A 224,109-nucleotide genomic window follows, 5' to 3' on the forward strand; every position below is an offset into this window, starting at 1 on the left:
TCCGAAAGCTTGTGTGGCTTTTGCTACCAAATAAACCTGTTGGACTTTAACCTGGTGTTGTTAAACTTCTTACTGTGTTTACCCCAGTCCAACGCCGGCATCTCCACAAAAGGATAAAGAGCCAGAGGAGATTCTATTTAAGGTGATTGGCAAAACAAATGCAACAGCAGCAGGAGGAAAAGCATTTACGCAGCATGTGGTTAGGATCTGGAATTCACCGCCCGAGTGGTGGATGGAGATTCAACTGTGGCTTTCAAAAGAGAACAGAAGAGGAATATTTTGCAGAGCTATGTGGAAGAAGGCGAGAGAGTGGGACCAGGAGAATTGGTCTTACAGACAGCCGAGACGATGCGTCCTGTTCCTCCACGGTTTTTACAGAAGTTTTTTTCTTATTTAAATGTTTTAATTTTCTTACCCTCGACTTGTGCTCCTTTTCAGCAGTTGTCCACGCCGAGCTATCTTGGTTCAACCACACACGGTTCCGGTTAGTTGCCCACAGGGCGCTATATTTGAACAATTGTAACCGAAGTGGGAACTTGCCCCTCAATGGGCAGTATCAAAGCGCACATGCGTGCTCGGGGGAGCGCTGCAATGCGGCTGCGCAGTCAGTCCAACGCCAACCTGACCGTTACACGCGGAGTGAAGTCGACACGTTATGGAGGTTACGAGCGCCATTTGCGTCCTGAAGGGTCCCGGCTCAGTCAGCGGAACAATTCGTTTGAAATCAGGCGTGAGTGATATTTATTTTAAACCTGATCCAATTATTTGGTTTTCGAGACCAGGTGACGGTTGGGTGGAGCAGGCACGTGCTCCACTTTTGAATGAAGCGCCAGTTGATGGCGCTACAGACGTCCATTTCTCATTAATCAATCCACGTGTACGGCTTTTCATACAAATACTGACCTTCCCCTTTCTTCTGGGTCCCGCTCCCTGTTTGCGTAAATGGTGACCACCACCAAACAGCGCGAGCTGCTACCCCGAGCTGCGCACTTACTGAGCGTGGTGGCATCAAACCTACCGGCGGCCTGGGCCGGAATGGGGCGCTTTCGATTTGATTTATTATTGTCACAAGTATTAGTGGCATTCCAACCATTATCTTGCAATTGTGTCTCTACCTATATATGCTGTGATGTGGAGATGCTGGATTGGACTGGGGTGGGCACAGTAAGAAGTCTCACAACACCGCGTTAAAGTCCAACAGGTTTATTTGGAATCATATTTGGTATATATGCTGTGTTTGTGAAACCCACCTCTCCACTCACCTGATGAAGGAGCAACGCTCCGAGAGCTTGTGATTCCAAACAAGCCTGTTGGACCTTAACCTGGCATTGTGAGACTTCTTACCGTGCCCACCCCAGTCCACCGCTGGCATCTCCACAACATGTATTAGTATACATTAAAAGTATTGTTTCTTGTACGCTATACAGACAAAACATAGAGAAGGAAAGAAGAGAGTGCAGAATGTAGTGTTACAGCTAGGGTGTAGAGAAAGATCAACTTAATGTGAGGTAGGTCCATTGAAAAGTCTGCTGGCAGCAGGGAAGAAGCTGTTCTTGAGTCGGTTGGTACGTGTCTTTGTATCTTTTTCTTGAAGGAAGAAGGTGGAAGAGAGAATGTCCAGGGTGCATGGAGTCCTTAATTATGCTGGCTGCATTTCCAAGGCAGCGGGAAGTGTAGACAGAGTCAATGGATGGGAGGCTGGTTTGCGTGATGGATTGGACTACATTCATGACCCTTTGAAGTTTCTTGCAATCTTGGACAGAGCAGGAGCTATACCAAGTTGTGATACAACCAGAAAGAATGCTTTCTATGGTGCATCTGTTGAAGTTGGTGAGAATCATAGCTGACATGCCAAATTTCCTTAATCTTTGAGAAAGTAGATGTGTTTGTGGGCTTTCTTAACTATAGTGTCAGCATTGGGGTCCAGGACAGTTTGCTGGTGATTTGGACACCTGAAAACTTGAAGCTCTCGACCATTTCTACTTTGTCCCCATTGATGTAGATGGGCATGTCCTCCACTACGTTTCCTGAAGCCGATGACAATCTACTTTGTTTTGTTGACACTGAGGGAGAGATTATTGTCATCGCACCAGTTCACCAGATTCTCTGTCTCTTTCCTGTACTGTGTCTCGTCATTGTTTGAGATCCAACCCACAATGGTGGTGTCACCAGCAAACTTGAAAATTGAGTTGGAGGGGAATTTGGCCACACCGTCATAGGTGTATAAAAGTAAGGGCTGAGGATACAGCCTTGTGGACCACGGGGTTGAGGATGATTGTGGACGCGGTGTTGCCTATCCTTACTGATTGCTGTCTGTGGGTTAGGAAGTTCAGGATCCAGTCGCAGAGGGAGGAGCAGAGCACCAGGCCTCGGAGTTTGGAGATGGGTTTCAAATGAATAATGGTGCTGAAGACTGACATAAATATCTTTGTTATTTAGGTGTTCCAGGGTTGAGTGCAGGGCCAGAGAGATGGTGTCTGCTGTTGACCTGTTGTGCCGGTAGGCAAACTGTAGTGGATCCAGTCAATCTGGGAGGCTGGAATTGATTTGTGCCATGACTAAACTTTCAAAATATTTCATAATGATGGATGTCAGAGCCACTGGACGATAGTCATTAAGCTGCTTGGCTTTTCTTTGGTACCTGGATGATGGTTGTCTTCTTGAAGCAGATAGGGACCTCAGATTGTTGTAAAGAGTGGTTGAAGATGTCTGCGAATACCCCCGCCAGCTGGTCCACGCAGGATCTGAGTGCTCATCCAGGTACCCCATCTGGGCCAGTCATTTTCCGTGGGTTGACCTTCAAAAAGGCTGCTCTGATGTCTGCAATGGTGACCTCGGATACAGGTTATTCCGAGGCTTCCGGGGTAGGGGGGTGTGTGCTCTTGCTGACCTCTTGCTCAAAATGAACATAGAATGCATTAAGCTCATCAGGGATTGGTGCGTTGGTACTGGCGATTTTACATGCCTTCTTCTTGCAGACCCTGCCATAGTTGGAGGAGGTCTGTGCGGCTTGCCTGGGACTCTAGCTTGGTCCGGTACTGTCTTTTTCCACAGGGAGAGAAAAGTGGGGTGGTGGGGTGAGTGCCAAGGAAAAATTGTAAAGAAGTGCCTGGTATCGGGGAGTTTGGCAGCTGTGTGTATATTTTTATTCTGTCGTGGACTGTGGGCGTTGCTGGCTAGACCAGCATTTATTGCCTCATAAGATAAAAGCAAAATACTGCAGATGACGGAATCTGAAACAAAAACAGAAAATGCTGGAAAATCTCAACAGGTCTGCTAGCATCTGTGGAGAGAGAATAGAGCCAATGATTCAAGTCCGGATGACCCTTCGTCAGCTTTTTGTTTCGGATTCCACCTTTCTCTAATTGTCTTTCAACTGAGTGACTTGATAGACTATTTCAGAGGGCATTTAAGAGTCAGCCATAATGATTTTGTGTCTGGCATGTGTGGATGTAGGTGTGCTTCGATAGGGTCTGGTGCATGTGTGTGCATGTCTCCCTGTTTGGAGTGTGTATGCATAAGTTTGGCATGTGCATGCACATGGTTCCATTTGGAGTGTTTGAATTGGTTTTTTCACATGTATTGGGATACAGTGAAAAGTATTGTTTCTTGCGAATTATACAGACAAAACATACTGTCAATAGAATACATAGGCGAGAAGTAAAGGAGAGGGTGCAGAATTTAATGTTATAGTTACTGATAGGGTGAAGAGAAAGATCAGATTAATATGTGTTAGGACCATTCAAAAGTCAGCAGGGAAGAAGCTGCTCTTTAGTCGTTTGCTACGTGTCCTCAGACTTTTGTATCTTTTTCCCAGTGAAAGAAAGTATTTCTGGGGTGCATGGGGTCCTTGCTTTTCGTTGGCTGCTTTCATGAGGCAGCAGGAAGTGTAGATGGAGTCAGTGGATGGGAGGCTGGTTTGCGTGATGGACTGGACTGCATTCACAACTCTTTGCTGTCTCTTCTGGTCTTAGAAATCATAGAAATCATAGAACCCCTACAGTGCAGAAGGAGGCCATTCGGCCCATCGAGTCTGCACCGACCACAATCCCACCCAGGCCCTACCCCCACATATTTACCCGCTAATCCCTCGAACCTATGCATCTCAGGGGCAATTTAAACCTGGCCAATCAACCTAACCCGCACATCTTTGGACTGTGGGAGGAAACCGGAGCACCCGGAGGAAACCCACGCAAACACGAGGAGAATGTGCAAACTCCACACAGACAGTGACCCAAGCCGGGAATCGAACTCGGGACCCTGGAGCTGTGAAGCAGCAGTGCTAACCACTGTGCTACCGTGCCGCCTTGGTCAAAGAGGGAGCCATACCAAGCTGTTGTGCATCTGGAAAGGATGCTTTCTGTGGTGCATCTGTAAAAATTGGTGAGAGTTATAGTGGACATGCCGAAATTTGATTTGATTTATTATTGTCACATGTATTAACATACTGTGAAAAATATTATTTCTGGCGCGCTATATAGACAAAACATACTGTTCATAGAGAAGGAAACGAGAGAGTGCAGAATGTAGTGTTACAGTCATAGCTAGGGTATAGAGAAAGATCAACTTAATGCAAGGTAAATCCATTCAAAAGTCTGACAACAGCAGGGAAGAAGCTGTTCTTGAGTCGTTTGGTACGTGACCTCAGACTTTTGTATCTTTTTCCTGACGAAAGAAGGTGGAAGAGAGAATGTCCGGGGTGCATGGGGTCCTTAATCATGCTGGCTGCTTTGCCGAGGCAGCGGGAAGTGTAGACAGAGTCAATGGATGGGAGGCTGGATTGCGTGATGGATTGGGCTACATTCACGACCGTTTGTAGTTCCTTGCGGCCTTGGGCAGAGCAGGACTATACCAAGCTGTGATACAACCATAAAGAATGCTTTCTATGGTGCATCTGTAAAAGTTGGTGAGAGTCGTAGCTGACATGCCAAATTTCCTTAGTCTTCTGAAAAAGTAGAGGCGTTTGTGGGCTTTCTTAACTACAGTGTCAGCATGGGGGGGGGCCAGGACAGGTGGTTGGTGATCTGGACACCTAAAAACATGAAGCTCTCGACCCTTTCTACTTCGTCCCCGAATTTTCTTAGCCTTCTGAGAAAGTAGAGGCATTGGTGGGCTTTCTTAACTATAGAGTGTGGAGGGACCAGGACTGATTGCTGGTGATCTGAACACCTAGAAACTTAAAGCTCTTGACCATCTCCACTTCATCACCTTTGATGTAGACAGTGGCATGGCCTTCTCTACATCCCCTGAAGTCAATGACTACCTCCTTCATTTTGCTGACATTGAGGGAGAGATTGTTGTCATCGCACCATTTCGCCAGATTCTCTATCTCCCTCCTGTATTCCATCTTGACATTGTTTGAGATCCGACCCATGACAGTGGTGTCATCAGCAAACTTGAAAATGGAATTGGAGTGGAATTTGGCCACGCAGTCATAAGTGTATGAGGAGTACAGTAAAGTGTTGAGAACATAGACTTGTGGGGCACCAGTGCTGAGGATAATTGTGAAGAATATGTTGTTGCCTATCCTTACTGATTGCGGTCTTAGGGTTAGGTAGTCTAAGATCCAGTCGCAGAGGGAAGAGCCCAGACCTGGGCCACTGAGTTTGGAAATGAGTTCTGTTGGGATAATAGTGTATACGGCTGAGCTGTAGTCAATAAAAAAAAGTGTGTCCTTGTTGTTCAGGTGTTCCGGTTTGGAGTGTGCCATGTGTGTGTGGCTCCTGTTTGGAGCGTGTCCTGTGTATGTGTGGCTCCTGTTTGGAGCGGGTTGTGTGTCCTGTTTGGAGCGGGTTGTGTGTGTGGCTCCTGTTTGCAGTGTGTGTGTGCGTGGCTCCTGTTTGGAGCGTGTCGTGTGTGTGCGTGGCTCCTGTTTGGAGCGTGTCGTGTGTGCGTGGCTCCTGTTTGGAGCGTGTCGTGTGTGTGCGTGGCTCCTGTTTGGAGCGTGTCGTGTGTGTGCGTGGCTCCTGTTTGGAGCGTGTCGTGTGTGTGCGTGGCTCCTGTTTGGAGCGTGTCGTGTGTGTGCGTGGCTCCTGTTTGGAGCGTGTCATGTGTGTGCGTGGCTCCTGTTTGGAGCATGTCGTGTGTGTGCGTGGCTCCTGTTTGGAGCGTGTCGTGTGTGTGCGTGGCTCCTGTTTGGAGCGTGTCGTGTGTGTGCGTGGCTCCTGTTTGGAGCGTGTTGTGTGCGTGTCTGTGTGACTACTGTAGCATTGATGATGAGGATGAAACCACTGAGTAATTTGTTTTGGGTGTGCATCCTTCGTTGGAACTAGTGTTCAGATGAGAAAAGTACATCTCAAATATCACAATCTGCCTCACTTTCCTGTAAACACTGCTGTGCAAACACTGACTCACTTGCTGTGTGTTTTCAATTTTTATTTCAGTGTTCAGGCATTTGTCTTTTTTAATATTTGTTAATCCTGGAGCTGGAAGAAGTAAGCCTAACAATTATGTATTTATCTTGTAGGAAGGTGGACATTCGACTTCCTTAACAGGAGAAATTTTCGGATTGACTCCTGGAAAACATGGGTTTCATGTGCACACATTTGGCGACATTTCTAAGGGTATGGATAGTTACTTGTCATGTTGATATTTGAAGGAACATGGAAAAAAATATTGGGCCAGAAATTGCAGGGAAAGTATTTGCAATATATTCAACTCTGGAGGGTAAAAATGTCATTCGATCCTCTGCAGATTACTGGCTGAATTGTACCATTCCTCATTCGCCTCACCAAGTTGTTAAAAAGTTTGTTTTCCTGTGAGGCTCCTCAGTGACATTAATGGTGATCGTGAAATTGCTGCATTTACATGATATATTTTTCCTACGGCAGCCTTTTATGATTGATAATATTCTAAGTTTATTGAACGGACATGATACTCAATATTTGGCACAAGCGATGGCTAAAGCTATGGAGTCTCATTTTCTTTATCTGTCTCGGCAGTCTTTTTGTGCCAGCCTTACCATCTACTTTCCTGTTTTGTATTGTAAGGATCAGGAAGGAAAGCTTTATAATTCTCAGAAGATGGTTTTACAATCAAATGTAAATGAAATAGATTTATGTCAGAAAGTAACATTCAGACACAATGGGTGGGATTTTCTGATCATGCTCGTCCTGAAACTGGAAAATCCCACCCGAGATCATGGTCTGGTGAAATCTGGTATTCGCAACAAGACTCAAAGAGCATCAACCCACTGGAAGTAAAATTTACCCCGATGTGCATGGCTTTCTTGAATCACTGCAGTCCATGTGATGTAGATACACACACACTGCTGTTTGGAAGGGAGTTCCAGGATTTTAACCCAGCAGCAGTGAAGGAATGGCAATATAGTTTTAAATCAGGATAGTGTGCCACTTGGAGGGAAACTTGCAAGTAGTGGTATTCCCAGATATTTAATGCCCTCGTCCTTATAGGTGACAGAGGTAACTTTAAAAGTTGCTGACAAAAGGGGCTTGGTGAATTATTGGGCTTGGAAAACACTGCTGACATTGTGTACTGTTGATGGCGAGAGTGAATGTTTAATATGTTGGCTGGGGTGACAATCAAGTAAGATGCTTGGTCCTGGAGGGTGTTGAGATTCTTGAATTTTGTTGGACCGCACTCATCTGGGAAAGAGAGGAATATTTAATCACACTCCTAACTTGTATTACTTGCATAGAATTACCAGTCTCTGCCCTACTCTTATGACTAGCACAGTTTAGTTTCTAATCAATAGTAACCACCCCTCTTCCTTGGATGTTAATGGTGGGTGAGTCAGCAATTGAAGAGCTGTTGAAAATCTAAGGGAGATGGTTAGATTCTGTCATGTTGGAGATGGCCATTACTTGGCACCTGTGTGATGTGAATGTTACTTCCTAATTATCAGCCCAAGCTTCAATGATGTCCAGGGTTTGCTGGATACGGACTACTTAAAATCTGGAGTTGCGAATGTTACTAATATTGTGCCATCATCAGTGAACATCCCCATTTCTGATCTCAAGTTGGATAAAGTTTAAGTTTATTTATTAGTCATAAGTAGGCTTGCATTAACACTGCAATGCAGTTACTGTGAAAATCCCCTAGCGCCTGTTCGGGTATACTGAGGGTGAATTTAGCAAAGCCAGTGCACCTAACCAGCACATCTTTTGGACTGTGGGAGGAAACTGGAGTACCCGGAGGAAATCCACGCAGACACGGGGAGAATGTGCAGACTCCGCATAGACAGTGACCCAAGCTAGGAATCAAACCCGGGTCCCTGGCACTGTGAGGCAGCAGTGCTAACCACATCATTGATAAAGCAATTGTAGATGTTTGGTCCTAGTGTGCTACCACGAGAACTCCTGCAAATGTCCTTGCGCAGAGATGATTAACCAACAACCATAATCATCTTCCTTTATCTGAGGAATAACTCAAACTATTGAAGTTTTTTTCACCCAAATTCCCACTGACTTCAGCTTTATTAAGGCTTCTTGGTGCCACACTCAGTCAGATGCTACCTTAATGTCAAAGACAGTCACTTGCACTTCTTGAATTCAACTTTTTGATCCATGTTTGGCCTGGAACCGAGTGTTCTTGGCAGTACCCAAACTGAGCATTAATGAGCAGGTTATTACTAGGTAAATGTCACTTGATAGTGAGGATGTTGATGACACCTTCCATCACTTTGCTGAGGAGGGAGGACTGATGAGTTGGCAATTTGCTGCATTTACTTTGTCCTGCCTTTTGTGAACAGGATATATCTATGCAATTTTCCATAATGTTGGGTAGATGCCAGAGTTGAAACTACTGGAACAGCTTGGCTAAGGGCATGGCTAGTTCTGGAGCACTAGTCTTCCGTACTATAGCCAGGATATTATTATGATCCCATATCCTTTGCTGTGTCCATTACCTTCATCTGTGTGTTCTTATCAAGCAATGTGATATGAATAGGCTGAGTAAATTACACTCTGAATGAAGTGATCTAATTGAGATTTCCAAGATTCTGAAAGGACATTGCATGGTAGACCCTGAGAGATTGTTTCCTTTGGTTGGGCAATCTGGAAAATGGGGCACAATTTCTGGATAAGATGGCAATCATTTAGAACTGAGATGAGGAAAGATTTCTGCACTCAAAGGATTGTGAATCTTTGGAATTCTGGATAGCAGAGGTTTGTGGATGCTCTGTTGTTGAATATATTCATAGACAGATTTTTGGTTTGTCAGGGAATCAAAAGCTATCGGGAGCAGGCAGGAAAGTGCAATTGAGACAAAAGATTAGCCAAGATCATATTGAAAAATGGAAGAGGCTTGAAGGTATATGGTCTATTGCTCCTCTTATTTATGTTTTGAGCTCCGCCATCATCGAGGATGTGGATAATTGTGGAGCCTCCTCCACTACCATTCATCACTGGACATGGCAGGATGAGAAATAAAAAATATTAAATACTAGAAATAAAAACAGGAATATGTTGCTTTATTCCCTGTGGCTATCCTGCAGAAACATAAATATAATTTTAACAATATATAATACAACTTTGATCTGATCTATTGGTTATGGGGTCATAGAGCTCTGTAGAGAGCATTACACTTCCACTATTTAGCAAGCATGTCGTGCTATGTTGTAACTTCTTCAGTTCAGCACCTCATTTCTAGGTTTGCTTGGTCCTCCTATAGTCTAACCTTGGTTCACCTAGGTACCCAAATTATTAGTAATTGTTGAGTGAGGGATGTCATGACCATGTTTGTGGTTTAATACAGTGCTGCTGCTGATAGCCCACAGCGCCTTATTGTTGAGTTCTGAGTGTGTGTTGAATCTAGTCCATTTTAATACATTGGTAGTACCACACAACATTACCGCGTGTGGAAGAAAATGCTACTTCGTCTCCACAAGCAATGCAGTGGTCACTCCTACAAATACGGAGGCATCTGTGACGTGCTGATTGATAAGAGGATGTGATCATAGGAATTCTCCTCTTGGTTCTCTCATTATCTGCACAGTTCCAGTTTTATTCCTTATATGGTTTTGTGTCAAATTTTGTCCTATAACTCTTCTCTGAAGCCCCTTGAATCATTTTATGTTAAAGGCTCTATATAAATACAAGCTGACATTGTCTCCAATCTCCTCAAACCCTCTGAGATCAATGGGTTCCTCCCATTTTAGCCTCTTGCATGTTCTCAATTTTAATCGTTCTACCATTATTGGCTGCACCTTCAGGTTTTTGAGTCATAGACTCTGGAGTTCCCTTCCCAAGTATCCTTAAACCTACTTCCGCCAAGCTCTTGGTCACTTATTCAAATATCTTGTTATATGGCCCAGTGTCAAATTTTGTTGATCCTGTGAGGCATCTTGGGATGTTTTACCATGTTAAAATGCTATATATGGTAGGTATATACCAAAGGGCAAGCGTTATAGCTGGGAGAAAAGAAATTATGATGCAATTAGGCGAGATTTAGCTGGCATAGGTTGGGGAAGGAAACTGCAGGGGATGGGCACAATTGTAATGTGGAACTTGTTCAAGGAACAGCTACTACGCGTCCTTGATAAATATGTACCTGTCAGGCAGGGAGGAAGCAGACGTGTGAGGGAACCGTGGTTTACTAAGGAGGTTGAATCTCTTGTGAAGAGGAAGAAGGAGACTTATGTTAAGATGAGACGTGAAGGCTCAGCTAGGGCGCTTGAGAGTTACAAGTTAGCCAGGAAGGACCTAAAGAAAGAGTTAAGAAGAGCCAGGAGGGGACATGAGAAGTCTTTGGCGGGTAGGATCAAGGAAAACCTTAAAGCTTTCTATAGGTATGTCAGGAGTAAAAGAATGACTAGGGTAAGATTAGGGCCAGTCAAGGACAGGAGTGGGAAGTTGTGCGTGGAGTCTGAAGAGATAGGAGAGGCACTAAATGAATATTTTTCGTCGGTATTCACACTGGAGAGGGACAGTGTTGTTGAGGGGAGGACTGAGATGCAGGCTGTTGGGCTGGATGGTATTGATGTTCATAAGGAGGAGGTGTTAGCAATTCTGGAAAGGGTAAAAATAGATAAGTCCCCTGGGCCGGATGGGATTTATCCTAGGATTCTCTGGGAGGCTAGAGAGGAGATTGCAGAGCTTTTGGCTTTGATCTTTGTGTCGTCATTGTCTACAGGAACAGTGCCAGAAGACTAGAGGATAGCAAATGTTGTCCCCTTTTTCAAGAAGGGGAGTAGGAACAACCCTGGTAATTATAGACTGGTGAGCCTTACTTCTGTTGTGGACAAAGTATTGGAAAGGATTACAAGAGATAGGATTTACAATCACCTAGAAAGGAATAATTTGATTAGGGATAGTCAGCACGGTTTTGTGAAGGGTAGGTCGTGCCTCACAAGCCTTATTTGAGTTCTTTGAGAAGGTGACCAAAGAGGTGGATGAGGGTAAAGCGGTTGATGTGGTGTATATGGATTTCAGCAAAGCGTTTGATAATGTTCCCCATGGTAAGCTTTTGCAGAAAATACGGACACATGGGATTGAGGGTGATTTAGTGGCTTGGATCAGGAATTGGCTAGCTGTAAGAAAACAAAGGGTGGTGGTTGATGGGAAATATTCATCCTGGAGTTCAGTTACTAGTGGTGTACCGCAAGGATCTGTTTTGGGGTCACTGCTGTTTGTCATTTTTATTAATGACCTGGATGAGGGCGTGGAAGGATGGAATAGTAAATTTGCGGATGACACAGTTCGGTGGAGTTGTAGACAGTGCAGAGGGAAGTGGCAGGTTACAGAGGGAGATAGATAAGCTGCAGAGCTGGGCTGAGAGGTGGCAAATGGAGTTTAATGCGGAAAAGTGTGAGGTGATTGACTTTGGAAGGAGTAACAGGAATACAGAGTACTGGGCTAATGGTAAGATACTTGGTAGTGTGGATGAACAGAGGGACCTGGGTGTCCATGTGCATAGATCCCTGAAAGTTGGCACCCAGGTTGATAGGGTTGTTAAGAAGGCGTACGGTGTGTTAGCTTTTATTGGTAGAGGGATTGAGTTTCGGAGCCAGGAGATCATGCTGCAACTGTACAAAACTCTGGTGCGGCCGCATTTGGAGTATTGCGTACAGTTCTGGTCGCCGTATTATAGGAAAGATATGGAAGTGTTGGAAAGGGTGCAGAGGAGATTTACCAGGATGTTGCCTGGTATGGTGGGAAAATCGTATGAGGAAAGGCTGAGGGGCTTGAGGTTGTTTTCGTTAGAGAGAAGGTTAAGAGGTGACTTAATAGAGGAATACAAGATGATCAGAGGATTAGATAGGGTGGATAGTGAGAGCCTTTTTCCTCGGATGGTGTTGGCTAGCACGAGGGAGCATAGCTTTAAATTGAGAGGTGAGAGATATAGGACAGATGTTAGAGGTAGGTTCTTTACTCGGAGAGTAGTAAGGGCATGGAATGCCCTGCCTGCAGCAGGAGTGGACTCGTCAACATTAAGAGCATTCAAATGGTTATTGGATAAACATATGGATGATATTGGAATAGTGTAGATTAGAGGGGCTTTAGATTGGTACCACTGGTCGGCGCAACATCGAGGGCCGAAAGGCCTGTACTGCGCTGTAATGTTCTATGTTCTATATAAATGCAAGTTGTTCTACAAAATATATGAGAAACAAAATGTGCTGTGTAAGTAACACTAGTTTCTTCCACCGTACTGCAGCATGAATGATGTAGAGGAGTTGAATGAAAATAATTCCCCCATCACATCACATTTGTTCATAGCAGCTAAAATATCTCGAGGATACAAATCCAGATTTAGGTTTTAACTCTGCCCTTTTTCCTCATTTTGAGCAACCCAATTTTTGGGGGGCAAATGTTTAGTTTTTGGATTGTCGATTTTTTTGTTATAACTTAGTTGTGCTTTGGGATTACCAATCTCACTCTGCTTCAGTTTATTGTGCTTTTTCATCAATATATACACAGCTGGAATCTTGCCCTTCAAATCTTCCAGCTCAGCTCTGATATAAACATTTTCCTGTAGAACTGAGTCATTTACCTTCAGCTTGTGCATTTCATTGCACTGATGTGGTTTGCAACTATCTTGTGGCTTACTTGAATATTGTCTCCCTCACTCTGCGGTCTTCTGTCTCGCTCATTCTTTTGTTTCCCTCTCTGGATTAATTTTCTGCCTTTTCCCTGGGATCTTTTATTGTCCTTTCTCTTTTGGCATGTTCAGGGTTATTAGTCCAAGCTTTAGACTTGCTTCAACTGAACTGAGTGGCTATTGCGTCCCATCTATGATCTAGAACTTGAGATCTACCTTTCTTGCCATTGCATTGAGCTGTCAGACTAATTTCTCCTCTGGTTGTGAGTATCGTACCATGATATAGTTTTAATCTTACTTTCGAGGACTTAATTTTCAGACCTCATGTTGAGCCACTTACCACAGATCTGTGAAAGCCATTATGTTGCACGACGCATCTGTGTCTATCTGACACCTTATTTGCTTGATAGTCTCCTTCTGCAGTCATCACCAGAACAATCATAAACCATTTGTCTCCTATAGACTTAAGTGAACCAACTTGTTATATCATGTATAATTCTTCTTCAAACTCACCTGCTGATATTTCTCCCATGGCCATCTGTATAGGTTTGTTTTGCTTTTTTCTAGCCAAACACTAGTGTGCAAAATGATTCTGCTCCTTGCTGTTACAATACTGCTGCCCTCAGCAGTATTTGCATCCTGACCTTTGTGATTTGCTCCACTCTTTTGGCTTGGACTGTCACTCAACATAATGTATCTCCTGGTATGCGCTCGTTGGAGTTTCACAACGTGTGCATTTCAACACATGTCTATCACTTTCTTTAGCATCAGTTTCTCATCTTTCAGTAGACTTGCTCTCACCATGCCCAAGACCAATCTATCTTTAATCTGATCATCTTTCAGCTGCCTGAATTCACATGATTCTGTCAGCTGCATTATTGCAGTCATGTATTGTTCACTGGTCTTATTTTCACCCTGAACTCTAGTGTTGAATGCATATTGTTCATATGTAACATTCACTCAGGGTTCAAAATTTGTGATCAAGGCATTCTCAATCCCGACTGTCTGTTTTCTCTGCTCATCAGTTAGATTTAGTGTGGTATACACTTGGCAGCAGTCCCACCCCAGCAGTGTTAAACATGTAGCTACTCTTTACCTTTTAAAGCTTGATAATTCAGTCTGTTGCAATCTCATAGTTTTGCCATTATAAATGTAAAGTTGCCAGTCTTGCCACATATCACCATTCATTTGACGTTTTTACTCGCTCACTAAATTACTTGCAACATTTTTTTGAATTCCTTTTGTCCTTTCTGCTCTTACTTCGGTCCTTTTATAGTAGCTGTCTGTGCATTGTAACTTTTTGGTGTGCCTTTCTTAGCTGTGTTTTCTCTCTGCAACATTTCATTAGTCTTTTTGATTTTTTTTTACCTGTTCATGGCATTTTAATGATCTACCACTACCACACTCCTACTCTCGGATCCACTACCACACTCCTACCCAAGACCCACTATTGCACTCCGATTCTCAGACCACTACCACCATCCTACCCTCTAATCTATACCACACTCTTATTCTCAGATCTAGTGAGTGGACTTCATGAATGGCCCTCCTTCATCTCAGTGGGCTGCAAGATTGAAATCAGGCTTGTTCACGAACCATGATCCAATGGATAAGATTAAAAGCATTTAACATGTCAAATGTTTCATAACGAGTTATAGAAAATACTTAATCATTTGTATATGAATAGAACTATCATCAACTTCAAATGGTAAAAACAAAATAAATTTTTACATTTTGGACACAAAGGGAGTACATGGCTCTCACAGTCAATGATATGTATCATTTCAGTCACGTTGATAGGAAAAGACTATGCAGACGGAAGTCAACAGAATGTTGCAACCCTGCGTGTGGGCAGCGGACAACAAAATGTCTTGTGGGCCACACTCTTTATGTGATTCTTACTTTCCTGCACGCTCAGTCTCTCACCCTGGGACTCTCCAGTTGTCAATGAACCAGTTTGGTTTTTACAAAAGTCCAGTAGTTTCATGATTGTCATTACAGATACTTATAATTTATTCCTAATTTGATTGTATTTTTTTAATTGCAATTCACAAAGTATCTCAGTAGGAATTGAAATTCTATCTGCATATTATTGGCTCAGGTCTTTTAATTTCAAGTCCATTAACATTATCATAATCGTTAATTGTAATTACAAAAAAAAATTCTGTAAAATGAAATGGGATTTTTGAAGTGGAAGAAAAACACTGGAGAATGGCAATCTTGCATATTACAAAAGATTTAAAAAATATTTTTCACCTGGCGTAACAGCATAGGAGTATTTGCCATGTAATAAAACATTATAAGTTATTGGCTTAACAAACCACTTTTTGTTAACCTATAGCAGCACCATGGGAGATCTGCCTGCCTGTGTGTGTTATACAGTTAAACATCTGTTTATCCAACTTTAAAGATTAGTGATATATGGACAGCACAGTGGTTGGCACTGCTGCCTCACAGTGCCAGGGACCAGAATTCAATTCCAGCCTTGGATGCCTGTGTGACGTTTATTCTCCCTGTGTCTGCTTGGGTTTCCTCCAGGTGCTCTGGTTTCCTCCCACAGATGTGGAGATGCCGGCGTTGGACTGGGGTAAACACAGTAAGAAGTTTAACAACACCAGGTTAAAGTCCAACAGGTTTATTTGGTAGCAAAAGCCACACAAGCTTTCGGAGCTCCAAGCCCCTTCTTCAGGTGAGTGGGAATTCTGTTCACAAACAGGGCATATAAAGACACAGACTCAATTTACATGAATAATGGTTGGAATGCGAATACTTACAGCTAATCAAGTCTTTAAGATACAAACAACGTGAGTGGAGAGAGCATCAAGACAAGCTAAAAAGATGTGTATTGTCTCCAGACAAGACAGCCAGTGAAACTCTGCAGGTCCAGGCAGGCTGTGGGGGTTACAAATAGTGTGACATGAACCCAAGATCCCGGTTGAGGCCGTCCTCGTGTGCGGAACTTGGCTATCAGTTTCTGCTCAGCGACTCTGCGCCGTCGTGTGTCGTGAAGGGTGCCTTGGAGAACGCTTACCCGAATATCAGAGGCTGAATGCCCGTGACCGCTGAAGTGCTCCCCAACAGGAAGAGAACAGTCTTGCCTGGTGATTGTCGAGCGGTGTTCATTCATCCATTGTCGCAGCGTCTGCATAGTTTCCTCCCACAGTCCAGGGATGTGCAGGTTAGGTGAGTGACCATGCTAGATTACCTCTTAGTGGCCAAAGATGTACAGGTTGGGTAGATTAACTGTGGTAAATGCATGAGGTTATGGGATGGGGCGGGAAGTAAAATGCTCCTTCGGAGAGTTGGTGCAGATTCGATGAGCCAAATGGCCGCCTCCTGCGCTGTAGGGATTCTATCTTAAAATGAATAATCTTGGAATTCGGACTTAGGTTCTGAGAATGTTGAATACACCATTTCTGAATGTCATAAATGCAAAATCAATTGGAACATTCAAAAGCAAGATAACAGTTTAATTTCCTGTTAGTGTTTAAGGTATATGATGAAAAAGCATGGAATTAGGATTCAAAAGGTAGAGCTTATTGAGTCAGATGACCTTCTATTCCTATGTACTTCTGAATTGAAGCTGGAAAGAACATTCTAATTTGCCAAGTTGCTTGAGTAAACAACAATTAAACTGTGAATCACCAGAGGGTCCATTCACTTCCCATTTAGACTTCATTGGCACAAAGGAACACTGTTTCTCAATTGCCAGCAGACTTGTGCATTGCATGGTACAGCTATTCATATTATAACCTGCTTGTGATTAGATTTACTAAATGCAATACTGTAGAAAATCTGTTTATGTATCAGAGTTCATGCATTAAAAAAACAATTATAATCCAACATAAATTTGTGCCCTTTGGCCTAATAAAATTCAAAATGTATCCATCAGGATCTGAAAGTCTAATTCTTGTACCTTTATGAGACCACACCAAAAAAAGCAAAGACTGCTGATGTTCACAGAATTCTAATTTGTTGCAAATATTTATTATCCAATAAGTAAAGTGAACTAGTTTTCCAAAGATATAAAACCAGTTAAATATTTATTTTAGGTTGTGGCAGTGCTGGACCTCATTACAACCCCTGTAATGAAACTCATGGAGCACCACAAGACAAAAAGAGGTGAGTTTCACCTAAAGAATAATGTTTCAAATGCTGAAAAAAATAGACAAATTTACTTTGTATTAGTCTAATTAATTAATTTGACTAAGTTCGCCTGTTTTTTTAATCTTAAAATGTAATTCAGGAAATTATCTACAAATAACGTAAGAAATAGAAGCAGGGTAGATCATATGGCCCTTTGAGCCTCTTCTGCCGTTCAGTGTGATCCTGGATGTGAATTAGTCATAACTTGATTATTTGTAAGACTTAATTGAGAGAATTTTCAGGCTTCAGATAAACAACCTTGCATTGATTGTTTCTGTTAAATCTGGATTTGTTTCATTCAATGGTCTTAATTTATTGGTAGCTTAAAATGTTAATTCAGGTGTTCAGAGTACTTTAAATCGTATTGCATTCCACTACCAGTTTAAAAGAGCAAATGATTACACTTCGTAAAATAAATGTGGCTGTTGAATAATTTGTTGGAAGTTTATAAGTGCAGCCCCAAAAATAAACCTCGTTGTTCGCCTATATTTTAATACCTGCAGACCAAAGGCAGTATTTCAAAAAGTACAGAATATTACTAGGTGCTATAATTGTGTTGTCTGAGCAGGGGTAATTAAAATGAGATGCTGGCATACAGAAAGAGGGCCAGCAAAAATATTGTTCTCAGGTGAATGGCGTAAATGAAGTTTTCCCTCAGCAACAATGAATTATTATGGTCATTTAAGTTCAACAAGCAGGTAATTGCTGCTGCCTCATTTTGAGAGTTCCTCAATGATTTCTTTTGATTTGATTTAAGTTATTGTCACATGTATTAGCGTACAATGAAAAGTATTGTTTCTTGCGCGCTATACAGACGAAGCATACTGTTCATAGAGAAGGAAACGAGAGAGTGCAGAATGTAGTGTTACAGTCATAGCTAGGGTGTAGAGAAAGATCAACTTAATACAAGGTAGGTCCGTTCAAAAGTCTGACGGCAGCAGGGAAGAAACTGTTCTTGAGTAGGTTGGTATGTGACCTCAGACTTTTGTATCTTTTTCCTGACTGAAGAAGGTGGAAGAGAGAATGTTCGGGGTCCTTAATTATACTGGCTGCTTTGCCGAGGCAGCGGGAAGTGTAGACAGAGTTAGTGGATGGGAGGCTGGTTTGCGTGATGGATTGGGCTACATTCACAACCGTTTGTAGTTCCTTGCGGTCTTGGGCAGAGCAGGAGCTATACCAATCTGTGATACTGCCATAAAGAATGCTTTCTATGGTGCATCTGTAAAAGTTGGTGAGAGTCGTAGCTGACATGCCAAATTTCCTTAGTCTTCTGAGAAAGTAGAGGCATTGGTGGGCTTTCTTAACTACACTGTCAGCATGGGGGGACCAGGCCAGGTTGTTGGCAATCTGGACACCTAAAAACATGAAGCGCTCGACTCTTTCTACTTCGTCCGCATTGATGTAGACAGGGGCATGATCACCTCTATGCTTCCTGAAGTCGATGACAATCTCCTTCACTTTATTGACATTGAGGGAGAGATTATTGTTGCCACACCAGTTCACCAGATTCTCTATCTCATTCCTGTACTCTGTCTCGTCATTGTTTGAGATCTGACCCACTTCAGTGGTGTCGTCATCAAACTTGAAAGTCAAGTTGGAGGGGAATTTGGCCACACAGTCATAGGTGTATAAGGAGTATAGTAGGGGGCTGAGAACACAGCCTTTGGGGCACCAGTGTTGAGAATCATCATGGAGGAAGTGTTGTTGCCTATCCTTACTGATTGTGGTCTGTGAGTTAAGAAGTTCAGGATCCAGTCACAGAGGGAGGAGCCGAGGCCCAGGTCACACAGTTTGGAGATGAGTTTCGTGGGAATAATGGTGTTGAAGGCTGAGCTGTAGTCAATAAATAGGAGTCTGACATAGGTGTCTTTGTTATCTAAGTGTTCCAGGGTTGAGTGCAGGGCCAGGGAGATGATATCTGCTGTGGACCTGTTGCGGCGGTAGGCAAACTGTAGTGGATCCAGGTAGTCCGTGAGGCTGGAATTGATTCGTGCCATGACTAGCCTTTCGAAGCACTTCATAATGATGGATGTCAGAGCCACTGAACGACAGTCATTAAGGCACGCTGCTTGGCTTTTCTTAGGTACCGGGATGATGGTCGTCTTCTTAAAGCAGATAAGGACTTCAGATTGTTGTAAAGAGAGGTTGAAGATGATTGTGAATACCCCTGCCAGCTAATCTGCTCAGCATCTGAGTGCTTGTCCGGCTACCCCATCCGGGCCAGTCATTTTCCATGGGTTGACCTTCGAGGAAGCTGCTCTGACATCTGCAGTGATGACCCCATGGCTTCCCTGGTGAAGAGCATGCTCTCGTTGACCTTTTGTTCAAAACAGGCATAGAATGCATTGAGCTCATTAGGGAGGGGTGCGTTGGAGTGGCGATTTTACATGCCTTCATCTTGTAGCATGTTATGTCTTGCAGACCTTGCCATAGTTGGCGGGGTCTGTGTGGCTAGCTTGGTCTGGTACTGTCTTTTGGCATCTTTGATGGATCTCCTTAGTTTGTATCTGGCTTTCTTGCATCGGTCAGGGTCGCCTGACTTGAACGCCTCAGACCTGGACTTCAGCAAGCAGTGGATATCCCTGTTCATGCATGGTTTCCGGTTGGGGAACACGTGGATTTGCTTCTTTGGCACACAGTCTTCTACTCACTAATGAAGGCAGTTAGTGTAGTGGCATACTCGTTCAGGCTGGTCGCAGAGTTTTTAAATATTGACCTGTCCACTGACTCCAAGCAGTCCCATAGGAGATCATCCGATTCGTCAGACCAATATTGCACGACTTCCTTTAATGGATTCTCCCGCTTCAGTTTTTGCTTGTAAGATGGGAGCAGGAGCACAGCTTTGTGGGTCTGATTTGTCAAAATGTGGGTTAGCGATAGAGCGGTAGGCATGTTTGATATTTGTGTAGCAGGATGTTTGAGCCTCTGGTGGAACAAGAGAATTACTCCCAATTGTGCTGGCTCCAGGCTTTAAACTAACAGTATTTTTGATACAGGGCTTTTCCAGGCTTCAGGAGGAAATTAGTGGTCAAGATTGGATTCACTCTTGCCTAAAAGTTGAAAATATTCTTTGCTTTTCAGAAATATGTAAACTTTTGTTAGTTGAAGAATGTAAATTGCGTCATAGTAATATTCCATTCAGGTTAATGAATCCAAGGTGGGATTTATCCTCCTTGTAAGCAGTGGTTGTTATCCCATATGCCTGTGCTTTTGTTACAGGTAATCTCTGAATGTTAGGTATGTTTGACAGGATGTGGAATATAGGCCTTGTCCATCTATTCACTGGCATCTGTCAACTGTAAGGAATTAATTCCCATCATTGTGGCAGTGGGCTGCAATGCCCAGACAATAACACACCGTCACTGTCAGATTTCCAGGTAAATATATGGGGGCGGAGGGGAGATTCTCCCAAATTAAACATGGGGTTGCAGGGATGGTGTAGGAGGGAGGGTTTCAGATACGTGGATAATAGGAACACATTCTGGGGAAGGTGGGACCTGTACAAACAGGACGGGGTGCACCTGAACCAGAGGGGCACCAATATCCTAGGAGGGAAATTTGTTACAGCTCTTCAGGGGGGTTTAAACTAATTTGTCAGGGGAGTGGGAAAAGGAGTTGTAGTCCAGAAGTCAGTGAGGGTGGTGAGGTATTGGGGAAGGTATCAGAGTCAAGGGTGGGTACCGGTAGACAGGAAGGTGGGTTGAAGTGTGTCTACTTCAATGCAAGGAGCATCCGGAACAAGGTAGATGAACTTGGGGCGTGGATTGGTACTTGAGACTACGATGTTGTGGCCATTACGGAGACGTGGGTAGAACAAGGACAGGAATGGTTGTTGGATGTTCCGGGGTATAGATGTTTCACTAAGTGTAGGGAAGCTGGTAAAAGAGGTGGAGGAGTGGCATTGTTAATCAAGGATAGTTTAACGGCTGCGGAAAGGCACTTCGAGGGGGATCTGCACACTGAGGTAATATGGGCTGAGGTTAGAAATAGGAAAGGAGTGGTCACGTTGTTAGGTGTTTACTATAGGCCCCCAAATAGTAATAGAGCTGTGGATGAAGAAATTGCTAAGCAGATTACGGATATGTGTAGGGGTCACAGGGTAGTTGTCATGGGGGACTTTAACTTTCCAAATATTGATTGGAACCTTTGTAGGTCAAATAGTTCGGATGGGGCAGTTTTTGTGCAGTGTGTACAGGATGGTTTCCTGACACAATATGTGGATAAGCCGACAAGAGGTGAGGCCACATTGGATTTGGTACTGGGAAATGAACCGGGCCAAGTGTTAGATTTGGTTATGGGAGAGCACTTTGGAGATAGTGACCACAATTCGGTGTCTTTTGTTATTGCAATGGAGAGGGATAGGGCCATACGGCAGGGCAAGGTTTACAATTGGGGGAGAGGTAATTATGATGCGATTAGGCAGGAATTAGGGGGCATAAGTTGGGAACAGAAACTGTCAGGGAAAGGGACTAATGAAAAGTGGAACTTTTTCAAGGAACAAATATTGGATGTCCTTGATAGGTATGTCCCTGTCAGGCAGGGAGGAAATGGCCGAGTGAGGGAACCATGGTTCACGAAAGAGGTGGAATGTCTTGTGAAAAGGAAGAGGGAAGCTTATGTAGGGATGAGGAAACAAGGTTCAGATGGCTCGATTAAGGGTTACAAGTTAGCAAGGAATGAGCTGAAAAAGGGGCTTAGGAGAGAAGTCCTTGGCGGGTCGGATCAAGGAAAACCCCAAGGCTTTTTACTCTTATGTGAGGAATAAAAGAATGACCAGGGTGAGGTTAGGGCCGGTCAAGGACAGTAGTGGGAACTTGTGTATGGAATCAGTAGAGATAGGCGAGGTGATGAATGAATACTTTTCTTCAATGTTCACCAAGGAGAGGGGCCATGTTTTTGAGGAAGAGAAGGTGTTACAGGCTAATAGGCTGGAGGAAATAGATGTTCGGAGGGAGGACATCCTGGCAGTTTTGAATAAACTGAAGGTCGATAAGTCCCCTGGGCCTGATGGAATGTATCCTAGGATTCTTTGGGAGGCAAGGGATGAGATTGCAGAGCCTTTGGCTTTGATCTTTGGGTCCTCGCTGTCCACGGGGATGGTGCCAGAGGACTGGAGAATGGCGAATGTTGTTCCTCTGTTTAAGAAAGGGAATAGAAATGACCCTGGTAATTATAGACCGGTTAGTCTTACTTCGGTGGTTGGTAAATTGATGGAAAAGGTCCTTAGAGATGGGATTTACGACCATTTAGAAAGATGCGGATTAATCCGGGATAGTCAGCATGGATTCGTGAAGGGCAAGTCGTGCCTCACAAATTTGACTGAATTTTTTGAGGAGGTAACTAAGTGTGTTGATGAAGGTAGGGCAGTTGATGTCATATACATGGATTTTAGTAAGGCGTTTGATAAGGTCCCCCATGGTCGGCTTATGATGAAACTGAGGAGGTGTGGGATAGAGGGAAAGTTGGCCGATTGGATAGGTAACTGGCTGTCTGATCGAAGACAGAGGGTGGTGGTCGATGGAAAATTTTCGGATTGGAGGCAGATTGCTAGCGGAGTGCCGCAGGGATCAGTGCTTGGTCCTCTGCTCTTTGTGATTTTTATTAATGACTTAGAGGAGGGGGCTGAAGGGTGGATCAGTAAATTTGCTGATGACACCAAGATTGGTGGAGTAGTGGATGAGGTGAAGGGCTGTTGTAGGCTGCAAAGAGACATAGATAGGATGCAAGGCTGGGCTGAAAAATGGCAAATGGAGTTTAACCCTGATAAATGTGAGGTGATTCATTTTGGTAGGACTAATTTAAATGTGGATTACAGGGTCAAAGGTAGGGTTCTGAAGACTGTGGAGGAACAGAGAGATCTTGGGGTTCATATCCACAGATCTCTAAAGGTTGCCACTCAAGTGGATAGAGCTGTGAAGAAGGCCTATAGTGTGTTAGCTTTTATTAACAGGGGGTTGGAGTTTAAGAGCCGTGGGGTTATGCTGCAACTGTACAGGACCTTGGTGAGACCACATTTGGAGTATTGTGTGCAGTTCTGGTCACCTCACTATAGGAAGGATGTGGAAGCGCTGGAAAGAGTGCAGAGGAGATTTACCAGGATGCTGCCTGGTTTGGAGGGTAGGTCTTATGAGGAAAGGTTGCGGGAGCTAGGGCTGTTCTCTCTGGAGCGGAGGAGGCTGAGGGGAGACTTAATAGAGGTTTATAAAATGATGAAGGGGATAGATAGAGTGAACGTTCAAAGACTATTTCCTCGGGTGGATGGAGCTATTACAAGGGGGCATAACTATAGGGTTCGTGGTGGGAGATACAGGAAGGATATCAGAGGTAGGTTCTTTACGCAGAGAGTGGTTGGGGTGTGGAATGGACTGCCTGCAGTGATAGTGGAGTCAGACACTTTAGGAACATTTAAGCGGTTATTGGATAGGCACATGGAGCACACCAGGATGATAGGGAGTGGGATGGCTTGATCTTGGTTTCAGATAAAGCTTGGCACAAAATCGTGGGCCGAAGGGCCTGTTCTGTGCTGTACTGTTCTATGTTCTATGTTCTAAATAAATTCCAAGTGTCGAATTCGCGTAAAAACTGGAGTAAATCCCGCTGCTTTTTTCAGCAGGAGTTTCAAAATGAATCTCCCACACTCTGCACTGCAGAGTGCGCGAGCATAAACCATGCTAAAAATTAGGGGGCGGGGTCTATCCCTGCTGGAAAGGCCGGCAGCATAGCGCTGAGCGGGCCACTGCGTCGAGATCAACGCATGCGCAGTAGACCCGCACTGCCGGCCTCCCAATAGGTGATCCCCACACCACTGGTCTCCCGAACATGTCCAAGCCAGCCTCGATCTCACCTCCCACCACAGCCCCAATCGTTGGCCTCCCTCCCTCTGCTTGTGATCCTTCGGCAGAGTGGCAGCGGGACCCCTTATCCCCACCGATCACCCCCAGAGGCCCTGCCCCATTGGTACTGCGCAATGCCCAGTGGGCAGTGCCAAGGTGCCCCTGGGCAATGCCACTTTGCCCCTTGGGCAATGCCAGGGGCCTGGGCTGGCACTGCCAAGGTGGCAATACCCAGGGGGCAATGCCCAGGGGGCACCCCTCACCCCCATCACCCGACCCTCTGGGTGGGCCTTGATTGCCCCCCTTAACTCCAGCGGGGTTGGGCCGACACCTCCCCCAAGTGGGGAGCTATAGCTGGAGTGCACCGTTCCTGGTGGGGAGTGCGATGCTAGTGGGCTCAGAGACTTTAGTCCCAAGCCCGCTGATGATATTTAAATAGTAATTTAAATAAACTTTAAATGAGGATTTACATAATTTATACAGCTCCGCACTAGAAATCGGCACGGAGCTGACAGCGCCATAAATCTGGCTGCCGGAGACACGTGGAGGCCGTGGCACCCAGCAGGGAGCACGCTAAACGGCCTCCACTTGAGTCTCCTGGCCTGCTTCTCTACAAAAACAGCGCAGCGGGCTGGGAGAATTGCCCCCACGATTTGGCCCATCATTTGTCTTGTATATCTTAGGCTGAATGGAACAAATAACTAGAAAACTGATGATTATGGGATCATGCTTTTGGCCTACACTATGGGTGATGGGCTTACTCTATTAATGCAACTGCTTCCACCAGAAATCTTGGTCCAATGCTGCCCAAGTACAACCAGGTGCACTAAGTCCCATAAGTCCTGCAATTGGAGGGTTACGGTCCATCTCCCACACCACGACCATCACTCCCTCCTCTCCCTCTCAGAACAAGGATAGAATCTCCTTGTTCTCACATTTCACCCCACCAGCCTCCTCATGCAAAACGTAATCGTCCGCCATTTTCGCTAACTCCAGTGTGATGCCACCACTAAACACATCTTCCCTTCACTCCCTCTGTCAGCATTCCGCAGAGACCATTCCCTCTGGGATAACCTAGTCCATTCCTCCACTATACCCAACACATCTCCCATCACAAAAGGCATCTTCCAAGCGAATAGCAAAAGATGTAAGACCTGCCCCTTTACCTCTTCCATGCTCACCATCCAAGGTCCAAAACACTCATTCCAGGTTCAGCAACGTTTCACTTGCACCTCTTTCAATTTGGTCTATTGCATTCGCTGCTCCCAATGTGGTTTTTTCTATATCAGAGAGACCAAACATAGACTGGGTGACCGCTTTGCTGAGCACCTTCGGTCTGTACACAATCAGGACCCTGACCTTCCTGTTGCTTGCCATTTTAACACACGACTCTGCTCCCATGCCCACATATCTGTCCTTGGGTTGCTGCAATGTTCCAGTGAAGCTCAACACACACTGGAGGAACAGCATCTCATCTTCTGACTAGGCACATAACTTCCAGTCTCAACATCGAATTCAACAACTTCAGATGATTAGCTCTACCCCACCTCGACCTCTTTGTTTTCATTTTATTTAATTTTTAACTGTTCTGTTATTTCTTTCTTGTCTTTTATTTTTCTTTCCCCACCACTCTTTACTCCTATTTTATCCCCCTTTTTGTACCTTTTCTCCCCATTTGCTACCCTGTTCCCCCTTTTTTCAATTTTGCCTCTCTCCCACCTATCCCCCCCCCCCCCCGGCCCACATCTTCACCTGTCACAGCTTACCCTCTGATTTCAGCTTCTCTGCTCTTTGGCCTTTCACATCTTCTATTCTGTCTACGGACTGCCATTAGCAGCCTTTCCCTTTGTTTTTGTGGCTATGACTCATCTTTCGTTCCCTCACGTTACAAGTATAGATATTTCCCACTTTTTATGCTTTTTAGCTTTGACAAAGGGTCATTTGGACTCAAAACATCAGCTCTTTCTCTCCTTACAGATGCTGCTAGACCTGCTGAGATTTTCCAGCACTTTCTCTTTTGGTTGCCATTTTCTATGCTGGTATAGTAATTATTATGGAAAGACGTGGCTAGATGTGTCACTGTGGCATGTTTGCCTCTCAAAAGCACTGTACACTAAAGACATCACTATTTATTTCCCCAAGTTACCTAACATCCATGCTTTTCTCAACAGTAAATACTGATGAGAAATAATCATTTAGGATCTCGCCCATCTCTTGTGGATCCGCACATAGATGACTCTGTTGATCCTTAAGAGGCACCACTCTCTCCTTAGTTACTCTTTTGTTCTTTATGTATTTGTAGAAGCTGGTCTTGAAGTTTCCAGAATTTTTTGAACAGGCTCAAGACAGTGTCATTGTGTCTGATTGGGAGTTAGCCAGTTTGTGAATGGAAAATGGCATGTCGCTTCAGGATTCAAACGCATCTTAAAGAGTCAGGAATTGTCAATGTCTGTTTTGATAAAAAGGAGTAAGATTTATTTGTGCAACATCACACAGGTCTGCAACAAGATACATGTTGCCAGCTGCTGGCTCAAATAAGGCCATATTTCGAAAAGCACTGGAGTACCAGTGATACCACTGGGACAGTCGTAGTATTAGAAACTTGGATGGAGAGAAATTTGTTAAGTGTATTCAGGAGGAATTTCTCATTCAGTATGTGGATGGCCCGACTAGAGAGGAGGCAAAACCTGACCTGCTGTTGGGAAATAAGGAAGGGCAGATGACAGAAGTGTTGTTGAGGGATCACTTTGGGACCAGTAACCATAATTCCATTAGTTTTAAGATAGCTATGGAGAATCATAGGTCTGGTCCAAAAGTTAAATTCTAAATTGGGGCAAGGCCAATTTTGATGGTATCGGGCAGGAACTTTCAAAAGTTCATTGGGGGAGTCTGTTGGCAGGCAAAGGTACGTCTGGTAAGTGGGAGACTTTCAAAAGTATGTTAACCAACGTTCAGGGTAAGCACATTCCTCTTGGAGTGAAGGGCAAGGCTGGTAGAACTAGGGAACCCTGGATGACTCAGGATATTGATGCCCTAGTCAAGAAGAAAAAGGGAGGCACATGATATGCACAGGCAGCTGGGGTCAAGTGGATCCCTTAAAGAATATAGAGGGTGCAGGAGTAGAGTTAAAAGAGAAATCAGGGGGGCAAAAAGGGGACATGAGATTGCTTTGGCAGATGAGGCAAAGGAAAATCCAAAGAGCTTCTACAAATAGATAAAGGGCAAACGAGTAACTAGGGAGAGAGTAGGGCCTCATAAAGATCAACAAGGTCATCTATGTGCGGATCCACAAGAGATGGGCGAGATCCTAAATGAATATTTCTCATCAGTATTTACTGTTGAGAAAAGCGTTGATGTTAGGGAACTTGGGGAAATAAATAGTGATGTCTTGAGGAGTGTACATATAACAGAGAAGGAGGTGCTGGAAGTCTTAAAGTGCATCAAGGTAGATAAATCCCCGGGACCTGCAAAAGTATATCCCAGGACATTGTGGGAGGCTAGGGAGGAAATTGCGGGCCCCCTAGCAGAGATACATGAATCATCGACAGCCACAGGTGAGGTGCCTGAAGATTGGAGGGTGGCAAATGTTGTGCCTTTGTTTAAAAAGGGCTGCAGGGAAAAGCCTGGAAACTACAAGCCGGTGAGCCTCACATCTGTGGTGGGTGAGTTATTAGAAGGTATTCTGAGAGACAGGATCTACAGGCATTTAGAGATACGAGGACTGATTAGGGACAGTCAGCATGGCTTTATGAGTGGAAAATCATGTCTCACAAATTTGATTGAGTTTTTTGAAAGGGTGACCAAAAAGGTAGATGAGGGCAGTGGAGTTGATGTTGTTTACATGGACTTTAGCAAGGCCTTTGACAAGGTACTGCATGTTAGGTTGTTGCATAAGGCTAAATCGCATGGGATCCAGGGTGAGGTAGTGAAATGGATACAAAATTGGCTTGATGACAGAAGACAGAGAGGGTGGTTGTAGAGGGTTGTTTTTCAAACTGGAGGCCTGTGACCAGCGGTGTGCCTTAGGGATCGGTGCTGGGTCCACTGTTATTTGTCATTCTTTTAATGATTTGGATCGAAAATTTAATAGGCATGGTTAGTAAGTTTGCTGATGACACCAAGATTGGTGGCATTGTGGACAGTGAAGAAGGTTATCTAGGATTGCAACGGGATCTTGATCAATTGGACCAGTGGACTGACAGATGGCAGATGGAGTTTAATTTAGATAAATGAGTGGTGATGCATTTTGGTAGATTGAACCAGGGCAGGACTTACTCAGTTAATGGTAAGGCATTGGGGAGAGTTGTAGAACAAAGAGATCTAGGGGTACAAGTTCATAGCTCCTTGAATGTGGAGTCACAGGTGGTTAGAGTGGTGAAGAAGGCATTCGGCATGCTTGGTTTCATTGGTCAGAATGTTGAATACAGGAGTTGGGATGTCTTGTTGAAGTTGTACAAGACATTGCTAAGGCCACACTTGGAATACTGTGTAGTTCTGGTCACCCTATTATAGAAAGGATATTATTAAACTAGAAAGAGTGCTGAAAAGATTTAGTAGGATGCTACCGGGACTTATGGTTTGAGTTATAAGGAGAGGCTGGATAGACTGAGACATTTTTCTCTGGAGCGTAGGAGGCTTAGGGGTGATCTTATAGAGGTCTATAAAATAATGAGGGGCTGAGATCAGTTAGATAGTCAATATCTTTTCCCAAAGGTATGGGGAGTCTAAAACTAGAGGGCATAGGTTTAAGGTGCGAGGAGAGATACAAAAGGGTCCAATGGGGCAATTTTTTCACACACAGGGTGGTGAGTGTCTGGAACAAGCTGCCAGAGGTAGTAGTAGAGGCGGGTACAATTTTGTCTTTTAAAAAGCATTTACACAGTTACATGGGTGAGGTGGGTATAGAGGGATATGGGCCGAACACAGGCAATTGGGACTAGTTTAGTGGTTAAAAAAGGGGTGGCATGGACAAGTTAGGCTGAGGGGCCTGTTTCCATGCTGTAAACCCCTATGACTACCACAGTGGAAATACTTCAGCCCGGTAAAAGGTGATGATTAAAGCAGGCAATACCAGCTCAAGGTCCAACAGCTTGAAAAGGTTTGGTGATCTTATCAGGTCAGGCAAAGCAAGACAAGTAAGCCAGATCTTCCAAGAATGTACTATGCTAAGCCTGTCTATCATGCACCACCCTCTCCTTCTCATTGTGTTATACCTAGTATTAGCATATATGTAACCCAGCCATAACCTGCATCTATTCTTTCACTTGGATGAGCCCCACTGAAAATTTCATGATATGTAAAGTTTTGTTCACGCGCCTAACATTGGGATCTGTCTTGGATTACATCTTATGACAGACAGAACATTTTCATGTCTTGAATTCCAAAACAAAACCCCATAACATGAAAAATTAGTCACCATGTGGATTTTTCTTCTCGAATTTCTGTCCTGTTGCCTCATACAAGGATGACAATATAGAGCATCTGTGTGATTAGCTACTAGGAGACATTGGAAAACAGATGCCTCCTGCTTCTTTCTCTCATCCTGGTATGATCTGCAATACCTGTCAGTAAAATAGATCATAAAATTCATGTGCAAACTCTTCCTCTGCATATGATTCATTCTACATTTTTCCTCCTCCTCCTTCAGAAAGAAAGCAAAAAAGATCATCTTCCAGGCCCCTCTGTCTCTACCCCTGGTGACATCATTGGGTACAACCTTAATGGATCGCTCCTTGTTTTATACCAGTTTAGATATGGATATTTGAAGGACATTAGTGAGTGAGATGGTAGTGCGCAGAGTGACTCACGACTGCCTGAGAAGCTTTTGAGTCTAGATGCCCATGCAGCACCTCAAGATGTGTACGATGGAGCTTGCTATTTTTTGACACCTGTTATGATGTGGTTAGGAACCAATGACATTTTTGTTAAAGTAGATGAAATTTGAAATTCCAGGTGTTAACTAAGAAATCAAGCCACAAGATTCCGCCATTTCAAAGAAACAAAGAAATTTTGCAGTACAAAAGTCAACAAAGCAGTCAATATTATCTATCGTATACTCTAACATCCAGAATTAATGTGAGGTAAACATGAATGAACAGGAAAACTGTGGTCAAACACTTCACAAATCACACATTAAATGACACTTATTTTAGTCTGGTTTATTGCATTTGCTGCTCCAAATGTGGTCTACTCTACTTTGCAGAGATCAAGTGCAGACTGGTTGACCCCTTTGCAGAACACCTTCGGTCCATCCCCAAGCAAGACTCAGACCTCCTGTCGCTTGCCATTTTAACACACCATCCTGCTCTCTTGTCCACATGTCTGTCCTTGGCCTATTGCAATGGTCCAGTGAAGCGCAATGCAAACTGGAGGAACAGCATCTCGTCTTCCAATTAGGCACTTGACAGCCTCCCAGACTGAACATTGAGCTCAACAATTTCAGAGCATGAATTCTCTCCTCCACCTCCATTCCATTTCCATTTATTTTATTTCTTTTTATCCTATTCGATTTTTATTACTTTTATATTCTTATTACATATTTTAATTCTAATTTATTCCATTGTTTCATTTGTCCACATCCTCCGGTTTCCTCCCGCGGTCCAGAGATGTGCAGGTTAGGTTGATTGGCCGTGCTAAATTGCCCCTTAGTGTCAGGGGGATTAGCAGGGTAAATATGTGGGGTTACGGGAATAGGGCCTGGGTGGGATTGTGGTCGGTGCCGACCCGATGGGCTGAATGGCCTCCTTCTGCACTGTCGAGATTCTATTCTAATCTATTCTATTCTATTCTAAATCTCGCTTTCCATCTTGTCCCCCTTTCTCTCCCATCCCCCCCCCCCCCCCACACTAAGGCCATCTGCCACATGCCTCAAGTTGTCCTATGACACTCTGAACTTTTATTCTGCCATTTACACATTTTGATCTCTTAATGGATGCTATTAGCACCATTCTCAGCCTTTATCACCACTATTTACATTCCCTTTGTCTTTTTGTCTATGACATCTTGGTGAATTACGCAACTCTTGCTCCTACCCTTACATTATAAATCTTGTCCTGTTTTCTTTGTCTTTTTCTTCCTTTCTGCACAAGTCTGTAACTTATGCCACATTGCACTCAAATTAACTTACAACCAAATAAATCAGGTGATGTTGTTTACTAAGATTAGCTGATCTTGGCAGATCTAAAGGTAATTAGATGCCTGGACAACTTGAGCTCAAGAAAACATCTTAAGTTTGCTTTATTTTTAAAAAATGCTTGGGGATCTTGTGAACTACACTGTAAACTGCCAGATTCAGGGAATCAGCTGATCCACAAATTTACAAGCAATAATCACAGCAAAGAATCATGTTAGCAGCATCGATGTCCTGATGGGGTTCTCCTGAATGCAATGTTGATAAAAGAAGAGAAAGAGAGAAACAGGGAGACATTATCTAAGAAGGAGTGTCGGAGAATGAGGGGGACCTGATAACGGTTTACAAGATTAAGACAGGCTTGGATAGAGTGGATAGTCAGAGTCTTTTTCCCAGGTTGAAGGTCAGTTACTCAGGGGCATAGTTGAAAGTGAGAGGGGCAAAGTTTAAAAGAGTTGTAAGGGGCAAGTTTTTCACACACAGGGTGGTGAATGCCTGGAAGATGGTGCTGGAGGAGGTGGTGGAAGCAGATTCTATAACAACGTTCAAGACGCATCTGGATAGATACATGAATAGGCAGGGAATAGAGGGATATGGACCATGTAGAGGCAAGAAAATATTATGTTAGAGAGGCAACTGTGTCGGCACAGACTTGGTGGGCCGAAGGGCCTGTTCTGTGCTGTACTGTTCTTTGATAATGCCAATCTGTCTCTCCCCAAATTTGCCCAGAAGATCTTGAGTGAGCAACTGTTCCTTTGCAGATTTTGATTCAGCTGTCCTAGTTTCTACATACACATCTCCAGGCTAGATCAGTTAGATCATAGAAAAAATACAGCACAAACAGGCCCTTCGGCCCACAAGTTGCGCCGGTCATGTCCCTACCTACCTAGGCTTATATATAGGCTTACCTATAACCCTCAATCCTATTAAGTCCCATGTACTCATCCAGAAGTCTCTTAAAAGACCCTATCGAGTTTGCCTCCACCACCACTGACGGCAGCCGATTCCACTCACCCACCACCCTCTGAGTTGTTGAAATACATAGACAACCACTAGCAGAACTGAGCACAGGTCTCTTTTTTTATGACAGTGGCTCACTCTTCATTGCAACATGAACATGTAACAGCACCCAAGCGTGTTGATCTGCCCAGCACTCCCTTTGCCATCATTTTTATTTTTAGGAGAGCTAGGAAATCCATTCATCTGGGTAAGGCTTAATGTAGGAGTATGAAAAAGGACTATTCAGTTCCATCATGTTGTTGACTTTGCGGAGTTATAAGAGGCCAATGGACGCTTTTCACTGTCAACCTATCCTGTGTGTCCATTGGGATAGCACATTCAGATTGTTTGAGACCAGTAGCAGTAAATTATCCATGTCAATACCAAATACATCGGGAATGGTAGCAATTATTTTTTGACATTATGCAAGGACAACAGGAAGGATTATAGCTGACAAGCCAAGTGGTTGCTTTTTCTATCCTTTGCTGTTGGACAGGCAAAAAAACTACCTGGCTTGGAGAATATTATGATTACTCAAGATAAGTCTGTGTCTGACTGAAGAGGAAGAATACAATTATACCTCCTCTTTAAACCCAAACACAAACCTCCATTAGATTTATTGATTCCTTCAGTACCAGGGTGACTTGCTAAGCCGTGTTGGGAATTGTTAGAAGTCAACCACATATAGTGGAACGGTGGAACTGACATTAAAAGTTAACCAGATTTATCAAATTCCATTTCAAAGCTTGGCGTGAAGGAATTTGAACTTAACCTCTAGGTTGTAAACCAGTACTCTCAGCAATTATAAACAAGAATCAGTTTTAAATGAACCACGGCTGGATCAGACTGTGTAAAATCATATCCATAATGGCACAATGAAGATATGAAAGCTGAACTATTTTATACATTTTAGACACAATTTTATTTATTTCTTGATATGAAGATAGTGCAACCTCAATGGGTTGTGAGAGTTTGGTAAGCTGAGGGAAACTTAAATATTTTTCTAAAAATCTAACATTCTTTATATTTAACATTTAACTGCAAAATACTGTGTAATATCTCATTCCGAGGCCTAAGTAGGGAGATGAAAGCCATCCACTGACAACAGCTGAAATAGTTAATTAAGAAAACTAGTTGGAACTGGTCTTTGCTGCACCTAGGCTCAGATAGCCCTTTTGTTTAGATTTAGAACATATAAATTCCGACATTCTCAGTGTTACCTGTTTTGGAGTGCGATCTCAATGGAGTGTGAGCTGAGGGAGTTGAGCCAAGATGAGTCACGTGTCGCAGGATTCCTAGCCTCTGACCTGTTCTTGTAGTTGCGATGTTAATATGGGAAGTCCGGTTCAGTTTCCGGTTAATGGTAAGCCACAAGATGTTGATAGTGGGGATTCAGCGATGTTAATGCTACTGAATGTCAAGGGATAATTGTTTGATCATCTCTTGTTGGAGGTAGTCATTGCTGGCAGTTCTGTGGAACGATTGTTACTTGCCATTTGACAGCCCAAGGCTGGATATTATTCAGGTGTTGCTGCATTTGGACAGGGATTGCTTTAGTATTTGAGGAGTTGCAAATGGTGTTGAACATTGTGCAGTCATGACATCTACCAGTGAAGGGTTTTGACCCTAATTCCCTTTCCATACTCCTTGATGCCATACTCAGTCAAACACTGCCTTGATGTTAAGGACTGTCACTCTCGCCTCACCTCTGGAGTTCAACTCTTTTGTCCATGTTTGATCCAAGGTTGTAATGAGGTCAGGAGCTGACTGACCCTGGCGGAACCCAAACTAAGCGCCAGTAAGCAGGTTATTGCTGAGTGAGTCCCGCTTAATAGCACTGTTGATAACCCCTTCTGTCACCTTAATAATTTACAGTAGACTGATGGACTGATGTCAGCCAGGTTTGATTTGTCCTGCTTCTTGTGCACACGACATAGCTGGGGAATTTTCCACATGTTTGGGTAGCTGCCAGTGTTGTATCTGTACTGGACCCGCTAGACTAGGGGCTCAGCACATTCTAGAGCACACGTCTTCAGTACTATTGCTGGAATTTTGTCAGGGCCCATTGCTTTTGCAGTATCCAGTGCCTCCAACCATTTCTTGATATCACATGGAGTGAATTGAATTGGCTGAAGACTGACATTGGTAATGCTGGGGAACTCTGGAGAAGGCTGGAATGGATCATCCACTTGGCACTTCTGGCTGAAAATTGTTGCAACTGCTTTTGCCTTATCTTTTACACTGATGTCCTGGACTTCTCCACAATTGAGGATGAGGATATTTGTGGAGTTTCCTCCTCCAGTTAGTTGTTTTAATTGTCCACCACCATTTGCAGCTGAAAGTGGTATGACTGCAGAGCTCAGACCTGATCTGTTGATTGTTGAATTGTCTGGTTCTGTCTATTTCTTGCTGCTTATGCTATTTGGCATGCAGGTAGCTCTGTGTTATAGCTTTACAAGGCTGACAGCTCAGCTTTAGGTATGCCTGGTATTGCTCCTGGCATGCCCTCCTGCACTCCTCATTGAACCAGTTAATCCCCTCGCTTGTTGGTAATGATAGAGTGGGGGATATGCTGGACCATAGTTCACAGATTGTGTTTGAGTACAATTCTGCTGCTGCTGATGGCCCACAGCGTCTTATGGATGTTGAGTCTTGGGTTGTTAGGTCTTTCAAAATCTATCCCTTCAGCACAGTGGTAGTGCCATGCAACACAATGGAGGGTATCCTCAGTGTGAAGACAGGACTTGGTTTCCACAAGGACAGTACGGTGGTCACTTCTACCGATATTCTCATGGACAGATGCATCTGCAACAGGTAGGTTGGTGAGGATGAGGTCAAGTATGGTTTTCTCTCTTGTTGAATCCCTTACCAACTGCCGTAGTCGCAGTGGCAGTGTAGGTAGAAATTGTGGGATCAGATCAGCCATGATATTATTGAATGGCAGAGCAGGTTCAAGGGGCTGAGTGGCCTAATTTGCTCCTAATTTATATATTTGTAGTAATCATGGATGGTGCTTGGATTAAATTAAATAACAGCCATGGCAGCTATAGGGCTTTAATAAAATGCATAAATAGTATATGAAAATATTTATTTGAGAATAAATCTCTATGGTTCAATTCATTTAGACATGTAGGTGACCTGGGTAACATAGAAGCTGATGAAAATGGTACAGCCCATGTTGACATGGTGGATCAACTTCTTCGCCTGGCAGGGAAGTATGCAATTATTGGACGTACTCTGGTGGTAAGTGTCAAAATTGTAGTGTCAAGCAGTGTAACAATACACAGGCTACAGAGTGGTGGGAAAGATATTCCCCTTTCCAGTGTTTCAGATATCAAAAGAGGGAAGGAAAGTTGATTGAGGCATTTCGGACAGGAATTAGGAGACTGCATTCTTCGCTGATACTACTGAAAGATCGAATAATGAAATATGTGGAGACAAAAATATTTTTAAAATAGTATGGATTTCTAACAAGTTCATATTAACCTACCCACTTATTTAATTCTTTGAAAAATAATAATGTAGATTAGTACAATGTATTAAACCTGATGGGCAAGCTGAAATATGTAACAAGTAGCAGAATGATGTGAAAGTTGGCTATTGAGCAGGAAACCGAGATTTGATTTGATTTATTATTGTCACATGTATTAACATACAATGAAAAGTATTGTTTTTTGCACGCTATGCAGACAAAGCATACCGTTCGTAGAGAAGGAAACGAGAGAGTGCAGAATGTAGTGTTACAGTCAGAGCTAGAATGTAGAGAAAGATCAACTTAATGCAAGGTAAGTCCATTTGAAAGTCTGACAGCAGCAGGGAAGAAGCTGTCCTTGAGTCGGTTGGTACGGGGTGTCAGACTTTTGTATCTTTTTCCCGACGGAAGAAGGTGGAAGAGAGAATGGGGTGCATGGGGTCCTTAATCATGTTGGCTGTTTTGCCGAGACAGTGGGAAGTGTAGACGGAGTCAATGGATGGGAGGCTGGTTTGCGTGATGGATTGGACTACATTCACGACCTTTTGTAGTTCCTTGCGGTCTTGGGCAGAGCAGGAACCATACCAAGCTGTGATACAGCCAGAAAGAATGCTTTCTATGGTGCATCTGTAAAAGTTGGTGAGAGTCATAGCTGACATGTCAAATTTCCTTAGTCTTCTGAGAAAGTAGAGGCGTTGGTGGTCTTTCTTAACTATAGTGTCGACATGGGGGGACCAGGACAGGTTGTTGGTGATCTGGACACCTAAAAACCTGAAGCTCTCGACCCTTTCTACTTCGCCCCCATTGATGTAGACAGGGTCATGTTCTCCTTTACGCTTCCCGAAGTCGATGACAATCTCCTTCGTTTTGTTGACATTGAGGGAGAGATTATTGTTGCCGCACCAATTCACCAGATTCTCTATCTCATTCCTGTATTCTGTCTCAGAAGAGGAAAAGTTCTAGGAAATTTCTCTGATTTGCAAAAAACGAAAGTAGTGGCCTGAAGGGATCTATTCTGGAACAACTGTTGTGTCAAAATACCCTATTAAAGTAGAGTACTGCCTATACTAAAATAGGGGGTATAGCTAGTAACATGGAGGACTGCACCAAAATACTGGAAGACATAAATGTGCTTGCAAAGTGTAATTAATTTCAACATGGCAAACTGAGGTTATTTAGTTCGTTTTTTATATTGAAGTTTGGTTAAGCCATATTGGAACTTCTGGGTTGTTTTGGGAGCCTTTTAAAAATGATTCTGCAATTCTCGCCCCTATTCCTGACCTGTGCGATTTTTAGGAGTGCCTTTAAAGGGTGGGGCTGGTTCCTGTTAGAATCTCACATATGACACTCTTGACCTGGCCAGCTTCATTGCAGAGATAGGTATCTCCTACCCTGTAATTTTCATGGAGTCGGACTAGGTTTCTCAGAGTCAAAGTTCATGGCCCCTTAGAGTTGTTGAGAACCCTAATTTGCGTGAGTGGATCTTTTAAAAGGTAAGTTCAAAAGGTCCCCCTCATGCCTTCAATGCCAAATTTACCCTCCCCCCACCATTCACACCCATGTCCCCTCAGGCCCCTGTGACAAGCTCTGCCCTTCCAACAAGCCCCTCAGGTTGCCATACCAAGCTCTGCCCCTCCAGCCACCCACAATGGCCCCTCCTACTTATGCCAAGTTCTGGCTCTTCCATGCCCATTGACCTTTGTACACTTCCAAGAACAAATGAACCTTAAAGTGTAAAGTGGAATGCATGTAAAAAGAAACTTGGAAATAACTCATTCATTGAGTACTTTGAAAAAATGAAGTACAAGCCAATAAAAGTGTCAATCATCCAGGCCCTTTGAAGTTTGAAAAATCACAGACCTCTGAAACCACTTAACTTGTGTAAATACACATTGTGAAAGTGACTACAGAGTTTGCAGAGCCTGAGCTCTCACTCAAACAGTGTTTCCTCTGGAGAGTAGATGTTCTAGTATTCTGATAGTTCTAAGCTCCAATAATTTACTAGCATTGCTGAGTCACCACCTCAAGGGAATGACATTTACTCCGTGAAGCATGAACCTGCCAGCTCTTTCAGAATGAAGCACTTTACCAGTGCCCCATATAATGCTTCTCAGCCAACCAACTTAGATTGTTGCTACAAGATAGGTCCTCAAGGCCCAGAGCTGCTCAAGGTTGTCTTGGAAATCTATCTGCAGCCCCACTGAAAGTCAGCAATCTTCAACCAGTCATGGTGTTGAATATATTTAAGTTGAGAATCAAGGAATATGGGGATAGTATGGGAAGTTGTAGCTGAGGTGGATCAGCCATGATCTTTATGTGTGGCAGATCAGGCTTGAGGGGCCAAATGGTCTAACTCCTGCTCCTATTTCTTTTGTTCTTGATGTTCTCACACTGTCATATTTTACCTTGTCACCTAACTATCAATGTTGCTTTAAATGTTATGCTTCCACCTACATTCCTGTGTCATCGGCAAACCTGCCTATTTAGTTCTCTATTTTGTCATCTAGGTCATTAATAAATAATGGATTTTTGAGGGCACGGCACAGGTTCTTGTGATACACCACTAGTTACTTTATTCCAATACGAGTATTAACCCATTATCCCCACTCTCTCTGGCTCCTAGTGCCTAACCAATTTCCTAACTGAGTCAATAATTTTCTTTCACTTTTGTTGGCTTACTCCAACTCGGAAAAGAAACACTGTAGCTGGAATTCTCCCAGCCCACTGCGCTGCTCGAGTAGCAAGAAAAGAAACCCCAAATTGAGTAGCAATGAAAAGAAACCCCACATTATATATCGCCAGAACTTTCTGGCCATTCATGTCGGTGTGATCATCTGGTCTTGCCGATGGCGCACCCCCGCTGCGGGTTTCAGGCGGTGAGTGGTGCATTCAACAGGAAACCCTATTCACAACGGCAGGACCAGCAGATCCTGTCGCAGGCCAATGGCGGGCCGCTTGCTCCCTCCATAAAACAAGCAGTCAGTTGGGTGGTAAATCCGACCCTATATTTAAAAGCTTTATCCTTATTGCTATTTATTGTTTTTTTTTGTTGTCCAGAACAAAAGAATTCTCATAGTTTCTGGAATGTTAAACCTCATTATGTCTAGGGAACTATTAACAATCTGGGACTGTTCAGATCAATTTCAAAGGGAGCTAGAGGGATACCATTTGCATTTGATAATTCAGTATTGCTAGCAGAGTCATTGAACCTACTGAGACAATTGCTTCCCAAGCACCGGAGCCTCAGTATAAATGTTCAATCCATAATGTCCCAGGACATCACTGCAGGAGTTCCTCAGGGTAGGCTCAACCATTTTCAGCTGTTTCGTCAATGACCTGCCCTCCATTATAAAGTCATAAGTGGGATTGTTTGCAGATGACTACATAATATTCATCATATTTAACTCCTCAAATCACGCCATAAAAGTGTCAGATAATGACCATCGCCAACAAGAGAGAATCTAGCCACCTCCCGTCGTTATTCAATAGTATTACCATGACTGAATCCCCCCCCCCACTGTCAACATACTGGGGGTTACCATAGATCAGAAACTGAACCAGACCAGCTATGTCACAAGATCTAGTCAGAAGTTGTGAATTCTGCAGAGAGTACTTTACCTCCTGACTTATGAAAGCCTGCGCACCATCTGCAAGGCACATGTCAGGGGTGTGATGGAATACTTCCACTTGCCTAGAAATGTGCAGCTCCAGCAACACTCGAAGCTCAACACTATATAGGACAAAGCAGTCCGGGTGATTGGCACTCCATGCACCACCTTCAACATTCATTTCCTCCACCACTGACGCACACCAGCAGCAGTGTGTATCATCTACAAGATGCACTGCAGCAACTCACCAATGTTCCTTCAATAGCATCTTCCAAACCCACAAACCCTACCACCTAGAAGGACAAGGGCATCAGATGCATGGGAATATCACCACATACAAGTTCCCCTCCAAGCCACACATCACCCTGACTTGGAACTATATCGCCATTCCTTTATTGTCACAGGGTCAAAGACTTGGATCTTCATTCTTAACAGCACTGTGGGTATTCCTACAACATGTGTACTGCAATGATTCAAGAAGGCAGCTCACCATTAACTTCTCAAGGGAAATTGGGGATGGTTAATAAATGCTGCCCAGCCTGCCATGTCCACATACCAAGAATGAATAAACAAATCCAAAAGAACAGTTCCTGAATTGAGAGAGTTTTAGAAGCTAATGACTAAATCTTATGCAATTTCCTCACCTTTAAATCCTTGAGGTGGAATTGTCATGTCCTGGGGATTTGTTAGTCTTTTAAAAAAAATATTTACTCCATCCTTAAAGTTACAAAGCCAATGCTCAGAATGTACTGGCCAGATCAACATCCATTCCTTGCTTGCTCCAAAAACCAAAATCAAAATCCAATTCAAGATCCCCACAAGAGAGACAAACAAGATCCAAACTGACAAGTTAAGGCATTGCACGCCAAATTGGGCTTGATCCAATGCTCGATCTTAGCCAAAGTCTTTAGTGCCATGATTTTTTTCTGGCGTTGATTAATTTCTCAGCAGCTGTAGATGCTTAGATAGCCACCTCCAGTAGTTTATATAGCTAGCATACATTCTCATTGCATGTTCACATTTAAGTTGATGGTAGGTTTGTTTCATTAGGCAAACTCCTGCATGTCATTCCATACAGTTAAATTTTCACATAATAATCTTCCTTCCATTGTTTTGTCTGCCGTTATAATCTGTCAAATCTTGATGGTGCAACTTTCCAGGATTTTTGGAATGTGAAGTTTAATACTTTTTGAAAAAAAACTTCATCGTTGAATAACTTGCATTTGATGTCCCTCATATTGCTTCATGCATAATTGTTGATTTTTGAATTGTTACGAGTTACAGTGTGCATTGAAATTGGACTGGAATATTTTTGATGGTGCTACCAGATTTAAGCAGTCTACAGTTGATTCTATAGACCAAAGACTAAAATAAGATGCAGTCAGCAGAGCAAAGAAAAGATCATCTAACTTCCAAATTTTGACCAAATGCTGCCTTTTATGATTTACTCTTAACAATTTTTTTTTCAATCCAAAATTAAATTTATTTCAAAGATAGTTATCCTTAATATCTGCATGTAATGCAATCCCTCTCTTAAATGTCCGTGCATAATTCTGAATATTGAGAAATGTACCCATATATCTGACATTCACACTGATAAACATTACTTCAAATTAATTTATGTTGTAATTAAAATTGTATTTTTGCATGTGAATATGTTTTAACTAGAACTAGAATATTATAAAATTCTGCCAATATCTGGGACCAGGAGAGCAATTTAAATCTTCCAATGCTAATCTCCTTGAATTCTATGTCTTCTGCATTTACTAATGTAATAAGCTGAAAATGATGTGTCTTTCCCTTAATAAAGGTGAATGAAAAAGAAGATGACCTGGGCAAAGCTGGTACTAAGGAGAGTACTGAATCAGGAACCCATGGAGCAGGTGTGGCTTGGGGTATAATTGGAATAGACGAAGACCCCAAGTAAATATAAAGCAAAAATTCTGAGAAGAGACACACTACTGGTTTCATAGACCTAAATCTACAGTCCTTGTTATTGAATTCAGAACTACTTCGTGAATTTTGTATTGTTTATAGCACTATACATGCACTTGTACAATGTATGTCAGGGCCTGTTTTAAAAGTCAGTAAGTTTTTAAAAATTGTGGCATACTTAAACATCCTTTTAATTTTCTCGAGCAAGTTTTATTTTCTTTCTTTAAATATTGCGTATTGACATCAAAGAATGACTTGGATGAGTTACTGAGCCTAGCAGTGCGAGAGATCTGAATTGATATAACAAAGGCTAAAACTGAAGCGACCTCGATTAATAATGGTATCAATTAGTAATTTAATTTCTTTATACTGTCAGAATAAGTGACTTCCAAGCCAGTAACTCAATATCCTGGACATAAAAGCAAAAATCCAACACTGTTCAAATTAATCATAACTATTTTATGGTTAAATTAATCACCCTCATGGTGACACTCCCTATTAAATCTATTTGGAAAAGCCATGCAGTTCACTTTAATTTCTTGAACTAATATTACAAGTATTTAATTGTAGTGTATTTAAAAATGTAGACAGTTTTCATGTGTGTAAGTTTAACACCAACAGAGCCTGTTCTTTCCCTATGCCAGTCAAAATAAACGTTAATATCGGTACACTTTGAGCTGTATGATTGTGGTTTAGATTGGTGAATTGTGACATTGCTATTAATTTGAGGAATTAAGAAATCTTCATATGCTTCTGGAGTGTTCCCCAACAAATTCATTGAATTGTGGGGTGAACACAGGAAACAAGTTACTTTTTGGTTTTGGTGGGCATTGTCAACTTGACCACTTTCCTTCTGCCTTCGACATAAGTAAAGTGAATCAACAAAGCAGCATGCAATTGTTTCTACATTCTTGCTCCTAAGATCCACAAACCGTTGGGGAACATCCACCAAGGTGAAGACTTGAACTGGTAGAATTGGAATCGGATTGGGCTGAGTCTCCACCTATTGGAAATTATGCTGGAATTTCCTGTGAGGTGGTGGCTTTTACATCTGGACCTCGTCATTAATGAAGGTAGGACTGGTGAAATGTTGTCACCTATTAGAATTCCTGGTATAACTGGTAATTTATTTAACTGCTGTTTGTAGGACTTTGTTCAAATTAGTTGCTGCGCTTGTCTACAGAAAAAAATGACCACTGCAAAAAATAATTAATTGACTGTTAAGTCCTTTTAGAAATCCCAAGTGCGTGAAAGGATAAATAGAAGTTCTTCTTTTCCTAGGCTAATTTTCAATACCTTTAACATACTGTATTCCAATCAAGAGGCAGCAGATGCACTATCACTGTAAGTGGAGCATGTGAAGCATGTCTTAGGCCAGTTTCATGACCCAGACACTTCCAAATTAAGACAGAATTGGTCACAGTGAAATCAGCTTTCCAGAAAGGGGCCATTTACAAGTTTATACTTAAGTCTGCAGTTGACCTGCCAGCTTTATCCATAACTGGCTGACCAGTTTGCTTCCTACCGTGCCTGATCTCATCCCTCACTTAATTGGTTCCCTAACTGCGACTATATTTGTGTGAACATCTGCCAAGAATATGCAAATTCCTTGAATTTGGGAAATCTCTTGGGGTACAGAGAAGGCAAGATAGAATTGAATCTCTGATCTATGTAAACTAAGGACTGACAAATCCACTGGACCTGATGGCCTGGGGTCTTAAAATAAGTGGCTTTAGATATAGTGAATGGTGTAATTTTCCAAAATTCCGTGGATTCTGGAAAGGTGCCACGGGATTGGAAGACTCTATGAAACACCTCTATTCAAGAAGAGAGGGAGACAGAACACAGGAAACTATAGCCCAACAGCCTATCACCGGTCATTGGGAAAATCCATTATTAAGGAAGTCGTAGCAGGACATTTAAAAAATCATAATATGATTAAGCAGAGTCAACATGGTTTGATGAAAGGGAAACGGCTTGACAAATGTATTGGGGCTCTTGGAGAAAATAACAAGTGTGTTGAAATAAGGAGAACTATTAAATTTAGGCATTCAAAGGTGCCACAAAAAGGTAAGAGCTCAAGGTGTTGGGGGTTATATGCCAGCATGGATAGAGGACTGATTAGCTAATAGAGTTGAGATAAAAGGGCCGTTTTCAGGTTGGCAGACCGTAACTGGTGGGGTGCCTCAAGAATCAGTGCTGGGGCCTCAATCATTTACAATCTGTATTAATGAACCAAGCGTATTATGACCACATTTTCTGATGATACAAAGATAGGTAGGAAAGCTAGTTTTGAGAAGGACAGGAAGAAGGGTAGGGGGTTTTAGTTAAGTCGGGCAGCATGGTCGGTGCAGGCTTGGAGGGCTGAAGGGCCTGTTCCTGTGCTGTAATTTTCTTTGATACATCGAGGATCAGTGATGGGAAAAATTTTGGCAGATGGAGTATAATGTGGGAAAATCTGCGGTCAGCTTTGGTAGGTGGGAAGAAGAGTGAAGCAAAATGTTATTTGAATGGCGAATGTAGAAAGCTGCAATACAGAGGGAATCAAGGTGTCCTCACACATTAATCATAAAAAGTTAGTATGCAGGTTTAGCAAGTAATTAAGAAGGCAAACGGATATGATAAATCTAAGAGAAGTACATAAATTCATATATTACTAGAGTATTGGAGTACTGCAAATGGTGGGTCTTTAGAAATTGGATAGATGCATTAACTTTGTAGTATATTTGTTCGAGATCAGATTCAGATAGGGAATGTTCTTTTGCGGATTTATAGCCAGGGTAGCAAAGCCATCCATCCGTTCTGCTTGTTCTCTCAAGTAGTGGAACATAGAGGGCTGTATCAAGAGGAAACCATTGTAACTGGAGGTGGGCAGCAGGTGGCATAGATCATTACTTAAGAGGTCAGGTCCTTCAATACTCCGTGCAGATCTCCAGTTGTTGGGTGTCCTTACAAATCCCTTGAGGATTCGTATATGGTTTGATCCCTAGCTGACACTAAAGTGTACTAAACATGACATTTAAGGTACATTCAAGTCAATTTCCTTATCTATATGGAGTGCCTCCTATAAATTGAAGCTATGCAGTGTTGGAGACTAAAATCGCATCAGGGTTTGCGTGTGGTTGGGAAGGTAGGTTGTAGTTGCCAAAGAACATATTGAAGTGGGTACTTGCTGACTTTTTCTGAAGATTCCCAGAGAACTGTCATGCCTGGCCTTTGCCATTTTATGGGCTGAACTCTGAAGATTCTTAAAATACTGCATGATGGATGAGCTTCTGTAGCCTGTACTTGGTTTCAATCTCTGGGTTCTGCAGCAGCTGCCTGTCTGACCCAAATCCTTTCTCTTTTTGTTACTAATAATCTGCAACTACATTAATTTTCACTTCTTCAGTGGTGTTTGTTTCCTCACTTGATGTTCCTTCTGAATCCCCTTTTGTTATTCCCTCTAAAGTGGGTGCATCATTGGTGCTTTTGGTATCTGGACTGGTTGACAGGTGAGAGATGATGGCGCTGCTTCTTTCTGATGTTAGTGTGCTACTTGCCTTAGTGCCCTAGCTAAGAAACGGGAATAAATAGGATATCCAACCATCCAACCAGTTGTTGTGCAAACTGTAATATGCCTAGATTACTCCTTCCAGCAGAGGGACAATGCAACAGCCACAGTCACTGAATGAGTACAAAATGTTAGCAAGAAAGTGTTGAATGGTGGAGGGAGCAGAGGCTTTAATTTTGCTGATACAAAGCCATTAAATATTGGCCAGGATTCTCCAATCTCATATGTGCCTCTGCCAGTGTGAACAGAGAATTTGGCGCTCAGCCAGATCTCCATCCACTGCAGGAGAACTAGAAAATCCCAGCCACGGGTGAGGTCGGAGAATCTGACGTATTCTATATTCCACCATGGACTGTGAACAACTTATTTTGAAGGGCCCAATCCTATCCTCATTTGAGGTGACACAGATTAGGTGTGAGCCCCCAATGCAAATCTCCCCATGATGTTTCTATCACCCACATGATCTGAGCAATTAGGAATTTTGCAGTAGCATTAAAGATTAGACCCAACTCTTTATACTGAATCTACATTGCACCTGATGTGAAAGGAAAAGTGAGAAGCATAGAAATAATTCAAGGAGCCATGAGTTGGTGAACAAAACACTGCACTTCTTGGACTGAAAGAAAACCTTGGCCTTCCCCTACTACAGGGTACACCTACATCTTCACCAAGATGGTAGAGAAGATTTTAGATGTGGGGATTTGTGTCACTGAGTTGCCGGCTATATTACTGGTGTTTAATGGGCTGATGCTTGGTACAATGCATTGTATAGGCATTATTTTCCTTTCTGTTAAAATTTCCAATGTTCCTTCGGGTTTGAAAACTTTTTGCACCTGACTGAGACTGTGTTCTTGACATGAGATGACAGCAATACAGTTTCTGTATGAGGAATGTTCCCTTCTGTTCTTACTAAAAAGAATGCTCACAAAAAAATGCTCACTTGCCTAGTGAATCAACAAAGCAGCATGCAATTGTTTCTACATTCTTGCTCCTAAGATCCACAAACTGTTGGGGAACATCCACCAAGGTGAAGACTTGAACTGGTAGAACAGGAATTGGAATCGGATTGGGCTGAGTCTCCACCTATTGGAAATTATGCTGGAATTTCCTGTGAGGTGGTGGTTTTTACATCTGGACCTCGTCATTAATGAAGGTAGGACTGGTGAAATGTTGTCACCTATTAGAATTCCTGGTATAACTGGTAATTTAGTGGAAATGCAGTTCCCAGTCTTCCTTAGTTTCAGAACTCGGAGTCAGCCTGCAGTAAAACAAAGACTTACTTTGTTTCACTGCAGCAGCCCTTATTATTGCCCAAACTTATTATTGCCGCCATATGGGCGGCACAGTAGCACAGTGGTTAGCACTGCTGCTTCACAGCTCCAGGGACCTGGGTTCGATTCCCGGTTTGGGTCACTGTCTGTGTGGGTTTCCTCCGGGTGCTCCAGTTTCCTCCCACAGTCCAAAGATGTGCGGGTTAGGTTGATTGGCCGTGCTAAAATTGCCCCTTAGTGTCCTGAGATGCGTAGGTTAGAGGGATTAGCGGTTAAATATGTAGGGATATGGGGGTAGGGCCTGGGTGGGATTGTGGTCGGTGCAGGCTTGATGGGCCAAATGACCTCTTTCTGCACTGTAGTGTTTCTATGATTCTATGAAACTCAGTAAGAGTTTTAACAACACCAGGTTAAAGTCCAACAGGTTTATTTGGTAGCAGACGCTACGACAACGGATGAATGAACACCGCTCGACAATCACCAGGCAAGACTGTTCTCTTCCTGTGGGGGAGCACTTCAGCAGTCACGGGCATTCAGCCTCTGATCTTCAGGTAAGCGTTCTCCAAGGCGGCCTTCACGACACACGACAGCGCAGAGTCGGAGAACAGAAACTGATAGCCAAGTTCCGCACACATGAGGACGGCCTAAACCGGGATGTTGGATTTATGTCACATTATCAGTAACCCCCACAGCTTGCCTCCTGGACTTGCGGGCTGTCCTGTCTGGAGACAATGCACATCTCTTTAACCTGTGCTTAATGCTCCCTCCACCCACATTGTCTGTATCTTTAAGATCTGGTTGGCTGTAGGGATTCGCATTCTAATCAGTATTCTGTAACTTGATTTTGTGTCTCTGTGCCTGTTTGAGAGCACATTTCCACTCCATCTGACGAAGGAGCAGCGCTCCGAAAGCTAATGGTATTTGCTACCAAATAAACCTGTTGGACTTTAACCTGGTGTTGTTAAAACTCTTACTGTGTTCACCCCAGTCCAACGCCGGCATCTCCACATCATGTCTATGAAACTCCACAGGATTCAGCAAGGTTAGCCAGCCAGGCAGACACTCTTTCTTTCAAATGTATTCTTTTGTGGGATGTGGCCAGGATTTGTTGTGCATCCCTATTTACAGTAGATTTGAGTGACTTGCTAGGCCATTTGAGGGCATTTCAGAGTCAACCACGTTGCTGTGGCTCGGGAGTCGCATGTAGGTCAGACCAGGTAAGAACACCAGAATTCCTTCCCAAAAGGACATTAGTGAACATCGGTTGCATGGTCATCTATTACCGAGACTAATTTTCAACCCCAGATTTTATTAACTTAATTTAAATTTCATCAGCTGTCATGATGGGATTTGAACCCATATCCACAGAGTATTAATAATAAAAACAAAGTGGTGGAAAACTTAGGTCTGACAGCATCTGTCAAGAGACAGAATTGATGTTTGATGTCCATTATGACTCGAACTGTTGCAGAGAAAGACTGGGTGACAATAGTTAAAAACTATAGTGATTTTTGTTGCTGGTGCAGTGCAGAGTGGATTGTACAAACAAGTTTCATTTTAGTGTACAGACATGGATCACTGATAGTGTCGTCCCTGATCTAGAATGTCCTTAGGCCCAATTATCTAACTCTGGTGTGACGCATAATTTAAGTAGAACTATTACACAAAGAAAGATACATCTACTATTTGTCACTGTTTGGCTGCTGCAAACATTTTTATTAGGCACAATTACCCACAGCATATGAGAGGTTTACAGGTACAAAGTTCTGTAAAGGCCCTCATTGTTAACCTCTAAGAAAAGTTGTTTCCCTAGAATATCAATGACTGCTTCACAGTTCATTACATAGGTTTACATAAACAAAGGATTTTAGGAGAAGCGGTGTAAATGAATAATTCCATGTTACGGCTTAGCTTGTGCATGTTTGGCACATTGTTTCCCCGGAGTACACCAAACTACTTTACTCATCCTCTTGTTGCCACACATGATAGTTATCTACCAAACATGTAGAGCTGAAATCCCAGTTATTTACTAAAAGAATAAAGCCATAATATTCCATGGTTCAAAACAGAAGAACATTTACTATACAAGAGTCAAATAATGTAAACACTAAGTACTATCTTGGGTAATAGCCTATTCTTTAAAACTAAGAATCAATATCAGTGAAACATAAATTAAGAGGCAAATTGCAGTCACACTAAATAGCAGATCTTACAATTTGGCTTAGCAGTCCACTGATCACGTAGGTCATCAAAATCAATGACAAAACCCTTCAAAACTGTCTTCCTCATAGAGGAGCTAGCCTGATCCCCAGCTAACAGCAAAACACAAGCAACTCAAGCTCACGTCCACAGAATCATAACGTGTTCTGGATATCTTAGTTCCACCAGTGTTATCTTTTAAGTGACGGACACAGCGGCAGCAACTATCCATTTGCTTATTCTCAACTTCTGGATCTAACCTCTATCTTCAGCTCGTCCACCACTGGACTTGATCAACTTTGGAGCTTGGAGGTCTCGGTGTTGTTTTATATGTTTCAGTCTTGCTAGAAGTTTTAGTTTCCTTAGAAACTGGGAGGGTCAGTTTCATTTCTTGATCTTCCATTTCAGCTAGAATCCATCTTAAAACATACAAGCTTTGAAGTCATGAATTCCATCACGTCTGCTCAATGCATTGTTACTTATGCACTGTATTTGTATTTATGTTAAAAAGAGCTCCATATTCCCTTAGCTTTCCTTATTTAGAAGATATGCATGATTAGGTCTATTTATTATTTCACTGTGTTAATGGCATTCACTATTTTAGAACAGGCTCTTGTGAGACAAAGTTAAATCTTTATCACTTACGTGCACTTTATTTGCATAGTTAGCAAGAGGGAGCAGAAATAACGTATTCTCATAGTGCTATTCATGACTTTGGAATGTCCCAAAGCTGTTTACAACTGTTGAAATGCTTCTGAATTGCAATCTGTTGGCTCCACAAATAACAATGTGATGACGAGATAATCTGTTTCTGTAATATTGGCTTAAGGATAAATTGGCTGTGATCACAGAGGAGAACTGTCCTGCTTGTCTTCAAAATAGTGCTTTGGAATCTATTACATTTACTTGAGGGGAGAGGGCTTCAACTTAACCTCTCTTTTTTTTAAAAAAAGCAACGTCCATAGTACATCACTTTCTTATTTTGGAGGATCAGTCAATTTTCTGCTCCTCTCTTTAATGGGCAGTTAACCCACAACCTTGCACTTCAAGTAAGATTTATGTGTATCACATGGGTATTCAAGTTTTTTAGAACTAAAATTAATGTACATGGCTGAAACAGTGTCATTTTAGCCACAGTGATTTCTATTGGACACCACTAAACTAGGTCCATCACATTGCCATCCCTTTTTAAATTCAATTTACAGGATGTGGACCATCACTAGCTCGACTAACGTTTATTGCCAATGCCCAATTACTCAAGAAGCTGGTGATGGGCTGTCGCGTTTAATTGCTGAAGTCCACAATTGTTATAGTCCACATGGTGTAGATACACCCCCATTGCTATAAGGGAGTTCCTGGATTTTGACTGTGTCTGAAAGAATGGTGATATAGTTCCAAGTCAGAATGGTGTACAACATGGAGGGGAACTTGCAGGTAGTGGTGTTCCCATGAATTTGCTGCCTTGACTTTCCAGGTGGTAGGGATCATGGGCTTGGAATGTGCTGCCGAAGGAGCCTTAGTGAGTGCTGCAATGCATCGAGTCGAGGGTACACAGTAATGTTGCTGTGCATCAATGGTAAATAGCATATCAAATAACCAGGCTGCTTCATCTGAGATGTTTAACTTCTGTGTGGTTGGAGTTGCACTTACCTGGGTAAGTGGAGAGTATTCCATGCCTTGTTGAGGTGGACCAGCTTTAGGGAGTCAGGAGATGAATTATTCTCTGCAGAATGCCCAGCCCCTGATCTGCACTTGTTGCCATAGTATTTATAAGGCTAATCCAGGCCAGTGTCTGGACAATTGCAACTCCCAGGAAGTTGATAATGGGGGATTCAGCAATGGTAATGTCATTGAATATCAGAGAGTGATGGTAGGACTCTTCCTTGTTGAAGATGGGCGGCATGGTAGCACAGTGGTTAGCATTGCTGCTTCACAGCTCCAGGGTCCTGGGTTCGATTCCCGGCTCGGGTCACTGTCTGTGTGGAGTTTGCACATTCTCCTCGTGTCTGCGTGGGTTTCCTCCGGGTGCTCCGGTTTCCTCCCACAGTCCAAAGATGTGCAGGTTAGGTTGATTGGCCAGGTTAAAAAATTGCCCCTTAGAGTCCTGAGATGTGTAGGTTAGAGGGATTAGCAGGTAAATATGTGGGGGTAGGGCCTGGGTGGGATTGTGGTCGGTGCAGACTCGATGGGCCGAATGGCCTCCTTCTGCACTGTAGGGTTTCTATGATTCTATGATGATCATTGCCTGGTCCTTTAGTGCAAATGTTACTTGTCACAGTCTCCACCATCTTGCATTGAGATGTGCTAATGGAAAATCAATGTCGTCCTTAGTGAGCTTACAGTTACTCAATTCAAAATTTGTCATAGCCACTTGAAGTTTCTTGGTTGGAGTAATCAGTGTTAATTTTGAAACACTAAACTGCAAGGTTTAGTAATAAATCAGCTTGTGATCTTGCATGAGTATAAAACGTTTCTGGAGTCATCCAGGGCTTTTTATTTGAATCAGAATTACTATATCCACATCAGAACTGTAGAATCCCTATAGTGCAAAAGGCTATTTGGCTCATCAAGTCTGTGCTGACTCTCGAAGAGCATTTTACCCAGGCCCACCCACCCTATCATTGTAACCCAATGCATCTATCAAGGCTAATCTACCTGACCTACGCAGCTTTTGGACACGAAAGGGACATTTAAATCAAACCACCTAATCTGCACATCTTTGGACTGTGGGAAGAAATCCACAGGCACGGGGAGAACGTGCAAACTCCAGTCACCCAAGGCTGTGTGTGAGGTAGCGGTGCTAACCGCTATACTGTCCATAATTACATTAAGGTGAAGTTCATAGGTTTCATTGTTAATGCCGTGTTCAGTTTGCATTGTTTGGAAAATATGTAAATTAATGGCAAAGCAATGTAGAGTTATAGTGACTAACGTAATGTATTTTACCATTTAGGATAATGACCTCCAGTCATCTCCTGGCTTTTTCTTCAGCAGGTTGCCAGTGACATAATTTTGGCCAACAGCCAGGGAAATATTTGGCAGATCTGATGGCAATAGTGGCATTGTTAGGACCACACTCCTCTGCTGGTTTAATCTCGTTTGTGTGTGAAATGCTTAAATAGAGAAAATAAAAATTAGCTACCATGTAGTGTTCTTCATGGCCATCCACGTCTGTATTTTTGTTCTAGTAAATTTTTAAATGCAATAGGTGGCATAGGTTTAAAAACCTATTAAGATTGAGCTTTATACAGGAGGCGGCAGGGGATCATACTGGGCAACTCGATTGGACCTGGACAGAAAATAAAAGCTGTTTCCACAAGCAAGAATTGGAGAAGTTCCCACAATATGCAAAATAAGTGGTGTAAATTTTGCACTTTTTTTAGCAAAATGAATAAGCCCCTCAACTCCGTGGGGGCGATTTTCCAAAAAGAAACTAAGTGCCTAACGGGTGGGAAAAGGGGGGTGATTTTCCCACCCCTTTTTTGGACAAACTTAGTTGAATTTTCGGCACTGTGCTTCAGAGTCTGCGGGGGGATTCACGCTGCTGCGGGGGGGGCGGAGGGATGTGACTTAACCCCACCTGAGAGGCTGGCATCAGCATGCTGAGTGGGCCTCTGCACATGCACTGATCTGTCATCAGGTAGATTTGTGCATACGCACTGGCACCCCTCCTCAGCACTGGCCTCCGTGGCTTCCCCCCCCCCCCCTTCCCCAGATGGCCAGCCCCAATCTCAACCCCCCGCCCCCCCCCCATCACTCTGCAGAGTGCACACCAGTTTTCACCCCCAGGATCGGCCCAGGGTACCAGGCTGGCATTGCTGAAGGGGCACCAGCCCAATCCCTCACTGGCCCCTGCTGCCAGGTCCGTGTTTATGTGGACCAACTTTAATCCCTGCTGGTGGGAGCCTCTCCCAGCGGGGGCAGAAACATCAGCGAGCCCTAACAATTCAGTGTTTAGGAAGGACAGATAGAAAGGAAAAGGTGATGGAGTTGCACGGTTCATTAAAGATGATATTGATACAATATTGAGGAAGGATATCAGCACAGATGATGCAGCATCTGTGAGGGTCAAGTTTAGAAACATCAAGAGGCAGTAAACATTCATGTGGGAGGTATACAGACCACCAAACTAGTGGTAATGTTGTGAATAGCATTAGACAGGAAATCAGATGCATATGATAAAGGAACATCTGTGATTATGGGTGACTTTAGGAAGAATTTCTGGAGTGTATACAGGATGGTTTTCTGGACCAATACGTTGTGGAACCAACTAGCTACCAGTGCGCAAGTCTGCTTACCAAACTGCAACTCTAAAACAATAGTCCTGTCTGCTCTGCTGTAAACATGCAAGATTTGGATTGCGTATCAGCATCATGCCAATAAGTTTTCACTTGAGCTGCCTTCGAAAGGCCCTCTATCAGGTTAGCCGTTCATCTCTGAGCATCACTGCAGCAGATGGGCAGGACTATTATTCTACAGACTTGCAGTTTGGGTGGGCAGACTTGTGCACTGGGAGCTAGTGCAGAGTCAATGGCAAACAAACTCGCCAAGTAGGTGGTTCAGATAATCAAAGATTTTGCTAGTGATGCCAAAAGATTGGTTTGCTCCTTTCCATTTTACAGGTGGATAGAGGAGGTATTTTGTATTCTTCCAGAATGTTTTCTTGCTCCCACATAGACTGCATTGACTTCCAGTATTGTAGAGCTCAGCTGGGATAGCTACAGCTCTTGGGGCTTTGGTGCTCTCCAAGCTAGTATGCCATATTGAAATAAGCACGCAGAATGCCTGAGACACACTTACACAAGCAAATCATCTATGGATAGTTTGAGTCTGCAGTGCAGTCTCATGAGAGTCAAATGTACTTTTACAAGTATACTCTAAAGGCTCCTCTTTGGAGTTCAGATGTCGACGTTAAATTCTGGGAGAAGCTGACCCAGGATCACTGCATCTGGTGCAACCAAATAAAGTTTGGTCTCCTTCAAAAGCAAGTGCATATCAGAGGCTGAGAGGAAACACAAGGAGAGGAAAGCCTGAGCCAGAAACTTGCTTACAATTGTATACAATATCCTGCTCTATTTGCAGCGGAATCTTCTGGGCACAGGACCAGCCTTATCAGTCACCTATTTATCCACTGACACCCTATCAAACATCACAGATGATGAACATGATCATCTTCACCTCAAAAGGATGAAGACAAATCCAAAACTAGAGATTATAGATTTAAGTACTAAAATTGAATATGGAATTCATGAGAAACATTTATCCAGAGAGTAGTAAGAATTTGGCAAAAAAAGGAATAGGATATATTGTTAGGATTAGGTGAAGAGATATGATAGAAGACTCGTGTGGAATCTTAAGTACAGGCTTGGATCATTCAAATGTCTAATGCTGTGCTGTAGATGCAGTGTAGCACTTTCCATAACCTTAGTGACACAATGATCTAAGATATACTTTTAAAATGTATTCAATATTATAATGCAGTATCACGGGTTTTATCAATCCATCTGTGTGCGCACATAGGTTTTGGCTGAGCATCTCATTCAAAAAGCAGCAGACCAAATTCTCCAACTTTGCCATAGCTGGGCTTCTACAGTCTCACTGCAGTGAATGGGAAATTTGGCTGAGCACCCAATTCTCCATTGTAGTTGGCAGCAGGGCGTGAACAGCCAGAGAATTCCGGCCAGCAACTCCCAACAGTGCAGCATTGCAAGAATTACACTGAAGTGCCAGTTTTAATTATGTGCTCAAGTATTTGGAGCATGGTTTGAACCAAGGATTTTCTGACTTGGAGGCAAGAGCGTTCTAACTGTGCCAAGAAATATTGACGTGATTAGGTAAAGAAACTGGTACATTGCTGGGACAGAGGTAAGAGGCAAATTTTCGAGAGGCTTGCAATCGTCCATGTTTGACCTGTTGAAGTCATTTGTGAAGTGTTCACATCACAAAAGGAATTAGCTTTGCCTTGCTTTACAGGCATATATCTTGCAATGTGGCCATGTTCTGATTTAAAATTCTGCAACACTGACTTTCTTATTCCTTAATAATTATTGTAAAGTGGAATAATTAATAACTAACAAAGTCCTATTCCAAAACCACACTGTCACAGATTGTTGCAAACCTTGTGCCTGTTATAAGTTTGCATTGGCAAAAAATAAAAGCAAAATACTGCAACTGCTGGAATCTGAAACAAAAACAAGAAATACTCACTGGACTAGAAGGAAGCAAACGCCAATATGTGCCACTTGGGCTTTAAAGCGCAGCCTTTATGTCCTGCTCTATATTTCACATTCTTCTGAAGTAATATAACGAGCTACTGCTACTTAAATCATTGACTTACTACATTCACGTTGACATGGAATCTGCAAATGGAGGAAAAAGACTAAAAAAAACTGCCTTTATAGTGCTTTTCGTAGAATCATAGAAACCCTACAGTACAGAAAGAGACTATTTGGCCCATCGAGTCTGCACCGACCACAATCCCACCTAGGCCCTACCCCCATATCCCTACATATTTACCCACTAATCCCTCTAACCTACATATCTCAGGACACTAAGGGCAATTTTAGCATGGTCAATCAACCTAACCCGCACATCTTTGGACTGTGGGAGGAAACCCACGCAGACACGAGGAGAATGTGCAAACTCCACAGACTGTGACCCAAGCCGGGAATCGAACCCAGGTCCCTGGAGCTGTAAAGCAGCAGTGCTAACCACTGCTACCGTGCCGCCCGTGTTTTCATGACCACAGGTCATCCTAAAACCAATGTAAGTAGTTTTGAAGTGTCACTGCTGTAATCTCAGAAGTGTGCTGCCAATTGTGCACAACTCCCCCAAAAAGCAATGGGCCAAATTTTTCAGGTACAACTGAGTTGAGAATTGCCCAGATAATTTCAATTTCCAATGGGCAATTCTCCTGCCCCTGGGATCTTGTGATTGCCTCACTCTCAATGGGAGTTGGAGATTTTGGGTAGTTCCATGGTACTTACCTGGCTGGTTATCCAGGAAATGTTAGACTACAACCGAACCCCCACATCCCCACTTCCTGATCCCCCAACTTGACTTCCCTCCCGACCAGACCTGACTACCCACTGACCTGTCTACCAACATACCCCCCTAATACCTCAGCCAGTTATCCATTCATTAGCATTCAATTTGGACATTGAAACATAGCATATAGCCATAAAAAATGAGCATGTCCTGTCTTCACTCAACTTTACTCTGCTCCAACGGAGTTCCCTGAATAATGGTGCACATTTCTTTGACTGCTGGGCCTGGAAGGTCCCAGAAATGTGCAGCATTGTCAAGTCAGGAGAATTTTTGAGCACAGCAGCATTCCAACCACTATTGCCGCTGCTTGAAGATCCGGGCCAACGTAATTATGATCAGATAATATACTAAAGATTTATTGGTGATGTTGATTGAGGAACAAATAATTGACCAGACACCAGGATAAGTATTATTTGAAATATGACTCAAAAACTTGTATGCTACCCGAGAGGACAGATGGAGCCTTTGTTTAACATCTCATGCAAAGGATGTTCAATGTTGTATCCTCTAACTGTGCAGTACTCCACTCAGTGGAAGTGCCAGCCTTGATCTCTGGGCTAAAGGTTTGGAATGGCACAGAAGTGAGGATACTAAAAATTGAGCCAAGACTGGAAATGCATAATTTGATACATGTGACCAAATCCATCCAGGTTAAGTTGACTTAATGTATATTTAACTGCGGGAGGATCAACTGGAAAAATCTCACTTTCACAAGTTCAATAAAAACCCAAAACAACAAATTAGTCTAAAACATTGAAATTCTAATGGCACTGACCATCTCAAGTTGGCTCCCTTTTCCTTATCACTGCATTACATTCTGAAGCACGGGATTACCAAAAATATTTTTTTTATCATACATCATCTCAAACTGCACAAATTCTCAACAGTAAACGGTAGAGAGAAAAGACACCAACAATTTATATTCATATAGTACCCTGAACAAAAAGTGAAGTCCCAAGGTGTTTCACAGGAGCATTACAAAACCAAGTATGACAACGAGCCACATAAGGAGATATTAGATGACCAAAACTTGGTCAATGAGGTAGTTGTAAGGAATGTCTTAAAGGAGGAAAGCAAAGTAGAGTAACAGAGAGGTAAAGGGAGGGGATTCCAGAGCTTAGGGTCTAGGCAACTAAAGGTACAAACACCAGTGCTGAAGCAATTACAACTGTAAGTACATGTGACTGGAATTCGAGAATTGCAGGTACCTTAGAGGGATGTTGGACCCGAGGAGATTACAGATATTGGGGTGGGGGTGGAGAGAGTCAAAGAGGGATTTGAAAACAAGGCCAAGGATTTCAAAGTCAAGACATTGCTTGACTGGGAGCCAATAAAAGCCAACACTGGTCATAAAGAGATGGGTCTTGCTGTACATTAAGATAGACAGCTGAATTTTGTATGATCTCAAGTTTATGAGGATAGTATGTGGGAGACCAGCACGACTGCATTGAAATAGTTGAGTCTAGAGGTAACAAAGGTATAAATAAATGTATGTTTCAGCAGTGGGTGTGCTGAGATGGGACAAAGTGAGGTAATGTTATATCGGTGGAAATAGGTAGTCTTAGTGACAGCAGGATATACCCGACATTCATCCATGATTAGCCAATCTGAACAACAAATGCAATTCATTTGAAACTGAGCTGGCAATTTTCCAACTTGAGGGCACTGTGCAGATTAACAAAGCATTCACTTTTAGCTGTAAAATGATACAAGCCTAGACAAAATAAATGGCTTAAAAATATTTGAAATGTCATTAGAAGTGATGACTCACACATTTCAAATTAAAGAATATTAGGCTTTTGAAGTCTCGTGCAAGACGATCATTGAATCCCAATCCCAGCACCCCACCCATTCCTTTCCCACAGGATAAGCAACACAAAACTATATAAATCCAGGTAAGGGCCACAATTAACAGGAAACTGTTAATGCCCAGTGGTACAGTGGCAAGCACTGCTACCTCGTAGCGCCAGGAACCTGGATTCAATTCTGGTCCTGGCATGTTCTTCATGTGTCTGCGTGGATTTTCTCTGGGTGCTCCGGTTTCCACCCAGAGTCCAAAGATATGCAGGTTAGATTGATTGGTCATGTTAAATTGCCCCTTTGTAATTGTGGGTTGGGGATAGGGGGACTAGTGGAGAAATGGGGATGGGATGCTCTGTTAGAGAATCAATGAAGATTTGATGGGCCCGATGGCCTCCTTCTGCACTGCAGGAATTCTATGGATTTGAGCAGGACTCCATGCATGTACTGTGCACAAATGGAGACCAAGAACCATGACATTTTACATTAACTAACATCAAGTGTTCATTCAGGCAATGCAGCATTCATACCAAACATCCTACCATGCATGCTAACATGATCAAATCATTCAAAATATACAAGTTTCCTAAAATAACTGTGGTGAGAACAGGATGGAGAATTTCTATGAAGTCTCTATCCATCCCCCCTCCCCCGAATCACCTAGTATTCTGCAACAGTGGAAATGCAACGGTTAGTCTCAATAGCGAATATTAAGGAATCAGGCCATTTGTGTTAAGATAGGGATGGTTTGAGGGAAGAGAGAAATACTGGAATTTAGAGGATAAATCTTCAATTATAATAGAGAAAACAAAGCCCATGAACATAGTTTTGGTGAAAATAGGATAATAGTCATTTGCTTAGATATACACCGTGATTTGGACGGTCCAGGGCAATGACTAAAATCATAAATATGTTCAAACAGTTCCTGAGTTTCACATAACCATTTGACATGGTGTGAAAACTATAATGGCACTCGCCAGTGCTTTCAGAAAGATGCACTGGTTATAGCGATTGAAGAGCATGCCAAAGATGTTCATATTCAGTAGATACAGGATGGATACTGCCATCAGGACCAAAAGCCATGTTGTGATGCCAGACAGATGAGGCCAGGTATACTAACACTGAGATTTACTGACCACAAAATTGATAATTAGGGTATGGCAGCCTTCAGTTACATTACTGGGCTAGTAATTCAAAACACAGAGCTAATCTCATCATAACAGTCCAAGAATTATAATTCTTTTTTGTTTAAAGCTGGCACTAGTCAAAGTTACCACAACGCTGTTGGATGCTACTGTTAAAATCAACTGATTCACTAATATCCTTTAAAGAAACACTTCTAACCTGGTCTAATCAACATGACTTCCATACAACATGGCTCACTTTGAACTAACCTCAGAAGTAGCCTTGTAACCACGTTTGTATCAAATCATTCAAAAGGACCCAAAACCACCTCCTCAGAACAATATATACGTCTCATAATTGATGCCCCCCAAAAAAATACACTGATGGAAGGAGTTTTGTTAGGAATCTTCAAAGTTAGTGTTAAAGAATAAAGACAAGATCAGAATTCTCAAGCAGGACAGCTATCAACTGGATCATCAAACTGGAAAAGGGACGAAAGGAGAAGAATTCATGCAAGTCTTAAAATACCATTTTAACAAAGGATTAAAAATAAACTGGCGGGGGATGAAAATAGCAGTTGATGATTAACAAGGTTACACTTAAGGTTTCTCAGTGAACTTACAGGAGTCACATGTAGAGATAAACTTTGCTGAGGATGCTCCAGACTGACCAAAACACCAGATAGAATAGACATTTTTTTCAAGGGATGCAAGACATGACTGAACCTTTAGAAAGCCCTGTAGCTTAACTGCATGCATGCCTCCCTGAGCAATTTTGAACAAACCATGGCTGAAGATCTGACTAGGCACACCAGAGTTAAATCTCCAAACAGTGTCAATGCAACTGCAGGAAACTGGTATCTCTGGTCTTTTCTGACCACAAGTCGGAGCTCTGTTTTTGCAACACTTGTGACTGCAAACTTCCTTTGCATGAAACATCCTACCCTGTAAAACAATAAACTATGTAAAGTCCTACTGTTAAACCCAAACCAGGCAGAACGCTTGTGAAAACTGTGCAAAGTCACTGGAAAGATTTTTTGAAGGTGATTTTGTAAGAGCAAAACTCACTATAGAAGCTATATGGTGTTGCTTAAAACCTGCAAAATATAAAGCTAGGATTACAAAACATAAATCAAAAATGTAAATTTTTTCAAGTAACTAAAGAACTATCTGCTGTTGGCAGCAAGTCGTCCAGTAGATTAAGATACCAGCTTTTCATCGCTGGCAAATGAAAACTACTTAACTAGCTGCATGGATACAAACCTGAAATTCCCTTGAATATCACCCTACATATGGAACCACATCTGGCAATCTCAGTCAGAGGCCACACTATGCTGTATAGTTGCATTTAGAAATTGCCTTTCATGTCTTAGGGCACCCCAATTTACAATAAATTATGAAGGTTGTTTGGAAACAAGACAGCCAATTTACACACATGACCCCATGAGTAATAGTGAAATGCATCACCACAATTCATTTTTGGTGGGGTGAGCTGCCAAAACAATGGTGGCCAGTACACCAGGAATAATCCCAAGACAGCATTCTCTCAATACTGCATGTAAGGTGTCAGCCTAAATTAGGGTTTCAGGATCTGGAGTGGAGCTTCAAACTGCAACCTTAACTCAAAAACATGAATTTTACCATAACCAAGGCTGTGTGAAATGGAAATATTATAAACTTTGGAGACTGGAACCCAGGTAGGTTGAAGAGGATTTCTACTGTTTATTATTTTTTTGTAAATGCATTCTTTATACATGCTTTTACAATTTCATTATAAATAGCAAACAGCAGAAATATTCCCTATTGATGAACCAAAGTAGAGGGAGCTCTACTTTGTACCATAAATGTGCCATCCTTCACTTGGGGGTGCTGTTAGTGGTGAGTCCCTCGTAAGGAACGTTTCCCATTCCTCAACAATAACATTGTTCACACCATGAGAATATAAAATCACAAAAAAAACTTGCTGACATAACAGGAGAAAATGAACTACTGTATCTTCCAAGATCTATTCTGCATATAATGTGAGTCAAGCAGTGTGATACGAACCTCGTAAAGGTACAAAGTCGCCATGGTTTTCCACCGGAAGACAGATAAACTTATGTTTATGTTGTTGAATAACAAAGACACCAATGTCTTAAACCTTGCATCCAAAACAAACATGAAACCCATTCCAAAGCAATTGTCAGAGTGTTTCACTGAATGAGCACATGCTTAATTCTTTGTGGTGTGGAAACTCTCCTACTAAATGCATAGTTGCTTCGAATAAAAGACATTTAGGAGAAAAAAGACCACCTACTTCTCAATATGAACAAAGCATTAACAATTCAAACAGAATCCAGTGCAGAATCTCTTACTTTTGATAAATGTCTCAAAATTAGATGAAAATAACTTAAAACTTAGTGAGCCAAAATGTTGTCTTTTGTGTAAACAAGTGGGTGAATAATTTCCATGATTTTTTTTATGGTTAAAACAGTTACACAGCCATATATTAAATCTAAACAACATTCATTAACCCAGCTGTAATATTGATGTCTATTTTTAGAACAGTAAACATGTGATACTCTTTTTACAACTACATTAGCATCCAAAACAGAAGAAAACAGGAAAACTGTTACTTTTAAGAAACAGTCTGTATTTGAGGGAAAAGAACAAATAAACTTTCAAGAAACGTTCTAAAACAAAGTATTGTTCAGACCATTTGTTTCCTGATCTTGAGTGGGCAACTTTATAAGTTTTCTATACATCACCAGTGAAATACACTAATATTTTTATAATACACTTTGCAAAGCATTCTGTTTTGGGCTCTGGTTGGTTGTTCAAAAACAATTTCCATTTTTTTTAAAAGAACGCATACTAATGAGAGTCTAATTTAGACTTGCTTCCCATATAGAAAATATCAAACTTTAGGGTGTTTCACAACCTTATTCTTCCATCCCATGACATTCTTTTTTCCACAAGTCCGAGGAAGAATATCACACGCTCTAAAGTTTGTTAAGAAAATAGAGTTTATTAAAAACAAATCCCTAAGCTCAACTTTAGGAGGAGCTTTCACCGTTTGTTATCTTCTTAAATTAAAAAAGAATAGAAAGCACTTCTACCTTATGTCAAAGTTTTAAAAACGTACAGCAAAAATTTGATTTTTTTTTCCTGGTCATTGGGTGTTCAGGCTTCGAAGTAAATTGTGTGGTCATTTTGAATACTGGGGAAAGCAAACAATTTGCTTAAAACTTTTAAAACTAGACAGGACTGTGGGATAGCAGAAGCAAATATTTTATACATCATTTTTTATACAACTCTAAAGCTTCATAGCACAATAATGTGATGCATATATCAATTGCCACCACATCATGTATTTTATTACAATTAGTTTCGATCACTGAGCCTCATCAGCTGCACCTGAATCTTTTGTATCAGGTTGATTAGATGAGGTAGGCTCCAATTCCACCATCCCTGCCGCTTTCAAATTCATGTTCAGTGAATCAGGTTCTCCTGTAGCAGATTCGGGCACTGGGATCGCGTCCGACTCTTTCATTATTTCTTCCTGTGTGCTGCCATTAGATTTGTGGTTCTTTTCATTGCTCTCATCAGTGTCTTCAGGCTTTTCCTTTCCTCGCTGATCCATATCTCTATCCCTGCGAGATTCCCTATCTCGTGAATCACGATCCTTATGTCCACTTGATCGCCTATTTCTTTCTTCCGAGTCTCTGCTGTGTCTGTCCCGCTCAGAGCTTCTTCTCCCCCACTCCCTTCTTTCACGCCCAGCACTGTGACGATCATGATCTCTGTCTTCAATACGATTTCCATACCGATCACGGTTATCGTTTTCATTTCGGTTTCCACCAAAAGGACGATTTCGGAAATCAGATCGGCCAAAACGTTGCTCTTGGTCTCGATCTCTTCCTGGAGGAAATCCATGCCTGTCATTCCTAAATTGTCTTCCATCTCTATCCTCAGCCACTCCAGGGCGACCAAATACATTCTGGGGCGGAAAGGGACCTCGCATGGCATGAGGCGGAGGTACTCCAAACCCTCCTGGCCCTGGAGGCGGTGGACCTCTGTGTAGTAAGTGTGGTAGCAGAGGGCGTGGTGGAGCAACAGGAAACCTTTGCAGATGAGGTGGTGGAACTCCAGGAGGTCGCTGTAGTGGTATTAAACCAGGTCGCGCACCCAATAGACCAGGACTTGGTGGTTGTACACTCATTAAGGGAGTATGCACAGCAGTTCCACTTTGATTCCCTGAAGATTAAACACAAATAAATACATTAAATAGAATCATTCACTAACTTGTCTGCAGTGAAAATTAAGACCAAAATTACCCAATGGGAAAATGTTCCAACTCTGAACCTGTTCATATGAAATTCCTCATGCCAATCAGAGGTAGTCCCCCATTTAAGTGAGTTACCACCTCCAGTATAATGCAAACATTTCAAACAATATTAACTGCTCATACATTACTCTTACTGTGCCAAAACCTCCAAGTTTCCCACTCCGCCCCCTCTAAGCTCCTAAAAAATGATAATACCAAACATTTGAACATAAAAATATTTTACAAAATCTGTTTTGCCAATGCCGTTAGTTTAATACATTAACATTACAACTGGAACTACGGAACAAAATATATTGAGCATTTCCCTCTTCATCCTTTAAGTATAACTACCTCCACACCCTAGTCAAGATATCTCAGCTGTCTTGAAAGCATCTAACAGGAAGACTCTGCTGATTAAAGCAGGAAGACTTTAAATGCATAACAAGGATGCAAAGACAAGAAACCAAATAAGCTTTGCACATGGAGGCAGAGTAAGAGAAAACCAAACTCAAGGTGGGTAAACAAACATTCTTCTATATTTGAACAGGAATTGCACTAAAATTAGTTACAAGTAATACTCCTATGACAGGGTATTCTGGAGCACAGCAGCGCTAAACTCTAAATGCTAAATGTTGAGGCATTTTTAAAAGATGGTATGTTTATCATTTTATTCAGCTGCTGTTAATAAATGGTTACAACAAAGGAGAGACCATTTGGCCCACCATTTCCACGTTGGTTCTCTGCGAGAGTAATTCTGTTAGTCTCTCTCCTTTGCCCTTTCCCTGAAAATCTGATCCCTTCAGCTAATTACTCACTTCCCCCCATGAGTGAATCTGCCTGCACCACACACACACACACACACACACACACAGCGCATTCCAGATCCTATACACTCGCTGCTCAAAAATGTTTTTCCTCATGCCATCTCTGGTCTATTTTCCAATCACATTATATTGGTATCCTCTGGTTCGCAACCCTTCCAGCAATGGAAATTTTCTCCCTATCTTCACTGTCCAGACTCCTCATGATTTTGTTCAGAATGTACTGAGAGACTTTTTCTGCTATTTCCTGAACATCTAAGGAACACGAAATGATATTCTGCAATTCATTTAGCTAGACACCACTCTCAAAAATACTTATTGCAATTTTTGAAGAAAAATAGATGAAACATGGATTGGAATCCAATGCAAGAACAAAAGTAACTTTGGCCACCATTGTTATTTGTTGGTAAACTAAACAAATATTGCTCAAGTTGAAACATAAGCTTGGTTCCACCTTCACAGAATATTACACACTAGACAGCAAGAAAGTGATATTGTTTTTCATGGAAAAAATATATGGCAGCAAATAGAGCTTTCTTGCCATAATTATTGACAATGAACTTGCTGGTAGAAAGATTATATCCTCAATTTTTAAAATGAACATAATTTTGTCGTCTTTGATTGGTGAGGGATGTTGTGTGAAGGGTTAATTTTTCCTTTTACACTGCCATCTGCACATTCTGATCTCTTACAGATGCTATTAGTGCCATTCTCAGCCTTTACCACCACCATTTGCATTCCCTTTGACTTTTTGCCTATGCCTTCGTCAATTACACAAATCCCTCCCCCTGCATCCTTACAGTATAAATCTCATCCTATTTTCTGTCTTCAGATCTGACAAAGGATCATCAAAATGGTGGCTCTATTCTCTCCACAGATGCTATCAGACCTGCAGAGATTTTCCAGCATTTTCTGTTTCTGTTTCAGATTCCAGCATCCGCAGTATTTTGCTTTTATTTTTTACTTCTTCTTTAGCTGGGGAGCAGCTGAAATATTGAAATGATTGGCTTTCCCTGACCAGCCAGGAATGTTCTCACCAAACAAATTTTAGCTAAATGCTTTGATTTTCCAAGGCCAAAGATAGTTCAAGAAAACTTGATGTCCCAAGTCACATTATCATATTGTCTTCAATTGGGTGGGAGATCTTTCATGTCTCAAACTCAAATATGTTCATTTCTTCTTTGAACAAAAGTAACTTTCTACGGATAATACAGGTAATGTATCTGGGACACTAGATGGTGGCTGTGGAAATCAGGAACATGCACTTCAACACTGTGATCCACGACTCCTATGGACAAGACAGTACTTAAATCTGACACAGAATAGGTAAACCATTACAAAGACTACTGGAGAGCCAATTCACTCAAGATTTTAGTCTAAAACCAATAACTTTCTCTTTTCTTTTCACACCATTCAAAGATGGCCATTCATCCTCAGCTATTTTTGGACCATTCAACATATGGTTCAATAATATACAATGAAAATTAGAAGTACAATATAGGCTATAATAAAAATAGATTTGTCAACTGGACCTTGGGCAGCGTGACACGGTAATTCTTTTTTCACCAGGAAAAACAAAAAATGCTTAGCATCCCATAAGATATAAGAGCAGAATTAGGCCATTTAGCCCATTGAGTCTGCTCTGCCATTCAATCATGGTTGATAAGTTTCTCAATCCCGTTCTCCCACCTTTTCCCCTGTAACATCAGCATCACATCAGAAACTGATGGCACCTCATAAACTTGGTTTTGCCAGTAGTAAAGAAAACAGAAGCATAATCTACGCTGACAGTCACTATTAGCCAGAACCAACCAATCCAGAGGATGATGACTCAGCCTCCTCCAGAGACAGCAACTGGGAGAACCATCTGGGTCTTACCAGGCATTGAAGAGCTTATCTGCAGTTCTCTTATACCTAGTGATACTGAACTCCTCGGAGCCAACATCAATGGATGCCCAGCCTTTTAACGATTAAATAAATCAACCTTTAGGGCTGGCCTTCTCAACAGCTAAATGCCAAAGAGTGCTGAGGCATATCAAACACACGAACTGTAGTGAAAAAGGTACAATCTGCAAGGGATTCAAAATGGTTTGTCAATATTCTGACAAACTAGACAAATACATGAATAGGATGGGAAAAGGAAGATACGGACTCCGTAAATGCATACAGTTTTAGTTTAGGCAGACATCATGATCTGCACAGGCTTGGAGGGCCAAAGTGCCTGTTCCTGTGCTGTACTTTTCTTTGCTCTTTGTCCTTTAAACATCTCATTAGCCTGTTGTGGAGATAACTTACATCATGACAGATTTTTGTGGACTGTACTGGTGCTCATTCAAGCATACCTGAGCATCTGATTCTTCAAATTCTATCTTTGGGCTGATGTAAAAATACGTGTCCTTGAAGTGTGGAAAAATGACCTATGTTTTCTGCAGCAGCTTTATCATTTTTCAGTTTTTGATAACAAAGCTCAAGATGCGCTGGTCACAAATGTGTCACAGCGTAACTTCCTTAAACAAATACAAAGCAACGTAAGAGGAATAGCAAATTCTCCCAGCCTAAGAAAATTTGGGCGGCACGGTGGCGCAGTAGTTAGCACTGCTGCCTCACCGTGCCAGCAACCTGGATTCAATTCCGGCCTCGGGTGACTGAAAGTATGGAGTTTTCACGTTCCCCCCATGTCGACATGTGCTTCCTCCAGGTATTCCGGTTTTCTCCCACATTCCAAAGATGTGCAGGTCAGGATGATGAATACCCATGCTAAATACCCCTTAATGTCAGGGAGATTAGCAGGGTAAATAGGTGAGGTTACGGGGATACGTGGGATTGTTGTTGGTACAGGTTCGATGGGCTGAATGGCTACCTTCTGTACTGTAGGAATTCTATGATTTGTCTGATGCTTTGGAAATTACTGGTTTCATCATCACTGGGATCAAAAATTCCTAGGTATAACCACCATGAAATAGACAGCAAATATTTCTCCAACTGTTTCCCTTTTCTACTGCCATGAGACAAGATGTAGCATTTGACAGAAAATTGTCATTTGCAACTGCTGCTGGCAGATATGCTGGAACTGGAGCAACCAATGGGACTCGGAGCCATTTTATTCCAAATCCTTACTTTTGTCACTGTCTGAATCTTTTAAATCCAAACATGTTTTACCACAAGAGTTCTTTCTGGCTCAAAAGGGAGGGTATCAATGCACATGGAGTAAGACTTTTGCTGCCATGTCTACAATTACACTTTTAAAGTTAAAGTTTACTTATTAGTCACAAGTAATGCTTACATTAACACTGCAATGAAGTTACTGTGAAATTCCCCGAGTCGCCACATTCCAGCGCCTGTTCGGGTCAATGCACCTAACCAGCACGTCTTTCAGACTGTGGGAGAAAACCGGAGCACCCAGAGGAAACCCACGCGGACACGGGGAGAATGTGCAAACTCGACACAGTGACCCAAGCCGGGAATCGAACCCAGGTCCCTAGCGCTGTGAGGCAGCAGTGCTTGCCACCGTGCCGCCCCAATGCCCCAAACTTATGCTTGTTTGAAAGTTTTACATCAACTTCACTTAATTGACGAAGAAGTCTTGCCATTACCATTTTTCTGTACATTGGTTAAAAAAAATAACTAGAGGAAGACAGCACATGAGTCAGTGCATTTTAAAGTGGTTTCCTACAATTCTTGTATTCTTCAGCTCAAACTTCTCTCTAAACCACCGAGGCTACTGGATATGCCACAATTCATAATGCAGCTCAAAATGTACACTGCAGTTATACTTTGATAGAGGTGATCTGTATTACATTATTGTTTGTTTTAATTATTAAAATGGACGTGGTGCAACAATTGTATATGCTATTTAATGTGGGTATTAACACCAGTACTTGAGTCAAGTTCTTCTCATAAACAATGGACCATAGGTCAACAGGAAAACTAGATAGTCCGAGCTAGACAGTCTGCAAATAGTACACCTTTGGTTGTGGACCAGTCCTAACATTCAGGACCACAAAAGTAGTGTTGGAATGGCTTGAAGAATTGAATATTAGCCATGCTAACTTCAAGACAGTTTCTCAGAACAGCAGAAAATTAAGTCTCCAAAACACAAACTTGGGCAGATCTGGAAAAGTTACCATCCTCATCTGCAAGGTGTATTCAAAATAAAAATTGTATTCAGATATTCTCTTGTTTAGATTCTTCTCCTGGATTACAAAGTTTTGGATGTCTTACAAAGTTTTGGATATCTTACAAATTGAAAACTGGCTAAAATGTGGGATACCACAAGGGGGAGTCACAATAAGCTGAGTTAAAGGATTGTTACAGAGGTTGGCAAACTCAAGCAAAATGGTAAAGCGAGGCAAGAGATGAGATTCTGGAATGTGCGAAGCAATGAAATCCACTAACTCAGTGATTGCTCAACCACATTCAGCTGCTTCATCAATGATTTTCCCCCAACACAAGTCAGAAGTGGGGATCTTCACTGATGGTCGCAATGTTCAGCACCTTTTGCAACTCCTCAAATACAGAGGCAGTCCATTCCCTCATGCAGCGTGACTGCAAAACCTGACAACATTTCGGCTTGAGCTAACAAGTGGCAAGTGACATTTATGCCACAAATGTACCAGGCAACGACCATTTCTAACAAAAGAATCGAACCATCGCCCCATGGCACTCAATAACATTACCACTGCTGAATCTCCAGTAACCAGAAACTGAATTGGACAAGCCATATTAATTCATTAGATACAAGAAGTCAGAGGTTAGGAATCTGCAACAACTAACTCACCTCTCGACTCAAAAGCCTGTCAACCATCTACAAAGAGTAAGTCAGGAGTGTGATAGAATACTCTTACTTGCCTGGATGAGGACAGCTCCAACAACACTAAGAAGCTTGATACTATCAAGGACAAAGCAACCCATTTGCTAGGCACCCCACCCACCATCTTCAATTTCTCTCCCTCTTGCACCAACATGCAGTGCCACAGCAGTGTGTACCACCCATAAGATGCACTGCAGGAACTCACAAAGGCTCCATCAGCAGCACCTCCAAAATCTACGATCTCTACCATCTGGCAAACCAAGAGCAGTAGACAAATGGAAACACCTCCACCTGCAAGTTCCCCCCCAAATCACCCACCATCCTGACATGGAACTATATCAACATTCCATCAGTTGTCAGAATCCTCGAACTCCCTTCCTGACAGCTTGTGGATGTACCTACAAGGAACAGACTGCAGCGATCCAAAAAAAAATGGCTCCCCTCCACCTTCTTAAGGGTAATTAGGGATGGGCAATAAATGCTGGCCTTGCCAGTGACACCATTTCCCTCGAACAAAAAAAGGTTTTCTTGCCTGTTGCAGGATTTTCAAATACAATTCTCCTTGCTGCTTATGGAAAATACACCAACTGTAGGCCCTGACAAGAGTCCATTCAGACACCCAAAAACTTAGTTAATGCCGTTTGAAGTTACAGGCAAAAAGTCTTTCATTTCACCAGTGTCAACTTGATTCTTCGATTAAATCTAAATGATGCTCACATTTTCACCTTTCTCCATCCACCCTGTTAATACTCTACCCTTGTAACAACTAAAATATATTTGCAGTCTTTGGGATAAAACATAATTGGAGGTAAATTACCAAGTGATTCGGGTATGCATTGTGACATACTTTTGATGGCAAATTATGCAGATAAACAGATGCACAGAAAATTGGAGGGAAAAAGTTTGAGTGCACGGCTAAGATTTGATCTTTCGCCTGCCAAGAACAGTAATAAAGATGGCTTTCTTGCCGGCTACCTGCTTGAATACAAGAGCTTTTTTCATTCATTCAAGGGAAGTGAGTGTTGCTAGCTAGACCAGTATTCACTGACCATCTCTAACTGCCCCCGGGGAAGTTAGTGATGAGCTACCTTCTTGAACCGCTGCTGTCTGTGGTGTAGATCAGTGGTTTTCAACTAGTGTGCCGCAGCACACATGCACGGTTCTCGTGTGCTGCAGCCGGCTGAAGCTTCAGTCAAGGGGAATGGCCTGTCAATCATGCCTTTTTTCTGAGGGAGGGGGTCTTGCTGCTTGCTCAGTGGAATAGTGTGTAAGCTAAACAGGGAGGGAGAGATGGCAAGGGAGTGTGGGGGAAGGATATAGTTAATGACATATCTGTCTAGTGGAATTTTCTGTACAAAAAAGACAAAACAAAACCATTTGTCAGCCACTAACGGATTTTTAAGCACTTTCCATTTTACTTGTTATGGATTGCAAAACTCAACATTTAAAAAAATATAAACTTGATTGATGTCACTTTGGTAGTGTGGAATGCAGATCTTATGGCGTTTATTGGCTTTTTGTTTTTTTTTGCCTGGTACAGAGATGGTTTGATTAAAAAATGCATAAATGTATTAGTATGTTGGATTAGCATTGAGAAATCAATTTATAAGTGTGGACAAAATGTTTTTTTCTATCCCTTGGACAAAATGGCTCCGGCGGGGGCCCCACTTCAGGTGGACCTTTTGAAATGGAACCCAACCCTCTACTGATGTTTTTATCTGGTCTGTAAGTTTTCTCCATGATGAATTATTTAAATCATAACCTTTTAAAAAAGGGTCGAAAATTTGGGGGTGGGGGGGGCTTTTTTTTCTCTCTTATTGAGGTTGGATACAAGGGAGGGAGTTGGACGGGAGGCGGAAAAGATTCCAGAATTGTCATGGCCATTTGGGACGATGCTTCGTTCATCAGCAAGTGATCTAATTTTTGACCAACACCCAACCCAGGCTGCCAGCAACCTCTCTCTCCTCCAACTCTGCAACAACCTTGCGCTCTGCTGTCAGCCTTCCATTTACGTATGTCACTTTTCTGAAAATTCACAGGACCTAGCATGGAGTTCTTTTGCAGACACAAAATATTTTTACTTCCCTATGTATTGTTGGATCTGCATAACAGACATTGACAATCCCAATGCTAAAGAGATACATGCAGATTCCTTTTAGCACCGGGATGTGTCGATGTTCATATCCAAAGTTCACACATTTGTGCTTTGCAGAAGCAGCCCTGTATGGCTATCAGAACCAGAAACTTGCAATAGTTTTCTTTCTCCATCCAGTTCTGGCAAAAAAGAGAGGAGCTCCCACAGTGATGGTAAATGGCAGAACTCTCAAATTCCAAATGAGTCCTTCTGAATTTATCAACGGGACCTGTTGGAGGGAAAAAGCCCAGATCACCGGCTGTTCGTCAGGTAAGCTGGAGCTGCCCAAACATGAGTATAAAATGGGTTTTTTGATTCGTCGTTTATTTCCTGCCCATTGGTGTAGCATTAAACGGTGCCTTGACATGATTTTACGAGATTTTAGAGATAAAAGGCTTTTGCGCGAGGGCAGCTTAGTTGGATTGGAGAATATGGGAGGTGTGCATCAAGATTTTTATACTATAAAGGTGTGTTGTGACAGATAAAAAGTTGGGAACCACTGGTGTTGGTACATCCATAGTGCTGTTAGAGAGCGAGTTTAAAATTTTGGACCCAGCTACACCAACTTGGGTGAATTTTTAGGTATGCCTTGTGTTGCTCCTTGCATGCCCTCCTGCACTCTTCATTGAACCAAGGTTGATCCCCTAGCTTGGTGATAATGGTAGAGTGGGGATATGTTGAGTCACAAATTTACAGATTGCGGTCGAGTACAATTGTACTGCTGCTGATGGCCCACAGCGTCTCATGATGCCCAGTCTTGAGTTGCTGGATCCATTCAAAATCTATCCCATTTAGCACAATGGTAGTGCCACACAACACAATGGAGAGCATCCTCAATGGAGACTTCATCTCCACAAGGACTGTGCGATGGTCACTTTTATCAATACTGTCATGGACAGATGCATCTAAGACAGGCAGATATGGGAGAGCGAGGTTTTCTCTCCTTTTGGGTCCCTCACCATCAGCCGCAGACCCAGTCTAGTAGTTTTCCTCTTTAGGACTCAACCACTCGGTCTTTGGTAGTGCTACTAAGCCACTCGATGATGGACATTGAAGCTCCCTACCCAGAGTACAATCTGCACCCTTTCCACCCTTCTGTTAAGTGGTGTTCAGCATGGAGGAATACTGATTTGTCACCTGAGGAGGGCAGTATGTGGTAATCACAGGTTTCCTTGCCCATGTTTGATCGGATGCCATGAGACTTCATGGGGTCCAGAATCGACGTCGAGGACTCCCAGGGCAACTCCTTCCCGATTGCATACATTATGCTGCTGCCATCTCTGCTGGGTCTGTCCTGCCGGTGGGGAGGACATATCCAGGGATGGTGATGTCTGGGAAATTTACCATATGGCATGATTCCGTGAGTATGACTATATCAAGTTGCTGCTTGACTAGTCTGTGAGACAACTCTCCAAATGTTGGCAAAAGCCGCCAGATGCCACGAAGGAGGACTTTGCAAGGTCAACAGGGCTGAGTCTTCCGTTATCATTTCCAGTGCCCAGGTTAATGTCTGACAATGTGTCCAGGTTCATTCCTTTTTTGACCAGTGTGTAGAAGTTGGATACAACTGAGTGGCTTGCGAGGTCATTTCAGATGGCATTTAAGAGATTACACACAGATTATCATAAAGTAATAATTTTGGATTTGTGGTTTGAATGTGTCCCTAATTTCTCTTCATATAGAATGTCATTTTTATTTCTTTGTGTTGAGGTGGATCAGCGTGTGAAGTACAATCCATTCCAGGAAACTGATCTGCTAAGTTAGAACCATAGTAAACTGAAGACTGAGAACCTTTAGCTCCACAAAAATTAGCCCATGCAACCATGCCAGCCAAACATGATGGAAAAGGTATCTCAGAGACAGCCAACAAGATCTGTACTGAAAGCAACAGCAAATTAATTTTAAACAGCAAGTAGACTCTTCATCTCAAATAATGAAACTCCACTGTGAACAAAAAGTTCTAGTAAAATCCACAAGTTGATGAACCAGTTGTATTAATCTGAATGTATCAATTGCAGCAATATTTATATGGTCCTCTAAACAACCAAAAATTTTATTACTCCAGCATTACTACAAAAATTTTATTACTCCAGCATTACTACAAAAATTTTATTACTCCAGTATCCATGGCTGGACTTGCGGATAGCGAAGAGCATTGTCGGGCAATACAGCAGGATATAGATAGGCTGGAAAATTGGGCGGAGAGGTGGCAGATGGAGTTTAATCCGGATAAATGCGAAGTGATGCATTTTGGAAGAAATAATGTAGGGAGGAGTTATACAATAAATGGCAGAGTCATCAGGAGTATAGAAACACAGAGGGACCTAGGTGTGCAAGTCCACAAATCCTTGAAGGTGGCAACACAGGTGGAGAAGGTGGTGAAGAAGGCATATGGTATGCTTGCCTTTATAGGACGGGGTATAGAGTATAAAAGCTGGAGTCTGATGATGCAGCTGTATAGAACGCTGGTTAGGCCACATTTGGAGTACTGCATCCAGTTCTGGTCGCCGCACTACCAGAAGGACGTGGAGGCGTTAGAGAGAGTGCAGAGAAGGTTTACCAGGATGTTGCCTGGTATGGAGGGTCTTAGCTATGAGGAGAGATTGGGTAAACTGGGGTTGTTCTCCCTGGAAAGACGGAGAATGAGGGGAGATCTAATAGAGGTGTACAAGATTATGAAGGGGATAGATAGGGTGAACGGTGGGAAGCTTTTTCCCAGATCAGAAGTGACGTTCGCGAGGGGTCACGGGCTCAAGGTGAGAGGGGCGAAGTATAACTCAGATATTAGAGGGATGTTTTTTACACAGAGGGTGGTGGGGGCCTGGAATGCGCTGCCAATTAGGGTGGTGGAGGCAGGCACGCTGACATCGTTTAAGACCAGTCCAAAGATGTGCGGGTTAGGTTGATTGGCCATGCTAAAATTGCCCTTAGAGTCCTGAGATGTGTAGGTTAGAGGGATTAGCGGGTAAATATGTAGGGATATGGGAGTAGGGCCTGGGTGGGATTGTGGTCGGTGCAGACTCGATGGGCCAGATGGCCTCTTTCTGCACTGTCGGGTTTCTATGATTCTATGAAGACTTACCTGGATAGTCACATGAGCAGCCTGGGAATGGAGGGATACAAACGATTGGTCTAGTTGGACCAAGGAGCGGCGCAGGCTTGGAGGGCCGAAGGGCCTGTTTCCTGTGCTGTACTGTTCTTTGTTCTTTAATGTCAAAAGCAGGAGAAAAGGAATGGGAACTGGTACCAATGGTGAGTTATTTCTACACTCTGGGATGATGTTTTTGTTGGAATGTCTCAAAGGAATGACATTTCTCTGGCTCTTCTTCTGCATCTTACTTCAACAGTGACAGATGGATATATAATTAGGTAGGAAAAGCACCATTTTTCTGGTGTTCAGCATTACTAAATTCATTATAATCAGTTTCAATTATCCAGCATTTTTTAAACTTCAATCTCTGGAGCAGTTCAAAAAGTAGTTTACAATATTGATTTGGGGTCTGCAGTAGAACTGTAAATGTGAAATTCAAATAGTGTAATACTATGAAATCAAGGTATCTCCTCCCACAAAACAGACATTATTGTGCATATTCTACGAATAAAACTATTCGCCACCTGAAGGATGTGTGCATGTATTTATAAATAGTTATATTAATGCCACATGCATAAAAGTAGCTATTTATTGAATATTTAGAACAGTAATCACTGTGTATAATGCTTTTCAAATTAAAGACATGTGATTAGCTGCATGCATTGAATAACTAATCAAACAGCCTTACATAAAACCTGCTTAGAAATATTTTGTTTGCTCTCCCTCCTCGCTTTCTGAAATTCCAAGATGGAAGGGCTTACCAATAACAGGCATAACTCGTGTTGGAGACGGTGGCAAACTGGTACCTCCCATCCCTGGGTAATGTCCCTGCATAGGTCCAAAATATTTGGTACCTTCTAAAACGTCTTCACTGTTTCTCAGCATAGACATTAAGGTAGACATTGAGTTCCTCAATGAGGAATTCTTTGCACTACCTTCCTGGGAATCCAGTGATGTTGCTGGATAAAATTACATCTCATTAGTACATACTTTTGAGAGATAAAAAGTTTCACAACTAATAAATTGTATTAAATATTTACTGCATTGCCAGAAAGGATTGATTTTTCAGTTTTAGAAGCAGTAATCACATTGTGAAGTGAGGCTTACATAATGCCTACTGCCTTATAAGGAGTATTTTGATAATCACAACACAATTCTACCGGACTACTTTCAATAAACACATTTACAAGATCTGACATTTTTATGTTACTGCTGACATGCTTTTCCAAACAAATTCTAAAGGATGGGGAAGTACTCTTTTAAAGTGAGAAAGCCCAATAAAACTCTCAAGTTTGAATTTGACCTGTGATGGACATGTTTTAAGTCCCTAACACCACAAGTCTGCATACACTGAAGAATCACTCCTCAATATGTACGATAGGAGCTTGGATTCGCTACTAAGGTGGGACTCCCCTCCATCATGGAGTAGGTCCCTTGACTACAACTTTCTTTCTGGCCCCAGCATTATTTTGTAACTGGGCTTTCGAATCTCCACAAAGGAATTGGGCTAAGCTGTGGTCGGATGCTAACTGCAGCAAGCTTAAAGACCTGGCTTTTGTACCCAGTAGAAGGGTTTGAATAAATCCATGCAGATACTTCACATGTATCTTTTCAAGTCCACATAACACAAATTCACCATGAGGTGGCAGATGCACTAGTGTTGTTCCCAACTGCTGTGCCACAGCACATTGGTGTGCCATAAGAAGGGTGCAAGTGTGCCGCGGCTGCCGGCATTTCCGCACACGCGCCCATGCACTAAGCCAGCTGACAAGCTACAGCGCTTTCTCTCAGCGACGGTATGGCTCCCGCTGTAGTTGCCGCTCTAATGCTGTGCTCTTTTCCCAACAGCTGCCTTGATTTGAGGGAATGCACCTGACCCTCACTCTGTGATCCAAGGAGTGAAGCGGTTCAACATCTTTCTCGCTGATTGCTTGCATCTGATGTTTAGCATGGCTTCTGCTTAGAAGCCTTCCGATGTCCCACCAGGGATGCAGCTACTGACGCAGCTGGGCTTCCAGTCTATCTTTTTTAACACCATCTGTATTGCCAACGCAAGTTTGAGTCTGATTGGCATCCTCTACCAGGTCATGTCAAGGAGGAGACTTGGCTACCACAAATTCATTCAGTAGGCGACACAGCACTTTTTACATTGTTTTCTAAGTTGAATAAAGTATCACATTTGTGTTACTTACTAATGCCCACAGTGATTCTTATTTGCAAGAACATATTACTGTTTTATTCATTACGTTCAAGCTGCAAGAAAGATCCCTTTTAACAGTCGGGGTTGGGTGGTACAAACAGAGCAAAATACTGCAGTTGCTAGAAATCTGAGGCAAACCTTCCCCCCTCCCCCGCCGCCCAGAAAATTCCACCAACACTCAACAGATTAGGTGGCATCTGTGGTGATTACAGACAAGAAGGGATTGATTGCAATTTGGGTTAGGTAAGGTGGGCAGAATACTGGATGGCATGATTATACTGTCATACAGATCAACTGCTTCACTGTGCTTTCACATGAAGTTATTCAGAGGCCTCTCATCCTTTTAGCGCCGCACTTATACTATCTTACAAGGACTATACTTAGTTTCAGAGTATTTTCTTTGCTGTCTTGCTTTTTTTAAATTTCAAACATCTTTTAAAGCTAAGATGTTACCAGCCTCCATTAACTTTTTGGAATGTGTTCTAAAATGTAACCATTTATTAAATGACAATAATATGGATAATTTTTAGGTGGTGAAATGTCATTTCCAGAAGCATGGAAAAAGGAGGATTCGTATAAAGCCATTATTGGCAACTGAAAATAGCTTTTCATTTAATTCTTCTTTGTATGTCTGCACAAATTTTAACTGCTGATAATACTGGTCAAAGAAAATGTAGCTGATGCAGCATATAAAATTGTTGAAGGCTTTCTGCAGTTAATACATTACTTGAAAAGTGTCATAATATTTTAAAACATACCCACTGAAAGCAACAACCCTTACAAGTAGAGTACTTGTGGTTTAGGATTTACGGCAGACTATAAATGCAGACTATAAACAATATGATGGCTAGAGGGAAAAAGTCTGCTAACAGCTGATATGAGACATGCTTAATTAATAATTTCAAGTTCTCCCTCAAAGATCTCTTCAAAAGGCACGTAAACCATGGGATTTCTTTCTCAATAGATCACTCAAATGCAAGTAGAGTTCAACGAAAGGCAAAACTAACTTTCACATTTACACAGAAGCAAAATACTGAGGATGTTGAAAATCAAATAAAAACAGAAATTACAGGAAATATGCATTTGTGAAGAGAAGCTTCAGGTTGATGACTGTTGCGTGTTTCCAGCATTTTTTGTTCTCATTTAATTTTCACATCGAGTCCTTTGCCAAACGTACGAGGGGTGATTTTTAGCCCACATTCGCCACCAGAAAGATCGGAAAATTCTCTCCAGAGAGATCATGTTCCAAGTTGTATTTTCAAATTTTGCTGACGTGACGCCACATCGACAAGGTTTACAACAGGCTCACCCAGACGTGAATGTGTTGTGGGGATCCCCCCCAAGGGCGTGAACCCCCCTGGGGGAGAGGGACATGGCCAGAGTGCCCTGGCACAGCCAGGTTGGTACCATGGGGTGGATGGAGAGAGGAGAGGAGCCCCTGAGACCTCCATGGTGGGGGAGTTATTTCTTGATCTGATCAGGGTGCCCTTTGCTAGCTTGTTTAGGCCCCAGCTCTCAAAATGATGGTGTGAAATATGCCCTCCTGTTTTTTGACAAACACACCATTTTTCAGTCAGATCCTGACACTTGGCAATTTTTTGGTAAGATTCCACCCATGATGTTTCAGCATCTGCTGCAGATCATAACTTATAAAATGAAATAATAAAGTGACTAACCAGGAAGATGGGAAGACTCGCATGTTGGAATGTTAGTTCCTGTATTTCCAATCGGCATTGCAGCACTCAGTGGTGGAATCGCTCCTGGCGGAAGAAAACCTGAAACAACAATGTTTGTACAATAGAAATATCTTGTCAACAGAATCAGCCAGAAATGGTTCACATAATCATGATTGCAGAGTCTAAAATATGTTCATTATTCCTATCCCAATTTATTTTCCTAAAGGTGAGTGCACTTAAGATTGAGACAATCTGCCACAGGAATCTGAAAAAGTACTTTGGATGTTGAGTTTATTAAGCAAACTACATTTTCATGAGTGTTTAAAGATAAAAGCTCCCTAAATTAACTCCTGGGATGAGAAGTCTAGCCTATGAGGAGAGAACGAGAAGAATTGCCTTATAGTCTTTGGAGTATTGACGAATTGGAGATGGTCGCATTGAAACATGCAAGATTCTGAGAAGGTCTGCTGGGAGGCAGTTCTCCTGGCTGAAGTGTCCAGAATTAGGGGGAACAGTCTCTGAATAAAGTGAAAGCCATTTCAAACTGAGCTGAGGATAAGCTTTTCAATCAGAGGGCTGCAAATCTTTATAATTTTCCACCCTAGAGGGACATGGATTCTCAATCGATGAATACACTGAATCAAGACCCATCAATAGAATTCTGGACCCCAAAGGTATCCAGGAATATTGGAATAAGGTGAGAAAGTGTATTGCTGGTCCAGTATCAGCCATGATCTTATGAAATGGAAAAGTAAACTCAACGGGCCATTATAGACTACTTGTGCTCCTTTTCATATGTATTTAATCTATTAAAATACCATCCAGCGAGGATTGAACTTTCATACCGCGGCTTTTAAAAATAAAAAAAGGGTAAATACTATAATCTTTCCCTTCCTAATAAAGTCTGTCTAAATAAATATAAATATTGCTGAAATAGAAGAGACAATTTTAAGGTGAAAGGCAGGTTATTCCAAAATAAGTTGTTTAACATTATTTGAAAATATTTTTCTCTGAAGATACAATCGCAATGTAGCCACCTTGAAAGATTTTCCCAAAGTGTAAATGCCAACACATTCTGGCACAAATGAAACAGTCTTGGGAGTAACATACCAGGAGGTGGTTGGACTGGATTGAAACCAGGACGCATAAATGGAGGTGGTGGCGGCGGCGGCGGCGGTGGAGGTGGCACTCCAGGATTGAAAGTAGGCGGTGGAATTGTTGAAAAGTTTGGTGGATGGAGTCTGCTAACAGCTGGAATTGGCTGAACTCCAGGAATCTGCAAAAACAAATGTTAGAGTAATAATTTGTTCCTGAAATATTTTGATGTGCTTCATAAAAACGCACTGAAGGCAGTGATTTGCTGAGATAAAAGACAATTGTCCATTTGTCTCACTTTTTAGCAGATCCTCAAAAACTCCCAATTACATACTTGCCCACATTAAGTCTATTATTGACTCATATGGAAATGAGCATAATTCAATGTGCTGCACTTCAAATAAAACTTCAATTAAAAATTACAAGAGCTATAATTCATTAACCATTCACACCAAACTGAATTATTTAATTGTTTTTTTGTGAGATACATGTATTTGAGCCAGTATCACATTGGTACGAATAAAGAGAGCTAACGCAACAATGATCAGACATCTCAAAGAGCTGGGCGAAAAAGCAGTGCGATTTGGTTAAGTCTGAAATAGTATGGAATGAGGTGCAAAAGAAAAAATATATTTTAAATGTCGCAGTCGCGAAAGGAATCTGAAGTTTAATGTGGGCAAATTGACAAACCATCGGCCCACTGATGACACTGGGCAAGGATAAAACATACAATAAAAAAGAACTATAGTGTTCCTTTAGTACAAAGAACATCTCAAGACACTTTACATGTAGGGTGAAAGAGCATTAGAGGCAGGGGCAGAAAGCATGTTTGAAAAAGATGAATTCAGATAAGATTATTAGTATGTGGAGTTGTGGAGAGGCAGAGACACTCAGGCAGAATGTTCCACTGCTAATGGAACTGCCGACAATAAGGACAAAGAGAGGGTGAGGTGCACAAAGGCATTATTAATCCAAGCTACTGTTGGTGTCTATGGTGTTGAACATTTCCACTGAATCATTTAAATGGTTATCCAATGGGTATTTTTCCAGGGCACTGAGAAACAGTGGCCTAAAAGACCAATTTCAATACGCATTGCACTGAACTAATGACTAATGTTTTGCTTTAAAGACATTCAGCACCAACACCACCCCACCCCCTTCAAAAGGCATGGATTGAACTGATATGCAGCAACCATCTATCTATATGTGCCAGAGGCATTATGGCAAGTTGTACTATCCTTCAGGAAAACGCTGCAATATATCAGCGAGATGCAATACAATGTTATCTTAAGCAGATATACAAACAACAAGAGAGGACTTATTCCAAAACTATATTTCTTGATGCATAGCAGCTATGGTAACAAGATCAGCGTGGCACCACTCATTTTGTTCGTACAAAGATTATCGATCTATCTCAAACAAATCAATCACAATTCATTCTTACCTGTGTAGGCATTGGCAAAGAGGTCTGAGGCAATTCTTCTGGTTGTGTCACTGCAGTGTTACCATTTTCCGCTGCATCAACAACAGTTGCCGGTGGCTTTGTAATAGTCTTCCATTCTAATACAATATGAATATAATAATAAGAAATAGGAGTTGGTTAAGACTACACCACCAATCGAGGTGGTTATGGCAGATTTTCTACCTCAATTCCACTTTCTTGCACTAATCCTGGATTCCCTTGGCATCCAAAAATCTGCAACTATGCCTTGAATAGAAATGTCTCGAATATATTCAATAAATGAGCATCCACAGTGGAGTAGAGTCTTCTAAAGATTCACAATCCTTTGAACAAAGAATGTTTTCCTCATTTTAATTCAATGATTGACCCTAATTCTGTGATTGTGACCCCATGTTCTAGATTTCCCAGCCAGAAGAAACATTTTCACCATCAACCCAGTCAAGCCTACTAAGAATTTTATGTTACAATGAAATATTCTCTCATCCTTCTAAACTTGAAGGAATGTTTGTTTTTGTCACGTGAGCATTCCCAGGAAGGCCAGTCATTGCCCTTGAGAAAGTGGCAGTGAGCTGTCTCTTGAACAGCTGCAGTCAGTGCTATTAGAGAAGGAGTTCCAGGATTTTGACCCATCAATCATCGTTCCAAGTCAGGATGGTATGTGACTCAGAAGGGAATTTACAGGTAGAGCCCCCATGCATTTGCTACCCTCGATCTTTGAGGTCAGAGGGGTCATAGGTTTGGAAGATGCTGATGAAGAAACCTTGGCATGTTCCTGCATGAGTGGTAAACAATACAGCCATTGTGCATCAGTGGCAGGAGTGAATGTTTAAGGCGACGGACTGAATGCCTTCAAGTGGGCTACTTTGTCTGAGATGGTGTCAAGCTTCAAGTGTTGTTGGAGCTGCACTCATCCAGGCAAGTGGAGATTATTGCACTCCTGACTTGTGCCTTATAGGTGGTGGACAGGCTTTGGGGAGTCAGGAGCTGAATTACTCACTTCAGAATTCCAAGCCTCTGATCCACTCTCGTAGTGACAATATTTATATGGTTGGTCCAGTTCAGTTTCTGGTCAATGGTAACTGCAGGATTTTGATAGTGGGGGTTTCATCAATGGTAATGTTACTAAATGCCATGGGGAAATGAATAGATCCTGACTGGTTAGAGATGGTCATTGCCTGACATTTGCTTGTCATGAATGTTACTTGCCACTTATCAGCCCAAGCCTGAATGTTGTCCAGCTTTTATTGCATGTGGATATGGACGGCATCAGCATCTGAGGAGTGGTACTGAATACTGCCATCATCAAAAAGCATCCCCACTTCTGATCTTATGATGGAGGGAAGGTCACTGATGAAGCATTTGAAGATTGCAGGGCCATCCTGCAGCAACATCCTGTATTTGAAATCACTGGCCTCCAATCAGTATAGAGTTTGACTCCAGATACAAGTGATTGCAATTTTGCTATGGCTCCTTGATGCCAAATGCTGCCTTGATATCAAGAGCACAGTCTAGAATTCAAGCCTTTTGTTCCCATTTGGACCAAAGCTGTAATGTAGCCCTAGCAGAACCCAAACTGAGCAATTTGTGAGCAGGTCATTGCTGAGTAAGTTCCACTTGATAGTAAGGTCAACAACACCTTCCGTCACTTTGCTGTTAATTGAGAGTATGGGTGGTAATTGGACAAATTGGAGTTGCCATGCTTCTTGTGGATAGGGTACAACCAGGTAATTTCTCGCTTTGCCAAGCGGATGCCCGTGTTTCAGTTCTACTGAAATAGCGTGGCTAAGGGCACAAACAATCCTGGAGCACGAATACAGCACTGCAGTCAGGATTTTATCAGAGCCTAGAGCCTTTGCCGTATCCAGTGCCTTTAGATGTTTCATAGGCGGCATGGTGGCACAGTGGTTAGCCCTGCTGCCTCACAGCACCAGGGACCCGGGTTCAATCTGACCTTGGGTGACTGTCTATGTAGAGTTTCCACGTTCTTCCGTGTATGCGTGGGTTTCCTCCGGGTGCTCCAGTTTCCTCCCACAGTCCAAAGATACGTAGGTTAGATGGATAGGTCATGTGGCCCCTTAGTGCCCAAAGATGTGTAGTTTAGGGGGATTAGTCATGCTAAATTGCCCCTTAGGTTAGGTAAATTGGCCATGAGAAAAGTGTCGTGTTACGGGGATAGGGCCTGGGTAAGATACCCTGTTTACAGGTCCCACAAACTCAGTACAGGACAATTAGAGAAAGTTGCTGCAAGGACGATGGACAAGCGAATAGCCAACAAAGCTGGCATCATTTGTTCACCATTCAATACAAAGTCTGGCTCAGTGGAGTAATTGTCACTGTTGGGCTGGTGTAAGCTGTATACCAGATTGACAATCCTAATGCAGTCTCGAGTTTAACTGAAATTGAAAATTTCCTCCATCAATTCATTACTAACTGCACCAATGGGAATAATAAATATTATTTTCTGTCAGAGTCCTTACCTGCAGCATCATTAGTAAAATATTCAAACTGACATGTTCCTTCTCAGGACTTGAACATTCTGACAGTTACTTTAGGCCACAGGAGAAAAAAATTCATCCAAAATGTTCTTGAAGAAACTTATTCAGACAAAAACACAATAGTGGTGCGGATGCTTACCTGGACAAAGTGTTTCATTATCCAGCATTCCTCCTTCACACAAACGCTCCAGTTCTTCAGTTTTAACTTTATCCCAAGGAATATAAGATACCCCAAGCTCCACATCCCAAAATTGTTTGTATTCTGTTTTCATTCCCTTGTTTAAGGCCCAGGCGATCTGAAAAGCAAAGGATTTTATTTAGTACCCACCTTACTCAAAAAAAAAGCATTCTTTATTTATCCCATTAGGAAAAGTTATGAGGCATATTTTCCCTCTCACAGAAGTTAACTTTGTTTGACAAAATATCTCCAACTAATGTTACTACTATTTCTTCTGCAGAGAATGTTTGAGAAACCATTTCAGAAACAACCATTCATATAAACAAAACAGGGATGATGCTAAATTTCTGAGTAATTGCTCAAACAGGATATATTTCTTTGCCACAGCCCAGTATCTCATTGTACTGCTCAATAAACAAACATATTTACAAGTATAATTTCTATCCTAACTCTACTGCGCTGTAACCTAACATTAAACATTCCACATACATGATGTGCACACCATAAAAATCAGTTTAATCACTGAAAAACCAGCTATAGTTATGGTGCTTAGATTCAATTTTGCAAAATACAGCAGCCTATACAGTGCATACCTTTATAGGCTTTTGATTGACTTTGAACGTCCCTCTGCTCAGCTTCTGTAAGGCTCGGTATGCATCCTGTCTGTGAACCATCACAATGTAAGCACAACCTCTTGGAGGAATCATCTGTGATAACACAAAATAGATCAAAAGAGTTAAGAGAATCCCAAATGAAGGAATACAAAATCAAATTAAATAGACATATTCTGAAGACTGATCATCGATATGAAATATCAAACCCTGTTCTCTCGCTACAGATGCTACCTGACCTGCTGAGTATTTTCAGCATTTTTTTTGGTAACAATTCATTGGCAAGTTCCAATTTGTTCAGACAGGAAATGCTGCTTTGAATCCAATTATGAATAATTTTCATACATTTGGGTCACCACACAATAATAAGCAGTTATACGGAAAATAACGTTGTATTTCTTTTTTTTAAAAGTTTACTTATTGTCACAAGTAGGCTTACATTAACACCGTAATGAAGTTAGTGTGAAAATCCCCTAGTCGCCACACTCCGGCGCCTGTTTGGGTACACTGAGGGAGAATTTAGCACGGCCAATGCACCTAACCAGCACATCTTTCGGACTGTGGGAGGACACCGGAGCAAACCCACGCAGACACGAACCCACGCAGACACGGGGACAACGTGCAAACTTCGCACAGAGAGTCACCCAAGCCGGGAATCGAACCCGGGTCCCTGGCGCTGTGAGGCAGCAGTGCTAACCATTGTGCCACTGTGCCGCATTTTTTTTTTTGACATGGTCCCTCATGGCAGACTGGTGCAGAAGGTGAAGTCGCATGGGATCAGAGGTGAGCTGGCAAGGTGGATACAAAACTGGCTCAGTCAAAGAAGACAGAGGGGTAGCAGTGGAAGGGTGCACTTCTGAATGGAGGGCTGTGACAAGTGGCGTTCCTCAGGGATCAGCGCTGGGACCTTTGCTGTTTGTAATATATATATATAAATGATTTGGAGGAAAATGTAACTGGTTTGATTAGTAAGTTTGCGGACGACACAAAGGTTGGTGGATTTGCAGATAGCGATGAGGACCATCAGAGGATACAGCAGGATATAGATCAGTTGGAGATTTGGGCGGAGAGATGGCAGATGGAGTTTAATCCGGACAAATGTGAGGTAATGCATTTTGGAAGGTCTAATACAGATAGGAAATATACAGTAAATGGGAGAACCCTCAGGAGTATTGATAGGCAAAGGGATCTGGGTGTACAGGAACACAGGTCACTGAAAGTGGCAATGCAGGTGGAGAAGGTAGTCAAGAAGGCATACGGCATGCTTGCTTTCATAGGCTGGGGCATTGAGTTTAAAAATTGGCAAGTCATGTTGCAGCTTTATAGAACCTTAGTTAGGCCGCACTTGGAATATAGTGTTCAATTCTGGTCGCCACACTACCAGAAGGATGTGGAGGCTTTGGAGAAGGTACAGAAAAGATTTACCAGGGTGTTGCCTGGTATGGAGGGCATTAGCTATGAGGAGAGGTTGGAGAAACTTGGTTTGTTCTCACTGGAACGACTGAGGTTGAGGGACAACCTGGTAGAAGCCTACAAGATTATGAGAGGCATGGATAGAGTGGATAGTCAGAAGCTTTTTCCCAGGATGGAAGAGTCAATTACTAGGGGGCACAGGTTTAAGGCGCGAGGGGCAAGGTTTAAAGGAGATGTACGAGGCAGATTTTTTACATGGAGAGTAGTGGGTGCCTGGAATTCCTTGCCGGGAGGGGTAGTGGAAACGGATACAGTAGTGACTTTTAAGGAGCGTCTTGACAAATACATGAATAGGATGGGAATGGTCCCCGAAGGGTAGGGGGTTTTAGTTCAGTCGGGCAGCATGGTCGGTGCAGGCTTGGAGGGCCGAAGGGCCTGTTCCTGTGCTGTAATTTTCTTTGTTCTTTGTACTTTCTTTTCTGCAGTGTCTGATCATATTTTTGTATTCATTTTATTTGAATATGCATTACATTTGGAATAAAAATGTTAGCTATTATAAATGATGCAAAATATGAAAGCACATATTAGCAGCTAGTTTCAAAGGGACAGGAAAGTTCATAGAATGATTCAGCGTGGGAGGCCATGTAGTCAATAATTGTGCCGCCTCTTTGCAACAGCCCTCCAAAAGTCCTATATCTCTGTCCTTTCTCCATTGTTCTGAAAACCATTTCCCCTCATATGTTTTTGAAAGTATCATTGAAACTGCTTCCACCAGGCGGTGCACTCAAAATCAGAACTCACTGTAAAAAAATCCACATCTTCTCTGATTCTTTACCAATTACTTTCAATATGTGCCCAAAGCTACAGATTGTCTCTCGAAACATTTTCTCCTTGTTTACTTTATCAAAACTATACATGGTTTTGAACACCACTAATAAATATCCCCTAAATCTTCCCACTTTCAATCCCAGTTTCTCTAGTCTCTCCATACGACTGAAGTCCTGCAACCCTGGTACCATGCTAGTAAATCTCCTCTGCACCTCTTTTAGTTACAACATTGCCTTTGATATGAATTCAGTGCCAAATAATCGTTTTATTTATTAATTTACAGGATCCAGATGGCTGCTGAAAAAGGCAGCATTTATTGCCCACCTGAGTTGTCCTGAAGGTGGCTGTGAGCTCCCTTAGTGGTCTGCTAAGTCATTTCACAAGGCAGCTAAGAGCCAACCACCTTGTCATGGGTCTTAAGCCACATATAGATCAGACTGGGTAAGGATAGATTACATTCCTTAAATAACTTTAGTGAGCCAGGTGGGTTCACACAGCAATCCCTCGTGGTCATGACAGCTTTCGGGTCACCATTACTGATACTAGTTTGATTTGATTTATTATTGTCACATGTATTAGAATATAGTAAAAAGTATTGTTTCTTGCGCGCTATATAGACAAAGCATACCATACATAGAGAAGGAGGGAGTGCAGAATGTAGTGTTACAGTCAAAACTAGGGTGTAGAGAAAGGTCAACTTAATGCGAAGTAGGTCCATTCAAAAGTTTGTTGGCAGCAGGGAAGAAGCTGCTCGAGTCGGTTGGTACATGTCATCTGACATTTGTATCTTTTTCCCGACGGATGAAGGTGGAAAAGTCTGGGGTGTGTGGGTCCTTAATTATGCTGGCTGCTTTTCTAAGGCAGCTGGAAGTGCAGACGGTGTTAATGGGTGGGAGGCTGGTTTGAGTGGTGGGTGGGGCTGTGGTGGGACTTGAACTCATTATTAGCCCAGGCCTCTCGATTACTAGTCCACCAAAATAACCACTATACCACCATAACTGCCCCAAATTAACAATCTCACTCAGAAAAATCACAAATATACGGTAAACTGAACCATCCCATTCCTGCAGTGGGAGGTGGATGGGGGAGATTTCCCGCATGCGCTGCACAGATACCAGCAGCACTCACTTGTTCGTTTGGCTAGTGAACTAACAGTATATGAGGCAGCAACCTTTTCTGCAAAACAGATCAAGTCACATGCATTTCTGATCTCATTTAACATCCAAACGTATCTATCTTCCAACAGAAATCAGTGTATGGAAATTCAGAACAGGAGCCATAGTTGATTTTTAGCCCCTTTCCCTAATCGATAGTGACTGAAATCAATTGGGAGCGATATGTTCTGAATGCGTCAATTACAGAGCAAGAAAACATTTCCACATTGAGCTGGTCTGTGAACACACACAATTTCATCCAGAAATAAAATATACTTACATTCAAAGATTCTATCTGGCCAAATTCTTCCAGAAGATTTGCAACATCCTGCTGTGTTGCTCTCTTATCTAGTTGTCCTATCCAGAGTGTTGTGCTGCAAACTAGAGACATATTGAAAACCTTAAGCCCAGAATGCTTTATTTCAGTACAATGGCAAAACATATTTAGTAAAACATTTAGGCTAAAGGAACACTGTAGGAATTTCAAATTTAGGGGCTAATCCTTCCCCTGATTGGAGGATAATAAACCTTTTTTTGAGATAACTGAATGAGAAGTATTATATAATCAGCAATTCATCATTTCTTAATGTTGTAAAGATGCTAGTTTCTTTAATTATAAAAATGCTGTCGTTTATGGAACAATGGTTCTAACAAATTATGGTCATGGCAGGATGCTCCTTTATATGGAGCATGGTACAATGGATTTTCTTTCAGATTCAAACTACCTACCGCTGACAATTTTAGATTTAATTGGTGGAAGTCCTTTTTGACGACGTTCTCGCTCCTTCTCTCTTTCACGTCGTTCTTGAGATCGCGATCGAGGAGAGTGCCTACGTCTTTCTCTGGATCGTGACCGAGAACGCTTATGTCTTGATCTTCGTGACCTAGACCCAGACCGAGAACGTCTCCTCTTTGGTGATCTATGGAAAATATGTATTTTTTTATATCCAGTAAATGAAATAATTTTTGAAGAAACAATCGAATGCAGTGTGTTCCATCAGTCAATACGTCAAATATTATAACAGTTCCCTACTTTTTGAAGTTAGCATTTCTACTATGCTCCCACTTGTTGTTCCTTTTTATACACAAAAATACCTGTTTTTACACCGGTGGGAAGCATGGTTTTCTGAAGGCACGTTAGTTTTGCAGGATGCTAAGAACATAAGAAACAGGAGCAGGAGTAGGGCATTCAGCCTTCGCCACCATTCAATATAATCATGGCTGATCTTCTACCTCAATTTCGCCTTCCAACACTAATTGCACTTCTCTTAGTATCCAGAAGTCTAGTGATCAATGTCTTGAACATACTTAATGACAAGGCACCCATGGTTCACAGGGGTAGAAATTCCAAAAAACATAATCCTTTGAAAAGAAATTTCTCCAATTCCCTATTTTGAGACTGAGATCCCTGGTTTTAGATTTCCCAGTCAAGGGAAACATCCTTCTAGCAGCTAGCCGATCAAACCATTCAATAGGAAACTTCAGCATGAGAACTTTATTCCTTTGTTGTATGTTTTTATATTAAGTAAACCAATTTGTAGGTTTGCAATTTGAGATCTCACTAAATAATCTGAAAATTACCATTAACAGTACACACAAACCGTATTGTCATCATATCCAGGTTACAGTCTACTGAGCTCAAATGGCATGCATTGACAACGGGAATGGCAAGCTAATGTTCAAAACTTTATAGTCTCTATTCAAATGTTTTTGTAATCTTCTTTTTCTTGTTAGTAATAAGACATTTAACAATTAGGATGTTACAGCATAGGTTAGATCCTAATGCAAATTTGTTCCAACGGGTTGCACTATGGCACGATGGGTAGCACTGTTGCCTCTCAGCACCAGGGATCTGGGTTCAACTCCAGCCTTTGGTCACTATCTGTGCAGAGTCTGCACGTTCTCTCCGTGTCTGTGTGGGTTTCTTCCGGGTGCTCTGGTTTCCTCCCATAGTCCAGAGATGTGCGAAGTAGGTGGATTGACCATGCTAAATTGCCCCTTACGAGTCCCAAGATGTGTAGGTCAGGAGGATGAGCAGGGCAAATGTATGGGGTTACGGGGATAGGGCAGGGAGTGGGCCTCGGTAGAATGCCATATTGAAGAGTCGGTGCAGACTCGATGGGCTTCTACGATTCGATTTATTTATCAACAATAGTGCTGTCACCGGCACCAATGTCAATTCTTCCATTTTCAGTACACTACACAAGACCGGATGTTAGTGCTGTGAATTCTGGACAGATCTTTGTTGGGTATCCACATTCACTAGAAATCACATGAAGACTGCATCTCAGATCACCTAGAATTCTCATAGGTATTATAAACAGGACAGAACCAGTAGTCACAATCTGAGGATTCGGGGTAGACCATTTAGGACGGAGGAGACATTTCTTCACCCAAAGAATCGTGAGCCTGTGGAATTCATTACCACAGGAAGTAGCTGATGCCAAAATACTGAATGTATTCAAGAGACAGCCAGATATAGCACTTGGGGCAAATGGGATCAAAGATTATGGGGAAAAAAGCAGGATTAGGTTTTGGGTTGGATGATCAGCCATGTTCGTAATGAGTGGCAGAGCAGGCTTGAAGGGCCAAATGGCTTCCTCCTGTTCCTATTTTCTATGTTTCTATGACACATCAGTCTTGATGAATTCAAACTAAGTCCTAGAGGTGAAAGGAAGCAGTATACACTCGAACAACAAGTCTTTTTTGCTGTAGGGCATCAGCAACTTTTTTCTTAAATTATTAAATTTGGCATTTGTATTTTACGCATCCACAACATCACCTAGTAATTCCAATTAGAGCTATCAGAAGAGAGGAATGCAAAAAAGATAAGATTACATTCACTTGAATAAAGAGTAACAAGTTAATGCGGCTGCATTTCAAGTTTTGAAGAAAGCTGGGGGTATGGATCATAGAATCCCTACAGTGCAGGGGGTATGGATCATAGAATCCCTACAGTGCAGGGGCGGCACGGTAGCACAGTGGTTAGCACTGCTGCTTCACAGCTCCAGGGTCCTGGGTTCGATTCCCGGCTCGGGTCACTGTCTGTGTGGAGTTTGCACATTCTCCTCGTGTCTGCGTGGGTTTCCTCCGGGTGCTCTGGTTTCCTCCCACAGTCCAAAGATGTGCGGGTTAGGTTGATTGGCCAGGTTAAAGAAATTGCCCCTTAGAGTCCTGGGATGCGTAGGTTAGAGGGATTAGCAGGTAAAATATGTGAGGGTAGGGCCTGGGTGGGATTGTGGTCGGTGCAGACTCGATGGGCCGAATGGCCTCCTTCTACACTGTAGGGTTTCTATGATTTCTATGATTCTATGCAGAAGGAGGCCAGTCAGCCCATTAAATCTGCAACTACTCTCTGACAGAGCATCCTATCCAGGCCCTGTCTCCGTAACTCTACATATTTACTCCACTAATCCCCCACTAACACTCACACCCTGGGACACTAAGGGACAATTTAGCATGGCCAATCCACCTAACCTGCACATCTTTGGAGTGTGGGAGGAAATCGGAGCACCCAGAGGAAACCCACGCAGACACAGGGAGAACGTGCAAACTCCACACAGAAGGCTGGAATTGAACCCGGGTCCCTGACGCTGTGAAGCAGCAGTGTTGATCACTGTGCCGCCCATGACATGGGAAGAATAGAAGGCATAGGAGCAAATGGCATGGGTGGAATGGGCGGGAGAGGGTAGTTTGGGAGGGATAGGTTGATGCAATTAGTTTAGTACACTAATTTGACTGCCAATGCTTGCAGATCTAGGCTAATTTAACAATGATAAAAATAGATACAGGAAACCAACTCAGACGAGGGAACATGGATGAGAAACTATGCATCATGAACTACTTGTTTACTTTTATTGAGATCATAAATTTAAGATGTTTTAAGTAAATGGACAGATTGCAAGTATTTGACGCAAAATACTTATTAAGCTTTGTTTTACTAACCTCGATCCAGACCGAGTGCGTGATCTTCTATTTTCAACACTACGACGTTTGGTTTCCCGTGTGTCAGGCTTTTCAATCTCCATATCTACTTCCTTCGAATCACAAGATTATGACCATTAAATTATGACCCTGAAAAGTAGTTCATATTACAAAATTATTTGTTGTGTGAAGACTCACCTGCTGCTGTTGTTGTTGTTGTGGTGGTGGCTCACTTGGAGTATGGTAGTCTTGCTGAAAAACAGGCTGTATAGGTGGTGCTGGAGGCATAGCAGGCTGAGGCATAGCTGCAAATGGATGAACAGGAACCATCCCAAATGTTGGTAACTGTCCATTGGGAGGTGGGGGCATCTGAAATAAAATGAAGTAAATTAGTATCTATCTTTTTAACAAGAATAATGCAAAAAATGTACTAAAAGTACATTGTTGTGAGCTAAATGAAAGTTCGAACACTAGATTTAACAGTGTAATTTGCAATGATAGATACTTAAAGACATATTAAATGGGGAAGGCAAGATAAGCAAGAAGGAAGATTAACAGATTCCCCAGCTAGAAGCTATGCGATCTACCATCACTGTATCTGGAATACCACCTATTCAAAGGTCAGCTTCAATTTTCTTAATTGCAGGGAGAAAATAATTCCTTTGTACCGTGCAGAAAACAAAATACACCGTTTTCAATAAAAAAAACTCTTTGGAAATTCCCAGACTATTCCTCTTTAAACTATGGTACCATGCTTCAAATTAATGAGGAAGAGACTTGTTATCTGGCAAATCAGCCAAGGATCAGATACCCCCAGTCCATTCATACACTTCTGAAATATTACTAAAAATAAGTCACCATCTCTTCACAATAAATTTTCCACATGCCAATGCTTTTCAACTCTCAGATGGCTCCTGAAGAACTCAATAGAAATGTGAAAATTGGTTGCCGTGCGAGATATTTTATTTCACCAAATCATAAAATCTCTTTTCTCCATGTCAGCACTTTTACAACTAATCTACAAAAATATGAACCATTCCAGAAAATCAAAGTCTCTAGAAGGGTAGTAAAAAAAAAGTAATGCTGTTAAGAACATTGCTTTGGCGGCACAGTGGCTAGCACTGCTGCCTCACAGCTCCAGGCGACCTGGGTTCAATTCCGGCCTTGGGTCACTGTCTGTGCAGAGTTTGCACATTCTCTCCGTGTCTGCATGGGTTTCCTCCGGGTGCTCCGGTTTCCTCCCACAGTCCAAAGATGTGCGGGTTAGGTTAATTGGCCATGCTAAATAGGCACTTAGTGTCCCGGGAGCGTAGGTTAGAGGGATTAGCAGGGCAAATAAATATGTGGGGTTTCAGGGTTAGGGCCTGGGTGCGATTGTTGTCGGTGCAGATTTGATGGGCAGAATGGCCTCCTTCTGCACTGTAGGAATTCTATGAACATGACAGCAGGAAGACCATTGTAACTCAAGAGTACTGATTAATACATCTGAAAGATTGCCTGCGCTGAAAGGATCTTCCTTATTCCAAGCAATTCTCAACTTTATGGCGCTTGCGTTATAATGAACTGCAATTCTAATCTTTACAAATTGATGCCCTGCTTTGACTTTCTGATGTCAGTTTCAACTTTATGATGCTCGCTTTAACATGATGCCATGCCAGTGAACAAGTTCAAATGTTCATACCTGCGCACCAACGTTCTGCACTGCTCATCTCTGTGACTAAGTGTGCAGCACTATATTTCTGTATGCATTTTTAGCTTGTGATTTTTTATGTCTACATGGTTGTTATTTACAACCATTTTGCTGTATTACTCATCTGTAATTGATTAAGTACAAAATTTTGGGTTATTTTGGTGAAAGTAAGGTATCGGACCTTGGTTCTCTCCCCGCCCCCCATGAGAAAATCATTTCCGAGTTACAACACTTCGACTTCAGTTGCTGTTTGCATGACACAGTTGTGCTGTAAGTTAGAGGACTGTCTGTATTCAAATAGTACTATTCTATACAAATATTGTATCTCTTCATCAAGGGAAGGAAATAACCTCCTTTAAGAGGTTCCTATCATACTTTACACATTAACTAATATCCATTATTTGTTACGTAACCCACTTGTGGATTACTTCCATTGGTTCTTTTATTTACAGTGAAAGAAAAAAGGTCATTGTGTGAAGTTGCTTGTACAATTTGATTAAGTATCAATACTTGCAACTATGAAGGGTAGATGATGACCATTCTCATGGCTCATCCTGTCACATGATCTTAAATCGCAACTATTGTCATCTCAAAATGACACCAAATGTGTAATTAAATCGACCTACTGACTGAACTCAAGTGTAACAGTACTGCTGGAGATTTTACTACAGCAATATGTGCCAAGCATGCTAATGATCTCCAATGTTGACAAACCATCACTTGTACAGTGATCCTTTCCACTGCTCCCTTCTACTCAACCGTGTTTGGCAACTTCCACAGTCAACTCAGGCCAACAATCTTTAATAGTGGCATCCAAATTCCTGTCAGTGGAGTTTGAAAAAAGCAGACTTAAAGACACACCAAAAGTCAGCTGACATGATCAGGTAGTTTCCGTCAACAACCAATGACTTTAACTGATATCCCCTAGGGAAGGAACTCTGACACCCTTACCTGGTCTGACCTATACGTGACTCCAGACCCCAGCAATGTGGCTGACTCTCACCTACCCCCTGAAATGGCATTGTAAGCAACTCAGTTCAAAGACAGTACGGATGGGCAACAAATGCTGGCCTTGACATCAACACCTGCATCCCATGAAAGAATAAATTAAAAAGAGGCCTGATGATGACACTACCTTGGCCATGTAAAACAGAAATCTATTTGTCACAGATTTTAAAAATTTGGCTGTTGGCATTACTGGCAAACCCAACGTTTATTGCCCATCCCCAATTGACCTTAAGCAGGTGATGATGCTTCCTGATCAATGTCGTAGATTCCCAGTGATTTGCATTAGATGGAAACCTACTTCTACTGATGTTACCTTCAAAACCGCAAAAGACCACCACATTAACGGTCCAGCTCAACACTCATCATGCAAACTGAGCCCTTATAATTCTCCTTCTGTTGCATGGGAGCAAACCAGGCCCAAATACCCCTCCTACTTTTCAGTCATGCTTGACCACATGTAGACAACACCTTCAGAATCACAGGAAAAAAAGGTCAATCTAAGCCAGAAAGTCACCAGGCCCAAATGAAGAGCAGATGTTCAAACCCTTCATAGGGCATCAATTGCTCTGGTATGTTCTACAGCTGACTACATGTTCTCCCACAAGACAACTAGGTCCACGTGTCAAATTCCTTGGGGGATGTGCAGTTGAACTCTACTATTATTATATTATGGAATTAATATTACTATTATGGAATTAATACCAGGCACTTCTATTGACAGCAACATCCTGGCTATCTGTGCTTACGAACATCACAGTGTAAATTTGCAGTCCCAAAAGAATATAACTACTACATCAGCAAAGATATATCCATCCATGCCAACCTGATCAACCTGTTAGCTTGCTTTAAACCTGGAAAGTAATTCCGGACCATCGCTGAAGCCCCTTACCTCTTGATGACAGATGGGTGGAAGAACAACATCATACCAAATAGGTTGACTAAACAACCTAAAGGATCAAACCATCCTCACAAATAATACACAGCCTTAGAACTGGTCTTGGTAGATGTCTCCACCTTCTCCCACAGATGGAAGATTAAAGCAGCTCCATCATGCAATTGCAGGGTTTTTAATTGGAGTCTGAAGCTCATCATGGAAACATGTCCCTCAGAGTAAATTTGTAGACAAACTACAAAATGTTCACATATTATAGTGGAAGCTTTTGCCTGTTTAGCTGACTTAAAAATAGCATTTGATTTGTTTTTGCTACTATCATATGAAAGAAGAAACAACTAGAAATGTGGATTCTGGTCAGATGAGCGCTCAAGAATGTGGAGATACGCACTGTTTAAAATGGGGAAAACTATTAAACTTGTCTTTCTGCTCTCGGTTAATATAATCAAAGTTTAAGTCAGTATCACACATAATATTCATAATACTGGCATGTCTGCATATCCTAATGTGGTAACAATGTATGTAATTTATCTGACTGAAAAACATTCTTATTGCAGGCCTATGAGCTGCACAAGATTTCAAACCTTTTGAGCGGGATTTTCCAGCCAGGCTCACTTCAATACCTGAAAATCCCGCCCAAGGTCAACAGACCTTTGCATGGTCCTGTCCCAACCGCTATGATTCCCACGGCGGACAGGATGGGAAAATTCCGGCCTTTGTATTCTCTAACCTGTTGTTGCAATGTCTCCTGCTGGAGTCCCATCAAAGTCTGCTGAAACTGTTCCATATTTGGCAGTCGAATTCCAAGCTGCTGATACATGGGTGGCTGCATACCTTCCCCAGAGTAGCCACTATCATTAAACAGATACAATATTACTAAGTTAGTTCAAATTCATATGCTCAGACAAGCACTTAAAATAAGCACAAAATGGTCAGAATTCTTCCTGATAAACTATTTTAATTATTTTCATAAAATAAACACCTTACAATTTTTTCCAATAAACTTAATTAATAATGCTAATCGCATGATGCCCATCATGATGAAAACATGCAAGAATTACTTCAAGTTCAATTCAAGTTATTTAAGTAATTTTGTAAAATATTAGATTTTTGTTACAAGTAAAAACTCATCTCCATGCAGGATTATCAGCACGAGCCTAATTGCTTCAGTCCCCTCAACAGGTTTGACAATACTTACAATGAAGTCTGAGCTGGAGGCGGACTGGATTCTTCCTTCTTCACATCTTCAACTTGTTCTGGCTCATCATCGTAATCAAATCGGTCAAGCAATTTCTGCAGTAAAATTGACACAATTTGTCAAAGCTTCATTTTGGCCCCACGTATTGGGATATGCCTAATGTGGAATTATTCGACATTGAGCAACCATTTTACAAATATGACTGGCTACTGAATTATAGAATGTATGAGATGATTTTGTTATAAGGTAGATATCTATGAAATTCTGCTAACAAAATAAACATTTGATTTGCAGCATTCTTGACTGTTTCTGCGTACCTTGTCAAAGGTAGCCTTTTGTTCTGGAGGCTGTGCACTGGGTGGCTTCAACTGAGCCGTCAAGGCCTCCACTTGGGACATGATACTATTATCCACAACAGGCGACTGTGGCTTTGGAGCTTGCTGGAAATTCTGTAATATCTGCTGTATCTGATGCAAAAACAAAGTTCAGTATACTTATTAACACATCAAAGGTGAAATTCAGTGTTGACATCATAGGTTCTAAAACAAAACGAAACAGAAACATAAAGCCAAACAACAGTTAATCCTTCAATTTATTTTGTAAATGCAGCTACATATTCTTGTTTTTGATGAACGGTGTTACGAATTCTGGGCTTTTTAAGAGTTATGTTTTAAATTACCTCCTCTAATAAAATGGAGCAGCCTGGAAAAGGGTACGTGACCTCATACTAAATCTACCCAGAGACAAACCCGCACAACCTGCTTGTTATGGAGACAAAACTCAGGCCGTAAACTTACTGAAAGTAAGGTGCAAGTTTTAAGACATTGACACAAAGGAAGAACCTTTGCTTAGACTCTCAGTCAGCCAGGCAGATTTGAAGAATAACTGATACGGCTATTCCAAGAAGGGAAAAAGGACTGTTTTTGGGTGAACTACCAACCGGAGTCTTGGTGAGGACAGGGCCCTCATTCAAGAAACAAAGCTGATGGAGAGCAAAAGTACAAGGATTCTGCAGAGGATACCTTGCTTTGATTACGCTCAGAAGATTTGCTTAAAGGACACCAGGATTCACCCTGGTGGCGATGGGAGAAAATAACCTGTTAAAGCTGTAAGGAGCTTGGAATTTTAAGCACAAGTCTACATTTCTGCTGAGAGTATGGTGAAATGTATAAACGTGGCATGAGGTTTTTGGTTGTGTTAAGAAACAAATGGAGAATATATTTTCTGTAGTTCAGTTTTTGCCAACTAGGTCATGTTTAGTGATTATGATTTTAGTTTGCTTGTTACAATAAAAGTCTTCAAATGTGAACTCTTGTGATGTAATCCTTTCCTTTAGTCACTGGAAAATTTATATCTCTTTTCAAGAGAAACTGGTCTTTTTGAGTCTCCCATGACAGCAAAATCAACTGCACTTTATACTATTTTCAACCTTGCACTAAAGTACCTTGAAAAAGTTTAAAATCTCTTGCTCTGAAGGAATGTGAGGTTTTGTTATTAAGATCACAGTATGTAAAAACTTACAAATCAAATAAAGCAGCTGCTACATTTTACACGATTTATCAAATGAGAAAATTTGCTTTTCTCCCCAGTTATTGATGAGGTGGAGCCTCCATCTTTCAACTCAGTTCAGTTAAACAGCAAGCTGACTCACCATAACCCACAGAAAAGAGCATTGATAGATGATACGTTTTGCAACAGACTGCAATACCTACCTTATGTTTAATAATGCGATGATTCAGTCACAGTATTGTCATATTGCTCAGAGTGTAAACAATACACACCAATTTAATTTTTACCTGTGCTCCTTGCGTTGATTGAAAAAGCTGAGCTACGGCGACAAATGCATCCGAGTTTGGTAGTTGCTGTTGTATCGCAGACAAAGGATCAGAAGTAATCTGGGGAATTTGTGCAGGTGTAGGGGGAGCAACAGGAGGACCTAGAAAAGGCAAAAGCACACTCTTAAATATACCGGAACCACATTCTTCTACAGGATTTAGTTAATACTATGGTTGAGAAGCAAGCAGACTAAAGTGACCTTTATCCTGAAATCTTGCTCTTGCACAGAATGCAAGCAAGCTTATATTCAAATTTCAAGATGTTTCTCTCCCATTGACTCAGCCCTCTGGTTACGGCCTGAGCAGTTAAATAGACCCCAAATTCAATCCCTAATCTGTATCAGAGACAGCTGCTTTCAAGGAGAGTGGTCTCAATATCGTCAAGTTAGATCAGAAAAATATGGCAGGGTTCTCAATCCTAATCGTTATTGAGCAACTGCAGGATTTGAGCTGTGAACATCCAGTTATCTAGTTATGAACAGGACTGGTCTTGGATGGGTTATCCCACAATCCTGCAGTTTGTTAGAACTCAAGTTCAAGGTTCAGAAATGGAATAAATATAATCATGGTAAGGTACCAAAGGCAACCAGCCATGATGGAACTCTTCCACAAGAGATGGAGGATGTACAATAAACATTGCCCTCCTGAACTGCAGGAAGGGGGAGATTTAAGTCAGTTTAATTGTCCTGTTACTATTGTTCCAATGAAGTCAATTGACCTGGAAAAACATTAACTCTGCTTCTCCCTTTATCTGAGTATTTCCAGCATTTTCAGTTTTCAGTATTCAAAGTATTTTGCTTTTCCATCCCTTACCTAATTGGAACTTCTTAATGCTAACACCGGATATCAAATGTGGAATTGCAATATCAATTATAGGATTACAAAAAGTTAATTTTTAAACAACTGTTTAACCTACTCATTTACAATCTGTGAAAACATGTAAACTATTGGAAAACTTCCAAAATGTTACTTTTATATCCCTATACAAATGACTGCGCATGAAAAAATTTACTGAATTAGCTTCACTTCTAGTATACCCTTCTCCACTTTACAAAATATGCATTGGTATTATTTAATAAGTCTATTCCATATACCAATATGGGTGACCACTATCCTCACGGCAGATTTAAAAGCGTTGCCAACTTCTGAATGTCAAGTTTCAAATCCTAAAGGATTTCATATCTAATCACCCTGTTGATAATTGAAAAAACTCTTTACAATGAGGTTGGCTGATTCAAGCATTATACAGTATGCAGAGTAGTCAAAAAAAAAAATCCGTTATGGAACTAAGGTATAATAGTTCATGCTCCAGGAAGCTGCCATCTGCATTGTATTACTTTTTTTTTAAACGAACAATTCATCAGAAAACATACTTACTTGCATTATTATTATCAGTATTCTCCAGTGCAGGTGGAGCAGAAGTTGCAGTTGCCATATCTAACAATGGCTGTATAACTTCAATCTTGAAAACACAATTCTTTTGCCACAGGTTCAATACGCGAACTATCTTGCTCTATTAAACACGAACAAACAGTGATTCATCAGACAGATGCACTCAGTTACAAGCAACATAATGTAACTGCAGTGTTATATTCTTCCCACATGTTCACTATGTTAGCATTCACTGCCTCACCCCAGTGCTAACTTAGAACTTCCTCATTCTGCTAAATTTGTAATTCCTGATTCAGGTACTGAGACATGTTATATTAATACTGGGTGTAAACATTGGAACATTTTAATGTTCTGAATGCGTGGTGGTACTGTTTCCAATTTAAAAACATTTTTGAATGGTGCTAATTCTGACACATAGAACATAGAACATTACAGCGCAGTACAGGCCCTTCGGCCCTCGATGTTGCGCCGACCAGTGGTACCAATCTAAAGCCCCTCTAATCTACACTATTCCAATATCATCCATATGTTTATCCAATAACCACTTGAACGCTCTCAACGTTATAAGAATTTTGAATATAATTTGTCAGGCATATTTGAAGAAAAAAATTTATTCCAATACACCACTTATGTCAATACACCTCAATAGCATCGCCACCTGTGGTACTACTTGTAACCAATGGTACATCGTCTAGTTTTATCCAACATTAAGTAGTTTCTTCTGACTAAGTTTGGAAAAACAAAATCTCTGGCTGCACCACTGTATTTTTCATGGTTCCAATAGACATGGCATCAAAATTTTACCCAAGCACCACCACAATGTCACTGAAATCTTATTGACAACAGTGGAGAATAACTTGGGGGGGGGGGGGGGAATCTAATTTTAGGAGCCTTGATAAAATCCTTCCCCAGGAAAACCCATTCCAGTACCATCAGCCCATACAGCAGACTTAAAACTATCTGCTGCCTATCCCAACGGTCTTACCTTCTCATCAGATGGGCATTTATATAAATACTGGAAAGTCGCAGTAATATTTTTACTAAACCGTGGCCCAAAGACATCCTTTTCCGCCCCAAATTGATGACGTGATTGACGAACAATTGAGTCGACAACATACAATCCTGGAACTTTAAATTCTGGCTTGCACTGCAGGATTAATATTCAAAATGGTACAATTATTAATTATCCAAATCGACATAGGAAAAAATGTAAAAATGCATTAGTACCAATTAATTATCCGACTTTCAGGAAAACTATTGAAGAATATTTCTCACCTTTTTGATAAACTTCTCTACAATCTGCACAACATGCTTGTAAAGCTGAAAAATGACAGCAATTCATTACAATTTAAACTTTTTACTCAAATCAGTTGAAATACACTATACCACATGGAACTAAGCAATGCAAAACAATGGTTTGACAAAGGCATTAAATACATATACAAAGAACATTTGAGTTATTCTGGGTATGATCAGATTTGCTGTGTGGAATTTTCAATTTGCTTTAGCCTCATTGTTGTAAAATATTTATGCTTTTTACTTTGCATTCTTCTTTCAATGGAGAAAACAATCTGAGCCCAAATTATTCAAACAGCATAAAATTAGCAGATCCTGAAATTTTCAAAAACTTGAATTTCAACTTCAATTTATCCATTTCCCCTTTTATTCCCAATGTCTAGTGGTGTGTGGGAATATTAATTCTTCTGAACAGAAATATATTTGCACACTGGAAAAAAATAATTTGAAATAGTATTAAACCCCAATATTTATCGCAAAAGGAGAAAATCCTATATTCCTTGGACTGCTCATCACTCGCGTTTCCCTCTATAGCCCAACCCTATCTCCTCCTGTTATCAATACCTAAAAAAAGCCATCCTCCAATTCACTAACAATTGCACTTTCAAAATCCCAATTAGCTAGTCTTTGGCCCTTCATTCACCACAACATTTCTGCATCTGCTATACTAAACTCTGCCCTCACCTCCACCTTTTTGCCCCCGTTCGCAACTGGCCACTGTCCCCGAAACAGTCCTCATCCCCAGTTACTTAAGTCCAAAGGAGACAAATCAGAAAGGATATGGCGCATAACTGGTTTGACCATCGAATGCCAGATCTGGCTGGACCAGAAACAGTATTGGATCATACTCTCACCTATACAACTGCTCATTATTCCAGCGCAACCCTGGAATGTTGAGATAATCTCCAGTTTCTTTTCCTGATTGCAGTCTTCTCAAGCCCCCCTCCTGCGACCCCTTCATCCTTACACCCAATAAATGTGATGCAAAAGACTGACCCATCTCCAAGTTCCATTTTCTCAACTTGGCCTGTCTCAACTCATCTGCTGGTGAAAATCTCCATCCACAACGTTGCTACGTTTATACTTGACTATTCCAAAGCACTCCTGGTTGGTCTCCCACATTCTATTCTCCAAAAACTTGACATCATCCCAAACTCAGTAGCTCGTGTCTAACTTGCATGAAGTCCCATTCCCATACCACCCCTGTGCTCATTAATTTACATTGGTTCCCAGTCACGCAACATCTGGATTTTAAAGTTTTCATCATTCTTTTCAAACTCCCCCCATGGCTGTAACCATGTCTACAAACATGGATAGAAATAAACTTTCAAACAATATTTTGTACATTAATAGAGAACTGAAATAAATTGCACCTTAGTACAAACATACTAAAATGCAAACCAGTTGAAGCAAAGACATTGGACATTTATTTACTCATGGGATGTGGGCTTCACAATCGAGGCCAGCATTTATCGCCTATCCTTAATTGCACTCGAGAAGATGGAGGCGTGTTGCCTTCTTAAACCGCTGCAGTCCATGTAGTGTTTGAAAACCCAGAGTGCTGTTATGAAGGGAGTTCCAGGATTTTGACCCAGCAACAGTGAAGGAATGGTGATATAGTGAGACGATACTGTGCCTTTAAGAAATGTATTTTAATCATGTTCTTTTGCAGGATTTTGTAGACATCCTGTTTTCTGTGACCGGTGTCCTTTACTGCTGCTGAGGCGGTATAACTGATATCATGCTGATTTTAATCTGGACTAATGTAGTGTTCTTGGATTTTATGGTCCTTTGGGGATTGCTGAGTGGAGCTTGATTTGGTAATGATCAACATGCCTGGGGACAGTTTCTTTCCCCCCCACAGAAAAGTCCAAGTTTTAGTTTTGGTTCTCAGTTGCTGTTAGAAGCTGGTGGAAGAAGGCAGTGACTCTGTCTCCCTCTCTAGAAGCTTGTCGTAAGTTCCAGCACTGAGAAGCCTCAGAGATTTAATCCGACATTCAAAGGACCAATTCACATTCGGTGCAAAAAAAGTTGAAAATCCACCATTACGTCAGCACACTTGCTTTGGTGCCAAGCCTAGAGAAGGACAGTATTACGGTGGCAGAAAGGACATTTGATGAGGACTCGTCTACTGAGGTAGTATGGGCTGAGGTTAGAAACAGGAAAGGAGAGGTCACCCTGTTGGGAGTTTTCTATAGGCCTCCGAAAAGTTCCAGAGATGTAGAGGAAAGGATTGCAAAGATGATTCTGGATAGGAGCGAAAGTAACAGGGTAGTTGTACTGGGGGACTTTAACTTTACAAATATTGACTGGAAAAGCTATAGTTCGAGTCCAATGTGTGCAGGAGGGTTTCCTGACACAGTATGTAGATAGGCCAACAAGAGGCAAGGCCACATTGGATTTGGTACTGGGTAATGAACCAGACCAGGTGTTAGATTTGGAGGTCGGTGAGCACTTTGGCGATAGTGACCACAATTTGGTTACGTTTACTTTAGCGATGGAAAGGGATAGGTATATACCGAAGGGCAAGAGTTATAGCTGGGGGAAAGGAAATTATGATGCGATTAGGCGAGATTTAGGTGGCATAGGTTGGGGAAGGAACCTGCAGGGATGGGCACAATTTTAATGTGGAGCTTGTTCAAGGAACAGCTACTGCGTGTCGTTGATAAGTATGTACCTGTCAGGCAGGGAGGAAGAGGTCGAGTGAGGGAACCGTGGTTTACTAAAGAAGTTGAATCTCTTGTGAAGAGGAAGAAGGAGACTTAGGAAAAGATGAGACGTGAAGGCTCAGTTAGGGCGCTTGAGAGGCACAAGTTAGCCAGGAAGGACCTAAAGAGAGAGCTAAGAAGAGCCAGGAGGGGACATGAGAAGTCTTTGGCAGGTAGGATCAAGGAAAACCCTAAAGCTTTCTATAGGTATGTCAGGAATAAAAGAATGACTAGGGTAGGATTAGGGCCAGTCAAGGATAGTAGTGGGAAGTTGTGCGTGGAGTCCGAAGAGATAGGAGAGGCGCTAAGTGAATATTTTTCATCAGTATTCACACAGGAAAAAGACAATGTTGTCGAGGAGAATATTGAGATACAGGCTATTAGACTAGACGGAATTGAGGTTCATAAGGAGGAGGTGTTAGCAATTCCGGAAAGTGTGAAAATAGATAAGTCCCCTGGGCCGGATGGGATTTATCCTAGGATTCTCTGGGAGGCTCGGGAGGAGATTGCAGAGCCTTTGGCTTTGATCTTTGTCGTCATTGTCTACAGGAATAGTGCCAGAAGACTGGAGGATAGCAAATGTTGTCCCCTTGTTCAAGAAGGGGAGTAGAATCATCCCAGGTAATTATAGACCAGTGAGCCTTACTTCTGTTGTGGGCAAAGTTTTGGAAAGGATAAGAGATAGGATTTATAATCATCTAGAAAGGAATAATTTGATTAGGGATAGTTAACACGGATTTGTGAAGGGTAGGTCGTGCCTCACAAACCTTATTGAGTTCTTTGAGGTGACCAAAGAGGTGGACAAGGGTAAAGCAGCTGATGTGGTGTATATGGATTTCAGTAAAGCATTTGATAAGGTTCCCCATGGTAGGCTATTGCAGAAAATACGGAGGCATGGGATTGAGGGTGATTTAGCAGTTTGGATCAGGAATTGGCTAGCTGTAAGAAGACAGAGGGTGGTGGTTGATGGGAAATGTTCATCCTGGAGTTCAGTTACTAGTGGTGTACCGCAAGGATCTGTTTTGGGGCCACTGCTGTTTGTCATTTTTATAAATGACCTGGATGAGGGTGTAGACCAGTGGTTCCCAAACTTTTTTCACTGGGCCGCACTTTCGGAATAAAAATTTGCTCGCGCCACACCGAATTTCTTATTGATTAAGAAATACATTTAAAAAAAAAAACAACTCCTAGCAGTGCTTGATTCATAACATGGAACACAACTACTTTATACATCATGGGACATCCAGAAAGTATAAAACAATGTTTGTTTAAACCATGTTTAAATGTTTCTTTGATTGTCCTTGAATCGTCCTGCCACACTTGCCATCCTCTCTCGCCGCACCCTTTGGGAACAGTGTACACAGAATAGCAATCATTTTTTATCTCACACCATAAAATTTCCTTATGTACCCAGTAAACTAGTCATGTATCAGAAGAAATGGACATTACTTGTCTCTTCCTTCCCCCTCTCCCAGCCCTAGTTTATTATTTCTGGTGTAGAAGGATGGGTTAGTAAATTTGCGGATGACACTAAAGTCAGTGGAGTTGTGGACAGTGTGGAAGGATGTTGCAGGTTACAGAGGGACATAGATAAGCTGCAAAGCTGGGCTGAGGGGTGGCAAATGGAGTTTAATGCGGAAAAGTGTGAGGTGATTCACTTTGGAAGGAGTAACAAGAATACAGAGTACTGGGCTAATGGTAAGATACTTGGTAGTGTGGATGAGCAGAGAGATCTTGGTGTCCATGTGCATAGATCCCTGAAAGTTGGCACCCAGGTTGATAGGGTTGTTAAGAAGGCGTACGGTGTGTTAGCTTTTATTGGTAGAGGGGTTGAGTTTCGGAGCCATGAGGTCATGTTGCAGCTGTGCAAAACTCTGGTGCGGTCGCACTTGGAGTATTGCGTACAGTTCTGGTCGCCGCATTATAGGAAGGATGTGGAAGCATTGGAAAGGGTGCAGAGGAGATTTACCAGGATGTTGCCTGGTATGGTGGGAAGGTCTTATGAGGAAAGGCTGAGGGACTTGAGGCTGTTTTCGTTAGAGAGAAGAAGGTTGAGAGGTGACTTAATAGAGGCATACAAGATGATCAGAGGATTAGATAGGGTGGACAGTGAGAGCCTTTTTCCTCAGATGGTGATGGCTAGCATGAAGGGACATAGCTTTAAATTAAGAGGTGACAGATATAGGACAGATGTCAGAGGTAGGTTCTTTACTCAGAGAGTAGTAAGGGCGTGGAATGCCCTGCCTGCAATAGTAGTGGACTCACCAACATTAAGGGCATTTAAATGGTCATTGGATAAACATATGGATGATATTGGAATAGTGTAGGTTAGATGGGCTTTAGATTGGTTTCACAGGTCGGCGCAACATCGAGGGCCGAAGGGCCTGTACTGCGCTGTGATGTTCTATGTTCTAAGGGTATATGTCTGTGAAATAGTATCTGACATGGAACAACATAAATATCTAGCTGTTAAGGTTTATACTGTGTTGTGTTTCATTCCTGTAACTGGTAAGAGTTATGCTAAATCTTTTTATATTTTAACTGTCTTCTTAAATAAACTTTGTTTGGTAAACATTTCCTAGTGGGTCACCTGAATCATACATGAGGTGAAACACCTTATGCTCATTCATGCCAAAATCAAAGTGCAAAACTTAGGGTCACCTTGGAGTTTCTGACCTGGGTCTTAACAATAGTTCCAAGTTAGGAAGATGAGTGGCTTGGAGGGGCACTTGTTTGAAGAATGTTGCCAGGGCCAGAAAAGTGTAACTATGAGGAGAGATTGGATAGGTTGGGGTTATTTTCCTTGGAACAAAGAAGACTTGAGGGGTGACTTGATTGAGGTGTACAAAATTATGAGGGGAAGAAATACAGTGGAAAGATTTGAACTGTTTCCATGGCAGAGAATTCTAGAACCAGGGAACATAGATTCAACTAAATGGCAGAAGGTGTAGGAGGCACATGAGGAAGAATATTATTTATGCAGAGGGTAGTGGGTGTCTGGAATTTATTGCCCGAGTTGGTGGAGGCAACGAACTCTTAACAAGCAGCTGGATCTACATCTCAAGTACTGTAAGTTACAGGGCTATGGGCCAGGTGCAGAGAGAATGGATTTGAAAGGGCACTTATATTAGAATCGTAGAATCGCAGAAGGAGGCCATTCAGCCCATCGAGTCTGCACCGACCACAATCCCACCCAGGCCATATCCCCTTAACCAAATGTATTTGCCCTGCTAACTACCCTAATACTATGGGCAATTTAGCATGGCCAGTCAACCTAACCCACACATCTTTGGACTGAGGGGGGAAAACAGGAGCATCCGGAGGAAACCCATGCCGACACAGGGGGAATGTGCAGACTCCGCACAGACAGTGACCTGAGGCCGGAATTGAACCTGGGTCCCTGACGCTGTGAAGCAGCAGTGCTAACCACTGTGCCACCATGCCACTTGGATGTCCTCGGGCTGACATGGATAGATGGATCGAATGGCCTCCTTTTGTGCTGTAACTTTTCTATCGTCCTAACTTGCAGGTGGTGGTGCCCCCCCAGTTATCTGCTGCCCTTGTCATTCTAGATGATAGTGGTCATGGGTTTGGAAGGTGCTGCCGAAGGAGCCTTGGTGAGTTGCTATAGTGCATCTTGCAGATTGTACACACTGCTACTGCTGTGTTTCATTGGTGGAGAGAGTGATAGATTGTGAATGGGAGTCAGCCGATGAGTTGACCTGGCCTAACTGAGCATCAATCGGCAGTTTGTTGCTAAGCAAGTGTTCCTTGATAGCATTGTTGATGACCCCTTCCATCACTTGACTGATAATCAAGAGTAGACTCAAGGGTTGGGAATTAACTGGGTGAATTTGCCATAGCCGGGCAATTTCCCACATTGCTGGGTGTTGTTGCTGTACTGGAAGAGTTTGGCTCGGGGAGCAGCAAGTTCTGGAGCACAAGCCTTCAGTACTATTGCCAGAATATTGTCAGGGCCCACAGCCATTGCAGTATTCAGTGCCTTTGACTGTTTCTTAAAATCATGTGGAGTGAATCAAATTGACTGATGACTGGTATCCGTGATGCTGGGGTTATCCAGTAGAGGCCGAGATGGATCATCCACTCGGTACTTATGACTGAAGATTGTAGCAAACGCCTCAGCCTCATCTTTTGCACAGAGGTGGCGGACTTCCCCATCGTTGAAGATCGGGATGTTTGTGGAGGCTCCCGCTCCAGTGAGTTTAATTGTCCACCACCATTCATGGATGTGACACAATTGCAGAGCTTAAATCTGCTCTGTTCATTGTAGAATCACTGAGCTCTGTCTATCACTTGCTGTTTATGCTGGTTGGAATGCAAGTAGCCCTGAGTTCCAGCTTCACCAGGTTGACACTTCATTTTTCGGTATGCCTCATGCTGCCCATGGTATGCCCTCCTGTACACTTCACTGAACCAGCGTTGATCCCCTAGGTGGTAATGGCAGAGTGGGGGATAAGCTGGACGACGAGTTCACAAATTGTGGTCGAGTACAATTCTGATGCTACTAGTGGCTCACAGTGCTTCATGGTTATCCAGTCTCAAGTTACCAGATCTGTTCGACCTGTATTCCATTTAGCAGTGGTAGGGCCACACAATATGATCGAGGGCATCCTCAATATAAAGCTAAAACTTCACAAGGACTGCGTGGTGGACACTCCTACCGATACTGTCACGGACAGATGTTTCTGCAGTAACCAGGAATGGTGAGGATGAGGTCAAACATGTTTTTCCCTCGTGTTGGTTCTCTCACCACCTGTTGCAGACCTGGCCGAGCAGCTAAGTCCTTTAGGATTGGCCAGCTTGATCTGTAGTGGTGAAACTGAGCCACTCTGGGGACAGTGAAGTACCCTATCCAGAGTACATTCTGTGCCCTTGCCACTCCAAGTGGTGTTTAACAAGGGCGAGTACTGATTCATCAGCTGGGGAGTGGTAACGGTGCGTAGTAATCAGCTAGGGGTTTCCTTGCCCATGTTTGACCTGATGCCGTGAGACTTCATAGGGTCCAGAGTCAATGTTGAGGACACCCAGGGCAACTCTCTGCCAACTGTACACCACTGTGCTGCCACCATCTCTGCTGGGTCTATCCTGCTGGTGGGACAGGATATACCCAGGGATGGTGATATCTGGGACCTTGCCTGTAAGGAATAATTCCCTTGAGTATGACTATGTCATGATTTTGCTTGAGATAGCTCTCCCAATTTTGGCACAAGCCTCCATATGTTACTAAGGAGGTTTGGGCAGGGTTGACAGAGTTGAGTTTGCCACAGTCATTTCCAGTGCCGAGATCGATGTCGTGTAGCCTGTCCAGTTTCATTCCTTTGAGATCTTTTAGCAGTTGAATACATCAGAGTTGCTTGCTAGGCTATTTCAGAGGGCATTTAAGAGTCAGCCACATCGCTGTGCATCTGGAATCACATGGAGGCCAGACCAGGTGAGGACGGCAGCTTTCCTTCCCTGATGGGCATCAGTGAACAAAAGGGATTATATTATGACAATCTACAATGGTTTCATGGTCATCATTCGGCTTTTCCGGATTTTTTATTGAATTCAAATTACACCCCAAAATAAATCCACTACAAAAGTATCTGAAATAATCCTGGGGTGGCACGGTGGCCAGCATTGCCGCCTCACAGTGCCAGGAACCCGGGTTCAATCCCAGCCTTGGGTGACTGTGTTTGCACATTCTCCATGTGTCTGCCTGGGTTTCCTCTGGGTGCTCTTCCACAGTCCAAAAATGTGCAGGTTAGGTAGATTGGCCAAACTAAACTGCCCCTTGGTGTCCAAAGATGTGTAGGTAGGGGGGATTAGTGGGGTAAATAAATGGGGATAAGGCCTTGGGTAACATGCTCCATCAGTGAGTTGGTGAAGACTTGATGGGCCGAATGGCCTCCTTCTGCACTACAGGGATTTTATGATTCTATAACATGGTCAAAAATAAAAACATAATCACCAATTTGTCTGAGAGAGAGACCAGGCTTGCTATTTAATACAATTGTCACATGACTAGTAAGCTACATTTATGCTTGAACCATAAAATCCCTACAGTGCAGGAGACGGCTATTTGGCCAATTGAGTCTGCACCAATTCTCCGAGAGCATCGTACCCAGGACATACCCCATTACCCCATGCATTTACCATGGCTAATCTACCTAACCTACAGATCTTTGTACACGAAGGGGCAATTTAACATGGTCAATCCACCTAACCTGCACATATTTGCACTGTGGGAGGAAACCAGAGCACCTGGAGGAAACCCAAAGAGACACAGGGAGAATGTGCAAACTCCACGCAGTCACCCAAGGCCAGAATCAAAGCCGGATCTCTGGCGTTGAGGGGCAGCAGTGTTAACCACTGTGCCACTCCACTTCAACCCTCAAATCAGTAAAGCAGAGTTTTGGAGCTATATATTAGGCAGATACATGAGCCAAGTTCCTTACCCACCTTTGGAAGCAAACCTTGACTCCTTTTCAGCTCTATGGCATCTTAGCATGCTTTGTCAAACTTAAGCATCTTCAAAGCAAACACCCACAACCAAGAACGGCACACCATACATCACAACAAGTGAATGCATGCACAACAAGTTGAAGTATTAATACTTCATACACTTGATATACTGAGGAAAATAATTTTGGTATCTTGGTGCCAAAAGCCAAGTCACACTAAATGATATAATTTTATCAAGTTCCTTGACTCATCTAATCTCGCGGTGTTGTCAGACTGTGGTTGAGTACAATTCTGCTGCTGCTAATGGCTCACAGCACCTCATGGTTGCCCAGTTCTGAGTTGCCAGATCATTATCTGGCATCCAGTTCTGCATGAGCCACAATTTCCTCTAATTAAACAATTGAAGAGTAATGTCATTGTCTTCGACTCTCACCACAAAGTCTATTCCCTGGCCGCGGTCTCAGGCAAAGCCAGACTGTTCAGAACCTCAAGGTCTGGTCTGACAAAGGTGAGCTTCTAACCCACTGTTACCACTGCTCTGTGCTTTTCCTTTGTGATGATACTGTGCCTTTAAGAAGTGTGTTTTAATCATGTTTCTCTGCAGGGTGCATCAGCAGTCCTTGGCAAGTTGTCAACAGTGTTGTCTGTAGCCGGTGTCCTTTATTGCTGCTGAGGCACTTTAACTGATATTATGTTTATTTTTAATCTGGTCTAATGCAGTGTTCTGTGGTTTTAATGTGCCCCCTGGGATTGCTGAGTGGAGCTTGATTGGGGTTGATTGATAGTTTGTGTCAGATGGCTAGGGACAGCTATGCTTCACAGAAAAGTCCAGTTTTGTTTCTCAATTGCTGCCAGAGGCTAGTGGAAGAAAGCAGCATCTCTCTGTCTCTCTCTAGAAGTTTTCTGAAAATTCCAAGGCAGGAGAGCCTCAGAGATTTGATCCCCAATCCCCAATAAAAAGAAGACGATTCAGCATCACATGAGCACACTTGTTTTTGGTGTCAAGTCGGAAGAGGGGCGTATGTCTGTGTATGGTGCTTAACTTGGAACAACAGAGCTAGCTAGCTGCTAGGAGTTATACCATGTCACGTTTATAATTGGTAAAAATTATGCTAACTCTTGTTATATTTTAAATTTTCTTATATATTTCTTAAATAAACTTTGTTTGATAAAAACTTCCTAGTGGATCATTTGAATCATACCTGGAGTGAAACACCTTATGCTCACCCAAGCCAAAATCATATGTAAAACTTAGGGTTCAGGCTAACTTCACAAAACATCTCGGAGTTTCTGGCCTGGGTCTTAACACACGACATCTGTAAAAGCCTCATACTTCCATAAGAGATGTAATTGACAGCAAGTCCATCGGCCAGAAATTCTTCTAATGGTAGATTTATTGGTTTTACTCAGAGATCCATGTGTTGTATATAAAGTAATTGGATAGTGACCCACTGGATCACTAATGCAAGCTCTGGTTTTAAGCAAGGTTAATCACCTCTGATTAGTTTCCAGAATGCCTCTTTGCTACCATCTCATCAACCTGCTACAATTTTACCAAGGTTTATAAACCTGGTCATTTTCCTATGCATTGGCTGCCATTGTCTTTCTTGATGGTAGAGGTTGTGTATTTGGAAGGTTTTATTGAAGGTGGTGTGGTAAGTTGCTGCAGTGCATTTGTATATGGTGTATACCACTATCATTATGTGCTGGTAGTGGAAGAACCAGTGGTGGACGAAGTAAATATTTAAGGTGTTGGAGGGGGTGCCAGTCAAGCAGGCAGCTTGGTAGTCCTGGATACTGTCAAACTTCTTCAGTGTTGTTGGAGCTGCACTCATCCAGGCAAGTGGAGAATATCCCATCATTCTTCTGACTTGTGTCTTGTAATTAGGGATTGGCAATAAAGGATGGAGTTGTCTGCGATGCCCACATGCCACGATCAAATAAAAATACAGAATGGTATTTTTTCTTCCTGTGCACACTGATTCACTCACTTGTGTCTAATCCATTTTGTAAATTTTTGGCTGTCTCTTCAGATTCAATTGCCCCTTTACCATGGCCTCGTTTGATATTGTCTAATAATTAATTAATGTTAATTAAAAAGCATGTTAATGAAAGGTTTCAATATGGATCCCTGCGACATTCCAAGAAGATCCAACTGAATCACAATTGGGCTTTTCCTGGTCAGAAAGTTCCTTCAACTTATCCATGGCAGGTTCAGAGTGCAATGTAATAAAAAAGAAGTTTCATTCCTCACAAAAGTTACTATTATTCTTGTTGAATGCTTAGTTGAGAAAAGAGAACAGAACCTCAAGCATATGCTATTCATTTCTCCTAATTTATAATGTAATCAGAAAGAGATACTCAGAAGGAAAGAGCAAGTACAGAACTAGTTCAGAAAAATCAGGAATAAACTGAAGCAAAATGTAATTTTCCTACCTTTATAGCTTTGATAGCAGCTTTAGTAATAAGGATCATCTTTGCCCGAGAAATTGGTGGCTTTAGTTCCATCAGAGAAAAGAGCTGAAATGTACAAGAAAAGCACAATTAGTATTAATTGACTTGAACTCAAGTCCCTTTTAGATTACTCCTGGATCCCCAAACAGGAGCAGTCCACATACAAGCAGTGAGAATACAGTGCATTCATGCACTGGTTAACACCATACTATATGGCCACTCTTCCTGCTCTATATATTAGAGGGTGAAAAACACGAGTACCAAATAAAGTATATGTCAGAAAAAATTCTATCATGGATCAGCCTTTGTGCATTTCCTACCAAGCCTTAGAGATATAAAAATGACAATTTCTCATAGACCTATCCAATGTTTCAGTTGCTTCACAGTACCAATACTTTCCAAAGACACATCCCTGATAAATCTTTAAATCAATGGATAAGAAAACCTAGTATTTTTGCCTCCCATTCAGCATTCACTTTTTAACCATGATGGTGAGAATATAATTTACTAACAGTTAATTTTCTTCGATTTACATTTGCCATCATTAAACACACTGCGAGGGACAAACACAGGTTAAGAGTCCACTTTCACTCCAGAGTTGATAATCAGCCACATCTCCACAATGTAATTTAAAACATGTTTTCATCTGGAAATAAAGCCACTGCATAGATTTCGTATAGCAGCATGCAGTTTCCTTATCCGCTTTTCTAATGAAGCCATCTCTATTGGGTTGACACTTCCATCACTTATAAGATTGACATATCAAGCAGTTGGACAACTGACACCCAAGTTTAATAAATTATCTTCCTCATGGTATTCTTAGGCAATATCAAAATGTTATCAATGTACAATTATCACAAGAAAATCTAGGTAGTGTATCAACTGTCATATCATCCAATTGTTCCAACATGTGGTTGTAAAAACTGCACAGCAAATACCAAGTTGGAAAAAATCAATTTGGTGGAATTTAAGAATTAATCTGAGCTGGATAAAGCAGAATTTGACCATATATAATCAATATTATTTTTTATTCATTCGTGGGACATGGGTGTCGCTGGCTGGCCAGCACTTATTGTCTATCTCTAGATGCCCTTGGAAGGCAGTTCATAGTCAACCATGTTGGTGTGGGTCTGGAGTCACATGTAGGTCAGACCAGGTAGGGACAGCAGATTTCCTTCCCTAAAGATCATTAGTGAACCAGGATGGTTTTTCCGATAATTGTTTCATGGTCATCAGCAGATTCTTAATTCCAGATAATTTTTATTGAATTCAAATTCCACCATCTGCCATAGTAGGATTCAAACTCGGGTCCCCAGAACATTAGCTGGATTTCTAGATTAATAGTCTAACAATAATACCACTATAGGCCATTGCCTCTCCAACTGAAATTTACATTGTGGTTTTGAATATGAAAAGACTCATTAGAAGCCAAGCAATGATTGTGGTAAATTGTCATTAATCATAAGTTTGACATTTGGCAATAAGCTAATCAGGCACCAGATATCCTTATAACTTCTACAATGTGCACATATAACACAAAATGAATTTCAAAGTTCATATTTACAGAATAAAATTTACTTGTTTCTTAAATATTAATTTCTCAATTACTCAAAAATACACTCAGTAAATGGTTACATACTCATTGATCACCTGAACAGGTGTTTGTATCTGGTATTGTATCAATAGCAAAATCATTGAATAGAGTATTATGGCATTGAATTTCAAAAGGGAAATTCAAGAATTAGTAATAACTCAAGGGCATTTTGTAAAGAATTTGCTAGCATAGCCAAAATATGTCATAATTAACTTTAGTTGTGTGCATCTATAGCTTATCACACCCAAAGCTCCATAAATATTCAAATAGTTTTATGCATTGAAATGCATTTTTACAAGGCTTAAAAAGCACTAAATTGCAAAGTATGTGCAAATTTCTGTATTACATCCGTTAGACCATGGAGGGCATGAGAATTGACCATTATCTTGTTCTCACCCAGCATCCAAGTCCCAATACTCATATTAAGCAGATATGACCCTTGTCGATTCCTGCCTCATAGTGGAAATAAATCTGCACCACTCCAACTGGTGCCCCAAATGAGATCAGCAAACAATAGAGTTCACTAGTCCATCCCATAACCTGCCGATCTCCGATTTGGTACTACACTAGGTGGTCCTTCACTGAACCATCAGCGGAGTTCAGTAACATTCTTCATGAACATGTATATTTAAATAATATTGCCATTTTTGATACGTAATTGATTTGCTGCAGTATTTAAATACGAGATTTCTGTTGCTTGGAATTAGATACTGCTGATGTAAATTGTTGAAAAGAACAACAATATCAGCCTTACTCAATTAATCTAGGGTTTAGGGAACAGTTGCAATATTTAGCGACCGAGTATGAGCAGTGTATGTATGACCTGACCATCCCTTTAAGGTACAACCTGCAGGGAAGTGGATTAAAGAGCGATACTATGAGGTCACATGATGCTTAATGCGAAAAGTCCTGCTTCTCAAAATCAGAACAATCAAACAAACTTTCCTTTGAGGCCAATTTTCCATGATACTGCACACAAGGAGCATTTGCAGACTTCAAATGAAGCAGGGTTATGGACCAGGGACTGTAGATATAATTCAGTCCTCATTTTAAATTCCTGCCTTTGGTCATTGTTACATACTTCCATTATAAATTGCTATATTCATATTTATAGTGGAAACCTCAACTTATTATAGTTTAATTACACCCACTTGATGCTGGGTGACAGTGGCAAGGGGAGGAAGGAATGAAGGGGTGCAGTTCCATGACAAGTTTAAATGGGAAGTTTATTCATTTGAATGTGGAGAGGAATTTGTGATGAAATGAACTTAAGCACAGCAGGTACAAACACAAAATTAATATATTCACAATGTGATATAGATTAGTTCACCAAGTGGGAAGGCACTTGCTCATACAGGTGGTGTTTCTCTGAAAGGAGTCAAAATTGCCTAAAGCAGGTGAATCAAACTATGATTCTATTGGCACTAGGGGCAAGCTGAGACACTTCAGACATCAGTGACTACGACTAATATGTTTTACTTGTGACACTTGCCACAAAGAGGGAGAGAGAAAAAATATAGAGAAGTGAGAGGGAGGGAAAAGTGAGAGATAGGCTATAAAATATGGAATGAAGTCATTACAAGGTAAATAACATAAGGCTATGGGAGAAACAGCATTTGGGGGGGGGGGGGGGGGGGGGGGGGAGGAGAAATGAAAAGAATCCATATCTGCAATAGGTCATTTGTCAGTCTGATTCATGAGCAGTGGTGTGTCTTCTTGAGCTTCCTTCCAGTTCTTGCATTCTTAGCCTTTAAAATCTATCTTATTTCAAAATAAGCTACACATAGGTGAAGCAGGGCATGCTATCTTGGGTAGTCCAGTGCACTCCCTTTCAAGCTGTTAAGGTAAAACCAACCTTCCTCAACTAGGCTTTCTGGCTATCTTTGAAACATTTCCAATGGTTGCTATGATCTTGACCAGGCACAAGCTAGCAGCGTTCAGCATTCTGAAGCAGTGGTCTGTACGCTGCAGTTGCAATGCAAGAATGGTCCTCTCCATGCTTTGAACACCTGATTCTTGAAGGAGGTGTGTGTTTGCACGTTGATCAAAATGATGCACAAGATCTTCCATAGGTAGCACTGATGGCATGTCTTGAGTTTTCCTCTTGAGTTTTCTCAGGTTCGGCGATACATCACCCATGTTTCGCACCCGTAATGTGTAGAGGACGATTACTTTGTAGAATGTGACCTGTCTGCCTGCAAGTGATGGTTCATGAAAATTCATCTGAGCTGCTTCCCAAAGGAGGGGTTTGTGCACTGGAATCTGTGCAGGATCTCCAAGTCTATGGTCATTGACCAGGACATATGGCTTCCAAGACAGTAGCGACTAATGCTATTTACAATATTCATAAATTTGAAGTGGAAAATTGGAACTAAGTCCTTTCAAGTTCGCAGAAGGCATCAAAACCGATTGCAAACAACATGGAACAGGATTATCAAATGCAGAAAGGCTTGATTAGATCAGGAAGGTGAACTGATTGGTTGTATTTAATGTGCTGAATCATGAGATGGCAAAAGCAAAACATGACAATATAACATGATATTCTACACAGATAAAGCAGGTGCATTTTTGTACAGCCACAGGAAAGACAGTAAGAATAGACAGGGAGATGTGGCAGAAATCTCAAGAAGCAGTTATAATTCAGGTTACAGTATTATGATGAAGACTTCCATGTAAAGGGTTTTTAAACTGTTAGTTGTGATTTAGCATCCGAGTTGTAAGGAGAAACTAAGCAGAAGTTGGTACTATTCCACTGCTAATATTCTTTCAGTATTGCTAAAAAATGAGTCATCAAATTCTTTCAACCAACTTCTATTTCTCCCTCCTACTTTCTGCCATTACCAATCCTAATTTCCATCAAGATTTATGGGTAATGAAACCGCTGTCTCGTACTTAGAAATTATCTTCCATCGTTTCAAGTGCCAAGTGATCATACTACATTTGACTCCATTTCATAAGTCACTTGAAAAAAATCTGGATGTCTACAATGGTTGACATTTAGCATTCCCTTATTCACCTGCAACTAGATTGGATGTGGGGTGGGGCGGTGGGGGGTGTTAAAATTACATGTTAGCTTTGGAGAGAACCCCACTATAACTTGCAATACAGTTATTATATAAATAAAACTGTAATAAATCTGTTAACATGCATATTCTGCAAATACATTCGTGGTGCTTCAGCTCTGCCGAAGTTATTTGTGAGGGGCACTGTTTTTCTTTAAAACATGGATGTAATGTCATGATTTGAAACTAGCACAACGAGAAAGGAGAGACTTAGAAAATCTCAATGGCCCAGGAGGACATTCCCTATTAATGAAAATAGATCTGTTTCATGGACAGCTGGGGCTATTACATAGTTCTTTTTTCTGCCCACCTCAGGATTTTAAAAACCCTAAAAATTCATTGATGCATTAAAAACGCTATGGAAATTAAATGAAGCATTGTAGAAATGGTCCAAACCATGGAACATTAGATGGTTTGATTTAAATGCCTGAGTTAATTTACATTTGTGGGCAGCATGGTGGCACAGTGGTTAGCACTGCTGCCTCACAGCAACAGGGACCCGGGTTCGATTCCCGGCTTGGGTCACTGTCTGTGTGGAGTTTGCACATTCTCCCCGTGTCTGCATGGGTTTCCTCCGGGTGCTCCGGTTTCCTCCCACAGTCCGAAGATGTGCGGGTTAGGTGTTTTGGCTATGCTAAATTGCTCCTTTGAATCAGGTGGACTAGCTAGGGTAAACGCATGGGGTTATGGGGATAGGGCCTGAGTGGGATTTGGTTGGTGCAGACTTGATGGGCCGAATAGCCTCCTTCTGCACTGTAGGATTCTGATTCTATGATACATGAATGCAATAGCAAAGCCAGTTAACAGTATCAGTTACATCTACAGTAAATTGGAAAACGTTTACATGTGGCAAATGTCCCAAGAATTGTGGCTAGCTCATGCAATTTTAGCACAAAATGGCATGTTGCGTTGTAAAATGGCAGTTATTTTTCATTTTTATATTGAATTAAAAAATACGAAGATGGTATTGATTAATGCTGTGTCTTATTTTCTCGTGTTATTTTCTTTATCTTCTGTTTTTCTGTGCTTTGTTCCATTTTTCTCCGTCACTGGATCAGTAGTCAGACAGCACTCAGCTGGATTTCTCAACAACACTCTCGTGTACAGAGGGTGAAAAGTCCATTCTAGTGAAGCGATTAACATCTCTAAGTTGTAGCATTAAAGTTAGAGAGCACCAGATTTCCAGTGCAAGTTTAAAAATTGTAGTCAACACACATGGGTAAGAGACTACTTCAATAAATTTAGACGTGCGATTATTCCCCGGTGTGCAATCTATGTCTCTCGTAGGACAAGTGACAGTGGATGATCAGCCCCACAAATTATACAAGTTTATTTCCTGCCACCTAATTGGGATTTTTCATATTCCTGTAGCTTAAGAAAATGAAGTGAATCCGCCGTGTGATGTCATACCTACATACTCTATTTCCAATCGTTAATTGTCACAGGGAACATTGAAAAAACGGTTCATCAGATGTACGGGACCAAGGGCTTTATAGACAGCACAAAAGCAAGGAAGTTACACCGAACCTTTATAAAAACACTGGTACAGCATCAAATGGAATAGTGTAATTAATTGTGGTCACCAACTTTAGGAAAGACGTGAAGGCATTAGATGGTGCAAAAAAGATGTATGAGAATGTGTTCAAAATCACGAATGGTGATAACACAAATACATGGAGGGAACCCGTTCCACTGGTGGAAAGGTCGTGAACCAGAGGACACCAACTTGAAATGATTAGATTTGAAAAAAATCAGACGCAAAGGGGAACAACATTTTTTTATGCAGCAAGTGGTTTGGATTGGGAATCCACAGCCTAAGAAAATGGCAGAGGCCGTTTCAATCATGGTTTACAAGAGGGAATTGGATAATTATTTGTAAAGATTTGCAACAATGCGGGGCATAGAAGTCACAACCAAGATTGGCCTTTTGTTACAACTGTTTTGATTCTATATTGTTTCATGTACAAGTATTGCTACAATAAAATTAACGGCAACTTTAGAAGATTTGAATTTTTATGCCCATATGTCACAAATCATGAGTGACAAATTCAAAAGATATTTATTGCAATGACAATGAGCAGGTGAGTAATATTCTTTGTTTTGTTGAAAATCTCTTTCTGGCTCCCCAGTAGCAGTGAGTCTAATTTCTAATCTTTGGAGTTGGTGGTCATTAATTTCAAAAGTAAACAAATTAAAATTCTTAAATATAGTTAATATTAAGCATTAGTGGAATGTTTTAGAAAATTTCATTTTTGTCATATACCAAATGGAGTAAATGGTAATTTATCCACTTGAAAAAGAGAAACAATTCTCTGCTTCGACAATTCAATAACTGAATGTGTTTTTAAAAATTTATTCATGGAATGTGGACATCGCTGGCTGAGAGAGCATTTATTACCCACCCGTAATTGCCCTTGAACTGAGTGGCTTGCTTGGGCATTTTAGGAGGCATTTAAGAGGATCTGGAGTCACATGTGGATCAGACCAAGTAAGGATGGCAGATTTCCTTCCTTAAAGGACATTGGCGAACAAGATGTGTTTTAAAATTCCAGATTAAGGAATTCAAATCCGGATCCCCAGAGGTCTCTGGATTACTCATCCAGTGACAACAGCACAAGACGACTGTCTCTCCATGCTACACCATCTCCCCATTGTATTGCAATCAATTATATTTTTACACTAATATATTGGCAACTGTAGAATTAAAATCACATTTCCGAACTTAGTGTCACCAGGATGCATTCTAACCCGGGTAGTTGTGAGCAGAATGTCCAATAATTGAAGATGTTCAAATGTAACATTCAAAGCCTCAGGTACTTCAATGTGTGCTACATCAATTGTCCGCTAAGGAAAGCAGTCTACAACAGATATCGAAAAGCTTTTCATTGCCCTATTTTTAAAGCTAATTTTCAATTCTCCAGTCCAATTTTCTGCCCTGTCACAAGGAGACAGCTCATGTCAGGATACTGCTTCATAAATGCTGCCAGCCGCCCCATCTCAAAATGGTTCTCTCCATGCACACACAGCAAGAGAGCTAACAGTGGGGAGAGGGGCTAAAGTCACATTAGTGCTTCATTCTCTCCGCCACCAGCTTTGCATTTACCTGGCCTTGGAATGCTGAAGCCAATTGCATAGGTCCAGTAACGCATCATTGATAGCACTCGTCTTCAGATAAACAAGTGACCCCATCATCATTTTATAGAATCATAGAAACCCTACAGTGCAGAAAGAGGCCATTTTGGATCATCGAGTCTGCACCAACCACAATCCCACTCAGGCCCCACCTCCATATCCCTACATATTTACCCGCTAACCCCTCAACCCACGCATCTCAGGACACTAAGGGGCAATTTTAGCATGGCCAATCAACCTAACCCGCACATCTTTGGACTGCGGGAGGAAACCGGAGCACCCGGAGAAAACCCACGCAGACACGGGGAGAATGTGCAAACTCCACACAGACAGTGACCCAAGCCGGGAATCGAACCCAGGTCCCTGGAGCTGTGAAGGAGCAGTGCTAACCACTGCATTTATCCCATCAATGCTTACATACTAAATGCTCAGAAGAGTCCATTACAGCTATTACTATCTTGAGAAAACAATTGAAAATGAGACAGTAATGATGATCAATATCATTCAATAAATTTATTTGTTAGGGAGCTTTCAAGGTAGAGCTATCCTTTGAAAGATCAAGAAATAACTCACGAAGTACCCGAAAGCAATGTGCCTCATCATGGGCAAGCAAATGTAGATCATGAAACTTTGAAGGCCAGTTAAAAATTTAAACACAACTTGCATAGATTTCAAGTTGCTAATAACAAATGGTGAGTTTGATGTGGGATTTAGCCACTGGGCAACAGTAGAAGGAACAGCTCATTCCAATCTTTCGGGGACATCAGATTCAAACAGAACAAACAAGAAAATTTGAAATATAAGCATAAACAAATCAAAATTGGCTGGGCTCAGAGGGCGGAACTGTCATTGTTTCAGTGGTTGCAATGTTAAACATATCTGTTAAAACATCCTCCGCACTGTTGCAAGCTAGTACTGAAATTAAGTTTTAAACTGTGGTCAAAAACTACCTAGAGTTTATAAACAGATGGAATATTGGAAACAGCAAATGTGATCACAATCCACTTGTCAGTCATGCTGGAAGTTTTGCCAAATGTAGAATCAAAAATATTTTATTCTGTATATAGCGCACCCAGTCTCATGGTATGGGGGAGCCTCAAGCTCCAAATGCAAGTTAACATGAACGTATTTTTATCACTCTAGGCATTATTCAGTTAAGTCAGAGAATATGCTGTTTTATCAGCACAGCAGCATTATCAACTATCAGTTGCTGAGGCGATTCTGTGTGTATCCAGGCATGTTCCTTTAAAGTCACAAGATCTGAATGCTGAAAGTATACACCCTAATATCAGAACATGTACGTTCTTGAAGAGGTTGGGAAGGTAGATCTAGATTCTCAACTCCAGGGTAAGAAACAACCGGTGGAAATTTGTGCCACTTTATTTACACCTTATTTTTTTAAACTGTTGTGTGGCATATAAATTGTATGTGCAATATGCAGTGACCAATCTCAAATTAAATACATCTCTTTAAACCATGTACCAAGTACTCTTATCTACTGCTGAAAGCAGAACATTTATTTCACAGGCTCCAGGCAAGCCCAACTATCTAACAGCACTTCACACCATATTACATCCATGAAATGACTTAGGCATGCAAATTGTGATCTTCAGAGCATTATCAGAGTTACTCATTGTAATCGCAACTACTGACAATTTTGTATGCAAACATGCATGTACAAAACCAGATGATCATCTCGAGCCTCAGCTCAAAGATAAAATAGCAGCATTTCTGGGAGCAAATATTATTTAAGATTGCTTCTACATGTGAATTAAATACTAATGCTAGTAGTGTAGTCTCTTTCAAGCGCACATTATTTTCCCCATCCACAATCCAAACTGATGTAGTGCAGATGTACTCAAAGTCCCCAGTAAATTAACATTAAAATTTCCTGATATCTGTCCATAGCACAGTTTTGCCAGTAAGCTACAAACAAATCTTTAATTCCAACATAAACCATAACATACCAGAATGTGTCTGCCACTAGTTCATTTGTGAGTTGCAATGCTAAATTTCCATTCCCAGAACATCTTGAAGCAGGTCAGACAGCAGTTGTGAAGAGAAAGAGAATTAAAGTTTTTGTCCTGTCACTGACTCTTTCTTTCCCAACAGATGCTGTCAGACCTGTTTAAAATTTCCAGCATGTTCTGCTTTTATTTCAGATTTCCAACATGCAGTATTCTGCTTTTGTACTTGCATATGTTTCAGCTTTTAATATCAAAGCTCTGGGGACATGGATTCAAATCCCATCATGCCAGCTGGTGGAATCTGAATTCAATTAACAAATCTGAAACACAAAGCCAGTCTCAGTAATGGTGACCATGAAAACCCATCTGGTTCTTACAGGGAAGGAAAACTGCAGTCCTTACCTGGTCTGGCCTACATGTGACTCCAGATCCACAAAAATGTATTTGACTCTTAACTGCCCTCTAAATTGGCATTGCAGGCCCCTCAGTTCATGGGCAATTCAGGATGGGCAACAAATGTTGGCCTTGCCAATGACACATGCATTCATGAAAGAATAGTTTTCAAAAATTCACCTGATATTTCCATTTTTGATATGTGCATAAATATCCTTTTTTCTTTCATTCAAGGAAGCACAACTTCATTCAGGCAAGTTGATTGCACAAATGAGGAAACCGTGGGTTGTGATTAGAAATCAAATATTGGATAAAAAATTCCAGATTCCTGACCTAGAGGTTTACATGACAATAATCAAGAAATACAGGGAATTTGCTTGTCTACATTTTTAAAAGCATAAACTAAGAGCACGTTTAACTTAATCTTCTGGAAGCAAAATATGCAGTGTTTTGATGTTGAAAATCTTCTTCAAACCAGTTAATAATACATCAACCAGAATCAGAAAGAATTAAGCATGTTATATGACAAGAGCTGGCACAGTATGGCGAACTGAATGGCCTTCTGTTCTGTAACAAGTGATTGTGATTTTGTGTATGCAATTGCATTTAAATTCAAGAGTTGAACCACAATTGAACAAAATGAAACCCCAAACATCAATCTGTGTTGCCATGATTTTTTAATGAATTTGATACCCAGCAAACCATACAGTATCATGCCAATTTTCAAATGATCATCTAGCATATATGTTATACATTTTCTTTCCCCCCCTTCCCCAAAACAATTTATGTAAAATATGCAGCTAGAAATCAGTGGCTATTTGGTGCAACTATAAGAAATCTCATCAGCAGGCTCAAAATTACAACATAAAAAGTAAAGATGGGCAGCTTTCTAATCACTACCCTGAACCCAAAGATGACACGCAGTGTCAACCTTTTGGCAATATGAATTTCAGAAATGCTATGAATGTTCCTTATGAAAGCACTGGCTAGTGCATTCAACGCTTATGTTAAGATGTTCATGCAAAGGATTGTGAATTATCTCTATTCCTCTTAATTAAAGCTCAATTCAAGCTATCTGAATTTTTTTGCACCAAATTCCCACTTCTGTTATTTATGGTTTCATTCAAATTATTGGATGAATCAACTTTTTAGCGCAATAATGATTTTACATAATAGACTGTATATACGCAGACATGAGTCTATAGTTAATTAAGAAATAGATTTAGATCCTGAAAATGAAAACTAAGTCATTATTGCATGAACATTTATAAAATGAGAGCTCAATGATTCCTAGCCATATGTCATAACACTGCTAACGATGTTGTTCATCTTAAAGGAACTATGTAAGCACCTTTACAACATGATTCAAAACAGCTATCACAACACTTGAGTGTTTGAATATGGGTTGTCAATTGTGAAGATTGCTGCTGCTGCTTATTCTGAGGGGAACTACAGGACAAATCAAGCTGGCGCAATATTTTTTAGTGTAAGAATCAGAAAATGAAATTGTAAAAATGCACTTACTGGATGGATGGATCAATAAGTCTTGTCTGCCCATTTGTGTACGCTAAACAATAAACTTAAACCATTATAATAAAAGAATTAAGAATGTGTACAATCTGGTACTAATAATTTCCATGTCGAATGCATTATGTGATTCTGCACCAGTGTAAATTTATTGTATTTCAAGAAAATTCAACTGTGGTTTCATTATTAAATCGACAAGATTGCCACGCAACTGAATAAAAATAGCAACTACTATTTAAAGAAAGCTCATTAATATAGTTTGGTGTTGAAACATATTTTTCCAGAGAGGGTCAAGTAATTTAGCCTCCTTGCATATGAGTTTGCTGTGCCAGCAAGCATCAGCTAGGACTAACCATATCAAAAATAAATAGTGCTAACCCCTTTTAAGTGCTTAACTAATTTTGCATGTGATTAAAGGACACCTTTTTAGCATAACTATTTGAAAGTATATATCTTCAACCAATTGTTTTAATAAAGACAGCAAAATCATTTTAACTTTTTATTTTACACCACCAAATAATACATTGTCATGCAAAGAAATACCATACAAAGATTTACAGCAATGTTAGGAAACCTACAGAAAACTAGTCTGTATAATAGAACTGCACAATACACTAGGAATACCGTTATTTTACATCTGTTTATTCTAAAAGATTCTATTCTCTAAAACACACGTTTTTGATGCTTATCCAGCCGAGTTCATATTTGGTCTTGTTCACAGCGAAGAAGGTCCCTTCATCCAGCAAGTCAATCAAAGGTACCCTAAAGCCTAAATTAATCACTGTCACCACATTCGTGGCTATGTTCTTCATACTTCAGTGGCTGGTTAATGGCTATACAATATGTCTGACTTTATAAAATATCAATGAAACTGCAAATCTACTACCAAAAACCCTGTTCTCAAAGCAACTTTTAGATATTTGTGCAGTCTCTTTTTACTTTCACTTAACCTACTCCTGTGACATGCAAAATTTATAAATGCCAACAGTATTAGATTGGCTAGTAGCATTCAAACTTAAATTTCAAAAATCATGCTATGCAACACCACTCAGTCCCATACACATTTCTTTTTGAAACCAATTTTCTGTTTGATATTGTTCAAATTTTGTTTTAATTTAAAAACAACAGACAGTAGCAACTGCTTCACCTGCAAGGTTTTTCCTCAACCTTACAGGAAAAATGGTTTGAAAAAATATGTTGGTACATTCAAATATCAATCTGAAGAAATTTATTTAACCCAGGCAATGGCACTAATAGGCAAATGACAGTCATTTTGTAGAATGGATAGTTACAAGCAGAAATTGAACAGGCTGGAGTTACCCCGCAATTTCTTTTGTTAAGCAATCCAATTTTTAGCAACCAAGACTATGCAAAAAATGTTAAACACAGTAGAGTATCACCATACATGTTTAAAGATGTCAATGTATTAAATATTAATTATTGGCCTTCATGTCACAGCCCGGGATAGCAACCTGGTTGTTAAAAGCTCACCATCCAACCATCCGAATCCCAGTACTGTCAATCATACCTTTGGTGATATTTACAGTTCTCAATCAGAAAATAGTGAAGTACTAAATGAAAGTGACAAGACAAGGTGCTCTCTGCTGGAATTGCAGCAGCTGCCTAATCATGGAAAGGCTTTCATCAAGAGACCAATTAAAGCAGTTACTTTTTGCAGCAACTGTTACATATTATAGACCTCCTCCCAAGCCTTATGGGTTGTGAACAACATTCTGAATCCATGTTCCTGCAGAGAGAAGGTCACAAAATGTCTGCTTCTAGACTCTCCAAGCAGCAGTTTAAAAGCATACTATAGCAACAGTGGATGACTAAAGATTCACTGAGAAACTCTAACATCTGTTAGATACTAGCAATAAGTAATTTGGTATGGATTTCACAAATTTAGCAGCTAAAACGAGCATTTATTGAAAGTTATGTCCCAAAAGCTTTTGCAAATTGTTTAATCCCATCAGAAATAATCTTTTGCCCCATGTCCACACACAACCCCCACGTCACTGGTATCATGTACATGCTTTGGCAATGGCTCAATAAACGTTCAAGCCAAATTCAACTTCAGTTAGAGGTTAATGGTCATCATTGGCAATATGCATATGAATGTTCCAAAGCTCCATGAAAAGTAAAGTAGTTGGCAATTGGAATTAGGCAAGTAAAATATAACAAAAGCTAGTAATACATTTAGGATGGCAAGAGCAAATTAGCATGCCTAAAATAATTTGGCTATTTGAGCAATATAGTATATAAAACTAAAACAATACTGAAGATTCATAATGCAACAAGAAGATTGTGTTAATCAATATAGAAAAGGTTTATGACCAGGTGCCATGGGATTCTGGTGATGTGTCAGAATTCATGGAGTTCCTGAGAAGTACATATGCCTATTGCAGGGCATGCACAAGCAGTGCCAGACAAGAGCAAGAGGCTATGTGCGAGATAGTGAGAGCTTCAACACCAAAGTTGGATTACACCAATAATCAACATCAAGCCCCTTTCTACCATTGAAGCTGGAAGGAAAAATCGCCAAGACAGTTGTGAGACCAGCCCTGTTATATGGTGCAGCAACTAGGACAAAATTAGGAAGAAAGGAATAACAAGATAAAAATGAGATGTGGGTGCTGAAATGGACATGGAATAACGAGAAAGGACAAAATCAGGAACTAGCACATCAGGGGAGCAGTAAGAATTGCAGGATCAAATGGAGCAGCCATTGTTGCAGTAGTAAGAGGAGAGACCCAGCACAAAAGGAATTATGGTGAGATAAGCGGAGTTGAGACTGCTAGGAAGGAGGCGAAGAAAAAGGCCTGGAACCAAATGGAAAGGTGATGAGACTTAAATGCAATTAGAAGAGCAATGGTTGACTGACTGAAGATGGAGAAGGATGACCAACTCCAAGCAAAATGGGTAAGCTGAAGGATATAAAACAAATGTTAAGGACAATGGCCTCGATGGAAAATTATAATAAAATTTTCAGATCTTTGTGCCCGTCTGTTTAGGATGCAAGAGCAGCACGGTGGCAGAGCGGTGAGCACTGCTACCTCTCAGCACCAGGGACCCGGGTTCAATTCCAGCCTTGGTTGACTGTCTGTATGGAGTTTGCACGTTTTCCCTGTGTCTGCATGGGTTTCCTCCAGGTGCTCCAGTTTCCTCCCACAGTCCAAAGATGTGCAGGCTAGGTGGACTGACCATGCTAAATTGCCCCTTCATGTCCAAAGATGTGCAGGTTAGATGGATTAGCCATGGTAAATGTGGGGTATTACAGGCATAGGGCAGGGAGGTGGGCCTGGGTTAAATACTCTGTCAGAGAATAGGTACAGACTCAATGGGCCGAATGGCCCCTTCTGCACTGTAAGAACTCTACGTATTTAACCAAAATGAACAATAAACATTAAAATATAACTTAATTTATATTATTACATGGCCTTAAAAGCTGCACGGTGGCACAGTGGTTAGCACTGCTGCCTCACAGCACTAGGGACCCGGGTTCGATTCCCGGCTTGGGTCATTGTCTGTGTGGAGTTTGCACGTTCTCCCCGTGTCTGCGTGGGTTCCTCTGGTGCTCCAGTTTCCTCCCACAGTCTGAAAGACATGCTGATTAGGTGCATTGATCCGAACAGGCGCCGGAGTGTGGCGACCAGGAGAATTTCACAATAATTTCATTGCAGTGTTTATGTAAGCCTTACTTGCAACTAATAAATAAATTATAAACTAAAAGTGAATTGTACATTATATAACCATGCTAAATGTGATATAAATGAACACAATCCAGAGATGGGGAACAAATCAAAAGCAAAAGATTAATAAGTTCCATTGGTCTTGTCAAGAAGGCACAGCTTGTACATTATCTATTGGTAACAGTAAAATCCACCGCACAGATATTATGTCTTAATATTTTGATTGGCTTTCTTTAATTTATAAGCTTTCTGCAAACTGGGAAGACAATGGTTATTGATCATCTGGACTTTCTGGAATCTTCTGATCAATTTCAGGTGCATTGTGTTGAGGTGTGTTTAACTGAATAATATTTGAAAGATAGGGAAAATTTCACATAGCTTAGTAACTGGTGCCCTGTGAAAACTAGTAAGGGAAGGGAGCACTTAAAATTTAATTTTAAATAGATGAAAGCCATTTGGAATCAAAATCTATTTTGTACAAAACTATATCTATTCATGGTGATGCAAACAAAAAACATGTTTAATTCAATTCTATCAGATCTAATTTACTTCATTATTAAGACTATAATTATAGTTCACAATCAAATAAATTGTTCATCAATTAGGTGAAACTCGTAGGGTGTTGTTTAACCATCAGCAAGACCAGAATTAAAACCTGCAAAGAGAAATCTCATTTAAAATGAATAACCAAAGTGTTCACGGTTTCTAGTGTTTCAAACCTGTGGAACAATAAAAATCCATGTAATAAAACAACACAACTTTATTACAGACCAAATCTCAAATTAATTTGGCTGTTTTAAAAAGTCATAATTCTATCTTCAGAGAATCAATTGGAAAATAGTTTGTTTATGCAGGAGTTGCAGTTGGCCATTTCACGACTGTGACTGCCAACACTGGCTATATCAGCCACTGATTTAGATAATAGGATAAAACCTTCAACCTGAATAGCAGAAATATGAAGTCATGAGTGTTCATTCAGTAATAAAAAACACAGGCAACAGAAATACCTAATCTTGTTTTCCTTTGCTGAAAATGCAAATAAAACTGTCACATTGTTATTTTAAACATTTGTTAATATTCAATTCTCATGGGCTATCTTTAGAACACAATACAGACGGAACTCCCATGGTGTCACCTATTGAGAGTTATGCATTTCCATGTACAGCAATAATAGAGGAATAGAATAGCTTTGGAGTATTTGGGTGTGAAAGGTGGAGGTGTGCAATAGCAGATATCAAGCACTGCTGGACCTACAACCTAAGGTGGTCATGATCGAGGCTCTCTTTCATTCTCCTGAAAATTATAATTCAATATCATGAAACTGTAGTGGGGATTATCACATTTTTTAGATTCTCTCGACCACAAATGTACAACTATGCATATATTACGTAGAGTCGTAGAGTCAATCTTAAGAAATACTGCTGAGCAATGGAAGAGAAATCAGAGAAGTCAATGTGATGGCCAGGACAAAACAGCTCTTTTTTTGGTAGATCAACTAATTCCCTAGTGCCAGTGTTCACAAGTAACCTGTAGAGTGCCACAGTGTCTAGACATTTAGCATACATATTTAGTAGGGAAGCAGAATGTAAAAGGGGTGTACAATAAAATGCAGCAAGGGCAGATGGACATGCAGGATACAAAGTTTTAAGATAAAAACCAATAGACCTCTGGAAAATTAGGATCTTACATGCCATATCTGTTTATACAGGCAGGGACACCGGGTTACTACAAAGGCAACAGTTGAATCATTTTCCTGTGGGTCCGATTCTCAGATTTTGGGAAACATTCAGTTGTCCACTTCAAAAATCAAAGGGGCCTTTAAAGCAACAGAATATTTTTATTACGATGGACAGAATGATTGCCCATTCACAAAGCATACCATGACTTCTTCCCTCTTATAATTCTGCTTTTCTCTGTGTTAGACTGAGAGTAAACTTTGCAGGTCAACTACCTTTCAGCAGAACTCATTATAGGTCCCTGACATGAAACATTAGCTCCATTACTCTCTTCCCAGATGTTGCCTGATCGACTGAGTATTTCCAGCATTTTTTCTTTTATTTCTCAAAAGGATGTGGGAACAAAGTGGAACGCAATTTCAGATGTCAAAACCATAGAATCTTTGCGGGATGAACAGCTGGAGCCATTTCAAACACATCAGCAATTTTATGGATAGGTTTCTGCTTCTCTAGCATCCCCCATGGATCAAGAAATAAATAAATGGAGGAACTGATTTTTTAAAAACTCATTAATGAGATGTGGGTGGGCATCACTGAAAAGGCCAGCATTTTCATCCCACCCCCAATTGCCTTGAAGATAGGGCGAGTCATCTTCTTGAATATAACTGAGTGGCTTGCTGGGTCATTAAAGAGGGAAATTGAATGTCAACAGCCAAACCTAGCCTGGTCAGTAGATATCTCCCCTATAGGATATTTACAACAATCCAACAGTTTCATAACCCTCATCAGATGGTAGCTTCTTTATTTCAGATTTAATCTAATTTAAATCCCCCAACTGTTAAAATTTGAACTAGTGTCTCTGGATCATTAGTCCCGGACTCCGAATTACTAGTCCTGTATAAAATCACTATGCTACCACACCCTAAACAAACTGAAGCAAATGATGAGCTAACATTCCATGTGTTTTTGTTATCCCTGGCAGATATAACCTGTCAGGCTGATCTAGTGTGTGACATTGAATCCTCTCTCGCCCATTCCCATCTATAATGAGTTAAGATGCCACCCACCATCTTCCCCATTTTATATTCACATTTAGGATTAAGACTGCTTATGTATATTCCCCATACCAGACTTCAGGGCACATCTATACATTTACTGGACGCCCCTCAGGCGACAAAAGTAAATATAGGCCAAGTGGCATCATCAAAGGCCGTGAGATAGGTCTGAGCATGAGAGGGGGAAAGCAACCTGGAGGGGGAGGGGTCAATAATGATCTTCAGTGTGGCAGTGGTCCTCTTGGCTCCACAATCAGAGGAGTGTTTTTTTTAAGAGCAGATGCAGGAAACCTGAAGGCATTTTCTGCTTTTGGCCAAGTTTCTTTCTTAAATTTACTTTGAGGATGAGGACTTCAGCAGTTCAGCCAAGGGCTCTTTTGCTATCTTCATCAGTATAGCTGTCCATGTATTTCCAGTGCATAATAGCCACTATGTTGGATGCTCAGGCACCCAGTTAGCACCCAGGAGAAGCAACACAGCACCACCGAATTTCAAGTCATCTTTTATTCCATTTAGATACATATCTTTATGGGTACAAAGTCAATTTGATATTAAGTAAGCCTTTTGCAACATCATTCAAAGGTTAATTGCTATGCAGACTATAGATCAGAAATCTGTTGTTCGCAATAACATGAATAGCAGAAAGGTCACAAAAGGTTCAAGAAATAAAAGTTACATTGGAGGCACAAGCTCAAAAATTTGCATGATATGTGCTCAAAAGCAAGGTTTTTATATAATGACTAAGATTTTAATAGAGCAGGACATCTCAGCATGTCTGACATTTAGCATCAGTATGGAGAAGTTGAGGTCAAAGGAGTTAACAGCCCTGGAAACAAGGACTTTGCAAACCTTACGTTTGACAATTTTGTCAGTGTGTACAGGGAGAGAGAAGAACAACCTTTGTACACAAAAATATATATTTATTTAACTTAACATTTTCATTCAGTTTCTAAATGAAGGTAAATCAAAACAATTAAGATGAATTTACACTGTCAATTTCAAACCCAAGTTTGAGGTTTTGAGAGTTTACACTTAGTGCAAAAATGAGGAAAAATGGATCCCAGTTAATAAATCTTCAGTTAATTAATAAGAATAGTTATCACTGTTAAATTTCAATTGATCTTTATAGTCCAATGAAAATCCTGAAAGGAATAATTATAATGCTCAACTACTCTTCACACACCAAGCCAAAAAAGGATAGAGCATTTTCTTGGACATCTAAATCAGACAGCTATTGCAGGCCAGACAGCTGTACCAATCATTGGACAGTATAAAATGCAGTTGCAAGATTACATTGTGGTTTACAACCACCTAGCTACTAGTAGGACTATTCTCAAGTCATTTGCATCCCAAAAACTGTCAAGTGTCAAAAGCCAAGAAAACTCACTGGCTAATTCAAAACAATCTGATTAGATAAATCAAAGTGCACAATGAGTCATGAGGATTCAAATGCATGCATTTTACTATTTTTATACTTCAGATTCTGGCAATACCAATAGCTAAAGTAGATAGAGCAAAGCAAGCTGCATTCTCAAAGCAAAGTTCTGCACATACATTGCTGGTAACATTCTCATCAGCATAGAATTACCTGACCCATTCACTGCTAGCTATCAAACCTCAACATGAAAATGGTATAAAATTTTACAACACCTCAATAGAGAATCAGTGACTGCTTCATTGAGTCTCAACAAGACTAAAGAACACAACTTGACTGCAGTTTTGATTGTAGGCTGCTTACAGTAATCAAAAGATTTAAGCCTGAAGCTACAAAAATCAGAATATTAAACAAGCCAAATCAACAGCTATTTTTTCTTAAGACTTTGTGTTGAATCAGCTTAAGAAAACGGGAACTGGTCTGTCTATACACAGTAACATTCACTTACTGGATAAAAGATTGCATACAAATACAAAAACATGCTCTAATCATTTGCAGGAAAGTCTAGGATTTTATAGTTTCTACTAATTTAACAGATACTAAATTTTAGCTAGTAAATTCTGGTTTTCCCCTTGGGCATTACAGGGACAATGTGTTAAGGTAAATGGAAAGCAGAATTTAAATATATACAGGCAAAGTTAATGGTTTACAAAGGTGTTGACTGCATTAAATGTTTGCCTCTTATAAAATGGTGCACACTTGCATAACGCGTACATGCAAAAGTAACTGGTACAAGAATGGTCATCAGTTATTTGTTTTGTCCCCTGATGATTGTCGTCTATATTCCATTATCCGCAATGGGAAAAGAGATCAAAATGTGGGGTAATTTCAATCTCACTGTGCTATAAAAATATAGAGTTTTAGGAAACATATACGGATACAAGATTCTTAAATTACACTTCTGGACTCAACAGATCACATTTTTATTCACACTTGATTAAAACGACTACTTTGCCCAGACTCAAACACACTTGACATTCAAGAGGAAATTGCGTAATGTTGACAGGTGTGAATGTTGACAATGTGAATCATGGCGATTCATGATGATCTTGATCTTATGCAAGTCAAGACTTTCACACCACATGGAAGATAAATTATGGAGCAGGATGTGCAAGACATGCATTCCCACAAATGAATTACTGATGTCACAAGTGATGTTTTAGTTATTGCACTGATCAGGAACAATATCACATCACTGGTCACCATATATCTTATTTAGGGTAGTTGAACCATGGAAGATTTCATGTATTGCCTTTAGGCTGAAAAAGACAGTTGAAATTGTCAATGCACCTATCAAAGAACTTTCCTTCTCTGTTCTTTCCCATGATTGTTTTAAATAGCAAAATGTAAAGCTATGTTCACATTGGATAAATACTCCAACAGATCAATAACTAGTACTTTACATTTTACAGCACAGAAGGAACCAAGAATATCTGGTCGCCGCATTATAGGAAAGATGTGGAAGCGTTGGAAAGGGTGCAGAGGAGATTTACCAGGATGTTGCTTGGTATGGTGGGAAAATCGTATGAGGAAAGGCTGAGGGGCTTGAGGTTGTTTTCGTTAGAGAGAAGGTGGTTAAGAGGTGACTTAATAGAGGCATACAAGATGATCAGAGGATTAGATAGGGTGGATAGTGAGAACCTTTTTCCTCGGACGGTGATGGCTAGCACGAGGGGGCATAGCTTTAAATTGAGAGGTGAGAGATATAGGACAGATGTTAGAGGTAGGTTCTTTACTCAGAGTATTAAGGTCGTGGAATGCCCTGCCTGCAGCAGTCGTGGACTCGTCAACATTAAGAGCATTCAAATGGTTATTGGATAAACATATGGATGATATTGGAATAGTGTAGATTAAGGTCGTGGAATGCCCTGCCTGCAGCAGTCGTGGACTCGTCAACATTAAGAGCATTCAAATGGTTATTGGATAAACATATGGATGATATTGGAATAGTGTAGATTAAAGGGGCTTTAGATTGGTTCCACTGGTCGGCGCAACATCGAGGGCCGAAGGGCCTATACTGCGCTGTAATGTTCTATTTGTTAAATATCTTAATTCAATGAAAGGTTTAGTCAGTCTTCTAAGGTTAAATTCAAGCAACTTCATCATTCAAACATTGCAATGTTTTCCAGGAATTAAGTAAATGCAATGTGCTGCTTAAATATTTTGATCAAAACACCCGAGACTGCAAAAGTCCAGTCAACGCGAAGTACAGTGAAATATTCGGCATTTCAGATATGAGTGTTAGTATTTGTATCAAATCTTAATGTTGCAAGAGGTCAAAAGTCCTGCAATAACTTCAACGTTTTCCTCAGCCGTATCTAATTTTATCAACAGATGATTCTCACCTTTTCAAACTCTTCCATTAAGAGCATTCTGTCACATATTTGGACCACAAAGTTAACATAATCAGGTTCCTGAAAAATTGTGAATAAAAAATATACAATATATACTCCAAATAACCTTTGCTATGATTTATAAACTGAAAGGCCAGAGCTACATCTTCCTTCTACATCTTCTCATAATCAGATAGCTAAAATATAAGTTCTTAGCCAGATTAGGATTGAAGTTTCTAAGAAATGTCCACTGTAAGTAAATGAACAATATAACTAGCCAAATTCTGCAAAGTCAATAACAGTGACATGTTCAGCATCTTGGTGTCAGACAACTGCCAAATTGCACACTATAGCTCACAAATCCGAAAGTTCAGGTGAACTAATCAACGCTACTCATTCAGGTTCACTATTTCAAATATTGGCATTATGACACCAGCCTGTATTTGGGCTAATTGCTCACAAATTAATAGCAATTTAAAATTTTATAGCTAGTACGCCCAGATGTCAGGGGCCTCCTCTCATCTCAATTCAGGAATACTTAATGAGGGATGCTCACATCAGAAAGAATCTTTTAAAATGTAAAATAGACTGATTTGAGCATAAAAACTGTTAAAAGTCAGATGAATCATGTTAGTCATTGATTTTACTTTTAAAATAAGATTTATCAGCCTTCATATCACTTGTAAAATGATTGATTGGATCAAAAATATAGTGTTAAAAATGTTTAATTTTTGAAAAAACTGATTTAAATATTTTTACAAAAGTAAAATTCAAACTTTGCAAAGTCAAGCATGTCCGTGAAATCTGCTTTTATAATCCCCTTTTATTTCAGCAACCTGCTTCATAGTTTTTGTGGTGCAGTGACTGACAGCCACACCCATAACTACTGGGCCTCGCTACACCTGATTGCCAGGAGGGAATCCTCCTTTAAGGTAACCAAAAGGCCACAGGTAGATCAATTTGATGTCAGTGGAAAGCAATGCCGTTACAAATCAAGTAAAAAAAAACCCTGCCCAATGTGACAGAATGAGTTACTTATCAAAACGTATCTTTTTATTTTGAGTGCCATGTTCAGGGTTTCCAGGAACACAAAGGATCTTCCGATTACAAGAAACTATTAAATTGTTGCACTGAATTATAAAATCATGTTTAACGGGATCCTTGGTTAGACCATAATGAAAGCAAAATATTGTGGATGCTGGAAATAAAAACAAAGTGCTGGAAAAATTGAGCAGACTGGCAGTATCTGTGGGGAGAGAAACAGTTAACGTCGAATTGAACATGACCTTCCAGCTCCACTGAGTTTTTACAGCACTTTTTTAATTTCTTGGTTAGACTCCAATTAGAAACGAAGGCAACTTAAGTCGCAAACTATTCAGGAGCAGTACTGACAATGCGAAGAGCATGCCAGGTGCCAGCCCTGAGCTTTTTTACAACTGACTATAGAATCATCGAATCGCTTGGCCCATTAAGTCTGCACCGACTCTCCAACAGAGCATCTTATCCAGGTCTTATCCCTGTAACCCCATGTATTTACCCCACTAATTCCCCTAACCTACACATCTTGGGACACTAAGGGACAATTTAGCATGGCCAATCCACCTAATCTGCACATCTTTGGACTGTGGGAGGAAGCCAGAGCACCCGATGGAAACCCGCAAAGACACAAAGTGCAAACTCTACAGACAATCACCCAAGGCTGGAATTGAACCCAGGTCCCTGGCGCTGTGAGGTAGCAGTTCTAACCAGTGTGCCATCCTGTATCATCTTCCTTTATTGCCACAGTTCAAAATATGACCTACATATACAAACACACACACACACACCGCACATATATAAAATTGACACTGTGCACATTTACATCACAAAACAAAGCATTGTTTCTTTCACAAGGAGAATCTTGAGCTACGTTACGGTAGTGTAGTCTTCTAAGAGCGTCAGTTAGAGCTCCAGAATCAGACTGACACATTCCAGCGGTTTCAATCTGCTACCTGTCCAGCCTTCTTCAATAAGGCAATTCATTATTTCAAATCAGGGGTACATGAAAGAGGACAGAACTCCAAAGGGAAAACAACGTTGGTGATATGAAACAGAAAAAATCAAGTGTATGGGAGAGTTTAATGATTTTGCTCTCTCAGCGCATTTCTGAGTTATATGCAGTAAACATTTTTACCTTGTCCTGAGGTCACCGACAAGGAAGGTGACAAAGGAATTGCGAGACATTATGCTTGATTCATTGGTTTCATTTTTCCTTCATTAGTTGTTTTGCTAGCCATTTGCTGACAATTTCCTGGTAGCATTTGACTGGTGGTTTTTATGACTGCACACTTGTTAAATTGGTAATTCTGCTCAGACAGGATTTATTCCTATTCTATCAATGAGGTATTGAAGTTAAGCAGATAGCAACTGTAATACTGGAAATACTTTTAATGTTCAAGAGATACTAAAGGCAGAACTGCACACAAGCTCATCGCTTTGAGTAACATAGGATTGAGACAATACTTGCAATACTTAACATGGGCTAATTCAAACTGTGGAATGGCATGCACAGAGTGGGATGGGGAAGCAAAGTGGTGAGTGGTACAGAACTTAAAGTCAGAGTTTTAAATAGAAACCCACCATTTCGATCCTTAATGCCGATCAGGAGAAGCCAGCAATAATTGGACAAATAACACTATAACCACAAAGGCAATACTGAATGTGGCAGCATTTCATGCAATTTCCAGCAGCTGCTGACACCATAAACAAATATGGGTGGCTGGCATGAGTGGAAACTTCAGGAAGCTACAAGTGGTTATTCTTACTGTTAACCACGGTAGGCATTCAGAAACTGGAGCCTTCAGGCAGCTTCATTTATATGGTTTCACTAGCCAATCATGGGAAAACAGTGTTAGCACCTGTTTTATATGGTAAACACTATACTAAGACAACTATTCATAATTGAACAGGGAATGTACAAATGAAAATAGAACAGCTTGAAAAATTATGAACTTCAAAAGCTACAAACCAAAAAATGTACAGTCAGCAAACAGTCATCAATAACAAGTGAAAAACACACCACTGAAGATGTTACAGAAGCATCTTAAATGTTCTGTGGATTCCTAATCTGTGGATTACAGTTGGAGATTGTAACACTATGGGGCAGATTTTGCAGCAATATGACCAAAACTGTCAGCATTCACAATCATTATTGCTCTGAAACTGAGTACACTTCTGGCACCTGCACATGCGCAGTTCAATACAGAAATCAAGAAGTTTCTGTCAGTGATTCTATACTTTCAAGAACTCCATAGAATGTGTCCTTGACATCTCTAGGTAACCCGCAATTAGAAATCAGTGAACAGGCAATAACTTTCACTTATGCAATTAGTTTGCTGTAAAATGTTACTCTTTGTTGAATGAGATGTTAAGTTTTTCATGGCGTACTAAGTCATAATTACTGCAGAACAACCACCCTGGCCCTGAAAGACTAATTTTATATTTGCAGGATGTCAAATTTCTCTTTTGCGGTAAAATGAACATCTATGTATTTCTTAAAGTTTATATTTCAGCCTCTGCTTAATCCCATGCCTAGGTCCCAATTTTTCTTTCGAAATCTGTAAAATATTAAAAAGCAAAGCAGTATTTTTAACTTCCCAGTTCACTGTCTAACAGAATACTTCTGCTTGTTGATATCATTGTTGCTGATCACCTGGATATCCACTGAACCCCAGATTCAATTTAGCGATAGGAAAGGGGAAATTCACATCAGGGATTGCTATACCTTTGTAGGTAGTTTTCTTTGAGGTCAGTGACAAGTACTGGCACTTCACCGCAGACCACAAACAAAATAACATTTTTTATTAAAATGTCTGAGAAACACTGGATGCATCTCATTCCCAAAACAATGAGCCTTCAGTTTATGTGGCTCCTACAACTATCGCTGTTAACAGAAGGAACTAAAACAATGAATAAATCTGCAAATCCCAGAAGCACTATGATTATGAGCAAAAGTAGCAATTTATATTCTAAAATTTGTTCCTGGCGTTCATTGTTCCAACTGGGGGGGTTCCCATTAAATGATGTGGAGATGCTGGCGTTGGACTGGGGTAAGCACAGTGAGAAGTCTCACAACACCAGGTTAAAGTCCAACAGGTTTATTTGGTAGCACAAGCCACAAGTTTTCGGAGCGCTGCCCCTTCATCAGGTGATTGGGAGTTCTGTTCACAAACAGGGCATATAACGATACAAACTCAATTTACAAAATAATGGTTGGAGAGACTTTACAGGTAATCAAGTCTTAAAGGTACAGAAAATGTGAATGGAGAGAGGGTTAAGCACAGGTTAAAGAGATGTGTATTGTCTCCAGACAGGGCAGTTAGTAAGATTTTGCAAGCCCAGGCAAGTCATGGGGGTTACAGATAGTGTGACATGAACCCAAGATCCCGGTTGAGGCCGTCCTCATGTGTGCGGAACTTGGCTATCTGTTTCTGCTCAGCGACTCTGCGTTATCATGTGTCGTGAAGGCCGCCTTGGAGAATGCTTACCCGAAGATCAGAGGCCGAATGTTCGTGACCGCTGAAGTGTTCCCCAACAGGAAGAGAACACTCTTGCCTGGTGATTGTCGAGCGGTGTTCATTCATCCGTTGTCGTAGCGTCTGCATGGTCTCCCCAGTGTACCATGCCTCGGGACATCCTTTCCTGCACCATATCAGGCACACAACGTTGGCCAAGTTGCAAGAGTATGCACCGTGTACCTGGTGGATGGTGTTCTCACGTGAGATGATGGCATTCGTGTCAATGATCCGGCACGTCTTGCACTGGTTGCTGTGGCAGGGTTGTGTGGTGTCGTGGTCACTGTCCTCCTGAAGGCTGGGTATTTTGCTGCGGACAATGGCCTGTTTGAGGTTGTGCGGTTGTTTGAAGGCAAGTAGTGGGGGTGTGGGGATGGCCTTGGTGAGATGTTCGTCTTCATCAATGACATGTTGAAGGCTCCGGAGAAGATGTCATAGCTTCTCCGCTCCAGGGAAGTACTGGACAACGAAGGGTACTCTGTCCACCGTGTCCCATGTTTGGCTTGAGGATGTCGGTGTGGTTTTTCGCTGTGGTGCGTCGGAGCTGTCAATCGATGAGTCGAGCGCCATATCCTGTTCTTATGAGGGCATCTTTCAGCGTCTGGAGGTGTCTGTTGCGATCCTCCTCATCTGAGCAGATCCTGTGTACGGAGGGCTTGTCCGTAGGGGATGGCTTCTTTAACGTGTTTAAGGTGGAAGCTGGAGAAGTGGAGCATTGTGAGGTTATCCATGGGCTTGCGGTACAGTGAAGTGCTGATGTGTGTGTCCAAGAATGCAACTGATTCCGGAGAGTAGTCCATGGTGAGTCTGATGGTGGGATGGAACTTGTTGATGTCATATAGAACATAGAACAGTACAGCACAGAACAGGCCCTTCGGCCCACGATGTTGTGCCGAGCTTTATCTGAAACCAAGATCAAGCTATCCCACTCCCTATCATCCTGGTGTGCTCCATGTGCCTATCCAATAACCGCTTAAATGTTTCTAAAGTGTCTGACTCCACTATCACTGCAGGCAGTCCATTCCACACCCCAACCACTCTCTGCGTAAAGAACCTACCTCTGATATCCGTCCTGTATCTCCCACCACGAACCCTATAGTTATGCCCCCTTGTAATAGCTCCATCCACCCGAGGAAATAGTCTTTGAACGTTCACTCTATCTATCCCCTTCATCATTTTATACACCTCTATTAAGTCTCCCCTCAGCCTCCTCCGCTCCAGAGAGAACAGCCCTAGCTCCCTCAACCTTTCCTCATATGACCTACCCTCCAAACCAGGCAGCATCCTGGTAAATCTCCTCTGCACTCCTTCCAGCGCTTCCATATCCTTCCTATAGTGAGGTGACCAGAACTGCACACAATATTCCAAATGTGGTCTCACCAAGGTCCTGTACAGTTGCAGCATAACCCCACGGCTCTTAAACTCCAACCCCCTGTTAATAAAAGCTAACACACTATAGGCCTTCTTCACAGCTCTATCCACTTGACTGGCAACCTTTAGAGATCTGTGGATATGGACCCCAAGATCTCTCTGTTCCTCCACAGTCTTCAGAACCCTACCTTTGACCCTGTAATCCACATTTAAATTAGTCCTACCAAAATGAATCACCTCACATTTATCAGGGTTAAACTCCATTTGCCATTTTTCAGCCCAGCCTTGCATCCTATCTATGTCTCTTTGCAGCCTACAACAGCCCTTCACCTCATCCACTACTCCACCAATCTTGGTGTCATCAGCAAATTTACTGATCCACCCTTCAGCCCCCTCCTCTAAGTCATTAATAAAAATCACAAAGAGCAGAGGACCAAGCACCGATCCCTGCGGCACACCGCTAGCAACCTGCCTCCAATCCGAAAATTTTCCATCAACCACCACCCTCTGTCTTCGGTCAGAGAGCCAGTTACCTATCCAATCGGCCAACTTTCCCTCTATCCCACACCTCCTCACTTTCATCATAAGCCGACCATGGGGGACCTTATCAAACGCCTTACTAAAATCCATGTATATGACATCAACTGCCCTACCTTCATCAACACACTTAGTTACCTCCTCAAAAAATTCTATCAAATTTGTGAGGCACGACTTGCCCTTCACGAATCCGTGCCGACTATCTCGGATTAATCCGCATCTTTCTAAATGGTCGTAAATCCCATCCCTAAGGACCCTTTCCATCAATTTACCAACCACCGAAGTAAGACTAACCGGTCTATAATTACCAGGGTCATTTCTATTCCCTTTCTTAAACAGAGGAACAACATTCGCCATTCTCCAGTCCTCTGGCACCATCCCCGTGGACAGCGAGGACCCAAAGATCAACGCCAAAGGCTCTGCAATCTCATCCCTTGCCTCCCAAAGAATCCTAGGATACATTTCATCAGGCCCAGGGGACTTATCGACCTTCAGTTTATTCAAAACTGCCAAGACATCCTCCCTCCGAACATCTATTTCCTCCAGCCTATTAGCCTGTAACACCTTCTCTTCCTCAAAAACATGGCCCCTCTCCTTGGTGAACACTGAAGAAAAGTATTCATTCATCACCTCGCCTATCTCTACTGACTCCATACACAAGTTCCCACTACTGTCCTTGACCGGCCCTAACCTCACCCTGGTCATTCTTTTATTCCTCACATAAGAGTAAAAAGCCTTGGGGTTTTCCTTGATCCGACCCGCCAAGGACTTCTCATGTCCCCTCCTAGCTCTCCTAAGCCCCTTTTTCAGCTCATTCCTTGCTAACTTGTAACCCTCAATCAAGCCATCTGAACCTTGTTTCCTCATCCCTACATAAGCTTCCCTCTTCCTTTTCACAAGACATTCCACCTCTTTTGTGAACCATGGTTCCCTCACTCGGCCATTTCCTCCCTGCCTGACAGGAACATACCTATCAAGGACATCCAGTATTTGTTCCTTGAAAAAATTCCACTTTTCATTAGTTCCTTTCTCTGACAGTTTCTGTTCCCAACTTATGCCCCCTAATTCTTGCCTAATCGCATCATAATTACCCCTCCCCCAATTGTAAACCTTGCCCTGCCGTACGGCCCTATCCCTCTCCATTGCAATAACAAAAGACACCGAATTGTGGTGAATCATATAGTTGTTTCAGTGATTGTTCACCATGAGTCCAAAGGAAAAAAATGTCATCAATGTATCTAGTGTATAGCATCGGTTGAAGGTCCTGTGCGGTGAAGAGGTCTTGTTCGAACCTGTGCATGAAGAATTCAAGTTCCGCACACATGAGGACGGCCTCAACCGGGATCTTGGGTTCATGTCACACTATCTGTAATCCCCACGACTTGCCTGGGCTTGCAAAATCTCACTAACTGTCCTGGTTGAAGACAATACACATCTCTTTCACCTGTGCTTAACCCTCTCTCCACTCACATTGTCTGTACCTTTAAGACTTGATTACCTGTAAAGACTCGTGTTCCAACCATTATTTTGTAAATTGAGTTTGTGTCTTTATATGCCCCGTTTGTGAACAGAACTCCCACTCACCCGATGACGGGGCAAGTGCTCCGAAAGCTTGTGGCTTGTGCTACCAAATAAACCTGTTGGACTTTAACCTGGTGTTGTGAGACTTCTTACTGTGCTTCCCATTAAATAACAGAACTAAAATCACCAGAAGAACATTTAAAAAAGCAAATTCACCTTACAGGAGCAATTTTGCTAAAAACGTATTGTACGCAAGTATATCCAGGAAGCTTTTTTTTAAACCAAATTTGCACGTTATGTATGAGAAACAAACCTCAAGTTTGACACTGTTCCAGTGGAAATAAAGGCCAAATGCCATTTTCTGCTGAAATACAGTTAAATGGCAGAGTAGAGCAGGACCAGACTTGCAGGTATTTTAATTCAGTTCTCATTTTTAAAGCAAGCTTGTGCTTTATTTAAAATAATACTGGCTTTTATTACTCACAAGTTGATAAGCGAAATATCCAGAACTGAATTCTACAGTACCACTACTGCAAGGAGGATGTAATTATAGGAATTTTTATTGTAAATCGTTGCATCCATATTTATAATGAAACAGTGACAAAAATGTGAGTTTTTAAGATAAGAAATGCCCACAGATCAAACTTTCCAATATTTTATAGATTTGGCGATGTTTCATCAGGTTTCAATACGAGGCACAGAAGGCACGAGCTTATGCTCCACTCAACTCTCCTCCCATCTTGCCTCATTTAAATCTACCATTGTAATGACCATTCCTACCTCTATCAAATACTTGTCTAGCTTCTCCTTAACTGTAGCTGCACTAACTGTTTCAACAATTTGGTGGTAGTGAGTTGCACATTCTTACCACTGTGTAAAGAAGCTCCTTCGAAATTTCTTAAATGGATTTCCAGCTTATATTGATAGGATCATAGGATTCTAGTTTTGTTCTTCTCCACAAGGTGAAACACACTACATATCCACTTGACAATACCTCTGGTAGCTTTGAAAGCCTCTACCATGTGAGCTTGTCCAAGAGAAAAAGGACCCAGTCAGTTAATCTTTTCCTGATGTATACCCACAGATTTCTGGCGGTATCCTTATAAATCTCTGTGCCCTCTCTGGTATCTCTATCATGTTTATATGGCAGCTGGAACTGCATGCATGACTCCAAGTGTGTTCTAACCAAAGTCTGATACAGGTTTCCAAGGTTTGATTCAGGTTTAGCATAACATCCCTCCTTTTCAATTCTATACCTACAAACATTAAACCTCCCTACTCTTCCTGCCATAACATACTACTATACATTTATCTGTGCTGAACTACATTTGCCAATTATTTTCCCATTCTCCAAGTTTATCAATATCCTCCTGTAATTTGTTACAGTCCCCCTCAGTATTGACTATTTGGTGTCATTTCAAAAGTTAGAAATTTTGCTTTTAATTCCAAGTCCAAATCGTTAATATAAATTGTGAACAGCAATAATCCTAGTACTGATCCACTTCCCACTTTCTGTTGCTATGAATAACAACACTTCACTCCTATTTTCTGCTTTCTTTTTTGAAGTAAGAGTTTTAACAACACCAGGTTAAGGTACAACAGGTTTATTTGGTAGCAAATGCCATTAGCTTTCGGAGCGCTGCTCCTTCGTCAGATGGAGTGAAAATCTGCTCTTCTTTTTTGAAGTCAGATAGCAATCCATTTTGACACTTGTCCCAACTCCACATTCTCTCACCTTATTCATTAGTCTATCATGGGAAGATCTTTTGAAAATCCAGAAAATGTTAGAATCTTTACAGTGCAGAAGGAGACCATTTGGACAGAGTCTGCACCAACTCTCCGAAAGAGCATTTTACCCAGGTATCCTGCCCCATCCCTGCAACCCCTCAGTCACCATGGCCAATCCAGCTAACCTGCACATTTTTGGAGTGTGACGGGAAATAGAGCACACAGAGGAAACCCACACAGACACGGGGAGAATGCGCAAACTCCACACAGTCACCCAGGGCCGGAATCAAACCCAGGTCCCTGGCACTGTGAGGTAGCAGTGCTAACCACTGTGTCAACCTGCATTACTCTCGAATCTGTTCCTTCCTCAGAAAATTCAAAAGTGTGCATCGAGTTTTTTTCCCCACTTTTGAAATCACTATGGCTATTCACTATTACATTATTCATTTCCAGATACTCATCCTCCTCTCCTTTGTTAACATTCCATTATTTTCCCCAGTAGTGATGTTAACCTGACTGGTCTATAAAACCTGGATATATTCTGCACCCCACTCCTAAAATGATTACAACTCAATTCTGTAAGTGACTCAGAATGGAAAGAAATCAGGAAAGAAAAATTAAATTCTGTTTGTACTATTGTAAAATTGTACTATTATTTGAAAATGCTGAAAAGGCTCAGCAGGTCTCCAACAATGAATAAGATAACAGTTATGTCAACATGTCAGATATACACCCCTTGTCCTGTCCAGGACACTTGAAACATATTTTTTGGTGACAGTTGCCGACTGACCAGCTGAGGATTTCTTTCTCGTTTTCAATTCAAAACTTTAAGCAGAACCTTCAGGCTCAGGGATAAGACTGAGATGAATGGTAAGTTCTTTAAGCTTTGAGGATATTCAAGACTGAGATTGATAAGACTTTTGGACACTAAGGGAATCAAGGGATATAATGTTAGAATAGAAAAATAGAGTTGAGGTAGACAATCAGCCATGACCTAATTATAGCACAGCTGGCCTGAGGAGCCAACTGGCTGACTTCTGCTCCTATTTTAGGTAATGTTCAATTACACTTAAACCCTGTTATACAGTTATTTGGTAAAGATGCAGACTAACAGTCTTTTACAAGTTTATTTTATTGTACTCAACTTAAAAATCAGTGCCATAAACTGATAGGAAAGAATGTCCACCCTTCAGGTTTTGATTCCACCCAAGATTACAGGGATCTCCAGGACATAAAACGTTCTTCAGGCTGCTTTTCTAGTTGCGTCCTGATGTCCACACAATGCCATGCGCCACTACATGTACATACTCCACCTGTCTCTCTAGCAACATCCACTCACCCGATCTCTCATCAGTCCAAATAGACATTTGATGCCTTAAAAACCTCTCTTCCTTTCAGGTGTTAAGAGTGCTCCTTAAGGGGCCCTTCTGGGTATTCCCTCCATTTCCCTCTGACCCCTCCCCTTCTTCTAAACCCACATATCATCATATATTCACGACACTGTCTGGTAGCCTTCCTTTCTCCCACGGCGAACAATCTGTGCTTAGCAAGGACTCTGTCTTCCTCCTTTATGGCCCCAACTCAATGAATTCAAGCTCAGCTCAACGTTGACTTCTTCCATCACCTTCATCTCCATGCTCACTTCTTTGGGCAGCAGCCCTCCCATTGACCTGCAGATCTTTTCACCTGCCTCCAGTATGCCCCTTCAAACAGAAACGCTTATACTGGCCTTCTATCTTTGATATTTTCACTGAACTGTCAGCATGTCACTGCCGTCTTGAATTCTCTGCTTACCTTACTCTAACCCGCCTCCCTCTGAACTTGCTGCATTCTTCTCAGATCTAACTCTGACATTACTGTTAAACCTGAGAAGGGTGGTGCTTTTGCTGCCTGGTGTACTGACCTCTACCTTGCAGAATCTGAGCATCAACTCTCAGACACACCTTCCTACATCCCCAAACCATGAGTTCACCACTGAACATCAAGCCCCCAGGACTCTCACTGATTTCATTTCCTCTGGAGATTTTCTCTCCACAGCTTCCCACTTCATTGGACTCCCAACTGCTTGATTCTACTTCCTTGTCAAAATCCAGAAACAGGACTATTGGGCTACACTCATCATTTCAGACTGTTCCTGCCCCACTAAACCTATTTCTACCTATCTTTTCTATATTTTCTCCCCTTGTGCTGTCTCTCCCCCATTAGCATCGCTGATTCTTCTGAAACCCTATGGCATTTCAACAATTTCCAGTTTCCCCTGCCCTAGTTGCCTCCTCTTCACTATGGATGTCCAATCTCTCTACACAACTCAGACCAGGACAATGGGATCTAACAGCCCCACTTCCAAATAAAAGATGCTGCTCTGAGTGCACCAGTGTGGACCTTCATTATGCTTGTCTTTTTGTGGAATACATGGAATATTCTTACTCTGTTTCCAGGACATCAATGACAATGGAATAACTTCCTGCTCTCTTCCAGAACTAGAAAAATTCATTAATTTTACTTCCAATTTCCACTCCCCTCACATTCACATGGTCCATCTCCAATATTTCCCGTTCCTGCCTTTACTTTAATAATATTCATTATAAGCCCACCGAATCCCACAGCTACCTTCACTCCCTCACACCCTGACTCCTGCAAGGACTCGATTGCATCCTGCTCTGATGATGTCAGCTTCCAAAATAGCATTTCTGATGTATTTCCTTTGCCTTAATCGACGATTCCATCCCACGGTGGTTGACAGAGTCCTCAGCCATACACAATCCATTTCTGCACACAACCCTTCCCTCTTCCCGGAGCTCAATAGGGTTCCCCTGGTTCTTGATTTCCACCCACCAGCCTTCAAATTTAAAGCATTATCCTCTTGTCATTTGCTGCTCACAATGCAATCTCTTCTATGTTATGGAGACTACTTTGTGGAACACTACTGCTCAATCCCAAGCACGATCCAGACCAGTAGTGAGCAATCTGCGGCCCAGGGACCAAATGCAGCCCACCTGGTTCTGAGTGCAGCCCATGAGACATTTTGTTGACCATCGCCCATTCAGATTTCCACCTGCGTAGATTTCCCGACCGGTTTGACTGAAGTGATACACACAAAAAGCAAGGGCAAGCAAAGTGAGGTGCATGGTGATTGTACACACAGTCGATTTTTAAGAGAGCCAAGTGATCTTTCTGCTTCCAAAGTTTGTGTTTCTTTTGTTTTTACCATTTGAAATTGATGAGAGTTCTATTAATATGTAAGTGATCAACATTTTCTACAACTCATTAAAGTTTATTATTTATTTATTCATCACAAGAAAGATTTACATTAATGCTGCAATGGAGTTACTGTGAAGTTCCCCTAGTCGCCACACTCCAGCGCTTGTTCGGGTCAATGCACCTAAACAGCATGTCTTTCAGACTGTGGGAGGAAACAAACTGAAGCACCCGGAAGAAACCCACGCAGACACAGGAAGAACGTGCAAACTCTACACAGACAGTGACCCAAGCCGGAGATCGAACCCGGGTCCCTGGCGCTGTGAAGCAGCAGTGCTAACCACTGTGCCGCCCATTATATATTAAATGCATTTAATCTTATTCTTGGGGTCATGGTAAGTGAACAAGCCTATTTTCAACCTTGCAGCCCACTGAGATGAAGGAGGGCCACTCATGTGGCCCACTCACTAGCCTAGGCTGCCCATCACTGATCCCGACCTTCTGTTTGCTTGCCATTTTAATTCACCATCTTGCTGTTACGCTCACATTTCAGTCTTCAGCCTGCTATAATGTTCCAGTGAAGCCAACACAAGCTGGAGGAACAGTATGCCATCTTTCAATAAGGCACTTGACAATGCCTGGACTCTATATAGAGTTCAACAGCTTCGGACCATGAACCCTGTCCTCTAGTTTGATTCTCTTTTTGTCATGATTAGGCTGTATCTTGTTTTCATGTATTTGCTTTCAGACAGAGCTTTTCCTTATTCTGCCATTAACATCTACTTTGGACCAATGTTTTGGTCCTTCACTACCACCTTTACCACTTCCTTTGCCCTCTGATACATGACTTCTTTGTTATTTAACCTCTCCCACCCGCTACCTTTTCCCTTTTGTTCCACCTCCCTTCAATTCCAAAGAGTCACATTCAACTCAAAATGTTAACTCTGTCTCCACAGATGCTGCTAAACTTACTGTTATTTTTATTTAAGGAAAAATGTCCATTTGATACGCAAGGTATAAGAAAGCTCTCTCTGATCATTGTTAGAAATTCACTTTTGCAACTAATTTCAGCTGTGGCTCATTTGGTAGTGCTCTTATCTGAGTCGCAAGATTCCACTTTCAAGTCTCACTCAAAGATCAAGGGCTGACATTCAAGTGCTGTGCTCTTGGAGGGGAGGTCTTTTAGATGAGACATTAAACCACTCAGGTGGACACAAAAATCTCAACACTATTTTGAAAAACAACATAAGAGTTATCCCTGGTCTCTTGGCCAATACTCATCCCCCAAACAACATCACATTGCCGTTTTTGGGAGCTGACTAAGCAAATTGGTTGCATTTTCTACAACAGTGATCACTGGTGTGAAGACACCCAGTGGACAAACACAAATGCAAGTCTTTTCTTAATTTTTCTCTCCTCATACCATAGTTGATTATCTACCTCCAGTGGATATGATCATTGAAGGGAAAATTCAGGAAGGCTTATTCAAAGAGAATGCAGAATAGCTACAATAGAACTGTCAATTGAAGCAGCAGAGAACTTAGGATTTTTCATGAATCAAAAGTTACTTCCTTCACTACTTGAGAAGACAGTTTCCAAATATTTTTCCAAATTCTCAGTGGAGATGCGCATCCTTCTCAACCCACACACAGCCATTCTCTTGGAGCAATGTAACATCCAATTCTTAGGAGACCTGTTATTATTTAAAGCAATATATAGCTAGACTGTAATTTTATTTTTGATTACAAGTAGCTAATATCATAAGAACAAAGGTCTGGCAGATTAAAATGCCCTTTGACCCAACTGTTCATCTAAAGCAAAATCTAAGTTACCCCTGCATTATCTAACATTATCTAAACAATAAATGCTGCATTTTATCAAATTATTTCTCGCTTGCTCCTCCACTCAAACTTAACCAAATTAACTTTCAACAAATTACATCACAAATCCTTCATTATCTGTCCTTTATCAGTAATTCTTTTTACCTGAGCAGTTATGTAATTCTATGATATAATTCATATCAAGTTATTGTAGGTACTTGAGAAACTGCATGCCAAAAATCACCATTTCTCCCAACATCAATTTTAGATACTTGTAAGGAACTTTCCATTCTAAAAATATGAAATTTGAAGACACTGATCATTAAACTATGCCCGGTGGTAAATCATCACTAAGTTATCTTTCAATGATAGATCTGTAGTCACAAATAATTCATCCTTCTGATATATATAGCTTAGAATGCTCACTCCAGAAATCAGTGTAGAACAAAATCTGTAATTTGCTCATACAATCAACAAACCCTGGCAATCCAGCCCACAGAGAGTTTATTTTATATTGCCAGATTATCCAATCTGCACATTCGGCCCTCAAAGATTTGCACAAGTTCTGCGCAGCTGCCAGATTGATGGATAAATTCTAATTCAGAACACCAAATTCTTCATCAGAATGTTATCAGGAGCTTGAAATAATGGAAATTACTTATTTAAACACTGCATGTCTCAAAAGTCTGTGGTACTTGACCCACAGTGAAAGAGCTTCAGCACCCCTGATCAAGCCGTACTGATTTTTCATAATTCAACTCCACATCGTAGAAAAAATTCATTCATTTTACACAGCACAAAGAGAGAGGCAAGTATTCATTTTCAACAGCGTAGAGAGATAAGAATTTTAAACAGCTGTTGTTAGTCTGTGTCATGGGAAAAAAAATAGGGAACAGGTATGTAACTGGTTGGTGAGTATTTTGCTCCTTTATCTTTCAAACTGTGTGCAATTTATTGATAATATTCAGGTTTACTAGCAGTAGTAAAGCGTATTGGGAGTAGTAGGGTTTAATTAGTTATAAAGGAAAAGTAATAAAATAATTGACACACAGTAAATATGGCAGAGCAAGTGATGTGCAACTGTAGAATATGGGTGTTTCTGTGAACCAGGATAAACGCGTCTGCAGTAAATGTCTGCAGCTTTGGTTCACCATCATTGAACCAGCCGTCCAAGCTGCAGGCAGGGGAAAGTAACATGGACATTTTATTCCGGGAAGTGGTCACAGCGCATAGGCTCAGCAGTACTTTCAAGTTGTTCAATGCTCAGGGACAGGAGGCTGCAACTGCGAGCCAGGCAAGTGTGCAAACCAGCATGTAATGATGGAAAAGCTTCAGCCCTGGCTTTAACTAGCAAGCACAAGGTTTTTGCTTTGTGTGTGGACAAGGAGAAGGAATGCAAGGTGATGAGTAGATTGACCATGGCACCATGGATGCCATTCAAGTATGTGGAGCGAAGAGAAATGGGGTAGTAATAGGAGACAGCATAGTTAGGAAGACAGTCCTCTGCTGCCATGGGGAAGGGCATCTCCTCACAGCTGGAGAGGAGTTGGGAGTGGGAGGATCCAGTCATTGTGGTCCACCTGGAAAACAATGTTTTAATTTGGACTGCTATGTCAGAGAACATCAAAACTAACTATTTCTGGATTGTTACCTGAGCCATGCACCAATTGGCATATGGTCAAAGAGATTGGAAAATTAAATGGCTCAAAGGCTGGTATGGGATGAAGGGATTTTGATTCATGGGGCACTGACATCAGTACTCAGAAGAGTAAGCTATTCCTTTGGGATGGACTCCACTTGAACCAGGTTGAGACCAGCACTTTTGCCAATTGCATTAACGGAACAGCATAACAATGTGGTTTAAGATAAACAGAATAGGGTAGGAAGAGACACTTCAGCAAAACATGTATATCAACGAACTAGTTGCAGGGAATAGAAATAAAATAATGAAATTAAAGGTTCCTTATCTGAATTCACAAAGCATCTTCAATAAGATAAATTTACCAGTGGCACAAATAGAAGTAAATTATTTTGATCTAATCGCTATTACAGAGATATGGTTACAAAATGATCCAAGTTGGGAAATATATATTCCAGAGTACACAATATTTCAGAAAGACAGACGAAATGGCTAATAGAAAAGGATGATTATAAAGATAGTGAGAAAGGATTTGGCCTTTGAAGATCGTGAAGTGGAATAAGTATGGGTGGAAATTAAGAATAGCAAGAGTCAGAAAACACTGTTGGGAATAGTTAATAGGCCCTCCAACGTAGATTTATCACTGAGCAGAGCATTAAAGAAGAAATTATTGGAACGGTACGTAGTGGAACCAACTTGGGATAAAGCTATCTTAGATCTAGTGTTATATGATGAAGCAGGGTTAATTAGTAATGTCACAGTAAAAGATCCAGTGGGAAATAGTGGTCCTAATAAATTCAATTCTAAGTTTGAAAGTGACATAATTCAATTGCAAGCAAGAATCTTTGACTTAAGGCCAATTACATAGATGTGAAGGGAGAACTGGCTACTGTTGATTGGATGAATAGACTAAAAGGTATGGAAGTAAATGACCAGTAGGAAACATTTAAAGGAGCAATTCAAAATGTTCAACAAAAATGCATTCCACTGAAGAACAAAAACACAGCAAGAAGGACCAATTTGTGATTCACTCAGGAAGTAAGGATATTAGATTAAAAGAGGCTTACAATGTTCCAAAAAAACTGTAGCAAATCAGAGGATTGGGAGTGTTTTAGATATCAGTGAAGGGCCATCAAAAGATTGATAGAAACAGAAAAAAGTATGAGTGAACAAGCCAGAAATATAAAACCAGATTTTAAGAGATTTCATTAGTATACATAAAGGAAGAGAGTAGCTAATGTAAACATTGGTCCCTTTGAAAAAGACAGGAGTATTTATCTTGGGGAATGAGGAAATGATGGAGGTATTTAGCAAATATTTTTCCGAAAGAGAAAACACTGGAAAATCTCAGCAGGTCTAGCAGTATCTGCAAGGAGAGAAAAGGGCTGACGTTGAGTCCAGATGACCCTTTGTCAAAGCTAAAAGGCATAGAAAGTGGGAGATATTTATATTGTAGGGTGAGGGAATGAAAGATGAGTCATAGCCACAAAAACCAAGGGGAAAGATTAAGAGGTGCTAAGGGCAATCTAGAGAAAATAGAAGGTGTGAATGGCCAAATGGCAGAGCTGAAATCAGAGGGTCAGGTGTGACAGATGAAGTGGGGGCAGGGGGAGATGGGTTGGAGAGAGGTAAAATTGAGAAAAAGGGAAGCAAAGGGGAGAAAAGGTAAGAAAGGGGGGATAAATAGGGGGAAAGAGTGGGGCGCGGGGGGAGCAAAATATTTTTGTCTGCCTTCATAATAGAAGTCCCAAACTAGAAACTGACGGTAAAAAAAGTAAAGACATTAAGGAGATCAATATCAGCAGAGATTAAGTATTGAAGAAACTTAAGGGACTAAAATCTGACAAATCCTCAGACTTGATGGCCCACACACTAGGGTTCTAAAGAGATAGTGGATGCGGTACCTATGATTTTCCAAAATTCCTGAAATTGAGGAACAGTCCCATTAGACTACATGTTGGCAAATGCCACAACACTTTCCAGGAAAAGAGGAAGAGAGAAAACAATGAACTGCAGGTCAGTTAGTCTATCTTGTTGTTGGGAAAATGCTGGAATCTATTATAAAGGAAGTCTTAACAATGCACTGAGAAAAACGTAGTTTGACTGAAACAATTCAACATGGTTTCACTGAAGGAAAATCCCGATTGACAAATGTATTATACCTGGATTAGCAAAGGCATTCAATAAGGTGCCGCACTAAAGGTTAATAGCCACGATAAGGGATCATGGAGTTGGGGGCAATATATTAGCGTGGACAGAAAACAGAGTGGGCATAAATGTACTTATCAAGTTGACAGACAAGTGATTTACTTTGGTCGTAAGAATAAAAAAAGCAGAATTTTTAAAGTATTCTTCAAAGAAATATGGGTATGTTTACAAAGAATATAGGAAGTTAGCATGCAGGTGCAACAAACATTTAGGAAGACAAATGGCATGTTGGCCTTTATTGCAAGGGGATTGGAGTATAAGAATAAAGGAGTCTGCTACAGCTATACAGGGTTTTGGTGAGATCACATTTGGACAGTGCTTTCTCCACAATTAAGAAAGGATATACTTGAAATGGGGCAGAAGAGCGAAGGTTCACTAAATTGGTCCCTGGGATGTGGGAGCTCCGTGATGAGAGATTAAGTAAACTGGGCTTATTGGAATTGAGATGAATGAGAGGCAATCTCATTAAAACCTACAAAATTCTAATGGGGCTCAACGCGCTTAGATTTGTTTCTGTTGGCTAGCAAATCTAAATTTCTGGGGGCACAACCTTAGGATAAGGGGTCAATCATTTAGGACTGAGAAGAAAACAAATTACTTCACTCAAAGAGTTATGAATTTTTGAAATTCTGTATCCCAAAGGATTGCAGATGTTCCATAGGTAAATACAGACAAGGCTGGGATAAATAGGATAATTGCAGGTTGAATTGCAAGTGAAAAGAAACATGAACGAGGCCTTTAGAATGGCTCGTAAGAAATAAACAACATAATTAAACCAAGTGGACCATGCTGCATGCCCCCCTCATCCCACCCATGTCATCACCCCTTCTGGTGTTTTCTCCCCATTCAAACCAATCTTCCCCAAAATAGGGAGCAGTGAGGGCCATAGTCTAGCAAACAAGGTGAGATCAGTGGCGAGGGTCAGTAACATGCATCAATTCAAACCACTGACTAATCAGAGAACTGTTCAGTCAATAATTTAATTTCATTTTATTATAGATTGAATCACGTACTAGTCATCAGCCACTGAAGATTCTATTTCAATATCACGGATGCTCCACTTCTAAGTATTAGATACCTATGCAACTTACCTCCAGTAGGGTTAACTCAGCAAATTTGCACCAAATTGTTCTCCTCCCATAAAGCAATTTTTAATTCTCTGCATACACAAGTACTGAAAGTATACTAAAAACTAGACTTAAGAGGAACACTGAATAAGATTTGTTGAAGAGGGTCCGTTGTTAAACAAAGTTCTATTGTTGGAAGATGTTGGTAGAAAGTTTTAAAATAGAGTGGAAAGGCAAGAAGGATTCATGGTTTCAATACCTGCTATAGGCAATGCACCATATGATGCAACAGTCAGGCATATGCTACTAAGATTCTAGGTTCAATTAGCTAATCTCAGCAAGCTATGGCAGCAATCTAATGCCACACTTGGCCTCCGAATTTCTCAAATGCTCAAAAAACTTGTTAGAATCATAGAATCCCGACAGTGCAGGAGGTGGCCATTCTGCCCATCGAGTCTGCACCGACCACAATCCCACCCAGGCCCAATTCCCATAACCCCTCATATTTACCCTGTTAATCCTCCTGACACTAGGGTTAATGTAGCATGGGCAATCAACCTAACTTGCACATCTTTGGACATTTGGCAGGCCTTCATGAATAACCTCTGCAGATATGTGCACATTAACATGTGTTAGGAAAGAAATGGGGTCCAAGATCAACCTGTTACAACAACCTCCAATCTCTCAGGATTAACCAGCCTACCAAGCTCACTATTCAGGCTCAAACAGGAACAGCAATGTAAAAAATGAGTGTAGGGCATCTGGAGAGACACTACCACTGATGAAATTTCACCCAGCACGAATCCCTGTTCCAGAAAAAGAAGGACAAGGTAAGAAAACCTGCAGAAACACATACAAAGATTAAGAATGAAGTTAGAAAATACAACTGAAATTGTTTTGATATAATTATCACCTCAAGTGCAAATCCATTTTATTTCACACAATATTATAATGGATATTGGCATCATGGCATGTGTACACACCATGATATTCTATGATAGAGACCTTAAAATACTAACAAAATTTCCATGTATGAATTGCCTGATTTTGCTGTACTGAAATAAATCAATTTGTTTGTTTCTCATTTGCAAAAACTGAGACCTTTGTTGCTCTTAATGGATTGCTGCAACTTGTTTTCAATGAAGATGAACACATCACACTCAAATGTCGTGTACGTTACGCAAGTAAAATGAAGCATATTGACAATGATGCAAATACACACTCGGACATAACTTCCAGGGAAAAATTTTGAAAGGGATTCAATTTGAGTGAATTATTTGCCGAACTGCTATTTTCCACCTCAGGATAATAAGAGTACTAAGGAAAGAAATAACAATAGCATTGGTCCTAATTTTCCAAGGCTCAGTAGATATAGGAACTGCGCCTGTGGATTGTAAAAATCACTCCATTATTTAAGAAGGGAGGGGTGAGAAATCCGGTAACTGCAAACCTGTCAGTTTAAAAACAGTTGTGGAAAAATATAACTTGGGACCAAGTGACTGCACATTTGGACAACTATTAGCTGCGCATTCTGAGTCAGCTTGGTTCTGCGAAGAGTAGGCCATGTCTGACTAATCAAGCTGCATTTCTTGAGAAAATTACAAGCATGATGACAGGTAACCTGTGTGCGTTGTTTATATAGATTTTCGGGGGGGGGGGGGGGGCACTGACTGCTGGTAATTTGAACCTGAGGGTTACCACCCCTTCAGGCAAGTTTGAGAAGGCGGGCCTTCACGAATAACCTCTGTAGGTATGTGAATTGCACCCCCACTGTTGGTGTCGCTCTGCATCACAAAGTAGCTGTCCAGCCAACGAAGCTCACTCACTCCCCATTAACTATTTGTGTAGAACATAATTTACTGATATGCCAGACAATAGGCTTCTTCAGACCAAGCCATGAGCTATCGCTATTCTGACCACTACACATCAATTTACAGAGCAATGAAGAGTCATGGTCACACTCGGGTATTCGGTGATGCAGCTGGACCATTTCCTCTTCCGGCTGAAGAGGTCCCAGTCAAGGTCAACACAGGCGGCACAGTGGTTAGCACTGCTGCTTCTCAGCGCCAGGGACCCGGGTTCGATTCCTGGCTTGGGTCACTGTCTGTGCAGAGTCTGCATGTTCTCCCAGTGTCAGCGTGGGTTTCCTCTGGGTGCTCCGGTATCCTCCCAGGACATGCTGGTTAGGTGCACTGGCCACACTAAATTCTCCTTCAATGTACACGAACAGGCACCAGAATGTGGCCACTAGGGGATTCTCACAGTAACTTCATTGCAGTGTTAATGTAAGCCTACTTGTGACACTAATAAATAAACCCCCAACTTGGTATACTCAACGTCTGTTCCTTAACATTTTCTGCTGTTTTGGTGAAGTTGAGAGCCATACTTGACTCAGGAGAGAAAATTCACATATTGCACTGCCCGTATCTACTTGTTCCTGGAGTGGAGCGGTTCTAGACGCATGATTATGACTGGTAGTCTAATGGTTCCTGGGCCATGTAATGGTCCTTCTGTTGCCAGACTTCGGCTAGCCACAGCCCTTCTCGACAGGATTGCCACATCTGTTCATGTGCCTAATTAGTAATGGGCCCATTGACGCATATGTCAGCATTCCAGAAGGAAAATTTGGAATCTTTAATCTCGTCTTTGTTCTCCTAGTGTGGCTCTTCAATTTCACTGATGGCGTTTTATGCAATTTTTGTGATTCTTTATATGTTTAGAAGCTTTTGATCTGCATATTTGCACCCAAAGTTTCCCAGCTTTATACAATGCTTCGGAAGCATTCTGCTGTACTTGCAGGGCACTGTTCTCATCTGTGAGGCTTTTTGGCACCATTGGCATGGTTTATTGCCATCTTGTGTTTTAATTGCATACGGTCTTGTTTGCCCTGAAGTGTCTTTTGCATTTCCTTGTTTAATGAGCTGTACCATATTTGGAGTAGTCTACGCCATGGTTTATCTTTTTCAGTGTATCGCCTTCTCCAAAGTTAAATCTTCTATGTGGTCTTGTCTCACTTGGACTTTAACCTGGGGTTGAGAGACTTCTTACTGGTCTTGTCTCAGCTCAGACTTAAAATCATCACATTCACAACCTTCAGCCAGACAATAAAAATAATTGATAAGGTGCCCGCAGATTCTCCAGGCTCATAGAATCCCCACAGTGCCGAAGGAGGCCATTCAGCCCATCACGCCTGCACCGACTCTCCGACAGAGTATTTAACCTAAGCCCACCTCCCTACATATACATTTTAGGACACGGAAAGATAATGTGCCATGGTCAATCAACCAAACCTGCACATATTTGGTATGGGAGGAAACCCACGCAGACACAGGGAGAACATGCAAACTCCACACAGTCACCCAAGGCTGGATTCGAACCTGGGTCCCCAGCACTGAGGCAGCAGTACTAACTACTGTGCTGCCCATAAATCATTGATGGTGTCCTTAGGTTCTCCAGGACTTTAGATCCTTTGCTCTGAAATGCTGTTACTCTGTAGTCAGTTAATCAAACTGCTATATGGTCTTGTATAAGCTCAGACTTAAAATCACCATGCTCATAGCCTTCACCCAACCAATCATTGGTGAAGGTGCCCACAGGTTCTCCAGGCATTTGGACCCTTCTATTCAACTTTTCTTTCCAAAATTGTGTTACTCCATAGTTCTGCTAAAGCCACTGTCAAAAGGTTTTATCACATGATTCATTAATGCCTTGCCTGGCTATCAGATCAACAACAATTGAATCAAAAATTATAATGTATTAACTTGCTCAATCTGACTTGTTAGTTAGTCCCTGATGCAATTCTGTATCTTTAAAAATCCCCTCATCCATAGTGCTCAACTGTTTGGCCTCTCCATCTGTCCACTTTGTTCTGGCAAAGTAAGTTTTGAATCCACAGCTGTTTTCAACTTGGGCGAGAGTTGCCTCAATTTTTAAAAATAGTGCTGCAGTAATCGGGTTCTCTGCATTGAACAGGATTTCTGCACTGAACAGGATTTTTCAGATACCCGAAGTTCCTGAGCGATTTCAAACTTTATCCGAATCCATCGCTGCAGGATCAAAGTTTGCACCTGGCTTTTTTATCTTATTTTTTCCCTGTCTTTTTCACCACTCGGTGCTATGGCACTGACTCTGGATCCGGGCTGTGGTGTATTTCAAGTCACGCACTCAAAGATGAACAGTCTCCCAGCCTGGTTACTGCACATTGTTTAGAAGATTTTTAAAGCTTTTTAAAAAGTTTGCTCCCCCGTTCTGCAATTGTTGCTATGTAATTTGACACTTTTGAGCAGCATTTTCAACAAACCTCCATGTGTTACGATGGAGTCTTTCTTGGGCTACACAGTTGATTTTTTTCTCTGTGCTCAGCTTCCTGTTCAATTTCAAACTGTCTCAAAGTTTTCAATGCATTTTGTTTCCAGGTGAGATTTTGAAATCTTAATTTTTCAGAGATTTCAAGGCCCTTCACTTGCTACCACCAAGTTGCACGCTTTTGTGGTTGTCTAAGGAAGAAAACCACAAATGCTTGGAGGCATAGGCTGGAAACTTATCACCATTCACGCCAGTGGGATTTTCCCATCCCGCTGCAATGAACAGAGATTTGGCTAGCACCAAATTCTCCGACCTCCCTGCAGCTGGAGCATGGCGTGAATGGCAGGTAAGATTGTGCCCATAGAGTATGAACAGTAACTATTTAATGTAGAATCTAACTAGGTACAGGTATACCAAACAGCACGTTTCTTCAGTCCAAGCCATGGGCTATCTCCATTCATAGAAATCATAGAAACCCTACAGTACAGTAAGAGGCCATTCGGCCCATCGAGTCTGCACCAACCACAATCCCACCCAGGCCCTACCCCCATATCCCTACATCATTTACCCATTAATCCCTCTAACCTACACATCTCAGGACACGAAGGGGCAATTTAAGCATGGCCAATCAACCTAACCCACACATCTTTGGACTTCAGACTATTCAACGCGGACAGCACTGTCCAAAACATCCTAATACTAGACATGGAAGTGAAAGTGGCTTTGTGGCATGGATTGGAAACTGGTTAGTAGGTGGGAAGTAAACTACCAAGAGACCATTCTCTGATTTGAAGAATGGGAAGGATGGTGTTCCTCAGCTTTCTGCATTGGGGCCTCAGCTAATGAAAGAATATATTTCATATCCATGTTAGCAGAGGACACAAAGGTGCCAGGCACAGCACATTGCAGAGATGGAAGCAGAAAGTTACAAAAAAAGATATATTAAGCAATTAATTGTAGGAAAAAGTGAGGTCACCTACTAGACTACCATCTATTAGGACAAGAGCAGCAGATACCTGGGAACAATACCAGTTGGTGGGTTCACCTCAAAATCACTCACCATCCTGACTCGGAAATATATCACTGTTCCTTCACTGTCGCTGGGGCAAGATCCTGGAATTCCCTCCTGAACAGCACTGTGGGTGTACATACACCTCAGGAACCACTGCAGCGGTTCAAGGAGGCAGCTCACCACCACCTTTTGAAGGACAACTAAAGATGGGCAATAAATGGTGGCCTATCCAGCAACAACCACACCCCGTAAAAGTAAAAAAAAAAATACAAAAGGAAGGAATGCCAATTTGTAAAGAGTGGGTTGCAATGACATTCATGCCCTGTGGTGCATCACTTGACTCCATATCTCCACAGTGCAAGAAAATAGTGGCCTACCATCTTCAGACATTACAGACTTTCCCTTCAACGTCAGATTACAAGTTGGGATATTTGCAGATGATGCCAATGTGCAGCTTTAATTACAATGACAGCCAAAACCATTCAGTGTGTACCATCTCTAAGATACACTTCAGCAACTCAGTTTCTTCGACCACAACTTCCAAACCTGCAACCTCTACCATCTAGAAGGAAAAGGACAGATGATGTATGCGAACACCACCACCTGCAAGTTCCTCTCCAAGCCACACACCATTCTGACTTGGAACCATATAGTCGTTCCTTCATTATCACTGGGCCAGAATCCTGGAACTCCCTGTGTGTACCTACAACGGTTCAAGCTAATGGCTCAACTTCACCTTCTCAAGGGCAATTAGTGATGGGCAATAAATGCTGGCTTAGCCAGCAACATCCTCATCCCTTGAAAGAATAAAATGAAGCATAAATGTCAGATAATGACTGTTTCCAAAATCTGAAAGATAAACAATTTCCCTCAAATATGATCAGTACCCCAACACCGGAAGCTTAACTGGTTTTGTCATACCATCACCATAACTAAAAGAATACCACAGATGCTGGGTATTTTGCAGCCTGTGATCTACTTCTTAAACCCTCAAAATGTCTCCACCAACAAGATTCAAGCCAGTAATGCGACAATGGGTTGTTATAACACACAAAGTAGCTTACTTTTTGGCAACCCAACACTAAATTCAATATCAACCCCTCCATCATTGGTGCATTGCAGCACACATAGAATTCAGAATACACTGCAACAACTGCTCAAATCAACTTTTGTAGCCCTCCTTATCACATACCATTGTGATGTAACGCCCATCACATACCATTGTGATGGGCGGCACGGTAGCACAGTGGTTAGCACTGCTACTTCACATCTCCAGGGAACTGGGTTCAATTCCCGGCTTGGGTCACTGTCTGTGTGGAGTTTGCACATTCTCCTCATGTCTGCGTGGGTTTCCTCCGGGTGCTCCGGTTTCCTCCCACAGTCCAAAGATGTGCAGGTTAGTTTGATTGGCCATGCTAAAATTGCCCTTTAGTGTCCTGAGATGCGTAGGTTAGAGGGATTAGCAGGTAATTATGTAGGGATATGGGGGTAGGGTCTGGGTGGGATTGTGGTTGGTGCAGACTCGATGGGCCAAATAGCCTCTTTCTGCACTGTAGGGTTTCTATGATTCTATGCAACAGATCTCCATCCCTTCATTGATATTAAAAGAGTCATAAGCAGGATCACAATGATTCATAGGGAAGGACAGCCATCACTTTCTCAAGACAACTAGGAATGAACAATAAATACAACATTCTTAGCATCAGCCTCATTGCAGAATGCAATTTGAATAGTGTCGCAAAATTAAAAGCATTTACTGACAATCTGTCAATTGTTACAATCCCTTATCACCAAGGATTGCAGCCCACAATGGCTAAGAAACGTTTAGAAATAGGTTTATATCACAGAATCTGATCCATCATGCATTCACTGCTTGAATCTATTCCAAACCCATCCCATTACCTTTTTTATAGCTTATTTAATTATTCTTTTCCATTAATTAGCAAAAATATTTTGATGACTAACACAAATGGCCATAAAGGCAAGTATCCCACATTCGAGAAAAATGTCTAACGTCCCACTTTATTCTTCCAACGACATTCTTACATCCATGTCCCCTGTTATCAATGCACTGGTCAGGAAAAACAATCTTTCAGTATTAGCAAATTAAATGTTTTTGAAAGCCTCCAACAACTAATGTTATTATTCCAATAATGGGAGTTCAGATCTTTACATGGTGCTATAAACACACCTTTCAAACTGCAGTTCCTTTAAATAATCATCAATGTTAAATTAGTGAATGCATGCAAGTTCCTGTGGTATATACCTTTGGGGAATTTACAATTGAGGTTAGAGTACAATTGACTAGAGGGACAAGTAGTATTGAGGAAGCAGGGGGGCTGCAGAAGAACTTGGACAGGTTTGGAGAGTGGGCAAAGAAGTGGCAGATGGAATACAAAGTGGAAAAGTGTCTCCATTCCTCCACTTTGGAAGGAGGAATGGAGGCATAGACTATTTTCTAAATGGATAAATGCTTAGCAAATCAGAAACACAAAGGGATTTGGGAGTCATTGTTCAAATTCTCTTAAGGTTAACGTGCAGGTTCAGTCAGCAGTTAGGAAGGCAAATGCAATGTTAGCATTCATGTGGAGAGGGCTAGAATACAAGAGCAGGGAAGTACTTCTGAGGCTGCATAAGGCTCTGGTCAGACCACATTTGGAGTATTGTGAGCCGTTTTGGGCCCGATATCTAAGGAAGAATGTGCTGGCCTTGGAAAGGGTCCAGAGGAGGTGCACAAGAATGATCCTTGGAATGAAGAGCTTGTCGTATGAGGAACGGTTGAGGACTCTGGGTCTGTACTCGTTGAGCTTAGAAGGGTGAGGGGGGATCTTATTGAAACTTACAGGATACTGCAAGGCCTGGATAGAGTGGACGTCAAGAGGATGGTTCCACTAGTAGGAAAAACTAGAACCAGAAGGCATAACCTCAGGCTAAAGGAACGATCCTTTAAAACAGAGATGAGGAGGAATTTCTTCAGCCAGAGTGGTGAATCTGTGGAACTCTTTGCCGCAGAAGGCTGAGGAGGCCAGGTCATTGAATGCCTTTAAGACAGAGATAGATAGGTTCTTGATTGATATGGGGATCAGGGGTTATGGGGAAAAGGCAGGAGAATGGGGATGAGAAAAATATCAGCCATGATTGAATGGCAGAGCAGACTCGATGGGCCGAGTGGCCTAGTTCTACTCCTATGTCTTATGGACGGCATACACCTCAAATACACACAACCCCGGTCTACCTTTCTACTTTTACCCCATTACTACCATTACCATTTATGTCAGTTGATCACTACCAATGGCACCATCCACCCTGCCATGTAAAGCGTTATATACTTCAGTAGATAGAACACTAATGAAAGTGCTGTAACGAACAGTGAAGCTCCAGCCCCAACAAGAAACAAAAATCAGAAAGATAGTCAATTGTACTTGTTTGCAATCCTATCTTTAACCTTTTTCTGGACAATCTGAATCCCATGACAGCAGACTTAACTATATGGCGTTCTTCTCACAAGTGCAGACCAAATTGTCAGTCTGAAATCTCAGCAGTTCCTATATATTAATGGTCAAGAATGGATTGTGCATGCTACATAAGTAGTTCCCTCTCCCATCCCAGATTGCCAAGCCAGAATTTCTTTGAAGCAACTTTAAGGAAAGTTGAATAATCATAGAAATCATAGAAACCCTACAGTGCAGAAGGAGGCCATTCGGCCCATTGAGTCTGCACCGACCACAATCCCACCCAGGCCCTACCCCCACATATTTTACCCGCTAATCCCTCTAATCTATGCATCCCAGGACTCTAAGGGGCAATTTTTTTTTTAAAACCTGGCCAATCAACCTAACCCGCACATCTTTGGACCGTGGGAGGAAACCGGAGCACCCGGAGGAAACCCACGTGCTACCGTGCCGCCATAACATCTATGGTGATGCAGTTTTGAGAATCCAAACTATTAGGACAGAGGTAATCCATCTTGGTAGAAGGAACATGTGCAGAGTATTTTCTAAATGGTAAAGTATGTAATGTACCAAGGGACAGAAATGTCCTTGCCCGTAAGTCACTGAATCCTAGCATGCAGATGCAGCAAGCTATTAGGAAGGCGAATGGAATGTTAGCCTCAATCACAAGAGGCTTTAAGTACAGGAGCAGTGAAATCTTGCTTCAGTTTTATAGGAGCTTGGTTAGACCACATCTGAGTAGATCACACTTATTGTACTCTGCGCAATTTTGGTCCCCTTACTTCAGAAAGGATATTACTGCCACCGAGGGTGTGCAATGAAGGTTCACCAGACTTGTTCTAGGGATGGCGGGACTGTCTTATGAAGAGAGATTGGGCAAACCGGGCCTGCATTTGCTAGACTTTCAAAGAATGAGATGATGAAGAAAGGAATAGACAGGATCAATGCTGGTACGGTATTGACCATGGTTGGAGAATCTAGAACCAGGGGACACAATTTCAAAACAAGGGGGATACCACCCTTATCACCAAGATGAGGAAAAGTTCCTTTACATAGAGGGTTGCGAATCTTTGGAATTCTTCAGCCCAGAGGAGTGTGGAAGCTCAGTCATTGTGTATGTTTAAAGGAAATTGATAAATTTCTGATTAATAATAAGGTACAGGGCTATGGGGACAATGGGTGTAAAATACATTGAGGTGTGAGATTGTACCAAATGGCAGAGCAGGCTTGATGGGCTACATGGCCTACTCCTGTTCCTACATGGAAGGTCCACTATTAATGGTGGCAAAACAGAGGAAGGAAACTAAACTCAGTTTCTCCCATTAAATTCACAGAAGCCAACTGTTAGCAACTTGAGATAGCTACAGGTCATGGATCTGAAAAATGTTCTCAGTCTGAGTAAAATCAGCATTATTTTTAAAGTAACCATGAGAGCCCATATCCAAGTGTCATTATTAAGAAGCCGAGTCACCAAGCTGCTCAAAAACGTATATAGATCACACGTTCAGCAATTGACACACCTCTTCCACAGTTCAAAGCACAAAGCCATTCAACCCAAGTAGTTTGTCTATAGAGGGATTATGGCGTTTACCCCCACAACACTAACTTGAAGCCCACTCCACATATTAGTCACATCTTTTCTGATCAGACCTAAACTTGTCTGACAAGTCATAGAGGTTTACAGCATGGAAACAGGCCCTTTGGCCCAAATTATCCATGCCGCCCCTTTTTTTTAACCCCCTAAACTAGTCCCAATTGTCCGCATTTGGCCCATATCTCTCTATACCCATATTACCCATGTAACTGTCTAGCCGCTTTTTAAAAGACAAGATTGCACCCGCCTCTACTACTACCTCTGGCAGTTTGTTCCAGACACTCACCACCCTCTGTGAAAAAATTGCCCCTCTGGATCCTTTTGTATCTCTCCCCTCTCACGTTAAACCTATGCCCTCTAGTTTTAGACTCCCTAACCTGTGGGAAAAGATATTGACCATCTAGCTGATCTATACCCCTCATTATTTTACAGACCTCTATAATTTCACCCCTAAGCCTCCGATGCTTTCGAGGAAAAAATCCCAGTCTATCCAGCCTCTCCTTATAACTCAAACAATCAAGTCCCAGTAGCATCCTAGTAAATCTTTTCTGCACTCTTTCTAATTTAATAATACCCTTTCTACAATAGGGTGACCAGAACTGCACACAGTATTCCAAGTGGGGCCTTATCAATGTCTTGTACAACTTCAACAAGATGTCCCAACTCCTGTATTCAATGTTCTGACCAATGAAACCAAGCATTCCGAATGCTTTCTTCACCACTCTGTCCACCTGTGACTCCACTTTCAAGGAGCTATGAACCTGCACCCCTCGATCTCTTTGTTCTACAACTCTCTCCAACGCCCTACCATTAACTGAGTAAGTCCTGCCCTGGTTCGATCTACCAAAATGCATCACCTCGCATTTATCTAAATTAAACTCCATCTACCATTCGTCAGCTCACTGGCCCAATTGATCAAGATCCAGTTGCAATCCTAGATATTGTGAAAACAAATCCCCTAATTAAATTCAAAATTTACTTTGGGTGAACCAGCTTATTCATATATACCTTTCTAACAATATTTGCAGCTTGCTTCCTTTCAAATTCCTTTTGTATACCCTCATAATGCAGGTGTCTTATAGCCTCATTATGAGGCTATAAGACACCTATGTCAGACTCCTATTTATTGACTACAGCTCAGCCTTCAACACCATTATTCCCACGAAACTCATCTGCAAACTCCGTGGCCAGAGCCTCGGCTCCTCCCTCTGCAACTGGATCCTGAACTTCCTAACTCTCAGACCACAATCAATAGGGATAGGCAATAACACCTCCTCCACGATCATCCTCAACATCGGTGCCCCACAAGGCTGTGCTCTCAGCCCCCTACTATACTCCTCATACAATCTATGACTGTGGCCAAATTCCCCTCCAACTTCAAGTTTGCTGATGACACCACCATAGTGGGTCGGATCTCAAACAGCGAAGAGACAGAGTACAGGAATGAGATAAAGAATCTGGTGAATTGGTGCGGCAACAATAATCTCTCCCTCAATGTCAACAAAATGAAGGAGATTGTCATCGACTTCAGGAAGCGTAGAGGAGAACATGCCCCTTTCTGCATCAACGGGGACGAAGTGGAAAGGGTCGAGAGCTTCAAGTTTCTACGTGTCCAGATCACCAACAACCTGTCCTGGTCCCTCCATGCCGACACTAAAGTTAAGAAAGCCCACCAACGCCTCTACTTTCTCAGAAGACTAAGGAAATTTGGCACGTCAGCTACAACTCTCACCAACTTTTACAGACGCACCACAGTTTGGTATGGCTCCTGCTCTGCCCAAGACTGCACGAAACTACAAAAGGTAGCCCAATGTACCACACAAACTAGCCTCCCATCCATTGACTCCGTCTACACTTTCCACTGCCTCGGCAAAGCAGCCAGCATAATTAAGGACCCACGCACCCAGAACATTCTCCCTTCCACCTTCTTCCGTCGGGAAAAAGGTACAAAAGTCTGAGGTCACATACCAACTGACTCAAAGACAGCTTCTTCCCTGCTGCCGTTAGACTTTTGAATGGACCTACCTTGCATTAAGTTGATCTTTCTCTACACCCTAGCTATGACTGTAATACTACATTCTGTGCACTCTCGTTTCCTTCTCAATGAACGGTGTACTTTGTCTGTATAGCATGCAAGAAGCAATACTTTTCACTGTATGCTAATACATATGACAATAATAAATCAAATAAAATCCTCACACCTGAGAATCATCTTCAATTACTTCTCTTCCCACTCCTGCGTTGTTACCTCTGGTATTGCCAAGTTTCTATCCTTGAATCCTATTTCTCATCTACATGATACCCTTGACAACATCATTCAAAAATACATCAGTTTCCACATGAACACTGATGAAACATAGGTCTACCTCACCACCTCTCGATCCTACCACTGTACTGAAATTATCAGGCTGCTTACCTGACACCCAGTGCAGGACGAGCAGAAATTTTCTCCAACTAAATATTAGGAAGACTGAAGCCATTGCCTTCAGTTCCATCACAATCTCCAATCCACCCTATCTGCTCTCTCACTGTCAGCTGCCCGAGGATGAAGCAGTCTTTGCAATCTCGCTGGCATATGAGCTTCCAACTACACATCTGTATCACCCAAAAACCTGCTGCCCATATTAACTCAATCCCATTCACCCATCACACCATATTCATTGATCCTATTTTGCCTCTTGGTTAAACAACACCTCAATTTTAAAATGTTCAACTTTATTTTTAAATCCCCCCATGAATCCACCCCTCTATCTCTAATCTCAGCTAGCACCTCAACTGAGGTCTGCACTCCAATTCCAGTCTTTTGAATATCATTGGTTTTAACCACTCCACTATTTGTCATGCTTCCAGTTGCAAAGGCCCTAAAGCTCTGGAAATCACTCCTCAAACTTCCCCACATCTCTTTCCTTCTTTAAGAGGCTCTTTAAAGCCCAGCTCCTTGATCAAGTTTTAACCATCTGCCCTATATATTGTGGTTGTCAAATTTTGTTTGATAACTTTCCTGTGAAGTGCCTTTTGATATTTTACTATGTTAAAGGTGCTATATAAATGTAAGTTATTAGCTCTCCTCTGAACTGCCTGCAGTGCTTGAATTTCTAATTTCTTACTGATCTGGAATGTAATATTCATAGTGCAATCCAGCTACAGCACACTCAAAATAAGAATTTCTTAAAAAATCATTATGAGGCATATGAGCTTCCAACTACACATCTGTATCACCCAAAAACCTGCTGCCCATATTAACTCAATCCCATTCACCCATCACACCATATTCATTGATCCTATTTTGCCTCTTGGTTAAGCAACACCTCAAGCTCATATGCCTCATAATGATTTTTTAAGAAATTCTTATTTTGAGTGCGCTGTAGCTGGATTGCACTATGAATATTACATTCCAGATCAGTAAGAAATGAGAAATTCAAGCACTGCAGGCAGTTCATAGGGCAGATGGTTAAAACTTGATCAAGGAGCTGGGCTTTAAAGAGCCTCTTAAAGAAGGAAAGAGATGTGGGGAAGTTTGAGGAGTGATTTCCAGAGCTTTAGGACCTTTGCAACTGGAAGCATGACAAATAGTGGAGTGGTTAAAACCAGTGATATTCAGCATTTATTACCCACTTCTTATTGCCCTCGAGGTGGTGGTGAGCTGCCTTCTTGATGAGAAAAAGGATTCAAGTGGCTTGTCAGGCCATTTCAGAGAACAGTTAAGCTCAAGTATATTGCTGAGAGCCTGGAATCATAGACCAGGTAAAGGCAGATTTCCTTCCTGAAATGGCTTTTATAACAATCCAGAAGCTTCATGATTCCATTGATACCAGCTTTAAAATAAAATCTAGATTGATTAATGGTCATTTGGATTTAAACCCTGTCGCTGTTTTGGTGGAATATGAACTTGTGCCTGGATTATTAGTCCAGGTCCCTCAATTACTGATCCAGTAACATAACCACTACTCTACTGCTTTCTATTGGTTGGACATGTTTAATGTCAAATCCACCAATACTCTTACTTCTCTACTTCTTCCTTGTGCTTTCTCAACAACATTCATTTTCACCAGTTACCATTTTCTCTTTCTATACAGTGTACATTTTTCTGCATCATATTTCACTTCCTTCTGTTTTGATTAATTTGCACCAAGGTATATATCTGGTGAAGCAATTCCAGCAATGGTAAAGTTTTGCTCTATTTGGATTAAGTGAGCCGACGTGCAGCAAAATAAGAAATATATGTTTAGAAGAATTAGAAATCTTACAAGTCTTTCTATCTATAATTTGAAGTGCTCCTTTCATGTGCACTATACTAACAATTCATGTTTTGGAGTGGGGTAAATATCAGATATGACATGGGTCATAAATTGAACACCATCAGAACTTCGTTCTTATTGATTTAAAATTTAAAAGAAAATCAGTCCTCCCAATGCATTTCAATTCATCCTAACAAAGTGCAGATTTAATATGCATTAGTCCGTCCATTTTATAACACCGGCTTCCAACGAAACGAGCAAATGTATATACCGGTCATTGATAGAAATAATTGTAAGCCACCTCGCTGTTAGAGGGATGTCAATCTGAGAAGAAAGCACAATAACAGTGCTGTCCAAATCAATAAGCAAAAAGTGTTTTAAAAGACCAACTTTAAAAAATGCTTGGGACTCTTTTTCAAACTAAATTCAAAGCATTTCACCTTTACTGAATACTGGGAAACTTTTAAAAAACATTTTAAATGCAAAAAACGCAGTGAAGTAATGCTTTTAACAAGGTCCCGTCCCCCCCCCCCCCCCCCCCATTCCCATTAGATACTATTGATTAATGACCATGCGAGATCAGAATGCGTTACCGGCCGTAATGCAGTAAATCAAACGACTCCGCGTTTGAACTGACAAACGGTGTAAATGGTAGAAAGACCAAATCAATTGAACAAAAACACTGCTGGCTGTATTACTGATAAAAATAAACCATGCGAATGAGGGTCGATGGGGTGATTTGGCGCGACGCCCTCGCGGGGCAGCCTGTAGGCCCGTGATCCAGCCGCCTCGACCCGCACACACAGCCCGGGAGGGGGAAGATATTGTTCTCTCTGTTCGGCCTGACATTACTCAACCTCGCCCGGGGGAAGCTCGCCTCAAAAACAGGGCAACACAATAAGCAGCAAACCCCCGCCCTACTTGACCGCGGCCACAGCGCTCAGCTGCAATGCCACACTGCAAAGCTCGGGTCCCCCCCTCCCCCTCCTGCAGACACACAGAGAGACACACAGACAGGCCGGGCTGCCTCCCTGGAGCGTGACACAGGAGGTTCAGTCGGCCGGCCGCCATGGCGCACCGCGCTCACCCGGCCGCCTCCATCTTCTGATTGTTCAAAGGAAAAAGGGCCTACCCTCCAGCTTCTGCATCTAGACTGGCGGTTGTCGCGGACCACTATGGAAGGGGGAGAGAGAGGGTAAACGGGTAAAAAGGTGGAGGATAATGCTCAGGCTCGGCTGACAATTTCCCCGCTTCCACCCAGAGCTTCTTACAGCGGGCAGACAGAACAGAGGGAAGGCCAGCCGAACGGCTCCTACTCTCTCACTCACCTCGTCGTTAAAGGCGTTGACGGCTTCCATGCTGCCGGTGCCCGGGGAAGGGGGGGAAAGGGGGTCACCGGGCTCTAGTTTTGTCACAGATCCGCGCTCCGCTGCGCTTGTGTGCCGCTCGGCCCCGGCCGGTTCCTGTGGCTCGTCTCCCGCTCCGCTCTCACCTCCAAAGCGGTTCCACACGCGCCTCAATCAACATGGCGGCGGCTGCACAACATCACCGCGCTGCCTTGTGGGAGTAGGTCTGGGGCAGGCAACCGTCCGCCCGGAGTGCCACTGCGCATGCGGAGACCGGCAACCGTCCGCCCGGAGCGCCACTGCGCATGCGGAGGCCGGCAACCGTCCACTCGGAACGCCACTACGCATGCGGGGACCGGCAAACGTGGGGGGAGCCAAGTGCGCATGTGGAGTTCGGCAGCAGAAAGGGGGATGATGGCGCGCATGCGGAGTCCACTATCTGTCCAAATGGTCGATTCAGTGTCTCATTCCTCAGTTATATCTTGCAGGAAAGACAATTCCTGAAAATTATTCTCACAAGAACCCCAATTACCCCCCCAACTTTGAAAATAATGCTTCTGACATTTAGTTTCTTGATTTTTCATTTTTGTAATCTACTTCTCATAGCCCTTTGTGTCATCAGCAAATTTAGCAACTACACCTTTGGTCCCTTCATCTAAGTCATTTATATCGACTGTTAAAAGTTGAGGCCGCAGCACTGATCACTGTCTCTCACCACTTGTTAGATCTTGCCAACCAGAAAATGACCCACTTATGCCTACCCTGTTTCCTGTTAGCTAGCCAATTTTCTATCCATGTCAGTATGTTACCTTCACTATGAGCTTTTGTCCTGCAATAACCTTTAAGGTGGCTCTTTATCAAATGCTTTCTGGAAATCAAAGTATAGTACATCCACTGGTTCCCCTTTATCCATAGCACATGTTACTTCTTCAAAGGACTGTGATAAATTGTGTTACAATCACAACAGATGTTATGGCTAAACAAGCCATATCCCATAATGAAGTCTGTCTCATTAAATCATAACTCATTTCTATTGGGAAAATGAGGACGGAGGCTAATGATGTCAGAAGCATAGAACTCCAGTAACACATTTAGAATTTTAAAAATTAAAAAAAATTATTAGCAAGAAACAAAGCGTGGCAACACAAGATTTAAGTTACACAGTTAAAACATTGTTAAGGGGCAACCCCCCCCCCAAAAAAATCCTGCTTAGTTAAAAGTACACAAGTCACACTACCAGAAGGACGTGGAGGCTTTGGAGAGATGGCAGAAAAGGTTTACCAGGATGTTGACTGGTATGGAGGGTATTAGCTATGAGGAGAGATTGAGTAAATTAGGGTTGTTCTCCCTGGAAAGACGGAGGTTGAGGGGGCGACCTAATAGAAGTTTATAAAATTATGAAGGGCATAGATAGGGTGAACAGTTGGAAGCTTTTTCCCAGGTCAGAAATGACAAACACAAGGGGTCACAAGTTCAAGGTAAGGGGGGCAAGGTTCAATACAGATATGCGGGGGATGTATTTTACACAGAGGGTGGTGGGGGCCTGGAATGCACTACATCTCCGCATGCGCAGTGGCACTCCGGGCGGACGGTTGAGGCAGACACGCTAGGATCATTTAAGACTTATCTAGATAGCCATATGAACAGACTGGGAATAGAGGGATACAAACAGATGGTCTAGTTAAGAACACATGATCGGTACAGGCTTGGAGGGCCGAAGGGCCTGTTCCTGTGCTGTATTGTTCTTTGTTCTTTGTTCTAAACTACCTTCTTGGCAACAACCCCCTTATACATTTTAACCGGGAAAATACAGTAATATCTTAGTCAAGTAACTGTTGTCACTTTAATAATTGTCTGCCGCACAATTTCTCAAACACTTCCACTCTGAAGTGAATAGCAAAGAGGAGGCTCAGAAACAAACTGTTTTGTAAACATGAAGTGGTTGCCTACAATTCAAAACTTTTACAGGTTCTCAGCACAAGGGAACTGCTTCTTGGGGCTTTTCCCCTGAATGTTTAATTCAGTTAAACATCTTTCCTTAAATATTTTTTCCCATTTCATCTAGGCTTGTTATGACGACAGCAGATGTTAATTGTTCATAAAAACAAATCCCAGAGGGAAACTTGGTTTACTGGGCCCATTCCTTTTTATTGTATTCTGAAAATTAGAAGAAAATGTACTAAGTTCAGCAGAATAAAATCCAGTAACACTTCTGTGATTTTAAAAGTAAAAAGTTTATTAACATGAATAAAAGAACCTTAAGCCCACAAGATTACAGTTACACAGTCAAAATTAGTCTTATAAAACATTCCCCCAAAAAGACTCACTGCTTGGTCAGACCCACAAGTAAACACCCTCCAGGCAATAATCCTTTATCAATGTTTATCTATAAAAATCCAGTAGCTTTACCCCAAGGCAAAACTGCTGTTACTTTAATAAGGCATACCACACAACCTCCAAAGATTTTGCTTCCACTCTGTTGTGGAAATTCAAAACTTCAGAACAAAACTGCCTTTTGCAGCCTCGAGACATTTCTGGCTTAACTGGATAGCTGATTCAAACTGCACCTTCTTCCAACCCAGAGCTGTTTCCAGCAGATCTTCTTCACACAACCAACCACTAAGATCTCCACAGTAACTCTAACATATCCCTTCTTTTCTTTGATCTCAGGTTTCATTGTTCTCAGCATTTCTTTGACTGAACTTTTCCAAAATATTAAAGTTTTTTCATATTTTCCTATGGCTCCCACTTCGGGTCAAATAAAATTTAATAGCCTTCCCTTATTTCCTTCTGAAATCTTTACAAGCTGTAAAAGACATTTTACTTCCCTTTGAAATTTAACAGCTGAAAACAAATACATCACTATTTCCTATTGCAAATTTCTAAACCTAGCTTATTTACTTATAAACTACTTGACCAGGCAAGTCTTATTGCAAATTCATGCATGTAGTCACTTTAATCTTTTTCCCTCAACTCTTCCAAAGAAAATCTCCATTTATCTTTCCCCAGCTTAATTAAATCAGTTATGCACACATATACATAGACACAGGTACATAGCCTTCTTTACAGAATAACACAATTTTCCCCAAAAATTATTTTTTAAAAATCGATTTTCATAAATCCCATTGTCCTCAAACACCTCTTTGAATTCAACGCCTCCAAATGTAAAAAGCTTCCATTTTTTTTTATTTTGCCTCCACTTTCAGTCAATAAAATTGAATATAACTTCTCCTGTTTACCCATGAAACCTTGATAAGGTGTATAGGTTTCTTATCATCTCCCTTTTGAAATTCAAGAGATGGAAACCCAAGTTTCCCACTTATCTCACAATGCAAAGTTTAGATCCAACTTATTTGTTTGTAACTCAAACTCGCCATAACTTCTCATTACAAATGAATCGACATAACACCTTTAACCTTTCATCTCTAAACCTTCTCAGACAACCGGTCTCTAGTAACCTCCCTCCTGTTAATTAACACAAACACACATGCTTGCCTATCTAACAATTCCAGTCGATGTGTAGATTAAAATCCCCCATGATTATTGCCGTATCTTTCCGAAAATCCCTGATCGTTTCTTCCTTTATACCCGGTCCTACCCTATGGTTGCTGTTAGGAGGCCTGTACAGCACTGTGACTTCTTACCTTTATCATTTCCCATTTCTACTCAAACTATTTCCATATCCTGACTTTCTGAACTTAGGTCATTCTTCTTTATTGTGTCAATACCATCAATAATTAACAGAGCCACTCCTCCACATTTTCCTAGCTTCCTGTCCTTCCTAAATGTCATGTACCCTTCAATATTCAGTCCCAATCTATGTCATGCTGTAGCCATGTCTCGATGATGGCTATCAGATTGCACTTATTTATTTTTATTTGTGCTATCAGTTCACCTATTTTGCTTCAAATGCTGTGTACATTCAGATACAGTGTCTTGAATTTTGTCCTTTTATTATTTTTCTATCTGCTGATTAACCTTTAGATTTGTATTCTCTGTTCCTTCCTGTCATGGTCTCCCATGATCACATGGGTTTTCTCCGCATACTCCGGTTTCCTCTCACAGTCCAAATATGTGTGGGTTGGGTGGATTGGCCATGCTAAATTGCCGCTTGGAGTCCAAAGATGTGTCGGTTAGGTGGATTAATTATGGTAAACGTGCAGGGTTGTGGAGATAGAACGTGTGGGTGTGCCTGGGTAAGATGCCCTTTCAGAGAGTTGGTGCAGATTTGATGTGCTGAATGGCCTCCTTCTGCAATGGAGGGATTATATGATCCCGTACTCTGCTGCCCCCTAGTACCACTACCACTACATTCCTTTTTGCTTCCCCTCCACATGACAGCTTACTCATCCACCCTGCAGACTTCGCTTTTGTCTACACAGGTTTTAAGCAGCTCAAACTTGTTTGACAATTGCAAAGCTTGAGATTCCTCTACTACGGTCTGCTTGGTTCATTTATCTGCCTCACTCATGGTCACACCCTCCTGTCTCAATGTGCTGACTAAAGCAGATGACCTATTCTAAGAGGTGTGACTGTCTCCTGGTACCAAGTGTCCAGGTATTTCTCCCCCTCCCTGATGTTGTGCAGTGTCTGCAGTTCAGCTCCCAGATCAACAATCCTGATTCCTCTAGTTCCTTACACTTGCTGCAGACATGTTTGTCCTGGATTGCATTTGCCTCCAGGAGATTCCATATTCCACAGCTGCAACATAATACCTGTCCATCCATTGTTACCTATGTTATTTTGTTAATTTAATTCCTTTCTTAATTAATTTTGAATAATTCCTAAGTGTACTACAATTTACTGTACTTTATTAAGCACAAGAAAGTACATTTGCAAGGAGCCATTGAACCAAGCAGTTCTCTCCCAGAATCAGCCTTGCTGATCTTTGTTAAGAGATCCTGAGCATCTCTCTGTAACCATCAGCACACAATATGCCAAGGCCTTTGTCAACACAGGCTCTCATGAGGCCCTCAATTTGAGTATCATCTATCCATTGGATTCCACATCTGGTCCCTGTCAAATACTGTATAAAAATAAATGCACAAGTCATTCTACATTAAATGTCAAGACTTTTAATTCATCTTAAACAGCAAAGGCTTCTGTAGTTAACAAATAATTATCACCCAGTTAAATCACAAGTGCTGGTCCATATGCTTACGGTCACTTCTATGGGGTGCCCCACCTGCTTATGGAGTTGATGTGGGGGAAGGCTGCAGCCTTCCTTGCTCCCATGTATAAGATGGCTGTGATCTCCATCCTCTGGGTGCCTGAACCCTACTAGGGCCCGGCACATCTGCAGGCCTCCTGTATCTGTGCAGGGCTCACTTCAGTCATCAGGCCAGCATATTGCATTGTTGTCAGCATCAAAGTTTGTTGAAGATCTGTCGTTAGTGATTGAAGTGTCTTGAGGAGCCCCAAGTGACATCAGCCTGCACCTCCTTGACTCTTTCAGGCTCTGTGGTTGCCTGGAATGGTTAAACTCCTGGCAATGGGGATATGTGTGGCTGGCCCACCTCACCTAGACATTGCTTTGTTGACGTCACAGATGAAGCAATGTTATTGAGGCTCCTAGCACCTCCTGCATCCACCTGATGCTATGTTCCATATGACTCTCCATGAGGGTTACCAGTCTCTCAATGAAGGACACCACATGCGCACATGCCAGAGAAATGGCACCACATGGCATAGATGATGCTTGGTGTAGTGTAATGCCCCTTAAGCTATAAACCCCTAGTGGTGGACTTGCGACCTGTTCCAGGAATAATTAGTTACTGAAACAGGCAAGAGCACCATCAGGGTGTGGAAAGATTGAGAGAGAGAGAAAGATGTCATAGATGAACTCCATCATTGAAGCAAGGGATTGCATTGCCCCTGGAAACTCCGACAGATATTCACACATTACATTCACATACACATGTATGGAATGCACGGAGTGTGGTAAATAAGATTAGTGAGTTACCGGAAATATGGGGCGGAGTTTACCCACCCCACATGCCACGGGAATCGTAGCGGGGGGGTGGACCATGCAAAAATCCATAGACTTCGGGCGGGATTATCCGGTTTTGGGGCGAGCGCAGCTGGAAAATCCCACCCATGATGTTGTGGCTACAATAGAGACCTGGCTCAAAGAAGGGCAGGACTGTGGGCAGAATTTCCCTATCCCGTCCACCATGAGAATTGTAGCAGGCAGGACAGAAAATTCAGCGGACCATGCAAAGGTCCATTGACCTCGGGCATGAATTTCCAGTCTTGGGGCGAGCGGAGTTGGAAAATCACACCTTATGTGTTAAATATTCCTGGATGCAAGGTTTTCAGGAAAGGAAGTAAAAGGGGAGAGGTGGTGGGTGGTGTTGATTAAAGAGAGCCCTGTGGTGCTGGGGAGAGATGGTGTAAACACAGTAAGAGTTTTAACAACACCAGGTTAAAGTCCAACAGATTTATTTGGTAGCAAATGCCATTAGCTTTTGGAGCGCTGCTCCTTCTGCTGGACTTTAACCTGGTTTTGTTAAAACTCTTACTGTGTTTACCCCAGTCCAACGCCGGCATCTCCACATCGAGAGATGGTGTCCCAGAGGGAGTCAAGGACACAGACGATTTGGCTAGAGCTAAGGAGCAAAAAAGGTGCAATTACATTTCCCAACTAATGGGAAGGTTGTAGATGAAAAAAATTGCAAGAAAATTACAAAGAGGTGTAAAAATTATATAGTTATAATGGGCAACTTAAATTATCCGAAAACACACTGGGTAGTGGTACTGTAAAGGACAGAGTTCCTCAAATATGTTCAATGAAATTTTCTACAGCAGTGTGTTACCAGTTCAATGCGAAATGAGGCATTGCTGGACCTGATTTTTGGGAACCAGGTGGGCCAAGTGGATCAAGTGTCAGTTGGAGAACATTTCGGGGACAGCGATCATTTTATTATAAGATTTAGGTTGACTATTCAAAAGAACAAAAAATCCAGAGTAAGAATAATTAACTGAGGAAAAGCCAACTTCAACAGATCTGGGCCAAACAAACTTTAGTTAAAAGGTTGGCAGGAAAATTGACAGCTGAACAATGGGCTAGCTACCATCAAAACAGAGAGAGTTTGGGCACAATCAAAGTATATTCCTTCAAAAGGAAAAAGTACAGCAAACAAATCCAGAGCTCCCTGGGTGACAAACAAGATAGAAATGAAGATAAAGAAGAAAAAGTGTGCTTATGGCAGATGTCAGGCAGAAAATACAATTGAGAACCAAGCTGAATACAAAAGGTTCAGAGGGGAGGTGAAAATGCAACTAAGAAAAGCAAAGAGAGAGTATGAAAATAAACTGGCAGTCAACATAATAGGGCATCCCAGAGTCTTCCAGACATATAAGTAGTAAAAAGGTGGAAAAAGGATGAGTAGGGCTGATTGGGATCAAAAATTAAGGATTTACATATGGAAGAAGGAGGTGTAGCTGAGGTATTAAATGAATACTTTGCATCTGTTTTTACCAAGTAAGCTGCTACCCAGGCCATGGTGAAAGAGGAGGAAATTCAGTCACTAAAAGGGTTTGAAATTGATAAGGGGGAAGTCTTGGATAGGCTGTCTGTACTTAAATTTGCTAAGACACCAGTACCAGATGAAATACATCCAAGAATACCGAGGGAAGTGAGTGCAGAAACTACGAAAGTACATGCCATAATTTTGCAGTCTTCCTTAGACTCAGTGTTGGTGCCAGAGGACTGGAGAATTGCAAAATTACACTCCTATTCAAAAAAAGGTTTAAAGTTTAGCCCAGAAACTACAGGGAGTCAGTTTAACTTCGCTGGTGGGTAAACTAGAAATTTGGGTGGCACGGTAGCATAGTGGTTAGCACTGCTGCTTCACAGCTCCAGGGACCTGGGTTCGATTCCCGGCTTGGGTCACTGTCTGTGTGGAGTTTGCACATTCTCCTCGTGTCTGCGTGGGTTTCCTCCGGGTGCTCCGGTTTCCTCCCACAGTCCAAAGATGTGCGGGTTAGGTTGATTGATTGATTGATGCTAAAATTGCCCTTTAGTATCCTGGGATGCGTAGATTAGAGGGATTAGCGGGTAAAATATGTAGGGATATGGGGGTAGGGCCTGGGTGGGATTGTGGTTGGTGCAGACTCGATGGGCCGAATGGCCTCTTTCTGTACTGTAGGGTTTCTATGATTCTATGATTTCTATGATAATTCGGGACTAAATTAATAGCCATATGGACTAATTAATGGAAAGCCAGCATGGATTTCTTAAGGGAAAATTGTGCTTAACTAACTTGCTGGAGTTTTTGAAGAGTTAACAGAGATGATTGATGGGGGAAATGCAGTTGATGTTGTGTGCATGACTTTCCAAAAGACATTTGATACAATGCGGCACAACAGACATATGAACAATGTTATATGGCTCATGGAATAAAAGAGACAGTAGCAACATGAATATGAAATTGGATAAGTGACAGGAAAGAGAGAGTAATAGATTATGTTTGTTTTTCAGGGGGGAGGAAGATTTATATTGGAATTACCAAGGGGTCAGTGTTGGGAGCCTCGCTTTTGCTCAGATATATTAATGATCTTGACTTTGGTGAACAGGGTACAATTTCAAAACTTGAGGATGATAGAAAATTAGAAGCATTGTGAACTGTAAGGAGTGTAGTGCAGAACATCAAAGGATATAGAAAAGCTGGTGGAACAGGTAGACAGGTGGCAAATGAAATTCAATGTGAAGTGATTCATTTTGGTAGAAAGAACACGGAGAGACAAAGTAAGATAAAGAATACAATTCTAAAGGAGGTGTAGGAGCAGGCAGATCTGAGAGTATATGTGCACAGGTCATTGAAGGGGGTAGCACAAGTTGAGAAAGCAAACCACAGCGTAGGCTTCATTATTGGCACATAGAATCCAAGAGCAAAGAGTTTATTTTGAACTTGCATAAGACACTAGTTCAGCCGCGGCTAGAGTATTATATCCAGTTCTGGACATTGCTCTTTATGAAGGGTGTGAAGGCATTGGAGAGAGTTCAGAAAAGATTTGTGAGAATAGTTCCAGATTTAAGGAGTGTCAGTTATGAAGATAGATTGGAGAAGCAGGATTATTTCCTTGGGGGAACAGAAGGCTGAGAGGAGATTTGATTGAGTTATTCAAAATCATGAGGGGCTGGACAGAGTAGATAGGAAAAGAATGGTTTCTAATCATAGAAGGATTGAGAACGAGAGGGCACATATTTAAAATAATTGGCAAAAGAAGCAAAAAGCTTATGAGGATTTTTTTCATCCAGTAAGGTGTGGAATGCACTGGCTAAGATTGTGATGGAGGCAGGTTCAATCAAAACATTCAGAAGAGAATTAGACTATTATCTGAAAAGGAAGAATGTACAGGCTTACAGGGAGAAGGTGAGAGATTGTTATTGATGAATCGCGCAAACCGAGAGCCGGTGCTGACATGATGGGCCAAATGGCTTCCTGCACTGTGACAATTCTGTGATTTGGCACTGCTGCTGAAACATCTGCTGCTTTATTGGTGACACATTAGGCTCGTGATCTACAAGAAACTGAGCATTGCTGAGCCTCTCCTCACTCCTTTGAAGGAAGTCACCACAGTTGTCACTGCCTCTGTTACCTCTTCCTGTGCATCTGTGCAGTCGTCACCAGATTGTGCCAACCATTTACATGCAAAACAAAGCTGACTGATGTGAGTGTACCTGCACATAAGAACAAAGAACAAAGAAAAGTACAGCACAGGAACAGGCCCTTCGGCCCTTCAAGCCTGTGCCTATCCTGATGCCCGAACTAAACTAAAAAACCCTTCTGCCCTTACTTGGACAGTATCCCTCTATTCCCATCCAGATGCCTCTGTGGAGGAGTATGCTGGAATAATCTGATTCAATGTTGAGATAGCATTACACGCTATGAGGTTTTTACTATAGCAGGAACCCTGCTTTGTTCCTCAACTGCTGCTGTATTTGGAGGAGAGACATCATCTCATGAAACAGGTGCTGCTTCAACCCTCCTGGTGTCACCTTGATCAGGAACTTCCAGTGACATTACAATTCCTTACAGGCGACACATGGTTTAGGGAATGATGGACATAACTATCGCTTTATTCACTCTCCATTGCTTCCTCACCTGTCTCACTTCAGCGACAGGGCAAAAGCTCTGCTGTGATCTGTTTAATTTCCATGGCCACTTCCTTCATCACTGTCACTATGTTGACGAAAGGCACTCCATTGACTCCCCTGGGCATTATGTCTGCTTTTCCTGCAAGCACAGACATATGCAGTGTCACTGCTGTCTCATGGCTCAACTGTGCTAATTAACCTGAGGTACTGTAAATGTGCTCCGCTGAGATGGCCTGATGACATGGACAATTGGCCATCTCAATTTGGTTAGAGGTGCTCAAAATCATGAGGGATCTGGACATAGTAGGTATAGAAAACTGTTCCAATTGGCAGAAAAGTTGAGAACCAGAGGTTTCTGATTTAAAGTTACTCGCAAAAGAATCAAAAGCAACATGAGGAATTCCTGAGAGGTCAGGATCTGGAATGCACTGTCAGAGAGGGTGTTAGAGGCAGATTCAATCATGGCTTTCAAAAGGGAATTGAAGAAAAAAACTGCAGATCCATGGGTAAAAGGTAGGGGAATGGGAGTGGGACTAGTTAAGTTGGTCCTGCAGAGAGCTGCATGAACTCATCAAGTCAAATGATCTCTTTCTGCGCTGTAACCATTCTGTGATTTGTTTGGTCCTATTTCGCTAAAACATACTCTTATACAAATGCCTGGGTGAGATTCAACGGCCTCCCAGCCGCGTGTTAACCATCGGGGGGAGGTGGTGCGTTGTTTGCTAGTGGTGGGATTTTCTGGTCCCGCCACTGTCAATGGGAATTGAACATTGATGTCACCCCACACTGGTGGGACACCCACGGGTGGGGATGCATCAGAGAATCCTGCCAGCGTGAACGGTCGGAGAACTCTGGCCCATATATTTTCAAAAGGGATTAGGGGGGTTTCCAAAATAATTATCAGCAAATGTTACAGTTTTATATTTAGAGATCTTTCAAATCACTTTTTGTACTGCGTCTTACTGATATTTTCCTGAATTTTAATTGTGGCTGTGGATCAATGAGAATTGATTTCATCTTGAATTTGAAGATGAAATAAATGTCATTGGTTTCTCACCAACAACTAGATTGGTGCATCACAAGGAGGCAAAACTAAAAATAATCACATTTTTATTGAATAAAAAATGATTTAATTTGATTTATTATTGTTACATGTATTAATATGCAGTGAAAAGTATTGTTTCTTCTGTGCTATACAGACAAGGCATACTGTACATAGAGAAGGAAAGGAGAGAGTGTAGAATGTAGTATGTGCCGAATGTTGAGTTACAGTCATAGCTGGGGTGTAGAGAAAGATCAACTCAATATAAGGTAGGTCCATTCAAAGTTCTGATGACAACATGGAAGATGCTATTCTTGAGTCGGTTGGTACCTGTTCTCAGACTTTTGTATTATAGTGTTATTAAATAACATTTTTTTAAACTCTAAAAAATCCTTAATTTGTTAGTGGAATTACTCCTGGAGTGAAGCATCCCATTCTCACATTTATGCCAAAATAGAAAAATTGTTGGTATCTAGTCTGGCTTGAGAACCTTGGGGTTCTGTTCCAGGACGCTAACATTTTTCATTGAAATAATACACTTAACCTACAAATCTCATTCACCCATCATCCATGTGCTTGTTGATCTACATTGTCTCACAGTCCATTTTAAAATTCTCATCTTTATTTTCAAAGTCCTCCATAATCGTATTGCTTCTTATCTCTGTCATCTCCTCCAGCCATATAACCCTCTAAGAAATCTGTGTTCCTTCAATTCTGGCCACTTGCACATTCCTGATCGCAATTGCTCCACTATCGGTGCTTCAAGTTGCTTAGCTTTTGACCAAGGTTTTGGCCATCTGTCCTAATATATCATGTGGCTTGACACCAAATTTTGTTTGATAACCCTGTTGCAAAATGCCCAGGGATGCTTTTCTCCATTAAAGGTGGTATCTAATTTCAGATTGTGGTTGTTGAGAAAGAGGAGAGGAAGCAGGGCTGAGTAAGGCTAGAAACAAAACATGTTCACATATCCGATGAAAATCAGCCAAAGCTAGATGCATGCAGGTTCCAATGATGATTTATTTCCCTGTTTTTATTTCAGATTTGCAGTTTGTTGTCTTTCATTAGCCAGAATTTGGACTGCTTCAGACTTTGGATTGAAAGGAAGTCAATAAGTTAAAGTTTTCTTTTCAGTTGAAAGGGAAAGACAGGGGATCTGAGGGCATTTACAGAATATAAAACATGGCAGGCACATTTCAGATCTAAAGTGTCTAAGGAATATATACCTGCACTGGGCACTAGAGGGCACAGTTTCTCATGTAAGATTGCTGGATTTTAAGGACCAACTCTCCATATCTCATAACACCAAGGAGGACATGTTCCTGGATTACATGTCCCAGAAGAAATTAGATAGAAAAGAGCTGAGGAAAAGAAAATCAGTGGTGCCTATCGTAGAACAAAAGAGACAAGAAATATATGAACTCCCAGATTCCAGACACTGTCCAACAACTGCGTGGCTTTGAATGACAGCAGCATTGACAGAGGAGGGTGAATTGTCCAATTGAACCATGTGGTGAAAACGAATACAAAGGGATGGAAGGGAAAATTTAAAATGAAGAAAGCTGTAATACAAGTTTCCAAAATCAGAGGCATAGATGGAATGCCTTGCAGAATGAGCAGGACCCAAATGATCTGTTCACTCCCTGGCACAAGGCTGAAGGATGTCACACAGTGGCTATCAAAATGTCCTGCACAAAACCTCTCTGTATATTAAAAAAATGTTTCTATAGTAATAATGACAACGAAACTAGAAAAAGGCCAGGATTCTCTGATCCTGTCTGCTCTGCCACCATTGCCAGCGAGGCGGAGAATTTGGCACTCAGCCAAAACTCCACACCACAGTGGGACCGGAGAATCCCAGCCTCAGGCAAGGTCAGATAATTCTGGCCAATATTTTAACTGAAGAACTGGGCAACACAGTGACACAGTGGTTAGCAGTGCTGCCTCACAGTGCCAGGGACCCAGGTTCGATTCCCGGCTTGGGTCACTGTCTGTGTGGAGTTTGCATGTTCTCCCTGTGTCTGCGTGGATTTCCTTCGGATGCTCCGGTTTCCTCCCACAATCCAACGATGTGTGGGTTAGGTGGATTGGCCATGCTAAATTGCTCCTTAGTGTCAGGAGACTAGGTAGGGTAAATGCATAGGGTTATGGGGTTAGGGCCTGGGTGGGATTGTGGTCGGTGCAGACTCGATGGGCCGAATGACATCTTTCTGCACTGTAGGATTCTATGATCAATGAACTGTATATCTCATGGAGTCATAGAGGTTTACAGCATGGAAACAGGCCCTTCGGCCCAACTTGTTCATGCCGCAGTTAACTGCTCCGTTCCCACATCCCAGCACCTGCATGGAAATATTAATCATCATTAACTTTTCAATATTTGTGAGATAATTTTTGACACGTAGGATATGTTTCATACTTTTTAGGTATTAAAACAGTCATCTGCTAATTTACTGTGAGCATCTAGAAACACTCATTTATCGATTCTCCAGTCAAAATGTATTTACTTTGTACCTCTGAATATCTCTTACTAACATGTTTCCAAATACTCTTCAAATGCATCCATACCCGAAAGCCCTTTGTCAATGCTGCCAGATTCTGCATGCACTCTTTGAATTCTGGCACACTTGGGTTCTCCATCACACGATGTCACACTTAGATTTCTGTATCATACTTCAAACAGATGTAAATAATTCTCTAGGTACACAAAATGCCACAGCCAGAATATCTGAAACTTCTCAGTTGACCTCAGTATGGACATACCCATCATCTCCTTAATAGCAGTGAGACTCTACGGTCCTTGAGGCATATACACATAGGCAGAAAAATAATACACGTAGTGTTTTATATGGTACTGTGTTCTTAGTTTACTGTTAAAGTGCCTTAGGAGATTTACTATTATTATAAAAACTGCATATAAGTATGCATATTCTGTCTATTGCAATCAATTTTTGTGTTACATTGAAAAAAGCATAAAGAGAAAAAACAAACACCAGGATATTTATAAACTATGTGTGACTTCGCAAATTACTTTGTAAATCCAAAGGTTCTGTACCTGAATGCACATAGCATTCGAAACGAAACAGATGAACTGATAACACAAATAGAAACAAATAAGTGTGATCTGATAGCTATAACAGAGATATGGTTGCAGGATGACAGAGACTTGGAACTGAATATTGAAGGGTATATGACATTTAGAAAGGATGGGAAATTACAACATGGAGGAAGGGTAGCTCTGTTAATTAATGATGGTATTAGCACAATAGAGAGGGATAACTGAAGTTTAGGAAACCCAGGGTACAGTAGCAGTTTGGGTAGAGATGAGAAATGATAAAGGTAAGAGGTCATTTGTGGGAGTAGTGTGCAGACCCCCTAATAGTAACCACATGGTAGGACGCATATAAAAGAAGAATTACAATTTGTCACGATTACAGTTTTTTTTCTTCACAGGTGCTACCTAACCAGCTGACTATTTCAAATATATTCTGTTCTTATTTCAGATTCAGAGCGACACATTATCTTGCATTTCTACTATTTTCTACTATTCATCTCGTGCTCTGTATAACTGCATACTCGTTAAAACCTTTTGAGGTTTCTATTTGACTTTATCTAGCCAGTCTAAGTATAATTTCATGGTTTATCTTACAACTATTGCAATTAATGCAATTGTTTGTAAATTTAAGCACTCAGTCAATTCTCAACTGCTCCAAGGCCAAATAAATCTTTATCGTTTGCATCTGTCATTCATTCAGCTTGCCTCTTTTTAATGAGTCCGTTACAGTTTTAGTTGTATCAACTTCTCTCTCAGCGTAAGTTACCATTCTGCCCTGATTAAGAAGTTGTGCCCTCTTATGCTTTAACTTCTACCCTTGCAGAGGGTACAGAAGAGATTTACCAGGATGTTGCCTGGTCTGGAGAGTATTAGCTATGAGGACAGGTTGGATTAACTCGGTTTGTTCCCACTGGAACAACGAAGGTTGAGGGGCGACCTGATAGAGGTTTACAAGATTATGAGTGGCATGGACAGAGTGGATAGTCAGATGCTCTTTTCTAGGATAGAAAAGTCAAGTACATGGGGAATAGGTTTAAGATGCGTGGGGAAAAGTTTAGTGGAGATGTGCAAGGCAAGTTTTTTTAACAGAGTATGGTGAATATCTGGAACACGCTGTCCGGGGAGGCGGTGGGAGCAGGTACGATAGCGGCATTTAAGGGGCATCTAGACGAATACATGAATAAGATGGGAATGGAAGAATACGGACTCCATAAGTGCGTATGGTTTTAGTTTAGGCAGGCATCATGATCAGTGCAGGCTTGGAGCGCCAATCCGCCTGTTCCTGTGCTGTATAGTTCTTTATTCTTTGTATGTACTGAAAGGATGACAATTATCCCACTTTCTGCATGATTCACAGAAGATTCAATCGGATTTGTATCACATTATCCTGTTTTCTTTGAATTACCAGAAAAAAACGGGTTTATAAACCTGGAAGAGCAATAGCTTTAGTTATTGTGGATATAAATGGTTTATTTACATTAGCAGACAGGTCAATAACCAGGAGGTATAATTTAAAGTCAATGGTAAAATGTTCAGAAGTGAGTTGAGGAGTATTTTTTTCACCCAGAGCGGATGGGCTTTTGGAATTCAATTGTCGGGGCAGAAATCCTCCTCAGAGTTAAAAAAAAACTTGATCTGCACCTGGAGTGTTGTCCCCTCCATTGGGGCTGTGGACAATGAGTTGGGAGATGGGATTAGGCCAGTTAGCTCTTTTTTGTCTCGCACAGACATAGAGTCATAGAGTCATAGAGGTTTACAGCATGGAAACAGGCCCTTCGGCCCAACTTGTCCATGCCGCCCTTTTTTTAAAAACCCCTAAAGTAATCCCAATTGCCCGCATTTGGCCCATATCCCTCTATACCCATTTTACCCATGTAACTATCTAAATGCTTTTTAAAAGACAAAATTGTACCCGCCTCTACTACTACCTCTGGCAGCTTGTTCCAGATACTCACCGCCCTCTGAAAAAATTGCCTCTCTGGACACTTTTGTATCTCTCCCCTCTCACCTTAAAGCTATGCCCTCCAGTTTTAGACTCTCCTACCTTTGGGAAAAGATGTTGACTATCTAACTGATCTGTGCCCATGATGGATCAAATGGCCTCTTTCTGTAGTGTATTCTTTTCTCTGTTTAAAAAATCTCATTTTAAACATAGTGATTGTCAAAGACTAAAATGTAGTAAATTGTATATAAATATAAAACAACAACTTACTTTAAAGGTGCTACATAAATATAATAAAACATCCCATGGCACCTCATTGGAGCTTTATGAAACAAAATGTGACACAGAGCCACATTAGGCAATATTAGGTCAGTTGGTCCAAAGGTTTGGTTAAAGAGGAAAATTTTAAGGAATGTCTTAAAGGAGGAAAGTGAGGTGGAGAAGTGGCAAGACATAGGGAAGGAATCTCAAGTTCACAGAGGGTAGAATGTGGGTGATCAGCAAGGAGTGCATTGGAATAGTCAAGTCTAGAAGTAACATTGGCATGGATGAGGTTTCAGCTGAGATGAGTCTGGGGCAAAGTCAGGTGATGTTACAGAAATGGAAATAAATGCTCTTAGTGATGACAAAGATCTGTGATCAGAAGGTTATTATGTTCTCCCTGTGTCTGTGTGATAATCCTGTTTTCTCCTACAGTCCAAAGATGTGCAGGTTAGGTGGATTGGCCATGCTAACTTGTCCTGTGGTGTCCCAAGACATGTAAGTTAGATGGATTAGCCATGTGAAATGTATGAGGTTATGGGGATAGAGCGGGGGCGGGGGGGGGAGGGGGAGAAGACTCTGTCAGAGAGTCAGTGCAGAATCAATGGGCCAAATGGTCTCTTTTGCAGTGTAGGGATTCTATGATTCTATGATTTATGTTTAAGTATGATACCAAGGACGCAATAAGATTGGTTTAGTCTCAGACAGTTCCCAAGCAGCAGGATAGAGTCGTTAGCTAGGAAGTGGAATATGGAGTAGGAACCGAAGGAATAGCTTCAGTCTTCCCAATATGTAATTGGAAGAAATTCCTGCTCATCCAAGAACAGTCTGATAATTTAACAAAGGTGGAGGAGTTGAGAGAGTGGGTGCTGAGTTGGAACTGGGTGTTGTCAGTAAACATGTGAAACAAACACAGTTCTTTCAGATGATGTTGCCTCAGAGCAGCATGCAGATGAGAAATAGCAAACGAGCTAAGGATAGATCCTTGGCGGTCACCTGAAGTAAAGATGCAGGAGCAGGAAGAGAACCCATTCCAAATGATACTTTGGCTACAATTAGATAGATAAAAATGTTTCAGTTAGCTGAAAGATAGTGGGGAAATATTGGAGAATGATGGCGAAGTCAGCTGTATCAAAAACTGCAGACAGGAGGGATAACTTACACAGTCACATAGAATGTCACTTGTGATTTTGTTAGAAGCAAGTTCTGATAATGTGGCAGGGGTGGAAAACTGAGTGGAGGGATACAAACAGGGAATTTCAAGAAAGATAGGCATGGATTTCGGAGGTGACAAGTTTCTTGGGCTTTGGAGGGGAAAGGGAGGTTGTCGTTGCGGGGAGGGGGAAGTTTACAAGCATGGCAGAGTCAAAGGCTTTTGACAGAGGTAACAACAACAGATTTGAAGGTGACAGGGACAACACTTTAAGAGAGAAAACCATTAACAATATTGGCTAACATGGGGACCAGAAAGAGGAAGTGGGCGGTCAGCAGTTTAGGGAGAATAGGGCCCATAGAATGAAAAAGTCCAGGAGAATGTTCTGATTGATTTAGCAAATCTCTGATAGATAATAAAGTCCTTGTCATGGCATTGTGAATTCAGCCTCCTGTTATTCTCTCTAAATTGAACCTTTGTTTATCTACAGACAAAGATTGTTTCTCTTAGAATTTTCATTTAATTCAACGACTGTTGTGAAGAAAACTATTATGCTCATAAACTTTATTTCTCTGATTATCAAAATCAATACTTCCAAAAACAACTTGAGACCAACACAACAGCACTGCTAATATTTACTGAGGGAACAGATCTCCTAAATGATGAATATGCATTTCAGACATCTATATAGGACATACTGGCTCTGAAATTTCACACCAATTTTAGCATTTTCTAAGTATTGCAGTTTTTTCTTTTTAGGCAGTGAACAGAGTTAAAGCCAATTTTGCTGGTTTTCCATGTCTAAATTTCCAAACATGACTTGGTCCGTCTTGCAATCTCTCTTTCTTCAAGTGGCATCCTCATTGTCCGAGGATTGCTAATGGTGGCTTATGTCATGATATCACAATGTGGCAAGACAGGGAGACAGGCCCCAAGAGCTACTCAGTCGCTATGGGTATGAGCTGTGCCCTTGGCATTACTCTGTACCACACTCCAGCCAACTGAGCTAACTAACCCAAAAATGTTCTGAAATCCACCTGCCAAAAACCCAATCATCCAATTTCAATATATTTTAAAAAGGGGCAGAAATGCTGTAGCCCAAACCTTCAGATTTTATATTCAAAGTGCGCACACTATGAGTTGGAATGAGAAAGTAGAAAGTGCAGCTGTTCTCAAGACCAGGTGAGACATGCGAGAGGACATATGTCTGCAGACTGCTGAAGGTTTCACGAGTGATACCTGCAACTGGAAATGATTTAAAGTGCTTTTTTTTGGCAAGCTGCCTTGGAGTAGATTTTGACTGTTTTTGCAGAGAACTAACATAGAAACATTTTCCCACTGCTGGCAGTGAAGGCTTCTCAGATCCACATGTGACATTCTCTATGAGCATATCTGCAATCCTGTATTCTTCATGCAAAATGATGACACGTCAAACTTTTTACGTGACAAATGATTATGGACATCATTGTATAAGTAAGTCAGCACAAAGCTGCATGACCAAAAATCAATTGAACACATGCCAAGCTTCCACTAGGTGGCTAAACATTCCCTTTTCTTCCTTTTCTAGTGGTTCTTCAAAGTGTATGCTAAGGACTGGAAGTGGTTACTTGCAGAAGATGTGGGTCAAATCCCACCATGGCAGTCTGAGGTTTTAAACAGCGTTTTAAAATACATTTGGAAATAGAAAGTGGATACTAGTAAAAGTAAAAGTGACTGTGAAGCTGTTGAATTATCTTAAAACCTAACTAATTCACTAATGTTCTTTCAGGATCAGAACCTGTTGTCCTTACCGGTGGGGCCGATACATGTTCCAGTTCCAGATTGATATGGTTGATTGTTTAGTGGCCTAAAAAAATTTGGATCTGTCAATCTGCTACACCTTTACCAATGTTTCTCACCAGTTTTGAACTAGGAACTTTTTGCTTGCCAAGTGAATGTGATAACCACTGCTTTACAAAAACAATGCTGCTACCACAGACTGCTAATTTTATAGCAATCATGTTCAACTTAAAGCAGGTCGAGGGCTTTAACTCAGTAATTTAACTGCTCCAATAAACAGTCTAAAAAGGTGTAATTAGATTTAGACTGCAACTATGTTTGGTGGCATGGCATGGCATGGCATGGCATATCTGCCTGTCCAAATGCAGGTCCTTCATCCCAAGCCATTTTTCTTGATTGATTTTGTCAGTGCTTGTTTGTCATTGCCTTCCACTGTCAGGGGTATGTGAGGAGGCAAATCCCAAGTCTGCCTCAATAGCTACGAGAATCAAACCTGCATTGTTCGTGTTATTCTAAGACATACACTAGCTAACTGGCTCCCTGGATTAAAGTATATCCTATGAAAAGTGTGAGTGGGAAAAGGTTATAGATTGACCTTGTTGGCTTGAAGCAAGCATTGCAGAAGGAGGAAGTCTCTAAAATTAAATTGCTGGATGTAAGTCATCAACACTCTGATTGTTTTATAAGAAATGCTTGTATGAAGAAGCTTCTCCAATGTTGCCACAAATGTGAACTGTGGACTGAAGAGTCATCCTTGTCATTTGATACACAGACTTGGGGACTGAATCCAGAGCCTGTTTGTGGATGTCTTATTCCTTGAACATCCTTTCTTTCTGGTGAGTATCCATTCTTTCTTACACTCCATTCATCTGGCTCCCTTGTGTTTTGTTAACCACACAGCTGTCACTCTCATGCAATATGGACTCATAAATGTAGTTGCAATGACTATTTTATCTTAAAGTTAAAGTTTGTTTTTGAAAGAAAATGGAGTTGAGAGGACAGGTGACCTATTTTCTTTTTTATCAATATATATGGAACTGCACAAGACCCTGGGAGATAGCCTGCCTGTCTGTCTGGACAAGACATTCAAATGCAATCAACCTTTTGAGACATTTCATTCAGAGGCCATTAAAATGCAGCAGATCTTTCCTGTTAGATTAATGGCTGCCCTTATTCAAGTAATTGCAGGAATTGGTTCACAAGGGACTTGAAGACTTCTCAGCTGTGGAGTGGAATTGTAAAGAATGAATGTGGAAAAACAAATTGTATCACCAGGGTATGTAATCAAGTGAAACTAGAACACTATTGTATGGATAGGCTGCCAGAGGCCATTTATGAGGAGAATGGCAAACAGATACTAGAGAGAAACCAGGTTCCTGACCAAGGATATAATAAGACATAATTTAGGGGAGCAGCAGGTGAAAAACAGAACAGAACGCTGCTTGAAATTCATCAAAGGTCAATGAATTTGGGCTGATGTTTACCTACCTATTTGAAGAACCAAATCAAATTTTCACTGCAGTATTTGACTGGATCTGATGGAGTGAAGCCAGAAAAAACTGCGACTACAAGCAATGAACCACCGTGTCTTCATAAACCTCCAACCTCTATTTTGACAGTGGATGAAAAAGAATCACGGGTGTGCGAATTTTCAAGCCTTCATCTTGAGAGAACCAAAGGTGATTATAAATTTTTTGACTTTTAAGACCTAGGTGCCTGTGACCTCTTCTGTCTTCTGTTTTCTTGAGAAAAGGTCTATGTGTCTGTGTCAATGGGTGCTGTTGTGAATACATTCTGGGTGATGAGAAATAAACATTTATCCATTTTTAACACTTGAGAGAAAACCCGTCATTGTCTATTATTAGCAGTTACAGCACGTTAAAAAAGAATTGGTCGGTCAAGAGGTAGAAAAAAGGGGAACCAACAAACTTTCACATCTCCCTTCTCTGTTACACAGTCCTGCATAATTATCTGAGCTGGTGCATGGGATCAAGGCAATTTATGGCAGAGGAACATCAATGCACAAACCTTAACCTTGCCTTCCGCTCCCTTATCATCATCAACCCCCTCCTGACTTTTGTCATCCTCTCAGTCACCATGGGAATTGTGTCAATAGATATGCAAATAGAACAACTCACAAAATTCTAGCTCATTCAGCTCTCCAGACCATTGGCAGGTATAACGCATGTCTCATTGTGAATTGTGCCATTTACATCAATGTACAATGTCAGGGTCACAATCTTCACAATGGAACAGACCATCTCTTTTTACTAAAAGGGACAATACTGCCGAGTCAGTCAAGGGAATTAAACAATTTAATCTTTTGTCGAAGCCACAATCTGATTTTCATGCAAATGAAACAAATAATTCAAACATTTCTACAAAGTTCATCAAATCAAAACATATTTAAGAGCAAGAGCAAAATACAGCAGATGCTGGAAATCTGAAATAAAAACACAGTGCTGGAAATGCTATGCAGGTCTGAGCACCTGTGGAGAGAGAAGCAGAGTTAATATTTCTGGTTGTGACCTTTCATCAGAACTGGGGAAAGTTAGAAATGTCATAGTTTTTAACTAGTTGAAATGGGAAGGGTGGAAAAAGAACAAAAGGAAGGTATATGATAGTGTGGAAGTTAGAACCTCAAACGTTACTTCTAGGTGAAGCAACAATTTTACAAATGCTTTTTTCAGTTTGGTATGTTACATTCACTGCTCATAATCTGCTCTCCTCTACCTTGGAGAACCTAACGTAGGATGGGTGTGGAATTGAAACCAAAGCTTTTAGAGTGATTGAAGGCATTTAGTACTTTAAGGGGATGATTAAAAAAGAGACATTGAATTTATACAGCACCTTTCACAACCAGCAGAAACCTATAAAATTCTAACAGGACTAGACAGGGTAGATGCTCAGAAGGATGTTCCCGATGGTGGGGGTATCCAGAACCAGGGGTCACAGTCTGAGGATATAGGGTAAACTCTTTAAGACAGATGTGGAGAAATTTCTTCACCCAGAGTGGCCAGCCTGTGGAATCTGCTACCACAGAAAGTAGTTGAGACCAAAATATTGAATGTTTTCAAGAAGCAGTTAGATATAGCACTTGAAGCAAAGGGGATCAAAGGATATTGGGGGAAAGTGTGATCAGGCTACTGAGTTGGATGATCAGCCATGACTATAATGAATGGCGGAACAGGCTCAAAGGGCTGAATGGCCTACTGTTGCTCCTATTTTCTATGTTCCAATGTAAGAGCACTGTGACATGCACAGGCTCATTAAGTGAATAGCATATAGATGATTCATTCATTTTATATGTAATGTGGCATGATGTAAGTTACTCAGTTTGGTTTGAAATGTTTATTTAGTGGCATCTTTTTTAATTTTTGCATTATCATCTATCAGACAATGTGATGTTCAACGACAGAGGGAAAGCAAGATGTGGGATGTTAGTGATTGTGGAAACAAAGGTTGCAGTCATAGTTATTGCACAATTAATTCTTCATGTACAGCCAAGCCAGAAAGGAATGGTTTGGGTTGCCTCCTCACTTCCTCTTCCTTCTTATGAATTTCTTGGTGTATAATTGGTGACAAGTGTCGTCTTCCATGATGACAAGATTACGCAATACAAAGCAGATCACCACAAATATGGACAAGTACTGTGCCAAGTACTCCTCCAGTACAGTCCAGGCAATGGACAGGGTCTCAGCACACCAGAGAATTGCTCTATCCTATTGCTCATGGTGGCATGACTTTCATTGTATGCATGCTGTGTATATGTGCGTGGATTGTGCATTGGAGTCATGAATCAAGTGGTCAGCAGAAAACTGTTGTCACCCGATAGCCACACTTTAGTTTGTGACGGTGGCTGAAGTGGTGCTGAAACTATGGGCTACTACAGAACGTAGACATCATGATTGCTGCAAGGATAGTGGGCATTGAGTTGAAAGATTAAGTGTCACACAGCAGCTGAATGTTGAGGAAGTGGAATGCTTTTTGCTTCTGGTTTAGGGTAGAGTTGGTTTGCAATGTCCACCCATGAAGTCAATGGTAGCCTGCAGCACTGGGAAACCCTGAAATCCTACTGGAGAAGTGTGCCCCTTCTGCTTGCTTCTTTGTGGCAAAAAAGAACAAAATGTGCTTAGGTCTGATTTAATATAGAGCTGCAGTGACCTTCCTTAAGGAACATGGATGAGAAACGACAAGGTGTAGCGAATAATTCCAGTGCCAATCTGCAAGGAACCAGGCACAAAGGTTTATTTATAAGTAAATGCTTATATTTCCAGTGGCCATTTACCACACCTGTGCTCACACACTCAGCAATATGGTGCCCAGTCCAGTTTGCTCCAAAATACATTCCAACAAATAAGAAAAAGTCCAAGGGACTGACAAACCATCATTGGTTAACTTGAAAGGTTAAAGATAGTAACAAACTTAAAGAAAAAGCAGATAATTGCGCAAAGATAGGTGGAAGGTCAGAAGATTGGACAAAATATAAGGAACAACAAAGGGTGACTAAAAGATTAATAAGTAGGGAAAAATTAGAGTATGAGAGAAAGTTGGCCAGAAATATAAAGACAGATAGGAAGCGTTTCTACAAATACTTTAGAAAGAAATGAGTTAACAAAGTGAGCATTGGTTATAGAGAAAGTGAGAATAAATTATGGAAAACAAGGAAATAGCGAATGAATTGAACAGGTTTTCTGCATCACAAGTCTGGCTCTTTACCGTCCTGCTCTCCTTTCTTTTATTCATTCATGGGATGTGGGCATCACTAGTTGGGCCAGCATTTATTGCCCATCCCTGAGGGCATTTAAGAGTCAACCACATTGCTGTGGATGTGGGGAACATGTGGCCAAACTAGGTAAGGACGGAGGCCTGTGACCAGCGGTGTGCCTCAGGGACCAGTGCTGGGTCCACTGTTATTTGTCATTTATATTAATGATTTGGATGAGAATATAGGAGGCATGGTTAGTAAGTTTGCAGATGACACCAAGATTGGTGGCATAGTGGACAGTGAAGAACGTTATCTCTGATTGCAACAGGATCTTGATCAATTGGGCCAATGGGCTGACGAATGGCAGATGGAGTTTCATTTAGACAAATGCGAGGTGATGCATTTTGGTAGATTGAACCAGGGCAGGATTTACTCAGTTAATGGTAGGGCGTTGGGGAGAGTTACAGAACAAAGAGATCTAGGGGTACATGTTCATAGCTCCTTGAAAGTGGAGTCACAGGTGGACAGAGTGGTGAAGAAGGCATTCGGCATGCTTGGTTTCATTGGTCAGAACATTGAATACAGGAGTTGGGACGTCTTGTTGAAGTTGTACAAGACATTGATAAGGCCACACTTGGAATACCGTGTGCAGTTCTGGACACCCTATTATAGAAAGGATATTATTAAACTAGAAAGAGTGCAGAAAAGATTTACTAGGATGCTACTGGGACTTGATGGTTTGAGTTATAAGGAGAGGCTGGATAGACTGGGACCTTTTTCTCTGGAGCGTAGGAGGCTGAGGGGTGACTTTATAGAGGTCTATAAAATAATAATGGGCATAGATAAGGTAGATAGTCAATATCTTTTCTCAAAGGTAGGGGAGTCTAAAACTAGAGGGCTTAGGTTTAAGGTGAGAGGGGAAAGATACAAAAATGTCCAGTGGGGCAATTTTTTCACACAGAGGGTGGTGAGTGACTGGGAACAAGTTGCCAGAGGTAGTAGGAGAGGCGGGTACAATTTTGACTTTTATAAAGCATTTAGATAGTTCCATGGATAAGATGGGTATTGAGGGATATGGGCCAAATGGGGGCAATTGGGATTAGCTTAGGGGTTTAAAAAAAAGTGCGGCATGGACAAGTTGGGCTGAAGGGCCTATTTTGATGCTGTAAACCTCTATGACTCTTTATTTATGATTTCCTTCCCTAAAGGACATTAATGAACCAGATGGGTTTTTACGACAATTGACAATTGTCATCATTGGACTTTAATTCCAGATTTTTATTGAATTCAAATTTCACCATCTGCTGTGGTGGGATTCGAACCCGGGTCTCCAGAACATTATCCTGGGTTTCTGGATTACTAGTCCAGCAACAATACCACTACGCCTCTGCCTCCCCTGCTACACCCCACTGAAGTCTCACTTTTTATAACTCGTTCTCCTTGCTGAAGTCTCATTCCTTATATACTGCTCTCCTTGGTGAAGTCTCACTCTTTATACCCTGCTCTCCTCAATTAAGTCTCAATCTCTATACACCACTCTCCTTGTTAAAGTTTGGCTCTTTATACTTTGCTCTTCTCACTGAAGTCTTGCTCTTTACAGCCCCGCTCTCCTCACTGAAGTCTTGCTCTTCATGCATCACTCTCCTCACTGATGTCTCGGTCTTTTTACCCTTTTTTCCAGGTAATCAGGCAGAGTCAGCGTGGTATTGTGAAAGGGAAATCGTGTTTAACAAACCTTTTGGAGTCCTTTGAGGAAGTAACATTTGTTGTGGATAAAGGGGAAACAGTGAATGGACTCGACTTAGATTTCCAGGAAGCAATTGGTACGGTGCCACATCAAAGGTAGTTGTGGAAATTAAATTTCATGGTCTATGGGTTAACATTTGGCATGGATTGAAGATTCACTGGTCAACAGAAAGCAGAGAATTGGCAGAAATGGGTCTTTTTCAGGTTAGCAAGAGGTAACGAGTGGTGTGCCACAGGGATCAGTGCTGGGACCTCAACTGTTTACAATTTAAATAAATGACTTGGATGAAGGGATGGATGGGTTGGTTGTCATGTTTGCTGATGACACATAGATAAGTTGTGAAGAGGACATAAGGAGGCTACAAAAATATATATTCGGTTAAGTGAGCAGGAAAAGATCTGGCAAATGCAACATAAAGTGGGAAAATGTGAAATTGTCCATTTTGGCAAGAAGAATAAAAGAGATTCAAATTTGGGTGTCTTAGTACATTAATCGCTAGTGTGCAGGTAAAGCAAGTAATTAGGGAAACTAATAGAATGTTGTCAGTTTTTGCAAGGAGAATTGAATGCAAAAGCAGTGAGGGTATGCCTCAGTTGTACAGGGCACGAGTGAGAAATCATTTGGAGAACTGTGTACAGTATTGGTCACCTTATTTAAAGAAGGGTGTAAATGTGTTGGAAGCAGTTCAGCGAAGGTTTGCTAAGCTAATTCCTGGAATGGACAGGATGTCTTTTGAGGAAAGGCTGGACAGGCTAGGCTTGTATTCACTGGAGTTTAGAAGAGTAAGAGGTGACTTGATTGAAACATATAAGATCCTGTAGGGTCTTGACAGGGTGGAACTGGTGAGGACATTTCCTCTTGTGGGAGAATTTAGAACTAGGGGTCACTGTTACAAATAAAGGGGTCACCCAGTTAAAATGGAGGTGATCTTTTTTTCTCTCAGGAACTCATCATGAAAAGGCAATGGAAGTAGTGTCTTTGAATATTTTTAAGACAGAGATGAATAGATCTTTTGTACACAAGGCAATGATAGGTTATCAGGGGTAGGCAGGATGCAATTTGATCAGCCATGATCTTATTAAATGGTGATACAGGCTCAAGGGGCTGAATGGCCTACTCTTGCTCCTTGTTTGTATGTTCGTAAAAGTCTTTGTGCACATAGAGCTCTAAACTAGTGACTGCTAAGGGCATTCATCGCATCAAAAAATGGACAGAATGCACCCAACTTCACACCTTGAATTTCTTGGTTTCACTTTCTGCAACTGCTGCTTGACAGACATATACACTGCAGCAATTTTAATCTCGTCAGCATTTCCTTGCTGTATAAACTCAACTGACTAATGGAGGCTGGAAAAGGGGCAGAGGACCAACATAACCCCTGACCTGGAGATGGTCGGCTCATCTAAATATTCCCATGAGGTTGAAGCCTTGGCAAACAGGATAGCTAAAAGGAAGTGACCAAAGCCATTTTCCCACAAACTCTATTCCCAAACTACAGCACTGACTCCATCCTTCTCATTGACAACTGTCTAAGGTTGAACCAAACTCTGGACAACTTTGATCTGATATTTGACTGAGAGGTGAGCTTGCAAACATATGCCTGTGCCTTCAGCAAGACTGCTTATTTTCACTCCTAAACGTCTGCTAAAGAAATCCTCAGTCATGCTTTCATTATCTCTGGTCCTCACCATTCCAGTGCACTTCTTACTGCTTCAAACATTTTACTCCCTGTAAACATAAAACCATGAAAACCTATTCTGCTGCCTGTGATGTAACTCGCCCCAAGTACCATTCACCCATCATCCGTGCTTGCTGACCTACATTGGCTTCCAGTTAAGCAATACCTTGATTATAAATTCTCACTTTTGTTTGCAAAACCCTCTATGGCCTCTGTTCTTACCTCTGCAATCTCCTCCTCCAGCCCCAAAGCTACCTGAGATTTCCTCTTCTCTAATGTAGCCTCTTGAGCATCCCCAATTTTAAACCTTTCACCATTGTTGGCCATGAGCTCAACAACCAAGGCCGTACATTCTGGAATTCCCTCCCTCAATTTGTCTGCCTCTTTTAACCTTCTTTAAGACACCCCTAAACCTTGCCTATTTGACGAAACTTTAGGTCATTTGCCACAATACCTTCTTATGTAGTTTGTTGTCAGATTATAATGAAGTTGGGACCTACTATATTAAAGGTGCTATATAAATACAAGCTGTTGTTTTTGTAAGTTTTGCAAGCTAACATAAAAGAATGTGGGCTTAAATCTACACTTGAAATTCCTTGATCTTCTGAAACAGAAAATGCTGGAAAATCTCAGTAGGTTTGACAGCATCTGTGGAGAGAGAATAGAGTTAATGTTTGGAGTTAGAATGACCCTTCGTCAGAGCTAAGACAAGGAAAATAGGATGGGATTTATACTGTGAGGATGAGGGAGGGGGTTGTAATTGATAGGGATGGCCTTGACAAAAAGACAAAGGGAATGTAAATGGTGATGATAAAGGCTAGGAATAGTGCTGATAGCGTCCATTAAACAATCGCCTTGATCTTCAGAGTTGGTTTGGCTGATTTCAAGTGAATTGCTGTGAAAGATGCAGTATAACCCAGTTAAATGCCAGACCAATCATAATGTCGAATGGCAAGATCCACCAGATGGTGCTCATGCGAGTATGAGCAGAAGAGATTTAGACTTTGTAAAGTCTCTAGCTTCAGAGAATGCCCTCTCACAAGGTAACCAGCTTTGATGCAGATAAAACCCGACTGCAAGGCATGATTGTACACAATTAGTTGATCTTCTATAGAGTAGCTCAAAGAATCCTTCTTTCATCATTCTTTACTGCTCTTTTTTCCTCAGTCGTGCATGTTGATGCGTGATTAAATCACTCGGGAGGCTGGATCGTACCCGGGAAATAAAGGCTTTTATTAGTAACAAGAATGGAGCATACGATATAACAATACAATCCCAGACTAAAGGGTCACCCGGCAGTGCAGTGACCTTTATACTCCTACAGATAGGCGGAGCCAACCGGAGTGTACCACAGAACAATACCAACAGGTAGAACACCCCAACCCTAACCCCAACAGTGACAACAGTAACATATGTACAAGTACCCATAGTGCTAACCATCTATGGTTCAGTACCCATAGTGGTAACCATCTATGGTTCACCACACATGTTGTAATGATTCACATTCCATTCGTTGGCTCTGAAATCTAGCTCCGCAGTGCTCACTATTTAGCACCACGAGTATCATTTTGGCCCCCAAATGGTGCCCACGGTGTAGGTGCAGAGTTCTGGTGCAAGCCATGCTGGATGCCGTTTTGGTAAGGATGTACACATACATACACAGGGAACATCGCCAGCAGCACTCAAAGTGGTGATGTCAATCAGCATGTAACACTGATTTGACACCAGTGCCAGGAGCTTAGCAATTCAGCTAATGCCATATCATAAAGACGCATGGCTGAAAATATACATTCAGCAGCAGGTAAGACTGCCTCCCCCGCTGCCCTTTCCCTGACCACCCACAATCACTGCTTATTGGGATCATTAATTACTTTCAGATGAGAGTGATTGATTAATTTCTGCTGGCTTTCGCTGTGATTATAAACAGACTTGGCAGCTTAGAGTTGGCTGAAATCTGCAGACAGTGGTGCGGTACGTGCAGAAGGATTATGGTCTGACTTCAAGAGTTCTACCCAAACCATTTGCTTCCGGGCATAGTTGTAGTAGAATGCATTGCCCATGACAGCATGACAGGTGAATGAACAGGCTGTGTCAATGTCTACCGGTTTTCTCCCTCACTGGTCATCTCTGTCCTATGTGACCTTTGTAGAATTGATATATGTAAATTTTTAAAAATGCTTTCTAATTGGTTATTTTCTGTTTGGCATTGAAAAAATCATCACAAACAGAAGTTTGCTGAAATATATTACAGCAGAAAAAAAGTATATGATATGACTGTGATTTTCTTTTACAACTAAACTTCTATATAACAAGAACACAATATTTCCAAAAAATAAACAATTCACAAAATAAATAAAACTGGTGATAGGTTTATTTAACCCTAATTTCACTCCCTTTCCCACATGTCAAGTAAGTGTTGGTGGGTCACCAATGTCAGGTATTGACCTCCAGTGCATAACTTCTCTGGCAACCACACAGCGTTCGACTCCTTGATTTGATTTGATTTGATTTATTATTGTCACATGTATTGGTATACAGTGAAAAGTATTGTGGCTGGGGGAATTGGAGGGTATGGACAGTGAGCTAGGGGCAAGCAGCATTCCTTAACCTCTACATTTGTTCCTCTCCATCTCCAACACCCCCTCCCCGCCCCCTTCAGAGTGACGAGAAGGCTTTTGCGATGCAACCGATCGATCTTGCTGTTCTTTTGGTTGCTGCTGGAGCTGAGGAGGAGGAGCTAGAGGAAGAATTACGGGCACAGGAGGCCCGGGCCTCACCACTTGCAGGAGTAGAGGGAGATGACCATCAGAGGCAGGAGGTTGTCGCCATTCACTCAGTGGGGGGGCAGGGGGCACAGGAGAAGGAAGGAGTAGTGACCCCGGCAATTCCGTGCACGAGTGCCATTTGAACAGATGTCGGACACTGTGTGCCGCCGACGTCTCCGCCTCTGAAAGAAGACAGTGCAACAGCTGTGCAACCTGTTGCAGGACCTGGCACCTCGGGCGGGGGGGGGGGGGGGGGGGGGGGGGGGGGAGGTGTGTGGAGGGGATATACACTCTCGGTAGCTGTCAAATTGATGGCCACTCTGAACCTTTATGCGACTGGCTCCTTCCAGACCCCAAGCGGAGATGTATGTGGCATTTCCCAGTCAGCTGTGCACACCTGTGTCAAGCATATCACAGAAGCCCTGTATGCCCGGGCTGGGCAGTACATCAAATTTAACCTGGCCCATCAGGAAGCCCGGGCTGCAGGGTTCGCAGCCATTGCAGGGATACCTAACGTACAGCGGGCCATCGACTACACCCATGCCATCCTCAAGCACACCCCCCCCTACAGAATCCACAAAGATTTATCAACAGAAAGGGATTCCATTCCCTGAATGTTCAACGAGTGTGTGACCATAATATGAACATTATGCACGTCTGCACAAGAAATCCAGGCAGCGTGCACAACAGCTTCATTGTCAGGAGATCAGACATCCCGGAGGCATTTGAGGAGGAGCACAAGCTGAACAGGTGGCTGGTGGGTGATATCGGATACCTGCTTTGGACATGGCTGATGAAGCCTGTGCAGAGGCCCGTGACTGAGGCGGAGACCCACTATAATAAGGTCCATGTAGCCACCCGTGTGATAGTGGAGAGGTGTATTGAGCTCCTCAAAATGAGATTCCTGTGCCTGGACCGCTCTGGCGGGGCCCTTCAATACAGCCCTGTGATCCCTTCCCGCATTGTGGTCGTGTGCTGTGCCTTGCATAAACTGGCTCTGCAGAGAGGTGACCTGATGGGGGAGCAGGAGGAGGAGGACATGGAGGCTGACCAGCCGGGCGTCGCTGGGGAGGATGACCAGCAGGAGGAGGAGGAAGAGGATGAGGAGGAGGAAGAAGAGGAAGAGCACCACCCAGGTGCTGGAGGGCTGGCAGCTCAAATGAGGTATGCAAGGGCAGCGAGGGAGGCCCTGATCACCAGGCGGTTTAGTCGCTAGGGGCTTGTGTCTGTGGGTTCCATTGCCCCTCCCCCCCAAAATTCCTTCTATCTCCTGCAACATTGTCACACCAGAGTGGTGGGCCTGGGTACGCAGTGTTAGCGAGTTTTTTGACAGACAGGGGGGTGATGACGACCATTATGATGATGCCCTGGTGCAAACTCGTCTGACTCCTACCTGAGTTCTGCATGCACGCTGGCAGCTGGGCCCATGTCTGTGCAGTGGGTAAGGGATCTGAAACCCCCATACAGGGCCCTGGGGCAGGTGGGGTGGGGGACGGGAGATAATCGCTCATGGGTTCTGGGGAATCAATGGCTACTTTGTCTCAGTGACACAGCATTGAGGGGCCTCCCCAACTGACATCAACATGAAGCATCCCTCTGGTGATCATCAATGGAAGAGGATTCCTATTCGAGACAAATCTGAGACAAATTAGTCACAGGAGGGTGGTGAAAAAACGTTAAATAATTGCAATAAAGGTGTTCCAATAATACGTTCTAAACAAAGACTTGTGAACAGAAAACATTCAGGTGCTTAAATATAGTTCTAACTAGTGCAGCCCTTCACCCGTGCCACCTCAGTGCAACTACAACTTCCTAACCTTACCATTACGTCTCAGTGACTCTCCAGAATGTACATCAGAGGTGGAGGGGGGCAGCGGCCCAACTTGCCCCATTGCCTGTGATGCACGTGGCAGGCATCCTCTGGAGGCCATGGACCTTGAGGGCCCTGGCCTGCTTCCAGGTGTCTGGGATGTTTCCATGACACCCTCTTCATCCTGCTGCCCCTGAGATACCCCGATGTCGGGAAGGGGGGAGTCACAAGGTATAGCCGCAGTCACAGTCTCCTGGCTGGAAAGCCCCGGCATGAGCTCAAGCCCTTCCTCCTCCCTTGGGGTTCCTGTGGGTCCCTGGGTCACTCCATGGGATGGCGGTACTTCTGCAGTGAGTCCCAGAAGCTCCAGTGTCACCTGGAGGGGGGCCACCTCTGTCCTACCATGGTGGTCGAGCCCTCTGTGATGGCCACCTGAGTCAGGGGCCACTTGTCCATGGCCACAGCAAGTGCCCTCTGAGACTGGGCCACGCACTGCAGCCCCTCAGCCATGACACTTTGCGATTGGGCCACATTCTCAAGGGCTGCTGTCGGAGCCTGCTGTGTCTCAGCGCTGTCTCGCTGGGTCTCCTGCAAGCTCTGCAGCCCCTCAGCCATGGGTCACAGAATCTCGAGAAGCCTGTTCAGTCCCTCAGCTGTGGCCCGCTGTGACTCAGCCGCGGCCCTCTGGGACTCTGCTGTGACCTGCTGTGACTTGCCCATCACTTCGAGCCTGCCACTCATGGTGAGGATCCCCTGCCCCAGGCTTTCCACTGCAGTGTTACATAGAACATAGAACATAGAACGGTACAGCACAGAACAAGCCCTTCGGCCCACGATGTTGTGCCGAGCTTTATCTGAAACCAAAATCAAGCTATCCCACTCCCTATCATCCTGGTGTGCTCCATGTGCCTATCCAATAACCGCTTAAATGTTCCTAAAGTGTCTGACTCCACTATCACTGCAGGCAGTCCATTCCACACCCCAACCACTCTGCGTAAAGAACCTACCTCTGATATCCTTCCTATATCTCCCACCCTGAACCCTATAGTTATGCCCCCTTGTAATAGCTCCATCCACCCGAGGAGATAGTCTTTGAACGTTCACTCAATCTATCCCCTTCATCATTTTATAAACCTCTATTAAGTCTCTGTGGTGAACCATCGTTGGTTCACCACTGGGGGTTGTTACTATGTTACTGTTGGGCTAGGGTGTTGTTACTGTGGGGGTTGTACTATGTTGTTGGGTTAGGGTGTTTACCTGTTATAAGAGTTATCATGGCACATTCCAGTGGGGTCCCGCCTCCGGTGACGAGGTATAAGACCCCCTGCTCCGGCAGGACCCCTTCAGTCTGAACTGGTGTATTCGTGTTAGTAGTTCCATTGTTACTTTATTAAAGCCTTCAATACCGAAGCCTTGGTTCCATGTGCTTATTGACGCGCATCAATTTAATAAAGTAAACAGAAAACTCACAACTGTGCAACAAGAAGAAAAAAACAGAGAGTATGGAACAGATTCTAAAACCGGATCGTCTGACACTGGACCCACGTGCGGTCGGTGCAGCTAACACATTCGACCATTGGTGGAAGTGCTTTGAGGACTACCTGGCAGCCTCGGTAGCTATCACTACGGACAGTGATAGACTCCAGGTCCTCCACGCAAGGGTAAGCGACACGATTTACCTAGCCATTCGTGCAGCTCCCACTTACCAGGGTGCCGTCAAGCTCCTAAAGAAAAGATACACTATGCCACCCAACGAGATACATGCTCGTTACCTCCTCGCTACACGACGTCGGCAGTCGGGCGAAACCATGGAGGATTATGCCAATGAGCTCCTGCAGCTTGCCAGGGGTTGCGACTGTAAGGACGTCTCCGCCGAACAGTATATGTACGACCTCGCCCGAGACGCGTTCGTAGCAGGGGTAGGGTCCTCGTACATCAGGCTTAAATTGCTAGAAAAGGGGAAACTCAACTTGACCCAGGCAATGGAGATGGCCGTGAGGTTGGAGGCGGCGTCGAAGAGCTTGGCGCTGTACCCCGAGGACCACGTGCAGTCAACGTGGTTGGAGCAAGCTCAGCTCCCTCCTCGCCCCGCGAACCCGCGCTCCCAGATCGATTCGACGACGGCGGCAGCTCCAGGTGGCCAGCGATGCTATTTTTGTGGAGGGGCCAAGCATCCACGGCAACAGTGTCCGGCAAGAACGGCAATCTGCAGCCAGTGCGGTAAAAAAGGCCACTACGGCAAAGTCTGCAGGTCCAAACCTAAAAACGGCAGTGCAGCTTGTAACCCTCCAGAACGGAGACCATCTCTTTCGGCGTCGCAGTACCCACGAGGTCCGACCACGTGCGATCTCAGGACGGCGCCATCGTGGCAGACAGAGGAGGAGGAAGACCACCAGGAGTCGCTGCGCTTGGCGCCCTCGCCCACGTGCGATTCATGGGGGCGGCCATCATGGTCCACGACGACTAGGAGCGACCAGCAGGGGTCCTCAGCATCCACATCGGCAGCATGCAGTGACGCCCAGGGGCCAACGGTGGCGTCGATCTCCCTGGATCAGACCAGGCATTACAGACTGGAACATTCTATGATGGAGGTAAAGGTTAGTGGCAGAACTGTGAATTGTCTGTTTGACAGTGGAAGCACCGAAAGTTTCATACACCCTGAAACTGCTAAAAGGTGTGGACTCCGGATTCTCCCTGCCAAACAGACAATTTCCATGGCATCACGGTCCCGGTCTGTACCGATCCAAGGATGATGTATGGTAACTCTTGAGGTACAGGGCACAATTTACGAGCAATACAGGCTCCTTGTGCTACCTCACCTTTGCGCGCCAATTCTCCTCGGACTAAACTTTATGGTCCACATGAAGAGTGTGATCCTACAGTACGGTGGGCCACTCCCTTCACTGGCAGTAGGGAATCAGCCGCAGCCTCCAAATTGCCCAAAGCGCCCCGCGTGCAATTTATCCACCCTGAAGATCACGACACCATCCCTTTTTAAAAATCTGGTACCTGGCTGCAAGCCCATCGCTACTAAAAGTAGGCGTTACAGCGCTGAGGACCGGATCTTTATTAGATCTGAGGTTCAGCGGCTCCTCAAGGAAGGGATCATACAGGCCAGTGCTAGTCTGTGGAGAGCGCAGGTCGTGGTAGTCAAAAGCGGGAACAAACCTCGGATGGTCATCGACTATAGTCAGACCATTAATAGATACACGCAGCTGGATGCGTATCCTCTCCCGCGCATTTCTGATATGGTCAATCAGATTGCGCAGTACCGAGTGTTTTCTACCATAGACCTTAAGTCCGCCTACCATCAACTCCCCATCCGCCCAGAGGACCGACAATATACGGCTTTTGAGGCGGATGGTCGTCTATACCAATTCCTCAGGGTTCCATTTGGTGTCACCAATGGGGTCTCGGTCTTCCAGCGTGCTATGGACCGAATGGTGGACCAGAACGGGTTGCGGGCTACCTTCCCGTACCTGGATAACGTCACCATCTGCGGCCATGACCAGCAGGACCACGACACGAATCTCCAACACTTTCTGCGCACTGCATCTCGCCTGAATCTGACCTATAACAGGGAGAAGTGCGTATTCCGTACGCGTAGGTTAGCCATCCTCAGATACGTGGTGGAAAACGGGGTCATTGGCCCTGATCCAGACCGTATGCGCCCACTCACTGAACTTCCCTTACCCGCTAGCACGAAAGCACTGAGGAGATGCCTCGGGTTTTTTTCATATTATGCACAGTGGGTCCCCAACTACGCGGACAAAGCTCGTCCGCTCATTAAGTCCACGACCTTTCCACTTACGCCGGAGGCCCAATTGGCCTTCAAGGTTTTGAAGAGCGACATCTCGAAAGCCACGATGCACGCGGTGGATGAATCCATCCCTTTCCAGGTGGAGAGTGATGCATCTGACTTCGCCCTAGCCGCCACACTAAACCAGGCAGGCAGGCCCGTCGCGTTTTTTTCCCGCACCCTTCAAGGCCCAGAAATTCGGCACTCAGCGGTGGAAAAGGAGGCTCAGGCCATTGTGGAGGCAGTCAGACACTGGCGCCATTACCTGGCAGGTAAGCGGTTCACCCTGATCACGGATCAACGATCCGTGGCGTTTATGTTCAGTAACACGCAGAGGGGCAAGATCAAGAACGATAAGATCTTGCGGTGGAGAATTGAGCTCTCCACCTATAATTACGATATTATGTATCGTCCAGGGAAGCTCAATGAGCCCTCGGATGCCCTCTCGCGCGGAACATGCGCCATCATGCAGGAAGACCGCTTGAAGGCTCTCCACAATGATCTGTGTCATCCTGGAGTCACCAGACTCTAACACTTCATCAAAGCCCGCAACCTGCCTTACTCGGTGGAGGATGTCAGGTCAGTGACTAGAAGCTGTCGGATTTGCGCAGAATGCAAACCACACTTTTATCGACCAGACCGGGCACAATTGGTCAAGGCCACTCGCCCTTTTGAGAGGCTGAGTGTGGATTTTAAGGGCCCCCTTCCCTCAACGGACCGGAATGTCTATTTTCTCAACATAATAGACGAGTATTCCCGGTTTCCGTTTGTTTTCCCCTGTGCGGACACGTCAACTGCCACCGTCATTAAGGTTTTCAGTGAACTTTTTACCCTGTTCGGGTACCCCTGCTACATTCATAGCGACAGGGGCTCGTCGTTCATGAGCAACGACTTGAGGCAATTCCTGCTCTCATTCGGGATTGCCTCTAGTAGAACCACGAGCTACAACCCTAGGGGTAACGGACAGGTGGAAAGGGAGAATGCTACAGTCTGGAAGGCTGTCCTACTGGCACTGAAATCCAGGGGCCTTCCAGTCTCCCGTTGGCAGGAGGTCCTTCCAAATGCGCTCCATTCTATCCGCTCCCTCCTGTGTACGGCAACCAATGCTACTCCCCACGAGAGGATGTTCTCATTCCCTCGGAAGTCGTCCTCGGGGACCTCATTGCCAGCCTGGTTGACGTACCCAGGACCCGTCCTTCTGCGGCGCCATGTGAGGGCTCGCAAGTCCGACCCCTTGGTCGAACCGGTCCAACTCCTCCACGCCAACCCTCAGTATGCCTATGTGGCATATCCTGACGGGCGAGAGGACACTGTCTCCATTAGAGACCTGGCGCCCGCAGGGGACGTAGCAACTCCTGTCGCTCCTATTCCCCCAGTCACGAATCCACTACTCCTCATTACTTCCCCAGACGTGGCGCGGTCAGCACCGGGACCAGTGCATAACACTTTTACTCCCATGTACAGCTTGCCTGAGACTCGGAGATCGGCGCCACCATCATCATCACCACCACCACTACCACCAAACGTTCCAGGATCCCCTGCACCATCGCCTCACCAGGGCCGGCCGGCCCGGGAGTCCTTGAGGGGACAGCCAGACGTTGCTTTGGAAAGAGCGCCACCACAAGCACCTGCTCCGGTTTCGCAACCGGTGTTGAGGAGATCGGCACCTGCTCCGGTTTCGCAACCGGTGTTGAGGAGATCGCAGCGTCGGTGCGGTCCTCCAGACCGTCTGGACTTGTGAATCCTGTGATTTTTCTGTTATTGTCTGTTTATATGACCTGTTTTTCGTCCACCCCGCCACCTTTTGTTCTTAAAGGAGGGGTGAATGTGGTGAACCATCGTTGGTTCACCACTGGGGTTTGTTACTATGTTACTGTTGGGCTAGGGTGTTGTTACTGTGGGGGTTGTACTATGTTGTTGGGTTAGGGTGTTTACCTGTTATAAGAGTTATCATGGCACATTCCAGTGGGGTCCCGCCTCCGGTGACGAGGTATAAGACCCCCTGCTCCGGCAGGACCCCTTCAGTCTGAACTGGTGTATTCGTGTTAGTAGTTCCATTGTTACTTTATTAAAGCCTTCAATACCGAAGCCTTGGTTCCATGTGCTTATTGACGCGCATCAGTCTCCCCTCAGCCTCCTCCGCTCCAGAGAGAACAGCCCTAGCTCCCTCAACCTTTCCTCATAAGACCTACCCTCCAAACCAGGCAGCATCCTGGTAAATCTCCTCTGCACTCTTTCCAGCGCTTCCACATCCTTCTTATAGTGAGGTGACCAGAACTGCACACAATATTCCAAATGTGGTCTCACCAAGGTCCTGTACAGTTGCAGCATAACCCCACGGCTCTGAAACTCCAACCCCCTGTTAATAAAAGCTAACACACTATAGGCCTTCTTCACAGCTCTATCCACTTGAATGGCAACCTTTAGAGATCTGTGGATATGGACCCCAAGATCTCTCTGTTCCTCCACAGTCTTCAGAACCCTACCTTTGACCCTGTAATCCACATTTAAATTAGTCCTACCAAAATGAATCACCTCACATTTATCAGGGTTAAACTCCATTTGCCATTTTTCAGCCCAGCTTTGCATCCTATCTATGTCTCTTTGCAGCCTACAACAGCCCTCCACCTCATCCACTACTCCACCAATCTTAGTGTCATCAGCAAATTTACTGATCCACCCTTCAGCCCCCTCCTCTAAGTCATTAATAAAAATCACAAACAGCAGAGGACCAAGCACTGTTCCCTGTGGCACTCTGCTAGCAACCTGCCTCCAATCCGAAAATTTTCCATCCACCACCACCCTCTGTCTTCGATCAGACAGCCAGTTACCTATCCAATCGGCCAACTTTCCCTCTATCCCACACCTCCTTACTTTCATCATAAGCCGAACATGGGGGACCTTATCAATCACCTTACTAAAATCCATGTATATGACACCAACTGCCCTACCTTCATCAACACACTTAGTTACCTCCTCAAAAAATTCTATCAAATTTGTGAGGCACGACTTGCCCTTCACGAATCCGTGCTGACTATCCCGGATTAATCCGCATCTTTCTAAATGGTCGTAAATCCCATCCCGAAGGACCTTTTCCATCAATTTACCAACCACTGAAGTAAGACTAACCAGTCTATAATTACCAGAGTCATTTCTATTCCCTTTCTTAAACAGAGGAACAACATTCGCCATTCTCCAGTCCTCTGGCACCATCCCCGTGGACAGCGAGGACCCAAAGATCAAAGCCAAAGGCTCTGCAATCTCATCCCTTGCCTCCCAAAGAATCCTAGGATATATTTCATCAGGCCCAGGGGACTTATCGACCTTCAGTTTATTCAAAACTGCCAGGACATCCTCCCTCCGAACATCTATTTCCTCCAGCCTATTAGCCTGTAACACCTTCTCTTCCTCAAAAACATGGCCTTCTCCTTGGTGAACACTGAAGAAAAGTATTCATTCATCACCTCGCCTATCTCTACTGACTCCATACACAAGTTCCCACTACTGTCCTTGACCGGCCCTAACCTCACCCTGGTCATTCTTTTATTCCTCACATAAGAGTAAAAAGCCTTGGGGTTTTCCTTGATCCGACCCGCCAAGGACTTCTCATGTCCCCTCCCAGCTCTCCTAAGCCCCTTTTTCAGCTCGTTCTTTGCTAACTTGTAACCCTCAATTGAGCCATCTGAACCTTGTTTCCTCATCCCTACATAAGCTTCCCTCTTCCTTTTCACAAGACATTCCACCTCTTTTGTGAACCATGGTTCCCTCACTTGGCCATTTCCTCCCTGCCTGACAGGGACATACCTATCAAGGACACCCAGGATTTGTTCCTTGAAAAAGTTCCACTTTTCATTAGTGCCTTTCCCTGACAGTTTCTGTTCCCAACTTATGCCCCCGAATTCTTGCCTAATCGCATCATAATGACCTTTCCCCCAATTGTAAACCTTGCCCTGCCGTACGGCCCTATCCCTCTCCATTGCAATAACAAAAGACACCGAATTGTGGTCACTATCTCCAAAGTGCTCTCCCACAACCCAATCTAACACTTGGCCCGGTTCATTTCCCAGTACCAAATCCAATGTGGCCTCACCTCTTGTCGGCCTATCCACATATTGTGTCAGGAAACCCTCCTGCACACACTGCACAAAAACTGCCCCATCCGAACTATTTGACCTACAAAGGTTCCAATCAATATTTGGAAAGTTAAAGTCCCCGATGCCAACTACCCTGTGACCCCCACACATATCCATAATCTGCTTAGCAATTTCTTCCTCCACATCTCTATTACTATTTGGGGGCCTATAGTAAACTCCTAACAACGTGACCGCTCCTTTCCTATTTCTAACCTCAGCCCATATTACCTCAGTGTGCAGATCCCCCTCGAAGTGCCTTTCCGCAGCCGTTAAACTATCCTTGATTAACAATGCTACTCCTCCACCTCTTTTACCAGCTTCCCTACACTTACTGAAACATCTATTCCCCGGAACGTCCAACAACCATTCCTGTCCTTGTTCTACCCACATCTCCGTAATGGCCACAACATCATAGTCCCAAGTACCAATCCACGCCCCAAGTTCATCTACCTTGTTCCGGATGCTCCTTGCATTGAAGTAGACACACTTCAACCCACCTTCCTGTCTACCGGTACCCACCCTTGACCTTGATACCTTCCCCAATACCTCACCACCCTCAACACTGACTTCTGGACTACAACTCCTTTTCCCACTCCCCTGACAAATTAGTTTAAACCCCCCTGAAGAGCCGTATCAAATTTCCCTCCCAGGATATTGGTGCCCCTCTGGTTCAGGTGCATCCTGTCTGTACAGGTCCCACCTTCCTGTTGGCCTGGGAAGAATGCAAGACTGGCAATAGATGGTCTGCCTAAACGTTTTTGGGACTGCTCCCAACAGCCTCGCAGTTGGTCCAGTGTGGCCATCAGCCCCTCCTGCATTCCCTGGCTCTGTTGCTGCATCTAAAGCAGCTGAGGGAGAAGTGATTTCAGAGGCCCAGCATGTAGCTTGGGGCCAGCTCAGTCCTTGCCTCTGGCAGGCCCTCACATGCCAGAGGCCTCGGACGTTCCTTCCTCCACCCGATGTACATTATCAGATGTGTCGTGCTCACCAGAGAGTGACCCAGAAACCTTACTACTAACTGAACCCACCGACGTGTCAGTATCTGGGATGGTGAGTTGTAAGGTGGAAGCCAAAATGGTGCCACCCTCAGAGGTCCCTTCACTCATATCCTCCGAGGACTCGTCCGAGCTGCTCAGAACAGGATGGGCAGGGGCTGCAGCAAGGGCCTGTAGTTCAGAAAGCCCCGGGGCGCCGGATCTGTCCCTGCAACACAGGACACAAGGTTAAGTGCAAGGGAGGGAGAGGAATCCGGGATGCAAAACACGTGATTTACATTTCTTCATTGAACATAGAACAAAGCACAGAGAAAATTACATCACAGGAACAGGCCCTTCGGCCCTTCAAGCCTGTAGTGACTGGGCTACCCATCTGATTTGTAACCCCCTACCCTTTCGGGGACCATATGCCTCTATTCCTATCCAAAGTTAACTATCGTATCTGCCTCTGCGACCTTCCCCGGCACTACCCTCTCTGTGCAAATAAACATGCTTCGTACACCTCCTTTAAACCTTACCCCTCGCTCCCAAAACTCATGCCCCCGAGATGTTGCCTCAAAGTGAGTGGAGGAATGACAGGCGCTCATGTCTTGACGGCAGCCCGACCATGCTGTCACTGACAGCCCGCATCTCCCGTTCCCTTGAGAGCTCCAGCGCCCGCTCCTCAAAGAGGGTGAGGATCCAGAGGTCTGGCTCACCACCCCCTGTCTTCGCCCTCTGACGGATGTTATGGTCGGTCTTCTCCTGTGGAGACAGAAGGAGCCATGAAAGAAATGATTGCATGACTACTGCAGAATATCAGGTGTCCTTAGAGGGCAAGCGCAGTGAGGCTCTTGGGGGGGGCGGGGGGGGGGGGAGGCGATAGGAAGGAGGTGCTTGGGGGTCAGGAGCTGGAAGCATGCAGGATGCTGGGGATGGGAGGATCTGGGGGAGATTTGGGGGAAGATGCAAGATGGGGTTCAGCACTCACCCTTGCTGCACGGATGAGGTCATTGACCTTTTTCCGGCACTGCTTCCTGGTTCAGGCGGCCAGTGCCCTGGCACTGACCGAGGCGGCGACTGCCTCCCGCATTGCCATCTGCGTCCTCCTGGGGGGATGCGTCCAGTCACCTGCCCAGATTGCCCTCAGAGAAACGGGAAGCTGGTTGCGCGCACATTGTCCTGTACTGCCTGCCTGTCCATTCTTGAGTTTTTAATGGAGTTGCCCCTCGTTAGGGCAGATCAGCTGCAGGCAGTTTGGCAGAGCACTCTAGCAAGTTCCATGCGGTTTGCTTGTTAGCATTGAGGGGAAGGCAAGTGAGCATTTGCAGGTGTGCTGATGGGGGACGGGGGGGGGGGGGAGGGATCAGTGCCTCAATGATTGGGGACAAGGGAGAGAGAGCGAGGTGTCACACAGCCATCGGAGTCCGGAGGACATGGGGGCTTTGTGCGGGAGGGTCCGGGGTGGGGGTGAGGGGGAATCACCCTGCCTGATATCTGTAGGGTGGAGGGGGGGAGGGTGGCTCTCTCTGCCTGAGATCAGTGGGGTGGAAGGGGGGTCCGCTGCCACTTTGCCTGAGATTGGTGGAGGGAAGGGGGAGGGACCCATGATCGGTCTGGGTTGTGGGGGGGTGGGGCAATGTCTGTGGGGGCCAGGGGGCGACATTATCCGGTCCGAGAGGGATGTGGCAGGGGAGCGTTATTCTATCTTTTTTTTCTGCACATGCGCAGTGGAGGCGCCGATCGGAGCTGCAGGATTTCGGGCGCGTTAAGCCCCGCCCACAAGCTTGTGCAGCGCGATTCGGACAGAGTGCGTATGGGGGCGCCTGAGAACGGGTCTAAAAGTCAAATCTGAAACACTCCCAGTTTCAAGTCTGCCCAGCACTAGAATCAAAATGGTAAAATAGTGCCCATCATCTCTTGCACTCACAGTGCAAAGTACAAACACAGCATATCCATCCAGGGATCTTTGAGGAATGAGTTTGAGGACAGTGCACTGAGTCATGAGTTCGAGTGTGCAGTTGGTGGCAGCAGGACCTTGCTGCTCAGAGGGCTGGAGCTTTCAGTAGCTTTTCCTTAACTGCCACAGATGCATTTCCTATTTCCGATTTACAGGAGCTTTCCCCCTAGAATTTCTAATTGAGCTAATCAACAGGAATACGTTTTGGTCGGCACAGCAAATTCACTCTCTTTTCATATCTTTTATGGGAGGAAATGAATACTTGAGAGATATTCAATCACCTTCGGAAAGGTCAACAGGTTCATTTCCAATTAAAGTTTCAGCCGCATGTTGTAACTTTCTGCCAGATCAGTTACGTCACACTAAGTGCAGAAAATAGCGTGTCTACATTTGACTGGTGCTGCCAGCTTGCCATTCCCACCACTACTGGGAAATCAAATTGTATACTTGTGTGAAACTAAAGTAGCACAAAGGGAATCATGTGAAATTCCAGTCCGTGCTGTGGATGAAACGGCTTTTATTATATGACTCAATGTCAACCTTTGGTAATCTGGTGGTATGAAGTGGATTTTCATTTTCCTTCTCCTCTCCCCCCACCGCCCTCCCACAATGAAGTACACTAAGAAGTCTCACAACACCAGGTTAAAGTCCGACAGGTTTATCTGGAGCTTTCAGAACACTGCTCCTTCATCAGGTCACTCATCGGATGAAGGAGCAGCGCTCCAAAAGCTCATGATTCCAAATAAACCTGTTTGGACTTTAATCTGGTGTGAGACTTCTTACTGTGCCCATCCCAGTTCAACACCGGCATCTCCACACAATGAAGTAAGCATTGAAATGTTTTAATCCTTAGATTGACAGTATGACTATACAATAAATTAATTAGAAAAAGTAGTAAAATAAAAACCAAAAGAATTTTTTAAAAACGACTGAGAGAACGGGAGTGAAAAAATTGAACAAGAGAAGGGACAAGCGACAGAACAGGGAGAGAGCCTTTGAATTCTTAATTTCAGGGCCAGATTTTTTATACATTTCAACTCAGATATTGTAATACAAATCAAAAACATCGCAGAGAAATAGTATTCAAATCATAGAACCATTGAAAATTCACAGCACAGAAAGAAGCCATTCGGTCCATCTTGTCCATACCCGCCCTTCCTAATCCCACCTTCCTGCACCTGATCCATAGCTCTGCAGCTTACAGCACTTAAGGTGCAGATCCAGGTACTTTTAAAAAGAGTTTAGACCTCCACTACCAACTCAGGCAGAAAATTCCAGACACCCAGCACCCTTTGCATAAAAAAGTTCTTCCTCATGTCCCTTCCACACCTACTACCATTTATCTTGAGTCTATGGCCCTTGGTTTGAGAATTTTCCACCAAGGGAAACAATTTCATCCTGTCCACTCTATCTCTTCCCCCCATAATTTTGTGTACTTCAATCAAGTCACCCCTCAGCCTTCTTTGTTCCAAGGAAAATAACCCCAATGATCCAATCTCTCCTCATGGCTACATTTGGCAACATTCTTGTAAAAAATGTCACACCCAGCTTTATTAACTCCAAATTATAAAAGCAATTTAATTGAAACCATTTCAATATAATCAGTCTTTTCTTTCATTTCTAATTCTATGCAAATTAAGTTCAGAGAATTTCATGCCAATTGCTGAAGATCAGTGTCAGTGGTAAATCTCCTGGGTCCACACCAATGGTTGGTGAGTGTATAAGATTCCATGTATTTAGTGATGGCATTCCTCATACTGGGTCCTCTATATCTGGTTGTGCTACTCTTGACGTGGGAATACTCTATATTGATTCTGAATATCCAGTATAAATGAACATTTTATTCCTGCATTTTAGGGTAAGAAATTTGACTAATTAATGCTTCAGGCATCCTTAGTGCTCCAAAATGGCAGTACATATGAATGGCAGCACAGTGGCACAGTGGTTAGCACTACTGCCTCACAGCTCCAGAGACCTGGGTTCGATTCCCGGCTTGGGTCACTATCTGTGTGGAGTTTGCACGTTCTCCCTGCATCTGCGTGGGTTTCCTCTGTGGTAATATAATCAGGGCCTAGTTTTAAGGCTCATGAAATTGGATATCCTAAATTAAAGAATTGGGCATATTAAAATCAAACACTGTCAAACCTCGGGCAGGCCAATTGTACAAATACACAAATATGTCTGGGCCTGACCCATCAAAGGTTGTTGCACTCTACTGAGATCCAGCAGGAGATCATCGCACCCCATTGAAATGCACCGGCCTATTGTTAGAAGCCCAGATCAGGACAGACTTTCTGTCACCAAGAGTTCCTGCAGTTACATTATCTGATAACAGGTTACATGTAAGCAACAGCATGGAGATAGACACTTGGGAGTGAACCCTGGCGTCCTGTCAGGCAGACATCAAGAAATCCACTGGGTATTGGAACCCCCTCCTGGGACCTCATTGGCCGGAAGCCAGAGAAGTTTCTGGAAAGGCAAGCAGGCAGGGGGATAAAGGTACACATCTCGGATACACCAGGAGCGAAGACTCGACGAGGGAGGCAACCTAGATCATTCGGAAGTCTGACCAGAGAAGGAAGGAGGAAGCTGCCATCGAGACTCACCTTCGTGACGATGGACCAGAGGGACTCAGAGAATCGAGCCTGCAGTTTAACCAAAACGTATTTGCGGGTAGTGTACTTGAATCTGGGGTATCTTCTTGTTTTATGTGGGTAATTTATTAATAAACTTATTGAACCTTTACTTGTGTTTGTTCTTTGTCCATCTTGCAAATAAGAGCACCAGGGTAAAACCTTGGAGTAAGCAAACTGGTCGAAAGTATCTGAAAATTAACAGGTACAACACCTCCAAGTGCTCCGGTTTCCTCCCACAGTCCAAAGATGCGTGGGTTAGGTTGATTAGCCATGCTAAGTTACCCCTTAATGTCTCGAAATGTATAGGTTAGAGGGATTAGCACAATAATTATGGGGATAGGACCTAGGTGGGATTGTTGTCAGTGCAGACTCGATGGGACGAATGGCCTCATTCTGCACTGTAGGGTTTCTATGATATGCACACTTTTGGGGCAAGTTTCAGCAGTGATGTTGAACTAATGTTAGTGCGTGTGCATAGAACATCTACCAGAAGTGCAGACAGCAGATCATGACATCAATCAGCATGTGAATCCCACTTTCAGCAACATGCAGGATTCCCTCACCAGAGCTCTTTGAAGAGATCATCAGCTCCTTCAAGGTTAGGTGCTGGTTGATTTCCCCTGGCCATTGTTTAGATTTGGCATTTTCTTTGGTTGTTTAAGCCTACATCTACTGTGGTAGATGCTCAAAGAGTTGTTGCTGACTTCACAGATCAATTGTGCCCAGACATGGAGGCACTAGTAAGCCTTTGGAATACAGTGCGAATGGGAGAAGGAGCAGAGGACATACAGAGAATGAACAAACTACTAAAAAAGGGAGGAGTTGGAAGCCCAGAAGGACTCTCAGGGGAAACCATATAGATGAAAAGATAAAGTCACCATGGTCCCAGAGGCTGCTCTCCCCTTTGAGAGAGAGCTGACTGATAGTGATTTAACCTTAGGATCATCACACCTCAGGTGCGGGGCAAGGTTCAGAAGGCAGGCCATCATGAATTATTTCAGCTGCTATGGGAATTGAACCTGCGCTATTGGAGTAACTCTGCATCACAAATGATCTAACCAACCACAGTATGCAGGGAGCAATTACCCTATAAGAAACTCAGCAAGAAACAATGTGTGAGGTATCTGCACTTGAGGATGTCCTTGGTCAATCTCGGTATACAATTGTGGTATCTCGAGGGGCAGTCTATGTTATCATCTATACAGTGAGCAGCTGAGGAACAGGAGGTGGAGGAGGAAGAGCAAGGGAAGAAACAACCTAGATAATCCCGGCCATCCATGAAGAACTTACCCTAATTTCCCATTCACCAACAGTCCCACATCTTTCCTTCCTTCTGACACTGATCACCAGTGTCCATGTGGTCACAATACAAAAATTAAAGCTGGGACTAAATAAACACCCGAAACCAAATTAAATTGTCGTATTACAAAAGTCAAATAATTACCCTTGTAGTTATTGTCTTGTATTTGCAGTTCCCTATCTTAGTGCTGCTATCTAGTGTTATCCCATTGGCTCCAACATTGTTGACCTTCAGTGGAGAAGACTACAGGTAGCTTCTCAAGCCACTCTGGCCTTCGAAGCTGTGGCTGTGGACTCTACTATCAGGTATAAGATCCTTTGCACATTTTAATCCATAGCCATTATAGCAGCATTATGACCTTGCATGAATGCAGTCAGAGCTTCCACTACGCACTCAAATGTTGGGTGGAAGGTGCTTGTGCTGAAATGGAAGTTGCTATATCAGCACTCTAGATACTACATCACGGTTTGGTCCACAAGTCTGTGAATAGAGTTGGGAATCGCTTCTGTGCTGGAAAGGATGGGCTCCAATCTCTGCATAAAACCCTACTGCCAGACTCCTCCATGCTTGAATTGAACATTAACTTTCTGGCAGGCCCCTCAATGCACCAAGCATTTTGTTGTGTATACACATCAACCTTTATCTATATCCAGCCGCACTGAAGACTTCATCTAAGTCCTCTGCAGCAAAACATGTATGTAACATTAAGTTGATATTAGAACTATCCTTGACCCCTGCCCTTGCTGAATGATCCACATGTTTGCTCTCTCACCACATGTAGGTCCCACCTCATTGCTGTGCTTGTAAATCAGTAGAGACTGTGGGATGAAGAAGAGATGCAATGTGAGAAGGAGGATTAAATATGAGCATACCATCATCTTCCATAGTGTCAGTTGATCTCTGACCATGGTCTAAGCAAAGGTCTGCACAATAATGTCTCCTCTATGGGGGTTAGGATATGCAAGATCACCCTGACTGCTTCAGGTTAGCACTCCCATGTTGTGCTATTCTTCAATGATTCTTAGATTCACTTCCAGCAGCACTACCAGAATTACTCCAGCCGTAAGGAACCTTCCCTTTAAGAGGGAGAGACTCACTTTAACTGGTGCATGGTTACTTGCAATATTGACTCCTGGAGATGTGCCCAACCAATCAGCAATGCCACAAGCTCTGGCAGCACGTTGAAATCATTCAAAACAAGCAGGAAGCATAATGTTGGTGTGCTACCTGCACTGGCTCAGATAATCACACATTGTGATCCCTACGCCTGTTTTCAGAGGCTATTGAATTTCTTAAATATCCTTCAACATACAACAAAGGTGAGAAGTGAAGTTTAATTGCTGAAAGACCACATTGTGTGACAAGGGAACAACTAAGTTCAGGGGAACAAGAAAAGGATTCAGAGCGCCAATGTTACATTAAAGAATTATAGAATCATAGAATCCCTACAGTGCAGAAGGAGGCCATTCATAAGACCATAAGACATAGGAGTAGAATTAAGCCACACAGCCCATCGAGTCTGCTCTGCCATTCAATCATGGCTGATATTTTTCTCATCCCCATTCTCCTGTCTTTACCCCATAACCCCTGATCCCCTTATTAATCAAGAACCTATCTATTTCTGTATTAAAGACACTCAATGACCTGGCCTCTACAGCCTTCTGCGGCAAACTATTCGGCCCATCCAGCCTGACAACAATCTCACCCATGCCCTCTCCTCATAACCCCACGTATTTACCCTGCTTGTCCTCCTGACACTAAGCATGTCAATTTACCATGGCCAGTCAACCTAACCTGCATATCTTTGGACTGTAGGAGGAAACTGGAGCACCCGGAAGAAACCCACGCAGACACGGGGGGGAAACGTGCAAACTCCACACAGACAATGACCCAAGGCTGGAATTGAGCCTGGGTCCCTGGCACTATGAGGCAGCAGTGCTAATCACTGTGCCACCATGCCACCTTAAAGTTTAATGATACAGGAATATATATATGTACACATGACAATTGTAGGTTATAGAGGTGGACAGGCAGCACAGTGGCACAACGGGCAGGATTTTACAGCCTTGCTTGTCCCAAAACTGAAAAATCCCACCCGAGGTAAACAGGCCTTCCCATTGTCGGCCCCTTGCCCACTCCGATTCCTCTGGCGGGGGGAGGGCAGTAAAATTCCAGCGAATGGTTAGCACTGCTGCCTCACAGTGCCAGGGACCAGGGTTCAATTCCGGCCTCAGGTTATCGACGATGTGTAGTTTGCATGTTCTCCCCGTGTCTGTGTGGGTTTCCTCCGGGTGCTCTGGTTTCCTCACACAGTCCAAAGTTGTGGCAGTTAGGTGGATTGATCATGCTAAATTGCCCCCTACTGTCAGCGGGACTAGCAGGGTAAAATACGTGGGGTTAAGAAGATAGGGCCTGGGTGGGATTGCTGTTGGTGCAGGCCCAATGGGCTGAATAGCCTCCTTCTGCACTGTAGGGATTCTAGAAGTTCTATTCTATAAGACAGCGAGGGGTTAAAATTGACCAGAGCAGACCAGTCTGGCAATCTGGAAAGTTTGCACATTGAGAGCCACGATGCAGCCTGAAGGCAGAACCAATGGGAGGTGCTCCGCTGACAGGTAACCAAGAGCAACTTGGCTTTTACAAGCAACTTAGGAGCCAACAGTTATGTAAAAGAACCAAACCCTTTAAACCATATTTAATCTGAAGTTACAACGGGAATAGGCACAGGGTTTCAGACAAAACTATCTGACATCCCTACCACCAAAACAATAAAGCAAATTCAGAACCTTGATGCAGATTTAACCTTTTCAAATGAAGACAGGTTTTGTTTGTAACAACTACATGAAAGGAGAAGGCCAATGCCGCAGCACGCTATCCAGCATGTTAACTCATTGGAGAATTATCCAGGTGCAAAATCCACAGTAGAAGATAACAGAGGCAATTATATTAAAAGTGTGAATGGGTGTGCATGTGTTATTTAAATTTTTCTTAATACTTGGGTGTCTGTAATAAAATGCCAGTTGAAATTCATGTTTCATTCCTCGTGAGGTGGCGGTGTCACGCTGATGTGACGTGGGATCGAGCCCAGTTGCCAGCAACTTCGTTTGATAAAGATTGGGGCACCATTTTTGAAGGTTGTCCTGGTACACAAAAGTTAAAACACAACCACCCACACAAAACCCCACCCTCCTTGATACCACAGTGCCAATGCCTGTGCCAAGAGCAGTGCCTAGGTACTGTCCAGGGATGACCCTCTCCTCCCCCCCTCCTATTCACCTCCTCAGAGTGGCATTCTCACTGAACTCCTCTAGGAGGCCTACCTGCTGATGCATGCTGTGGGAAAACAGTTTATTTACACTGCTCTCCCTTCACGCTGAAGTGAATGGACTATCTAATGGGGTTGGAGGAGGAGGGGGGGGGGGGCAGTGGGGGGCGGGTGATGATCAGGTGTAGGCGTAGAGGCCTGATACTGGGATTCAAATTTATCACAATCATGTTCCTAATGTTGTATGTCCCAAAACATCAGTGGTGGGGAGAATAGGGACAATCGCAGGGAGAAGATCCAAAACTCGATATGGGCCTCTCACAAGAAACCTGCTCAAAGAGACCTAGAGTGGAAAGTCCCAGCCCCTATCTCTCTATAACAGTTTGAAATTCAGCACATAGATAATTTTCAAGTGTAAAATTATTTTGCAGGTGTAAAAATCAACAACTTTTGGAAAAGACGGATTTTGTCTGCAGAAATTGCTTCAACTCCACTGGAATTCCAAGACCGCCATGGCAAAATTCTCCCTCAGCCACAGATACCAGTGAAGGACTCAAAACAGTGAGCTTTTCTTTTATATTGAATTTGGCTCAAAAGTAAAATCTTTCTGTATAACTTGTTATTCTGCATGCTATAACTTGTTATTCTGCATGCTTGTGTGTGTTACAGAGGTCAGGGTATGGGTTTACCCTTTTTAATATCTTTATATCTTTACTTGGGCGGGGTTTTAGCTCAATAAAAATGGACATCTCTTTGTGTTTTAAACTCAAGAATGCCAGTCAGACTGGATTCTTTGTAACCAAAAGAAAATGGTTAAGAACAGATGTGGAGGTGAGGTGGATTGGCCATGCTAAATTGTCTCTTCGTGTCGGGGGATTAGTAGGGTAAATATGTGGGGTTACAGGGGATGGGACCTGGTTGGGAATGTTCTTGGTGCAGGCTTGAAGGGCCGAATGGCTTCCTTCTGCGCTGTAGGGACGAGTTAATAATTTCATCCTTCTAAATTTCACATAAAAACTGTTACAGTCAGGCCTGGGGTGGTAGAAGAGCTCTTTCAGCCCTCCTCACGTGATCATAAAAATGTACGTTCAAAAGTTTCAGTGTGGTGAAAAATAAAGGTCTCCAATTTAAGATGGAGATGAGAAGAATGTTTTTCTCTCAGAGGATTGTGAATCTTTGGAACCCTCTTTCCCCAGAGAGCCGTGGAGGTAGGGTATATTTTTAAGGCAGATGTAAATAAATTTTGACCAACAAGGGAGTCAAAGGTTATTGTGGGCAGGGAGATGAACAGAATGTGCAGTTGAGGCTTGTGGGGCTGAGTGGCCTACTCTTGCTCCCAATATATGTGTTCATATGTATAATTTAAATTCATAGAAGTCGAATAAACTATATTACTTAGTAATTCTACTTTTTCTAATTTTTACACAATGGGTCATAGAGAATTGGAAATTTTAGTTTAAGTTATCAGGAAATACACAAATAATTTCATTTCCTTCAGATCAAGGCACAAAAAACGCTGCGCTTCCTGAATATATTTGTATCAAATATCACTAATCTTACCTTCTTTCCCTTTTGATTTGATCGTGTTTAATTTATTGCATTTACAAAGAGTGCTGAAGTGAAACTTGTATTCTGCTTATTGCTACTTCGCTACATCTCCGTTTACAAAACACAATTTGACAACTCGGAACGTGATAGGAATTCAGTGCAACTTAAATGTTAAACAATCTGGGCTGGAAATATGAACAATGCAATCAGTCTGGTATTAAAACAATTATCTGCCTGTGATGTTTACATCTCCTTTCGAAGGGGAATTTCACCCTATCCCAAAACAAACTGGGAGGAAGCTATTAGTCATTTTGGAGGCCAACATTCAATGAACAACATAACATGCCCACTGAAAAACTGACTCTCAATCAACATCAACACAATTTGACAGTTTTATTTTGTAATCATTACTAATTACTTGGCAATAATTGACATTCCTCCCTTTGATCATTCAACTCTCAAAGTTAACACTAATTTAGATATAATTTGTTTTTCCACTTCTCTTTAACAATTGATAAAAGTTATCAAAAAACGGGAGTCAGTACACATTAAGAATTCTTTGAGTCAGTTCCTACTTTTGTGCACTCTTTTCCTTTAACGTGTTGCCTCTGGTCAAATTTTTTTGCAAGTTAAGTTTTGTTCAGTCTCCGCTTTGTCCTTCAACTCATTCAAGCAATGTTCTCTTTTAAATGTTAAGATGATACAAGCGTATCAGGTGAAATTTCAGAATGTTTCTTCTTTTCATTATCTTGACTTCTTGTATGCTATTTCATGTTTTGTGATGATTTTTTCATTTTTACCTTGCTGATGGATAACTTTTGCAGATTTTCTGTGAAGGCATTCATTTAATTAAAATCTTGGTATACTTTCTGCTGTCAATTAATGAAATAAAAAGTAGCTGAGTGGTTTCCCTAATTTGTGGGTTTACAGGACCCTCAAGCGAGGATGATTTCAATTAAAATGTCAACTAGAAAAAAAAAAGACGTTTTATTCCACTTCTGGATATTTACATTTTACACATTACTCATTGCATTCCTAAAAAGCTTCAGGCATATTTTCTCCACTACGTAACTCATCAAAATAGAGCTCGAGACAGTTCCTCTATATCTTTAGATTGTATTACATTTCTTTACTGTAATCTTGCATCCAGTGCTTCCTCTTAGGGTGTGGAAAGTGCTTTGCCGTGTAAGTGTTTGTGAGGCAAAAAGAATGGGATTGACTCAACTATCATCTTGAAGTAGCAATGAATTATAAAACAGGATTTGGCCTTCTTGTTGGGTCAAACCCTCCATTAATTTCACCTTAATCAAAACCATCTAAAACGCAGCCAAGCACCTAAATCACTGCATTTTTTAATTCAACAACTCCACCACCCTGCCCCCTCACCCCATCCATTGTTATTCAATAACTATGCTGTTTCCGCAAAAGGCCAAAATAGACAGCTGAAATTAACAAGTTAACTCTGGAAACAAACATTAATTCACGCATTCCATCTTCTATATGCACCCTCCAACTGGTGAAACAATTTGTGCCCACCTCCTGGAGGGTTTTGGGGTATAACTTTGGTTTGTTGCCAGTGGCAGGATACTCAACTGGGATTTTCCTCCATGTGTTTTGTGTGATTGCAAGGAACAATAGAGATTGGAAGAGAAGGGGTCGGATTAATAAGTTTGCCAATCACACAAAAATTGGCCAGGTGGTTAACAGCGAGGTTGAGTGTCTTGGGTTACAGGAAGATATAGACAAGGTGGTCAAATGGGCGGATCAGTGGCAGATGGAATTTAACACTGAAAAGTGTGAGGTGATACACTTTGGAAGGAGTAATTTGACAAGGAGGTATACTATGAAAGGTCTAACACTGGGAAGTTCTAAAGAATAAAGGGACCTTGGCATGTTTGTCCATAGATCTCTGAAGACGGAAAGGCAGGTTAGTAGGCTGGTGAAAAAGGCATAGGGCACACTCGTCTTTATCAATCAGGATATAGATTACAAAAGCAGGGAGGTCATGGAGTTGTATGGAACTTTGGTGAGGCCACAGCTGGAACAGTGTGTGCAGTTCTAGTCACCACATTATAGGAAGGACGTGAACACTGGATGGGGAGCAGGGGAGATTTACCAGGATGCTGCCCAGGATGGAACATTTAAGTGATGGAGAGAGGTTGGATAGGCTTGGGTTGTTTTCATTGGAGCAGAGAAGACTGAGGAGTGACCTGATTGAGGTGTTCAAGATTATGAGGGGCATGGACAGGATGGTTAGTGAGCAGCTGTTCCCCTTACCTGAAGGGTCAGTTACGAGGGGACACAAATTAAGAGGGAGGGGTGTGAGGTTGAGGGGGATTTGAGGAAAAGCTTTTTTACACAGAGGGTGGTGATGGACTGGAATGCACTGCCTGGGAGGGTGGTGGAGGCAGGATGCCTCGCATTCTTTAAAAAGTACCTGGATGTGTACTTGGTATGCCATAACATTCAAGGCTATGGGCTAAGTGCTGGCAAGTAGGATTAGGTGGGCAGGTCAGGCTATTTCATGCGTTGGTGCAGACTCGATGGACCAAAGGGCCTCTTCTGCTATAGTATTCTGTGATTGTGATTAATTTATTGCACTATAAATTAAAATTTGGTTGAAAGTAAATACAGACACATTGAAATAGATTGTGTATACTTTTTATTCTTTAAAAGCAATATTTTTCATGCTGCCTAAAATAAGTAGATGTAGCAATTACTTTTATTATAATATTGAAGTTGAATATTGACATTCGAAAGACATGCTGGTTAGGTGCATTGGCTCTGGTAAATTCTCCCTCAGTGTTACCCAAACAGGAGTCGGAGTGTGGCAACTAGGATTTTCACACTAACTTCATTGCAGTGTTAATGTAGGCCTACTTGTGACACTAATAAATAAATGAAGTGTAGAAACTCAAGGTCTCTACTGTAAGTGATAAAAGTTGCATTTGGTTGGTTGGCTCCTAATCTCTCATTTACATAAGGGAAGCAAAGCATTGTGTGTTTAAATGTTACTTGCAAAATCGTGGATCCAATTCTCAGTGCAAACTCAATTAATGCTGGACCTAATTCACACATTCCATGCACACAATCCAACAATACAGGTTCTGCCCAACGATGCAAAAAATTGCCTAGGGCTGTCAAGTCCACAAAACCAGGACAAATCCAATCAACCAATAACTGCTACCTATCGGTCTACTTTCAATCATCAGCAACATGATAAAGATCACAGTTGGGTGATATGTTTTATCATTGCTATGACTCCAACCTTGGGAGAATACTCCCTCAATTCAGATTTATTTACTGAACTTCTTGAAAGCACCATCCCAAGGAACAATGTCCATTTTAACTACTCTTTTCCTTTTTATCCATGGAGAGAAGCTTTTACAAGCTGTTTTTATAGTCCTTGGTCATTTTCTCTGTCACACTCCAGTCTTTTTTTCTTCAGTCTTCCTTTACTGATTTCTAAAATTTTCCCACTCTTCAGGTCTACCATTAATCTCTGCCCCACTTCCCCAGCACATTTTCCCCTGACCCTGCATCCTGGTACACTGTTTTCCCCAAGCCACTTACTGGGCTGTTCCCCGGCACATTGTTACCCCAGCCCTCTCTCTGGAACTCTGTTTCCCCAGGCTCAAACTCCGACCACCCTTGTTCACGCTCCTCCAAATCACAGATTATTTCTCTCCCACATTTGCAAAGGGCTCAATTTGAACCAAGCAGCAGTAAACGAGAGGGAGAACCAGTCT

At 42.3% G+C, this 224,109-nt stretch overlaps 2 protein-coding genes across 6 annotated transcripts; one reads left to right on the forward strand and one right to left on the reverse strand.

Annotated features, from left to right (window-relative positions):
• Positions 1-202: 202 nt before the first annotated feature.
• Positions 203-41,795, forward strand: LOC144506144 (superoxide dismutase [Cu-Zn]-like). Of its 2 annotated transcripts, none has more exons than XM_078231984.1 (5): positions 203-301; positions 442-730; positions 17,052-17,121; positions 35,232-35,349; positions 40,997-41,795. In XM_078231984.1, the coding sequence occupies exons 2-5, from the start codon at positions 547-549 to the stop codon at positions 41,111-41,113; spliced, it is 489 nt and encodes a 162-aa protein (XP_078088110.1). In that variant the 5' UTR covers positions 203-301; positions 442-546; the 3' UTR covers positions 41,114-41,795. The 2 variants fall into 2 exon arrangements, with proteins under 2 accessions (XP_078088110.1, XP_078088108.1); XM_078231982.1 differs by lacking the exon at positions 203-301 and adding an exon at positions 6,467-6,563 and having other exon boundaries at positions 631-730.
• An 18,752-nt stretch (positions 41,796-60,547) lies between these two features.
• Positions 60,548-168,921, reverse strand: LOC144506414 (SR-related and CTD-associated factor 4-like). Of its 4 annotated transcripts, XM_078232495.1 has the most exons (20): positions 168,686-168,902; positions 167,629-167,681; positions 111,234-111,317; positions 99,604-99,648; positions 99,314-99,475; positions 98,314-98,449; positions 96,898-97,037; positions 95,419-95,568; positions 95,102-95,196; positions 94,634-94,754; positions 90,512-90,682; positions 90,335-90,426; positions 87,119-87,309; positions 86,670-86,770; positions 82,977-83,090; positions 82,345-82,501; positions 79,693-79,808; positions 78,264-78,429; positions 77,154-77,252; positions 60,548-62,351 (listed from the first exon to the last, which is right to left on the reverse strand). In XM_078232495.1, the coding sequence occupies exons 3-20, from the start codon at positions 111,303-111,305 to the stop codon at positions 61,489-61,491; spliced, it is 2,991 nt and encodes a 996-aa protein (XP_078088621.1). In that variant the 5' UTR covers positions 111,306-111,317; positions 167,629-167,681; positions 168,686-168,902; the 3' UTR covers positions 60,548-61,488. The 4 variants fall into 4 exon arrangements, with proteins under 4 accessions (XP_078088621.1, XP_078088620.1, XP_078088624.1 ...); XM_078232494.1 differs by lacking the exon at positions 167,629-167,681 and having other exon boundaries at positions 168,686-168,921; XM_078232498.1 differs by lacking the exon at positions 99,604-99,648.
• Between the last annotated feature and the right edge of the window lie 55,188 nt (positions 168,922-224,109).

Source organism: Mustelus asterias, chromosome 17 (genome assembly GCF_964213995.1).
Source record: "Mustelus asterias chromosome 17, sMusAst1.hap1.1, whole genome shotgun sequence".
Lineage (NCBI taxonomy): Eukaryota > Metazoa > Chordata > Chondrichthyes > Carcharhiniformes > Triakidae > Mustelus > Mustelus asterias.

Excerpts from the sequence above, each read along its gene's own strand:
- LOC144506144 (XM_078231984.1), top strand. The coding sequence starts at position 547 with ATGGGCAGTATCAAAGCGCACATGCGTGCTCGGGGGAGCGCTGCAATG. Across the intron at positions 731-17,051 it reads CAATTCGTTTGAAATCAGGC|GTTGTGGCAGTGCTGGACCT; the intron begins GTGAGTGATATT and ends TATTTATTTTAG. Across the intron at positions 35,350-40,996 it reads TTATTGGACGTACTCTGGTG|GTGAATGAAAAAGAAGATGA; the intron begins GTAAGTGTCAAA and ends CCCTTAATAAAG.
- LOC144506414 (XM_078232494.1), bottom strand. The coding sequence starts at position 168,715 with ATGGAAGCCGTCAACGCCTTTAACGACGAG. Across the intron at positions 99,476-99,603 it reads TAGAGAAGTTTATCAAAAAG|TGCAAGCCAGAATTTAAAGT; the intron begins GTGAGAAATATT and ends TTAATCCTGCAG. Across the intron at positions 98,450-99,313 it reads AATGCCCATCTGATGAGAAG|AGCAAGATAGTTCGCGTATT; the intron begins GTAAGACCGTTG and ends CGTGTTTAATAG.